Source organism: Arachis stenosperma, chromosome 9 (assembly GCF_014773155.1).
Source record: "Arachis stenosperma cultivar V10309 chromosome 9, arast.V10309.gnm1.PFL2, whole genome shotgun sequence".
Classification (NCBI taxonomy): domain Eukaryota; kingdom Viridiplantae; phylum Streptophyta; class Magnoliopsida; order Fabales; family Fabaceae; genus Arachis; species Arachis stenosperma.
This window is the reverse complement of record NC_080385.1, coordinates 159,199,695-159,481,324: the sequence shown is the minus strand read 5'-3', so window position 1 is coordinate 159,481,324 and position 281,630 is coordinate 159,199,695. Positions and strand designations below refer to the sequence as shown.

Genomic DNA, 281,630 nt, shown 5'->3' with positions numbered 1-281,630 from the left:
ATTATAAGTTGGTCAGAAAGACAGCAAATAGCTCAGAAAAACAACGAATAGAAACACACAATTTCTTTTTTCTTGAAAAAATCACACACACAAAATAGAGCAATTAGAGTAGGAAAGGGAAGATTTGAAGTGCGCACCTAATGAAATGAAACAAGTTTGGTTGCAGATCAAATGCAGAACGAAACCAGATCTTGTACTATGCAATTTTCTGGCAAAATGTAGAGAGAAGTAACCAACACAGTGCAAAGAACATTAAAAGAGAGGAACATGAGGTAAACTGTGTTGAAAACAGAAATGAATGAAAAAATATCTCAGCAGAAAAAGAAAAACTCAACTAAAAAATATACTACCTGAATTAATGCAAGCTAACAAGGCGAGAGTAGGAACGCGAGCAAAACAAGGCGAAGAGAAGAACCTAACTAACACGAAGAACCGCGAGTAGAGAGGAACATGAAGAGAGCACAACAAGGGGAATAGTGACAAAAAGACCAAATTAATTATAATTAAAATAAACAATTCATGAAGCAAGGCTTAATTTCAATTTGCTCAACAAAACAACTGAGTAAGAAATACCTAGTGATAGAAAGACCAAATTTGACACAGCTCTTTAGCATACATACAACAAAACCTAAACACAAAAAGAAAGCACTAAAAATTTACAAAACACAGCTCCTATTTAGTTTCTGGTTTTTTCTTTTTGTTTTAACCTTTAGTTTCTTTTAGTGTTTCAGAAGCTTCAAAGGCCAATAAGTATGCGAGCTTGAACTATGTTTGGTACTAATGAGCATGACAGTGATGCAACTCCTTGTTATTCCTAAAATAATGCAGAGGTTTTCTAGAATAAAAATTATATACAAAATAAAATACCTGGAAGATTACCATCTGCACTGCCTCCTTATTCCATTTTGATAATGGCTTGCTGCAACTCTACCTTCCTTTCCTAATATGCATAAAAAATAGTTAAACGATGCAGTGAAATGTCATATTTGCAGAGAAATATGGACAAGGCATGTCAATTAACCCTATCTTTTACTATTTGCCAAATAATAATGCAAATTTCTAATTACCTGTATATCATGAAATTTAGCTTCCTCAACAATGAATTTGGATGTTATTTCTGCTTCAATGTTGGTACTTTTCCTCATATTTCTTGCTTAACAACTCTGTCTGCAAAATAGTAGCAATTGATAGTTTATTCTTCCAATATCTTAAACTTAAAATTAAATCACATATTTAAAGACAAAGGGAACATTTATGAAGAGGCCTACTCCTTGTAAGTTTCCATCACTTCCAATTCTAAATCCTTGGTATTCCTGGCAGCCACAACATTGTCCCCGGCGGCCACGAACACGGCTGTGCAACTCAAAACAGAACCAGAAAGAGCGGCAGCAGCCTCCAACAACTCCGGTGAGCTTCCTCAACGACAGTGGTGGCAGGAGCTTCGGCGGTGCTAACCAAGGCTTGACGGCGGCAGGAACGGCGGCGGTCGAAGCTCAGCAGCAACAGAGACCAGGCGCGGCGGCGACTCCACACGCGACGGTGACAACGACGGCTTCACCTCCTCTGCGCGCGCTCTTTCTTCTCCGTCCATGGCTATGGTTCGCGCGCCCTTCCGTTCGCAGTTCTGTTTCCGACGCAGCTCAAGGACAATCGGCGGCGACGACCAGATCTCCAGCGACAGCAAGAGAATGCACGACGGTGCCTTCTCCTTCCCAGTCCTAGCTTGCGCTCATCACTCTCTCCCATGGCTCCCTCCGTGAACGCTCTCTCTCCACGGTTTGACAACGACGCGACGGCGGCGGTGAGGCCCAGCGCGCCGGCACGGTCTTCTTCTTTGCTCTCCTCTGCTTTCCCCAGATCTCTCTCTCTCTCCGGTGATGGTGGTGCGGCGGCAAGACGCAGCACGGTCCCTCCTCCCTTCTCCCTCGGACTCCCCCTTTCTTCTTTCTTCGTTTCTAATTGTTGGAGTTAGGGTTTCTAATTCTTAAAAACATATGCAATTTTGTTTTGAACTCTAAGGATTTGAATCAGTAAGTGTTAAGTTAAAAGAAGGAAAAAGTATTTTTTGTTAAAATATTTGGAGAAAAGGTTAAAATTTTAGAGAAAAAATTTTATTTTATTTTTGGCAACATTTATAATGAGAAGTTTATTAAAAATTTAAAAATAACACTTATAAAGTGTAATATATAAATATTGCAAATGTTGCTTATTTAATTTACAAAAGTAACACTTTTTATTTGTACTTTTAATTGATCAAAAGGAACATTTATGGTATGTTGTTAAAAAAGAGTTGTAATAGCTTTATTTTTATGTAACAAATATTGAATGTTATCTTTAATTAGTTTAGACAACACTTTTTAAGTGTTGTTTGCAATATATGTTGCAATAGCTAAGAAATGTTGTAGTGAAAGTAGCATCAATTTCTTCTATCACTTGTTTCCCTTCCAAAATAAATTTATTATAATTATATTACAATTAATATTTAATAAATAATATATAATTATATTAATTTAAAAAATATTTTTATTATAAATATATAAAATTAATATTTAATATATTATTAAATTAATTATTAATCATAAATATTTTTAATTATTTTAATTATATTAATTGATCTAATTTTAATTTTTATTCATTTGTAATCAGGTATGGATCTAAAAACAATATCATGGGGTCAATAACACATATAAGATTAAAAATGATGTAAAAAATTATATAAGATGTATTACAAAAATATATCGATAGAGAATATATTTTAAAATAAATAAATATGTGTGTATTTTTTACTAACAAAGTAGTCGATTCTTCATATCATAAAATTCATCGATAATAGAATTTGTGTCAAATTTTTCAACAATTTTTTTCAATATAATTAAAAGACAATTAGTAAGAAATTCATCTCTCATTTTATTTTTGAGTTATTTTCTACAATATTCATAGTTGAAAAAAATCTCTTAGTTGTAGCAGTTGAAACAGAGAGAATTAATAACAAATGAATAAAAAAAGACAGTCACAAGAAGAAAAAGAATTTACTTTATGAGATTTGAAAATTTTTATTTAATTAAAAAATATTAGTCATAATATCTTTTTTAAAATTTTTTAATATTGTTACTTATTTTTTAGATATTAAAAATTATTAATATTTAAATTAGACTGGAATTTTATTTATACTAGACTAAATACTAAATATTTTTTTTAAATTAAATTATACATAATAACTTATTACTATTAATGTTTTTTAAAAAAGTTGGGAGCCGAGGCCTCCACTCGCCCCCTTATGTCCGTCCCTGTTTGCAATAATTTTATTAGTAGATAATTAATACAAATAGTAATAATAATCCAGTTAATTTGATATAATAATAATAATAATAATAATAGATATGATTTATACGGTACATATATTATATTACTGTGATTTATAATATTACTGTAAAATTATATTGTATAGACAAAAGATTAATTAAAAAAATCATTTAGTAAGTTATTAAATAATATACAATAAAAATAATTAAAAATGTTATTGATCAATCTCATTACAAAAAAAATTTAATTAAATACTAAAATAATCGTCAAATATTATTTACCTTCAATTAATTAATAAATTTAATTTTAATTGATATATTTTATTTTTTACACTTTTTTTATTCATTAGTTATTATATTTTTTATATTTACAGTAAATATTAAATATAAAAAAATAAAAAATAATATTAATTGTTATTTATTTTATTTATTTAGAATCATAATTGAATTCGATATTATTATAACAAATATTTATAATTAATAGTAACATGATATTATAATTTTAAGTTGTATAATATAATAAAAAAGAACATAAATATTTGTATAGTATACAATAATAATAACCCGATTTCTATTTTTAAGTATTAAGGATTGAGAAAACAATTTTTTGTAATTTTCGTGAAAACATATAATATATTGTTGAGTTAAGAAATTAACTAATATATATGATGATGACAAACATTATATTATTGGACTAATTACTCAATTAGTTTTAATTGTTTTTGATTGAGTGTTGCAGGTCAAATATTATTGTTATAGCAGTCCAATATAAAATAAATGAAATCATGCTGGTGGGCTAATAATACAAACAAAGCCCAAAAAAAAACAAAGCCGAAGAAATCAAACAGATTGCTTAATGGATATCCGATCCAAACCCATTAGCAAGTAAATTCATCCAAGTTGCTTCTTTCATAGCAACGTTCACTTTTTCATATCTTAGTCAGAAATCACAGAAGTATGAGAGAATGCTTAGTTCCTAAGCTATTCAAAGAAGAAGAAAGAAAGAAAATGTTAGGCAAGAAATGCTGAGGTCAAATCAGTAAAATCAAACCAAATCAAGCTAATACAAAGGTTAAAGGTGACTTTATTTCTTCTACATGCATCTCATTTTCTTCTTTTCATCTTCAACTCTCTACTACTCCATTTTGGGTTACATGAGAAAGATGATGTATGTTCTTCACTGCTTTATATCTATGGTAAAAAATGTGTCTTGGGGACCAAGTAGCATTTCAATGGCTCAGATCTGGTTTATCATTAGAAGACTTTTTGTGTTTGCTGTCTTGAGGCCTTCGGTCAATAAAGGAATTCAGAACCAAAGTCCCTAATTTGAGTAAAAATAGAAGAAAATGAATGGCTGAGTTAGTGAAGCACAAAGCTCAAGAAATTAATCTAGGAAGAGTAACCCAACAATATACAAGGAGATAAAAGAAGTTTTTTTTTATCATTCAGAATAGGAAGAGATAACCAGTGTATTGAGGTTTTGTTGTGTGAAAAAACTCTCTGAAAAAATTCATCTACTTATACAGTGCTTTCTTTCAAATTAAAGAAGCATTCCGCCAAAAATAAAGAACTGAATCAGAGACATGCAAATCTGGTTTATCACATAGCAAATAGGCTGTTGAAGAGTCAATCTCCTTCATGTTTTACAGATTGTAATTTACTTTTCAATGTTTATCTTTCTATAATTTCTTGAGTGAAAAGGCATAATGAGAGATCTCAAGTAAAAGCCAATGAATGGAAAAAAGGTTGAGTGATACACTTGAGAAAAAAGTATAGAGTTATTTCAGATTTCTTTAGGTAAGTCTGTGTCTTGTATCTTGTACCTGGAGGTACCCATTTCTTAGTTGGGTGAGCACTAAGAGTGAAGAGTTAGGTATTAGCATAGCCAAAGTCAAATTAGGTTAGAACTTGAGTGTGAAAGGATTGTGTCAATCCTGTGAAATTGGTATATATAATAATATAACTATAGTAAAAATTCCACCACTGTTGTGGTGGAGACTGGATGTAGGTTGTATTGCACAAGACAACTGAACCAGGATACATGATGGTGTCAACTCTCTTCTCTACTCTATTCTATTTTCTGATATTCATGAGACAAAAATAAATTGCTTCATAAATTTTTCACTGCTGAATTCAAACAAAATCAAAATTAAAAATTTATTTTAAAAAATTATTTTAGTAACATAAAAAAAAAACATAAATTCAACCTCTTTCTTTAAACCTACTACAACCTTTATATATATTTTGAATGTGATGTATCTCAGAGTAGTATTTTCTATGTTTCAATCTGTTATCCTTTAAATTATACTCATAATTATCTCTATTTGTGTGTCATGCATTACCGGGCTTGAAGATACTGAAGACATGTATGCAAGAGTCCGACATGGTTCTCACAAGGGTTTTTTTAGATTCATGAATATAATTTCGGATCTTAAGAATTTATTATATTTGTAGTAGTTTTAATTTTTACTTTATTTGCTCTAGTTGTTGAGATATAGAAATGTTAACGTTATGTTTCTTGTTTTAGTATGTGTTTGTCTTTTAGCTGTTATCCATGTATAATTGTATTTGTATATAACTATATGCAACTTCAGGTAGGTTTGAACTCTATGAAATATTACGAGTTGTTTTTTTGTCAGTCGTTCCTTTCCAATTTTTAATCTTTTGTTTATTTATTTATTTTATCTGGCTTCACTTCTTCATAATTAAACTAATAATTTGAATATTGTAAAGCCTCACCACATAAGCATAATTATTCAAACAAGATTAATTTTTATTAAAATTATATTGATATTAACATGATTTGTATATGAATAATTTATGACAAACCTGATTTGTTAGAAAGGATGTTGTTTGAATGATCATTATTAAAATTATTATAAAAAACGTGTTTTTATATATTTTTATATTTTTAGTTTATTTATATATTTTAATTTAAATTTAATATTTCAAGACATACAAATAATCATATGAATGTTAGTATTTCATAAAATTATAACTTAAATACTCCTACTATTTACAATAAAATCTGGAGTTATATATACACATTGATGCAAATTAAATTACCCAACATAAATAAGCTTCATCCTCAACTTCTTACAAATTATACTTATAGTTTGTATTAATAATAATGCAAATCTTCCTTTTGTTTTATCCTTCTATTAAAAATTCAGTTAACTACAATTTCCAAAACAAGTCAGCCGTCAACACTACCCTTTTCAATGCAATGTAGGGTGTTTATAGTCGGGTGAAATTGGGTTTGATGTGAGACCTAAAATATATACTGAATTTATTTGTTAGATCTAAATTCAGTCCTAAACCCAATAAAATCTATACACTTTCGGGCTATAATTATATCGGATGAAAATTGGGCCGTTAACATTACCTTCTTGTAAGTTAACATGTGAAAATATCCAAATGTCTAAGACTCCAACCATTATTTGACATGATAAAATCCACTTAGAAAAATATAACAAGAACCAACTCTTCCCTAAAATTAAAGCATAATCACAATCAATACTAATATTGTCTAATAACACCAAATATTTAAATCAATACAAATAATACAATATTATGCATTAGTCTAAAGTCTTACGCATTTTAAATATAAAACATTAATTTATAGTCTTATAATGACTAATAATACAAAATATTAATGTTTACAATACTTAAATTTCACATCAAAATAGCCATCATCAATCATCTATTATTACTAATAACACAAAATATTAATTGTGTATGATGACCAGGTCACCGGATCGAGTTCGAATGGCTCGAGCTATGACCCAAACCCGACCCGATCCAAAATAATGACCGAGTTTATTTTTAAGACTCTTATCCGATCCTAAACCCAATAAAATTACGTCAAATTAGTCCCTAAAAGATTTAAGACCGGACCGAATTTTCAGGCTAAACTGGACCATAGACACCCCTAATGCAATCCAACCAGCTAACAACAGACTGGCAAGGCTGCCTATATATATAGTCATCCTTTATAACTATATCCCATGATGAAATAAGATGAATTGAAACAAAATTTTATAAATATATAATTATCTTAAACAGGATGGATTCAGAAATCTAAGAATAGAGAGGTCGAAAATTAAAATTTTGTATAATCAAATACAATGCTATATATTTAATAATAGATATAATTATAATTAATTAAAAAAATTAATAAATACTTATCAAATAAAAGAATTATCTCAATTTTTATAATTTTTTTTTATAGTTTTACATCTAATAAAATATAAAATTATATATTTTTAAATATTTTGTTAATTAATTTACTTTATTAAATATTTATGTGACAGTAAGTTATATTTTTATATTTTATATCATTAAAAAATATAACATAAAATAATATAAATTAATTGCATTAATAATTTTGTTATGTGAATTTAAAATATATTAAAATATTTTTATATAATAATAAGGATAAAAATTAATTAAAAAATAATAAAAATAAACAACTAAATAAAATTAGAAAAAAAATATTATCATAAATAATATTAAATTATTTTTATATAATTATAAATGTTAAAATTAATCTTAAAAAATATAAAAAAATTTTAAATTAAATAAAAATACAAATAATATAAATATATGTAGAAAAATTTAAGCCTTAATACATAAAGAATAGTAACTCTTTTTACTATCACTATACTATTAAATTTTACTCTATACAATATATATATTATAATAGTATATGAGCTTTTAAAATTTGTTGGGGGGCCAAGGCCACTATTTGCCCCCTTGAGTCCGTCCCTAATCTTAAATATGTTAACTATTTTTTAACTTTTTGATCGTAAATAAAAAAATATTTTCTTTTAATTGAAGAGTACCACTGTTCATACCCTGGCCCAATGTTAAGGGCCCAGGTCCAACTAAAAGGCCCAATCCAATAGATTAAGCCTTTCTAAGCGCCGACCTTCACCCAAGAAGTCGGTGTTCACTACGACTTGCTCTGAAGAAGTCGGACATGAGATTAGCTGGCAGATAAGCACTCATTCAAATGAGTAACCGCCCCTAAAATCTCTCTAACCGCTTCATAAAGCCATATCTTAACCTCCCTAAGATAATGGGACGGTTAACATCCTAAAGATACGGCACTACTCCAACGGTGGTTATTGGCTCACCACTATAAGTACACTGACACTCCTCAGGTATCTCTAAGCCCAATACTCTCTAGACCTGCTCGCACCCTTGCTAACTTAGGCATCGGAGTGTCTTTGCAGGTACCACCCCCCATTCACTTGTGAGCACAAGTCGGATGGAGTCTCCCGAGTTGCATACCCAGACGGAAACTTCTTCCTTCACACATTTGGGCTAGTCAACGCCATCCGTCCAATCCATCTCCGGTTACCCACCGTAACATTGGCGCCGTTGCCGGGGACCCGAGAGATCATCCATTGATGGCGGATAGATCCCACGAAGAAGTCCATGCGGAAACAGATTCCGAAGAAGAGAATCTGGACGCAGGTAATAACAATGCGGACTTGACCCTCCACCAAGAAATTAACGATCAGCAAAGAGAGGGCACCTCCGGGGTAAAAAACCCGAAGGCAAACCCCTCAGACGAGCGAGAATCAGAAAAAGGCGGACCATCCCACATAACTGAGCTAATGGGGTTAGTCCACAGCCGTCTGGAGCAGTTAGAACAAGAGCGGGAGAAACAAAGGGAAACAGAGAAGTACCTAAACGAGGAGATGGAACGGCGGAAAGAGTTAGAAAGGAAACTCTCAAAGCTGGAATCCTCCCTCAAGAGTCATGGTGCACGAAATTGTGATCAATACTTTTCAAAACATAAACAATCCCTAGTAATGGCTCCAAAGACTTGGTGCTCAATACCATGGCATAAACACAACTTCGCACAACTAACCAGCAAGTGCACTGGGTCGTCCAAGTAATAAACCTTACGCGAGTAAGGGTCGATCCCACGGAGATTGGTGGTATGAAGCAAGCTATGGTCATCTTGTAAATCTTAGTCAGGCAGACTCAAATGGATATGGTGATAAACGAAAATAACATAAAAGATAAAGATAGAGATACTTATGTATATCATTGGTAGGAACTTCAGATAAGCGTATGAAGATGCCTTCCCTTCCGTCTCTCTGCTTTCCTACTGTCTTCATCCAATCCTTCTTACTCCTTTCCATGGCAAGCTTATGCAAGGGTTTCACCGTTGTCAATGGCTACCTCCCATCCTCTCATTGGAAATACGTTCCTGATGCTCTGTCACAGCATAGGCTATCCATCTGTCGGTTCTCAATCAGACCGGAATAGAATCCAGTGATTCTTTTGGCGTCTGTCACTAACGCCCCGCCCTCAGGAGTTTGAAGCACGTCACAGTCATTCAATCATTGAATCCTACTCAGAATACCACAGACAAGGTTAGACCTTCCGGATTCTCTTGAATGCTGCCATCAGTTCTTGCCTATACCACGAAGACTCTGATCTCATGGAATGGCTGGCTCGTTTGTCAGGCGAGCACTCGGTTGTCAGGCGATCAACCATGCATCATGCAATCAGAAATCCAAGAGATATTCACTAAGCCTCATATGCTTGTAGAACAAGAATGGTTGTCAGTCACCTTGTTCATAGGTGAGAATGATGATGAGTGTCACGGATCATCACATTCATCAAGTTGAAGAACAAGTGATATCTTGGATAAAGAACAAGCGGAATTGAATAGAAGAACAATAGTAATTGCATTAATACTCGAGGTACAGCAGAGCTCCACACCTTAATCTATGGTGTGTAGAAACTCCACCGTTGAAAATACATAAGAACAAGGTCTAGGCATGGCCGAATGGCCAGCCTCCCAGAGGTCTAAGATAGCATAAAAACAAAGATAGCTACCCAGATTATCTTCTTTTTTAAATACAATAGTAAAAGGTCCTACTTATAGAAAACTAGTAGCCTAAGGTGTACAAAGATGAGTAAATGACATAAAAATCCACTTCCGGGCCCACTTGGTGTGTGCTTGGGCTGAGCAATGAAGCATTTTCGTGTAGAGACTTGTCTTGGAGTTAAACGCCCGCTTTTATGCCAGTTTGGGCGTTTAACTCCCAATTAGGTGCCAGTTCCGGCGTTTAACGCTGGAATTTCTGTAGGTGACTTTGAACGCCGGTTTGGGCCATCAAATCTTGGGCAAAGTATGGACTATTATATATTGCTGGAAAGCCCAGGATGTCTACTTTCCAACGCCGTTGAGAGCGCGCCAATTGGGCTTCTGTAGCTCCAGAAAATCCACTTCGAGTGCAGGGAGGTCAGAATCCAACAGCATCTGCAGTCCTTTTCAGTCTCTGAATCAGATTTTTGCTCAGGTCCCTCAATTTCAGCCAGAAAATACCTGAAATCACAGAAAAACACACAAACTCATAGTAAAGTCCAGAAAAGTGAATTTTAACTAAAAACTAATAAAAATATAATAAAAACTAAACTAAAACTACTAAAAACATACTAAAAACAATGCCAAAAAGTGTATAAATTATCCGCTCATCACAACACCAAACTTAAATTGTTGCTTGTCCCCAAGCAACTGAAAATCAAGTAAGATAAAAAGAAGAGAATATGCAATGAACTCCAAAAACATCTATGAAGATCAGTATTAATTAGATGAGTGGGGCTCTTAGCTTTTTGCCCCTGAATAGTTTTGGCATCTCACTCTATCCTTTGCAACTCAGAATGATTGGCTTCTTTAGGAACTCAGAATCCAGATAGTGTTATTGATTCTCCTAGTTAAGTATGATGATTCTTGAACACAGCTACTTATTGAGTCTTGGCCGTGGCCCAAAGCACTCTGTCTTCCAGTATTACCACTGGATACATTCATGCCACAGACACATAATTGGGTGAACCTTTTCAGATTGTGACTTAGCTTTGCTAAAGTCCCCAATTAGAGGTGTCCAGGGTTCTTAAGCACACTCTTATTTGCCTTGGATCACAACTTTATTTCTTTCTTTTTCTCTTTTTTTTTTTCGATTTTTTTTTTTGCTTTTTCTCTCTTTTTTTTTGTATTCACTGCTTTTTCTTGCTTCAAGAATCATTTTTATGATTTTTCAGATCCTCAGTAACATGTCTCCTTTTTCATCATTCTTTCAAGAGCCAACATTCATGAACCACAAATTCAAAAGACATATGCACTGTTCAAGCATACATTCAGAGAACAAAAGTGTTGCCACCACATCAAAATAATTAAACTATTATAAAATTCAGAATTCATGCAATTCTTTCCTTTTCAATTAAGCACGTTTTTATTCAAGAAAGGTGATGGATTCATAGGACATTCATAACTTTAAGGCATAGACACTAAGACACTAATGATCACAAGACACAAACATGGACAAACATAAAGCATAAAAATCGAAAAACAGAAGAATAAAGAACAAGGAGATCAAGGAACGGGTCCACCTTAGTGATGGCGGCTCTTTCTTGCTCTTGAAGATCCTATGGAGTGCTTGAGCTCCTCAATGTCTCTTCCTTGTCTTTGTTGCTCCTCCCTCATGATTCTTTGGTCTTCTCTAATTTCATGGAGGAGAATGGAGTGTTCTTGATGCTCCACCCTTAGTTGTCCCATGTTGGAACTCAATTCTCCTAGGGAGGTGTTTAATTGCTCCCAATAATTTTGTGGAGGAAAGTGCATCCCTTGAGGTATCTCAGGGATTTCTTGATGAGAGGGGTCTCTTGTGTACTCCATCTTTTTCTTGGTGATGGGCTTGTCCTCATCAATGGGGGTATCTCCTTCTATGTCAACTCCAACTGAATAACAGAGGTGACAGATGAGATGAGGAAAGGCTAACCTTGCCAAAGTGGAGGTCTTGTCCGCCACCTTGTAGAGTTCTTGGGCTATAACCTCATGAACTTCTATTTCTTCTCCAATCATGATGCTATGGATCATGATGGCCCGGTCTATGGTAACTTCGGACCGGTTGCTAGTGGGAATGATTGAGCGTTGTATGAACTCTAACCATCCTCTAGCCATGGGCTTGAGGTCATGCCTTCTCAATTGAACCGGCTTTCCTCTTGAATCTTGCTTCCATTGTGCGCCCTCTTCACATATGATTGTGAGGACTTGGTCCAACCTTTGATCAAAGTTGACCCTTCTAGTGTAAGGGTGCTCATCTCCTTGCATCATAGGCAAGTTGAACGCCACCCTCACACTCTCCGGACTAAAATCCAAGTATTTCCCCCGAACCATAGTGAGATAATTCTTTGGATTCGGGTTCACACTTTGGTCATGGTTCTTGGTGATCCATGCATTGGCATAGAACTCTTGAACCATCAAGATTCCGACTTGTTGAATGGGGTTGGTAAGTACTTCCCAACCTCTTCTTCGGATCTCATGGCGGATCTCCGGATATTCACCCTTTTTGAGTGAAAAGGGGACTTCGGGGATCACCTTCTTCAAGGCCACAACTTCATAGAAGTGGTCTTGATGCATCCTTGAGAGGAATCTATCCATCTCCCATGACTCGGAGGTGGAAGCCTTTGCCTTCCCTTTCCTCTTTCTAGAGGTTTCTCCGGCCTTGGATGCCATAAATGGTTATGGAAAAACGAAAAAGCAACGCTTTTACCACACCAAACTTAAAATGTTTGCTCGTCCTCGAGCAAAAGAAGAAAGAAGAGAGTAGATGAAGAAGAAATGAGGAAGAGGGGGAAGGTGGTGTGAAAATGAAGGGTTGAAGAAGGGTATATATAGGAGAGAGGGGGGTAATGGTTCGGCCATTATGGGTGGGTTTGGGAGGGAAAGTGGTTTGAATTTGAAGGGTGAGGTTGGTGGGGTTTTATGAAGGATAGATGTGAGTGGTGAAGAGAAAGATGGGATTTGATAGGTGAAGGGTTTTTGGGGAAGAGGTATTGAGGTGATTGGTGAATGGGAGAAGAAGAGAGAGAGTGATGGTGGGGTCCTGTGGGGTCCACAGATCCTGTGGTGTCAAGGAAAAGTCATCCCTGCACCAAATGTTGCTCAAAATCACGTTTTGAGCTATTTCTGGCGTTAAACGCCGGGCTGGTGCCCATTCCTGGCGTTTAACGCCAGGTTGTTGCCCTTTACTGGCGTTTAACGCCAGTCTGGTGTCCCTTTCTGGCGCTAAACGCCCAGAATGGTGCCAGACTGGGCGTTAAACGCCCAACAGCTAGCATTACTGGCGTTTGAACGCCAGCTTCTTCTCCTCCAGGGTGTGCTGCTTTTCTTCCTGTTTTTCATTCTGTTTTTGCTTTTTTCATTGTTTTTGTGACTTCTTATGATCATCAACCTACAAAAAACATAAAATAACAAAAGAAACTATATAAATTATAATCATTGGGTTGCCTCCCAACAAGCGCTTCTTTAATGTCATTAGCTTGACAGAGGACTCTCATGGAGCCTCAGAAATACTCAGAACCGTGTTGGAACCTCCCAACACCAAACTTAGAGTTTGAGTGTGGGGGTTCAACACCAAACTTAGAGTTTGGTTGTGGCCTCCCAACACCAAACTTAGAGTTTGACTGTGGGGGCTCTGCTTGGCTCTGTTTTGAGAGAAGATCTTCATGCTTCCTCTCCATGATGATAGAGGGATGTCCTTGGGCCTTAAACACCAAGGATTCTCCATTCACTTGAATGATCAACTCTCCTCTATCAACATCAATCACAGCCTTTGCTGTGGCTAGGAAGGGTCTGCCAAGGATGATGGATTCATCCATGCACTTCCCAGTCTCTAGGACTATGAAATCAGTAGGGATGTAATGGTCTTCAATCTTCACCAAAACATTCTCTACAAGTCCATGAGCTTGTTTTCTTGAATTGTCTGCCATCTCTAATGAGATTCTTGCAGCTTGCACCTCAAAGATCCCTAATTTCTCCATTACAGAGAGGGGCATGAGGTTTACACTTGACCCTAAGTCACACAAGGCCTTCTTGAAGGTCATGGTGCCTATGGTACAAGGTATAGAAAACTTCCCAGGATCCTGCCTCTTTTGAGGTAATTTCTGCCTAGACAAGTCATCCAGTTCTTTGATGAGCAAAGGTGGTTCATCCTCCCAAGTCTCATTTCCAAATAACTTGTCATTTAGCTTCATGATTGCTCCAAGATATTTAGCAACTTGCTCTTCAGTGACATACTCATCCTCTTCAGAGGAAGAATACTCATCAGAGCTCATGAAAGGTAGAAGTAAATCCAATGGAATCTCTATGGTCTCATTTTGAGCCTCAGATTCCCATTGTTCCTCATTGAGGAACTCAGAGGAGATTGGTACACGCCCACTGAGGTCTTCCTCAGTGGCGTCCTCCTCCTCTCTTTCCTCTCCATATTCGGCCATGTTTATGGCTTTGCACTCTCCTTTTGGATTTTCTTCTGTGTTACTTGGGAGAGTGCTAGGAGGGAGTTCAGTAACTTTCTTGCTCAGCTGACCCACTTGTCCTTCCAAATTTCTGATGGAGGACCTTGTTTCATTCATGAAACTTTGAGTGGTCTTTATTAGATCAGAGACCATTGTTGCTAAGTCAGAAGTATTCTGCTTAGAACTCTCTGTCTGTTGCTGAGAAGATGATGGAAAAGGCTTGCTATTGCTAAACCTGTTTCTTCCACCATTATTGTTATTGAAACCTTGTTGAGGTCTCTCTTGATTCTTCCATGAGAGATTTGGGTGATTTCTCCATGAAGAATTATAGGTGTTTCCATAGGGTTCTCCTAGGTAATTCACCTCTTCCATGGAAGGGTTCTCAGGATCATAAGCTTCTTCCTCAGATGAAGCCTCCTTAGTACTGCTTGGTGCATTTTGCATTCCAGACAGACTTTGAGAAATCAAATTGACTTGTTGAGTCAATATTTTATTCTGAGCCAAAATGGCGTTCAGAGTGTCAATCTCAAGAACTCCTTTCTTCTGATTAGTCCCATTATTCACAGTATTCCTTTCAGAAGTGTACATGAATTGGTTATTTGCAACCATTTCAATTAGCTCTTGAGCTTCTGCAGGCGTCTTCTTCAGATGAAGAGATCCTCCAGCAGAGCTATCCAAAGACATCTTGGATAGTTCAGAGAGACCATCATAGAAGATACCTATGATGCTCCATTCAGAAAGCATGTCTGAGGGACATTTTCTGATCAATTGTTTGTATCTTTCCCAAGCTTCATAGAGGGATTCTCCATCCTTCTGTCTGAAGGTTTGGACTTCCACTCTAAGCTTACTCCATCTTTGTGGTGGAAAGAACTTTGCCAAGAAGGCATTGACTAGCTTTTCCCAAGAGTCCAGGCTTTCTTTAGGTTGAGAGTCCAACCATATTCTAGCTCTGTCTCTTACAGCAAAAGGGAATAGCATCAGTCTGTACCTCAGGGTTAACCCCATTAGTCTTGACTGTGTCACAGATTTGCAAGAATTCAGCTAAGAACTGATGAGGATCTTCCATTGGAAGTCCATGGAACTTGCAATTCTGTTGCATTAGAGAAACTAATTGAGGCTTAAGCTCAAAGTTGTTTGCTCCAATGGCAGGGATAGAGATGCTTCTCCCATAGAAATCAGGAGTAGGTGCAGTAAAGTCACCCAGCACCTTCCTTGCATTGTTTACATTGTTGTTGTTTTCGGCTGCCATGTCTTCTTCCTCTTTGAAGAATTCGGTCAGGTCCTCTAAAGAGAGTTGTGCTTTGGCTTCTCTTAGCTTTCTCTTCAAGGTCCTTTCGGGTTCAGGGTCAGCTTCAACAAGAATGCCTTTGTCTCTGCTCCTGCTCATATGAAGGAGAAGAGAACAAGAGAAATGTGGAATCCTCTATGTCACAGTACAGAGATTCCTTGAAGTGTCAGAGGAAAAGAAAAATAGAGGAAAAAGAAGGTAGAAGAATTCGAACTTGATTAGTTAGAGTTCGAATTGTGCATTAAGAAGGAGTAGTACTCCATAGATAGAAGGATGTGAGAAGGAGGGAAGAGGATTTTCGAAAATTAAGTAAAAGATTTTGAAAGCATTTTGAAAAACACTTAATTGATTTTCGAAAACAAGAGTGAGAGAGAGATCAAGTGATTTTTGAAAAAGATTTTGAAATTAGAAATAAAAAAGATTTGATTGAAAACTATTTTGAAAAAGATGAGGTTAAAAAGATTTGATTGAAAAGTTATGGTTTTAAAAAGATGTGATTGAGAAGATATGATTTGAAAACAATTTTTAAAAGATATGATTTGAAAACAATTTGAAAAGATATGATTTTAAAAGAAATATTAATGACTTGCCTAACAAGAAAAGATATGATTCAAACATAAAACCTTTCTTAATAGAAAAGGCAAAAAATGGTCAATCAAATCATTAATTGTTGGTAAGTATCTTTGAAAAAGGAAAGAAATTGATTTTGAAAACATTTGATTGAAAAGATATGATTTGAAAAAGATTTGGTTTTGAAAAACTTTGAAAACTTGAAAAAAATTGATTTTGAAAACAAAATCTTCCTCCTAGCACCATCCTGGCGTTAAACGCCCAGAATGGTATACATTCTGGCGTTTAACGCCCAAAATGCTACCTCTTTGGGCGTTAAACGCCCAACCAGGTACCCTGGCTGGCGTTTAAACGCCAGTCTGCCTTCTTCACTGGGCATTTTTGACTGCTCAGCTTTTTCTGTGTAATTCCTCTGCAGTATGTTCTGAATCTTCAATTCTTTGTATTATTGACTTGAAAAGACACAAATTAAAAAATTTTTTTTGGATTTTTAGTAATCAAAATGCAACAAGAATCAAATAACAATGCATGCAAGACACCAAACTTAGCAGTTTGTACACTACTGACACTAACAAGATGAGAATGCATATGAGAACAACAAAATACTCAAGTCAATAGAATTCAAAGATCAAAACAAGGAGATCATCAAGAACACTTTGAAGATCAATGAAGACACATGCATAAATTCGAAAAATGCAAGAAGAACAGAAACATGCAATTGACACCAAACTTATGATGAGACTCTAGACTCAAACAAGAAATATTTTTGGATTTTATGATTTTGTAATTTTTTTTTTGTGCTTTTCGAAAATTAAGTGGAAAAAGATATCAAAATTCTTAATGAGAATTCCAGGAATCAGTGCAATGCTAGTCTAAGACTCCGGTCCAGGAATTAGACATGGCTTCACAGCCAGCCAAGCTTTCAAAGAAAGCTTCGGTCCAAAACACTAGACATGGCCAAAAGCCAGCCAAGCCTTAGCAGATCACTGCTCCAAAAGCAAGATTGATAAAAATCAACAAGCTTCTGTGATGATAAGTTGAAACCTCGGTCCAATGAGATTAGACATGGCTTCTCAGCCAGCCAGATTTCAACAAATCACCATGAAACTCTAGAATTCATCTTCAAGAATTTCGAAAAAAGATAAAATAAAATAAATACCTAATCTAAGCAACAAGATAAACCGTCAGTTGTCCATACACAAGAACAATCCCCGGCAACGGCGCCAAAAACTTGGTGCTTGTTGCCGGATCAGAAATTTGGCACTGATGTTACCGGACAAAAAGCTTGCTCAAAACTTGAACAATCCCCGGCAACGGCGCCAAAAACTTGGTGCACGAAATTGTGATCAATACTTTTCAAAACATAAACAATCCCTAGTAATGGCTCCAAAGACTTGGTGCTCAATACCATGGCATAAACACAACTTCGCACAACTAACCAGCAAGTGCACTGGGTCGTCCAAGTAATAAACCTTACGCGAGTAAGGGTCGATCCCACGGAGATTGGTGGTATGAAGCAAGCTATGGTCATCTTGTAAATCTTAGTCAGGCAGACTCAAATGGATATGGTGATAAACGAAAATAACATAAAAGATAAAGATAGAGATACTTATGTATATCATTGGTAGGAACTTCAGATAAGCGTATGAAGATGCCTTCCCTTCCGTCTCTCTGCTTTCCTACTGTCTTCATCCAATCCTTCTTACTCCTTTCCATGGCAAGCTTATGCAAGGGTTTCACCGTTGTCAATGGCTACCTCCCATCCTCTCATTGGAAATACGTTCCTGATGCTCTGTCACAGCATAGGCTATCCATCTGTCGGTTCTCAATCAGACCGGAATAGAATCCAGTGATTCTTTTGGCGTCTGTCACTAACGTCCCGCCCTCAGGAGTTTGAAGCACGTCACAGTCATTCAATCATTGAATCCTACTCAGAATACCACAGACAAGGTTAGACCTTCCGGATTCTCTTGAATGCTGCCATCAGTTCTTGCCTATACCACGAAGACTCTGATCTCATGGAATGGCTGGCTCGTTTGTCAGGCGAGCACTCGGTTGTCAGGCGATCAACCATGCATCATGCAATCAGAAATCCAAGAGATATTCACTAAGCCTCATATGCTTGTAGAACAAGAATGGTTGTCAGTCACCTTGTTCATAGGTGAGAATGATGATGAGTGTCACGGATCATCACATTCATCAAGTTGAAGAACAAGTGATATCTTGGATAAAGAACAAGCGGAATTGAATAGAAGAACAATAGTAATTGCATTAATACTCGAGGTACAGCAGAGCTCCACACCTTAATCTATGGTGTGTAGAAACTCCACCGTTGAAAATACATAAGAACAAGGTCTAGGCATGGCCGAATGGCCAGCCTCCCAGAGGTCTAAGATAGCATAAAAACAAAGATAGCTACCCAGATTATCTTCTTTTTTAAATACAATAGTAAAAGGTCCTACTTATAGAAAACTAGTAGCCTAAGGTGTACAAAGATGAGTAAATGACATAAAAATCCACTTCCGGGCCCACTTGGTGTGTGCTTGGGCTGAGCAATGAAGCATTTTCGTGTAGAGACTTGTCTTGGAGTTAAACGCCCGCTTTTATGCCAGTTTGGGCGTTTAACTCCCAATTAGGTGCCAGTTCCGGCGTTTAACACTGGAATTTCTGTAGGTGACTTTGAACGCCGGTTTGGGCCATCAAATCTTGGGCAAAGTATGGACTATTATATATTGCTGGAAAGCCCAGGATGTCTACTTTCCAACGCCGTTGAGAGCGCGCCAATTGGGCTTCTGTAGCTCCAGAAAATCCACTTCGAGTGCAGGGAGGTCAGAATCCAACAGCATCTGCAGTCCTTTTCAGTCTCTGAATCAGATTTTTGCTCAGGTCCCTCAATTTCAGCCAGAAAATACCTGAAATCACAGAAAAACACACAAACTCATAGTAAAGTCCAGAAAAGTGAATTTTAACTAAAAACTAATAAAAATATAATAAAAACTAAACTAAAACTACTAAAAACATACTAAAAACAATGCCAAAAAGTGTATAAATTATCCGCTCATCAAGTCACAACTCCCGCAACGACCAAGAAGAGTCACTCTTAGGTGAAGAAGATCCTTTTAGCGAGGACATAATGAGGGCAAAAGTTCCGAGAAACTTCAAAAGCCCTGATATGGACCTCTACGATGGAACTACGGATCCAAAGCATCACCTAAGCAATTTCAAAAGTCGGATGTACCTAGCTGATGCTTCCGACGCTACTCGATGCAAGGCTTTTCCGACCACCTTATCAAAAGCTGCGATGAAGTGGTTCGACAGCCTTCCCCCAAGATCGATCACAAGCTTTGAAGACCTCTCAAGGAAGTTTTTGATGAGGTTCTCAATTCAAAAAGACAAGGTAAAACATGCACCGAGCCTCCTGGGAGTAAAACAGGAGGTCGGGGAATCTTTACGAGCCTATATGGAAAGATTCAACAAAGCATGTTTGGAGATCCAGGACCTGCCCACAGAGGCAGTCATAATGGGGCTAGTCAATGGGCTTAGAGAAGGTCCCTTCTCAAAGTCCATATCTAAAAGACACCCCGTTTCTCTAAGTGATGTACAAGAGATGGCTGAAAAGTACATCAACATGGAGGAAAACGCAAACTGAGAGACCTGAGCGGACGACCTGGGCTCCATCCCTCAACAAAAGAGAGGGAAAGGGAAACCAAGAAAAGAGAAGAGCTCAGTCTCGAAAGGCCAAGGAAATATCACTCTTATACTCCTCTGAAAGTTTCTATAGTGGATGTATATAGAGAGATTTGCAATACTGAAAGACTGCCACCCCCTAGACCCATTAAAAATAAAAAAGGGGGAAGCCGCAGCGACTACTGCGAGTACCATAAAATATATGGTCACTCCACTAACGACTGTTACGACCTTAAGAATGTGATAGAAAAGCTGGCTAGAGAAGGTCGGCTTGATAGATATCTCATAGAGAGGTCGGACGGTCACGGAAAGAGAAAGCGAGATGATATGGACAGAAGAGACCCACCACCGCAAACCCCAGAAAGACATATCCATATGATCTCAGGGGGATTTGCGGGAGGAGGACTCACCAAATCCTCTCGCAAAAGACATCTCAAGAGAGTCTACCAGGTCGGGGAAGAGTCACCCGACCTCCCCACCATTTCATTCACAAAAGAAGATGGGCAAGGAATAATCCCTGGACACGATGACCCAGTGGTAATAACTATGATCCTAGCAAATGCCCATCTCCACAGAACCCTAGTAGACCAAGGAAGCTCGGCGGACATTCTCTTCAAGCCTGCTTTCGACAAGCTAGGGTTAGATGAGAAAGAACTAAGAGCCTACCCCGACACCCTATATGGATTAGGGGACACGCCAATAAAACCACTAGGATTTTTACCCCTTCACACTACTTTTGGAAAAGGGGAAAAATCAAAAACTCTGAGCATAGACTTCATAGTCATCGATGTGGGGTCAGCTTATAATGCTCTAATCGGCAGAGCTACCCTCAATCGACTCGGAGCAGTGGTATCTACCCCTCACCTCTGCATGAAATTCCCGACCTCAGCAGGAATAGCAACGGTAAGGGGAGATCAAAAACTAGCAAGGAAGTGCTACAACGAAAGCCTAAACCTAAGGGGAAAGGGCAAAGAAGTCAACACAATAGAACTCGGCAGTGCAAAGGCCAAAGAAGAGCTGCGACCACAACCGGGAGGAAAAACCGAGGAGATACAGGTTGGTGAAGAGGAAGGGAAAAACACTCACATAGGAGCCAACCTAGGGGAAACTTTAAAACAAGGGTTGATTAAGCTCCTAAGAGATAATTCCGATCTCTTCGCCTGGAAGGCCTCCGACATGCCTGGGATTGACCCCGAGCTCATGTCCCACAAGCTCTCGGTTTATCCAGGATCCCGACCTGTACAGCAAAGAAGACGCAAGCTCGGCCCCGAACGAGCCCTAATAGTAGAAGAGCAAGTACAGGCGCTCCTGGAAGCCGGCTTTATTAGAGAGGTCAAGTACCCAACATGGCTAGCCAATGTAGTGCTAGTCAAAAAACAAAATGGTAAATGGAGAATGTGCGTCGACTATACCGACCTAAATAAGGCATGTCCTAAGGACCCTTATCCCCTACCAAATATTGATACCCTAGTGGACTCCAGCTCGGGGTACCAATACTTATCATTCATGGACGCCTACTCGGGATATAATCAAATTCCGATGTATGGGCCCGACCAGGAAAAAACATCATTCATCACACCTCGAGCCAACTACTGCTACGTGGTCATGCCATTCGGATTAAAGAATGCAGGAGCCACATATCAAAGGTTGATGAATAAAGTGTTTTCCTCTCACCTGGGGACTTTAATGGAGGTATACGTCGACGACATGCTAGTAAAAACCAAGGAAGAAATCGACCTCTTATCCGATCTCTCACAAGTCTTCGACACCATAAGGCTGCATGGGATGAGATTAAATCCAGCAAAATGCGCCTTTGCAGTAGAGGCAGGAAAATTTCTAGGATTTATGCTAACACAAAGAGGGATTGAGGCCAATCCCGATAAATGTAGAGCCATCCTAGAAATGAAAAGCCCGACTTGTTTGAGAGAAGTCCAACAGCTCAATGGCCGACTTGCAGCCCTCTCCAGATTCTTGGCAGGATCGGCATTAAAATCCCTTCCATTATTCTCCTTATTAAGAAAGGGATGCCAATTTGAATGGACTCCGGAATGTGAGGAGGCGTTCCAGAGTTCAAAAAATTTCTAAGCCAACCTTCTATCTTAACCCGACCAGTACCAGGAAAAGACCTCGTCTTGTACTTATCCGTAGCAAATAGAGCTGTCTCGTCAGCCCTGATAAAAGAAGACGAGGTCGGACAGCACCCGGTCTATTTCATCAGTAAGGTCCTACAAGGCCCTGAACTAAGGTACCACAAACTTGAAAAGTTTGCCTACTCCTTAGTGATAGCCTCATGAAGACTACGACCTTACTTTCAAGCTCACACAATAAGAGTCCGCACAAACCAACCCATGAAGCAAATCCTCCAAAAGACGGATGTTGCAGGGAGAATGGTTCAATGGGCAATAGAGCTCTCCGAATTCAATCTAAAATATGAAACTCGGACAGCAATAAAAGCTCAATGTCTCGCCGACTTCGTAGCGGAATACGCAGGAGACCAAGAGGAAAAGCCGACTACATGGGAACTCTATGTAGACGGATCCTCCAACAAAACGGGAAGCGGCGCAGGCATAATATTGGTAGATGAAAGAGGAACCCAGATAGAGGTTTCTCTAAAATTTGAATTCCCAGCCTCAAATAATCAGGCAGAATATGAAGCCTTGATTGCTGGGCTAAAATTAGCAGAAGAAGTCGGTGCTACAAAAGTGATGATATACAGCGACTCACAGGTGGTGACCTCCCAAATAAGCGGAGAGTATCAGGCAAAGGACCCTAGTATGAAGAGGTACTTGGAAAAAACTTTGGAGCACCTTGGGCGCTTTGCAGAAACCGAGGTAAAACACATAACTCGGGATCTGAACAGCAGAGCAGATGCCCTATCCAAGTTAGCAAGCACCAAACCAGGAGGGAACAATAGAAGCCTGATCCAAGAAACCCTCCAGGAACCCTCAGTAACAAAAGATAAGCAAGAGGTACTTGAAGTAGTCGGTTTGAACCTCGGGTGGATGAACCCCTTAGTCGAATATCTGAAATTCGACATCCTCCCTAAAGAGGAAAAGGAAGCCAAAAGAATCCGAAGGGAAGCACAGCATTACACTTTGGTAAGAAATGTCCTTTACCGAAGAGGGATATCGACACCATTGTTAAAATGCGTACCGACCTCAAGAACCACTGAGGTATTGGAGGAAGTACATAGCGGGATCTGCGGAAATCATCTCGGAGCAAGGTCACTAGCCAGAAAAGTTATCCGAGCTGGATTCTACTGGCCGACCTTGCAGAAAGATGCCACAGAATTTGTGAAAAAATGTCAACCGTGTCAGATGCATGCAAATTTCCACGTGGCTCCACCAGAAGAGCTCATTAGTATCACTTCTCCATGGCCTTTTGCAAAATGGGGAATGGACTTATTAGGTCCTTTTCCCCAAGCGCCAGGACAAGTCAAATACTTGATCATGGGAATAGATTACTTCACAAAGTGGATAGAAGCAGAACCATTAGCCACCATCACCGCTCAGAGAAGTCGCAGGTTTCTCTACAAAAATATCATCACAAGATATGGGATACCTTATTCCATCACTACGGATAATGGAACCCAATTCACCGATGCTACCTTCAGAAGCTTAGTGGCCAGTATGAAAATCAAGCATCAGTTTACCTCGGTAGAACACCCACAAGCCAATGGGCAAGCCGAGGCAGCTAACAAAGTCATACTAGCAGGGCTAAAGAAGAGACTGCAAGAAGCAAAAGGGGCTTGGGCTGAAGAGCTCCCTCAAGTGCTATGGGCCTACAGGACAACACCCCAATCCGCCACGGGAGAAACACCTTTCCGACTAGTCTACGGCGTGGAAGCCATGATTCCAATAGAAATCAATGAGCAAAGCCCAAGGGTAATTCTCCATGATGAGGTCGGAAATATACAGGGACACAAAGAAGAGCTCGACTTACTCCCCGAAGTCCGAGAAGGTGCCCAGATAAGAGAAGCTGCGTTGAAACAAAGAATGACTACAAGGTACAACAAAAAAGTCATTCGAAGAACGTTTGCTTCAGATGATTTGGTCTTAATCAGAAACGACATTGGAGTCAACAAATCGGGAGAAGGAAAGCTCGCCGCAAATTGGAAGGGACCATACAAAGTCAATGAAGTCCTAGGAAAAGGTTATTATAAAGTAACCGACCTAAACGGCACTGAGCTACCAAGGTCGTGGCATGCTTGTAATATGAAAAGGTACTACAGTTAAAAGCGAACTCTACTCCCTGATGTACTCTTTTCCCAACTTCATGATTTTTTCCCAAAAAGGGTTTTTTCTGGAGAAGGGTTTTTAACGAGGCATCATAGTAGAGGCTAAGGGAAAAATAGGCTATCAAGACCCTTAGTAGCAAAAGAAGGTACCTCCCCAATTAATAAAGTTCTTTTTCATTCATAATATCTCTTATAATATCCTTCTTCATTTTTCTAAGTCCTTCTACGAAACGCACCGACTTAAGCTCGACAAAACGTGAAAATCCCATGAACCGACCTAAATGGTCGTCAGGATAAAACGACGAGGTACAAGTCGGTGTAAAGAGATTATATGAGTCGATCGTAAAAACTCGGAATCAAATCCGACTCATAAGTCGGAACGATATTTCGAACAGGAAAGCTCGGAAACACACCGATTCTTAAATCGGAGCGTAGAACCGAGTAGAAGAAAAACGCATCGCAAAAATAATCTAAGTCATAGGAACTCGCTAGAACAAAAGTTGAGTGTGAGGGATAACAAAAGAGATAGGAAAACCTAGGAAGAAGTTTAAAGGATATCCCAAAAATCCTTAAACGAAAAATTCTGAAAAACAAACAAGCCAAAAAAGAAAGGTTTTCAAGAAAAAGCCAAGGGGAATTCAGAAAAACAGAAAAGCATGCGCGCACAAGGTAACTTAAACCCTTATCCAAAAAAGGGTATTTATTTGTTAATCGAAACCCTTATTCAAAAAAGGGCACTCGCCAAAACATTTTGTTAACGGCCTTAAAAGGCCAAAAGAAATTGTTCAAACTACACAACCAAGAACGAAATAAATAAAGAGTTTAAAAATGGGGGGCCCACAGGCCGGACCCCCAAAATAGCCAAAGATCATTTTTTCACAGCAGACGAGTCATCACCACCGAAATCGGGAGGAGCACCAGAAGCATCCATGGGAGATGAAGGGATCGGAGGAACATCTGAAGAACTCGGAGCGTCTTTAGGTCGTGGAGGGGACTCAATTATCCTCTGCCCACGAGTCTTCAATTCCGACTCGGAAACAACCACGGGGGCAGGAGGATCCACGATGGCACCATCAATAACAACTTTGTCAGGATGTAAAGGAGAAAGATCCAAGTCGGGAGCAATGACCCTGACTTGCTCCAAGAAAATCCTCCAAGACTCCTCGGCGCCATCAGCAATTGAGTCCTCCAACTCATTATATGCCTTCCGAGAGTTCAACAGATCGTTCTTCACAGACACAAGGTCCTTGAATAAGCTTTGATAACTGGCCTGCGCCGTTTTCCTCAGCTCCACCTCCATGTTGTACTGGACCTGCAAAGCTTTCCCCTTCTCCCGAAAGGTATCTCTCTCCTCCCTCAACTTGGCAATTTCTTTCTTCAACTCTCCCTCATGCTCCTGATATGAGCGAAGCCTCCCCTCTAGCTCCTCGACCTTCAAGGTCGTCCCTAAAGAGCTGAGGGGAGCCTTCTCAAAGATATCCAAGAGCTTACCGCAAACCCCCGCCGCCTTAAGACTTTCCTCAACCATAGTGGTAAGATGACCCCGAACAGACATATCATCCATGCCTATACGAACATGGGGATAGATATTCTTTCGGACAAACTCAAGGGCATCTGCCCTAACCTCAGAAGCACCAGACTCTAAAGTCTTGCGCTTCTTTAGATCGGGGGAAGGTCGGACGATGGGGAGCGACTGAGAGGGAGCTGAAGAATAAATTACAATAGGCTTGGAAGAAGTCCCAGTGTTGCGAGGGGGAGGAGGAGGAGAGATAACCCTGGCACCACCAGACCGAGCGCGAGACTTAGCTTTAGCCTCCTGGACCCTCTGAAAGGATTCTTGAGCATTTGTCTTTGCCATTTCTGGAAAAAAAAAATAATAGTTAAAAAAGCAAACAAGTCGGGATGATCAGTTAATAAGTCGGAAACTTAACAGATCAGAGAAAACTACCTAGCTGTGATTGAACAAAGGTCGGAGACCCCTGGAGAAATTTTTTAGTATCCAAATATGGGGCCCTCCCCCACACTTCTCGGAGGAACCCCACGACAGCAACCTCTACCTCATCCAGGTCATCCAGACCATATTTCTCACAAGGAAAGGCCTCCAGCCAGTATAAAGGAAAGCGAGGAAAAGAATTATCATCCAGAAAAAAGGGGTGATGACCCTCTACAGCTTGTACTTTGAAAAAGAAATTTTTAAAGTCATGAAAAGATTCATCAAAAAGGGTAAAAACCCTCCGACCTTGTATGGCTCGGAAGGAAACCCATTGTTGTTTGTTATTCAGCCCACTAAAAGGCTTGGTCATATGAAAAAGATGGAAAAATATTTTCAGAGAAGTCGGGAAATCCAGAGCCTGGCTAATGAATTGATAAATTTTCAAGAAACCCCAGGAGTTGGGGTGAAGCTGGGTAGGGGCAATGGTGCGTGAAATTGTGATCACTACAACTTCACACAACTAACCAGCAAGTGCACTGGGTCGTCCAAGTAATACCTTACGTGAGTAAGGGTCGATCCCACGGAGATTGTTAGCATTGAAGCAAGCTATGGTCATCTTGTAAATCTTAGTCAGGCAAACTCAAATGTATATGATGATGAACGAAAATACCATAGAAGATAAGGATAGTGATACTTATGTATATCATTGGTGTAAGAGCTTCAGACAAGTGTATGAAGATGCCTTCCCTTCCGTCTCTCTGCTTTCCTACTGCCTTCATCCAATCCTTCTTACTCCTTTCCATGGCAAGCTCGTGTAGGGTTTCACTGTTGTCAGCAGCTACCTCCCATCCGCGCAGTGAAAGCTAATGCACGCACTCTGTCACAGTACTGCCAATCACCGGTTTGGTTCCCTCCCCTACCGGAATAGAATCACTCTTTTGCGTCTGTCACTAACGCCCAGTAGGTTACAGGTTTGAAGCACGTCACAGTCATTCAATCATTGAATCCTACTCAGAATACCACAGACAAGGTTAGACCTTCCGGATTCTCTTGAATGCTGCCATCAGTTCTTGCCTATACCACGAAGACTCTGATCTCACGGAATGGCTGGCTCGTTTGTCAGGCGAGCACTCGGTTGTCAGGCGATCAACCATGCATCGTGCAATCAGGAATCCAAGAGATATTCACTAAGCCTCAGATGCTTGTAGAACAAGAATGGTTGTCAGTCACCTTGTTCATGGGGTGAGAATGGTGATGGGCGTCAATCATCACCTTCATCATGTTGAAGAACAAGTGATATCTTGGTAAAAGAACAAGCGGAATTGAATGGAAGAACAATAGTAATTGCATTAATACTCGAGGTACAGCAGAGCTCCACACCTTAATCTATGGTGTGTAGAAACTCCACCGTTGAAAATACATAAGAACAAGGTCTAGGCATGGCCGAATGGCCAGCCTCCCAAAGAGGGTTCAATCATAAAAACATGATCAAAAGGCTCTCCTAATACAATAGTAAAGGTCCTACTTATAGAAAACTAGTACATAGATGAGTAAATGACATAAAAATCCACTTCCGGGCCCACTTGGTGTGTGCTTGGGCTGAGCAATGAAGCAATTTCGTGTAGAGACTCTCCTTGGAGTTAAACGCCAGCTTTAGTGCCAGTTTGGGCGTTTAACTCCCAATTAGGTGCCAGTTCCGGCGTTTAACGCTGGAATTTCTTGAGGTGACTTTGAACGCCGGTTTGGGCCATCAAATCTTGGGCAAAGTATGGACTATTATATATTGCTGGAAAGCCCAGGATGTCTACTTTCCAACGCCGTTGAGAGCGCGCCAATTGGGCTTTTGTAGCTCCAGAAAATCCACTTCGAGTGCAGGGAGGTCAGAATCCAACAGCATCTGCAGTCCTTTTGAGTCTCTGAATCAGATTTTTGCTCAGGTCCCTCAATTTCAGCCAGAAAATACCTGAATTCACAGAAAAACACACAAACTCATAGTAAAGTCCAAAAAAGTGAATTTTAACTAAAAACTAATAAAAATATAATAAAAACTAACTAGATCATACTAAAAATCTACTAAAAACAATGCCAAAAAGCATACAAATTATCCGCTCATCACAACACCAAACTTAAATTGTTGCTTGTCCCCAAGCAACTGAAGATCAAATAAGATAAAAAGAAGAGAATATGCAATGAACTCCAAAAACATCTATGAAGATCAGTATTAATTAGATGAGCGGGGCTTTTAGCTTTTTGCCTCTGAACAGTTTTGGCATCTCACTCTATCCTTTGCAACTCAGAATGATTGGCTTCCTTAGGAACTTAGAATCCAGATAGTGTTATTGATTCTCCTAGTTAAGTATGATGATTCTTGAACACAGCTACTTATTGAGTCTTGGCTGTGGCCCAAAGCACTCTGTCTTCCAGTATTACCACCGGATACATACATGCCACAGACACATAATTGGGTGAACCTTTTCAGATTGTGACTCAGCTTTGCTAAAGTCCCCAATTAGAGGTGTCCAGGGTTCTTAAGCACACTCTTATTTGCCTTGGATCACAACTCTTATTCTTTCTTTTTCTTTCTTCTTTTTTTTTTTTCGGTTTTTTTTTTTTTCGTTTGCTTCCTTCTTTTTTTTCTGCTTTTTCTTGCTTCAAGAATCATTTTTAATGATTTTTCAGATCTTCAGTAACATGTCTCCTTTTCATCATTCTTTCAAGAGCCAACATTCATGAACCACAAGTTCAAAAGACATATGCACTGTTCAAGCATACATTCAGAGAACAAAAGTGTTGCCACCACATCAAAATAATTAAACTATTATAAAATTCAGAATTCATGCAATTCTTTCCTTTTCAATTAAGCACGTTTTTATTAAGAGAGGTGATGGATTCATAGGACATTCATAACTTTAAGGCATAGACACAAAGACACTAATGATCACAAGACACAAACATGGATAAACATAAGGCATAAAAATCGAAAAACAGAAGAATAAAGAACAAGGAAATCAAGGAACGGGTCCACCTTAGTGATGGCGGCTCTTTCTTGCTCTTGAAGATCCTATGGAGTGCTTGAGCTCCTCAATGTCTCTTCCTTGTCTTTGTTGCTCCTCCCTCATGATTCTTTGGTCTTCTCTAATTTCATGGAGGAGAATGGAGTGTTCTTGATGCTCCACCCTTAGTTGTCCCATGTTGGAACTCAATTCTCCTAGGGAGGTGTTTAGTTGCTCCCAATAGTTTTGTGGAGGAAAGTGCATCCCTTGAGGAATCTCAGGGATCTCATGGTGAGAGGGGTCTCTTGTGTACTCCATCCTTTTCTTGGTGATGGGCTTGTCCTCATCAATGGGGGTATCTCCCTCTATGTCAACTCCAACTGAATAACAGAGGTGACAGATGAGATGAGGAAAGGCTAACCTTGCCAAGGTGGAGGTCTTGTCCGCCACCTTATAGAGTTCTTGGGCTATAACCTCATGAACCTCTATTTCTTCTCCAATCATGATGCTATGAATCATGATGGCCCGGTCTATGGTAACTTCGGACCGGTTGCTAGTGGGAATGATTGAGCGTTGTATGAACTCTAACCATCCTCTAGTCATGGGCTTGAGGTCATGCCTTCTCAATTGAACCGGCTTTCCTCTTGAATCTTGCTTCCATTGTGCGCCCTCTTCACATATGGTTGTGAGGACTTGGTCCAACCTTTGATCAAAGTTGACCCTTCTAGTGTAAGGATGCTCATCTCCTTGCATCATAGGCAAGTTGAACGCCACCCTCACACTCTCCGGACTAAAATCCAAGCAATTCCCCCGAACCATAGTGAGATAATTCTTTGGATTTGGGTTCACACTTTGGTCATGGTTCTTGGTGATCCATGCATTGGCATAGAACTCTTGAACCATCAAGATTCCGACTTGTTGAATGGGGTTGGTAAGTACTTCCCAACCTCTTCTTCGGATCTCATGGCGGATCTCCGGATATTCACCCTTTTTGAGTGAAAAGGGGACCTCGGGGATCACCTTCTTCAAGGCCACAACTTCATAGAAGTGGTCTTGATGCACCCTTGAGAGGAATCTATCCATCTCCCATGACTCGGAGGTGGAAGCTTTTGCCTTCCCTTTCCTCTTTCTAGAGGTTTCTCCGGCCTTGGATGCCATAAACGGTTATGAAAAAGCAACGCTTTTACCACACCAAACTTAGAATGTTTGCTCGTCCTCGAGCAAAAGAAGAAAGAATAGAGTAGAAGAAGAAGAAATGAGGAAGAGGGGAAGGTTTGTGTGTTCGGCCAATAAGGGAAAGAAAGGGTGTTTAGGTTGTGTGAAAATGAAGGGTTGAAGAAGGGTATATATAGGAGAGAGGGGTGTAATGGTTCGGCCATGGAGGGTGGGTTTGGGAGGGAAAGTGGTTTGAATTTGAAGGGTGAGGTTGGTGGGGTTTTATGAAGGATGGATGTGAGTGGTGAAGAGAAAGATGGGATTTGATAGGTGAAGGGTTTTTGGGGAAGAGGTATTGAGGTGATTGGTGAGTGGGGAAGAAGAGAGAGAGTGATGGTGGGTCCTGTGGGGTCCACAGATCCTGTGGTGTCAAGGAAAAGTCATCCCTGCACCAAATGTTGCTCAAAATCACGTTTTGAGCTATTTCTGGCGTTAAACGCCGGGCTGGTGCCCATTCCTGGCGTTTAACGCCAGGTGTTGCCCTTACTGGCGTTTACGCCGTCTGGTGCCCCTTTCTGGCGTTAAACGCCCAGAATGGTGCCAGACTGGGCGTTAAACGCCCAACAGCTAGCATTACTGGCGTTTGAACGCCAGCTTCTTCTCCTCCAGGGTGTGCTGTTTTTCTTCCTGTTTTCATTCTGTTTTTGCTTTTTTCATTGTTTTTGTGACTTCTTATGATCATCAACCTACAAAAAAGATAAAATAACAAAAGGAAATAGTTAGCTATAAGACATTGGGTTGCCTCCCAACAAGCGCTTCTTTAATGTCATTAGCTTGACAGAGGACTCTCATGGAGCCTCAGAAATGCTCAGAACCGTGTTGGAACCTCCCAACACCAAACTTAGAGTTTGAATGTGGGGGTTCAACACCAAACTTAGAGTTTGGTTGTGGCCTCCCAACACCAAACTTAGAGTTTGACTGTGGGGGCTCTGCTTGGCTCTGTTTTGAGAGAAGCTCTTCATGCTTCCTCTCCATGATGATAGAGGGATGTCCTTGGGCCTTAAACACCAAGGATTCTCCATTCACTTGAATGATCAACTCTCCTCTATCAACATCAATCACAGCCTTTGCTGTGGCTAGGAAGGGTCTGCCAAGGATGATGGATTCATCCATGCACTTCCCTGTCTCTAGGACTATGAAGTCAGTAGGAATGTAATGGTCTTCAATCTTCACCAAAACATTCTCTACAAGTCCATGAGCTTGTTTTCTTGAATTGTCTGCCATCTCTAATGAGATTCTTGCAGCTTGCACCTCAAGGATCCCTAATTTCTCCATTACAGAGAGGGGCATGAGGTTTACACTTGACCCTAAGTCACACAAGGCCTTCTTGAAGGTCATGGTGCCTATGGTACAAGGTATAGAAAACTTCTCAGGATCCTGCCTCTTTTGAGGCAGTTTCTGCCTAGACAAGTCATCCAGTTCTTTGGTGAGCAAGGGAGGTTCATCCTCCCAAGTCTCATTTCCAAATAACTTGTCATTTAGCTTCATGATTGCTCCAAGGTATTTAGCAACTTGCTCTTTAGTGACATACTCATCCTCTTCAGAGGAAGAATACTCATCAGAGCTCATGAATGGCAGAAGTAAGTCCAATGGAATCTCTATGGTCTCATTTTGAGCCTCAGATTCCCATTGGAACTCAGAGGAGATTGGTACACGCTCACTGAGGTCTTCCTCAGTGGCGTCCTCCTCTTCTCTTTCCTCTCCATATTCGGCCATATCTATGGCTTTGCACTCTCCTTTTGGATTTTCTTCTGTATTACTTGGGAGAGTGCTAGGAGGGAGTTCAGTGACTTTCTTGCTCAGCTGACCCACTTGTCCTTCCAAATTTCTGATGGAGGACCTTGTTTCATTCATGAAACTTTTAGTGGTCTTTATTAGATCAGAGACCATTGTTGCTAAGTCAGAAGTATTCTGCTTAGAACTCTCTGTCTGCTGCTGAGAAGATGATGGAAAAGGCTTGCTATTGCTAAGCCTGTTTCTTCCACCATTATTGTTATTGAAACCTTGTTGAGGTCTCTCTTGATTCTTCCATGAGAAATTGGGGTGATTTCTCCATGAAGAATTGTAGGTGTTTCCATAGGGTTCTCCTAGGTAATTCACCTCTTCCATGGAAGGGTTCTCAGGATCATAGGCTTCTTCCTCAGATGAAGCTTCCTTAGTACTGCTTGGTGCATTTTGCATTCCAGACAGACTTTGAGAAATCAAATTGACTTGTTGAGTCAATATCTTGTTCTGAGCCAATATGGCATTCAGAGTATCAATCTCAAGAACTCCTTTCTTCTGACTAGTCCCATTGTTCACAGGATTCCTTTCAGAAGTGTACATGAATTGGTTATTTGCAACCATTTCAATCAATTCTTGAGCTTCTGCAGGCGTCTTCTTCAGATGAAGAGATCCTCCAGCAGAGCTATCCAAAGACATCTTGGATAGTTCAGAGAGACCATCATAGAAAATACCTATGATGCTCCATTCAGAAAGCATGTCTGAAGGACATCTTCTGATTAATTGTTTGTATCTTTCCCAAGCTTCATAGAGGGATTCTCCATCCTTTTGTCTGAAGGTCTGGACTTCCACTCTAAGCTTACTCCATCTTTGTGGTGGAAAGAACTTTGCCAAGAAGGCATTGACTAGCTTTTCCCAAGAGTCCAGGCTTTCTTTAGGTTGAGAATCCAACCATATTCTAGCTCTGTCTCTTACAGCAAAAGGGAATAGCATCAGTCTGTAGACCTCAGGGTTAACCCCATTAGTCTTGACTGTGTCACAGATTTGCAAGAATTCAGCTAAGAACTGATGGGATCTTCCATTGGAAGTCCATGGAACTTGCAATTCTGTTGCATTAGAGAAACTAATTGAGGCTTAAGCTCAAAGTTGTTTGCTCCAATGGCAGGGATAGAGATGCTTCTCCCATAGAAATCAGGAGTAGGTGCAGTGAAGTCACCCAGCACCTTCCTTGCATTGTTGGCATTGTTGTTGTTTTCGGCTGCCATGGGTTCTTCTTCCTTGAAGAATTCGGTCAGGTCCTCTAAAGAGAGTTGTGCTTTGGCTTCTCTTAGCTTTCTCTTCAGGGTCCTTTCAGGTTCAGGATCAGCTTCAACAAGAATGCCTTTGTCTCTGCTCCTGCTCATATGAAAGAAGAGAAAAAGAAAATGTGGAATCCTCTATGTCACAGTATAGAGATTCCTTGAAGTGTCAGAGGAAAAGAGAAATAGAAAGAAGAAGGAGAAGAAGAATTCGAACTTTAATTAGATAAGGTTCGAATTGTGCATTTAGAAGGAGTGGTACTCCATAAATAGAAGGATGTGGGAAGGAGGGAAGAGAATTTTCGAAAATTCAATCAAAAGATTTGAAAACATTTTGAAAATTTGATTGAAAATTTTCGAAAATTCAAAGTGAAGAAGAAATCAATTGATTTTGAAAAAGATTTTGAAATTAGAAATCAAAAAGATTTGATTGAAAACTATTTTGAAAAAGATGAGGTTAAAAAGATTTGATTGAAAAGTTATGGTTTTAAAAAGATGTGATTGAGAAGATATGATTTGAAAACAATTTTAAAAGATATGATTTGAAAACAATTTGAAAAGATATGATTTGAAAATTAATGACTTGCCTAACTAGAAAAGATATGATTCAAACATAAAACCTTTCTTAATAGAAAAGGCAAAAAATGTTCAATCAAATCATTAATTGTTAGTAAGTATCTTTGAAAAAGGAAAGAAATTGATTTTGAAAACATTTGATTGAAAAGATATGATTTGAAAAGATTTGGTTTTGAAAACTTTGAAAACTTGAAAAAAATTGATTTTGAAAACAAAATCTTCCCCCTAGCACCATCCTGGCGTTAAACGCCCAGAATGGTATACATTCTGGCGTTTAACGCCCAAAATGCTACCTCTTTGGGCGTTAAACGCCCAACCAGGTACCCTGGCTGGCGTTTAAACGCCAGTCTGCCTTCTTCACTGGGCATTTTTGAATGCTCAGCTTTTTCTGTATAATTCCTCTGCAGTATGTTTTGAATCTTCAATTCTTTGTATTATTGACTTGAAAAGACACAAATTAAAAATATTTTTGGATTTTTAATAATCAAAATGCAATAGGAATCAACTAACAATGCATGCAAGACACCAAACTTAGCAGTTTGTGTGCTACTGACACTATATGAGACACATGAACACTCAAGTCAATAGAATTTAAAGATCAAAACAAAGAAGTACATGCATGGATTCGAAAAATATAACAAAAACATGCATTTGACACCAAACTTAAGATGAGACACTAGACTAAAACAAGAAATATTTTTGGTTTTTATGATTTTGTAAATTTTTTTTTTGTGTTTTTCGAAAATTGAGTGAAAACATCAAAATTCTTAATGAGAATTCCAGGAATCAGTGCAATGCTAGTCTAAGACTCCGGTCCAGGAATTAGACATGGCTTCACAGCCAGCCAAGCTTTCAAAGAAAGCTTCGGTCCAAAACACTAGACATGACCAAAGGTCAGCCAAGCCTTAGCAGATCACTGCTCCAAAAGCAAGATTGATTAAGTTCAACAAGCTCTTGTGGTGATAAGTTGAAACCTCGGTCCAATCAGATTAGACATGGCTTCTCAGCCAGCCAGATTTCAACAAATCATCATGAAACTCTAGAATTCATCTTCAAGAATTTCGAAAAAATACCTAATCTAAGCAACAAGATGAACCGTCAGTTGTTCAAACTAGAACAATCCCAGGCATTGTTACCAAAAGCTTGCTCAAAACTTGAACAATCCCCGGCAACGGCGCCAAAAACTTGGTGCGCGAAATTGTGATTACTACAACTTCACACAACTAACCAGCAAGTGCACTGGGTCGTCCAAGTAATACCTTACGTGAGTAAGGGTCGATCCCACGGAGATTGTTAGCATTGAAGCAAGCTATGGTCATCTTGTAAATCTTAGTCAGGCAAACTCAAATGTATATGATGATGAACGAAAATACCATAGAAGATAAGGATAGTGATACTTATGTATATCATTGGTGTAAGAGCTTCAGACAAGTGTATGAAGATGCCTTCCCTTCCGTCTCTCTGCTTTCCTACTGCCTTCATCCAATCCTTCTTACTCCTTTCCATGGCAAGCTCGTGTAGGGTTTCACTGTTGTCAGCAGCTACCTCCCATCCGCGCAGTGAAAGCTAATGCACACACTCTGTCACAGTACTGCCAATCACCGGTTTGGTTCCCTCCCCTACCGGAATAGAATCACTCTTTTGCGTCTGTCACTAACGCCCAGTAGGTTACAGGTTTGAAGCACGTCACAGTCATTCAATCATTGAATCCTACTCAGAATACCACAGACAAGGTTAGACCTTCCGGATTCTCTTGAATGCTGCCATCAGTTCTTGCCTATACCACGAAGACTCTGATCTCACGGAATGGCTGGCTCGTTTGTCAGGCGAGCACTCGGTTGTCAGGCGATCAACCATGCATCGTGCAATCAGGAATCCAAGAGATATTCACTAAGCCTCAGATGCTTGTAGAACAAGAATGGTTGTCAGTCACCTTGTTCATGGGGTGAGAATGGTGATGGGCGTCAATCATCACCTTCATCATGTTGAAGAACAAGTGATATCTTGGTAAAAGAACAAGCGGAATTGAATGGAAGAACAATAGTAATTGCATTAATACTCGAGGTACAGCAGAGCTCCACACCTTAATCTATGGTGTGTAGAAACTCCACCGTTGAAAATACATAAGAACAAGGTCTAGGCATGGCCGAATGGCCAGCCTCCCAAAGAGGGTTCAATCATAAAAACATGATCAAAAGGCTCTCCTAATACAATAGTAAAAGGTCCTACTTATAGAAAACTAGTACATAGATGAGTAAATGACATAAAAATCCACTTCCGGGCCCACTTGGTGTGTGCTTGGGCTGAGCAATGAAGCAATTTCGTGTAGAGACTCTCCTTGGAGTTAAACGCCAGCTTTAGTGCCAGTTTGGGCGTTTAACTCCCAATTAGGTGCCAGTTCCGGCGTTTAACGCTGGAATTTCTTGAGGTGACTTTGAACGCCGGTTTGGGCCATCAAATCTTGGGCAAAGTATGGACTATTATATATTGCTGGAAAGCCCAGGATGTCTACTTTCCAACGCCGTTGAGAGCGCGCCAATTGGGCTTCTGTAGCTCCAGAAAATCTACTTCGAGTGCAGGGAGGTCAAAATCCAACAGCATCTGCAGTCCTTTTGAGTCTCTGAATCAGATTTTTGCTCAGGTCCCTCAATTTCAGCCAGAAAATACCTGAAATCACAGAAAAACACACAAACTCATAGTAAAGTCCAGAAAAGTGAATTTTAACTAAAAACTAATAAAAATATAATAAAAACTAACTAGATCATACTAAAAATCTACTAAAAACAATGCCAAAAAGCATACAAATTATCCGCTCATCAGGCAACCCGACAATGCTGCAAAACCGACATCTCAAAAGCTGAAAAGGGCAGAAAGACGCCCAGACGGGTGATCATGCACTCATACATAAAGAAGAAATGGGGAGCCGTTTCGTTGGCTCTCCCATGACAGACTCGGTCCTCTAAACCGGGAACAAGCAACTCATATTTAGGCTCATCCTCATCCGAAGTACAGAGCCGGTGATGGGTGCGAAGGTGAGTAATAAACTCCGCATCAACCAACGGCTCCTCCCCCAGAACAGTAACGTCAACCCAATCTACGGAGGCCATTTTCTTTCTCTAAGAAAAATGAAGAAACCTACAAAGAAAAAAAAAACAAAGGTCTCTAAAAAAGGAGAAAAAAGAACCACGCGCAAGTCTACAAACCTATTTCTCTACAAAGCAAAGCCATACGAAAAGTGCAAAAAAGGAGAAAGAAACTAACCTCTTTTCGGAATGAAGGAAGAAGCAAAGGTCTCCGGAGCACAAGAACGTAGTATGAGTAAATAAGACACGTGCAAAGAAAGAAGAAGTTTGAAAGATTGCAGAAACGGAAAATGGAAAGAGAGGGAAAGTATTTATAAACATACTAAGGGGCATAAGGGTAAAAGCGGAGCAGTCATTAATGAGGTTGCACCGTTACCAAAGCCCTCAATCCATAAATGCTTTCCCAACGGACACGACGCTTGAATTGACGTAACTGTCAGAAACAAAAGGTCGCGAAAATCACGTCGGTTTCAAAACCCGTGAAAGTCGGCTAGGGACCCGAGTTAAATACTTGAACCCAAGCCTTAAAAAAGATCTTGGGCTCAAGTAGGGGCACTGTTCATACCCTGGCCCAATGTTAAGGGCCCAGGTCCAACTAAAAGGCCCAATCCAATAGATTAAGCCTTTCTAAGCGCCGACCTTCACCCAAGAAGTCGGTGTTCACTACGACTTGCTCTGAAGAAGTCGGACATGAGATTAGCTGGCAGATAAGCACTCATTCAAATGAGTAACCGCCCCTAAAATCTCTCTAACCGCTTCATAAAGCCATATCTTAACCTCCCTAAGATAATGGGACGGTTAACATCCTAAAGATACGGCACTACTCCAACGGTGGTTATTGGCTCACCACTATAAGTACACTGACACTCCTCAGGTATCTCTAAGCCCAATACTCTCTAGACCTGCTCGCACCCTTGCTAACTTAGGCATCGGAGTGTCTTTGCAGGTACCACCCCCCATTCACTTGTGAGCACAAGTCGGACGGAGTCTCCCGAGTTGCATACCCAGACGGAAACTTCTTCCTTCACACATTTGGGCTAGTCAACGCCATCCGTCCAATCCATCTCCGGTTACCCACCGTAACATTTTTTGCTTTTGCTACGAATCCTAATACAAAATTTCTTTTTTCCACATATAGATTTGGGTAAAACATATTATTAAAGTATTAGAATAAATATCAACCAATATTATATGAAATAAAAGTTCCAAAACTAAAAACTTTACATATATATCTTCCTATAAATAGAATGAATTAAATTTAAATTATATATTATAATACTAATTAATATGACTCGAATTAATAGAAAACAACATAAATCAAAATTATTTATTTTGATTTACCAAGAAATGAAATTTAAAATACAGATATATATACTAAATTGAATTAAGTAATTTGATTTATTATATATGTTATACCAATAATAAATAAAATCTAATATATATATATATATATATAATAATAATAAATTGAATTAATTAAATTTGATTTACTATTATATAATATATAGTGAATCGAATTTGATTTAATTTAGTATATATTTTTTTGTATTTTAAATTTTACTTTGTAATAAATTTTTTTAAGATAATAGATGCATTTCATTCAAATAAAAAAAAGAAATATAAATGACCAAAATTGGACAGTCACAGACAAAAGAAGGATAGCTTTCCAATTACAATTGAAACTCAAATAAGAAAGAATAAGAACTAAGCGAGAAATTAGAGTCCAGAAATTTTTCGCAAGAATTCATCAATTGAATATTTAGCTACCTTCCAAATCTCTTCTGGTGTCAATACCTTGCCTTCAAAAATCTATTTGTTGCGACTAGTCCATATGCTCTAGATCAAGCACGCTACCAAGCTTCTTCGTTTCTTTCGGTGGCTATCGCCATTTGTTCTGTCAAATATCATCTTCCACCATCTGCGAAACAGATTATTATTGTCTTCCTCTTTCAGTTTAACTGCTAGGATTTGGGCTAGGTTCCAAACCTGTCTTGAGTGAATACAGGCACTACAACAAATTCGGGCTGAGGCAACCCTTTGAAAACGTTGCCTATAATACGGAAAAGTGTTGCCTTTGATCAAAGGCAACACTTTCCAACAAAACGCAACGCTTTTTGAGGGGTTGGCTATACGGCCGTTACCTTTGGTCTAAGGCAACGCTTTTGTGTATCAAAGGGAACCCTTTTTATAGCAATATTAAAAAAACGTTGCCTTTTCTACAAAAAAAGTAACTCCACAAAAGGGTTGCCTTAGGGGACCCAAACACAACGCTTTAGATAAGACTTTATGGCAACACTTTTTACAAGTTGTATTTTCTAATACATAAAGCAACACTTGTCCAGATTTTTTTAAGTTACCTTTTCTTATACCTAAAGCAACACTTATCTAAGTTTATTTGCAGTTATCTTTTTCTAATACTTAAAGCAACACTTCATTGAGTTTTTCTTAGATTCTCTTTTTTTACATCTAAAGCAATATATTTTTTACCTTTGTTATATGTATATGACATTTGAAGAATATATAGCACACACTAACAATATTTAAATATTTAAATTCAATTTAATCAATATAGGGAGAATAAGCTAATAATATATATTGCATATATATAGAAAGATCTTCCATGTGCCAATTAACATACTTGCTAAGTTACCAAGTCAAATAAATAAACATAAGTAACAAAATACATATTTTTCCTGCTGTGCAATATTGCAAATTTGGCAATGCACCTTGCATGTGTATTTCATCACCAATAAGGCAGTAATCAACACACTTACACCCCTTGAAAAATGAACCTAATTCTAAATCTCAGCATACCAACTAATAGAAAACTATAACCGAACTACTTGCTTGAGATCCTGTGGTGCTATTCACAAAATTCTATGGTCACAAGTAGGATATCAACTTGTTTCCATTTGTTCCCCACCTTCCTCACCATTTGATTTTGTTGCTTCAGCACCATTGGCATCTTCAGGGGGTGGTGGCAATGTTCTCTTCACAATCTCAACTATTTCTGTGAGCTCTTCATCCGAAAAACGAGTATCACAACACTATGATCTATGTAACAAAAGCAAAGCACACCAAAACTCTAATTAGAACTACTCAAATAAATGCTAAACACAAGTGAAGATAGACAACAAACTCAAAAGCATATCACCGAGTTCATCGATTGTCAATGTCAAACATAAAAATGACATAACATAGCAGAATGATTCTATGGCTTAATAATTCATGCACCATTATAATTACTTTTCTCATTTCAAAACAAATGCAACCAATCAAGAATTGACATACCCCAAATTCACATTGAACAAGGAACTTAGAAGACAAGGTTTTGTCATTTATGTTATAGACTACAAGGACTCAGATATGGGTTCAAGGATGATTAATCACTTTTCCTTATGAGTTTCCAAATCATACTAAGATGAATTCAGAGCTAAGCATTTTCCATAGTATTAGAAGTTATGTAATAATGTCAAGGTATCTATTAATTCTCAGAAATATTCTATTGCTTATTTTAGTGTGTTACTGCTAACCAGTTTAGTAAAGCGAAAGACAAGGTTTAGTGGGTAAAAACTAAAAAGTTGAGAGCAAATATAACTTGAGTGACATTATTGGCAACTTACGGGAAAAATTTCGACTATGTTAGTGGGCCTGATGTTGATTATGTTGAGAATCTCAGCTTTTGCTAGATCATGGCTTTTAACACTTTCCAAGAACTCATTGATGCTCTCTCTTGTTTGATCACGAGCAGCAGTATCAAAAGTAAAAGGACTGCTTTGTAGTTGAAAAACAAGACAGAAAAAAAGAAAATCATACCATGTTTATCTAGTCTGATAGATGTTCCCCTACAAAAGCTAGAGCCTTATTGCGGTGCCTCAACCCTGCATCCAAAGTTGCCTCCAAGTCAGTAAGGCGCCACGAAACCTATATCCAAAAAAGCAAAATCTTGACCCCTAAAACATCATTGCAAGAATATGCAAAACTCAACAGTTAAAACTTAAAAAACAACATCCCACTAATAAATCTTAAACCAGATGGAATTAAATAAGGGGGTTAAAAATAAGAAAAGAGTACTAATATGTCAATAATGATAAATATGGTGCATATCTACACCCCTAAACTTCGAAATTAAACTGAGAATATGCTTGCTACAAAACATCAAGAAGAAAAATAAATAAATACCTTCTGCAATACAATCTTGAATTCGAGGAGTTCATTATATGATTGCCGAAGTTTGTCACTGTTGGAATTCATTTCAATTAGATCATATTCATGTTCAAATAAAAAATATTATTTAAAAAAAAGAAAAAATAAAGTCATTACTTCTAAAGATAGATAACATATATCTAGTTCAATAAAATTATAAACTAAAAATTACAGGAAAGCACTAAACAAATGTTAAGAGCATAAAGAACGTCAACAAATTGAAAGATAAACAAATGGATAACAACATAAAGAACGTCTTATGAGCAACAAGAACAAGATCCACAGAATTCCAATAATGTTAAGAGCAAGGATAGTTCAATATATTACGTATGCACATGAAGATGGGAATTGCGAAAGTTATTTATGTTATGAGAAGCACTAACATGGTCTTTCTTAGTTTTCAAAATACAACACTAATATAGATACACAGTAGTAACAAGTGCAGAAAATTAGCATTAGCATAATAAACAAGGCGAAGAGAAGTTCTAACATTCATTCATGGTTATGCTGAGTGAGGTTCTACCAATTGACCTTCCTTTACAACTTTGTGATGATCCAACCCAACAGAATTGAGATATAGATGTGGGAAAAGGTACCAAACTTGATCAACAGCATTCTGAAATGACACATTCATCAATTTGTTCCATTTTTAAAGAAGAAATGTTCCATCACATCTTAAATCTGAGCCAATGTTAAGCTAATATACAAAGGTATTTATGAGAATAAATAACATGAAACTTTGTAGTGCTTTTTTAAATTAAAAAATAGAAAAAATGAGGCTTAATCATCCATTTAGTATTCAAATTATAAAATGGATTTTTTAAATCCAAACAATTTAATAGTAAATAACTAACAGCAAACCTATGGCTAGTTGAAACCAATGAACATGCCAATCAATCACCATGCCATGACTAATAAACACCTCTAAAAAGTTATTTTACAATTCAAACACAGTTACACAAGTCCTATGTAAAATTTGCACATACCTCAAAAACATTAGAATACCTCAGAAGGTTTAGTACCCCATAAAAACACTCGCAGTCGAATTTAAGGCAAGCCATATACTCCAGCAGCCAGAATTCTCAAGCTACACCACATATTACATCAGCATCTCCCTACAAGACAACAATGATGATATATATGACATCAAATAGCATTCAGAAGAAAACTAAAGAAAAAACAGACACGTTGAAAATTAAAATTTTAATAGTGTCACAAACTGCTCTTTTTGTTCCTTCTTTCTCGTTCTTTTCCCTTTAACTTGAATCCTACTGAAAAGTAGTGAAAAACTTAAAATTCAACAAAATATCAATCAAGCTATTCCAAACAAATTGAAATTCCAGACTCAAGAATCATAATAGCATGCGTAATTACCTATGAACTAAGACAAATACTGATAAAAAAAATCCTAAGTTTAATCTAAATTAACCTAATTAGCAAAAATAAGTTTGAATAAATAAAATTACTAAGTAAAAATTAAAATCCAACTAAAATGTAATGAATTAAATCAGATAACAGCAAAATGGGTTTTTGCAAAAACCTAGAAATTGAAGAACAGAGTAACAAGGCAGGGGTGAGGAGGTTACACTTGAGGGGTGGTCGCCGTGTTGCCAAAGCAATAGACCAGCGGAGGGGTGGTCGCTGTGTTGCATCAAAGCTCGCCAGCGGAACAGAGGTTGCTATGGTTCTGCATGCATCTCCGGTTCGCGAAGAGGAGAATGCGAGAAAAAGAGAAGAAGAGGAAGAAGGAGAAGAGAAAGGAGAGGGGTTTCTCGCCGGAGGTGGTTGGGCACAGAACGAGGAGCGCATCGCGCCGTCGCCATGGAGAAGCCTGCGTGGAGATGAGCACCGCGCCGTCGCCGTGGAGGAGAGCACCGCGCCGTCGCCATGGAGGAATTGCTGTCGCCGTTAGCATCGTTGATTATTGGAGCTGACAATGGAGAAATGAGAGAAAGGGATCGTGCGTGAGTGTTACTAGCTCAGTGGCTTGGTTATTTAGGACTTAGGGTATTCTCTTTTCACTGATAAACAAATTTGTTTTTTTTTTAAGTTATTATTTGATAGGAAAAATAATTTGTGGGAAAATGATTAAAAGCTTTTCTCTAAAATTTTTAACTGTGAATAATTTTAGGCAACTTTTTATAAATGTTATTTGTTAAATTTTTTTGACAACCCTTATAAAATGTTGTATTTTTATTTAAAAGTGTTGTCTTAAAGTTTTTATATTGCAACATTTTGTAAACGTTGTTTTAGATATCAAAGGCAACTTTTTTTATGGGTGACCAAAAATTTTGTTATCTTTGCCTTACTCAAAAGTAACTCGTAAAAAATGTTGTCTTTGCCTATCTAAGGCAACTTTTGTTAAATGTTGCTTCGAATAAGGGTTACCTTAGAGGCAAAAATGTTGTAGTGAGGTAAGTAAACAGTAGTTAACTGTTTCTTCGTGTTGGTTACACCGTGGACATATGCTGATTATGTTTGGAATTTTTACATTTAACTTTTTTTTTAACAGGGAAGCCTCGTGCAAAGCTTTCCATAGTAAAACCTTTATCTTTATTGGGCACTTGAGATTCCAGAGTATTGACCAGATTCATTTATCTCAAAAATGTGTTGACATCATCATTTTAATTGGAACATGGGATAAATGGAATCCCACCTGGTATCCCGATTTCATAGTATAAATTCCTTTTTTCTCATTATTTCATTTGAAATAAATAATTTTGATTTACATTATTTTTTACTAATTCAAATTATATTGATTTGATTTAATATTATAATGTATAATTTAAATTTAATTAATTTAATTTATATAGATATATGTACAAAGACCGTATAGATTTTTTTGATTGTTTTCGGTATATATAATGTATAATGTATAATTCAATTTAACCAGTTCTAATATTAGAACTTTCATATATAATATTGGTTGGTTTTTTTGTTTAATGATGTGTTTTATCTATAAATTTTTTTTTTAGTTGTTTTCGGTATAAATGAAAAATTTACTCTTTTGTATTTTCAACTAAATATATTTATTTTATTTAAAATTTTAAAATTATCATAAAAGAAAAAGAAAATTAATCCTGGTTCTCATCCTTACTAACCTTCGTCTGACTATTTCTTTGAGCCTCACATAAAGAATGAAACAAACCACTTTTCATCATTCCATCTCGTCAACCAAGAAAATCTCTCATATGCATACATACGAGCCACGGATTTTTTATTTCATTATTGAAGAAGATGACGAGATTTACTTGGTTATTAGAAGCCATGGTGTTTCACAGGAATTTGAAGGCGCGTATTTTGGGAAGTGCAATACGCAAAATGCGTACTCTTCTTACAATACATAAAACACATCTTGCTTGTATGGTCGACAACACGCGTCGACTCCCTGTAGACTCACTTTTTTTTTTTTATAGGATAATGTTAGGGAGACAAAAAAAATAACTATAAAATTTGCCTTATTTAGCATTTATTAATTATTGCAACAATTAATAAATGATAAATAAGACAAGTTATGACGTATTTGGCTGATTTTCTTTAGTTATCAAACATTTTTGTTTTACATCTACCTTTAATGAGTTTAGAAAACTCTAATTTAATTTGATGATGAACAAACATTATTAAAAATAATTAATTATAAAATTATTAATTTGATCTTAATTCATACTTGCTTAATTAATAATTTTGTTGTGCAGATTTTGTGTCGGGCCGAAAAAATAGCAAGCCCAGTGGAGAAATAAAATTCAGCCTTGTGCAAAAATATATCTAAGAATATGTGGCTGAATTTTTTATTGTGATAGTTGGGTCAGATTTAATGGTGTAAGCCCAAATCAATTGTTGGTACAAGACCAAATAGGTTGGTCCAAAATTAAAAAGAAAAATGGGGCCCAACGGTTAAGCTATTCTTTTATCATCATGGTAAAATCCAAATTTTTTTATATAGCTGCATGTTTCCACGGACACCAATCTCCCACTAAGGAATGAATTTCAAATTTATTTAAATTGTATTAATTGTCTTGGAAACTTGAAAGAGAAAAAGCAAAGTGATTTGATGGCATTGATGGAAGTCTACACGTTGCCACACAAAGCATGGAGAGTTGCACCTAATTAATTTATTTTTTATAATACTTATAGTTTTGCTTTTCTTTTCTCTTTCTCTACTCTTTCTTCTCTCTCTCTCGGTCATTTCCATCAGGAAAGATGGAAGTATTAGCAAGCTACTAACAAGAAGAAGAAGGAGCTAGTATCAAGACCATCAAGTTGATGGCAAGAAAACATAAAAAAAAAAATAAAATAAAAGTATGTTGTGGCTGAGATTTTCACCAAAAATAGTAAGATTTGGTGAGGTAATCTCGAGCTCTTCATACCCAAAAAGAAAGAAGGAGATTCGGCCAGCAAGGAGAAGATTCTTGGAGGCATGGCTTGTTTCTGATTCTGCTCAACCACCACAGGAAGTAGCTAGAGTGGCGAAGTGATGGAAGAGGCAGAGATTGGAGCAGATGAAGCCATCATCATCATGAAGCATCAAGGGCCAGAAATCCATCTTGGAGAGCAAGCCAATGATGGAGCGCTCGGATTGATGAAGAGTGATGACCAAGAAAGAACTAGAGGTATTTGCATGTTGGATTTTACATGAGTTACCTCTTCTCTCTCTGTGGCCGAACCGGTTCTATTTTGAAGGAAAAGAAGTTAAGCTTGGTTTTGGTTTCAACTGTGAAGGCTTCTCCTCTCTATAAAAGGGGTGAACAGTCACGGTTTGATTCAAGGAGATAGAAGTAAGCAGTGAGAGTGCAAGGCACAGGATTCTCATAACTACCTAAGCTTACAGATTTTCTTCTCCTTCAATATATTTTGTTTAGTATTTTTCTGTTTAATTTTGTCATGTCTTGAGTCTCATAGAAAAAGGCAAACAGTGAGGTTTGTATGAAAAAGGCATAGAGCGAAAAAAGGCAGAGAGTGCAAAATTAAAAGAAAAAGCCATAGATGTCCTTAGAGTTTCTTTGTTCATCTATGTTGTGTTTCATGATTCTGTGGAAATTTCGTTGTAAGTTGGGTTAGCACTTTACAGCTTGTAATCAGGTTAATTATAGTGAAATTCCATCATAGTTGTGATGGAGACTGGATGTAGGCTGTACTGCACTTAGCAGCTGAACCAAGATATATCTGGGTGTAATTTTTTCTCTCTTCTACTCCATTTCTGTTTCTATTGCACAGGAGCTAAAACTGAAAAAATATCTCGTGCCAAGTGACGAGACAAAAATAAAAGTCTCGTGGCTAGGGATGAGACAAAAATAAAAAAGTCTCCTCAAAGACCAGCAAGTGTAATCAAGCAAAAAAGGGGCTAAGATTCAACCCCCCTTCTCTTAGTCACTGAAACCATCAATTGGTATCAGAGCCTGGTCTCAAAGAGATCAAGCTTTGCAGCTTAGAGAAAAGATCCACATGGCAGAAAGCAGTGGCTCAAATCTAGTGTCCTACAACCTTACAGAAGGACAGTCAAGCAACAGACCGCCTCTTTTCAATAGGAAAAACTATACCTATTGGAAGGAGAGAATGAAAATCTTTGTACAAGTAGTAGACTACAGACTTTGGAAGATCATCCTAGAAGGTCCCCAATTTCTAACCAACACAAGTGCTGAAGGAGTAGTCACACTTAAACCAGAAGCTAGCTGGACCGAGGAAGATAGAAAGAAGGTTGAGCTAAATGCCAAGGCTGTAAATCTACTCAATTGTGCTATCAGCTTCGGGAAATACCAACGGGTATCACGATGCACAACGGCAAAGGAAATCTGGGACAAATTGCAAATCACTCATGAAGAAACCACAATTGTAAAGAAGACTCGGATAGACATGTTAAACAGAGAGTATGAAATGTTTGCAATGAAGGAAGGAGAATCTATTGATGAACTGTTCGAACGGTTCAACACCATCACTGTTGGCTTGGATGTTATGGGAATAACACACTCTGATTCTGTACTTGTGAGAAGAGTGCTAAGATGTCTCTCTAAAGAGTGGGAAACAAAAGCTTTAATTATTTCTGAAAGCAGTAGCCTTGATTCCATGACACTTGATGATTTGAGAGGAAACCTTCTTACTTTTGAAAATACTTATTTGAAGAAAGAGTCAAAAAAGAAAGGAATTGCTTTTTCCTCTGTAACTAACCCCCTGAATGATGAATCCAGTGATAACTCCTCTGAAAATGAATTTGTGTTGTTTGCCAAAAAATTCAGGAAAGTGATGAAGTTTAAAGGCAAAGGCAGCAGCTCAAAAAAAATGAAGAAAGACCTTAGCAAAGTAATTTGTTACAACTGCAAGGAAATGGGGCACTTCAAATCTGATTGTCCCAAGTTAAAGAAGGAGGAGAAACCAAAAAGAGGAAAAAAGAAGGGACTGATGGCATCATGAGACGACTTGAAAAATGACTCAGATGATGATGAAGAATTCGAGACCAAGTCACAACCATGTTTCATGGCAGATCATATAGATCAGGTAGTCTTTCACAACCCTAACACTGAAGATCTTTATCTTATGATAGACCACCTTTCTGAAAAAATAAGATGTTTTCTACTTGATAACCAAGATCTTGAACAGCAAATTATCATTCTTAAAACTGAAAACGGTTTTCTCAAAGAAAAGCTAAGGGAGGCCGAAACTGCATGTGATTTAGTTGAAGAAAATAAGCAGTTAAAAGCCCAACTTAGAAGTTGTGAAAGTAACCATTCTGTTGTCGCATATGTTAATTGTTTTAAGGAGAATAAAAAGTTGCTGAAAAAGATTAAAAATTTTGAAAATGACTTAGCCAAGTTTACTTAAAGTTCTGAAAATTTAAATCAAATATTGCTAGTCAAAAACCACTCTTTGATAAAGCTGGTTTGGGGTTTTACAAAATTAATAAGAAACCTTCTTTTGAAAATAAAGCTTCATCTTCTAATGACACAAGGTTTCAAGATCCCACCTACTTTAACAAATCAGCAACTCCAAAGTTTTGTAGACTATGCAACTGAAATGGACACTTTCCCATTCAATGTTTTTTCGGTGAAAGAATGATTGGTGACAAAGTGTACAAAGTTGTTTTTTATTACAATGGTTTGAGACATAGGAGATGGTTTAACGTTAAAGGATCCAAGAAGATTTGGATACCTAAGGTCACTTGAGCTTGTTTTGTAGGTGTGCCTAGCATCCAAACGGAAGGAAAATATGTGGTACATGGACAGTGGATGCTCTAGGCACATGACCGGAAAGAAAACCTTCTTCATAAAGCTTGATGAATATGATGGAGGACTTGTCACTTTCGGTGATGATGGTAAAGGAAAGATAGTGACCGTTGGAAAAGTTGGTAAAAGTTTTTCATCTTGTATAAATGATGTTCTTCTTGTAAATGGTTTGAAACATAATTTACTTAGTGTAAGCCAATTGTGTGATTTAGAATTTGAAGTGATTTTTAAAAAATTTGTGTGTTTGGTTGTTTGTGAAAAAACTGGGAATATTCTTTTTGAAGCCAAAAGATGCAACAATGTGTATGGATTAACTCTTGAGGATTTGAAAGAATAAAATGTAACATGTTTTACATCTCTTGAATCTGAAAAATGGCTATGGCATAGAAAGTTGGGTCATGCTAGCATGTACCAAATTTCTAAGCTAGTAAAGAAAAATCTGGTTAGAGAAATTCCTAAAATCAAATTTGATAAAGATCTTACTTGTGAAGCTTGTCAATTAGGCAAACAAGTTAAATCCTCTTTTAAACCAAAAGATGGAATTTCAACCAAAAGGCCATTAGAGATGTTACACATTGATCTTTTTGGTCCAACAAGAACTCAAAGTCTAGGAGGTAAACACTATGGTTTGGTAGTGGTAGATGATTACTCTAGATTTGGTTGAATACTTTTTCTTGCTCATAAAAATGATGCTTTCCATGCTTTCTCAACCCTTTGCAAGAAAATTCAAAATGAAAAAGATTTAAAAGTGGCCCATTTGAGAAGTGATCACGGAAAAGAATTTGAAAATCAATACTTTGAAAAATTCTGTGATGACTTTGGAATTACTCATAATTTTTCATGCCCTAGAACACCTCAACAAAATGGGGTTGTTGAAAGAAGGAATAGAAGCCTTCAAGAAATGACAAGGGCTATGTTATGTGAGAATGAGGTTCCTAAATTTCTATCGGCTGAAGCTGTAAATACAGCATGCTATATTTTGAATAGAACAATAATTAGAAAAGGGTTGAAAAGAACTCCTTATGAACTATGGAAATGAACCCCTCCAAATCTTAAGTATTTTCATGTTTTTGGATGCAAATGTTTTGTGCTTAACAACAAAGAAAATCTTGGTAAGTTTGATCCAAAATCTTATGAAGGAATGTTTATTGGATACTCCACCACTAGCAAGGCCTATAGGATTTACCTTAAAGAACATAGAACCATAGAGGAATCCATACATGTTACTTTTTGTGATTCTAATTTAATTCCCAGCACTGTGATAGATAATGATTCAGATTGTGAAGAAGCTGGAACAAGCAAAGAGAATCCCAAGTCTGCCCAAATTGAAGAATCTTCCAGTCCAGTTTTGTCTCGTCAGATTGAAGGAGACATTTCCATTTTGTCTCCTGAGCCAGCACGAAAAACTGAAACAGTGAGACCAACAAAAACTCATCAAAGCTCAACACCACAAAGGAAGCCTAGAGAATGAAAGTCAACGAGGGGTTATCCTCATGACTTCATCATTGGTGATCCCTCCCAAGGAGTGACAACAAGATCCTCAACCAAAAGACAATCCGAACCAATCAACTTTGCACTCTTGTCACAAATGGAGCCTAACAATGTGAAACAAGCTCTTGAAGATCCATCATGGGTCAAAGCCATGCAAGAAGAGCTTACTCAATTCGACAAGAATGAGGTTTGGACACTAGTACCTCATCCGGATGGTAAGAAAGTTACGGGTACTAAGTGGGTGTTTAAAAATAAACTTGGTGAGGATGGACAAGTTGTTCGTAACAAGGCTAGACTAGTGGCCCAAGGTTACGATCAAGAAGAGGGTATAGATTTTGATGAGTCTTTTGCTCTGGTAGCTAGAATATAAGCAATTAGGTTGCTTCTAGCCTATGCTGCCCATAAGGGCTTTAAAATGTTTCAAATGGATGTTAAATGTGCTTTCCTTAATGGCTTTATTGATAGAGAAGTGTATGTGGCACAACCCCCCAGTTTTGAACATAAGGATTTTCCAAATCATGTTTTCAAACTTTCAAAGGCTCTTTATGGCTTTAGGCAAGCTCCAAGGGCTTGGTATGAAAGGCTTAGTGCCTTCTTATTGGAAAATGAATTTCAAAGGAGTACCACGGACACAACTTTATTTATTAAAGCATCTAATGATGATATACTTCTAGTTCAAGTTTATGTGGATGATATTGTGTTTGGATCGGCCAATGAATCCTTGTGTGAAGAGTTTGGAAAACTCATGACTAGCGAGTTTGAGATGAGTTTAATGGGAGAGCTAACCTTCTTTCTTGGCCTCTAAATTAAACAAACTCCTAGTGGTACCTTTATTCACCAAGGAAAGTATGCTAAAGAATTAATCAAGAAATTTGGCCTAGAAAATTCCAAACCAATGGAAACTCCAATGCATCCAAACACTAAATTTGAAAAAGATGATGATGGCAAAGATGTGGATGAAACACGGTATAGAGGAATGATTGGTTCACTAATGTATCTTACATCCTCTAGACCGGATATTGTTCAAAGTATGGGTGTATGTTCAAGGTTTCAATCTCACCCAAAGAAATTCCATCTTTCGGCCGTTAAGTGCATCATTAGATATATTAAGGGAACATGTGATTATGGCTTATGGTATCCAAAATCTGATGATTTTTGTGCAGTAGGGTTTTGTGATGCAGATTATACAGGGGATAGAGTGGATAGACGAAGTACATCCGGCATGTGTTGCTTCCTTAGAAGTTCACTCAATATGTGGTCAAGCAAAAAGCAAGCCACAATAGCTCTATCCACAGCTGAAGCCGAATATATATCCGCATCTGCATGTTGTTCACAATTAATTTGGTTAAAAACACAGTTGGAAGATTACAAATTAAAGATCGATATTATACCATTATTTTGTGATAACATGAGTTAATATGACCCAGGGGTAATCCCCGCAACGGTACAGGACTGGTACTTGTGCGATTAGGATTTAGTTAGACGTTCTTCAGCCAAAAATCTCTAAATGATAGACAACGATTCCCTAATGAGACGAACTGACCGCATTTATGAACAAAGGAATGGATTCTCCACCTATAAATATTTCAAAAAATCCTGTTTTGCACTCAAGAACCAAGCATATTGGAATTAAATATCATTTCATTAGAGAACATGTGTAAAAAGATACTATTGATATTCAATTTGTAAAATCTGAAGACCAACTTGCTGACATTTTTACAAAACTCCTATGTGAAGACAGATTCTGTTTATTAAGAAAAAGTTTGGGAATGATTGATCTTGTTTCTGTTGATAATTTGTGAAATATTGATTCTGTTCAATTTTGTCTCGTAGGAATGGACGAGATAAAAATAAAAGCATGTTGGAAGGGCTGTGATTAAGGGGGAGACAGCGCCAAAAATCAATTCTCATGGGCCCCACTAAATTTTCTTGACCCCACTCTGACCGTTATGTTAGTTCCTCATTTTTTGAAAATCAAAATCTCTTTGTTGTCTCATCAAATCTTATTGAAAGAAGCATAGTGTCAAATCAAATCTTTCCTTCAACTAATCCCTTGATTCAAGGAAACCACTTTTCAGTTTATTTCAAATAAAAGAGAAAACCCTTGGGTATTAACCGCCACTTAATGGACATTTAATTCCCTTGGTTCTCTCTCCACTCCACATTTATTGCTTATCTCTAATATCCCTCCACTCACCTCACCCTTCAGCCTTCTCTTCAACTTTCATCTCCATTCATCTTCTCCCTCACTTCCAACCAAACAGACCGAAACCATGCACACTAAGGTGATTGCTCAGAAAAGTTCAAGAAAAAGTGGGAAGAACAAAGAGCCAAGCATTGAAGTAGAAGAAGAATCATTCACTTCCACCATTCCATCACCATCACACTCACCACCAAAAAGAACCACACCCGAAAGCAGTGCTCAGAAGTCTAAAGGGTCTGTCTTGAATAACACCAAGGAGCCAGCGAACTTGGAGACATGGGATTTCAAGAAAAAAGTTCCAAAAATCACACTTTCACTATGATCTGTCTAGGTTTGACTCTTGTGCATCCTATGAATTCTACAATGAAGTTCTGGAAAAGCGCCATCTCTGCGCCACTTACCTCGTCAATCTTGACTCATTCACCAACAAAGGGATCCATATCTCTTCTCTGTTTGATAATCTTCAATGGACATCACTGCTTCACATGTGAAGGAAGTTCACATAATCCTTGATACTGCAACCATTGGGATGGCTCTAGACTACAAAAAAGGGACCAAGGGCACACATGTCCAAGAAATGGGATTTACAGATTGGGATCACTTACAAGAAAGCTTTAAATCAAACCTGCGAAAGTCTCTCTAGAATGGATGACACGAATCCAAATCTCACGAAACTCGGTCCAGATAAGACAATTCTCCTTTACAAACTCATATCTCATGTTCTCATACCACAAAGTGGTTTCACGCCACCGGATAACAGTTTCTGACTTTCTTGTTTTTTTTTTGCTCTTGTTACTTCTTCTCAAATTTCCTTTGCATATCTTATGATAAGACATATGTGGAAATCTGTAAATGATACCAAAAAGGCTAGTCTTCCATATGACATGTTTCTCACCAGCATTTTTGAGTATTTTGAAGTTGATTTAACAAATGAAGCTGTTGAGAATAAGGTTTCAGTCATTAAGGGAGGATGAGTTACAAGGAGGATGATGCTGGAAAATCTTGAGGACAAGTTGGGTGTTGCCAGTAAAGAAGGCGCTGAAGAATCTGTTTTTAATCTCTCTGATGATTAATTACTGTTTTCTTTTTTTTTTAGATTGGCATACTTAGGCTTAGGGCTGGCAATGGGTAGGGTAGGGTAGGGTTTGGACCCTACCCTAACCCTACCCGCAGGTTGAAAATTTTATTAAAACTCTACCCTACTCTACCTGCGGGTTGAGAATCTCTCAACCCTAACCCTACCCGCACCCTAAAATTCTAAACCCTACCCTACCCTACCCTACCCGCAGAAATATTAAATTTTTTAAAGTAAATATAAAATTCAATCATTTCGAATTTTATACGTATTAATAACATAAAAAATAAAAAATTAATGCTCTAAATTACTAAATTAACTAACTAGTTTAGTGGTTGTTTACTTATTATAAGTCATTACATAAGAGAAGTTGTGGGTTCAACTCTCACTTCCTTCACTATATAGAGAAATTTTATAAAATATGTGTTATATATGAGGTGCAGGTAAGGTACACCCTAAACCCGTACCCTACCCTACCCGCAGCCTACCCTACCCGAACGGGTTGGACCGGGTTGGGTACCCGCGGGTAGGGTATGAATTGCCAGTCCTACTTAGGCTCAATTTGATACTCTGTTTTGTTGGGATTGGATACTGTTAGTACTATAACCCTGTGATACTTTGTGGACACTTTTGGGTTATATTTAGCATACTCTATTTTCTATCTCAAAATCTTTTTGCAGGTGCCCCTTTGATGACAAAAGGGGGAGAAAGTGCTGAAAATTGAAACTGAAAAACAGGGGATGAAATTCTCTTTTGAGAATTCATGATCACACTTGTTAAAAAGGATACACCTAATGCTTGATAATGCATAATGCTTGATTGATTATAATTGTGATGCATTTGTCTTGATCATGTGGCTGCCTGGTTGGTTATTAATATGCATTCTTGTGATAGCTTTATCTTGATGAATAAGCTTTGGATTAGGAATATACATCTAATTCATCTTGATAAACATGCTTGCTAAAAACTTTATTTTTGGCAGTTTCTTTAAGCATTGGGTATGAAAAATAAATGTTAAAAAATTTTTGCTATGATCATGTCATGATTAAAAATATTTTCTTTCCATAAGTATGATTGCTCTGATTTGATTGGAAAATATTTTTAAACAGCAATTTATTTTCAAAAATTTTTATTGATTAAGTTTGAGTAGAAAATCAAATTATTGATAACAAATGAGTTTTGTATATCATTCAAAACTGCTCATAAATCAAGCATTCAGCGTCATGTAATGGATATGCTGAATAACATTGTTACTTTAGGCTTGATTAAAATTGTTACAGGTTAGTACTTTCCTTGATAAAAACAGCATATATTAAGGGGGAGTCATGTGACAATTAGAAAGGGGAGAAATTCAAATATTCAAAGGGAGTATTCTATACTCTAATCTTTAATTTCTTTCTATTTTAATTTTTGATAATGTCTGTCATCAAGGGGGATATTGATGAGTTTGGAAAACTCTAATTTAATTTGATGATGAACAAATATTATTAAAAATAATTAATTACAAAATTATTAATTTGATCTTAATTCATACTTACTTTATTAATAATTTTGTTGTGCAGATTTTGTGTCGGGCCGAAAAAATAGCAAGCCCAATAGAGAAATAAAATTCAGCCTTGTGCAAAAATATATATAAGAATATGTGGCTGAATTTTTTATTGTGATAGTTGGGTCAGATTTAATGGTGTAAGCCCAAATCAATTGTTGGTGCAAGACCAAATAGGTTGGTCCAAAATTAAAAAAGAAAATGGGCCCAACGTTTAAGCTATTCTTTTATCATCATGGTAAAATCTAATTTTTGTTATATAGTTGCATGTTTTCACGGACACCAATCTCCCACTAAGGAAAGAATTTTAAATTTATTTAAATTGTATTAATTGTCTTGGAAACATGAAAGAGAAAAAGCAAAGTGATTTGATGGCATTGATGGAAGTCTACACGTTGTCACACAAAACATGGAGAGTTGCACCTAATTAATTTATTTTTGATAATACTCATAGCTTTGCTTTTCTTTTTTCTTTCTCTACTCTTTCTTCTCTCTCTCTCTCGGTCATTTCCATCAGGAAACATGGAAGCATTAGCAAGCTACCAACAACAAGAAGAAGGAGCTAGTACCAAGACCATCAAATTGATGGCAAGAAAACATAAAAAAACAAAATAAAAGTATGCTGTGGCTGAGATTTTCACCAAAATAGTAAGATTTGGTGAGGTAATCTCGAGCTCTTCATACCCAAAAAGAAAGAAGGAGATTCGGCCAGCAAGGAGGAGATTCTTGGAGGCATGGCTTGTCTCTGATTCTGCTCAACCACCACAAGAAGTAGCTAGAGTGGCAAAGTGATGGAAGAGGCAGAAATTGGAGCAGATGAAGCCATCATCATCATGAAGCATCAATAGCCAGAAATCCATCTTGGAGAGCAAGCTAAGGATGGAGCGCTCTGATTGATGAAGAGTGATGATCAAGGAAGAACTAGAGGTATTTGCATGTTGGGTTTTGCATGAGTTACCTCTTATCTCTCTGTGGCCGAACCGGTTCTGTTTTGAAGGAAAAGAAGTTAAGCTTGGTTTTGGTTTCAACTGTGAACGCTTCTCCTCTCTATAAAAGGGGGTGAACAGTCACGGTTTGATTCAAGGAGTTAGAAGTAAGCAGTGAGAGTGCTACGCACAAGATTCTCATAGCTATCTAAGCTTACAGATTTTCTTCTCCTTCAATGTATTCTGTTTAGTATTTTTCTGTTTAATTTTGTCATGTCTTGAGTCTCATGGAAAAAGGCAAACAATGAGGTTTGTATGAAAAAGCCATAGAGCGGAAAAAGGCAGAGAGTGTAAAATTAAAAGAAAAAGCCATAGATGTCCTTAGAGTTCATTTGTTCATCTATGTTGTGTTTCATGATTCTGTAGGAATTCCCTTGTAAGTTGGGTTAGCACTTTACAGCTTGTAATCAGGTTGATTATAGTGAAATTCCATCATAGTTGTGATGGAGACTGGATGTAGGCTGCACTGCACTTAGCAGCTGAACCAGGATATATCTGGGTGTAATTTTCTCTCTCTTCTACTCTATTTCTATTTTTACTGCACAGGAGCTAAAATTAAAAAAATATCTCGTGCCAAGTGACGAGACAAAAATAAAAGTCTCGTGACTAGGGATGAGACAAAAATAAAAAAGTCTCCTCAAAGACCAGTAAGTGTAATCAAACAAAAAAAGGGGCTAAAATTCAACCCCCCTTCTCTTAGCCACTGGAACGATCAACCTTTAACCCCAGTTTCACACTTTCAAGTTCCCATTTCTTCTGCCATTTTTGTACTCTCCAATGATTCTATAATTCCTCCTGTACGAGACTTCAATGGTGCATTTGTCAAGCTTTTTTTTTTCTCCAAAAATAAACAAATTATTTTAATAATAGTAATGTAATTAGTAGATTAATTATATAATTTTTTTTAATATGAAGTAGAAAAAATATAATAATAATATTTATTTTATTATTTAAATTAAATAATATTTATTAGTAGTGAGAAAAAAATATATAATTAGAGTTTATACTTTTATTATATGTTTAGATGAATGATGATGATGATGATGTTAATTAGTAATTAATATTAAATATATTTTAAATTTAAATATATTTTTTAATTTAAGTTATTTTAATCTGACAATAAATATATTGTGAATTTAATTTATATTTTAAAAATTTAAATTTAAATAGATATTTAAATATATTTTAGTTTTAATTATATATTTAAATCTGAATTTAAATATATTTTGAATTTAAATATATATGTAAATTTGACGTTAAATATGTTTGAGGTACATTTATAAATTTAAATTTAAATTTAAATATATTTAAATATATATATTTATAATTTAAATTTAAAATATATTTTGAATTTAAATATATATATATATATATATAAATTTGACTTTAAATTTATTTTGGTTTTAATTTTAAATTAAATTTAAATTTAAATAAAATTTGAATTCAAAAATATATTTTGAATTTAAATTTATATCTAAATCTGATCTTAAACTGACTTTAAATATATTTTGGTTTTAATTAAATATTTAAATTTAAATATATAAATAAACTACATATTTATAATTTAAAATTAAGTATTTTTTAATTTAAATACATATTTAAATCTGACGTCAATTATATTTTGGTTTTAGGTATATATTTAAATTTAAATGTAAATATATTTAAATATATGTTTATAATTTGAATTTAGATATAAATTAAACGTTTTTTGAATTTAACTATCTAAGTTCGAATTTGATTATGTTTATAATTTAAATATATATTTAAAGCTGGAAATAATTTTAATTGTTAATTTAAATTCTTCATATATTATTGTAAAAGGAATAATAATATCACATAAATTCTCACAAACAAAATTTACACTCTTAAATATTTGAAAAAAGATTTGACCATTAAAATATATTTTTAAACTAATACCTCTTTTCATTTTTACATTCTTATGTTCTTAAAAAAATAAAATACTCTCATACTTAATCATCCTAACACGTTTCTCCTTTTATACTACTTGAATTATAATTTTTTACTCAAAAAACAATAATACGCAGCATTTTTGAATGCACAATACGCAATTTGTATCTTTACAATTTGCTGTGTATTGACAATTGTATTGTCACTTTAATATTAAATACTTTAATTTAAATAACACAGTGCGTGTTACTTTATAAATATTAAAAAAATTCGAATTCGTCCTCTACGTATTGTGTTCATGAATATTTAAAGTTAGAACCAGAATTTTGTAAAACACTTTCATTTTCAATATTAAGGTATTACATCAAATTTTTTACGATATCATAAAAAATAAATCACAAACTACTCATTTCAATATCAAGACGTTTAAAATATTTTTTAAAGGTATTTTTTAATAATTAAAATTTAATATATACAATTAATTAAATTATTTATTTTTTTATTAAAATTAAGTCAAATAAATTAATTTAACTAAATAAATAATAAATCAAATTTTAAATTTATTTAAATTAATATTATTTTTTATAAAAATAACTACAATATTCTTATTATAAAAATAACTAAAATATATTTATTATATATATTAATTTTTAAAATTCTAATTCTAATCTTTTTCTTCTTGTGATATAGTTAGGAATTAAAATTTTTAAAATTAATATATATAAATATTTTAGTTATTTTTTATAATAAAAATATTATAATTATTTTTAAAAAAAAAATAAATTTAAACTAATTTAAAATCGGTTATAATATATATAAAATTTTAATTATTAAAAATATTTAAAAAAAAAAAGACCTCGACATCTTTTCGTTAGTGTCTCCCTGTATATAAACCCTAGTTTCCCTTATCATTCACATTCACCCTCAGAATGACGACTAGTACTAGTAATTTGAGTTTGAAGCTTCTGATAGACACAAAGAATAAGAAAGTGGTGTTTGCAGAAGCCTCTAAAGATGTTGTGGACTTCCTCTTCACCTTGCTTCAGTTGCCCCTTGCTACCGTCATCAAACTTTTAACCAAGGAAGCCGCCGTTGGTTGCTTGGGAAATCTTTATTCCAGCGTTGAAAACCTCAACCATGTTTACTGGCAACCAAACCTATCTAAGGATCTTATCCTTAATCCAACCATTCTTACCTCTTCACCTGCTATCTCCGGCCTCCTCCATTCAGCTGCTATAAACCACTCCCAGTCCCAGATAACTCCAAAACTCTACACGTGCTCGTTTAGCTCGTCCCCTTTCCTTTATTGCGGTAGCAGCACTGTAACAAGTGCGTACAATTCTAGTTGTGCCACGTGCCGTGGGCGTATGACGAGGGAAGTGAATTTCACGGCCACGGCGGCATCTAATAATGACAGCAATAATAATGGGTTTGTGAAAGAAGTAATAACTTACATGATCATGGATAATCTTCTCATTCAGCCTATGTCAACCATATCAGGCATCACCATGCTTAATCAGCTCAATGTCAAGGATGTTGGTGTCTTGAAAGAAACCGTTGTTCAACTTGGCATGAAAGAGGTATCTCTCTTGCACTCATCTCATTTCAACCTATTCCAACTTTAAATTACGGAGAAGTTAATATCTGAGAATCGTTAGACGAAAATTTATTCAAATTAGTCAAATTATTTAATGACTCTCGGATATCAACTTTATGTGAAGTAGACTGCACCTGAGTTTTAATGTGTTACAGGGCTTAAAGCTACTCAAGGCATCCATAGAGTCCGAGATGGCCCTCACAACCGTTTTCTTATCTTGATGCATTTGGGATCTTAAGCATATAAATTAATATATAGTTTCCTTTGATTTTTGTTGCCTTTGCTTAAAATTGATGTTAAGACTGCGTTTCTTTGTTTTAGGATGTATGTGTTTGCCTTTTATTATTTATGCAGCTTTACGTTTAATTTGATGAAAATATAAAAGCTTAACCCATGATTTTTTTTGTCTTTTTGATCATACACACACATCTCACGCATTACGCTAGGATTTGAATTTGATGTGACTTCATTTGAGGCAAACATTTTTTTTTTCATTCACAATATTCTTCAGTTGAATAGACTAAGTATTAAGTTGAATAGACTAAGTATTAATCTGTGGAAGACTAAGTATTAATCTGTTATAAATTTAAGTTATTACATGCATAAAACAAAAAAATTATTCGCCAGACAGCTTCATCAATGAGGGTATATCTAGGAAACGCCACAATGTGAGATGCTCGGAAAGTTTGATTCCATGAAGAGAATGCTCCCATAAAAATGCTTAAAACATCTTTTGGTAAAGACGCTTACGTTTCGCATTATTATTTGAACATATTAATGAACCGATTATTTCAAATTTCTTAACAAATTAGAATCAAACCCATTTTTTTATAACAATAACAATAAACCCATTTTTTTAGAGATTTAATTGTATTTTTAAATTTTTAGGAATTTAAATGTCCACAAAATAAAAAATCAGGAATATATTTGTTTTTTTATCAAAAAGTTTTAGATATTCAGTTTAAATTATATAATTCGATCAGATTAAATCGGGTCTAATGTCTAATAATTGTATTATTATTGTTATAATAAACTGATTTTGTTCTGATTTATTAAAAAAATAAATTATTAACAATTTAATAAAAATGTCCAATAATAACATGACACATGTAAACATCTTTATTAAAGTGATCTTCTTCCGTGAATTGATCATATCCCCCAATCAAGGTCAAGTTGTTATCTTACTTTATTATATAGATGTAGGTTTCTCCCCATTGTGATGGATATAGAAAATTCATGATGAATCTCGCTCGGGACAAAGAGGAATTTAGCCAAAAACAAGTTAACAAATATTTTTAAATTATATTCTATATTAACTAATTAACATTAATCAGTGGTTATTTAAATTATTTTTAAAAGATATAAAATTAATAATTATTAATTGTCTCTTCTTATTTTAATTTATCTTTAAATATTTATTATGCACTCTAATTCCTCTTTCTAAAAAATAAAACAAAAACACCAAAATATAAGATAAAGAATTATTTAAATCGCAAGAAAATAAAACATACAAAACATAGGAAAAAGAATCATCCAAAACTAATAAAAAGAATCATTCAAATCCTAAAAAATAAAAATACAAAACATAGGAAAAAGAATCATAAAAAACTAATAAAAAAATCATCTGCAATATAAAAAAATATAAAAAACTAGTTAAAAAAACCATTCAAAAATAAATAGGAGAAGAAAAAGAAGAGCCGCAGAGTGGCCAGCGACGATATTTTGGATGACGTTGCGTGGACAATAGAGAGACTCACGATGGTGCGTTGCGACGAGTGGAGGAGATGCCATGAAGAGTCGCAAGCAGCAAGCAATAGAGAGTCAAAAGACGAAAGTGTTGAAGTAGTTGTGGTAGAATCCAGAAAAGGCAGATTCAAAGAAGAAGCAATCACTATAGAAGTAGATCAAAATTAAGAGTTTGTGGGTTTGAGGAAGGGAGTTTGGAAGGTAGAGAAGAGTAGAGATGCATGAATTTTGTGAGATGATTATGTCTTTGGATGAGACATGAAGAGTTCCATCAAAAGAGGGTACCGGGTATGGGGAGTCGCAAGGGAATTAGGATTTGTGATTTTTTATAGTGAATAGTGAGTGAAAGCAAAAATAAATTAGGTTAAGTTTTAATTAATATTATTAATTTTAATTAATGAAATTTTAAATTTAAAAAAATAATTTAAAATTAATAATTATTAATTAAATTGTTCAATTCTTAGTTAATAGAGACTTGACTCCCTATATTTTTCTATTTAGAAGACACCTATGATGAAGCTTGTCATAATAATCCATTTGGTGCCTTGCTTGTGTACCAATTGGTCGTCATAGAAAGTATTACCTACAACATATTCTTTCTTCTCGTCGCATGAGGCAAACATCTTTATCACTGTATCACATGCTTTCAAGGTTGCAAGAATCGGATCGATCAATAAATCGGTGAAATTATTGGTTTAATAGTTTATTGGTTCGATCGGAGTTTAACCGGAGTTCAACTGGTTTAATTAAATATTAAATAAAATTATTAAACTTAATAAAATTCAATAATTTATAACTTAATAAAATTTAATAAAAGTAAGCCATATAGCCACAAATTCTATTATACCACAAAGCCAGCCAGCTAGAGAAACTTGAAAGGCAAAAGCACATGAATGATGAATCAAAGAAAAATATCCCCCAACCATAAAAATTGTAAACTCTTGAACAAAACCAAATTATTTTGAAAATTAATGCAAAAAAAAAATAAAAAATAAAAAATCTGTTGCGACAGAATCTGAAAAATTTTGAATGAGCTGCATAATTTCAAATCGAAAAGCATCATATCGGCAGATCCAAATCAAACACCAAAGGCAAGAAGCAATAAGAACAAAATGGCAAAAAAATAGAAGCAAACAATGGATGAATAATGAATTACCCCTATACTCGTCACTGAAGCAAACAGAAGCAACAAAACCCTATTTCTAAACAGATTCATGAAGCAGCAAACAGAAGCAGCAAAAAGTACAAATATTCTCAAAGTCACAGAAATTTTGAGATACCATTCAGTACATTATTACAAAAATTGTCAAGCTAATAGATAACAATCTAACAACTATTGGCTATTGATTACAAACACACACAGTAACAAGAAATAACTCTATAAATAAGCACACATAAACACACAGAGAAAAGAAGGATGAGAAATTCCCCAGCTGCCTTCAACGCCCCAGCCTCAATTTGCTTGCAATGATCATCATTCAATCCCAAGTCACCAATAAACGCATCATAATAGAAAGCCAAAAACAGATTGAAGATTCATGAAGCAGCAAACAGAAACAGCAAAAACAGATTGAAGATTCATGAAGCAGCAAAAACAGAGGAACTAGGAAGCATGTTCAAATAGAACAGGCGAGCTCAGAATTCAGTAGGAACAAGGAAGCATGCTCAAAATCAAGAAGACAAGAAAATCAGTCTTACTGGCGAATGAGAGGCGGGCTCGGCGAGCTGGGCGAGGTTCGGCGACGAGGAGGCGGCCTCAACGCGGTGGTGGTCGCGGCTGCTGTGCAGTGGTTTCGGTGGCTAATGATGAGCGCTGCTGGGTGGCGACTGAGGAGCGCTCTGGAATCTGGTCTCTGGAACTTGGTGGGCGGTAGCGCTGCTGGCCTTGGTGAATGGTGGGTGAGGAAGGAAGAAAGGGGAGGCTGGGTGCTGGGAGCTTGGGTGTTGTGTTGCTGAGTGTCGAGTGATTAGTGATTAGCAGATTAGGGTTATGTTCCGCCATTTTCTTTTTTTTTTTAAATAGCCAAAACGACGTCGTTTTGCTTTTGAATTTCCAAACCATTAAACCGCCAAAAAATCGGACAGTTCTTCCGGTTCGCCGGTTAATCGCCGGTTCGATCGGTTTTTTAATCGGTTCTTTGCCATTCGGTTTTTGAGGTTATCCGGACCGGCTAGGTAATCGGTTACCGGTTTTTTCGATTGAACCGGCCAGTCCGGTCTGGTTTTTAGAACAATGCATGCTTTAGCTATATCCCATAATTTTTTTTTGGTAATAATATGGGCACAAGCCCAAAAACAAAAGACTACACAAACATAGTACGAGAGATAGAGACTCCCGTTAAGTCATCAAAAAGCAAGTTCTGAAGATCTGAAGGAGCCGCTATGAAGCACGGACACTTCGCTGAGTTATCGTGTCCGCATGTCGGACACATTTCGTACACGACACTCATTGACACGCGTGTCTGCTGTGTCCAACCGTGTCTTAATAAAAAATAAAAAATTCTTCCCCGGATACGCTTGGACACACCTAAATACCATCACATGTTCGCATGTCCAGTCTTATTCTTAACATATATTCTTAAAATAAATTTGGATATGGTATATATTATTATTTATTAAAATAAAAAATATTTTAAATACTTGATATAATTAAAATAAGACGTTAAAAATAATTAAAAATTTTAATTTATATTTTAATATCAATAAAATATCAAAATATCATTACAATTCATCTAAAAAATACTTTATATTTATATATATGCGTGTCCCCGTGTCATGTAAGATTTTAAAATTTGCGTGTCGGCGTGTCCCGTGTCGTGTCGTGTCCTGTGTCCGTGTCAGTGTCCGTGCATCATAGGAAGGAGGCAAGTCTATAAAATTGTAACCTGGTAATTGACTCTGAATACTTCTAGCTAACCAGTCTGCACATCGATTTGCCTCTCTATAAACATGTTTGAATATGATCTCCCAAGTCGCTTCATCCACTCCGCTATCTTTCGAATTATATGGCTATGGCCATGGCTGTTACTGGGGTTTCTGTTAATGTACATGATTGCATTTAGAGAATCCAACTCTACTATAACCCTTCTCATCCGTAAACTCCATGCTGTCTGTAAACCATAATGAACTCCCCATAGCTCTGCTTGGGTGGCTTGGCAATAGTCTAGGTTCGCCCTGAAGCCTCCGACCCATTCCCCCTCACTAGTTCTGATTAGCCCACCACAGCTCGCTTGCCTGCTACTTTCTCGGACTGAGCCATCAATATTAAGTTTCACCCATCCTGGGTGGGGGGAACCCACGCTATAGTTGAGATGACTGGATCTCGCTTCACTTCTACAAGTTTGCTCTTTTTGAAGGCCTCCTCTATCCTCCTTGTACTCTCCATAATAATTAAAATGCATCCGTCATTTGTAGGTCTACTGAAGGCATGTTCATGTATTTCTTTCTTTCTCCATTTCCAAAGCTACCAGCAAGTCGTCATGAAAATATCAGTCCAATTAGTCGAACTACCACGACCTATGGCATTTGTGAGATTCAAGTTTAGCCAGCTCTTAAAATTAGCCGTAAAGAAGGTAGTAAGAATACTCGGCTGTACTAACTTATTCCAAACAAGAGCCGCACACGTGCAGTTCCTCAGCACATGTAAGGTGGATTCTTCTTGATTAGGACATCTGTGACAGTCTGGAGGAGTTCCCATCAGCCTAGCTCTTCTCTTGGCCGTGAATATTCTATCATGAGCAACCTGCCATAAGAAGACTTTAGTTCTTTCTGGACCCCTCGATTTCCATATTTCCTTCCAATTCTCTGTGATTTCCCTACTTTCTCGAGTTAGGTGCTTATAAGTCGAGGCTACTGTAAATATACCATCAGCAGAGTGTTTTCAACTAAGGATATCCTCTTCATTATTTTGTTGGGGGGGAGGGATATTCTGAATATTATTTAACATTGTATCTGCTAAGTATGGTTGCATAGCTTGGAGGTTCCACTCACTAGATTCAGTTACATATGCATTGACCGCTTTGTACTCTAATTCCTCAGGGATTGGTATTGTTAGCACATCATGGAGGCTCTTTAAATCATTGTGCCAGTTGTCATGCCAAAATCGAGCACTTTTACCATCACCTAAAATCCAAGAACAACAGTCCTTCCTATTTGGCCAGAGCTTGGAGAGCTCCTTCCAAATAGGAGAGCTTTTTTGCTTGTAATCACACTTTCCCAAATTAAATTTATTGCCCTTGTTATTGCTAGTTAGGACTTGCACCCATAGAGCTTGTGGTTTTGTATAGATCCTCCATATCAACTTCAGAAGGAAAGCATTGTTCATAGCAACTAGCTTTCGGAATCTAAGACCTCCTTTTCTTTCTGAGAGGCAGAAGGTGTTCCAGCTTACATAGTGGATTTTCTTCTGATTCTGCATGCGCCCCAAATGAACTGTCTTTGCTTTTTTTCTATTAAATTACAAATCCCTATCGAGATTCTGGAGTGTTGCATTTCATAATTTGCCATAGGTGTAATAACACTCTTGGCCAGGGTAATTCTACCAGCAAGAGTTAAGCATTTAGCCTTCCAGCCTTTTAATTTGTCATTGACTCTTTGCAAGACATGCTTAAATTTATCTTTTCCTGATCTGTGATTAGATATGAGTGCACCAAGATACTTACCTAGACAAGGTTGTTCTTGGAAATGACTCATCTCCACAAACCTTCTCCTATCTTGTTGTGGAACATTCTTTGAGCAAATCAGGAAAGTTTTGGCATTTCTTATTTTAAGTCCCGAAGCTAAACAGAAGGCATTTAAGATAGAGATAGCATTATTTAATTGATCAAAATCAGCCTCCATAAAGATGAGCAAGTCATTTGCGAATAGAAGATGAGAGATTGACGGCCCAAGCCTTCCAACTCGCATTCAACATTAACCTCCACACTTTTCTCAATGAGCTGTGAAAGCTTATCCATCGCTATAACGAAGAGATACGGGGAGATCGGATCACCTTGCCTGATCCCTCTCTCAGGATTGAACTCCTTTGTCTTTCCACCGTTCTAAAGCACATTGTAGGTAACAGAAGTCACGCTCATCATAATAATACTAACCAGTTTTTCAAGGACCCCAAACTCCACCACGCAAGAATTGAGAAAAGTCCAATTAAGTCTATCATATGCCTTCTCAAAATCCACTTTAATTGCCATATAACCCTTTCACCCTTTCATCCTCCTCAGCACATGAGATAATTCTTTAGCAATCAAAATGTTATCTTGTATCTTTCACCCTTGAACAAAGCTTGACTGATGGGGAGCGATTCTATCAATTAAGGCAGGTTTAAGTTTATTCACCAAAATCTTGGACAGTCCTTTATAGCTAACATTGCATAATGCAATTGGACGAAATTGAGTGATGAATTCTGGCCTTGTAACCTTCGGAATAAGGGTGATTAAGGTTTTGTTGTGATTTTTAATATTACTTGGCTCTTCCCAGCAGCTCTTAACATGATTGATGATGCTCTTCCCTATTACATCCCAATTTTCTTTGTAGAAAATGGTTGGAAAGCCATCCAACCCGGGTGCTTTGAGGGACCCAATCCTGAAAAAAGCATCTTTAATCTCTTTCCCGGTGGGCATCACATCCATATTCCGTTTTACATCCTCTTGAATCTTTGGGTAGGATTTGGAGGATTGGAGTTGTATTGTATCCCCTTGTTCTTGGTACAAGCATGTGAAAAAATTAATGGCTAGGTTTGCCAACTCCTCTTGGTCTTCCACCCAAGTCCCTTCATTATTCCGCAGCTTAAGGATCTTGTTTTTTCTCCTACGAATAATAGTTCTTGTATGATAGTAGCGGGTGTTACGGTCTCCATCAATAATCCACTTTTCTCGGGACTTTTGCAGCCACAAAATTTTTTCTCTATCAAGGATATCTGCCAGCTCTTTATGAAGTTGAAGTTCTAACTTTTCAAGAAAAGGGTTCTTACCATTTGCCTAAGCCCTCTGTATGCCTCCAATTCGATTAATAAGTCTTCTCTTCATCCTTCCAACATGGCCAAAAACCTCCTTGTTCCACCTATAGAGATTGCTAGACAAGGCTATGAGAGCATTGTCCAGACTCTCCTCGTAGTTCCAGTTCTGTCTGATGGTTTTCTTGTACTCAGGGTGTGTAATCCACATCGCTTCATATCGGAAGGGTCTTTCATACCTACTAGCTAACTGGGGATTTAGAGTGACAAGGAGGGGATGGTAATCCGAGCGCATTCGGGTTAACACATCAACTTTTGCCTCCGCAAACTTAGTTCTCCAGTCAACATTACACAGTGCCCTATCTAACCTTTTAAAAACACGTTCCATCCCTTCCTATACAGGGCCCTTCCAAGTAAATTTGGACCCAATGTATCCCAAATCTATCAAACAGCAATCATCTATCCATTTTTTAAATTTTGCGCAAGCATGTAAGTCTGTTCGTCCCCCACCCTTCTTTTCCGAGGCACACATAATCTCATTGAAATCCCCTACAAGGAGCCAAGCTTTGGACATACCTGTTGCTATAGTTCTCAACTCTGACTATAAACTCCTTCTATTTTTTTCTTGTGGGCTCACATAGATTGCTGTTAGCATCCAACTATCGTTGTTTTCTTGAGTTACCTCCATATGTATGAATTACACACAAGATCTAACCACTTTAACAGAGATATTTGGGTCATTCCAAAGAACCCAAATTCCTCCACTGAAACCATTGGCATCATGCACATGACTAAAAGCAAACCCACTTCTATCAATAGTACGGCGCGCAGTATCTCCACTACACCTCGTTTCATGTAGAATGACCAAAACAGGTTTATGCATTCTTAGATATTCCTTAAGGGTACGAGTGAAGGACTGACTCGCTACCCCTCTACAGTTCCATGAGAAAATAATCATCAGATCAGATCTAAGGAAAAAAAAAAGATGGCCTCATTGCTCCATAGCTGCATCATCCTCCCTAGGAGGCACTTCCTCTCCTTCCTTTATCGGGCCGCTTCCTTTCCCATTCTCTAACCAGTGGTTTTGGTTCTCCTCCACCATGCCAGCTCTCACACCCTTTGCTTCGTAGAGAAGAGCAGCCTCAACCATTATCTCTGTATCAATTGTGTCCATGTCTGGTGGCTCTGGCTTAGGACTCTCATCTATTGCTTCATCAATTTGTCCTGTTTCCGGAACAAATGTCTCTTCCATTTGTGAATCTTGTGAATTGAAGGTTGGTTCTGAGTTTTGTGACTCTGGAGCATTATTGGGGCCAAGGTTTGGGTTATTATTTGCCGAATTCTTCATATATGGGACATTGGTGTGGCTGTGGAGTGTTTGGTCTATGTTTCTAGTTTGGGTCAGGATTTTTTCTTTTTGTGGGTTCTTAGTTTTGTCTGGTGGGTTGCTGGAGTTAAAACCTGGTTGGGTTGCTTGGCCTATATTGTCATTGGATTTTGGTTGGGCTGAAATGGTTATTATTGGACTTTTTTGGTTATAGGCTTTCTCATTAATTTTGGATGCTTGGTTCTCTTTCCTTTTGCTCATTGTGGGTGCTAAAGCCAGGGTGCTTGTTGTATTGTTGGGGACATTCCCTGTGCCCTCATGATTGGCTTTGGGGTCGTTATTGTTCTCATCATCGAGGACAGCAAACCTCGTACTAGCAATTGCTACATTTCCTTTCCTTATCTCTCCTCCATTCACCCCACTACTTGTACCTGTGTCTATCCCTTTTTTCGTATTTTTGCCACGCGCCCTCTTTGTACGACCATCCATGGTCCAAATGGCTCTTCTGATCCATCAATGACGTTTTTTCCCTTGTCAAGATTGGCATTTCCCATATTATCCCTTCTATTTGTGTCTCCTCCACTTCCATTAACTTGAATTTATCCTTCTCTCTGTGCCTCTTCTGTGACTTTCTGGCCACTGTTCTCCCTAATTTTTCTCCCTGGACAGTTTGCACAATCCCACAAAAGAAGCATATATTGTGTATGCCCTCATACTCCACCAAGTAGTGGACTCCATTAATAGAGTATTGGGAGATCAATGGTTGTGACAGGTCTAACTCAACGCACAGCCTCGCAAACCTTCCTCGACACTTGTCTGCTGTGTTAGTGTCTACTTTCAGTGTTCTTCCTATTACATTGCCAATCTTCTTCAACATTTCATCTTCATAATATTCGATAGCAAGTCTGGGCAACCTTATCCACGCCGTCATCGTGTCAATGGTAGCCTCTGTTGGGTTGAAGTCTGGTTTCCAAAATCTCAGAGTGAGGTAGTGGTCAAATATCTTCCATGGCCCCCCAGTGAGAGCGTAGTCAAGATCCTCTTGAGAGAAGAATTTGACGATGAAAAACTCATTCCCTATATAAATGACTTCAATACTTCCCTGTTTCTCCCACATTGCTTCAAGTCTCCTGGTAAGCACCAGTAAAGATATCCTCCTTCCTATAAGCTTAACAATGAGTGTTTTCCACCAGGACTTTTTTAAGCTCTTCATTACAGCTTCATTAACTATAAAATTAAAGATACCATTTACCTTCATTAACTCTCCTTTTCTTCTATGGCTACTGGCTTCTTGCCACCTTTTACCGCCTCACTGAAGGATCGTCTGGATGGCTACTCTTCATTAGGACAACCTTCCTTTTCTTCCACCATCCAATCTTCTTCTCTTGAAACTAGTGACATGTCTCCAGAAAAGTCAAGACCTTCTCCACTTTTCCTTATCTTCTTAGCTGAGCGTTGTTCTCTATTATGTCTCGACGATTCTGGAGATTCATGGGAACAGGAGTGTCCTCCCCTAACATAACCACCTCTCATTGGTGGCTCACAACGGTAAATGAGGAAGCTTGTGATTGGGAGTGCTAACGAGAGAAGAGAAACGGAGAGCGTTCTATTACCTAACCTTTGGTTGCAACTCACACAATTGAACTCAGCTATATCCCATAATTAGCAAAGTTGTTTTGTGTATTGGGCCAAAGTAATAAATCCAATGAATCTTACTAATGGACTAAGTTCACATAACATCCAACAAAGTAGCATTAATTCCTCATTCACTTTTTTTTCCTCCCAAATAAATTTATTATAATTATATTATAATTAGTATTTAATAAATAATAATATATAATTATATTAATTTAAAAAATATTTTTATTATAATTATATAAAATTAATATTTAATATATTATTTAATTAATTATCAATCATAAATATTTTTAATTATTTTAATTATATTAATTGATATAATTCTAATTCTCATTCATATATAATAATTTTATTAGTAGATAATTAATACATACGTTAATAGTGATCTATTTAATTTGATATCAATTAATAATAATAATAATAATAATAATAATAATAATAATAATAATATAAAAAAAGTCTATACAGTACATACATTATATTACTGTGATTCATAATATTATCATAAAATTATATTGTATGGACATAAGATTAATTAAAAATATTAATCATTTAACAAGTTATTAGGCAATATACGATAAAAATAATTAAAAAATTATTAATCAATCTCATTACAAAAAAATAAATTTTAATTAAATGTTAAAATAATTGTCAAATATTATTTACCTTTGATTAGTTAATAAATTTAATTTTAATTAACATATTTTATTTTTTACTCATATTTTTACTCATTAGTTATTGTATTTTTTGTATTTAAAGTAAATATTAAATATAAAAAAATGAAAAATAATATTAATTATTATCTTCTTTTATAATTTAAAACTATAACTAAATTTGATATAATTGTAACAAGTATCTACAATTAATAATAATATGATATATATAATTTTAGGTTGTATAATATAATAAAAAAGAATGTAAATGTTTGTATAGTATATAATAATAATAACCCGATTTCTATTTTTATGTATTAAGATTTGAAAAAATATTTTTTAATAATTTGTGTTAAAACATATAATAATATAATAGTATATATATTGTATTAATTAATGATTATTTTTTGTGAAAACATATGATAATACTATAGATATAGTGTATCAATAAAATTTCTTTACAAATATAGTTGCTTATAGTATACTATTTTATTAAAATAACATATTTTTTATATAGTATTATATATATTTATATAACTCTTCTTTTAACTTTCTTCTAAAAATATTGGTATATAATTAATGTAGATATTATATATATAATATACTGATGAGCAAGTATTTTTATTTAATTAGTCATAAAGGTTAAGAAAATATAATGACATAATTTTTATCTAATTATATAATAAGTATCTCCATTAAAAATATTGACTAATTATTATCATGTATAATTAGTGTTATATATATATATATATATATATATATATATATATATATATATATATAATAGTAAATTCTTATAATTATTTATCGTTTAAAAAATTTATAATTTAGACATAATTCTTCTTCTATTTTTTAGTTTTTCTATCTAATGACTACGTACTAGTTACGATTCTATCAATAGTGTTATTTATAGTAGATTATGTGATGAAAAAATTTGAAAAAGTTTACAAATATTAAAGGAGAGTGTTAAGTTATTTTTTAGTAGATTTAAATTATTTATTGTTTATTATGAAACTTTGTGCATTAGAATTTTTTAATAATTTATTATTCATTTTGAGTTAATTTTGATATGTCTTTACTTGTCAGTATAACAACATATAAAAATTTGTTGATGAATTTAAGTATTACCAAGTTATTTTATGGTTACACTAAATATATAGGTCTAATTTATTGAAAAAAAGTAAATTACTAAAACTAATACATAACCAAACACTCATTTACCCTCCATATCATCACAGAAAAACAGATAAAAACTGTGTTGGATCATGGCATCGTCCACATCCACAAAAGAGAGCATGAAACCTCTGGTCGACACAAAGTGCAGGTAGTGAAAAATCCATGGTGGGTTGCATTGGCAATCTCTATAAGAGCGTGGATGATCTTGGCGACACGTTCTTGCAACCAAACCTATCCAGAGATTTTTTTTTCTCCGAAGGGCAGGGTACATTTAATAAGTAGTAGCAATGGCTTTGTGAAAGAGGTTGTGACGTACATGTCAACCATTTCAAGTATCACTCTGCTTGATTAACAAGTTCAATGTGAAGGAGGTTGGTGCCTTGCAAGGTGGTGAGCTTGGAATGAACGAGGTATCTTATCTCCTTAGCTTGCAAGGTTGTATGTATTTTGAACGATGCATCCTACCCTTCTATATGATGAGATGCTGTGTTGTTACTTATTTGACTCAATACGTGTAGTCATAACTCACAACTAGTATTATTTTAATATTAAAATTTAATGAATAATTTAAGAATATAATTTATTTTTATTTTATTATTAATTATTTATATTATTCAAAAAAATTATTAATTACTTAATATTATCCTCGTTATTATTGTAGTTGGGTGGATAATAAAGTATATAATATTATAATGAAAGAGGTTTAATTATTAGAAGGACGTGAAGCAGAGTAGTAAACTACGGGAAGGACCTGAATAAAACAGAGAGAGAGGAATTTGCACTTTTACTTGGTCAATAAACAACGAAGAAATATATACAAGTTAAAAATAAATTATATTTTTTATCTTTAAAATTTAATAAAAATTTTAAAAATATTCTTAAATTTTATTTTATATTAATTTTATTTTAAAAATTTTTAATTTATATTAAATATATTTTTAATGACTAATTTTTTAAAAAATTCAACAACAATTTTATAAAAACAACTCTTAACACAAGTACATTAGACATAATTTTTATATATTATTATTAAATTGATCTTAATTTTTTAAAAATTTAGCCCATAAAAATATATTTGTAACAAAATTGAAACAAAATAAATTATTAAACAACAATTGTTAAAGATATTTTGAAGAGTTGAGATAAGTAGATAACTATTACTGGTCTTGGAAAAGTAAGTGTTGTGGACTCTCGAGGTGATGAATGGGACTTGCCATACACTAACTCTTTCCAACTTCCCTCCATCTCTATATTTATAGCCTTTCAAAAATCGTCTATTTTTACTCCATTCAGATTCAGATATATAGTAGCTGGTTACTCTGTATCTTTGAAACATGACGACCAAGACATCCCCGAATAATAGTTTGAGTATGAAGCTTCTGATAGACACAAAGTGTAAGAAAGTGCTGTTTGCAGAAGCTTCTAAAGATGTGGTGGACTTCCTCTTCACCTTGCTTCAGTTGCCACTTGCTACCGTCATCAAGCTTTTAACCAAGGAAGTTGTGGTTGGTTGCTTGGGAAATCTTTATTCCAGCGTTGAAAACCTCAACCATGTTTACTTTCAACCAAACCGATCTAAGGATCTTATCCTGAATCCGACCATTCTTGGCTCTTCACCTTCCATCTCCGGCCTCCTCCCTTCATCTGCTACAAACCACTCCAAGATAACGACAAAGCTCTACAAGTGCAATTATTGCGGCGGCGGCACGTTTGTAACAGATGTGTACAATTCTAAATGTAGCACCGGTTCTTGTAGTGGCCGTATGACGACGGAAATATACTATTTCAAGGGTGAAGCCAGGACGGTTGATACTTCTGGTCACAGTAATAACAACAACGAGAATGGGTTTGTGAAAGGAGTAATAACCTACATGATAATGGATGATCTTGTCATTGAACCCATGCCAACAATATCCAGCATCACCATGCTTAACCGCTTCAATATCAAGGATGTTGGTGTCTTGAAAGAAACCGTCGTTCAACTTGGCATTACTGAGGTATCTCAACTCTTACCGTCATCTCATTTAAACGTAACCTATTCCTACTTTGTAATATAACCTTTAATGTGTTACGTACAGGGCTTAAAGCTACTTAAGGCATCCATGGAATCCCAGATGGTTCTCACCAGCGTTTTCTTAGCTAGTTAGCCTGATGCCTCTGCCATCTTAAGCATTTAAATTAATAGATTAATATCTACTACTGAGAAATACATTTTCAAGTCTGTTTGTTTTAGTTGTTGAGAAATATTCACGTTATGTTTCTTGTTAGTTTTGCTTGAAATGTTTAAGACTCTGTTTCTTGTTTTTATATAGGCGTTTGTCTTTAGCTATTATAAATCTTTTGTTTAATTAATTATTTATTTATTATTATCTAACTTCACTTCTTCACAATTAAACTAATAAATTTGAATATTGTAAAGCCTCACGACGTAAGCATTTTGTGAAATATTAAACGAGTATGTTAATTAAATTTCAGGGTGATATTGCACGTCTAATTTTAAAATTTTAGTCTTTTACTGGTTTTAGGCTACTTGGTTGGGTACAAGTTTAGAGTTTATGCTTACGCTACGTTTATGGGGGTAACCATATAATCAGTTTTCTCTTAATATTAAAATCATGTTTATTTGTCAATGCATGATGATATTACTGTTGCTTTATTCTGAATAATCTATATTGACCGTAGAAACTCTAAATATTTAAGCATAATAATTATCGTTATAGTTAACTTGACGGCTAACAGAACGACACAAATCTAGGATTTAGATTATCATTAAATTTTAAATCATATAAATAAGTCAATTAGCATCTTTGGACGAAAATAAAGAAAAAAAAACTCATTTTAAAACAACACTTTGTCCGGATGGGAATTGGTTAAATAGACCAACATTGAGATCGTAAAGTAATTGAGTAGAAAACAATTCGTTTTATTGTATTATTGCTCGAAATACACAAGTGTATAGAAGATAAAGTGATCACATAACCTGAACACCCGAAACATATATTAAGACCAATAAAGACAAAGAAAACTTAAGCAACCTTTTGAACCCTTAATATTCCAAATTATTTAAGAAAACATTTGTCAAAACCATCTCGGACTCCATAGATTCCTTCAGTACCTTTAAGCCCTGTCAACACCACACAAAAAAAAACACAGTTCAAAGAACATATAGAGTTGAGATTATTATTTGAATAGAAACGAAGAGAATAAAATAAAACTTATATCAAGAATATTATTCGCACACTAAAATCAACCGTTAATATATATTTATATATAAATACATGCGTAGTTTAATTTATTTTCAATGTGTTTTTATATTCTTGTTCCAAATTAGCATACTTAAACATATATACCTCAGTGACGCCGAGGTGAACGTGCATTTCTTTCAAGACAGCAAGATCTTGTACATTGAAGTGGTTAAGCAGGGTGATACTGGATATAGTAGCATATATAGGGTGGTTGCATACTTGGAATTTGGAAAGGGTTACTTTTGCATCATTATTTTTCCTCTTTTGTATAACATCATTGCCGACTCACATTCAACTTACGTTACGTTGTTGAAGAAGATTGTCAAATTGCTACCACTACTGTTGTTAATTAACGGCTTAACGCTTCAAGATCATTCCGCATTCGTACTTTAGTTTATGAAAAAAATTGTTTATTGCTTATTAGTTTTTATTACTTACTAACAAGTAAAATTAATTAATAAATAAATAACAAATTATTATTACTTAAATTGATTGAAAATATCTTGATGTATGTTAATTAGATAAACCTAATAATTAAGCCAATGCATATATATATATTTTTTCCACCTCAATTTTTAAACTTATTCCTTCTTCTTGTATATTTTTATCATATATTCAACAATTTATCTAAGGTGTGTCATAAAGACACGTATTAAAATGATAAATTAATTTTTTTATAATACAAAAAATTTAAATTTTGAATATATTTATATTTTTATTTATTAAATAAAAACATTTAAAATATTTTATTAATAGTAGTGTCATTATGTACACTAAAAATACATATTACCTAAACTCTATATTCAATATTCAATAATATCTTGAATTTGTGTGCGTTAAGTTTTAGCTAGCTAACCAGCAATAATCAATTGAATGGGTCAAGGTTTTGGATTCAAGTACACAACCCTTTCAACTCTCAATGCAATTAAGATTAGCTTTCAAACTGCATATATATATATATAACCTTGGCATTACTGAGGTATCTCAACTCTTACCGTCATCTCATTTAAAGGTAACCTATTCCAACTTTGTAATATAACCTTTAATGTGTTACGTACAGGGCTTAAAGCTACTTAAGGCATCCATGGAGTCCCAGATGGTTCTCACCAGCGTTTTCTTAGCTGGTTAGCCTGATGCTTCTGTCATCTTAAGCATTTAAATTAATAGTTTAATATCTACTACTGAGAAGTACATTTTCAAGTCTGTTTGCTTTAGTTGTTGAGAAATATTGTTGTTGAGATACAGTACAAGGTTTATTTGCTTTAGTTACGTTGTTGAGAGAAATATTCACGTTATGTTTCTTGTTAATTTTTCTTAAAATGTTTAAGACTGTTTCTTGTTTTACTACGCGTTTATCTTTGAGCTATTATCTTTTGTTTATAAATTAATTAATTATTATCTGGCTTCACTTCTTCACAATTAAACTAATAAATTTGAATATTGTAAAGCCTCACCACGTAAGCATTTTGTGAAATATTAAACAAGTATATCCATTTCCTATGTTAATTAACTTTCAGGGTGATATTGCACGTCTAATTTTTAAATGAGTATATACTCAAATTAGTCCCTAAAAAATTTTAAAGTGAACATTTTAGTTCTCAACTAAAATTAATCACTTTGTTGATCCGATTTTTGGCGTAAGACAAATTGATCCTTTTTTTCTCATTTCCGTTAACCACTAACGGAAGGAGCTGATGTGTTGTGTGACTGTGATGAGTCAGCCGTAAAGTTTTGCGTGTGTTGTTCGGACGAATTGGTCCCTAGTCAGAGTAGTACAAAACGCTGCCTTTTAGAATAGGGCACGACGTCGTTTTGTGAGAGGAAGAGTATCAAAATTGAAGCATCTCTTTGCCTTCCCTCCACCAAAAGAAAGTTACTCTGAACTCCCTCTCTTCTGCTAGGTTTTACTAAGGAAGCCACCACGACGTCAACCTCTAGTCCTCTGACCACCTCCGTTGCTGTTTTCGACACTAGGGTTTGAACGGGTCAGCATTATTGTAGAAGAATTTCCCTGTGAGTGTTTCGCTCGCCACGGCCACTGGTTGAGGTTAGTATAGTGATGAGTTTATTGATTAAGTTGTTGATGGTATAGTTGATCATTGTTGACATTGTTTAACGGTGTGATCATGCAGTAGTTGTTTCTGTTAGAGTACCATTAGTTGCTGGAAATAAAAGTTGTTTTTGATTCTTTGATACTGTTTCACATGGGTTACTAATAAGTGTTGTGGTGCATACATATACGAGGTTAACATGAAAAAGACACAATATGAAGTGATGAAGACATCGTATTGATGTATTAAGCTGATTATGAAATTTATCCAAATAAGAGAAGTTAGAGTAACATTTAGTATTGATGAAATTTTATCCAAATTTTATCTGATTAAGGGTAACGTTTATTATTCTGATATTGATAGTGCTATTCCAAATTTGTAAATTACAGATGACTGAGTGGGTTACCCCTGTGTTTCAACATGGGGGGAGCTTTGTCAAAGATAACAAGGGTGAACTTCTGTATCTTAATGGCAATGCAACAAGATATCCTCCAATGGATTTGGACTTAGTGAATTACTTTGACTTGAAGAAGTTGTTTGAAGAACTCGGCTACTATGAATTCAAGAAGATGTGTTGGTATGATCCAAGAGCTCCTAGCATGGAAGCAGGCTTACACCCTATTTATGGAGATAAAGAAATTAGAGAGATGTGTGATGCAAAGAGGGAAGATAAAGAAACTGATGAGTTGTACTTGTTTTTTGACCACCCAATTATGGAAGATGTTGAATGGTCGGAAGAAGATGAGATGAATTTCAGTCAGGGAGATGATGGTAATAATAGCATGAATGAAGAACACACTGATGACGATAGAGAAGCTGAGGTCTTTTCTGATGATTCAATCTCTGATGGTGATAGCTATGATAGCTATGAAAGTGCTGAAGATGAGGCCTATAAACCCCCACCTCCAGGCTTTGAGAGTGATACCGATGATGATGAAGATGAATTGCTCATTAACTTAACCAAGGAAAAAGGTGACAAAGGATATAAGAAGGCTGCTACAAGTTCTGTCACAGCTTCAAGAATCTTCAAGTTCATGCTAACACCTGGACTAAGGCTTCCAAAATAGATTTGGGCCTACTGTGTCAACGTACTTTTATGAGTTTAATACAACTTTGTCATATTTTGTTATGTTGTTAGTACATCTTATTGAGACAACGTGGTCTGTCTATGTTTGGTTATTATGTTGATAGTGCATGGCATTGCACCTTTTTTTTTTTTGTGGAAGATCTTAGTATTCCTAGCAAAAACTTAAAGACTAGCTACCTTTTTGTGTTAAACTTTGGTTATATGGAATGCAAGTATGGTACTTGGATTTAAGTATGTCTGACTTGATTCCATTTCTAATGTAACTTTTTTTTATCCAGAAAATACTCATCATTCATTTACTCATCGTTCATTGCTTGTCCTAGCACTTACAAATTAGAGTTGCATAAACAAAAGCTAACACTGTAATTACTTGTTACACTATATAACATAAGATAAAATCTTCCTTAAACTAACTAAATCCTACCTATAAAAAGACAAACCATAAATCCTAGTATGAAAAAGAACACAGGACAGCAGCACCCGAACCATCGTCTATTCTCAACGGCATTCTTATTCTTCTTCTCAAATGCATCAAGCAATTCTTTCAGCTTTTTCACCTTCTCCGCCAGAGCATCATCATCCTCTCCACCATGACCATCACATTGAAATACCCTATCAAACCACACAAAGAAATCACAGTGGGGAATTTTCTCATCCCCATAAAAATAGAAGGGTTTATAGTACAACATCATAAGAAATCATGTTTTACATACAAAAAAAGTTTAAAATCATCAATACATTACCCTGTAAAAAGGACAGATAAAGAAAGGTCTTTTCGGATTTTTCTCCGTTCCAGACTCTACAACTATGGCATAGGCTCCACAATGACATCTTGGAGTTTCTCCTTTGGCGACTCTGAACCTACCGCCGTGGACAGAAGCACTGCTAACACTTCCGTCACCACTACCTTTAACTCGCCGTCGATATGAACTTCCACAACTATCTCCGGCAGTCATTGTTAACACTATAGCCTTTGTTAATTAGGGTTTCGGCAAGAGGAAGAAGAAGATTTTGATTTCACACGTCGTTTCATGGCTATATGTAATTTTTCATTGTCGTTTTTGTACAATCCACCCCAGGGACCACGTTGTCTGCTTTCCCACGTGTCTCTTATCATCTGTGTCACCAACTCTTTGTGACAAGTTGGATTTCGCCGTTAGACTTTAACAGACCAATTTAACGGAAGGATCAATTGGTCTGACGCCAAAAAACGTTGAGGACCAACGAAGTGATTAATTTTTGTTGAGGATTAAAATGTCCACTTTAAAATTCCTTAGGGACCAATTTGGGTAAATACTCTTTTTAAATTTTAGTTTTCTACTGGTTTTAGGCTACTTGGTTGGGTACAAGTTTAGAGTTTATGCTTACGCTACGTTTATGGGGGTAACCATATAATCAGTTTTCTCTTAATATTAAAAGGATCCAGTTAGGGAGACAATGGACTATTTGTACAATGAGTTATTGAATTACAAAATAAATATCTCTCATACTATATAAAATAACCATCCGAGTACTAGGGATAATAAATATTTTTTCAAAAACTTAAACTGATTTTAGGTTCACAGGACTTTTCGGATCTAGCAATATCACTCATCCCAAAAACTTCATAAACCTCCATTGTACACATTGTACAAATATTTTATTGCATGATGATATTACTGTTACTTTATTCTGAATAATCTATATTAAAATCATGTTTATTTTTATTAAAATTAGACTAGACAAATCAGTTTAGCAAAAAAATTTATAAAAATTAAATTTTAAACCGGTATAAATTAATATTTTTTATAAAAAATTACTACAATATTTCTATTATAAAACACAACTAAAATATCCCTATTTTATATATATATATATATATATATATATATATATTAATTTTGAAAACTTTAAATTCTAATTCTATAACGATAAAAAAAGGGCTAGAATTTAGAATTCTCAAAATTAATATATATAATAAAAGTATTTTAGTCATTTTATATAATAAGGATATTGTAGTCATCTTTTGTAAAAAATAATATTAATTTAGACGAATTCAAAATTTGATTTACTATTTTTTTGTCAAATTAATTTGTCTGACCTAATTTTAATAAAAATAACATAATTTAAGTGATTATATATGTTAAATTTTAGTTATTAAAAAATATTTTAAAAAAAAGACGTTTTCCGCGTCTTTATGGACCATCCCTTATTTTAGAAAATGGATCCTCTTCAATTTTTTTAACACTTGATAAAATATAGTGTGATCTCTCACTTTTGATTTTATAAGTGAGACTACAAATAAATAAGAGAGAGAATGATAAATGATTAGATTAAAATATAGATTTGCCTAAGCAACCAACCATGTGTTTCTTGGTTAAGAGCTTCACCACCGCACCAAGAGGCAGTTGTAGCAAGGGGAAGAGGAAGTCCACCACCGCCTTTGAGGCTTCCGCAAACAGCACTTTCTCACGCTTTGTGTCCACCAGAAGCTTCATGCTCAAACTACTACTACTCGATGCCATAAGAAAGGAAATCGCTTTGTATTTGTATATAGATTGTTTATTGATTGATTGATTTATATAGGGTGAAAAGTGGAAAAGTGGTATGTGACGTAGTCCCTTTCTATTTATACCTTGTCAAAAGCGAGTTCCACAAAAATAGGATCTATCTTCTTAGAAATTTTTTTGTACAGTTGTAAGAGATAGTTGTCCAGAATGCGTGTCCGAATCAGCGTTTGGACAACTCACATCCGACAGTTCGAGTCGGGTGGTTTGTGATTCGGATCAGTCCATGTAATATTTGGACCAGGCCGTAACACTGACAATAATGTAGTAGTAAATTAAAGTAAAAATAATTAATAAATACATGAATTATTATTACTTAAATTGGTTGAAAATATCTTGATGTTAATTAGATTAATTTTACTACGTATAGTCGTATACATTAAAATCAGTTAAATGTCAGCTATTAATATAAAATATATGTTAAAATATAAAAAATAAATTAAATTACACATGTTTTATACATAAATATATTGTTATTTAATTTTAATGTATAAATAATATTTTTATAAATAAATATGTAAATCAATAATTAAGCCAGTGCATATATGTTTTCCACTTCAATTTTTAAACTTATTCATTCTTCTTATATATTTTTATCTCCCTGTTTTTATTATTCAATAAATATCTTGAATTTGTGTGCATTAGCCGTTAAGTTTTAGCTAGCTAGTCAGCAATAATCAATTGAATGGGCCAAGGTTTTGGATTCGATCAAGTACACAACCCTTTCAACTCTCAAGCAATTAAGATTAGCTTTCAAACTGAGGATTTGAATCATTTAAATTTTGAATTTTTTTTTTAAAAATAAGGTATAATTTTTTTATTATTTATTTTATAGATAAAATAAAAAAAAACAAAAAATAATTATTTAAAAATAAAATATCACACTTTATTTTTTAAAATAAAAATTTAAATTTTAGAGAATTTAAATTCGATATTATAAATGCATATTTCCCTTCAAATGTAATAATTCTAGTGTTACTGCTACATTCCAGATAGTAGAATATTATAGCAGATAGACACTAGTACTAGTTAAATTGATCTTCTTCATTTTTTTAAATTATTTTTAAATTGATCTTTTTTATTTTTTTTAATTATTCTCAATTTTGTTAAAAATGGACGAAACATATATTTTACTAAATAATTAAAAAAAAATTGAAACGATCCCCTCTCTACAAGCTAATCATTGTATTTCTAATCTCTCTGATCATAGTGTGTGTTGAAGATTTGGAGCATATAACCAAATCATGAGGGTATATTAAAGTTTCATAACTTAAGTATGTGATTGGATTAATGTTTACAAATAGATATTGATATAAATATATTTTTACAGAATTAATTTTGATTAAAATTATATTGATATTAACATGATTTGTATATGAATAATTTCTGACAAACCTAATTTTTTAGAAAGAATATTGTTTGAATGATAATTATTAAAATGATATTTTTAGCATAAAATTGCTATAAAAAAACGTGATTTTATAAATTTTTATATATTTATTTTATTTATATATTTTAATTTAAATAATATTTCAAGACATACAAATAATCATATGAATGTTTGTATTTCATAAAATTATAACTTTACATACTCCTACTATTTACAATAAAATCTGGAGTTATATATACACATTGATGATGCAAATTACCAAACATAAATAAGCTTCAACCTCAACTTCTTACGAATTATACTTATAGTTTGTATTAATAATAATGCAAATCTTCCTTTTGTTTTATTCTTCTATTAAAAATTCAATTTCCAAAATGAGTCAGCCGTCAACACTACCTTCATTTATTTAAATTAATTTCCAATGCAATTCAACCAGCCAGCGGCAGACTAAATATATTTATTTTATTTAAAATTTAAAAATGATCATAAAAGAAAAAGAAAATTAATCTTGGTTCTCGTCTTTACCTTCATCTATCTCTTTCTTCGAGCCTCACAAAGAATGAAAGAAACCACTTTTCATCATTCCCACTAGTCAACCAAGAAAATCTCTCATATGTATATATAACCCTTGGTTTCCCTTATCATTCACATTCACATTCACCCTCAGAATGACGACTAATTCCACAACTAATAGTAGTAATTTGAGTATGAAGCTTCTGATAGACACAAAGAATAAGAAAGTGCTGTTTGCAGAAGCCTCTAAGGAAGTGGTGGACTTCCTCTTCACCTTGCTTCAGTTGCCACTTGCTACCGTCATCAAGCTTTTAACCAAGGAAGCCGTGGTTGGTTGCTTGGGAAATCTTTATTCCAGTGTTGAAAACCTCAACCATGTTTACTGGCAACCAAACCTATCTAAGGATGTTATCCTTAATCCAACCATTCTTACCTCTTCACCTGCTATCTCCGGCCTCCTCCCTTCGGCTGCTATAAACCACTCCCAGATAACTCCAAGCAGTTTCGGTTGCGGTTGCCGTAGCAGCACTGTAACAAGCGCGTACAATTCTAGTTTTTTTTGTGACTTAAAAACAAAAAACTGCTTAAGAAAGGCAGTCCCGTTGAATACTAGTCTCAGTGCGTACAATTCTAGGTGTGACTCGTGTAGTAGTGGGCGTATGACGAGGGAAGTGAATTCCACGGCCACGGCGGCATCTAATGACAGCAATAATAATGGGTTTGTGAAAGAAGTAATAACATACATGATCATGGATAATCTTCTCATTCAGCCCATGTCAACCATATCTGGCATCACCATACTTAATCAGTTCAATGTCAAGGATGTTGCTGTCTTGAAAGAAACCGTTGTTCAACTTGGCATGGAAGAGGTATCTCTCTTACACTCATCTCATTTCAACCTATTCCAACTTTAAATTATACTGCTATATATCTATTCTTTTTCTTTATGTTACAGGGCTTAAAGCTACTCAAGGCATCCATAGAGTCCGAGATGGTTCTCACAACCGTTTTCTTAGCTTGATGCATTCGGATCTTAAGCATATAAATTAATATATAGTTTCCTTTGATTTTTGTTGGCTTTGCTTAAAATTAATGTTAAGACTGCGGTTCTTTGTTTTAGGATGTATGTGTTTGTCTTTTATTATTTATGCATCTTTACGTTTAATTTCATGAATTTTGAGTGGTTGATGAGATCTTTTGTAGTTCCCCTTTATACTTTATAATCATATTTATTTTGAATAATTAGTGTATTGACCCAAAACTCTGAAAATATGAAAGCATAACCCATGATTTTTTCTTGGTCATACACGCACATACTATGCTAGCAATTACACTAGGATTTAAACTTGTTGTGGCTTCATTTGAGATAAACATCTTTATCACTACATCCCATGCCTCAGCCATATCCCATACTTAGCAAAGTTGTTTTGCGTATTGGGCCAAAGTAATAAATCCAATAAATCTTACTATTGGACTGAGTTTACATAACATCCAACAAACATCAATTTATCGACCAAAAAAAAAAAAAAAAAAACAAACATCAATTTCTGGTTCACTCTTTTTTCTTCCCAAATGAATTTATTATAATTATATTATAATTAATATTTAATAAATAATACATGATTATATTAATTTAAATTTTTTTTATTATAATTATATAAAATTAATATTTAATATATTATTAAATTAATTATTAATAGTAGATATTTTTAATCATTCTAATTATATTAATTGATATCATTCTAATTTTTATTTATATGCAATAATTTTATTAGTAAATAATTAGTGCACATATTAATAGTGATCGAATTAATTTGATATCAATTAAATAATAATAATAATAATAATAATAATAAAGGTCTATTATTAATAGTTCTTAATATTAATAACGCACATCAAGATTCTCTAATTACTAATTACAGTGCCTTGCATTATGAAGTGGTGCCACACCTTAAAGCATCAAACCTTTTACTTTTATATATTAGTTGGCAAAATTATCTATAATATAAGCATGCATTATTTGAATACACAAATTTCAATTAATTGCAATATATATATATATATATATATATATATATATATATATATATATATATATATATATATACAACCATTTTCTAATTTAAAATTTTGTGGAGCTAAAATGAGTTAAAAATTCAAAATTTAAATTAATTAAATTAAGATAATTAAAATTTTTAGAAGCTAATTTAAAATTTAAAATAAATTTTAAGAGTCATTTCGACTATTAATTCCACCAACTACATGTATATGTATATGCAATCACAATTAAAAAACAATTTAGTCACACAATTTTTTTTTTTAAAAATTTAATTTTATCTTTTTTTTTGTTCGTTTGGTCATACATGTTCACACTGTTTCAAAACCATCATTATAAGAAATTATATCAGACTTGGAAAGAAATGTATCATTAATATAATCTTACAAAAGGAAAAAAAATAAAAAAGAAAAAAAATTAGTGAATTATAGTCTTTCGATCTCACAATATATCTAAGCAGGAAAGTCTTCTAAAAAGATGCGAGTCTTTGCACCCTATAGAGTCCAAATATCTAGTTTTGTCTTATAAAATTTGTTTAACCGAAAATCTACCATTGAAGATGCATAAATTGCGTTCCAGTCAAATACATGTATAAATTTTCTAAATAACTAAAATGAAAAAAATTAAAAAGGCGACCCGACCCAACCCAAGCAATACCCGACCCGGACACGCGTCCATCAACCGATCCGGACACGCGTCCTGCACGGTTCACACGCGGTTGCAGGACAGCGTCCTTGAGGGTATGGGCCTGTCCTTACGTGGGGCCCACTACTGACATGTATATAAGGGGAAGATTGGCTCTTCCCCCAAGGTACGTCATATCCCCTCACCTCGTTATTCTGCTCGCCTGCACATTACTGACTTAAGCGTCGGAGTGTCTTTGCAGGTGGCAACCCCCATCTCCTCATGGGTGACCGGGAGTCCGGCCATAATTATATTTGTGAGGAGCTTTTCACTTTGCCCTTTGTCTTTTTTCCTTTTATTGACATTGTGTGGCGACTAACCGACCTTCTTTGTTTTCCTGCAGTGGATATGTCTGCGTCGGTGACGGGTCTTGCCGACTTGTTTCAAACCTTTCTTGCCGGTGGTGATGACGAGGAGGGTGACGAGCAGCCTGCTCCCGAGGGGCCTGATGCTCCTCCGGAGGGCCAGAATGTTCCCGAGCAGAGGGCCGCAACTGACGTGATCGGGACCTCGTCTCAGGGCGCCCCGGTTGAAGGTGGCAAGGCGGTCCCCATTTCCCCTATCCGCGAGGTGGCCGGGACTGGGGGTTCGGTGCCTAATCCGGATGATGAGGAGGAGGTGGTAGAAGTCTCCAGCTTGAAGAGAAAGAGGAAGAAGGCATCCACGGCGTCGTCTAGTCCTGAGGGTGTTCTTACCGTTATGGAAAGGAATTTCGACGCTTCAAATTTTATAGACACCCAGCTGATCCCTGGTACCGAGGAGCATTTCCATGAGTCATCCCTTGCCGGGCAGGCGAGGTGGATGTACCGCACTCTTCTGCGCGGTGCGGTCATAGCTCGGAAGGCCGAGTTCGAACTGTCCGGGATGGAGTCTCTCCGTCGGAGGTTGGATTCCGCTGGGAAGGCCAACAACGAGTTAAAAGGTGAAGTTGAGACCCTTCGGGAGCAACTGACTCAAACTTCGGAAAAATTGGATGCCGCCGAGAAGAAGGCCACCGCTGCCGAACAGAAAGCCGCTGCAGCCGAAAAGAAGGCCACAACTGCTGAGGCAAAACAAAAGGAATCGGACGCGACGGTTGCACGCTTAGTCGAGCGCGAAATGGCTTTGGAGGGACAGGTCGGCGCGGCGCAGAAACGTGTGGCCGAAGTCGAGAAGGAGAAGCAGGTCGTGGAGGCCGAATTGGCAACATGGAAAGCAAAGTACAAAGATGTCGTCAAACAGGGCAAAGGCGCGATTTTGGGCACCGAGGAAGCCCTGAAAGCTCAAATTAAAATCGTCGCCCCCGAGTTTGATACGTCGGCAATCGGTGTTTTCAAGATTATTAAGGATGGCCAAGTTATCGATGCCCCCAAGAAATGAACTCTTTATTTCACCGTTTTTTGTTTAGCCGTTTTGTTTTGGCTTGTAAACAGTTGATTTTGGCCGTTTTGGCTTATGAACAATTTAATCTTAGCCGTTTTTATTTTGGCTTGTGAACAATAGCTTTTTGGTCGCTTGCTCGTGTTGTCGCGATAAAGTTTTTCTTACTCGTCTGATTGCGTTATCGTTTCTGTTAACCGTTTTTGGTTTATAGTCGCTTATTCTGGTGGCCCGTGGCCTCTCGTGTAGTTATTCGTTATAATGGTAGTTGACGATCTCCCGGGGTGATCAGTCCCGGGTCAGGTGCCGTCGTTAGTCATGACGGGATGGTTTATCTGAAAAACGGAGATAGAATAGGGTGGAGAATTTGCACAAGTATATCTTATTCGGTATCCACATAAAGGACTCGAAAGTTACTATAAAGGACAAATTTACTACTTAGCTAGATATACTTAGCTAGATTAGCCGGCATGACGGTCGGTCTTCTAGGAGTAGAATCTTCTAAGGTTGTCCGCGTTCCATGTCCTCGGGACCTCCTTGCCATCGAGCCTTTCTAGCTTGAATGCTCCTTTTCCCATTGCTTCTTGATCCTATACGGGCCTTCCCAGTTGGCCGCTAGCTTTCCTTCTCCAGGGGTCGGCAGGCCGATATCATTTCGTCTCAGGACGAGATCGTTTGGCTCGAATTCCCTCTTGAGCACTTTGGCGTTGTAGCGTAGAGCCACTCTTTGTTTTAGCGCCGTTTCTGTCAAATGGGCCATTTCCCTGGCTTCATCTATCAGGTCCTTTTCTACGGTTTCCTCCACTCCCTTTAGGAGCAACCGCGGGCTTGGTTCCCCGATCTCCACGGGTATTACCGCGTCCACACCGTACGTCAGCCGGAAAGGAGTTTCTTTGGTAGATGACTGTTCGGTTGTCCGGTAGGACCAGAGAACCGCTGCTAGTTCATCGGCCCAAGCACCCTTTTTATTGTCCAACCTCTTTTTTAGTCCTGAAAGGATAACCTTGTTGGCGGACTCCACTTGTCCGTTCGTCCGAGGGTGCTCTACCGAAGAGAACCTTTGCCTTATACCCAGGCCATTGAGGAATTCCGTGAACTTTTTGTCAGTAAATTGCGTGCCGTTGTCCGAGATGACGACTTCCGGTATCCCGAATCGCGTTATTACCTGCCTCCACATGAACTTCCTGCAATTGGATGAGGATATGCTAGCCAGTGGTTCGGCTTCTATCCATTTGGTATAGTAATCAATTGCCACTATGAGATATTTGACCTGCCCAGGGCCGACCGGGAAGGGCCCTAAGAGGTCGACTCCCCACTGAGCGAACGGCCGGGAGGTCGTTAGCAAGCTTAACTCGGAGGCCGGTGCCTCGGCAAAGTTGGCGTTCTGCTGGCACTTTATGCACTTTTTGACAAACTCTTTGGAATCTGCCATCATCGACGGCCAGTAGTACCCAGCTCGGATTAACTTCCTTGCTAGGGCTTTGCCTCCGATGTGGTGCCCACAGCAGCCCTCATGGACTTCCTTGAGGACATAGTCCGTCTGGTCGGGGTGTAGGCACTTCAGTAGGGGTTGGCTAAGCCCTTTTCTGAACAGCTGTCCTTGGATAACGGCGTATTTTGCCGCTTCTCTTCTTAATTTTGCCGCATCCTTTTCATCACTAGGGACTTGGCCGTGTTCTAGGAAGTTGGTAATTGGGTCTAGCCACGAAGAACTTAGGGTTGTTATGGGTAGTGCAATTGCCGGTTCCCTTGTCATGCCTTGGATGAGAGACCGGTTCCCCTCCCCTGGCTTCGTGCTGGCCAATTTTGATAGGAGGTCTGCCCGTGTGTTCTTTTCTCTGGGCACATGCTGGACCGTGACTTCTTCGAACTTTTGGCTCAAGCTTTTGACCTTTTCTAAGTACTTCTGCAACAAGGGGTCCTTGGCTTGGTAGCTGCCGTTTACTTGGGAAGTGACGACTTGGGAATCGCTGCATACTTCCAGTCTTTTTGCGCCGACCTCCGCCGCTAGGGTCAAGCCCCCTATGAGGGCTTCATATTCTGCCTGGTTGTTTGAGATGGGAAATTTGAATCTAACCGATTGTTCGTATACAACCCCAATCGGGCTCTCTAGGATGATCCCGGCACCTCCGAAGGTCTAGTTGGAGGCTCCGTCCACATGGAGCTTCCATCGTGTACCCATGTCTTCGCCTGGATCTCCCGTTACTTCAACCAAGAAATCCGCCATGGCCTGCGCCTTGATGGCTTGCCGGGGCTCGTACCGTATGTCATACTGAGAGAGTTCGATGGACCAAGTCATCATTCTTCCCGCTAGGTCGGGTTTCTGGAGAACTTGCCGGATCCCTTGGTCCGTTCTGACGACGACTTGGTGACTTTGGAAGTATTGTTTTAACCTTCTTGAGGAAGTTAGGAGTGCTAAGGCTAGCTTTTCCAACTTGCTATATCTTAATTCTGCTCCTTGCAGGGCCCTGCTTATGAAGTAGACTGGCTGTTGGGCTTTCCCGTCCTCCCGTACCAGTACTGCGGCCAGGGCTTCGCTTGTTATAGCGAGGTATAGGTATAGTGGTTCCCCGTCCCTTGGCTTCCCGAGAACGGGAGGTGCCGCCAGGATTTCTTTGAAGTGTTGAAAGGCTTCTTCGCAAGCGGGTGTCCATTCAAACGCCATCCCTTTCTTCATGAGGTTAAAAAATGGCAGGGCCTTCGTCGCCGAGGCTCCGAGAAATCGGGAAAGCGAGGTCAGCCGTCCTGCCAACCTCTGGACGTCCTTGATACAACCTGGGCTCTTCATCTGGAGTATTGCCTGGCATTTTTCCGGGTTAGCCTCTACCCCTCTCTGAGTTATCATAAACCCCAGGAACTTGCCGGCTTCCATGGCGAAGGCGTACTTGAGGGGGTTCAGGCTCATACCGTGTTGACGGAGGGACGCAAATACACTTGCCAGGTCGTTTAAGAGGTCGTCGGGTCGTGTTGTTTTTGCCAGGATGTCGTCCACGTAAACTTCAACTGTTTTCCCTATGAGGTCGTGGAATATCCTGTTCATCAGCCTTTGATATGTCGCCCCCGCATTTTTCAAGCCGAATGGCATTACCTTATAGCAGAAAGTTCCTCCTGGCGTTATGAACGCCGTTTTGTCTTCGTCTGGTCGGTGCATCGGTATCTGATTGTAACCGGAGTAGGCGTCCATGAAACTCAGATACCGGTATCCCGCCGCGGCGTCGACGAGTGCATCTATGTTGGGGAGGGGGAAGCAATCTTTGGGGCATGCTTTGTTAAGGTCAGAGTAGTCCACGCACATTCTCCACCTGCCAGTGTGTTTTTTCACCAATACCACATTTGAGAGCCACGTCGAGTAGTCCACTTCCCGTATGAAGCCTGCTTCTAGGAGGCCGGCCGTTTGCTTGGCTACCTCCTCTGCCCTTTCCGCCGACATCTTTCTCCTCCGTTGAGCTACTGGGCGTGCTTCCGGCTTGACCGCTAGATGGTGTGAGATGATTTTTGGATCTATGCCCGGCATGTCGGCTGGTGTTCAGGCGAACAAGTCCCTGTTGGCCCTTATCATTTCAATCAAAGGCTCCTTTAGCTCCTGTGGTAGGTTCCTGTTGACGAATGTGAACTTTTCCCCTTCGTCACCGATTCTAATCTTCTCCAGGTCTCCTTCTGGCTCCGGCCTCGGCTTGTCCTCTATTCTGGCATCGAGGTCGGCTAGGAATACGCCGGATGTTTCCTTGGACTTCTTTCTAAGAGAAAGGCTGGCGTTGTCACAAGCGACCGCCGTCTCGAGGTCTCCTCTTATAGTCCCTATGGATCCATCATCGGTGACAAACTTCATGACTAGCAGCTTGGTGTTGATTATGGCTTCAAAATCATTGATTGTTTTTCTTCCCAAGATGATTTTGTAGGCTGTGGAGTCTCGGAGGATTACGAACTCGGCCATCGCCGACCTTCGTCCTTGCATCTGTCCCACCGAGATCGGTAGGGAAATGACTCCGTCCGGTTTGATGAAGTGGTCGCCTAACCCGATAACCCCGTGCTGGTGAGTCGTCAGGTCGGCATCCTTCAGCCCTAGTGCATCGAACACGTTGCGGAACATGATGTTTGAATCAGCTCCTGTGTCGACAAGGATCCTTTTGACGAGGCCGGTTCCTACTCTGGCCGTTATGACCATGGGGGGGTTTTCCGGGACGTCGCTAAACCATTGGTCTTCCGGGCCGAAGGAAATGGATGGAGGTTTCTTGGAGCTCTGCACCGGCGGGGATGAGATCGCCAGTACCTTGGCGTCTTTCTTATGTGCCGACCGTGATTTTGGTGCAGCGTTTTTTGCCGTTACCACGTTTATCACAGTGAGGCCATGGTCTCTGTCCTCGGGTTCTTGTCGCCGTTTGGTCGAGCGGGCTTTGCCTTCCTCGTCTTGATCGCGATAACGTCTCCTCGGCTCCCTGATGAGATGGGAGAACGCTGCTAGCTTTCCTTCCCTTATCGCTTGTTCCAGCGCATCCTTCAGGTCAAAACAGTCCTGCGTTTGATGGCCATAACCCTTGTGATAATCACAATAAAGGTTCTTACTTCCTCCCGTTCGGTCCTTAAGTGGTCGGGGCTTCGGAAGAATTCCCTTCTCTGCTATCTGCTGGTAGACCTCCACAATAGGGAGAGTGAGTGGAGTGTAGTTATTGAATTTTCCGACCCGGGGGAATGGTCGAGGTCCCCTGTTTGGCGCTTCCTCCCTAGCTTTTTCCTTCGCTCTCTCTCCGTCGACCGGTTGCCGGGCTTGGCTGTAACCGGACTGCCGCTTATTGGCAGCCACGACTCGGCTGACTTCCTCGTCGTTTATGTACTCCTTGGCCACTGTTTGGATTTCATGCATCGTCCAAACCGGTTTCGTGGTAAGGTGTTTCCGGAAGTTCTCGTTGAGGAGGCCGTTTGTTAGGCAAAGACTGGCCACCGAGTCGGTTAAGCCGTCAATTTCCAAGCATTCATCGTTGAACCGATCTAAGTACTTCCTGGTCGGTTCTCCTTGTCTCTGGGTTACCCCTAGAAGGTTGATAGGGTGTTTAGCCTTTGCGATCCGCGTTGTAAATTGGGCCAGGAATGCACGACTGATGTCTGAGAAACTGTAGATGGAACCTTGCGGGAGGCCGTTAAACCATCTGATCGCTGGGCCTACTAGGGTTACCGGGAAGGCGCGGCATCTTACCTCGTCCCCCACGCCCTCCAGATTCATCCTGGCCTCAAAGGCCGTGAGGTGTTCTAGAGGGTCTTGAGTTCCGTCGTACCTCATGTCCGTCGGTTTGTCGAAGTGTTTCGGCAACCGGACCTCGAGGATAGATCGGTGGAACGGGGTGACGCCCATTATCACGGTTTGTCGTGTTCTCTCGGATCTTCTTCCTTCCCCGTCTTCATGACCTCTTGCCGCTCGGCGGGTGGGTCTGCCGCGAGAGTAGATGATCGTGTCATTTCGTCTTCTCATTATGGGTGACTCCTCCCGCGTGCTATCTGCTTCCGTCCGGGAGGCGGATGCACGTCGCGAGCGGCTTCGGTGAGAGTCTTCCTCCTCAGGAGACGGGGTATAGCTGGGATCGGTAAACCGTCCGTCCCGTTCCTGGTCGGCCAGTTGTCGTTCTAGGTTCTGGACTCTGTGGCGTAGCTCTTGCATTATTATGGCGCTATCGCCGCCCGTTCCCCCGAAGGGTCGTGTTCTCGTGTGTTGTTGGGGGGATCTCCGCCCTCCCCTTTGCGAGGCGACGGAGGCTGCCCTTTCCGCCTCAGCCGCTCGAGCCCGGTCGCCGAGACCCAGCGCGACTTCCATTTAGGCAATCGTCCCCACAGACGGCGCCAATGTTCGGTTGTCGGGTTCCGGGCAGGTCGGGTGTGCAAGTGAAGGGGTGGATAGGTGAGGATGCCTTAGCCTTGGTCGTGCTGATTGCGGGTTTGCCGAGCTGTCGAGCACTTGTACTGATGAATGGGCGAAAGGGGGATGCCACCTGCAAAGACACTCCGACGCTTAAGTCAGTAATGTGCAGGCGAGCAGAATAACGAGGTGAGGGGATATGACGTACCTTGGGGGAAGAGCCAATCTTCCCCTTATATACATGTCAGTAGTGGGCCCCACGTAAGGACAGGCCCATACCCTCAAGGACGCTGTCCTGCAACCGCGTGTGAACCGTGCAGGACGCGTGTCCGGATCGGTTGATGGACGCGTGTCCGGGTCGGGTATTGCTTGGGTCGGGTCGACCCGTGCTGACTTTGGGCCGGACCGTAACAGAAATTATATCAGACTTGGAAAGAAATGTATCATTAATATAGTCTTACAAAAGGAAAAAAAAAATAAAAAGAAAAAAAATTAGTGAATTATAGTCTTTCGATCTCACAATATATCTAAGCAGGAAAGTTTTCTAAAAAGATGCGAGTCTTTGCACCCTATAGAGTCCAAATATCTAGTTTTGTCTTATAAAATTTGTTTAACCGAAAATCTACCATTGAAGATGCATAAATTGCGTTCCAGTCAAATACATGTATAAATTTTCTAAATAACTAAAATGAAAAAAATTAAAAAGGCGAAACCGATGCTTAGCAGAAACGAATTTGAGTAGGAAGAAACAGTAGAAAGGAAAAAATATTCTTCACTCACCAAGGGAGATGTTCTTCAATAGAAGGGTGGAACGAATCAAATTAATACTGATTTAGTAAAAAACATATCAATTTACTTTTTAATATTTACAAAAGTTATATAATCATCCATCTTAAAAAAATATTTAATTATAAAATGACCCTACTTTAGTTAAGATGTTAACTCTTATTGGGTTAAATTAACTCAAATTAAAATGTGCCACGTCATAGAGGATAATTTACATGTTGATTTTGCACACTAAGTTTGGTTCAAGATTCAAGATTATTTCTCTAAAATCTCCAAGATCAAAGTTCAACAATTGAAGGTACAACTCAAATCCATCAAGAAGAAAGGTACATCTGCTGCTGAGAACTTGAACAAAATCAGAAAGGTTGTAGATTCTTTACCTGCAATAGGTTACACTTTGTCTTTAGAAAACCACATCACTGCCATAACTGATGGACTTTCTGAAGAATATGCTATCTACATCTCTTATGTCATGACTAAATCAGACAGTATTACACTAATTGAGGCAGAAGCACTCTTGCTGGCTCATGAGGACATGTTTGAAAGATATAGAAAACCAGATTTTGGATCATGTTAAGCAAATTTCACTCAAGCTCCATCACAATTTGGTCGTGCATCATCAAGAACAAATTCTAATGGAAGAAGAGGTAGAGGGGGAAGGTTCTATAAAGTTGGAAGATTTAATAATATGGATTCAAGACCAGTTTGCCAACTCTTAGGCCATATTGCTTTTAATTGCTTTCATATATTCGATCAAAATTTCCAGCAACCTTCCACTAACATGCTTCAATCACAACACAATGGCAATTTGGCTCCCTGACACACCTAGAGCTTACCTTGCCACTCCATGATTGATTTCTGATCCAAGCAACTTCATTGCTGCCTCTGAATATAACGGGCTGAATAGATCATGCTAGGTAATGGTATAGGTACTTCTATAGCACATTCTGGTTAATCTTATTTGGTGAATCTTGATACTCAACAAAAATTTCTTCTCGATCAGCTTTTACATTCTCATGACATTGCTCAAAATTTAAAAAGTGTTCAAAAATTTTGTGCTGACAATAACTGTTTCTTTGAATTCTATGCTAACATTTGCTTTGTCAAAACCCAGGCTACCAAGGAGATTCTTCTTCAAGGAACTCCTAAGAAAGGCATATATGAGTTTAATAGAGTTGCTGTCTCAAGATTACCTAGACACAAAGATCAATTTGTTTTAAATTTCCTTCATGTACAACCTAAAGTTTTTACTGCCTCTCTTGATTCTTACACTTTATGGTACAATAGACTTGGGCATTGTGCACCCAAAATTGTTCATTCTGTATTGAAAACATATAATGTCAATTTACCATCTACTATCAATAAAAAAAGTGTTTGTGAATTCTGTTGCATGGCTAAGATGCACTATTTGCCTTGTAATCTTGATTCATTTATCTTTCATGCTCCTCTTGACATGGTGTATTCTTATTTATGGGGACCAGCCCCTATTACATCATATAATGGATTTAACTACTATGTCTCTTTTGTACATGGCTATACCCGTTATACATGCATTTATCTTTTACATTCTAAATTTCAAATCTTTAATGCCTTCTTACAGTTTAAAGCAATGATTGAAAAGCATACAGGTTTCAAGATCAAAACCTTCCAAACTGATTATGGAAGGGAGTTTCTTTCAAAGCCCTTCACCCAATATCTTATTGAGCATGAAATTACTCATAGATTTTCATGTCCATACACGCATCAACAAAACGGTCGTGTTGAAAGAAAGCATCGCCATGTTACTGAAACTGATCTTGCTATGTTAGCTAAGGCTTCTCTTCCCTTAGTTCATTGGAATGATACCTTCCTCTCAGCCACCTTCATCATTAATCGTTTGCCCTCTATTACTACTGAAAACATCTCTCTATATGAAAGACTGCATCACCACAAACCAGATTACTCCTTTCTAAAAGTATTTGGTTGTGCTTGCTACCCATGTCTCAAGCCTTATTCTCAAAACAAGTTTGATTTTAAATCAGAATTATCAGTATTTCTTGGGTATATGCATCCAATCACAAAGGCTACAAATGTCTCACTAACTCAGAAAAAATCATCATGTTAAATTTGATGAGACCAAATTCCCTTATTCCACTCTTTTTGCTAATGCTCCTCCTAACACCCCTTCCCCACAATTCCCTCACACCAATCTTACAATTCTTTTTCTCAATACTATTCTACCCTGCAATGTTAAATTACCTCAAACCCCATCAACTACACCCTCTACACAAGCCCCTACTTATCCTTTTACTCTCATCACCACTAATATATCTCCTTCAATTAATATTGAATCTGTTCTTTACCCACACACTTCACTCAAAAGACCTATTCCTCTAAACACTGTTAATACATCTCAGCCTCCTTCTACTTTACATCCGGTTAATATACCTATATCTGGTCTTGAAATTCAATTTGGCAGTGCTCCACCTACTCCTGTATGCAAACAAGAGCCAAAGTTGGCATCTCTAAACCACGTGTTCTTGCTGCCAATGCTGTACCTACCATTGATTTAACTCGGAATATCCCTAAAAATATTAACCAAGCCTTACAATCACCCCATTGGCATAGTGCTATGCAAGAAGAATTGAGAATTGTTATAACTATTGACCAGGTTTTTGCACCTGTGATCAAACACTCCACAATTAGAATTGTTATAACTATTGCTTTGAAATTTGGTTGGCAAATTCACCAATTCGACTTTAATAATGTGTTCTTGAACGGTGATCTTAATGAATTGATGTTTATGAAGCAGCTCCCAGATTTTCAATAAGGTAATAATGATTAGGTTTGCCAAATGCACAAATCCTTACATGGATTAAGACAAGCTCCACGTGCATAGTTTGATAAATTGTCCTCTACTCTAGCTACTTTTGGTTTCAAGAAAACAAGGTTAAATTATTCTTTATTTGTCAAACATAATGTTGCTGTTACTATGTATATATATTTTGGTTATGTAGATGACATTTTGATAACTGGAACTGATTCAATTGCCGTCCAGAATATTGTAACTCAATTACACCACATTTTGCACTTAAAAGACTTGGGTGAATTAAATTTTTTCTTAGGCATTGAAGCCAAGAAGATGCCTTCTGGTGCTTATCAGCTCTTTCAATCTAAATATATTAGTGACCTTCTTAAAATGGTTGGCATGATTGATTCTAAAGGAGTTCCTACTCCAATGATTACTAGTGTTAAAATATCTAAACATGGCAATGATTTGTTCGACAATCCCACCCTGTACAGTGTTAATGTTGCAAGTGTGAGACCGTATAAAATTAGTCCCACATTAAGGAAAGTAAAAAAGAATGAGGAGTTTATAAGATGAAAGATTCATTAATTTATTACTTTAAAGTTTTGAATTGAATCTAGTGTTGATATTTTATTCTAGCACTGATTTAAGCAACACATATTTTTACCAAAGCTCTTTCATTCAATTAATCCCTTTAATATATAGATGCAAGTTCAAACTTAAAGTGACTTCTAAAGTCCCATTAAATTTTTTTGGGGAGGGAATAATAGAGTTAAAGAAATAAATAGTGAAAAGGAAGTTAGCTAATAAATAAAAATTCTGTTATTGTGTTGAAAACAGAATTTATTAGAGTGAGTTAGTTCTCTCTTTTAATTAATGCAACTAAGTGTACTATGTAAAAGGTATCTGCATTGTAAAACAATGGGTTTTTCATTCATTCTCTATTCATCAATTGATAATCATTCAATAAATTCTTCATACTCATTTTATCATCGTTGTACTGTGTCTAATACTTTTGCATGCATTAGCTCAATCATATTAAGATTCTTTCATATGGTTATTGTTGTGTATTCTTTTTAAACCAAAGTATTTTTGTTAAACAGGGCTTAAGGCTACTGAAGGCCTCTCTGCAGTCAAGGATGGTGTTGACAAGCGTGTTCCTGTGGAATATGGAGACATAAAGATATATATTCATTAATGTTTCATGTTTAAGGATATGGATATGTATGTATTTATGACTATCTTTAGGTTTAACTAACATGTGCCTTTGGGATAGATAATAAAGAATTCCATTACGGAGACAATGGACTATTTGTACAATGGTTTATTGAGTTATATTCTCTAGAATAACCATCCGAGTACTAGGATAATAAACATCTTCTCAAAATATTAAACTGATTTTGGGATTCACTTAAGGATCGAACTCTTCACCTTTCGGATCTAGTGTTCTAATATCATGTCATGATACCACATATCTCTAATATTCCATAAACCTCCATTGTACACATTGTACAAGTATTCCATTGTCTCCTCATACTTTTCCAATAATAAATTTATTATTAGTAAAAAAATTTAAATATTTTTATTTAATAAATATAAAATAAATTTATTAAAACTTAAATTTTTTATATTATTAATAAAAACTTTTTTATTTTATAATTTTAATAATATAGGTATGTATTTTGAAATATGTAGAATTAAATTACACAACAATTCCTGAAGATATTTTGTAAGAGTTGAGATAAGTACTAGTGGTATTGGAAAGGTAAGTGCCTAAGTGGTGTATGTGGACTCTCGAGGCGCATGCATCAAACCCTTTCCAACTTCCCTCCATCTCTATATATATCCCTTCAACATTCAGATTTTTATCTGTCTTTGAGGCATGACGACTAAGACATCCACTAAAACTAATAATTTGAGTATGAAGCTTCTGATAGACACAAAGGCTAAGAAGGTGCTGTTTGCAGAAGCTTCTAAGGAAGTGGTGGATTTCCTCTTTACCTTGCTTCAGTTGCCACTTGCTACCGTCGTCAAGCTTTTAACCAAGGAAGATGCCGTTGGTTGCTTAGGCAATCTCTACTCTAGCGTTGAAAACCTCAACCATATTTACATGCAACCAAACCTATCTAAGGATCTTCTCCTTAATCCAACCATTCTTGGCTCTTCACCTTCCATCTCCGGCTTCCTCCCTTCAGCTTCTGGAATGATAACGCCAAAGCTGTACGGGTGCAACAATAGCAATTGCAACACTATATCAGATGTGTGTTACTCTCGTTGTCCCACTTGTACGACCTCTTATATGTCGAAGGAAATGACCACCTATTTCAAGGGTAGGGCGGCCACGGCGGCCAACAATAATGGGTTTGTGAAAGAAGTAACAACTTACATGATCATGGATGATCTTCTCATTCAACCCATGTCCGCCATATCCAGCATCAACATGCTTAATAAGCAGTTCAATGTCAAGAATGTTGGGATATTGAAAGACACTGTTGTTCAACTCGGCATCAATGAGGTATCTCTATTCTCTATCCTTTAATTAATTATCCTCATAAGTCATAATTATATACTCAAGACTTGTATGGAAGAGTCCGACATGGTTCTCACAAGGATTTTCTTAGATTCATGAATATAATTTCGGATCTTAAGTAGTTATATTTGTAGTAGTTTTAATTTCTACTTTATTAGCTTTATTTGCTGTAGTAGTTGTGAAATATTTATGTTTCTTATTAGTTTTGCTAAAAATGTTAAGACTATGTTTCTAGTTTTAGGACACTCTTGTCTTGTAGAGTTTGAAGTTTGAACTCTATGAAATATTATTTGTTGTTTTCTTTTTTTATCAGTTCATTTTCAATTTATAATTTTTTGTTTATTTATTTATTTATATTATCTGGCTTTATTTTGATTTAAGCACATACAATAAATTATCAATATTAATGAACTGAGTATGTTAATTAAATTTAAACACAAAATATTTTTTAAATTTTTTGTTTTTATTCATTTAAAATTTTTAAAATGATTCTCATTTGAAATTAGTTCTTCCCATTTTAAAAATTTTAAATAAATAAAAATAAAAAATAAAAAAAAATATATTTTATGGTTAACCTAAAGTACTTTTTATGTACTCTTATTATAATTAATTATTATTAATATTAAACTAATAAAAAATAATTTAAATAATATTATCTAGTAAATCTTAAAGGAAAAGCTACATCCAATCTTTGGAATAGTCTTTTATGTGATAACGAATAAAAAAATAAAAAATAAAAAAGTTTTATAATAATTACTCTAAAATCATTCTACTCTCCTTTCAAATACTCTATAAAGTACAGAAAAAAAACTTGAAAAATAAATACATCCTTTGTTTAAAGTACAAATTGTGCGAATGTATTAAGACTTTGTTTTGGAATAGTGTAGCGTATTGGGCTTTTGTTGCAACTTGAAATCACACGCGTGGGAGGGTTTGCCAAGAAAGCGCGAGTCAGTCAGAGCTGAGCTGAAGTGAGAGATAATCATCGGAGATGGCGTCGTCGAAGGGAGGCGGAGGCGGAGGAGGAGGGATTCCACTGGAGAGGATGAGTGTTGAGCAGCTGAGGGCGTTGAAGGAACAGGCGGATCTCGAAGTTAACCTCCTTCAGGACTCCCTCACCAACATCCGCACTGCCACCACTCGCCTCGAGATCGCTTCCTCCGCTCTCAACGACCTCTCCCTCCGCCCTCACGCCTCCAAGATGCTCGTCCCCCTCACCGCCTCCCTTTACGTTCCCGGAACCCTCGACGATTCTCAGAAAGTCCTCGTCGACGTCGGCACCGGTTACTTCATCGAGGTACGCTCCCCTCTTTCTCTTCTCTTCAGCTTCTGAGCTTTATATCAAAACCTATTAATCGAATTCTGTGTTTGTAGATTGCTTTTATGATCCGAATTGCGTCCTTCGATTTTATTCAGTAATAATCGTTGGAATTGTGTTGTTTTGGCGTCTCCTTTGAAAATTGATGTTAACCTTTTATGATAGCAATGGCACTGCTTTCAAGCCACTAGCGTATTTTGCCACTGTCGTTTGTTTTCAGAAACTCCAAAGAGATGCAGTTTATCTTGTTTGCATACATAGTGATAGAACTATGATGAGTTTTTGAGGTACAAAAAAAATTTCTAAATATTAGGTTTCATATGCAGGGGGTTATGTAATTGAGTGATGAGCTAAGTACAGTTCTTGTAGTGTTCTATCTGTAACTTTCCATATTCAACGAAACTTAAATGTTTTGCGCGTGCTAGTTTGTATTCAAGTGATATGATTCGTTGTAATACCTGCCAAAATCTACCAAGGATATTCAATAGTGACATATGGGGAAAAAAACCACAATTCTTGGATAGGTATCCATATGTGCATTTAATCATTATACAGTTACACATTTACAATAAAGTATAAGAGACAACCTTTCTGTATCCTGTTCAATATTTCCATGGTTAAGTAAGTGTTTCCTTTGCAATGTCGAAGATGATAGTGGAGTTGAAAACTTTTAAGGTGTTTGTTTTATCTGGTTTGTGCGTGTTTGTGTGTTGGATGAAATAGTTTTTTGTATTTATAGGGTCTAGCCTATTTTACTTTGTTTGATTTTCTCTTGAATTATGCTCTACATTGTTGTGTTGTACTCTTTCTTTTCAAAGAAAAAAAAATTAATTGTTTCCTTCATGCTGAAAACAGAAAACGATGGCTGAAGGAAAAGATTACTGTGAGCGCAAAATCAACCTACTGAAGTCAAACTTCGATCAACTTGTTGAGGTAAGTTTTCTGTTACACATCTTCTAAAACTTGATAGATGTGTATTTACTACTTGTTCTAAGGCAAGCTTTCCCGATTAGATGCTGATGGTAATTTCTATGGTTATTCTAAACATGATTTTTTTTAGGAGTGTGGTTTCAAGTAACATTTCTTATGAAAAAAAGGTTTAGCATCGTATGTTTTGCCTTATCCATTTATAACTGAAAAGCAGCATAATCCAAAACTGCAGGTTGCATCCAAAAAGAGAAATGTTGCAGACGAAATGGCGGTTATTTTACAGGCAAAGATGAAGCAATTAGCATCTACATCATCCTAAAGTAGTAGGTATGGACTTCAATTACTTCTTCCATGTCATTGTACCATAGCAAACCAAAATCAGTGGTTTTAGAGTCAGTGATGTTATATGTTGTTTGAACCTTTTATTAAATTACTCCTCTTTTTGTTAGATACCTCCAAAATTTATCTTGGAAAGATTGGAATTCGGAACTGTGTTTGGAAAATCAAGTCAAACGATTACTATTAGAATTTGGAATTTTGAGAGTATTGATGGATTTAGCAATGGTTTTTTATTAAGCGCTTTGGTTAGGAAATGACTCTGCTCTGTTATCAATTTATCATTCCGTCATTCTTCAGTCTTGTAGTAACATAAAATTGTGGGCAATTTACCTATTTAAAATAAATGGAGAAAAAGTTTACTCAATTACAACAATTGAGAATTAGTTACTTGCATGTCCTGATTCATTTTTATATAATCCGTGGTAACCTTCCACGTTTTACAACTAACACATAAACCGTGGTAAGCTCCAATAGTTTATGAAAGAAGCATCATAAACATAAACCGTGATAACCTTCTACAGATTATGAAGTGACCATTGGGAGGCGTAAACCGTGGTAACCTCCCACGGTTTATGAAGAGATCAGTTTGGGTATAAATAGTGATAACCTTCCACGGATTTTGAATAGCTATATATATATATATCGACCAACAGTGGTAACCTTCCATGGATTTTGAGTACCTATATATACATCGACTAAAAAGGTTAGTTATACTATCTTGGTCAATATTTTTGCATTGGATGCTCGATATGTGTCAAAGTTCTGTGCATGTTGTATATCTTCCTTAGTTATACTATCTTCACTTAAAACAATATAGAACTACATGTTTGTCGTATCTTTAGGAATATCAAATAAAAGTAAATAAGAGGATAATGTGACCAAGAAGTGATTGGTATTTGAAGAATCAGACTATTACTATCAAAAGATGGGAGCTATTAGTACGTTTATTATATTGATTTGTTTGTCTATTATTATTATTATTATTAGAGAAAATTTAAAACAAAGATGAAAAATGATAAATGTGAATTTTCAATTATGAATAAAAAATATATAAGCTCAAGTTTTATGTTTATACTATTTTTTAAAAAATTATATTTAATCATATTAATATTGTAAATATGATTAGGAGTACATGAATCTTATATTTTTAAAATTTAATGAGTGTCAGAAGTGCTTTTGTCTTTCATATGTTGCAGCCAACTAGGTTATGTATATATACGTAGATACTCAAAAATTGTGGAATTATGTATAGATATAGGTACTCAAAAACCATGGGAAGTTACACGATTTATGCCCAAACTGATCTCTTTATGATGCTTCTTTCATAAACCGTTGGAATTTACAATGGTTTTATGTTTTAGTTGTAAAACGTAAAAGGTTATTGGAAGAGAGAGTCGATGGATTGTACCCTAATACTATATACTTGACATCTAATAACATTTAAAATTTTTATCAAATTATATTAAAATATTGGTGAAATTTACCCAACCCTCCCTAGAATAATATGTAAATTATCCTTCATGGTGTGACACATTATAATTGGATGCTTATTTTTAACTTGAGTTAATTTAACTTAATAAGAGTAGATTCACATCTTTCCTCCTGAATCTCCGAGTTTCCATGGCGAAGCAGAAGCATGTGGCTCCTCCGGAAGACTCTGATCATGAAGAAGAAGAAAATTAAACCATTTTCAAAAGCTTCTAGCCAATTACTTTAATAATGGATGTGGCAGTGTGTTCATATTAGCATAAGCAGACATTTTTGCTGGCACTTAAATTTGTTCAAACATTCATAGAATTTGAAGTTGATGCTGTGTGGAGCAGAAAGAGTAGTATTTGGTTTAATCTCAATTACACTTGTTTTTTCTTATGTGAAAAATATAATTCTGAATTGAAATAGGTAGAGGTGCAGTTTTTAATATTTTATTAAATTATATATTTATTTTTTTAAATAATTTTTTAATTATAAAATGATCTAACTATAGTTAAAATAGTATCCAATTATAAAATGACACATTACAGAAGGTAATTTACATGTCATTTCAAAAAAGATATGGTAAAATTTATCTAAAATATTATATATGTATATTAATAATATTTTAATAAACATTAAATATACTCTATGTTATTAACAATTTTTATTAACATTCTTCTAAATATTTAATAATGGGCATATTTAGTATAAGTATTACAAAAAATATTCTATAACAATATTATAAAAAATATTATGATAGATTATTTATAGTAACATATAAAAAAATATTATAATAAATATTTTTTATAACACTTACAAAAATATTATTATAGATTATTTTTTATAATACTTCAAAAATATTACAATAGATATTTTATGTAACACTTAAAAAATGTTACAATAAATTTTTTTACTAACACTTCAAAAGATATTGATAGATCTTCTAAAACAATATTCTAATAAATGTTACAAAAAAAATTTATTAACAACATTAAGAAAATATTACCATTAATTTAAATCCACAAAATATTCTCCGTACAAATTAAACCAAGATATAACTTGGATAGTTTTTATATACATAAGCATATCTGACTGCAATTAAAAAACCGATTAAGCAAGGTGATACTGGATATGGTAGAAATTGGGTGAATGATCAAGTCATCCATCACCAAATAACTCACCGCTTCTTTCACAAACCCATTACGGGTTGTTCTTAGTGCTTCTAGGAGAGTGCACGGGGCAATATTCACACCTGCACGGATATCGAGAAATATCGGATTCAGCATAAGCGTAAGTCACAGAATTTATTATTTTTTATTATTAATTTATCATTAATATTTAAAAATATAATATAAAATATATTATTAAATTATCAAATTAAAAAAATTAAATTAATAATTAAATAATAATAAAAATATAATAAATTTTGATTACTGTCTAATTTTTTTATATAGAATATTAACAACGGAAATTAATTTATTATCTAAATAAAAAATATCAGTTACTAGTAAATTAATCATCATTAATAATGCTTGCACATGAAAAAAGATAAGTATGAAAAGCATCAATGTAAATTTTTATAAGATTACACTAAAAAACCAACTTAAGATATAATCAATTATAGTCAATTAATTAAAAATATGCTAATTACATACAAAGAATGAAATAACTCTCTACTATTCTTAATCCTGGTTCTCATCTTTACTAACCTTCATCTAACTTTCTTCGAGAATGAAAGAAACCACTTTTCATCATTCCACACGTCAACCAAGAAAATCCCTCTTATATATATATATAACCCTTGGTTCCCCTTATCATTCACATTCGCCCTCACAATGACGACTGATTCCAACACTAATACTAGTAATTTGAGTTTGAAGCTTCTGATAGACTCAAAGAATAAGAAAGTGCTATTTGCAGAAGCCTCTAAAGATGTGGTGGACTTCCTCTTCACCTTGCTTCAGTAGCCACTTGCTACCGTCATCAAGCTTTTAACCAAGGAAGCCGTGGTTGGTTGCTTGGGGAATCTTTATTCCAGCGTTGAAAACCTCAACCATGTTTACTGGCAACCAAACCTATCTAAGGATCTTATCCTTAATCCAACCATTCTGATCAATGCACCTGCTATCTCCGGCCTCCTCCCTTCATCAGCTGCTATAAGCCACTCCCAGATAACTCCAAAGCTCTACAGGTGCTCGAAGAGTTCCGGTTATAATTGCAGTAGCAGCACTGTAACAAGTGCGTACAATTCTAGGTGTGACTCGTGTAGTAGTGGGCGTATGACGAGGGAAGTGAATTCCACGGCCACGGCGGCATCTAATGACAGCAATAATAATGGGTTTGTGAAAGAAGTAATAACATACATGATCATGGATAATCTTCTCATTCAGCCCATGTCAACCATATCTGGCATCACCATACTTAATCAGTTCAATGTCAAGGATGTTGCTGTCTTGAAAGAAACCGTTGTTCAACTTGGCATGGAAGAGGTATCTCTCTTACACTCATCTCATTTCAACCTATTCCAACTTTAAATTATACTGCTATATATCTATTCTTTTTCTTTATGTTACAGGGCTTAAAGCTACTCAAGGCATCCATAGAGTCCCAGATGGTTCTCACAACCGTTTTCTTATCTTGATGCATTCGGATCTTAAGCATATAAATTAATATATAGTTTCCTTTGATTTTTGTTGGCTTTGCTTAAAATTAATGTTAAGACTGCGGTTCTTTGTTTTAGGATGTATGTGTTTGTCTTTTATTATTTATGCATCTTTACGTTTAATTTCATGAATTTTGAGTGGTTGATGAGATCTTTTGTAGTTCCCCTTTATACTTTATAATCATATTTATTTTGAATAATTAGTGTATTGACCCAAAACTCTGAAAATATGAAAGCATAACCCATGATTTTTTCTTGGTCATACACGCACATACTATGCTAGCAATTACACTAGGATTTAAACTTATTGTGGCTTCATTTGAGATAAACATCTTTTTTTTTTTGGTATTTAAACGGGGTTGAGATAAACATCTTTATCACTACATCCCATGCCTCAGCCATATCCCATACTTGGCAAAGTTGTTTTGCGACCAAAGTAATAAATCCAATAAATCTTACTATTGGACTGAGTTCACATAACATCCAACAAACATCAATTTCTGGTTCTCTCTTTTTTCTTCCCAAATGAATTTATTATAATTATATTATAATTAATATTTAATAAATAATATATGGTTATATTAATTTAAAAAATATTTTTATTATAATTATATAAAATTAATATTTAATATATTATTAAATTAATTATTAATCGTAAATATTTTTAATCATTTTAATTATATTAATTGATATTATTCTAATTTTTATTCATATGCAATAATTTTATTAATAAATAATTAGTGCACATATTAATAGTGATCCAATTAATTTGATATCAATTAGATAATAATAATAATAATAATAATAATAATAATAATAATAATAATAATAGAAAAGGTCTATTATTAATAGTTCTTAATATTAATAACGCACATCAAGATTCTCTAATTACGTGCCTTGCATTATGAAGTGGTGCCACACCTTAAAGCATCAAACCTTTTACTTTTATATATTAGTTGGCAAAATTATCTATAATATAAGCATGCATTATTTGAATACACAAATTTCAATTAATTGTAATATATATATATATATATATATATATATATATATATATATATATATATATATATATTGTACAGAAAGCTTCTGATATGATCTAGGAAGAGGATCGGAAACCTGCGGGTTGAACCGGATGTTTGGATTGCCCAGATGGAGAGGGGGGGAGGTACCTGCAAAGACACTCCGACGCTCAAGTCAGGATGGATCTAAGAGGTAGAAAGTGTGAGGAATGAATGAATACCTGAGGGGATTTAGGTCCTCTTATTTATAGGTGATGGTGGTTATCTTATCCTTATCTTATCTGGCTAAGATAAGAGGAGCGTTTGAATTCGAAAGTTAGTTAGGACTCTAGGGGTCGGTTCAGGGCCTTTCTAGAGAGACGAAACGGGTTGGCCCGAGAAACCGGATTTGGGCTCGGTCACGGGTCCGGGATTCGTGGGCCGGATCCGTAACAGTTGCCCCCGTAGCGGGAGAGCGAGTAAGGTCGGTTTGTCGCTAAGAGTTTGAGACGTCTCTTATTGTCTCCGGTGCTGAGTGTTCATTTGGCGACGAGGTCGGTTTCTCGATTTTGTTTGGTAAAAGATTCGTCTTGACCGTTTTTTGATTTTGACGTGACCTTTCCGTGCCTGCTGCGCCTGTTTGAGTCCTTTGAGGCGTAATTGATTAGTTTGCTTTTCCGAAGGGGGCATTTATTGTGGGGGGGATTTTCTCTCTTTTGCCCCCGTTTGTTTTTATTGAGCCCAGGGTTAGTTGTGTCTTTTTGCTCTTCTTTTTGAAACCGTTTCGCTTCGGTTTTTATTTCCCTCGTTCGTTTTTTCTTTTCAAAAGGAACTCTTCATTTTCTGAAAAAACTCCTTGGTGGTTTTTGCTTCCTGGTGCCGCTCTGCTTCTTCTTATTTTCCTGTTTTCTTTCAAGCTTCCTTTTAATTCATCAGGTTGGTATTTTTTGCTTTTTCCTTTCATACTTGTTTGTGCATGCCTGTTCTGTTTTTGCTGTGTGTTTGTTCTACCTGCTTCTTTTTCCATTTTGTTTGCTGTGTTTGGTGTCTTTGTTGAGTTTGGGGAAGGGGCTGAGCACCGCCGTTTTTTACCTTGATTGTAGTGGTGGGTCATGGTGTTTGGGTTTGGTAGTGGTGTTTAGGTTTTTATCTTTTGATACTGTGTGGAGTTGGTAGGCTGATGGTGGTGCTCCTCCCTTGTTTTAGGTATGCAGCGTCGGAGGAATGAGAGTGTGGGTGCCCCAGTAGCCCCTTCCCGGGGTGTTCCCAATCGCTATGGTTGGGTGACCAGCGATGTATGGGGTGTTCCGTCGCGGATGACGGAGGGTGATCTCCAACGGCTCCGCGATCAAGGGGCGATTTGTGGTGGTGGTGAAGAGGAGGGGCGGTACGAGCTCGTGCTCCCTGATGCCGATGAGCGCGTTTGCTATTTGAACCTCCATTCACCCACCGTGCCGGACTGGATGTGGGTTTATGAATCCATGTTTACTCGGCTTGGTGTGCGATTCCCATTCTCGTCATTTGTTCAGGGTTTACTTAGTCGGTGTTCCGTGGCGCCGTCTCAGCTTCACCCGAACAGCTGGGCAGCCGTTCGGTGTTTTGAGTTGGTGTGCCAGTATCTTGATCTTCCGGCTTCGGTTCCCGTTTTCCTTTTTCTTTTCTTGTGTACTCTTCCGACTAAGGAGGGGAAGCATAAGAAAGGATACATGTCTTTCCGTGCTCAGCCTCATCGCCGGATCTTCGGGTTGTTTGAGGATTCATTTCACGGGTTTAAATGGGAATATTTTAAGGTGCGTCCCGTTTGGGGGCACCACCCGTTTTGGCTTACCTTGGAGGGCGAGCGTCGGTTTCCGACGTATTGGAATTTTGGTGCCGGGCCGTCGGTCTTGACTAAGATCTTCTATGATGATTTGTCTCGGGAGGATAAGGATATTGCCAAAGTTTTGTGGCATTTGTTTGGCGAACGTCCGTTGAATCCTCGAGACGTTATGGGGGATCCCGAGGCCTGTCGGACGTATATTGGTGTGTTCCACCCTTTTTTTTTTTTTTGACTCTTCTCTTGGTTTTCTTTTAGTTGAGATGGCTGGCGGGCTGACTACTTTGGCGAGGTTGAAGGCAGCGTTGGTTCGGGAGGAGGGGTCGTCGTCTCCTTCTACTCCTGTTCCGACCCCGGCCGCAGATTCTCAGGCTATTCCTCAGGAGGTGGTTCCTTCGGGGGTGCCTACTGGCGTTGAAGTTCCTCCCGGGTCGCCTGAGGTCGTTGTGCTGACGGCTACCGAGGCTTCTCGGAAGAGGGGTAGGACGGAGGAGCCGGGTAGTGAGACTTTTGAGGAAGAGGGCTTGATTTCTAGTGTGATGGATCGACGTTTCGATGCTTCGGGCTTTATTGATCAGCACTTAATGCCCGGAACGGAGTCGTTTTTTGATGGCTGTGACGTCTCGTTCCAGGCTGAGTCGGTTTATCGTGCCCTTCTTCGCTCTGCCGTGGTTGTTCGGAAGGCTGAGCCCGTGATGGCCCAAGTGGGCTTGTTGGAAAAGAAGCTTCGGCAGGCCCAGGCTGATGTGACCAAGTTAACGGAGGAGCTTGAGGCTGCCAATACCGCAAAGGAGAAAGCGGTGAAGTCTTCAGAGGATGCCGGGGAGGAAATTCTCCGACTTGCCGGTATTGAGACTTCGCTTCTTTCTCAATTGGCGGAGGAGCGAAAGCGTGCCTCAGATGCGAGTTCTCAAGCTGCCGTGCTTCTCGCTGAGTCGGAAACTCTGAAGGCTGAGGTCGAAGCTCTGAAGAAGGAGAAGTCGGCTCTGTTGGCTGATGCTCGTGATGCCGTCGCTGCTACTGAGGAGACGATGAAGGCGCAGGTTCTGGTGTTGGCCCCTGGTGTGGATGTGTCCGTGATGGGAGCGTTTAAGGCCGTCCGTGATGGTCGGATTGTTGATATTGAGTAGTTTTTCTGTAACTTAGTTCTAAACTTTTGTTTGAATTTGCTAGTGGCTCAAGGGCCGCGACTTTGTTTTGAATGGTATTTTTCGGCCGTTTTTGGGTCTTTTGTATGATCCGTTTGTGGCGTTTATTCGGCCGTTCGGGCCTTTTGTATTCGAGCGTTTTGTTTTATTGTAACCGTTCGTTTGGTCGGTTTTTTGGATATCCGTGTGTTCGGCCTGGGGGGTGATCAGTCCTCCAGTGATGGCCGTGTCTTCGTTCCGTGTTTGAGAAACGGTAATGACTTGTAATGGAGATGGAGTGGAAATAACTTGTAAAAAATTTTATGTGAATAGTTGGGCCTCGTTAAAACCCTTCGTGAGGGAAAGAGTACCCGAGTTTCCAAAAGACAAAATTAGACAAAATAAAAGGAAAATAAGGGGTAATAAAAGAAAGATAAAGGGTGATTTAAGTGTAGTATCTTCGTAAGTTGGCTGCGTTCCAAGTTCTTGGTATTTCGCTGCCGTCTAGTCGTTCGAGTTTATATGCTCCTTTTCCAATTACGGCCTTGATTCTGTATGGTCCTTCCCAGTTGGGGGCGAGCTTTCCTTCTCCTGGGGTCGGGGGACCGATATCGTTTCATCGTAGGACGAGGTCGTTGTCCGCAAATTCTCGTCGGATAACGCCGTGATTGTACCTTAGGCTGATTCTTTGTTTGAGTGCTAATTCTTTGACGTGAGCTATGCTCCTTTCTTCGTCCACGAGGTCTCGTTCTGCTTCTTCGTCGTTACCTCCCACGGTTTTTCTGGGGCTGGAGTCCCCGATTTCCACTGGGATGACTGCTTCTACGCCGTATGTTAATCGGAAGGGCGTTTCTCCCGTGCTCGTTTGGAGTGTTGTTCGGTACGACCATAGGACTGATCCCAACTCATCTGCCCATAGTCCCTTGGCTTCGTCGAGTCGCTTCTTGAGTCCTTTAACGATTATTTTGTTGGCGGATTCCACCTGTCCGTTTGTTTGGGGATGTTCTACCGAGCTGAAGCGATGGGATATGTGCAGTCCTTCTAGGAGTTCTCTGAATTTTTTGTCGGTGAACTGGGTTCCGTTGTCTGAGATGATGACTTCGGGGATTCCGAATCGGGTGATGATCTGTCGCCAGACGAATTTTCGACATTGGGTTGCTGTTATGGAGGCCAGGGGCTCGGCTTCAATCCATTTGGTGTAGTAGTCTATGGCGACGATGAGATATCTGAGTTGGCCGGGTGCCGTGGGGAAGGGCCCGACGAGGTCGATTCCCCAACTGCCGAATGGCCGTTCTGCCGATATAATGCTGAGTTGGTGTGGGGCAGCTTGGTGGATATTGGCATGCCTTTGGCATTTGTCGCAGCTCTTTGTTAATTGTATGGAATCTCGAATGATCGTGGGCCAAAAGTAGCCGGCCCTGATGATTTTTTGAGCTAGCGTTTTTCCTCCGATATGGTGACCGCAGCAGCCTTCGTGGATCTCGCGGAGTATGTACTCCGTGTTCCCGGTTTCGACACATTTAAGTAGTGGCTGCGAGAATCCGCGTTTGTATAATTGTCCTGCTATGATGGTGTAGTTGGCGGCTTCTCTTTTTATTCGCCTCTCCTCTTTTGGGTCTGGTGGTAGGGTTCCGTTGAGGAGGTATTGTAAGATAGGGTATGTCCAAGATTCCCGGTTTGAGGATGTTAGATGTGCGTTGATTATTGTCGAAACGGAAGGCGACTTAACGACCTCCTGGATTAATGATCTGTTGCCGTGTCCCGACTTCGTACTGGCTAGCTTGGAGAGCAGGTCCGCTCTGGCGTTTCGCTCTCTGGGGACGTGTTGTATGGTGACGTTTTCGAATTCTCCTTTTAATTCACTTACTTTATTGAGATATTGTTGGAGTAGGGGGTCCCGGGTTTGGTAGCTTCCGTTTATTTGGGAGCATACTACCTGGGAATCGGTGTTTACTTCAAGTACCTTTGCGTCGACTTCCCGGGCTAGGGTTAAGCCTGCTAAGAGGGCCTCGTATTCTGCTTGGTTGTTCGATACTGGAAAGTCGTATCGTATTGATTGTTCAATTATGATCCCGTTTTGATTTTCGAGTATAATTCCGGCGCCTCCGTGAGTGGAGTTTGATGAGCCGTCGACGTGCAGTTTCCACGGTTCGGGTGTGAGTTTAATCGGGGTCATCTCAGCGATGAAGTCGGCCAAGGCCTGCGCTTTGATGGCGTTTCGGGGTTCGAACCTGATCTGGAATTGGGATAATTCGATGGACCACGCTAGCATTCTTCCTGCTAGGTCGGGTTTTTGTAATACCTGTTTGACTGCTTGGTCGGTTCGGACTGTTATGGGATGGGCTTGGAAGTATTGTCGTAACCGTCGGGATGCCGAGAGGAGTGCGAAAGCTAGCTTTTCTAAGCGTGAATAGCGGGCTTCTGTGTCCTGTAGGACTTTGCTTATGAAGTATATGGGTTTTTGTTCTTTTTTCTCGTTTTCCCGGACGAGTGCTGCTGCGATTGCTTCTTCTGTTATGGAGAGGTATAGGTATAGTGTTTCCCTTGTTTGGGGTTTTGCGAGGATTGGAGGTTCCGCCAGAACCCTTTTGAAGTGTTGGAAAGCTTCTTCGCATTCTATCTCCCATTTGAAGGGGGTTCCTTTCTTCATAAGTTTGAAAAAAGGGATTGCCTTTTGGGCCGATGCTCCGAGGAACCGGGACAGCGCGGTTAGTCGGCCGGTGAGTTTTTGGATTTCTTTGAGGTTTTTGGGACTTGTCATCTCAAGGACGGCACGGCATTTTTCTAGATTTGCCTCAACTCCGCGTTGCGTGATCATGAAGCCGAGGAATTTTCCTGCTTCCATTCCGAAGGCACATTTTGTTGGGTTGAGTCGCATTTGGTGTTTTCGCAGGGTGTTCATTATTTCCTTGAGGTCGTCGGTTAGTTGCTCACCGGATTCCGTCTTGGCGAGCATATCATCAATTTAGACCTCTATTTTGTTTCCGGATAGGTTGCGAAATATCTTGTTAACAAGTCGCTGGTAGGTGGCTCTGGCGTTTTTTAAGCCGAAGGGCATTACTCTATAGCAGTAGGTTCCGTTCGGGGTGATGAATGCTGTTTTTTCTTCGTCTGGTCGGTGCATCGGGATCTGGTTGTAGCCGGAATATGCGTCCATGAAGCTGAGGTATCGGTGGCCGGATGCCGCGTCCACTAGCCCGTCGATGTTTGGTAGGGGGAAGGCGTCCTTTGGGCATACTTTGTTGAGATCCGTGTAGTCGACGCACATTCGCCATTTCCCGTTAGATTTTCTTACTAGTACGACGTTAGCCAGCCAGGTCGTATAAGGGAGTTCTCGGATGAAGTTGGCTTCGAGTAGGGCTTTCACCTGTTTTTGGACCTCGGCGGCTCGGTCTGGTGACATTTTCCGTCTTCTTTGTGCCACTGGTTTTGCTAGGGGGTCTACTGCCAGATGGTGAGACATAAGGTCGGGGCTTATTCCCGGCATATCGGCTGGTGTGAATGCGAACAGGTCTCTGTTTTGCTTTAAAAGTTGGGAGAGTTCTTCTTTGAGGTCGTATGGGAGGTTTCTGTTGATGAAGGTGTATTCTTCTTTGGTTGGCCCTATCTGTAGTTTTTCCATGTCTCCTTCTGGTTCCGGTCTAGGTTGGTCGTCTAGTCGTGCGTCTAGGTCGGCGAGGAATATTCCGGCGGCGTCCCGAGATTTTTTCCTTAGGGCTAAGCTGATGTTGTCGCATTCGGCTGCGACTTTCCGGTCTCCGTGAATGGTTCCGATGGTGCCGTCCTCGGCCCTGAACTTCATGAGGAGGTATTTGGTGAAGATGACTGCAGAGAAGTCGTTGATCGTTTTTCTCCCGAGGATGACGTTGTAGGCTGTGGAGTCTTTCAGGACTACAAATTCGGATAAGATTGTCTTTCTCTGATTGCTTGTTCCTATGGTGATGGGAAGGGTAACCGAGCCGTCTGGTTTGAGGAAGTTGTCTCCGAGGCCCGTGACGCCGTGGCGGTGCGTTTGGAGGTTGTCGTTGCGGAGCCCGAGTTTGTCGAAAGCTCCCCGGAAGAGGATGTTAGAGTCGGCGCCAGTGTCCACCAGTATTCTTCTTACTAGCCCTGTTCCGATTCGGGCTGATATGACGAAGGGGGCGTCTTCGGCCGAGGTGCCGTGTTGGCAGTCTTCCGGCAAAAAGGTTATCGTGCTGTCGGCTATGGCGACTGGGTCGTGGTGCCTGACGGCCATTATTTTGAGGTCTTTTTTCATTGTTAGCTTTGATTTATTCGATACGTCCTTGCCCGTGATGACGTTCACTATGATGGTCGGATCCTCCTCAGGGTTTTCCCTGGGGGGCGGCTTTTGTGTTCTCGGGTTGCGTCCTTCTCTTTCTGGTGACTTGTCTCTGTCGGCGCGCCTTGGTTCTCTGATGAATTTGACGAACTCTGGGAGTTTGCCATCTCGTATGGCCTGCTCGAGAGCGTCCTTAAGGTCGAAACAATCTTGTGTTTTGTGGCCGTATCCTTGGTGGTAATCGCAGTAGAGGGCTTTGTTTCCTCCTGTCCTTTCTTTGAGTGGTCGGGCTTTGGGGATGACACCTCGGTCTGCTATTTGGTGGTATATCTCAGTAATTGGTGCTATTAGGGGGGTGTAATTGGAGAATTTTCCGACTCTTGGTGGTCGGTGAGTCGGTTTAACGTGGTCTCGTTGGTTCTCTCTGGGTGGTGGGTTATGACGGGGAGTCGGGTTTCCGTGTTGGGTCGTGACGTGCTGCCGTTTGTTGGCAGCGACGACCTGGCTGACTTCCTCGTCGTTGATGTAATCTTTGGCGACGTTCTGGATTTCGTGCATGGTCCATACTGGTTTAGTGGTGAGATGTTTGCGGAAGTCTTCATTCATGAGCCCGTTAGTTAGGCAGAGGCTGGCAACGGAGTCCGTGAGGCCGTCGACCGTCAGGCATTCGTCGTTAAAGCGGTCGAGGTATTTTCTTGTGGATTCTTCTTGCTTCTGTGTGACCCCTAACAAGCTGATGGGGTGTTTGGCTTTGGTGATTCGGGTTGTGAACTGTGCCATGAATTTTCTTGTGATGTCGTGGAAGCTGGTTATGGATCCGTTCGGGAGAGCGTTGAACCATTTGATCGCTGGTCCGGCAAGGGTTACTGGGAAGGCTCTGCATCGGACCGCGTCGGATGCTCCTTCCAAGTTCATTCTGGCCTCAAAAGCCGTTAGGTGCTCTTGAGGGTCTTTAGTTCCGTCGTACTTCATGTCAGTGGGTTTGTCGAAGCCTCTGGGGAGTTTTGCTCTTAAGATTCTCTCTGTGAAGGGCGTGGCTCCCATTATGATGTGGTCGTTTCTTGTGCGTTTGGTGTGTCGTTGTCTCGGGTCCTCGTCCGAATCGTGCTGACGGTTCAAATCGTGGGATGCGCTGCGGTGGTGTTTTTTGCTGTGTCGCCGTTCTGGCGACCTCTCGTGTCGGTGGTTGCGCGAGGTGCTACGATCGTTTCTTCTATCATGTTGCCGGGTTGGCGACCTTCCGCGGTAGGATCGTGGCCTAGACGTCGCCTGGCTTCCGTGTTCGTTGGCGTATTTTCCTTTGTCGGTCAGTTTACCTTCAAGTTCCTAGACTCGGAGGCAGAGATCCTGAATGATCTGTGTCGCTTTGTCCCTTGCTTTCTCAGGGTGTTGTGGATCTGCGATTATGTGCTCGTTTGTGCGGTGGATGGTGCTGGCCATCCGGGCTTGGTTCATGACCTCCTGTTGCTCTGGGGTTGGATGACGTGGTCTGGAGTTGTCTTGGCTTGATGGATTTTCGTCCAAGATACCCTCCATCTGTTTCGGCTATCGCAGGTCCCCACAGACGGCGCCAATGTACAGAAAGCTTCTGATATGATCTAGGAAGAGGATCGGGAACCTGCGGGTTGAACCGGATGTTTGGATTGCCCAGATGGAGAGGGGGGGAGGTACCTGCAAAGACACTCCGACGCTCAAGTCAGGATGGATCTAAGAGGTAGAAAGTGTGAGGAATGAATGAATACCTGAGGGGACTTAGGTCCTCTTATTTATAGGTGATGATGGTTATCTTATCCTTATCTTATCTGGCTAAGATAAGAGGAGCGTTTGAATTCGAAAGTTAGTTAGGACTCTAGGGGCCGGTTCAGGGCCTTTCTAGAAAGACGAAACGGGTTGGCCCGAGAAACCGGGTTTGGGCTCGGTCACGGGTCCGGGATTCGTGGGCCGGATCTGTAACATATATATATATATATATATATATATATATATATATATATATATATTAACAACCATTTTCTAATTTAACATTTTGTGGAGCTAAAATGAGTTAAAAATTCAAAATTTAAATTAATTAAATTAAGATAATTAAAATTTTTAAAAGCTAATTTAAATTTTAAAATAAATTTTAAGAGTCACTTCGAATATTAATTCCACCAACTACATGTATATGTATATGCAATCACAGTTAAAAAACAATTTAGTCACACAAAAAAAATTTAAAAAAATTCAATTTTATCTTTTTTTTGTTCGTTTGGTCATGCATGTTCACACTGTTCCAAAACCACCATAATAAGAAATTATATCAGACTTGGAAAGAAATGTATCATTAATATAGTCTTACAAAAGGAAAAAAATAAAGAGAAAAGAAAAAGCAACTAGTGAATTATAATCTTTTGATCTCATAATATAACTAAGCAAGAAAGTATTCTAAAAAGATGCCAGTTTTTACACCTTATAGAGCCCAAATATCTAGTTCTGTCCTATAAAATTTGTTTAACCGAAAATCTATCATTGAAGATGCATAAATTGCGTCCCACTCAAATACATGTATAAATTTTTTAAAATAACTAAAATGAAAAAAATTAAAAAGGCGAAACTAATGCTTAGCAGGAACGAATTTGAGTAGAAAGAAACAGTAGAAAGAAAAAAATGTTCTTCACTCATCCATCTTAAAAAAATATTTAATTATAAAATGACCCTACTTTAATTAAGATGTTAACTCTTATTGGGTTAAATTAACTCAAATTAAAATTAAACATCCAATTAAAATGTGCCACGTCATAAAGGGTAATTTACATATTGATTTATAGGGGATTGGGTAGAACTCACCTAATAACCTTATGCTAGATTGTAGTTTTGCACACTAAGTTTGGTTCAAGATTCAAGATTATTTCTCTAAAATCTCCAAGATCAAAGTTCAATAATTGAAGGCACAACTCAAATCCATCAAGAAGAAAGGTACATCTGCTGCTGAGTACTTGAACAAAATCAGAAAGGTTGTAGATTCTTTAGCTGCAATAGGTTACACTTTGTCTTTAGAAAACCACATCACTGCCATAACTGATGGACTTTCTGAAGAATATGCTATCTACATCTCTTCTGTCATGACCAAATCAGACACTATTACACTAATTGAGGCAGAAAAACTCTTGCTGGCTCATGAGGACATGTTTGAAAGATTTAGAAACCAGATTTTGGATCGTGTCAAGCAAATTCACTCAAGCTCCATCACAATTTGGTCGTGCATCATCAAGAACAAATTCTAATGGAAAAGAGGTAGAGGGGGAAGGTTCTATAGAGGTGGAAGATTTAATAATATGAATTCAAGACCAGTTTGCCAACTCTGTGGAAGGACAGGCCATATTGTTTTTAATTGCTTTCATATATTCGATCAAAATTTCCAGCAACCTTCCACTAACATGCTTCAATCACAACACAATGGCAATTTGGCTCCCTGACACACCTAGAGCTTACCTTGCCACTCCATGATTGATTTCTGATCCAAGCAACTTCATTGCTGCCTCTGAATATAACGGGCTGAATAGATCATGCTAGGTAATGGTATAGGTACTTCTATAGCACATTTTTGTTAATCTTATTTGGTGAATCTTGATACTCAACAAAAATTTCTTCTTCATCAGCTTTTACATTCTCATGACATTGCTCAAAATTTAATAAGTTTTCAAAACTTTTGTGCTGACAATAACTGTTTCTTTGAATTCTATGCTAACATTTGCTTTGTCAAAATCCAGGCTACCAAGGAGATTCTTCTTCAAGGAACTCCTAAGAAAGGCATATATGAGTTTAATAGAGTTGCTGTCTCAAGATTACCTAGACACAAAGATCAATTTGTTTTAAATTTCCTTCATGTACAACCTAAAGTTTTTATTGCCTCTTTTGATTCTTACACTTTATGGCACAATAGGCTTGGGCATTGTGCACTCAAAATTGTTCATTCTGTATTGAAAACATATAATGTCAATTTAGCATCTACTATCAATAAAAAAAGTGTTTGTGAATTCTGTTGCATGGCTAAGATGCACTATTTGCCTTTTAATCTTGATTCATTTAACTTTCATGCTCCTCTTGACATGGTGTATTCTGATTTATGGGGACCAGCCCCTATTACATCATATAATGGATTTAACTACTATGTCTCTTTTGTACATGGCTATACCCGTTATACAGGCATTTATCTTTTACACTCTAAATTTCAAACCTTTAGTGCCTTCTTACAGTTTAAAGCAATGATTGAAAAGCATACAGGTTTCAAGATCAAAACCTTCCAAACTGATCATGGAAGGGAGTTTCTTTCAAAGCCCTTCACCCAATATCTTATTGAGCATGAAATTACTCATAGATTTTCATGTCCATACACGCATCAACAAAATGCTCGTGTTGAAAGGAAGCATCGCCATGTTACTGAAACTGGTCTTGCTATGTTAGCTAAGGCTTCTCTTCCCTTACTTAATTGGAATGATGCCTTCCTTTCAGCCACCTTCATCATTAATCGTTTGCCCTCTATTACTACTGAAAACATCTCTCCATATGAAAGACTGTATCACCACAAACCAGATTACTCCTTTCTAAGAGTATTTGGTTGTGCTTGCTACCCATGTCTCAAGCCTTATTCTCAAAACAAGTTTGATTTTAAATCAGAATTATCAGTATTTCTTGGGTATATGCATCCAATCACAAAGGCTACAAATGTCTCACTAAATCAGAAAAAATCATCATTACTCGTCATGTTAAATTTGATGAGACCAAATTCCCTTATTCCACTCTTTTTGCTAATGCTCCTCCTAACACCCCTTTCCCACAATTCCCTCACACCAATCTTACATTTTCTTTTCTCAATACTACTCTACCCTGCAATGTTAAATTACCTCAAACCCCATCAACTACACCCTCTACACAAGCCTCTACTTATCCTTCTATTCCCATCACCACTAATATATCTCCTTCAATTAATATTGAATCTGTTCTTTACACACACACTTCACTCAAAAGTCCTATTCCTCTAAACACTGTTAATACATCTCAGCCTCCTTCTACTTCGCATCCGGTTAATATACCTATCTCTGGTCTTGAAATTCAATTTGACATTGCTCCACCCACTCCTGTATGCAATCAAGAGCCAAAGCTAGCAAATCACGTTTTCTTGCTGCCAATGCTGTACCTACCATTGATTTAACTCAAAATATTCCTACAAATATTAACCAAGACTTACAATCACCCCATTGGCATAGTGTTATGCAAGAAGAGTTGAGAATTGTTATAACTATTGACCAGGTTTTTGCACCTGTGATCAAACCCTCCACAATTAGAATTGTTTTAACTATTGCTTTGAAATTTGATTGGTAAATTCGCCAATTCGACTTTAATAATGCGTTCTTGAATAGTGATCTTAATGAATTGATGTTTATGAAGCAGCTCCCAGATTTTCAATAAGGTAATAATGATTAGATTTTCTTAAAATGGTTGGCATGAACGATTCTAAAAGAGTCTCTACTCCAATGATTACCAGTGTTAAACTATCTAAACATAGGAATGATTTCTTCGACAATCGCACCCTATATAGATCTATAGCTGGTTCCTCCAATATGTCACTTTAACTCGCCCAGAGATTTTATTTTCTATTAATAAATTAAAGTATGCCAATATATGCAACAGCCTCTAACATCTCATTGAAAATGTGTTAAAGGAATATTGAGGTACTTGACTGGCACAATGGATCAGGGACTGATATTTCATTCTAGCACTGGTTTATTGAATGGGCATAAAGGCTTGGTTGAGGTGGATTCCCAACTAATAATATGAATTCAAAATCTGCTACAGGAGTTACATGTTCAATTGCCATCACTTCCAACTCTATATTGTGATAATATGAGTGCTGTTTTATTAGCAGCCAATCCAATTCTTCACAGCAGGACAAAAACACTTTGAGCTGAATGCCTGAATCTGCATTTCGTTCGAGAAAGAATAAATCAAAGACTTTTAAATGTTGTTCATATTGGTTCAGTTGATAAAATAGCAGATATTTTTACCAAAGCTCTTTCCATTAATCTCTTTAATAGATGCAAGTTCAAACTTAAAGTGACTTCTAAAGTCCTATTAAGTTTGTGGGGAATATTAGAGTCAAAGAAATAAATAGTGAAAAGGAAGTTAGCTAATAAATAAAAATTTTGTTATTGTTATTCTGTTGAAAACAAAATTTGTTAGAATAGGTTAATTCTCTCTTTTAATTAATGCAATTAAGTGTATTATATAAAAGGTATCTACATTGTAAAGTCATGAAATTCTCATTCATTCTTTATTCATCAATTAATAATCATTCAATAAATTTTTCATATCCATTTTATCATCGTTGTACTGGGTCTAATGTTTTTACATTAGCTCAATCATATCGTTATTGTTGTTTATTCTTTTTAGAGTACCTAGGGAGGCAATGATCTAAATACTATATCATAAAGCTACTCATACCAAAAGCTTAACCTGATAAAAAAATGTAATACTAATGGTTATATCTCTAATATTTTTTAAATGTTTATTGTACACATTGTAAAAAATTTTCATTAACTTTTTCTTCTTTTTAAACCAAAGTATTTTTGTTAAACAGGGCTTAAGGCTATTGAAGGCCTCTCTGCAGTCAAGGATGGCGTTGACAAGCATGTTCCTCTAGAATATATAGATATATATTAGAAAATGAATACTCTCAATTTTTTTTTAATAATAGAAGGAATAAAATGTGATCTCCTACTATTAATTTTATAAGTGTGATAAAAAATAAATATAAAAAAATAATAAAAAATTAAAGATTACACTTTACACTCTAAAATTTTTTTAACAATAGAGAAAAATCATTCCCATAATATATAATAATTTCATCTACAAACCTCACAATTTCTAATCACTATTTTGTGCGTGAATGAATGTTTCAAGGATATGGATATATATGTAAGTATTTATGTTTAGGTTTAGTTAATATGTATTTTTAAGACAGGTAATAAATTTATTATTAATAAAAAATTTTAAATATTTTTATTTAATAAATATAAAATAAATTTATTAAAAATTTAAATTTTTTATTTTTTTTAATAATATTAAGGATACATGAACTCTTTATATTTTCTTAATACATGTATGTATTTTGAAATATGTAGAATTAAATTACACAACAATTATGTTGAAGATATTTTGTAAGAGTTGAGATAAGTATTAGTGGTATTGGAAAGGTAAGTGGTGTATGTGGACTCTCGAGGCGCATGCATGCATGCATCAAACCCTTTCCAACTTCCCTCCATCTCTATATATATCCCTTCAACATTCAGATTTTTATCTGTCTTTGAGGCATGACGACTAAGACATCCACTAAAACTAATAATTTGAGTATGAAGCTTCTGATAGACACAAAGGCTAAGAAGGTGCTGTTTGCAGAAGCTTCTAAGGAAGTGGTGGATTTCCTCTTTACCTTGCTTCAGTTGCCACTTGCTACCGTCGTCAAGCTTTTAACCAAGGAAGATGCCGTTGGTTGCTTAGGCAATCTCTACTCTAGCGTTGAAAACCTCAACCATATTTACATGCAACCAAACCTATCTAAGGATCTTCTCCTAAGTCCAACCATTCTTGGCTCTTCACCTTCCATCTCCGGCCTCCTCCCTTCAGCTTCTGGAATGATAACGCCAAAGCTGTACGGGTGCACCAATAGCAATTGCAACACTATATCAGATGTGTGTTACTCTCGTTGTCCCACTTGTACGACCTATTATATGTCGAAGGAAATGACCACCTATTTCAAGGGTAGGGCGGCCACGGCGGCCAGTCAGAGTAATAACAACAATAATGGGTTTGTGAAAGAAGTAACAACTTACATGATCATGGATGATCTTCTCATTCAACCCATGTCCGCCATATCCAGCATCAACATGCTTAATAAGCAGTTCAACGTCAAGAATGTTGGGATATTGAAAGACACTGTTGTTCAACTCGGCATCAATGAGGTATCTCTATTCTATTGCCTTTAATTAATAATACTCATAAGTCATAATTATCTGTATTTGTCTATTACAGGGCTTAAAGATACTCAAGACATGTATGGAAGAGTCCGGCATGGTTCTCACAAGGGTTTTCTTAGATTCATGAATATAATTTTGGATCTTAAGCATTTATATTTGTAGTAGCTTTAATTTCTACTTTACTAGCGTTATTTGTTTTAGTTGTGAAATATTTATGTTTCTTGTTAGTTTTGCTTAAAATGTTAAGACTATGTTTTTAGTTTTAGGATGCCATTGTCTTTTAGAGTTTGAAGTCTATGAAATATTATTGGTTTGTTTCTAATTTTTTTTCTCAGTTCCTTTTCAATTTATAATTTTTTGTTTATTTATTTATTTATATTATATGGCTTCATTTTGATTTAAGCACATACAATGAACGAGTATGTTAATTAAATTTAAGCACAAAATATTTTTTTAGTTTTTTGTTTTTATTTATTAAAAATTTTTAAAATGATTCACATTTAAAATCGGTTCTTTTTATTTTAAAATTTTTAAATGAAAAAAAATCAAAAATTAAAAAAAATTATAGTTAATCTGAAGTACTTTTTATGTACTCTTATTATAATTAATTACATTAATATTAAATTAATAAAAAAATAATCTAGATAATAGTATCTAATAAGCCTTAGAAAAAAAAAGTCACGTCCAATCTTTTAGATAGTTTATGTGATAACGAATAAAAAACAAAAAATAACAAGAGAATTTTAAGATAGTTATTCTAAAATCATTCTACTCTCATTTTGAATATTCTATAAAGTACAAAAAAAACTTTGAAAAATGAGTACATCTTTTACTTGACCGGATTTTCATCTACAATAATTTCATGCAGAAAAGATTTATGGCCAATTTTACCATAATCTTCATCAGCCCATGATTTATCCCACCAATTTTTTTAGATCCAATAATGTTCCACTCTTTATGAAAGATTTGTCTTCCACTTCTAACTATTAGTACAAAATGACCTCTCTCAAATTCTATTTAAATTTTTTTTTAATTTTTTGTGTCATAATAAATTTCACCCTACAAAAATACAAAACATAGATAATATGATAAAATATTTTTTTATATTAAAAATATTTAAGTACTCTAAAGTTAAAATATTCATACCATTTGTAAATTCTCAAATGACAGGTTATTCTTTTAACTTTATTTTCAGGTCGAATTGTTTTAAAATTATACTTACCCTCAGCAAAAGAAATTTAATTATTCTCGTGAATAAAATCCTCTTAATTAACAGCTATCATAAGACATTTACAACAGAAAGTATGGATATATAATTAATAGTTACTTAATAATTTTTCATTAATAGAATAATTAAGTTAAATTTATTAAATATCATTAGAAAATTAATGTATAAATTTTAAAATTTAAAATCCAAAAAATCTTTTTAAATACAATAAATTGATACCTGTCTATTAAAATTATGTGCTTGTCTGCTTCTAATAAAGAGATGATTTTTTTCTCCGTTATTTTGAATCTAAGTGAAGACTTTTTGCATGGATTCTCCGTATCCAAGTGAAGTTCTTATAAAGCGAGAAGATTATCAATTATCTAGATTATTTTTTTATTAGTTTAATATTAATAGTAATTAATTATAATAGGAGTACATAAGGAGTACGTAAAGTTAATCATAAAATATGTTTTTAGTTTTTTGTTTTTTATTTATTTAAAATTTTTTAAATAAAAAAATCAACTTAAAAAAATAGTTCTTCTCATTTTAAAAATTTTAAATAAATAAAATAGAAAATTAAAAAAATATTTTTTGTGATTAATCTTAAATACTCTTATTATAATTAATTATCATTAATATTAAATTAATAAAAAAATAATCTAAATAACATTCTCTAACAAGTCTTGAAAGAAAAGGCACATCCAATTTTTCGATAGTTTTTGATGTGATCCAACAAAATCCTATATTCAAAAATCAAATATTATTCCATATGCATGCATAACATATTTATATCTAAATGCTTGATATTATATTTTATAATATTCTTTGAATAATAAATTAACTAACAACTAATGTATTAATTAAGCAAGTTAGTCAACATTATAAACTTAGTTAGTTTTATTCTAATTAGCTCAATTGAATTTTAATCACTATAAACTAATTAACCACTATAATAGAAATCTAATTTTTGTCTTTTTTTCTTTTAATTTCTCTAATTTTTGTTTTTTTTCTTTTCTTCTAATTTCTCTCTTTTATTATGAGATTGTTAATTCATAATAAAACATATAACTTTTAGTGTTAAGAGTACTAACATTAAATAATTAGTTAATGAAATTGTTCATACTCGACCCAACATTACGATCCAAGTTTAAATAAGTCAAAAAAGTCCAGTCCAATCCAAAGATTGGCCTTTTCCACCCACCCGACCTCGTCTAAAGAGGTCGGGCTCGACACAGACTCCTTCTGGAAGAGGTTGGGCTCGATATAGGCTGGCCTTTAAAATCTCTCAGCCCACTTCTAAAAGTAATATCCCAACCACCCTAAGATAAAAGTACGGTTATTCACCTTCAAGAGTGGAATTACTCCAACGATAGTTATTAAATCACCATTATAAATATACTGACACCCTTCAAATATCTCTAAGTTTAATCTACTTATCTCTTGACTTAAGGGAGTGTCTTTACAAGTACCACTCCATTCTTTCATATCCACAAATTCGGACGGTGGTTCCTAGACGTGAACCAAATCGAAAAACCACCTTTTAGCAATACTTGGACCAATCCTTCAAATCCAATCTTAACTAATTTTTGTTAGTCTCTTTTTGGTAGTCATGTATGACTATATATATAGTCTAATGTATTAATGCACTCATATATTCTTTTACAATCTCTGGATGATTCAAAGATGTGATTTCAACATTTAGTTTACTATTTTGTCAATTATTTAAATACTACAGATGCATTTTTATTAAACTCACATTTAAGAAACTGAAAATTTTTAATTATAAAACTAAAATTAGTTAAAGTACTATAAGACCTAGAAAACTTGTTAGTTAATTAAATTGGGTCGAATGGATTATTAATGGGTGTAACCAATATTAATATACCAAGACATTAGGTGTCCGCATTTTTTTTTAAAGTTAATAATAATAAATTATTAAGTATTATTTAATTTTTTTTAAAATTTATTTAGTATTTAGTCTAATATAAATAAAAGTAAAGTCTAACTTAAATATTAATTATTTTTAATATTTAAAAAAATAATAATATTAAAAATTTTTGAAAAAGATACTATTATTAATATTTTGTAGTTAAATAAAAAATTTTAAATACTATAAAATGAATTCTTTTTCTTCTTGTGAGAGTCATTTTTGATTTATTTGATATTAATTTTCTTTATTTCAACTGCTATAATTGAAAAATTTTGTTCAGCTATGAATATTGTGAAAAATAACTCAGAAACAAAATAAAACATCAATTTCTTGCTAATTATCTTTTGATTATACTGAAAAAAAATTCCTAAAAATTTGACACAAATTCTATTATCGATAAATTTTATAATATAAAGAATCGACCACATTGTTAGTAAAAAATACACATATTTTTTATACTTTAAAATATATTATCTAATGGTATATTTTTATAATATATCTTACATTATATAATTTTTTGTAAAATTTTTTAATATTATATATTATTGATCCTCCTATAATAATATTTCTAAATCCGTTCTTGTAAAGACAGATGACAAACTGGCCATAACCAAAACTATCATGAAAATTCCGTTGACTTTCTTTTCTCCTCCTCCTTCTCTTTCTCTATCCTTTCACAGGTTATTGGATGAAGATGAAGCTTCTCTTTCTCTATCCTTTCACAGGTTATTGGATGAAGATGAAGAGTCGATGGATTGTACTCTACTACTATATATTTAACTTTTAATAACATTTAAAAATTGTTATCAAATCATATTAAAATATTATATATGTATATTAATAATATTTTAATAAATATTAAATATATTCTATATTATTAAAAAATTTTACTAACATTCTTCTAAATATTTAATAATATTTATAAAAATATTATAAAAAATATTCTATAATAATATTATAAAAAATATTACACTAGATCATTCATGGTAACATTTAGAAAAATATTACCACAAATTATTTTTATAACACTTCAAAAATATTACAATAAATATTTTATATAATACTTAAAAAATGTTATAATAAATCTTTCTACTAACACTTCAAAAGATATTACAATAGATCTTCTAAAACAATATTCTAATAAATATTACAAAAAAATTTTGTTAACAACATTAAAAAAATATTACCATTAATTTAAATTTACAGAATATTCTACGCCCATGCTCAAATTAAACCAAGATATAACTTGGATAATTTTATATACAAGCATATCTTACTGCAATTAAAAAACCGATTAAACAGGATCACAAGAGACGATTTATTCAAGCATTGAATACTATATCTTTTAGATGCCAGGATATACAAAAAACAAGAAACAACTACTTAAATAACTTAAGATGACTACTCCAATGAAGATTTAATGATTGTCATCATGTGAAGATATATCATTTTAACCATTAGATGATAGATTGTGAGGTTTGATTTTATTTAAAATAAAAGTGTTACCTTTATTTAAAGTGTTGCAAAATAAATAAGTTATACTTTTTAAATAAGGATCATCATGAGAAGATGTTTTTGGTATTTTCATGGGAGTAGTTGCCATAACTTAATACTCAAATGGGAGGTTAAGATTCGACAATGGATGCATAATTGCATACTAGGCGAAGGCGAATTGTGCAAATCAAGTTAATCCAGAACCAGGCATTCTTCTCTGCATATAATAAGATGCAGAACCAGACAACGCCATTTGGTCCCCACGATCGATGCATTTACTCTTCAAGCTTCTTAATCTCAAGAATAATTCACAAGATTCGAACTCCACAACGTTCAATACGCCAAATCTTTAACACCTAACTCTGTTCTCATAAGCAGTCAACAACAAATTTTAACGGGGAAATGCACAAAATCAGAATAGTGCATACAAAAATCAATAAAACTCAATGTCCAAAGTGCTTAAATTATAAGATTAGTAACTGCAGTTGGAGAAGAACAACAGAAGTCGTTAAAATTAAATCAGAAACTAAAGCCTATATTATATACATGTTTGAAGGCCTAAATAACTACTATATGTTCAAAAGGAAGAGAAAAGGACTTCAAGATATAAAGGCGCGCGCCCACACACATGCAAAAGACAACCATAAAGTACAAGACAAAAATTGAAAGCATAACTAACCCTGTGAAATAAAGGCGAAAAAACTCTACAATAGTTCCATCAACCAAAATAGCAAAGACAAAAAGAGAAGCTGGTTTCACACAGCTTACCAAACTTTATAGAAAACAACTAAAAGGCTTCACATTAAAGATAAAAGACCAGGATGAACTGCAACATGTCCACTCACACACCAACCCATTATAAAACCTTAAACACCGAGCAAAATTGGCAAACACCCCAAACACCCCACAATGTTCCTTATTTATTCAAAGATGACTAGATTTTATTTGTCACAATAATATACTAATATAGTGTGAAATAACATAGAGTATAGCCAATAAAAATGGCTTTGAAGTATTTGAGCTTACCACATAAGAGGTCATATCCAACTTTACATCATGGGCCATGCTCTCAGCAGCAGCAAGTCTAGCATTCAGTGCAAATATAAACATGAAGAATATGTATGTTATCTATATATAGCTCAACTAGTTTTTTGAGACGATATATATGACATCTAGCTAGCATCGCCACGGTACACATATATATATAAACTCATCTTCCATTCTTTTCATATACCTGCCACTTTTCATATATATATATATATATATTAACTAGGTTTCAGCCATCAACAATTATTATTTATACTTATCTGGTATATGTTGCGAACATGACACAAATTGGCTTACATAATTTCCCCATCTTGATGCCAGCAAATTACAGATAGAGCCTATATAGGATCGGATTACCTGCTTATCAAATAAATGAATATAATATAGAATATACTATGGGAAGAAAATGGTAATTAAGTTAATTTTACTATATAAGCTAAGCAAGTATTAATGTAGCTTCTCATTTTCTGGAAGTCAAACGTTAATCAATTAAGGTTAGCATATGAATATGTAATGACGAGTAGAGTAGGACAAGACGAATATAGCCCATGGTGGGCTTTGGCAATTGATTTATTAACGACCAGAATGATATAGTTATTTTCCATGTTAGCGGGGAGTGAAGGGCATAAGGATAATTTCACAAAGTTGGAAAGAAACGAGGCTATAAAGGGTGGTGGCGAGGTGCTGTTAGCGAACAGAAAACAAAGTAAGAGACAGAAGCGAGGCAAGGAGAAGAAAGCACACATATATATCTAGATTATAGGTAGCTAGCAGGTATGGGTTTAGAAGGGAGTGATACGTCGTCGTTTATGAGGGATTTTCTCGATAAGTGAGGCAGTGGTAACTTGAAAGGAGATGTGTTGAAACTTGAAAGTAGTTCCATTTCAGAGGCGTGATTTGGTAAGGTTTGTATCTGATGTTTATTTTTCTTCTTTTAAAAAATTATATTTTCTAACATTTATTTTACAAATTTTGTTAAAAGTATAAGTTTATTAGTATTAGTATAACTAACATTTCAAAAAGTGTTAGATAAAAAGTGTTAATAAATGTCCACACTCTAGTAGTGCTCCTTCTTTACTTTACTGATTCTATTTTTGCTACTGTTACATTGAGGATATTATCCTCTGATACTGTTTTATACTCGCTGCTATTACTTCCTGAATTAAGATTCATATTTCACCCTTCCAACGGGTAAGTTAGATTAAATTGTGTGCCCCAAGAGCCCAATACTCACTCACATGCACACATCTAAACCCTAAAATACACTAATTAAACGTAGCCTCCTTTTGTTATTTTGAAATGCAGAATAACAAGAACCACCTCAAAAGTCAAAATCTAATACAAACCACAAGGATGAGACATTTGAAATAATTACGTTTATAATTTTTCATTTGTCAACATTCTTATAAACAAGAACATCAAATAACACTAGAAGAAGATATCTTAAGGAGACAAGAAATGAACTTATGAACCTCACAGGAAGCTACAGTGAAATCTAAGCATAATAGGTAAAGCAAAAAAGCAATAACTTTCATGGTTAAAAAAGGACAAAAGGTGATATGAGTAATATAATTATGCAAGTGACTTAACAACCGTATAAATAGTTATTCGGAATCACAATCAAAATATAAAAACCTTGTTATTAAGCAATAATGCAATGACATAGAAAACCTCATTTTCATATTATCAAAATACAGAATCTGCAAATAGGTGTCACGGCTCATATATATATATATATATATATATATATATATATATATATAACATAAAATTGGTAATTATCTTGCAACAACAATTAGAAGGAAAAATAACAAAGGATTAGACATAAAAACTAAAGATTGAAGGGTTGTGTGTATATCTAGCTGACCCAAAATAAACAGAACATCAGAAGAGGAGCACAACAAATACAAATCGGGATAATTAAATTAAATTAAACTAAAGGAGATGCTTGTTACCTCGACATTCTTTATTACAATTCAAATAAGTGGCATAAGAACATCAGAAGTTGGGAACAAATGACAAGTGCTTAAATTCAATACGGACAAAAAGAATATGAAATATTTGAAATCATTACATCTCTAATTTGTCATTTGTCAACAATCATAGATTATCAAGGAACATCAACTAAAAATTAATTTATAAATCTTAATGGCATACAAACTAAACACGTTCTGTCGATAGATGTGAACATTCACCAATATATGGATGATAGATAGAGAATTAGTCAATGTCTACTTTAGGCAGAATATTTAAAAGGCAAAACCATTAGGCACAAATTCAGATCCAAAGGTGATTGGGATTATGTGCTATCTCTCACTAGTTTAATCTAACTAGTCTAAACAAACAAAACCATAACAAAAAATCTCATGTAATATTTATACCTGACAAACTCACAAATGCCTCTCACAAGACATAACCTGCAAACCTTTCATTATCTTTTTCCATACCCTAGCACGGAAGGTTCCAATTGTATTGCCAGAGATCGCCTCAAAAGTAATGTAGAACATTACACCAGCAACACCTTGAGAATTTGCTTTCTTAAGCTCATAAAATTCAAATTTTGTTTTCTGCATAAGAGTGCAAACATCCACATGCATAATATAATTAGAAGAATATTTAAACACACAATATCACCATACATAGATTAAACTTAGAATCAAAACCATTATAGAAGCAATTTACGTTGTTCTCATTGTAGACTTCCAAAGCTTGCTTGGAAAAACCTATCAAGAGACGGCATCTTGGTTCGGTCAACTTATATGGCTTAATTGAACCAGGTAGCCTGCCTTCAAACTTCTCAACATCGAATCCCTATAAAGCAAAAATTCAAACCCTAACTATCAAGATCATTATATCACAGAACACGAGAACAAAAGGGGAAAATAGTTAAATCACTAAATGTCTTGTGAGAGATCAGAGGCGTACGTCGCTTTCAATAACCTGCCTCCGATGTTCAAGAATTTCTTCATCAGTCATGAAGCGTCTAGGCTCAACCAGTACATATTCATCGATATCAGTATCATCTTTTGTCTCTTCCACCATTTCTTCTTCTTTGTCAGAGACAGCCATATCCTCAACAACTTTCTCTTCTTCTTCTTCTTCTTCTTTGGAGGAGGTACTGCCTCTCATACAAGGCCGTTTGGCGTGCTGCTCCATAGTCTCTTGTTTCTCTTTCTCTAATTACACGATACGATCATCCAAATCCAACTGATTTCCCTTTTCTACTCATACATTTTCCAATCGCAATAATAAGAATATATACTCACCAAAAAATAAATAAATAAATTCAGAATATATGTATACAGATAACGGAACAAAAATAACAACAATCACGGTGATGATTAAATACAAGTTATTTTATAATTTTTTTTTTGTCGTTTTGGAGTTGGAGTGAAGGGCCAGGTAAACAACAATGTTTGTTTGGATTGTGTTTGTCAAACTAAGAATTTGAATAAAAGTAATTTTATAGAATTAATTTAAAAGTAACTTTATAGAATTGATTTTGGGTAAAAATAAGTTTGTGTTAATATGATCTATGTTTGATAATTTTATATTAAAATTAATTTTGATAAAATAAATATTGTTTGAATAATATTAGTTAAAATTACTTTTAGATAGATAATTATTAAAAAAGACATTACATTAAATTATAATGTTATTTTTTTATATATGTTTAATTTTTTTATATTTTTTTATATGTTTTTATATAGTATATTTTTAATATTCTTAGTACTCTTGTTTAGTATGCTATAATTTTTTTACTATTATTGTTATTTATGGTTAATTTTTTTGTTTAATTTATTTTACTTAATAGGATCAATAAACTATATTATAAAAAGATAATAATAAATATAATGTATAAAAATTACCATTATAAAAATATATACTGTTAAATAAAAAATTAATAAAAATATAAATAATAAATAATAGAAAAAAAGAGCTCATATAAAGGGAAATAATAAAAATTTTATAAATAATATAATAATATGTATAAAGAATAAGGTTGGTAAAAAAAATAAAGGTTAAATGTCGATGCCTAAAAGTCAGTTAGTGCAAAACTATAAATTGTTGCTTATTGTAAGCGTGGTTTTGTGACCAAAATCACTTCTGCTTTTATGCTTTTATAGAGAGAAAAATTAGCCAAACAAAAAATTAAAGCTTTTGAGAAGTTGTAAGTATTTTTCCTCTCTCAACGTAGTTGCTAAATACACCCCTAATTAAGTTACTTTAAAAAAATAGATTAAACAATAAATGATTATATTAAAAGTAACTTATAAATAAGTTATTTTTTGTTCGAATTTTTAGTTCTAAAAGCACTTATTTTATAAAAATGTGATAAAAATTAGTAGCATTATGAGAGAAGTCATTTTTTTAACTTCTTTATAAACTCCTAAATAGTTTATTAGAAAGTATTTTACTATTTTAAGCATTTTTACTATTATTTTCGACCTTCACATTGCTGTTATAATTTTTTTTTTATCTTGCGGATGTTCGAATTGCTGTCTTGGAGTTAATGTGAAGGTATTTTAAGCGTTCTCACTACTATTTTCTGCCTCTTTTGTTCTAGATTAAAGAAGTCAGAAATGGTAGTAAGATGTTTGAAATGTCTTTAATCTAGTCTATTTACACACAATGAAAACATGTATTTCATAAAAACAAAAAATATTTATTTTAATTATTGATTTCTTGTTAAAAATACATATTTTTTAATAAAAAAATATGTCTAATCAATCATATAATTTTTTTATTATAACATACTTATATATTACAAAATTTACTAATATTAAATTATTATAAAAAATTATATAATTAAAACTAAAATCTTAAATTTTTTTATGAAATCACTTGTATTTAAACGATATATGAAAAAAATAGAATTGAAATTAGTATATTCAAGATATTGAAAATTTTAAATTTAAAAAAAAAAATTGGTGTAGGGACAAGTTTGGTGCACATTTAATTTCAAAGATTAAAAGTAGTCACTTAATGTAAAGTAAGGTACTTATTTGGTGTATCTACAATGATGACATAATAGACAACACGTAGACGAATACTGTTGCGACACGTGACACAACCATCCATATCAGCATGCCACACGTCACTAGTCACCACATCATCATACCATTACACGTGGTCAAATCATGGAGTGACACGTGTCACTAACAGCGCACGTTATCAAATAATGTCATCACGTCATTAATAAAAAATAGGTCAAAAATTAACATAGTGCACTTTTATTAATTTTAAAGACATAATTAGTACAATTAAAATTTTAGAAACGATTTTAGTGCATAACACCAATCTCAGATATATTTTGAAATTTAACTCAAGAAAAGCATAAGATTTAGCAAATATGAAGACGAAGGAGGAATCGAAATCTTCTCTTTATATATAATAAAAGGAGAATAGTGGATGGTTTTTTACATGACAAGTGTTATAGCTATATGTTTGGCGGATAATTCTACTATGGTGAAAGAATATTAAGGTTCTTAAATATAGTAATTATTTTAAATATTTTAATTTTTTAAATTTCACTAAATAAATATAGTAATTATTTTAAAAAAATTATATTAAAATATTAATATTTAACAAGAGATTTCAAAAATTAATTTTTTAATTATTGAGTTTTACTATATAAATTAAACAAGAATAAAAATTATAATTTTAAAAAATTTAAAAGATTTAAATTTTAAAATAACTACTATATTATTTAGTGAGATCTAAAATATTAAATTTTTAAATATATAATCAATAATAATTTGATAAACTCATTTGAATAAAAAAGTTCCCTATAAAAAATTACAATTTAAAAATATAAATAACAAAATAATTTTATAATAATTAAATTATTTTTATTATTTTATGTAAAGAGAATTTTATTTACTAAAGTCTAAAAAATAATATTAAAATTAGTACTATAAAAAATATTTTAAATTTATTATTATGAAAAAAATTATATAAGAAATAATTTGATTAATTTTTAAAATCTTAGAGATAAAAATGACTTACGTATGAACTTTTATGATTATAAATAATTTTTTTACATGTCAAGTGACACATGACGTACTAGGTATCACTGACATGATATATCAACCAATCATCTTGTGTGACACGTGATATTAATCTACCACGTCATCATCTAACTAACAGAATGACCAATTTGACTTACGTTTTATTTTTTAAGAACTAATATGATTAAAAAAATTATTAGAGAACTAATTTAAAGAATGAATGATCTTTTAAAAACAAATTTAACTATTAATCCAATAAATCTCTATCTCTATCATATTTAATTCCCAGTTTTTTCATTTTTTTGACAAATCCAATTACAAATTAAAATTACATTAGATAAGTGAATTATAATTAAAATATCCCCTTTCATATATTAGTGACACACATCTTTATAATTTAAATAGTACTTTTCATATAATAATGACACATCATTTATTTTAAACACTTGTAATATATATATATACTCTTACACTATTTTTTATTCTTATTTATCCTATTTATATTTAAAATCAATTTTATTCTTATAATTAGACCCAAATTAAACCAAGTATATTCATTGGATTTTTATATTAAAAATTATAAAATGTTATTTAACTTTATTTTAAACGACTAAAATTTAACAATACTTGATTATGTTAGACATTATAATCTTAATTTAATTATTTTTATTTTTTAGTGTCTTTTTGTATGTGTCTATTTTAATTTGATTTATGAAAATGCTAAAATTTTAATTTTATTACAAAAATAACAAAATATTTTTTAAATATTAAAATAAAAAAATTAAATTATCCAATTCAATAATGATATTTCTATATACCTATTTATATATATATTTTTATTAATTATTAAAATTATCCAATTATATTTATACAACTTAAACTTTTAGAGGAAATTATTAATGATACATTATTGGTAACTTACTTTTTTTTAATGGTTATATGCTAGTCAGAATTTAATAAAATTACTAACCTACTAGACTTTTCCATAATAATAATACAAATCTTCTTTTTGTTTTATTCTTCTATTTTTGCATTAAAAAGCTTACGTAAAACATTCAATTAGTAGCTAGTTTTTATACCCCAATTTTCAAAACGAGTCAGTCATTACACTAATATTTGGAAATAATCCTCTCAATTATTAAAAAAATTGAAAAGGTAAAATGTGATTTCTAATTTTTTTTTTATTTTAGATTAAATTGTGTGTGCCCCAAGAGCCCAATACTCACTCACATGCACACATCTAAACCCTAAAATACACTAATTAATCGTAGCCTCCTTTTGTTATTTTGAAATGCAGAATAACAAGAACCACCTCAAAAGTCAAAATCTAATACAAACCACAAGGATGAGACATTTGAAATAATTACGTTTATAATTTTTCATTTGTCAACAGTTATAAACAAGAACATCAAATAACACTAGAAGAAGATATCTTAAGGAGACAAGAAATGAGCTTATGAACCTCACAGGAAGCTACAATAAAATCTAAGCATAATGGGTAAAGCAAAAAAGCAATAACTTTCATGGTTAAAAAAGGACAAAAGGTGATGTGAGTGATATAATTATGCAAATGACTTAACAACGGTATAAATAGTTATTCGGAATCACAATCAAAATATAAAAACCTTGTTATTAAGCAATAATGCAATGACATAGAAAACCTCATTTTCATATTATCAAAATACAGAATCTGCAGAATCTGCTTGTTACCTCGACATTCTTTATTACAATTCAAATAAGTGCCATAAGAACATCAGAAGTTGGGAACAAATGACAAATGCTTAAATTCAATACGGAAAACAAGAATATGAAATATTTGAATTCATTACATCTCTAAATTGTCATTGGTCAATAATCATAGATTATCAAGGAACATCAACTAAAAATTAATTTATAAATCTTAATGGCATACAAACTAAACACGTTCTGTCAATAGATGTGAACATTCACCAATATATGAATGATAGATAGAGAATTAATCAATGTCAACTTTGGGCAGAATATTTAAAAGGCAAAACCATTAGGCACAAATTAAGATCCAAAGGTGATTGGGATTATGTGCTATATCTCACTAGTTTAATCTAACTAGTCTAAACAAACAAAACCATAACAAAAAAAAGCTCATGTAATATTTATACTTGACAAACTCACAAATGCCTCTCACAGGACATAACCTGCGAACCTTGGTTCATTATCTTTTTCCATACCCTAGCACGGAAGGTTCCAATTATATCGCCAGATATCGCCTCAAAAGTAATGTAGAACATTACACCAGCAACACCTTGAGAATTTGCTTTCTTAAGCTCATAAAATTCAAAACTTGTTTTCTGCATAAGAGTGCAAACATCCACATGCATAATATAATTAGAATATTTAAACACACAATATCACCATACATAGATTAAACTTAGAATCAAAACCATTATAGAAGCAATTTACATTGTTCTCATTGTAGACTTCCAAAGCTTGCTTGGAAAATTCTATCAAGGGAGGGCATCTTGGTTCGGTCAACTTATATGGCTTAATTGAACCAGGTAGCCGGCCTTCAAACTTCTCAACATCGAATCCCTGTAAAGCAAAAAATTCAAACCCTAACTAACAAGATCATTATATCACAGAACACGAGAACAAAAGGGGAAAATAGTTAAATCAGTAAATGTATTGTGAGAGATCAGAGGCGTACGTCGCTTTCAATAACCTGCCTCCGATGTTCAAGAATTTCTTCATCAGTCATGAAGCGTCTAGGCTCAACCAGTACATATTCATCGGGATCAGTATCATCTTTTGTCTCTTCCTCCATTTCTTCTTTTTTGTCAGAGGCAGCCGTATCCTCAACAACTTTCTCTTCTTCTTCTTCTTCTTTGGAGGAGGTACTGCCTCTCATACAAGGCCGTTTGGCGTGCTGCTCCATAGTCTCATGTTTCTCTTTCTCTAAGTACACGATACGATCATCCAAATCCATCTGATTTCCCTTTTCTACTCATACATTTTCCAATCGCAATAATCAGATATATACTCACCAAAAAACAAAAATAAATAAAAAAAATCAGAATATATATATGCAGATAACAGAACAAAAATAACAGCAATCACAGTATGAATAGCAGAAGATTTTGCGAATGTGGAGACGAAGGAGGAATCGAAATCTTCTCTCTCTCTCTCTCTTTAAAAGATTTAAATTTTAAAATAACAACTATATTATATAGTAAATATTAAATTTTAATATAAAAAAATTCATTTATGGAATTATTTGTTAAAATTTTAATATTTTAATATATTTTTTTAAAAGATTAAAATATTAAAATTCAATAAGTGATCTCAAAAATTATTTTTTTAATTATTGAGTTCTACTATATAAATTAAATAATAATAAAATTTATAATTTTAAAAAAGGATAAAAAACATAAATAAGTCAAGGGAGCAAAAAAATAACCTAAATCAGCCCAATTAAAAATTGCTTCACGAATCAGCCAAAGCACATTACTATGTAATTCGAACTAATTTGGTTCGAACTACGTTAACATATAAATCGAACCAACTTGGTTCGAACTACAAATAGCATAATTCGAACTAGCTTGGTTCGAATTACACACGTGAACCACTCTCCAAGTAGTTCGAACCGACTTGGTTCGAATTACTCTCAAATTGCATCAAATAGTAATTCGAACCAGGTTGGTTCGAATTACTCACAATTCGTTCCAAATACTAATTTCTGTTACTAGCATAGTTTCTGCGTCATGTCTTAATTTAACTCGTAGAGTTTGTTATTCCGGTGTGCATTCAATATACATTTCGTTTAAAACTCCAGAAACAAAACATATTCATCAATTATGATCCCATTCACAGTACATCGCACTATCATTAACAAATTTTATCACTTACCAACTACAAGTAAGAAAACTGATAATACTGGAATCTAAACGCGAAATTGAAATAACAAAAGTACCAAAGCTAGCAATACACCTAATCATGTCCCCGTGTGTGCTCTGCTCATCGGAGTTGTAGGCAACTCCGACGTGTGTGACCGGGCTGCCGACAAAGTCCACATCTCTTTGGCCGGTTCGGGTCTGCCTTGTCCATATTGGTCCGTATCCGAGTGGACCTCGGATGACCCTCTCTCGCACGCCTCTTATTCGGGTTTGGGATGACAGTCGGCCCGTCATATGGTGGCCAGAAATCCTCCGGAATGGGAGGTGTGAAACCCATCCGATACACACTGAAGACCGAACTAAGACGATACACCTGGTGGACGTAAGGCTCCCATGTAAGCCGTGAGTAGGCACAGCATGCCAGTGCGTGGAGACACGGGAAATGAAGTGCCTGGAAGTATCTGCAGTCACATGTCTGAGATGCAAGCAAAACTCTATAGCTACCCAGTGAGAAAGAACCAGTAGGAATTGTCTCTGCGACGGTGAACTCGGAGTTATCCCTGTCATACAAAGTCACCGTGAAGCACCTAGCCGTCTTCAAGTTGGCCTCTATACACTTCACCAAGTGCTGACTAAATTGTTGTCCGGTTCCCTGCTGCGCCTCAGCCTCTTTCCCTTTGCGAACAAATAATTCGGCCAACCTTTCGTATGTTGCCTTCACTAGCGAGTACATAGGAAGGTTTCTGACACCCTTGAAGATTGAGTTCACACACTCAGAGATATTCGTCGTCATGTGTCCAAATATACGCCTCTCATCACAATGTTGTGTCCACAATGAATACTCAATCTGGTTCCCCCAGTCACACATCGCTGGGTCTTCAGACCTCAGAATATCAAACCAGTAATGGAACTCGACCTCAGTTTTAGCGTACGCCGCATTCACAAGTAGCCTCCTTGCGTCTTTGCCCTTGAAGGTTAGGGCGAAATTTGCCACTACATGTCGAATGCAAAATGCCCGATATGCAGACGGAGGTAACCATCCTCCATCAGGAGCCTCAAGCGCGGCCTTGATGCCGTTATGCCTGTCCGATATAACCAGCAGACCCGGCTACGATGTCACATGCTCACGCAGGTGGGAGAGAAAGAAGGCCCACGACTCAGCATTCTCACCCTCGACTAATGCGAATGCCACAGGGAGTATGTTGGAGTTCCCGTCCTGTGCAATCGCGACAAGCAACGTCCCCCCATACTTGCCATAGAGATAGGTGTCGTCAATACTAACTAGGGGCTTGCAATGACGAAATGCCTCGATACATGGTGGAAACGTCCAGAATAGTCTATGAAAATAAGCTTGAGACTCGTCCATCTGTGCACCGATACGAACATGACTCGTCTTAAGGACTGCAACAGTACCAGGCATCGTCAACTGGACTCCTAACACCCACCTTGGGAGCTCGTTTTACGACTCATCCCAGTCACCATAGATGAGGGCAACAGCCTTCTGCTTGGCCAACCAGACCCTCCTATACGTCGACCTAAACCCAAAGTATGCGGCGGTGGCATTTAGGAGCACCTTGATGCTGATGGATACATCAGCCCTAACCATTGGCATAATGAATGCCGATATCACATGGTAATCCAAACTCCTGTGGTCACTGGAGATGGAGGTGGCGAGACACGTATGGGTCCGTTGTAGCGTTTGACTTCCCAAAGGTCCTTGCGCTGTCGGAGACTCAAGCGAATCAACCATGTGCACCCATTCCCGAACTCAGAACACTTGCCCACATACCGGCGATAGTCAGACTCCACGACCTTGTACTGTACCCATCGACGGATGCTGTAAGTCTTCACACTTAACAAGGCCTCATCTTTATCCTGAAATTGCTGACCAACCTGAAACTCTGTCAGACCTGCAGACCCTTCACCATCTCTAGCGCCAAATCCAGCCGGCTGCCCAGGAACCCCCTCTTGCCTCATGGCGTCTAAGTCCAAAGAGGAAAAATGTGGAGGGTACTGCTGTGTGCCAGAGCTAGAACCACTGCCCGCCCCAGCAGGCTCACTTGCTCCGACATCATCGCTACTGTCATCAGCAATCATATCCGGCTCGACATCATCGTCCTCTGGATCATCCAAAAATCCATCTCCAATCCCAGCCGGTGCAGCACACTGTAAAGAGGTTTGCGGAAATTTTCCTGTTCCGACCTCGTCGCTTACACTGCCGTTGAGATCAACAACGAACGAAGGGGAGGCAACAGGTTGGACGAGTGGCTCGTACACAGGGACGGAGGAAGAAGCAACGGCAGGTCTGGAGCTAGAACCGGCTACCATGGCTAAAGTGGTGGTATTTCGGTTCGAACCCCCGAACTGGATACCACGTCAACCAACTTTGCCAACAGTTCTGGTGTCCTCACCTCTGGAAACTGCCAGCGACAATGAAACATGACCTGCAAGTCCTCATCACTCCCGATCGTGAAACAATCATACTTAACGGTTTCCTGGAGCACCGTGATTGGAATGCGATAGAAAAACTTCTTAACCCGTTTCACACTTTCGAGACCAAGTTTCAACAGTACAGAGCTAACAAGGTCCTCATACCTAGTCGTAGGCCTGACGATCATATACAAAGGATCCTTATCAGTGAACTTCACACCGGAACGAGTTTTCCTCTTAATGGATCCTCTGTGGTGAACCAACACTACGAAACTTTTCTCACTAGCCATCTTACCCCTCTAATGAGAGCAACTCACGTTCACACCATATATATACAGGTCTGGTCCTAACTAATTCGAACCAGCCTGGTTCGAATTAGTTATTAGTAATTCGAACCTACTTAGTTCGAATTACTTTGGTTAGCTTCCACCTATATAATTCGAACTCATCTAGTTCGAATTATGTATGTTTTAAGTTCGAACTAACCTGATTTGAATTAGTGTGAATGTTGCCAAGTAATTCGAGCTGATTCGGTTCGAATTATATACAAATGCAATTCGAACTAAGCTGGTTCGAATTGTATAGAGATGTGATTTGGTTGATTGATGAAGCAATTTTCAACTTGGCGGATTCACGTAATTTCTGGCTACTCTTGGCTTATATATGTTTTTTGCCCTTTAAAAAATTTAAAAGATTTAAATTTTAAAATGACTACTATATTATTTAGTGAGATCCAAAATATTAAATTTTTAAATATATAATCAATAATAATTTAAAACTTATTTAAATAAAAAAATTATACTATAAAAAAATTACAATTTAAAAATATAAAATTTTAAAATATAAATAATAAAATAACTTTATAATAATTTAATTATTTTTATTATGTTATGTAAAGAGAATTTTATTTATTCAGATCTAAAAAATAATGTTAAAATTACTTTCAGGAACTATTTTGATTATAAATAACTTTTTATATGTCAAGTGACACATGATACCTAGCACGTCAACCAATCATCTTGTGACATGTAACATTAACCTACCACATCATTATCTAACTAACGAAATGACTAATTTGATTTACATTTTATCTTTTAAGAACTAATACGACTAAAGAATTATTTGAGAACTAATTTAAATAATAAATGACCTTTTAAAAACGAATTTGATTATTAACCCGAGATTTATTTGTGTGAAGGGTGGCATGATCATTTTGGCAGTCAAAGAAGTAAAATATGGGCACTCACGTAAAGATTAAAAATATTTTTTTTAAGATATTTTTTAATAATTAAAATGTAACACATATAATTGATAAATTATATTATTTTTATTAAAATTAGACCAGACAAATTAGTTTAGGCTACGACAACAGAAAAATTATATATATATATATATTTATTTATTTATTTATTTATTTATTGAAAACTCTAAATCCTAACTCTATGACCACAGAAAAAAAATTACTAAAATTTAAGATTTTCAAAATTAATATATATAATAGGAGTATTGGAGTTATTTTCTATAAAAAATAATATTAATTTAGACCAGTTTAAGATTTGATTCACCAATTTTTCGATTAAATTAATTTATCTGGCCTAATTTTGATAAAAAAAAATAACATAATTTAATCGATTATATATATTGAATTTTAGTTATTAAAAAACATTTTCTTAAAAAAAATATTTTAAGCATCTTTATTTGAGTGACTCCCAAAATATAGTTGTATCACATGTACAAATGAGTATAAAACTATACTCTAATTTTAAATTAATTTAACATTAAATGAGCCCTAAAATTAGGAAAAAAATTGCATAAAATTCATATAAATTTCTAATATAACTTCATATGTTATATGTTTACTTTTTAATTTTTATAAGTACACATCATCTTTAAAATTTTTTACCTTAATTGCTTTAAAAAATACTTTTATTTTTTTAAAAATCTGCAGTTACAAACACATGATTTTTTATATTTATTAAATACAAAATAAAAAACTATATTTTAAAAAAATACAAACACCTTTTAAAAAAATTTTACCAAACCAAGCCTACAGCTTTACATACAAACTTTTGTGTATTAAAACCATCAAATAATTTTTATTTGTATGGATCATTGAGTCTCAACAATTCTTATCTTTCTTAAAAAAATCTGATTATGGTCTAATATTTTTTCAATAATTCAATAAAAAAATATGAGTCTGAAATTAATTACATAGGTATTTTAGTCATTTTAAAACTTAAAAATTATAATTTCTAATATAACTAAATAGCCATTATCATAAAAAGGTATTTTAGTCTCTTAAAATTAATTATAAAAAATTATTTTAGTATTTTAAAGGTTAAGTATAAGAATATTTTAATATTATATTAATTTTTTTATTTTAATATAATCAAATAATTTTAATTAATCTTGTAAAAAACTAGTATTTTTCATGCTAATGATTAAAAAGGTATTTTAGTACTCTAAATATGAATTACAAGATTTTTTTATTTTTAAATCATATTCAAAATTTTAATTTTAACACAATCAAATAATATGAATTAGTCATATGATGGTTTTTTTTTTTTTGTATAAATTAACTTTCTAAGACTATTTTGTATTCTTGAACATTAATTATAAGGGTATTTTAGTCTTTTTATAAATTAATACTAAAAGTTTGTTTTTGTTTGAATTTTAAAGAGAAAATATGCCATTTAAAATAAACTAAAAATATATTTTAGTCTTATTGAAATTAAATTCGAATTTTTAGTCTTATAACCATATAAATAATTCTATAATTATATGTCAGTTTTTTTAAAATTAAACTTAAAATATTGTTTTGTTGTTTTAAAAATTAATTATAAAGATATTTTAGTTGTTCCAAAATTTTGAATTTGCAATTTCTAATACAATTAACTAACCTTTATTTTAAATAGGTATTTTAGTGGTTTTAAGATTAATGCTAAAAAATTATTTTGGTATTTTAAAAATTAACTATAGGGTGCTTTAATCTTTTAATATTGAATTAAAATTCATAATTACTAATAAATCAACTAATATTAGTTATTCCTATAAATATATTATAATAAATTTTTTTTAAATTATTACATAAAAGATATTTTGGTATTTTTAAGTTTAGTGTTAAAAAAATATTTTAATTTTTTAAATAACTCTCGAGTTTTTTTATTTTTAAAATAAAAATTAAATTTTAATTTGTAATACCATAAAACAATTATAAAAATAAGAGGGAATCAACTCCTTTGTAATTAGTCCACTTTTTTAAGTTAAAGTTTCTAAATTTATAACTTGTTGTACACTTTCGAATGAAAATCACTAAATTGACGCAGTGGAAGACGCTATGGTAAGATAGAACACACAGCAGTAGATAAGGTGGGAGACACGATAACAGAAAAAAGAATAAATACAATGATAAAATTGTAAAAAGAAATGCTACGAATATAGAGAACGACGCGATGAGAGTGATGGACTATGAGAAGCTACAATGGGGTGAAATAAGAGAGTGGCAAGAGGATAGCTGCAGAAAGATTGAATGGAGTATGGACAATTATAAGAATCTATGAATTAAAGAATGGTTATGCAAATGAGGATTACAAATTTTGGTATATAAATATATATAACTATTTTGTCGAATTTTAGCAAATCGATGGTAGTTCGATATCTAATGGTCTGGGAACGAAACCTACTGCTCTTTGTAGATACTAATTTTCTAAATATGCATCAAAGTGTCTTCGATGGAATTGAGAATAAAAATAAATTAAAAATTTATAAGTCAAGGAAAGAAATAAAAATGAAAAGTTTTCGAAAAGAAGATACGCTGAAAACGGAAAAGTTTGTGTTGAAATTGAAAGAAAGCAGTAAAATGCCTTCGATTGAATCAAAGGACTTTGACATGAAAATCTAAAATGCAAGAATGTAAATTGGACAACGAAGATAAAGAATACTTGGAAGATAAATTTACTTGAAGAAATAAAGTTTATAGAAAGATAAATTGAAAGAATGAAAAGATGGAAGGAACCCTACAGAAAATTTACTCGATCGCAAACTCAGGAATTCCCTAGGATGTGAGTGTGCTTGAGTGTTTTTCTGAGTTAAAGTTCCAACCACTATTCACTAAAACTTCCTAGTATTTATAATCTACTTTTGGTAACTGATAATTAATTACAATTAATTACAAAATTACAACTTTGGATACATTTTTCTTGGTAAACGTTCCCCATGATTTCCTCGCGTGATAAAAGCCTCTAACTTCTCCACTACCATAATTACTCGAACTACTTATTCGAATAACTTATTTCAATTATCTGACTCGAGTACCTTGTTCGATTTGACTTGCTTGATTTATCAAAAGGCCTTAAAATTGAATCTGTGTCGAAAACATCCGTCTAATGTTTACATGTGTGTCTTTTGGAAAACTGCTTATGTCTCCGACCGCATTACCACTTCGAATCATTTACCTTCATCAAAAATACTTTTTCGATCAACAATAACATGTGAAATGATTAAAAAATATATATAAAAAATAAATTATTAAATATAATTAAATAAATTTATGAATTTCGAATATTAGCAAAAACAGACAGGAATTCATTGCTGTAAAATTCTTGCGTCTTAGAGAATTTTGCCATCCTTAAACAAGAAGCTTTCGTTGAGCGAGAATCTTCTCCCAAAAAATTTTAAAATTTTAAATTTATCCTTTAAATATCTTTTTTGCCCACATTCTGTTTGTTTCTCAATTCAATTCTCAATAGTGATGTCCGCATATCGGATTGGATCGGATATGGCCAAAAATTCGATTCGATCCGCATAATTTCCATCGGATCGGATTGGATATAATATCCGCACTTTTTCTGATCCGCAAATATGCGGATCGGATCGGATCGAATATCAGATATATCCGCATAATTAAATATTTTCTTTTTAATCATATTTCAACGTAAAAAAATTCAATAAAAATATTTCTTTCATACTTTTAAACTTATTTATTCCTAAAATATTTTTAATCAAACTCTTTTTAAATAATAAAAATAAAATAATACAATATATGAATAATTATTACTAACTAAAACATACAAACAAGTAAATATAATAACAAACATATATATATATATATATATTTTAATTATTATTGTGCGAATTCGCGGATTGGATACGCAGATATTGAGCAAATATTCGCGATCCGATTAGCAAAGGATGCGGATCGGATCCTATTCGATCCGATCAATTTGCGGATCGGATCATATCCACAATTTTTGAATCAGATGCGAATATTTACTACGAATTTGCGGATATGATCTAATTCATGAACACCCTTAATTCTCAGCTCATAGGTCACAACTAAGAATCGGTCCTTTTTATTCACACTCGCTTGCGATATTTCAACACTAGTTTATGCATACGTTCTAATCAGTTAAAGGAATTTTACATGTGCATTATATTATTAGTTTTATATAAAGACATTTTAATTACAAACATAAATAAGCTTCAACCTCATTTTTTAATAAATTATACTTATAACTTGTATTAATAATAAATTTTAATTTTTATACACTGATAATATAAAATATTTTACACAGTTATATAATTATATCTATTATTTTAGATGATTATTTATGCGATTAAAATAAAAAATAATTAATTTTCCAAAGTGATGATATATAATTAAATACAATGCACATTTAAAATTATTGTATACTGATTGAATGTGTATCAAAATTAAATTCTTAATAATAATACAAATATTCCTTTTGTTTTATTCTTCTATTTTTGCATCTAAAAAGCTTTAGTAAAAATTCAATTAGTAGCTAGTTTTTATACTCGAATTTCAAAAAAAAAAATACTAGTTGTCTTTTAACTTTTAGTCTTAAGTCAATCTTTTTAAAAATTTATTATTATTTAATTAATTTAAATATTCATTTTTATATATTAGTTGTTAAAAAAATCTGAAGAGTTATTTGTTTTTTATTTTCTCTCTCCTCTAAAGACTGAATAAAGGACGAAAAAATACAGAGAGACAATGAGAATTCTAAACAATGTGAATAATGAATATGCCAGATGTTTAATTTAATATGCATGCAGATGATTATGTTAATTATTCTTAATTAGATGGTTATTCCTTTTGATTCGATTTACTCATGTACAGTTAATAATGGTTAGATATTCAATTTATTAGGTGTGCGGATGGTTATTCTAATCTTAATGTTTATGAGGTAAGTTGGGGTAGAACATTTTTTATTTTATTGGGTCAATTTTAGAGTCTATTGTTCACATTATTTACAAAAGTCATTATCTACCTAACAAAATCGATAAAGAGCAATATTTAAAAGATGAGAAAGTCTAGAACGCCATCACTTTTATTAAAATCTGACCAGCACTTAGGGTCCATTTGGGAAGCTTTAAAAGTAATTTTTTGAACTTTTGATTTATGAAAAATATTAGTATTAATGTCTGATGTAATTTTCAAAACTAAATTACAGCTTTCTAAGAAGTTATTTAGGAAAGTTAAAAAAATGACTTCTCTTATAATACTACTATTTTTTATTAAATTTCTATAAAATAAGTACTTTTAGTCTTTTAAAGCTAAAAATATAAATATAAAATAATTTATTTATAAGCTACTTCTAATATAGCCATTTATTGTTTAAGTTATTTTGTCAAAAAGAGTTTAATTAAGTTGTTTATCCAAAGTGAATCTTAACCAACAAAAGAAAAGTAAGTAATTCTACTTCATTAAATATAATCTTATACCATTAAAAATACTATTAATAATGAGCAATGCTAAGGAACCAAAAGGATATTAGCCAAAAACCAGCCAAAATACTTTTGGTGAATCCAAAATTTCTACGAGTTAATATATATGGATGTTTCTTCTGTTAAGTATCAGAATGTTTCTTTTTCATACTAAATGGATGTTCTTTTATATATTTTTCGAATTTTTTTGTATTGCAAACGTGAATGTGTCTATTTCTTTAAAAATTTCATATTTTTTTTAAATTTTATAGATAGTTAATTATTTTTGCTAAAATATAACTAGATATTTCTTTTGTTAAGTATTAGGATGTTTTTTTTCATATTAAATGAATGTTTTGTTTTTATATTTTTTGATAAAACCGTCATCGAGTATTGCTTCCACGGCCTACCAAGGGGTCAAATCGTCAACGCTCGAATCGTTGTGTTGTGTATGGAGATTCCGGTATTTTGGTTGGGATCGGTTCTGCCTTGTGCGGTAATTGAGTTAAATTGGCCGGTCATAGAGAGGCGGGGGAAGATGTTGCAATTTTGGAAGACTACGGCGGCGTTACCGAAAATAAAATCAACGGTGCCATAAATGTGGCAGTCGCTGTAGAATTGACGCATGGATTAGGTGTAGAGTGTGTTTTGGTAGCCCTGGAAGCTGTATATGTAGAAGGTTGATAAGCCGGCTCTGCTTTTAAGGGAAACTGCTTGGTGCTTGCTTGGTCCTGCTGTGTTTCGGAATGTTATGTTCACTGTTACAAAATAGAAGCAGAAGCGATCGGAGGAGTGGGTCGCGGTGGGGAGGTGGAGATGACTTGACGGTGAGAGAGATGTCTGTATGTGTGATTGTTAGAGGTGGATAGATTAATGTGAGAGAGAAGAGGAATGTTTTTATATGTTTCAATTAGGTTTAGTTAATTAATTTTAAATTTTTTAAATAAAATTAAAATATTTAAAATTAATTATTAATATAATTTAATGTGGTTTTGTTTAGTTTTTAATTGATAACCTTTTTGTTTCAAATACTTTTTTATTAATAATTAATTAATGATTACAAATTACAAAAACTGCTTACTCAAATTGCACTACTTCCAAAACGAGTTAGCCGTCACACTAAGCCTTTCCCATGCAACTTCCCTGTAAGTATCCAACCAGCCAGCGGCAGACTCGCAGTTTTGCCTATATATATATAGATAATAGATTTGCTTGGTTGTTTTTGGGGTTCAATTTTATGGATATGGATGGTTTGGGTGTGCTATTTCCTGATGTGGAGTTATGGCGTACAAGACAAAAATGTGGGACAGATTTTTCCGAGTTAAGGGTAGAACAATTCGGACCATGCAAGTTCTTTGAAAATGAAATTTTGCTTCACAAATCACATGGTCTGATTTGCAACTGATGGAATTTGAAATTTAAAATACCAAACTCAGACCCTCCATTTTATTTGTTCTGACTAAATTTGTTGAGCAAAACGCAACTCAGTCTCTTACACTCATCTCATTTCAACCTATTCCAACTTTAAATTATACTGCTATATATCTATTCTTTTTCTTTATGTTACAGGGCATAAAGCTACTGAAGGCATCCATAGAGTCCCAGATGGTTCTCACAACCGTTTTCTTAGCTTGATGCATTTCGGATCTTAAGCATTTAAATTATATTTTGTTTCCTTTGATTTTTGTTGGCTTTGCTTAAAATTAATGTTAAGACTGCGTTTCTTTGTTTTAGGATGTATGTGTTTGTCTTTTATTATTTATACATCTTTACGTTTAATTTGATGAATTTTGAGTGGTTGATGAGATCTTTTGTAGTTCCCCTGCAGATCTAAGTTCTAGTTTTTCTGATCCTACGACGAGGTGAAGCACCTCTTCTCGTCATACGCGAGTCCAACACTTCTTTTCCTTCCATATTCAAATTAAAAAGCGTGTTTTCGGTATAAATGAAAAAATTTACTGATTTCAATTAAATATATTTATTTTTAAAAATTATCATAAAAGAAAAAGAAAATTAATCCTGATTCTCATCTTTATTAACCTTCAACTAACTCTTTCTTCGAGCCACACAAAGAAACCAATTTTCATCATTCCACTCGTCAACCAAGAAAATCTCTCTTATATATACAGCCCTTGGTTTCCCTTATCATTCACATTCACCCTCAGAATGACGACTAATTCCACAACTAATAGTAGTAATTTGAGTTTGAAGCTTCTGATAGACTCAAAGAATAAGAAAGTGGTGTTTGCAGAAGCCTCTAAAGATGTGGTGGACTTCCTCTTCACCTTGCTTCAGTTGCCACTTGCTACCGTCATCAAGCTTTTAACAAAGGAAGCCGTTGTTGGTTGCTTGGGGAATCTTTATTCGAGCGTTGAAAACCTCAACCATGTTTACTGGCAACCAAACCTATCTAAGGATGTTATCCTTAATCCAACCATTCTTACCTCTTCACCTGCTATCTCCGGCCTCCTCCCTTCAGCTGCTATAAACCACTCCCAGATAATTCCAAAGCTCTACAGGTGCTCGTCCCCTTTCACTTATTGCAGTAGCAGCACTGTAACAGATGTGTACAATTCTAAATGTGCCGCGTGTAATAGAGGTATGACGAGGGAAGTGAATTCCACGGCCACGGCCACGGCGGCACCTAATAACAGCAATAATGGGTTTGTGAAAGAAGTAATAACTTACATGATCATGGATAATCTTCTCATTCAGCCCATGTCAACCATATCAGGCAATTAGGCATCACCATGCTTAACCAGTTCAATGTCAAGGATGTTGGTGTCTTGAAAGAAACCGTTGTTCAACTTGGCATGAAAGAGGTATCTCTCTTACACTATTCATCTCATTTTAACCTGTTCAAACTTTCTAATATAACCTTTAATGTGTTACAGGGCTTAAAGCTACTCAAGGCATCCATAGAGTCCGAGATGGTTCTCACAACCGTTTTCTTAGCTTAATGCATTTCGGATCTTAAGCATTTAAATTAACATATAGTTTAATATCTAGTATGAGATCGATATCACTATGTTTTATCTCCTTTGATTTTTGTTGGCTTTGCTTAAAATTAATACTAAGACTGCGTTTCTTTGTTTTAGGATGTGTTTGTCTCATTATTTATGCAGCTTTTACGTTTGATGAATTTTGATTTTTGAGTGCTTGTTGGTGAGATCTTTTGTAGTTTCCCTTGATGCTTTATAATCATATTTATTTTACGTGATTTATTTTGAATAACTACTGTATTGACCCCAAAACTCTCAATTATGAAAGCATAAGCCATGATTTTTTTTTTTGGTCAGTCATAAGCCATGATTGGTACAAGATTTTGGTGACACATCTTTGGGCTTGTTATGTTTTCTTCGGGCCTTTTCAGTGATACCATTAAAGGGCTGATGTTTTTTAAAGAAGGGGAAAAACCTGACCTGATGGCCGTTTCAATAAAAAAGAGCCCTGATGATTGTTTTGACTTTTGAGATGCATTACTATAGTCTATAGTGAGATATTTTTTTGTTTTTATTATTTATTCCCTTACAACACGGATCACAAAAATTGACCCTGGATTTCAAAGAATATAATCAAGTAACCTCAATCTTAAAACGTCAAATTTACTCGGCGAACGTTTCATTTAAGTACTATACATGGATAATAAGATAGCATCAGATTTTATGCTTATATACTTTTCCAACTTTGTACACGTTAGATTCGTTAAATGGACCGCGAATTCTAGCCTATACCATTATGCAATGAATTATTTGGTGTTAAAAGAAACAAATGAGCATATTAAATGTACCAACAAAGGTCTTGTCACATGAAATTTCCTCTTCGTTAGATATATAAAAATAAACGACCCGCACGAGACTAAGATCCTAACTTCATTAAAACCATAGAATTGGAAAATAAAATAATAAAACTCCAAAAATAGGTCAGAGATCACATGAAAAAGGAAAGAAGGAACAGAGGAAATTCACTGGCACAAAAAAAAGAAAAAAAAAAGGCGCTCTAATTTTATTTCCCACCAAATGATGCCCCCCCACTCTCCTCAGTCCTCACTACTCACTACTCACTCCTCACTACCCACAATGACAAAAGCGCTCTCCATTTTTTAAAGCTCCGCCTTTTCCCTTTTTCCGAAAAAACCATAGCACGCCAGCATTTCACACGTGTCACTCCAACGTCTCCAAGGAGGGGCTTCAACGTAATTCCGCTTCACATCATCCAGCTGTTCACGCATTTACCAACACCATCATTGCCCCTAATTTTACCAAAAAGCCCCTAGGGTCCAATTTCCAGCTCTGCAACTGCATGCATGCCATCACAATTTCACAGCACACACTCACTGTATCCTCCTCCTAATTCCGTGATTCAAGTATTCAATTCAATCTCAAACAAATTGAAAAGGAAATCAAACGGAAAAAGATTTCGACGCCGGAGAAAATAAAATAATAGAGGTTTAACCGCCGGCGATGGAAACCAAAACGGAGGAAAATGAAGGAAGGCTTTTAGTGCTTAACAAGATGTTTTAAGTTTTAACTTTTCCGTAAGCCTTTGTTGACCGAGTCAAACAGCTCGCCGTCACCTTAAAGGAACAACACAACTACCGGTGCGGCGTTTAATTACGACGTCGTTTTCTCAAATAGCTCAAGTGTTGTTGAATTTCGCCTTGTGAATTACGGTGGATCTGTCACTCGTTTCAATTCTGAGTAGGGATCGGAGGGCGTGATGGTATCGAGAGGGCTGTTCGGTTGGTCCCCGCCGCACATACAGCCTCTCACTCCGGTGTCTGAGGTTTCGGAGCCGCCGGAGTCGCCGTCTCCGTATATTGATCCCGGTGCCGAGACTTCGGCGTCGCAGCAGGTTGAGGTGGAGGAGGAGATCGAGGAGCCGGAGGAGGTTGAGCCGCCGCCAGCTGCCGTTCCTTTCTCCCGCCTCTTCGCCTGCGCCGATCGTTTTGACTGGTTCCTTATGATCCTCGGCTCCCTCGCCGCCGCAGCTCACGGTACCGCTCTCGTCGTTTACTTGCATTTCTTTGCCAAAATCATCCATGTTCGTCAGCAAGATGACCAGTTTCACAGGTTCAAGGAGGTTCGGTTTCGTTCTCTTCTTAGCTCTTACCCTAGATTTTGTTGTGCGTAACGTGTCTGGATTTTCATTTCTGGTAATTTGATTTTGCTTTAGTTGTGAAATGCATTTGCTGCTTGTGATGTTATGATGAGGTAATTGAGCAATGAATTTCTTTTTTTATGAATACCGAATTGATTACACTCATTTGAACACTTCTTCCTGTAAGGGATTTGCTGGTGCTTGAAATTGTTCTCTCTTACTTATATAAGTCAATATGCATTTAATTTTTGTTCATTTAGCCTTAGTTTTCCGATATTAGAAAGGGATATTAGGTTCAATTCACCAGCTAATTGTGTGTCGTCGATGATAATTACAGTTACAGGGATAGGAATTTGGCCGTTTTAAAGTAAATTCAAATAAGGAATAATTAGGGCTTTGAGGAGATGGAATTATGAAGCCGTCTGCCAATGAAAATAAATCGTGGGTAGAGTTGAAAAGTTAAGAAAGCTGAACAACTGATTTTTATCACACAAATACACTATTTCGAAATTGGAAGAGAGCAAATTGCTGCCTTTATTCATAGATCTTTTTCTTTTGGGTGCTAAAGTGCTAGGAGTCTAGGGCACAATTAATTCATGTAGCTATTCCTCCATGTGGGAAAAATGCTTGTTTGTCCTGAATCACAACTCCGTCAATACAAATACTTTGAACTCAACTGTAGTGAGCAGTTACAATTAGCGAGAAGGAGAAAAAAGTCACAAAACTAGACATGGTTGACCAACAATTACTAATAGGCAATGTTTCTAAATCTGATTTTGCCAGAGAACCTATGAGTATGAATGTTTTATTGTTTGACTGGTTTATTTAGTCTGTCAAACCAGTTTACATCATAGCTACACATTTAATTTTGCTGCCTCTCTTGTTGTTTCTTCTGCAGCTGGCTTTAACCATTGTTTATATTGCTGGGGGAGTTTTTGCTGCTGGCTGGATTGGTACATTAATCACAAGCAATTTATCTTATTTAATATTGTGTTTATGTATCTTGCAATGCTAACTTTTCTTTATTTATCATAGAGGTTTCATGTTGGATTTTGACCGGAGAACGGCAGACTGCTGTTATCAGGTCAAAATATGTTCAAGTATTGCTTAATCAAGATATGAGCTTTTTTGATACTTATGGGAATAATGGAGATATCGTGAGTCAAGTATTGAGTGATGTGCTGCTCATTCAGTCTGCACTTAGTGAAAAGGTATGTTAGGTTCTTGTATTTTGCATAAACTTTATTCATTTGTAAATTTGAAATTCTTTGCAGATGAGACCTCCAGACTCGTCTCATACAGTATGTCTATTGACTTTTAAGTTTTAATAATACAGGTTGGGAATTATATTCATAACATGGCTACATTCTTCAGTGGTCTTGTTATTGGTTTTATCAATTGTTGGCAGATTGCATTGATAACATTAGCTACAGGTCCATTTATCGTTGCGGCAGGAGGAATATCAAATATATTCCTTCATAGGCTTGCTGAGAATATCCAGGATGCATATGCTGAAGCAGCCAGCATTGCTGAACAGGTTATTTATTGACCAAGTCTTGATTCATTTCTAAATCTAATTATATTCTTGATTTATACATGCAATTGAAAGGTAGATTTTCATTTTGCTATATATAGAAGGAAAGGAGGAAGGTTTCAAATCTGTCTGAAAATCTTCCATACAGTTTTTGTTATAGTATTGTATTGTAAGCACTAAGCACAGTATTTTTGTGGGTGATGTTTATGTGCGCCACTTATTTCTATGCCATTGATTCTGAATATTTATAATATTGTGATGCAGGCAATTTCGTATATAAGGACCTTGTATGCATTTACAAATGAAACTCTGGCTAAATATTCATATGCAACATCACTGCAAGCTACTCTTAGATATGGTATATTAATCAGTCTTGTTCAAGGGCTTGGTCTTGGATTTACATATGGGCTTGCAATATGTTCTTGTGCATTACAACTCTGGGTTGGAAGGTTCTTGGTTGTGCACAGAAAAGCTCATGGTGGTGAAATTATAACAGCTTTGTTTGCTGTGATTCTAAGTGGCTTGTGAGTTTCATTTGCAACTTGTGTATTTTTCCCTATTTGTTTTACATTTTTTAACACAATTTTTGTTACTTTATTTAAGGGGATTGAATCAAGCGGCAACGAATTTCTACTCATTTGATCAAGGGCGAATAGCTGCTTATAGATTGTTTGAGATGATAAGCCGGTCATCCTCATCTTTTAATCATGATGGCAGTGCCCCTGCTTCAGTGCAAGGGAATATAGAGTTCCGCAATGTTTATTTCAGTTATCTTTCTCGTCCTGAAATCCCTATCTTGAGTGGGTTTTATCTCACTGTTCCTGCTAAGAAAGCTGTGGCACTTGTTGGCAGAAATGGCTCTGGCAAAAGTAGTATTATTCCACTCATGGAGCGATTCTATGATCCTACATTAGGTAATTGTTTTCCAATTCTCAAGTGCATGCATGCCCTGTTATTCATAGGACTCATGAGTCATTTCAGACCAAAATCTATTTTTTCTATCTGTGGTTTAGGAGAAGTTCTTTTAGATGGTGAAAACATCAAGAATTTGAAACTGGAATGGCTTAGAAGCCAAATTGGACTGGTCACCCAGGAACCTGCATTGCTCAGTTTGAGTATAAGAGACAACATTGCTTATGGGAGGGATGCAACCATGGATCAAATTGTAGAGGCTGCTAAAATAGCTCATGCACATGCGTTTATCAGCTCGTTAGATAAAGGTTATGACACTCAGGTAAAGCCTGATTACACTATCATATGGAGCCTGTAGCTCTTCTTTTGGTTTGTATTTGGATTTCTACTAGCAATCCAATTTCACTAAGAAAACTGAGGCTTCTATCTTTTAGGTTGGGAGGGCTGGTATAGCTTTGACAGAAGAGCAGAAAATAAAACTATCTGTTGCAAGAGCTGTGCTTTTGAATCCATCGATTCTTCTGCTTGATGAGGTTACTGGTGGACTTGATTTTGAGGCTGAGAGGTCTGTTCAGGAGGCCCTTGATCTACTTATGTTGGGACGCTCAACAATAATAATTGCTCGAAGGCTTAGTCTCATACGTAATGCTGATTATATAGCTGTTATGGAGGAAGGTCAACTTGTTGAAATGGGTACTCATGATGAGTTATTAAGCCGGGATGGCTTATATGCAGAGCTTCTTCGCTGTGAAGAGGCCACAAAACTTCCCAAAAGGTGTAATACTGAATCTAGCCATACTTACTTCCTTTTCAATATAGTGTTGTTTGCATATCTGGAGGATATAACATGGTTCTTTCATAAAAGGAGCTCAGTTCTGTTAAGAAAATGTTTACCTTAACAATAAATGAATCATCTTTACCCCATCGCCTATCACAATTAAATAGCCCCGAACAGCAGTATTTAACATATAGTATGTTTATTATTTGCAAGGTTTCTTTACTTGTAACATCACATGTTCTTTTGCCTATTGTCCAGGATGCCTATTCGGAACTACAAGGATGCTGGAGTTTTCCAAATTGAGAAAGATTCTTCAGAAAGTTTGAGAGAACCATCATCCCCCAAAATGAATAAATCACCCTCTCTTCAAAGAATTGCTGGAGTATTTCGGCCTTCGGATGGCTTCTTTAACTCACAAGATTCACCAAAAGCACGGAGCCCACCACCTGAGATGATGCTAGAAAATGGTGCAGATAAGGAGCCATCGATAAAAAGGCAGGACAGTTTTGAAATGAGACTGCCAGAGCTGCCCAAGATTGATGTCCAGTCTGTGAATCGACAAGCATCAAATGGTTCCGACCCGGAATCCCCTATTTCACCTCTATTAACGTCTGATCCTAAAAATGAACGCTCTCATTCCCAGACTTTTAGTAGGCCAGAGAGTCATTCTGATGATATGTCAGTGAAAATGGATCTAACAAAGGATGCACGACATCGGGGGCAACCCTCACTTTGGAGGCTCGCTGAGCTTAGTTTGGCTGAGTGGCTTTATGCTGTGTTAGGAAGCACGGGTGCTGCTATCTTTGGTTCTTTCAACCCACTTCTTGCTTATGTTATTGGCATGGTGGTGACGGCTTACTATAGAATTGATGAGGCAAATCACTTGCAGGGGGAAGTAAACAAGTGGTGCTTGGTCATTGCTTGCATGGGCGTCGTGACAGTTATTGCCAACTTTTTGCAGCATTTCTACTTTGGCATTATGGGGGAGAAAATGACAGAAAGAGTCAGGAGAATGATGTTTTCGGGTGAGTACATCCTTCTGCTTTAAATTTTTCCCTTTAGTGTGTTTTGGATCCCTGAGCTTGTGCTTAACTTGTTTCTAAAACATGGCAGCCATGCTACGCAATGAAACTGGATGGTTCGATGAAGAGGAAAACAGTGCTGACAATTTATCCATGCGCTTGGCGAATGATGCTACATTTGTTCGAGCAGCTTTTAGCAATCGACTTTCAATATTCGTACAGGACAGTGCTGCAGTTATTGTTGCTTTTCTCATTGGTGTTTTGCTCCAATGGCGATTAGCACTTGTGGCTTTAGCAACACTTCCAGTTCTTTGTATCTCTGCATTTGCACAGGTTTGCCTCTGCATTTCTGGTTTTCTAGTGTTATATTTTCTGGTGGTTGGGGTGAGTTTTTATTTCTTTTCCACATGTACATTGTTTTTGGAAGAATTTCTCCATATAAATCAATAGTTTTATTTCATTTATTCACCTTTTTAGCATCAAGTATGTCATGATCTAATGATGTTTGACCTCTTTTCTGGGGTTCTGTTGTAATTTTCAGTAATTATTGTTTATTTCAATCTACATTTAATTTCATTTATTAATTATTATACTGATGGATCTAATCTTGCTAAGTATCTAAATGATTTAACATCCTAATTGTATGTTGCAGAAACTGTGGCTTGCTGGCTTTTCAAGAGGTATACAGGAAATGCACAGAAAGGCTTCTTTGGTTCTTGAAGATGCTGTTAGAAATATTTACACAGTTGTTGCATTTTGTGCTGGTAACAAGGTTATGGAGCTCTACAGGCTGCAGTTAAATAAGATATTTATGAAGAGCTTTCTTCATGGAGTGGCCATCGGTTTTGGATTTGGTTTTTCGCAGTTTCTACTCTTCGCTTGCAATGCCCTTCTACTTTGGTACACAGCAACATGTATAAATAATGGATATGTGCATCCACCTACTGCACTCAAGGTGTACATGGTTTTCTCGTTTGCTACATTTGCACTTGTGGAGCCTTTTGGCTTGGCTCCTTACATACTTAAACGACGCAAATCTCTCATATCGGTGTTTGAAATTATAGACCGTGTACCTAACATTGATCCTGATGATAGCTCTGCAGTGAAGCCTCCCAATGTATATGGAAGCATTGAATTGAAAAATGTTGATTTCTGTTACCCTTCTCGGCCAGAAGTGTTGGTCTTGAGCAATTTCAGTTTGAAAGTCAATGGGGGACAAACAATTGCTGTTGTGGGAGTTTCTGGGTCTGGAAAGAGCACTATAATATCTTTGATAGAAAGATTTTATGATCCAGTTGCTGGGCAAATTTTTCTAGACGGGAGGGATTTAAAGCTATATAATTTAAGATGGTTGAGGAGCCACCTTGGTCTGGTTCAGCAGGAACCTATTATTTTCTCAACCACTGTAAGGGAAAACATCCTATATGCCAGGCACAATGCCAGTGAAGCTGAGGTGAAAGAGGCCGCAAGAATAGCAAATGCTCATCATTTCATTAGCAGTTTGCCTCATGGTTACGACACACATGTTGGGATGAGAGGTGTTGACTTAACTCCAGGACAGAAACAGAGAATTGCAATTGCTCGGGTAATTTTGAAAAATGCACCTATCTTATTGTTGGATGAAGCCAGTTCATCTATTGAATCTGAATCAAGCCGAGTGGTGCAAGAGGCTCTGGACACACTAGTCATGGGGAACAAGACCACTATTTTAATAGCGCACAGGGCTGCAATGATGAGACACGTAGATAACATTGTAGTCCTTAATGGAGGAAGGATAGTGGAGTCGGGAAGCCACGATTCACTGGTTGCAAAGAATGGCCTGTATGTCCGATTGATGCAACCTCATTTTGGCAAGGCATTGCGTCAGCATCGGCTCATTTAGAATCAGAGTGTATGATGCAAGTAATTGCAGCTAAGGTTGATTGGTGAGTTTTATTTCACATTATGCTTGACAACGACTGGTGAATACTCCACCTCTTGAAATTTTTCAAGAATGTCAGGTGGAGGTTTGCATGTGGCAAGAACGGGAACAATGAAGCTTAAATTAGAACTAGGCACTGATAGTCATAGAAAGGAGGAAACTGTAGCAGGAATAGATGTGTAGAATTTGAAAATAGGAGTTCGGTTGGTACGAGGTTTCTGAGCTGTATGCATATTCTTTTGGAGGCAAGCTGTTTGGACTGGCAGTGTTGTCTCCATTGGTATATTGATTTGTTTCTTAAAAAGAGGAGAGTGGTGGAATCAACGCTGATTCTTCTTAGTTGGGGATCTATAGCGTGGATAGATGATAAACTTATTCATTAATCATTACTGTATTCTTTTTCTTGTTTGTGAAAATTATATAGAAAATTCAGTCCATGAGTTGTAACCTCTGTACATATATAGTGAGAGTTTAGAAAAGCTTTCTCTTTTGCTGGTTTACTTAATCGAGGCCCCTTAAATTTTACCGCTTCCGTAATGAATGCAAATACTCCACATGGAATCTTCATCATTTTCAGTTTTTAAGATTATTTTTCAATTTGGCTGAGAGTAATATTCATAAAGACATGGGAGCTTTAAGAAACATTTTTATGATCTACTTTGTACATTTTGTAAATAGACATTTAAGCTATTTAAAGAGAAGTAACACGTATGTTTAAGACACATTTGTAAATTGTAAATTCTCGAGAGATCAAAAGAGTTTATATACACATGTAACATATGAATGAGATGAGAAGAAAATTTTGATATAAACTTGATCTGTAGAAAAATTAGAAGAGGTGGCGAATTGTGCAATGACATTTCAGATGTCAAGAAGACGAAAGGAGTCCGCCACCACTTTGAGCTGATCTCGATATCTTTTCCATCGCCTCTCATTGGCTCCCACAATTAACGTGTAGTACCTTCCTGCAGAAATCAATGCACCTTATTAGTTAGCAACATGATTGATTGAGTCTATTGTTGCTTTTATGGAACACTGAGATTTTGCTTGTATGGCAGGTTAATTACCGTTTCCTATAGCAATTGTTGCAAATGAGGCACTTGAGTAATTTGGAGAAGTAAGCACATATTCAAATGAATAGTAATGTTTTCCATCCACCGTTTTCTGCCATTCAGAACTCAAATTATCTTTAATTTCATCATGATCATATATTTAGTTCATTCAGATTAGAGATAAAAATCAGTGAAAGAAAACCTCCTGCATGTCATATATTGTTGGTCTTTGATTTGGTGCTGCATATCTATGTTTGACCAAAAATGATACGACCTGCTTAAATGTACAAATTATTTTTTGAGTATCAAAATAAAAATAGAGTCTATAAAGATTTGTAGACAACAATATGCAGCAACATCACCTCTTCCAATGGACCCATATCTCTTATATCTTTCTTCTCAGTTGGTATGAACCTCACCCTCACATTTTGCAACTGTAGATATCTGTCTTTGAATGCAGAATCATGAGCCCTGAAGTCAAATTCCTACAGATTAAAGGACAATCATTTATTCATTCACTCTTTGAAAAATGAAAACATTATCTATATATCTGTTCCTATTGGATTGGATTATCATGCAAACTTACCTTCCAATCTGAAGGATATACGTAAGAATACCCATCTATATAGTCCACAAAAGCACGATATTTGTCTGGCACTACTTCTGCACAAGGACAAGAATGTAATTTCAAATCTTTGACTATGCCTCAAGAATATATGCCTATGGTGCATGAATGAGGGTACCTTCAGCAAGGAGCAATTTTGATGGTTGTAAATTTGCTACCAATGCTCCAAGACCTAACAGTAACGGTCTTCTTTTCTGAATAGGCTGTTTCTTACTTTCTACAGTGGAGGTTGTTGTGTCCATTGCACTGCTGGAAGGTGTAGTTGCTGCATTTCGAGGGAGATCATTTGACTGAAAACAAATTCAGAATTAAAGACATGATGAGTTGTGGTAATGAAGAAGATGGACTCTGAATGTAATGAAAAAAACAGACCTTGTGGGACAAAAAGGGAGAAACCAAGGGAGAAACCAAGGTGAAAGAGCAGGAGGAGACTGCCATTTTTTTTTTCTTTTTCTTTGTTTGGTTTAATGGTTTAGAGGCTTCAGTACTGAGATAACGGACACTGCGTTGTGATTAGCTGCTTGTGGCTCATTCTATCTCATTCTCATATCACAATGAAACATGCTTTTTTGTTTATCTTTTTCTTCTACATGTACTGTGTATTTATTTTGTTAAATGTTTATAAAAATGTTGCCTTATGTTTTCATGCTGATTTTATTGGGACAACTCTTTCTAAAGTAATTTGATTAATTTCTTTATAATGTTTTTTTGTTTTAGACGTTTGCCTTATTGTTTATCAAAAAAATAAATGTGATTAATTAACATAGTAAATGCTTATATTATAATAAAAAATGCTAAACATCCTTTAAATTCAGCCTTTAATCAGTCTTTATCATTATTTAATTAATTTAAATATCCGTATTAGTTGTTCAAAAAATTAAAAAAGTTATTTACCTTTTATTTTTTCTCTCTTTTAAAAGTTGAATAAAAAATAACATTTAAAGAATATTTAGTTGTACTGTTATAATAAATGAAATTCTATCTTTGTCAAAAAATAAATAAATAAATACTTATATTATAATTAAAAAATTTTAAGTTTAAATTTTTAAAATTGAAAAAAGAATTATAAATATAATAAAAAATATTATAAAAATAAAAATTTGTGCAACAAAGTTCTCCCTATTCTCCTTTAGATAATTTTCATTTTTTTGGGTTTTTTCGTCATAATTACAAAAAAAATGTTCACTTCCAAGCTAATGTAGTGACTGGAGTCGTAGGGAGCCCATCCTGTTTTTGGGCTAATCAATGTTTTCTGACAAAACAAGTGAGCCCATTGTTAGAGGTTCTTCTGGGCCCAGGCCAGTTGGTCTTAATTACGTTGCACAGTGACACCACCCCAAAAAACATTGAGACTTGTCGCAAAAGAAAATTAAAAGAAAAATGAAGTTAAGTGCACGGAATTAACTTTTTATGACCATATCCATATCTTTTAATTGACTCTATTTTATAACTGATAGATTTAGTTAGAGTGAAGTCGTCCTTACCTATCACCTATGTAACTTAAATTGGAAACCCTAAATTAATAAAATTTCCACGGGATTCATATTGCGACTGAATTTAATCCATTGATTGAGTGAGGGGAACAACAAATGGACCGAAGGCTTAATTATACAGCTATACTATATATTATATGATAATGATTTAGATGCATATATGAAATCTGAGCCACAAATGTGGCAAAACTATGGCCAAATGCATGCATGAACATCACACTCTTACCGGGAAACATTAGGACCGTTTCCTTAGCCGTTAATTTTGTTATTTACTGAGATCTCATACACACTTTATGCTCACTCTTACCCAAAACTAATAACTAAAATTCAAGATAAAACAGAAACAATTATAAGAAGTGAACAAGTTTGTGTCTCTATTATTGCTTTGGTGATAGTAATCAACAATGGCAGTGTATAGAATTGCAATTGGATCACCAAGGGAGGCTAGCAGTCCAGCCGCCATTAGAGCAGCATTTGCTGAGTTCTTTTCAATGCTCATTTTTGTTTTTGCTGGCCAAGGCTCTGGCATGGCTTATGGTGAGCACTCTATTTTTCAGAATTTAATATGTAATAATAAAATATTCGAAAATGTTTGATAACAAAAAAAATCAGACAAAAACAGTCATAACTTGTCTTATTTAGCATTCATTAATTATTGCGACAATTAATGAATACTAAATAAAGCAAGTTCTGGCTGTTTTTTTTGTCTCCCTAGCATTACCCTAAAATATTATTATTGTGTGTGACAGGCAAGCTTACAATGGGTGGACCCGCAACACCTTCAGGTCTCATAATTGCGTCACTATCCCATGCATTTGCGCTAATGGTGGCGGTTTCTGTTGGTGCAAACATTTCAGGTGGCCATGTCAACCCTGCTGTCACATTCGGTGCCTTCGTTGGAGGAAACATAACCTTCTTGAGAAGCATTCTTTATTGGGTTGCACAGTTGCTTGGTTCTGTTGTTGCTTGCATTCTTCTCAATTTTGCCACCGGTGGCATGGTAAACGTTGCTTCCATTCATCACCTTTAAATATTAGGCCCACAATTCACGTAAAAATATTTTTATGTAAAGATAATAATTGATCTTTAAAAAACACGTATCTAACAATATAATAAAATTAAGTTGGGTTGGTTTAGTGATCAGTTTACTAGTTCGCTTAAATAAATGTGGAGTTCGAATATCTCATTGTATATGCAACAACTTATTTATCAGTAACAAATATTTATATAGAGTTTTAATCCATAATATATTAGTCATTAACTTACTGGACTAAGAGATATCGTAAGATACCAAATCTAACCATATAATACAATCTATATTTTAAAACCATGGATTAATTAAGCACTAATTAATATCATAATTTTGTTTATATGGTGCAGGAAATATCAGCTTTCTCTCTATCTGATGGGGTGTCAGTGTGGAATGCATTAATCTTTGAGATAGTGATGACTTTTGGATTGGTATATACAGTTTATGCAACGGCAGTGGATCCAAAGAAGGGTAATGTGGGAATTATAGCCCCAGTAGCAATTGGGCTGATTGTGGGTGCAAACATCTTGGTTGGTGGTGTGTTTGATGGTGCATCAATGAACCCAGCAGTGTCATTTGGGCCAGCTTTCGTTAGCTGGACATGGACCAACCATTGGGTCTATTGGGCCGGCCCATTCATTGGTTCAGCAACTGCTGCCATTCTCTATGATAATATATTCATTGGTGATGATGGTCATCAACCCCTTTCTAATAGTGACTTCTAAACTTTTATTTCATGAATTTAATATAGTGCTCTCTATTCTGGAACAGTTAATAAATTGAATGAAGGTCACAGGATCTTTTTTTTTTTTTTTGGTAGGAATCAAGATTTTATAGATATGATATAGGAGATGTCTAGAATCTATTGTAACTATTTTTCTTGTTGAATGAATGAATGTGTCCTTTTTTCTATATTTTTTTTCTCCTGGTATTATTCATTCTGGTGATGTTAGTAATAAAGTCTTCTATTACCATGTGGCAAGAAGAAAAAAGCTAGTATCATGTAACAGATATTAAAAATGTATGATTAGCATATATTTAATGGTTTTCAATCTGAATCAAACAATGAATAATGATAGGTTATATGACTCAACTGTCAAAAAAACATGTGGTGGCCATGTGCCTACATGCATGCACAGTGGCATGAGGCTAATAGGTAAAAGATCTACCTATGTTGTATGCTATAATGAAGAGGGAAAAATCAAAATAGTGAAAAGATGAAGATTTATTTTCATAAATAATTGAAAATTTATCTAGAAAAATGTATTACTTTATTTTTATTAATTTTTTAAAATAAAATTTTATACTACTCTTCCTTCTCTTTACTCAAACACTTCTTTATCATAGAATTATTCAAGATGTATTTGGTTTGTATTTTATTTTCATTTTTCAGTATTTTATATTTTAAATTTTATGTGAAAATATAATAAATTAAGAAAATATATATTCTATTTAACCTTTTATTTTTATATTTTTCTTCATAAAATTCTAAAACTAAAAGAACTAAAAATAAAAATGCCAACCAAATTCACTCTTTTTTTTTTTTTAATGACTTGATGATAATTCAACTCAGGGGCTAGTAGAGAGCATATTAATAGTTTAGCACTAAAGTCTAAAAGAGAACAAAAAAGAGAAAAATCACTTGGAAGATATTGTCCAAATCACAGCTGGCAATTAATGCCACATGCTTCACTTGGAAGGAAGATATTGTCCAAATCACGTTTACAATTTACCAAAATTTATTGGTTGAGAAATTTTACTGATTTAAGTGATTTATTTGGTTAATGTTATTTGATTTGCATATACTACAAGCTAAGCACACAAGAATTCAACTATTAAACCAAAAATATGAATGTTCAGTAAAGTCCACAGGAGTTCAGTTGATGTGTCTATATATTTGATACATTTAGAGTAGTCACGGATTCAAAACATTTTATTAATTGGACAAAATATGTATAATATAATAATAATCTTATAATTATATTTTATTATTATAAAATATAATTAATCTTTTAACTATTTAACTAATAAATTAAAACACTTAATAGTAATTTAAATAATAATATATAACTTAAAATTTTATTTTTTTAAATTTGATATTTTAAAACATTGAATAATTCTTTTATTATTAATATAATTAAATATTTCATTTTTTATATATATTACTAAATAATCATTTAAAAATTCATATCTTATAAAAGTATGAAATTGACTCTTTATAATATTTATAATTAATTTTTTTAATTAATGTCGTTATTAATAAAAAAATTAAAAATAACTTTTAAAAGAAGAAACATCAATAGATATCCGTATATTTGGATGTTACTTTTTATTTTAACTGTTCTTTGTTATTAGTTAATATTACTATATTTTAAAATTTAAATTACTAATGAATTTTATTATTCAATAATATTTAATCATGTAATAAAAAAAATATACAATAATATAATTATAAAATAAAATATAAAATAATTGAATGAATTAAAAATATAAAAAAATAAAAATAAAAATAAAAATAAAAATAAATCTTTAATTGAATAAAAAAAATTAAAGAATGAAATTAAAGAGTCTTGGTAAAAGACAAAAAAAAACAACAAAAAAATAAAAAATTATGCTTTTAATACTTAAATTTAAATTACTAACTTAATTTTTAATTATTTTATTATCATTATTTAATTATTTTTATAATCAATATGATGTTATTATAAAATAGTAAAATCTTTTTTATATACATTATGTAAATAGAGATAGATTAAAAAAAATTATAGTGGGGATAAATTATTTATTAAATGAAAACAAATAAATTTTTATCGTATATACTATATATAATTCTATAAAATTTTAATAGGACACTTGTTCTTATACTCTCTAAAATAGATCCGTTCCTGATTAAGAATATTATGTATTTTTGTATTTAGTATATTTTAGATTAAAAAATAAAAAAAATGTGTCAAGATAATGTCGGGATATGGGGAAGCCAAAATTCAGCTTTATTTTTAAAATAAAAATAAATTAATTAAAATAAGAGTATTTAGAATTTTAGATAAAGTTTCAAACATTTTATTGGCATGAGTGACTTCTAGAAATAATAGAGGATAAATATTAAAAACTATATATATAATTAATAATTTTCATTTTATATATGTTTGAGCTATTAGTCAAATTCAATTTTTATAAATTGGAAGGTGTGACTCAATTCGACTTGGCTTATTTTTAACCACCAAATGTGTCATCATTTGATTAAATTAAAGTCGTATTGATTCATCAACACGTACGTTTTCAAAGGCATTGATAATACATTAATAAATTGGAAAACAATCTCAGGACAACCTACGTCAAAGAGCAAGAGTTTCAAAACCTTCTTGGGTCATACAATAGAAAAATAAAATACACTTAATCTCACTTTCAACTTTCAGGTGTCTTGGATTGGCAAACTTATTAATTGGAAAAAGACGGGGTGTTATATACTTATACCCCTTAATTATGGAACCTAAGTTTTTAAAAGGATAGAGTACTTGGATTTTAAAGTATAGGTCAATTTTTTTTATTTTTAATTTTGTATAATAAAATTATCTCTAAAATTTATTTTAATTTTAAAATGATTCTTTTTATTAAAAATTTAATTTTTATTATTAAATTGTCCTTAACTAACAAAATTTATATAAAAAAAAAAAGAAAGAAAGTGGATTAAAAGGGGAAGGGGCCGGGGCGGGAGGGAGGAAGGAAGGAGGGAGGAGAAAAGAGAAGGGAAGGTGGAGAGAAGAAAATCATGCGAGGGGGGAAGGGAGGCCGTTGTCGTCGTATTGGACTCGTCGCCGCCGTCGAATCGCATCGTCGTTGCCATTGTGAGCTGTTCCGTCATCGCTAGATCCGCGTACTGTCGCTGACCGCGAAGAGAGAGAGAAAGAGAGAAATGCGCGAGCTAAAGGTAGAGGAGGAGTGTTGCAGTCATCGCGCCAGCTACCATTGTTGCCGTCTGTTGAATCTCAATACTGTCGCCGAAACTCCTCCGCTGCTTCGCATCCTCGTCGCTGCTCCTCTTCTTTGCTAGCTCGCCGCTGCTCCTCGCATGTCGTCGTTGCTCCTTGTCGCTCGCCGTTACTCCTCGTCATTGGGTTCCAATTCTGTTTCAAATTAAGTTAATTATTCTATTTCTGTTTGATTATTCTGCTCCTGTTCCAATTCTAATTTTGTTAATCACATTGTTGTTGTCGACTCTGATTCCATCCTGGGTGTTGATTCCATTATTTTTCTGTTTCTGTTTTGCTTCTGATTCTATTCCATTCTTTTGCTTCTCTATTTTGATTTTTTATATCTTTTAGTTAAAATTTTGTTGCTGTCGTTGAAATTATGTTGTTGTTGTGTTCTTCTACTTCTCTATTTTAATTTTTTGATATCTATTAGTTGAAATTATGTTGTTGTTGTTGAAATTGTAGTTGATATTCTATTGAAATTCTAGTTGAAGAGGAAGAAAAAGAAGAAGAGATATTGTTGTGATTGAGATGAAGAACTAGATATTGGGTATTGTTATGATGAAGAAGAAGAATCGAGTATTTTGGTGAAGAAGGAAAAGAGTATTTTGGTGCGAATGACGATTTTAAAATTAAGTTAAACTTTAGGGACGATTTTGTATGAAAAAAAAAGGTTGAGAACGAAAAAAAAAAAATCGACCTATACCTTAAGAACTAAAATCATACTTAATTTTTTTAAAATAATCTAAAAATATATATTGAATTTAGCTATTATGTGTCCCTCCATGATAAGATTATTATTAATAAATATTTTAAAATATTTTTAATAAAATATTGATAATTTAAATTTTAAAAATTTTTAATAAATTTAATTTTAATTTACTAATAATATAAATATTTTATACAATCGTTTAATTACATTTATTTTTTTATAATTATTTATGCAATCAATTTAAAATATAATTATTTTTATATAACCAACGTTATATAATTAAATATATGTATAAAATTATTTTAAAATTATATTTTTAATATATATATATTTTTTAATTTATAATATTAACATATGTCTTTAAATTAAGTTATTTAATCTCATATATATTAATCCATCCAAGAAATATAAACCTACAAAACCGATGCCAGAGTAAATTTTATAATTTTTTTTAGATTTAATTATTTTGTTGGTATTTATAGTTTTGCGAAATTTTTAATTAGGTTCTTATACTTTTTTTTCCTTTTAATTGGGTTCTTACACTATTTTTTTTTTCAATTAAGTTCCTTTTAATAGTAATTGGCTTAATTATATAGAGACCCAACTAAAAAAAAAATGATACAGGGACTCAAATAAAAAGAAAAAAAAGTATAGGCACTCAATTACAAAAAAATTAGTGCAAAGATCCAATTAAAAAAAAATATAGAGACCTAATTAAAAATTTCGCGAAACTATAAAAATTATTAGAATAATTAAACCTTTCTTTTATATATCGTGTATCAAGTACGGTTTTTAGTTCTTACACGTTGAAAGAAAAAGCTGAAAGCTCCATAAAATAGAGTCTTGATATATATATTCAAACAATTTTACATCTAAATTCATCTAAATAATTTAGTTTACTCTACAAGACTTCGTTTACTTCTTCTTTCACCTCTTCCTTCTACTGCTTCTTCTTCTTCTCATTTTTCTTTTTCTTCATCTTTTTTTCAATATCGTCATCGTCACCATTACCATACCACCACATTCATCTTCTCCTCCTCCTATTTTTTTTATTATTTGAATTTCTTTGATCTCCTCCTTCTTTTTCCATCATCATTATCGTCATCTCCAACAACATCAACATTTTGCTAATATTTTTATTGATTCTAATTCTCTGTGGTAATTGAATGAACTGAAAATATTATCAAAATGAAATCATTATATAATACCAAATGGTTCATTATATAAATTCGAATTCAGAAATACATGCGTCTCGAATGAACCGAAAATTAGCTCAAAACGAAACCATTATATAAATTCGAATTCGATGATAACGATAATGACAACGACGATATCTATTAGAAGAAAACAATGACGATAATGATGATGATGGAGGAGAATGATGAAAATAAAGGAGGAGACGAAATTCCAATAGGAGGACGAGGAAGAGGAAGAGGTGTTGTTGGTGACGACGATAACGAAATTGAAAAATAATAAAAAAAGAGAAGAAATTTAAAAAATAATAAAAAAAAAGAGGAGAAGAAGAAGAAAACTAGCATCCATAGTGAAGAAAAAGAAGAAGAAGAAGCGTGAATTTGAAATAATAAGAAGAAGCAGTGCATGGGGAGGAGAAAATAGAAAAAAAATGCTTAACTCAAATCACTTAAATAAATTTGGATATAAAATTACTTGGACGTGGATGAAATATATATATATATATATATATATATAAAATAAGTTCTCATACCTATTAAGAAAAAAAAATATTAGTTATACATTAAAATCAACCATTAAAGTTAGTTATTATATATTTCAATATAATTATTGTATAGTTTAACTTATATTTAATATATATTTTATATTTTAATAAATATTTAATATTAGTAATTAATTTTAATATATATATATATATATATATATATATATATATAGGCATCTAGCATAATTAATAAAAAAAGTAGGTTGTCATAAAAAAATTACGCCTACATTAATTAATATTAAGAGCTTCCCCTTCACGGAATGAATGGTGAGTACAAATTAATTAGGGCGGCTCCGCCCGTATTAATTCACCGGAATAATGGGTGTCATTGGATTGACAAACGAAATTAATCCAAGACTTAGGATGGAGTTGGCTTGTGAGCTACTTAGAGCAATTCATTAACAATTCCATAAATTGGGTGAGCATATGAATCGAGTTGATCTTAACTCAAGTTTATATATTAAAGAACCATGTTAACTATATATCAAATTTAGTAATTATTGATATAAAATATATATTAAAAATATATATTTATATATATAAATATATAATGTTTAATTTTAATAACTAATTTTAATGTACAAATAATATTTTTATATATATTAAGTAAATTGATTTTGATTACGAATATACTCAATTTGTTAATTTATGAGTTTATTCGATTATAGTTATATATTATTTAGTATAAATAGTAATGTATATTTATTTTTTTATTTTTTTATGTACTTACATTTTATTATATATATGAAGATAAAATATTTTTTATTTAATTTATATCTAAATCATAATTATTTTATCTATTTTATTATAGATTAAATAATTGATAGGTAAAAATAAGACGAATTTAATTAGATTGATTGTTTATGATAAAAAAGGTACTATATATATATATATATATATATATATATATATATATATATATATATATATATTAGCTCGTGACTTTAATAATTAGACTCGGACACTCGGTTATTAATGAGTCCGGCCATAAGTCGAACTCAATTTTTAGTTTTTACAAACCGAACTTATACTTGAATTCGGCTCAACTCAATCCAAGACCAAATGTGCCATTATTTGATTAAATTAAAATCGTATTGCTTCATGAACACGTTTTCGAAGGCAGTGACAATATAATGAATATATTAATTAATTGGAAACACACAATCTTAGCTCTTAACATACATCAAAGAGCAAGAGTTTTAAAACCTTCTTCGGTCGCACAAGAGAAAAATAAAATACACTTAATCTCACTTTCAAGTGACTTGGATTGTTAATTGGAAAAACAGGGGCTATTATCCCTAGTTATGGAACCCAGGCTATTAAAAGAATATAGAAATAGATGTTAATCCATCCAAGAAATATAAACATAAAAAAAAAACAAATGGCGGAATAACAAGTATTATTTTCAAAGTCTCAAACATCAAGCATCAAACATCAAGTTGAAGTAACTCGATGTAGAAAATGTTGAAAAGTTGATATTTGAAACAAGATAATTCAGCCTCATTAAATTATTAAATATTATATTGAATTTAGAAATAAGTTGAAAAGGCATACATAGACTTGGTCCCAAAAGTTGAATTCAACAAAATCCAATACCAACAGATATTTAAAAACTAGTAGCTAGGCATAGCCGAATAACCGGTTCATTATTAATATTCACAAAAGAGTTTGTTGTGATCTTAAATCAATAGATTCCATGATTCCATCCATGGAAGTTACTACTACTACTAGTATAGAGGGTATGTTCAGCACTTTGCCAGATGAAATTCTAGGCAGCATAGTTTCATTTCTGCCAAAAGAATCTGCACTTGAAACCAGTCTCATTTCCAAAAGATGGAGACAACTCTGGAACCAAGTTCTTCTTGCACATGGATCCTTACATGATATTACTGCCGTCCTTGCCAAATTCCTGGCCAATTTTGAGGAGCATGATCCATTGAAGCATCCAAGGAAGCTGCACTTTCGCTATGTTCATCATCAAGAACAAGAAGAAGATAGTGTTATGTTGGCAACTATTGCAACTAACAGTAAACTCCTTCTTGATTTCTCTGTTTTTGAAGATATTAATCACAAAGAACTCGAAGCGCGCTACGATCTTCAGCTTATAATGCCACAAAAACATGTTCCATCATCACCATCATCATCCACTTTCTTGGTGAAAACACTTCATTTGAAATCAGTGAGGGATTTGACAAGTGTGGTAGTTTCTTCTATTGTTTCGAATTTGGAGCACCTTGAGAACTTGGTAATCAGTGAGTGCAGTGGATTGAAGTCTCTGTTGATTGAGTCTGAATCCAAGCTTCACAAGTTGAGCATCTTAGATTGCCTGCACCTCAAGTATCTCCATCTAAGAACTTCTAAGCTTAAATCTTTCAGATACCGCGGTCTTCTTCCTCGGATTTGGCCAGAATCACACTTCAACTTGACTCATGCCAAGCTTGATTTCAGGCTAGGTCCAATTAGCAGTGACTTCAGGTCAGAAGATTTTGATGAATCGCTATTAACCATAAAGAATTCCGAAGTTCTTACTCTATGTCAATGGACTTTTGAGGTATGTTCTTAACTTCTTATCACATCTTATGCATTTAATTTTTGTTTGAACAGTGCTTATTATTACATCAAATAAATAGTTGCATCTATTATATAGAATCAGGCATATATGGTTCTTGAAAGGTTTTCAAATTTTTGAGGATCTTATATTATAAAATCATTTCCAAGAATGTAAAAGCGTTCTTCTAACCACACGTAAGGCTATGTTAATCAAATAAAACCAACAACTCAATGTCCAAGATGGTTTTGTTGTAGGCACTGATATGGCCATCAATTTCTCCTTCAAGTTGTAACTTCATATTCTACAAATTAAAAGAGTTGTGTTGGATTGGAAGTCATAAGGATGAAAACAGCATCAATGCCTTAGTCTCTTTCTTGAAATTATGCCCTGCCTTGGAGCAACTTTCTTTTAAGGTAGGTTAATTAATTGACTAATTAATGAATCATTTCTTAATATTGCCTTTATTTTTTTTGGTAGTATCTCTCATAACTGTTTTGAATACAGATTGATCCTAAGAGCTATTCATATTGGGGTTCAAGAACAAAGTTCTCATGCTTTAAGCAAGCAACTAAGTACAAGGAACTGCAACATCTAAAGCTGATAAGGTTAATGGGATTTACAAATAGAGTGGAGGAAATATCAGTAGCAAAAACATTAGTTGGACTAGTAGCCATGAGTGGAAAGGTTCCAAAGATAGAAGCATCAGATGGGACTCACATAGAGTAAGGAGAATATAGACAAGTAAATTTTCTTAGCTTGAGATGGTCCATGGTTTTTGTAAAATTGAATTGAATACATGTGATAAGGCTGCAGTTTTGAGCCGTACAATTAAACAGCTTGTAGGTGGCACCACCATATTCCTGGACATCATATTTTTCCTGAAAGGAAGTTAATGCTTGGGACAACAATGCTTTTCACTCATTGAATTGTCTGTTCCAATGTTTCGTTTCTCCTATTGCCATTCACTATATTTGTAGTGATGTGATAACATGCATAGCTGTTCTTTTGAACAAAGCCAAATTACTTTTTGTAAAACTGACTTCCTGATCTTATATGTCTACCACTGGCTAAAAAAAAACAGTAATAAACAGGTAAATTCTTAAAAAATGATGTGACGAAAATAAGTAATTGTCTGAAGAAATTTATTTATTTTTTTGGTGTACTCTGAAGAATTTTTTTTGTCGGTCAACTCATGAAGAAATTTATTTGATCTATGATAAAATGGGATAGAGAGTTGAAGGGCTGAGCCCAAGACCAAAAAGAAAAGTCTAGACAAAAATATTGACCAGTACTAGATTACTTTTTACACGCAATGGATAATTGGATATGTGCCTTTGCGTAAAATTAATAAATTATGTCACCAAAAAAAATTAATAAATTATAAATCTAAAATAAAAAAATGATATACACTCCATCAATGATCTAATAATCTGGTTGACAAGACCAATAAATAAACAAGTAAAGGACAACTACCAGTTTCAACTTCCACGGGGATCCTGAACTACCTACTAGTGAATCTCATAATAAGGTAGCTGAGATACCAAATCCCATATCTGAGAATATATAAAATTAAAATTTCATAAGGTTTCCAACATTTCCATGCTTTTCTTTTTTTGGACGGAACATTTCCATAGGGTTACATGATGTGCTCTTTATCATATTGGGTGTCTCTTTTTTGCTTAATTTTCCAACGGCTCAAAGAAAATATCTCCTCGTCCTTAGCAATTTTTGTTTTACAAATAAAGCCCAAACAAATAAGAAAAAACATGAAGCCCAAAATTATACGGCGTCGTTTGGGTCAAATTAAACATCGTCTTCCTCAAAACAAGGGAGAAAACCTGGAAAGAGAAGAGAAGAAACCCTTTGTTTCGCGGCGTGGGCGTTGCAAAGGTTGAAGCTTTTCATCTGAGAGAAGATAAGAGAAGAGAAGAGAAGAGAAGATGGTTCTATCGAACAAGAAGCTGAAGCAGAAGCTTAGAGCTGCATTGGCCAAACAGCAAAGCAACTCTGATGTAGTTGGTGTTGATGCCCCTTCTTCTTCTTCTCCTTCTTCTCATTCTCTCAAAACTCTTCTTGACTCTTCTGCCCACAAGCCCGTATTATCCAAGAGAGAGAAACGCCGAAAGCTTCGATCTTTGGAACACCCTCCAGCTGAGGCTTCTCCACAAGCTGCCCATGAAGTTGAAGGAAGTAACAAGGAAAATGGCTCAGAGGGTTTGGGCAGTAAGAAGAAGAATAAGAAGAGGAAGGTAAAGGAGGATGCTGATGTTGCAACTGAAGCTCCCAATGATGCTGAGAAATCGACGAACAAGAAGGAGAAGAAGAAGAAGAAGAAGAAGCAGCAGAAGAAGAAAAAGAAGACCAAAACGGTGGAGCAAAACAATTCCAATCATGAAGGGGAAGTGCCACAAGCTACAGTGTTGAATGAGAGTAGTAATAATACTAATGCTAATAGCAGGTAATATAGCTTTTAACACTTTTATTGTAGAAGGCTAGTTGATAACAATGCAAATGGTTGGATTTGTTTTCAGTAATATTGTTGTAGGAGTGTGATTATGTGCTGAAACAATTTTTGGCTTATTTATTTATTTATTTTTGACTCTTTATCTGTTGGGTGATATTTTCAGTCAAGATGGTTGTGATGATCCTACAAAGGTTTATGTGGGAGGAATTCCCTATTACTCAACCGAGGATGATATTCGAAGTTATTTTGAGAGTTGTGGCACCATAACTGAAGTTGATTGCATGTGTTTTCCTGAGAGTGGCAAGTTTAGAGGGATTGCCATTATTAGTTTTAAGGTCAGTACTAATCACTTAAGCACTCTCCATTTCATTGTGTTTCAAGTTTAATCAAGGATTTTTATTTGAGCTTCCTTGTATAGTAAGGTTAATTGCAACGGCACTTTACTGATTTTAAGAAGCCTATGGCATCCATTTTATCAGAAAGCTAAAGTAGGAGTGCATATTAGTTCTCATTCAATCTGTAGATTTGTCATTTAAAAGTTTATAATCACTTAACTAACAAACAATTTCAAGAGTTGATCATAAGTTGCTATGATTTCTATGCTGTTATTCTTGCAGACAGAAGCAGCAGCAAAACGTGCATTGGCTCTTGATGGAGCTGACATGTTAGTAACTGCCAGTTTTTCTCTTCTAGAAGGATGATTTTACCACTCTTCCCTTCTTATGTAATGCTCATAAGACTTTTCTTGTATAACAGGGGAGGACTCTTTCTTAAAATCCAGCCATACAAAGCAACTCGAATCAATAAAGTATCAGATTTTGCTCCAAAGATCATGGAAGGATACAATAGAATATATGTTGGGAATTTGTCATGGGATATAACCGAGGAAGAACTCAGAAAATTCTTCTCGAATTGCAACATAGCTTCGCTGCGATTTGGTATGGACAAGGATACTGGAGAATTTCGAGGGTATGCGCATGTGGATTTCAGTGATAGTCAGTCACTAAAAACAGCTCTTACAATGGACCAAAAGCTTTTGTCCGGGAGACCTGTCAGGATAAGTTGCGCAGTTCCTTTGAAGAAGAAACCAACAACGCATACAACCGCTGCGACTACAACTACAATTACAAGTAATGGGGCTGATGGCGAGAAATCAACTTCCACTGTTTCCGCTGTAAGTGGCAAGATCAAGAGGAGGACGTGCTATGAGTGTGGCGAAAAAGGACATCTTTCATCAGACTGCCCAAAGAAACAAACTATGGATCCAGCTTCAACATGAAGGATGCTGTAAACCCCACATGTAGTTCTTCTTTACTTGTTTCTTCTAGTGAACAGTTTGGTTGCTTTTGTTGTTCTTTATAATTTTTTTATTTTTAATCTAAAAGAAATATAGGGCAGCTCTATAATTAAACAAGTTAGCAGTTTCCTCTGTTGGGCATCAATTTTTTCCCTCTAAAATGAGAAAGCTCTTTGTCTTTCATATGAACAGCCAAAAGAATGTGAAAAATAGCCAAGAAGTTCCGAAATCATTAGTGAAGAATGTCCTTTGATGTGGTAGCAGATAGTAGCAGACTAGTAATAATAGTGGTATGTGATTTTCTTAAGAATCAGGCATTTATGTAAGTCTTTGTTTTTGTTATACCTTGACTTGGTGGTATTCGGTAACAAGTCATGAGTAATTTCTTAACTTAAAAAGAAAATCCTCACAATAACAGTAATAGCAACTGCTGGGATGCCAAAGCCTCATCACAGATTTACAGTATCTTCGTTTCATGGTTGTGCCTTGGACCCAAATCCCAATACTGTTCTTTTTATGGATTCCTCCTTATACCATTTTTTTTCCCTTCCCGTCATGATTGGATAGCAAGAAGATAGACGAAGCTTAATTATTATATCAATGTACAATTTCCTGATATTATATGTTGGTATTACCTTTCATGATGCTTTTCTAAAGTGCTTGTGTTTGTAAGCTTATTAAAGCAAAATTTGATATCAGTTATCACCCTTCAATGTTTCTACTTTCTTTCTTAAATTAGACACTGCCATTTTCTTTACTTTTGATTGGTTCATGAAATAGGAACAATAAATTTTCTCTACCATCATTACGGTAGCAGATTACTGATGTCTTAACAAATCTCTGATAACGACAAATGCTTCAATAAGAGAGCTTGGTACTAAATTCCTTAAGCTACATGCTTCGCTTTTATATTTCTCCACAATAATAACAAAGTAAAAACGGTTAAATAATTTTTTAACTAAATTATAATTCAATAATTTTTAATTATTAATTTCACATAAAAATAATTATATATGAATTTTTACTTAATAATAATACTTCAATGAATTTTTTGTTTACCAACAAACTATAATTTAAATGAGATAATCTTTTTATACTCACCTAAAAGTTGCAAAATCATTTTTTGCTTTATCTATATGCCCCGTTGAAGAATACTAGATAGGGCATGCCATGAGTGTGAGGAAAAACACCGTAGCTTCAAGTACAAGTTAAATTTTGGTTTGGTAAAATGTTTATTTTTTAGAAATAAGTTTATAAAAATTAACTTTTAAAATACAGCTTTCTAAAAATTATTATATATATATATATTTGATAAATTAAATTAAAACTAATTTTTAATAAACTTAAACAATAATAATTATATTTGATAAAATAATTTTTAAAATTTAAAAATATTATAATAGACATAATTATAAAAGTTAAATTTAAAAATTAATTAATATATAAGGTTATATTAGACTTTTTAATTTTGAGTAACACATTTTTTAAAAGTTGCAAACACCAACAGTCTTTTTAATTTACCAAACACAAAATAAAAAACTTAAAAGCACATTTTCAAAAAAATTTACCAAACCAAGTTTATCTCTTTCATAAGATTTACACTAGTTAACATATCCACACAAATTTTTGTATATATATATATATATATAAAAAGTTGGTGTATATAACATTTTTATCTTTATTTTTTGTCCTTTTTTTTCCTTCTAATACTTTCTTCTTGGAGGTACAAGAATTCTTTGATGTTATCTATGAAAACAAATAGGAAGAAACCAAATGTAGAAGAAATCACGGTTGATGTAGTCAAGTAGTAGTTGTTGGGAGGGATTTGTTGAGGAATGTCAAAGAACAGCCACCCTGTCTTCAAGCAAGAATACTAAAAAGTAATCATAGAGATACACACACACAATTTTAGTTTTCCTTAACTTTGTGATTAATCATTATCATCTAATACTCTGAGTCTTGTGATATGTATTTTGTTATCTCAATAAAGAGTAAACATATAAGGTAGGTATGTTGGTCAATAGTGAGTACTAGTTTCCGCAGAATATGGTAATTGATTGGTTCCCTCCCTGATTGCAATTGTGAAGGTTTCACGGGAATAATTTTGACTTTCTATGAGCAACCTAAAGAGAATTTTGTCCTCACTTTCACTTTGGTCGTCCGTGACCTAAGATTGGGACTCAGAGGGATATTTGCTATGTTTGTTACTTAGTATCAAGGCATAATATATATATACATAATGCAGGAATTTGCTTATAAATCAATAATAATAGTATAATACATTACCCTGTGCTTGCTTTCTGATGCTAGAAAGAATGGAAATGGTGGTTGAAGGCGAAGCAGGGATGAGAGCCGCAGTAGTAGTATACTATCTCTCCCGAAATGGCCAGCTGGAGCATCCACATCTCATGGAGGTTCCATTCTCTTCTTCTACACTCTTGTCTCTCAAAGGTACTAACTAACAACAAATTAAACAAAATCATTTAGCTAACGATGATAAATTAAAACGCATGCATTTCATAATTATTAGTTGTGACGTGATCATCAGATGTGCTAAACAGATTGACTTATCTTCGTGGAGAAGGAATGCGCAACATGTATTCTTGGTCCTCAAAAAGGTACTATTTAATTTCTTCCTAGAAAGCTACCAAAATTGCATCCAAAGTAACTGTAGTTAACATGTGCAGGAGTTACAGAAACGGATTTGTGTGGCAAGATTTGACAGAGAACGATTTCATTTACCCGACTAACGGTCACGATGAGTATGTTCTCAAAGGAACGCTACTCATTCAACCTTCTCACACTCTCACCTCCTTTGACGACACGTTAAGCTCCGATGCCGATCATGCAGACTCGTCGTCTTCATCCACCACCGCCGTCAAGGTTTACACGGCAAACGCATGCACCAATGCTGCTAACGCTTCCACTCAGACCGACAACAAGAACCAACTTGATACGGTGAGTGATAATAATGACGGAATTTCAATTTCAACTTCTTGTTCTGGATCTGGATCTGGTGATATAAGAAACCAGAAGATGGAGATTGATCGGCCTAGTGGGAGGATCAAGGCTTCTGCTTCTGCACTTGTCATGCATTTCATCAGGTGTCGATCTTCTTCAATGGATTATGCCAATTAAGGCCCAAATCACAGACCTTCTCAAGGCCCAACTCATACTCTTATGTTAAGCCCAATTACGAATGTAACGTAACCGTCTGTGATGTGATGCCCTCTAAAGTGTGTTTATTCAATTATTACATCACCAAAGCCAAAACCTTATATTATACAACGCCACCTTCACATTCACGAATCATTCAATCTCAACCTCTTATTCTGCTTCTATTCTATTCGTAGCTTTACTATAACTACTAAAAATCGATCATTTTATATTAGGAGAACTTATCTTGATAGAGTCTAGAAAAGAAACTAAAATTCAATACTTGGCTATAAAAATAATTTTATATTATTAGTCAATTACACATATAAATTTGTAGTGTAACACACAGAAAACAAAGTTTCTCCTTTGGGAGTAGACTTTCCTTTTTGAAAAAAAAAAAAAAAAGAAAGAATAAACAAAGTGGTTCAAATAAGATTAATCATTTAATTGTAAGACCAGAAAAGAGGAAATGCTGAATTGTTCTTGTCCCTAAACCATAATGTGGAGTGGTTTGACTTACCTTCCACGTTTTTATTTTTATTTTTATTTTTATTGAGCACTAAATAATAACACCCTATTTTTTCTTGATTATGAATTTATGATTCCCTTCTTCACCACCATTACATTATTATTATTCCGCGTCGCTCACGTATTATTTTCATTCTTTCTTTTCACCCTCTGCATAGCTTCATTCATCAGATAATTTTTTTTTCCCTTCTTGATCAATGACCTCTTCTTCTCCTTGACTTGTCTTTTCTCAGTAACACCCGTTTGATTCTCTTCTCCTTTCTTTCCATTATTGTTGTTGGGTTGTTACTGTTGGAACTGCTTTGTGTTTTGAATAATGGGTTCCATAAGAGGAATCAAGAAGAGGAAGAAGGCTGACAACAACAACAACGATGCCCCATTCCACTCCCAACTTCAACGCCCCTCCGATTGGTGGCACCTCTTCTCCCGCAGAATTTCAGGTCCCTATCTATCTCTTCTTCCTCTTTTTCAACCACCAATCTTCTTTAATTCTCTTAAACTACTCTCTCATTATTATTCTATACTATCACGCTAATTTTAGCTTTACTTTACTTATTCATATCGTATCCTAAACATGTTACTACTATTACTATTGCCGATAAAATGTAACCTTAAATTGTATTGTTCTTCAATAACTAAATATACAAGCTCCTATTTTTTTATGTTACCACTTCCAATATTTCAGATTCTGTTTCTCCGAAATTTGAACTACATTGGTGGGATCCCAGTTGCCATCAGCATTATTGTTCTTCTTCTCCTTAGTTGTTATAAATAATTTGCAGTTATTTGCCATGTTCGCAGTGATTTTGCTAGGTGTCTCTTTTCTCCAATTATGCATACAATACAGGTTATGGGATTTCAAAGTTATACTTAAATTTAACAGCTTTTGACCAGAGTCATACATTCTAGATACTAGCTACTTACTTAAACTACTAGCTTATTTAATTAATTATAGAAGATAATTTAAAAAAAAAAGTATATAGGTTATAGAGAAGCTGCTTGGTTGGATATGAAAATATGCTTTTCATATCCTAAACCCCTTGGAGAAAATCAAAATCCTTCTACCTATAAGGGATAAATGGGAATGTAGAATGATGTCATTATGATTAAAATGTACTATTACTAATTTAAAAAAAAAAAAAAAAAACTTCTGAATATGGTTAACAGCACAAGATGTTTTGGAAGAAGAGTTAAATCTTAAATGCAAAGGGATGAACCCTTTTTCAGGTTATCACCTTCATTCACTACTATCCTTATCCTCTTAACCAAAATTCTGTCACAGAAAACTGAGGAGCTATTAATTGCTTGCACATATACTCTGATATTTATGTTTTCAACCCTGACTCACTTATTATCTTTTAGAGAAACTGATGTTAACCGTCTGTTTATAAAGAACATGAAAATTTGCTTCAATTTGGTTATCCTTGTGTTTATATATAGTAAAATCAAATCTGCTAGTGCTTCTTCTGGCTTGTGGACTATCTCTTGCTTGTGTTGAAAAGCTGCTGCACAGTGCTAAACTTTCTTAGTCATTTAATGTAATATTATTTTAGTTGCGAAAACTGAATGTTATGCTTATGCTTCAACCTTTCTAATTTTAGGACCTTTATCACAATTTAAGGATTTAGACAAATTTGAATCTGTTTTCAAGATCTCAAGAAAGACATTCAATTATATATGTTCTCTTGTGGAAGAAGATATGCTGGCTAGATCATCAAATTGCACTGATTTAAACGGCATACATTTGTCTTTGAATGACCAAGTAGCCATTGCTCTTAGGAGGCTTAGTTCTGGTGAGTCATTGCAAGCCGTTGGCGACTCGTTTGGGCTGAACCAGTCAACTGTTTCCCAGGTAACTTGGCGGTTTGTGGAAGCAATGGAAGAGAGAGGGCTACACCATCTTAGTTGGCCGTCAACTGAAGTCGAAATGGAAGAGATAAAGGCTCGATTTGAGAGCATACGAGGCCTTTCCAATTGTTGCGGCGCAGTTGACACCACACACATACTGATGACTTTGCCTGCCACAGATTCTGTGACCAATGTGTGGGTTGATCATGAGAAGAACTGTAGCATGATCTTGCAAGCCATTGTGGATCCGAATTTGAGATTTCGTGACATAGTTACCGGTTGGCCTGGTAGTCTGAGTGATGATCACATGCTTCGAAGCTCTGCTTTCTTCAAAATTGCTGAAGAAGGAAAGAGGTTGAATGGAAAAAAGAAAATGCTCGAAGGAACAATGCTAAGGGAATACATAATTGGAGATACAGGATTTCCCCTTTTGCCATGGCTTCTTACACCTTACAAAGGCAAAGGCCTGTCGGATGTTCAGGTCGAGTTTAACAGACGGGTCGTCGCAACTCAAATGATAGCGAAAAGGGCATTGGCTAGGCTGAAGGAGATGTGGAAGATAATCCAAGGTGTGATGTGGAAGCCTGATAAGCACAAGTTACCAAGGATTATTCTTGTTTGCTGCATATTGCATAACATTGTTATTGATATGGAAGATGAAGTACTGCATGGCATGCCATTGTGCCATCAGCATGATTCCGGATATAAAGACCAAATTTGTGAATCTGCCGACAATTCTGCAGCTTCAAAAATCAGAGACAAGTTTTCTTCCTACTTATCAAGAAAAATGCCAGATTGAAAACATCATTTTTCCTGTGGTTGTTACAAATTACAATATATACTTATAGCTATATAAAACACCCTTTTACTCTCCCCTTCATGTTGGTTCACAATAAACTTTGACACCAACAAATTTTAGTTGCCTCAATTGTGAGTAGAAGAACGTAAATTCTGGTTTTAGTTGCTTGCTAGTGAATTATGTCTTAGCGTATTCTATTTTCTTACTTTTTTTTCTTTTCATTATTTCTCATATGGTACAATGTTATCTATATTTAGTATATTTTAGGGTAATAGAAAGGTTATGCAATTATTGGAGAGAGGAAATTTAGTGTATTTTTCGCTGTGCTTAATTTTTAGTGAGGAAAAAAAAATATTTATATATGATGATAGGTTGAGAAGATTTAACGATCACATTATTGTACCTATTTTATATTGAATTTTACATTTTGAAAATAATTAAATATTTACTTCTCCCACTATTGTAGTTAACCAGTCATTGCACTTGAGTGCTTCATAAATGAAAAACCAATTTAAAATACTTATTCACGTGAAATTATATAGAATAAAAAAAGTTGTCAATGAAGAGTTCATATTGTTTGTTCTGATATCAATCAGACTCCACAATTTAAAACTAATACTTTAAAAGTTTAAACTTCATTTAAAAAAGGACAGAATTTAAAATATGAAAAAAAAACATGTGGATATATTGCTAGAATAATAAAATTTTTTAATTGAATTATATGTTATTTTATATATGATTTTATTGTCACAATAATTGGAAAACATTTCATGCTTTAATTTATGTGATATTACATAATATGATTATGTACTTGTTTTGATGTTATTAAGTTGATAGAAAAAAAAATGTAATGTGTTTGAAAATTTTTTAGTAGTAAAATAAAAATATTAAAAAAATAAAAAATATTTTTTAAATTAATTATAATTTACATTTTAAAAAAATCCTTAAAAAATATTTTACATAATAAATAAATAAATAATATTTTTATATTATTTTACTCAAATATAATTGATAAATAAAAAAATTTTTTTACATAAAATATTAAAATATAAATTTACTTTTATTTTTTTAAACTTTATTTAAAAAATTACTTAACAAAAGATACTTTTTTTTAATTTGTCCAAACAAATCCGAAAAGAATAGCCGGATTGGCTGGGGTAATTGGATTGATGAGGTAGGAAGCAAGGCCCAATTATCTGATGGGCCGAGTCCAACAAGAATAGTTTCAGCCATTCTGTGGAATTGCCGATGCCAATTCCCAATTGTGCAGAAGGCTAGAGTTAGGGTTATTGAAGTTGAAAGAGATGGAGCTGAGAAATGTGGTGAAGGATAAGAAATTCTGGTTGGCGTCGTTGATAATAGTGTGGGCAGCTGGGCTCCAGGGACACATGATGTGGCTGCAGCGCCAAGAATCCTTCAAACACAAGTTCGGCGACCTCAACTCTCAAGACCATTCCGATCCACCAACCTCATAACTCCATTACTCCGTTCGTCTTTCTCTCTCTCTCTCTCTCTCTCTCTCTCTCTATATCATAAATCTTAGCTTTTTCTGTTTCTCTGTTTATTACACAACGTAATAGTGTATTGTTTCGCCATATTCTAGTGTGTTCATAATTAATTAAGCTAAGCATGAGTAGAATCCCAAATTACTTGGCTCTGCTGTTTTTACACATTACACAACTTGAATAGCCCCAATTTCATTGCCTGCAAAGGTTTAATTTGTACAATCCAACGCCATCTAACATTATACTATTTAATATAACAATAATAATAATAATAAGGATCCGTTAGGAGACAATGAACTATTTGTACAATGTGTATAATGGACTATTGAGTTATAAAATGAACATCTCTCATACTATCTAGAATAACCATCAGACTACTAGGAATAATAAATATCTTTTCAAAAACTTAAACTAATTTTGGAGTTCACCAAGGTTCAAATTCTTAATCTTTCGGATCTAGCGCTTTAATACAATATCATGATACCACTCATCCCAAACGTTTTAGCTGATGGAAAAAGGTACTAATGATTATATCTCTAATATTCCATAAACCTCCGTTGTACACATTATACAAATATTTCATTGGCTCCTCGTACTTTCTCTAATAATAATAATAATAATATATAGTATGTTACCTGTTGATTAATAAATTGGATTTCATCTGCTCTGTGCATTCTAAAATTATATGTATTCAAAGATGTATGAAATTTGAGATTTCGGAGTGCTATATCTGTCAATATCATTCTAAACGTTTTTTTTTTAAGTTAATGAGAAATGATATTAAATTATTTTTCAATGCACTATAAAAGAACCATTCTTTTTTTATCAATAAGTTTTATTACTAAAAATAAAAAAATAATTACATAAAAGTAGGATATATAGCATTGTTCTAAATTATTAGACGTTCTTTCTATTTCTACATAGTAGCAAAGCAAAAAGAATATGGTATGATACTATGATTAGCTTTTTTGTTTTTAGTATAGTATCTTACAAAATTAGATAGGAATAGCATAGATTGAATAGTAGTACTAGGAAATAAAGCCTAAATAAATAGCATTCTTTGTTTCCGAAAGTTGAGCCGAGTTTTGTATCGGTGGTAGGTGAAGTGGTACACTAACTGTCACTGTCCCAAGTCAGCAAGACCGTAAATTGGTAGCCGATCGGTTCCAAGTTTCACCATCAACTGCCTTTTTTGTTATACGCCATAATATAATCTCTAAATATTGTGCGCATCAAGAAAAAATGGTAAGGTGCCAACGAGCTATAATGGCAAACTGTTAATGAGTTATAGTTTAAATGATATAAATTTTTCATACTTATTTAAAAATTATGGCTTCGAGTCTTTTTATCTTTAGTAAAAAAAAAATGGTAAGCTAATTCCTTTCTTTAGAAGAAAAAAAAAGAATGAAATGCACGTGAAAGCAATTCGAACTACTACACGATAAAAAAAATGATTATTCGAATAATACGAATTTATATAATTATCTTTAATATTTTAAGTGTTATTATAGATATTTTAATAATCTCATATTATATATTTATATTAAGACTTATTTTATTTTAGTAATTCCGGCCCGTTGACATCCCCTTTTTAATTTCATTTCCGCATAATACACCTTATTAATTTGAATGCAAAACAACCTTTTCTTTCTGGTCGTGAATCAACCTTCAATATAGGAAGCGTTGATTTGTAGTATAGACTACTTGGTTTCTGTTCTATTTTCCCTCCTTTTTTAAAAAGTTTATTTGTTTACGCCTTCTAGAATGTGGATAAGCCTCAACTAGCTATATAGTTAAGCGTAGAAGCATCGTTTCGTTATCGTTATGCATATATAAAATAAAAAATTATAAGTCGCAGTTTCTTTCATTCACAAAGCTGGTCATATTCAATTTGGAGAGATGCTCATACAAAATACCCCAAATCACAAAATCAGAGTGGTTTTTGTGTATGAAACATGATTTGGAAGTCAACTCCATCGTGTTTAAGTTTTGACCCACAACAAAAGCACAAGAAATAGCTTCTTAATTAGACCAACAACGCCCATACTAAAAATCTAGCCTCCCCTCTTACGCACAAGCTCGTATGCTATTTCTAGACTCGTTTTAGCCTAACATAATTTTCATTGTCGTGCACGTAAAATATAACACCCTATCATCAATGTCTATATATTCACATGGTTTTTAGCTAGTAATTTGTTCTTCTTTGCCAACTCGCTGTATGATCCATGTCACCGTGTGCAAGATGACCAACACTTCTAGAAATAATCCTTAACAAAACCCTAGAATTTACACTTTTGAAAATTAATATTAAATTTGTGTCTTTCACTAAACTTTAAAAATACTGTTAGGCCTCTTTTGGTCCGTTTAGAAAGTTTCAAAAGTAACTTCTTTTTTTAGCTTTTGACTTATAAAAAATATTAGTATTAATGTCTGGTGCAATTTTCAAAATTAAATTGCAGTTTTTTTTAGCTTTTGACTCATGAAAAAAATGACTTCTTTCGTAATACTACTACTTTTTATCACATTTCTATAAAATAAGCACTTTAAAACTAAAAAATCAAATATAAAATAATTTATTTATAAGCTATTTTTAATATAGCCATTTATTGTTTAAACTATTTTTTCAAAAGAAACTTAATTAAGTTATATATTTACCCAAATTGACCCTTAGCCAATGGGTCTTATGAATTGTCATTATTTTAGTACTACTGTTTTTAAGACGAATTCTTAATCTCTTCGATGTCCAAAACCGACATGATATAATTCTTCTAGTATTTAGATCTTTTAACGGATAAAATTACCATTTTGCTCTTTGTTTTTAAAATGACGAAACCTATCATTACTACATCAAGATGATATCAATGAACTGAAAAATGTGAAAATCGATTTTTTTTTTTTGAAATTCTAGATAACAGGGCGACAATAAAAGTCGCCTTTGAATATGTACATGTAGCATTTACTATTCATTTTGCTCATTCAATGTCTCTAATGTGACTTGCTCAGCAAAGAGAAAGAAATTGCTGCTAATGACAAGCTGTATATAAAATCATAGTGAAAGATCAGATTGTGATAATGACTATGATGAAGTCAAACCAAAATGTATTCTATGGATGTTGCATTGTTGGATATATTATCAACCAAGAAATATCTTATCGGATAATTAATGATAATCACATAAAAATATTCTCTTAATTCAGAACTAAAAGACATGAAATTGATCAATATAATTGTCATTTAATTACTTTTTGGTTTGTGTAACTTAAGTGTCAATATTCCGTGCATTCCCATCCAAGAAAATAATTGAAGACCCGTCAGTTTCGTTCTCCTGTAATTAAAAATAAAAATGCACTCACAAATAATCTTCTAGATGCATGATATATCTAATATATTCTAATCTAGTTAGTGTGAATAATTGGTATAACTTGCTCCCCACTCCCAGTATTATAATCCTTTGAAAATAATTAAAATTTAAATTCCACTTTGTTTTACATAATTATAAAACTTTTTTTAAAATTTGATATTTTCTTTTAACCAGCCCAACTTTTGTTGTCACTATATCAGATGGTAGAGATAATACCAACCCTCAAGTTCTTCATCAAACAATGACTAAAAGAAGAAGAACTCATCTTCCTTAAATAATCGTTTGTCTGTAATTTAGTAGGATGGGAACAAAGATTGGGTTAAAAAATATTAAAATTTAAGAGAATTTTGTCCATTTCAAATATAAAAAAATATAAAATTAAAATTATTATAATTATTTCTTAAAGGGTTATTGGTAACCTTTGTTTAGAGAGGGTTACCCACTCTAATAGTAATATCAAAATTTGCCTTTTATTTAGTATTTATTAATTATTATAACAATTAATAAAGACTAAATAAAATAATTTTAACTATTTTTTACTAATTTATTTTTATTATTAAACATTCCTGAAAAAATTAATGGAATTGAGAAACCGAAACATAATTGAACTCCATTATTTGACTGTTTCATTTTAACTAATTAGTTTTAGTGCTTAATTAAATCTACCATAACTACCACATCAACTTTATTAGCTCTAGCTACCTACCATATATATGCACACAATCCATAATTAATTAATTAAATAAATTAAATTCCTCAAGAAACCTTGAAATTAAATATGAACACGAACGAAACAATTGAATTAGAACGAAATAACTTCTAGATGGCTACTACTATGCTAAGATAAGTTTTAAAGGGTTTATTTTTGTTACGTTGGAGCCAACTGCACGGAATTCCCTTCTAGACCGTGTGACTATAATAAAACCAATCCAACATATTGTTATTTTATTTATTTTTATATATAAGGAAAAATCAAAATGTGTGATTATCAAACAAAGATGTGTCCCTCTTAATTGACAGAATCACTAAGTTAATGCAAGTCAATTGACTGTAGCTATTAGCTGATTACATTGAAAATGAGGTCCATATACCATATAACAAAATGAGTATACTACTGCTGTTTAGTGTGAAAAATAACGTATCCACCATGAGAATCTAAAAAAAAAAACAAACCTTTTACAGTTAATGTCAGTTATTTTTTAATTATTTTTGTTATAAAATATTTTTAAATTCTAAATTTTAAAAAATAAAAATTAACAAATAATTTTATGATAAAAAATTAATTAATATTAACTAATTAAAAATAATTTCTATATTTAGACAATAAGAAAATTGAAAATACAAGCCGCAATAATGTATAGTTGGACATTAAAGAAAATTAGATAAGTGGCAGATTACACGAAAGAGTTTTCATATATACCATCGTATCAATAATTATCCATGAATAATGTTACATGTATATCAAAATCAACTACTAAAGTCAGTCGTCAATATAAAATATATGTTAAAATATAAATATATATTAAAAATAAATTAAACTACACATGTATTTTTATATAAATACATTAGTAACTAATTTTAGTATACAAAAAACATTTTTTATTATCCATAGTTAAAAGTAACATGCATAAGCGACATATATTTTATACTAATTTGCAATGTGGAAGCATTCCTGCCTATTAGTTATCTTGTAGTTAGCATCGATGCTGCTAATTAATCAAATCATCTTAGCCAGACAGTAGTATTAAATAAACGAACAAGATGTGCAGAATTTTCTTTTATATGAAGAACAAGATGAATTAGCATCGGTATATAAATCCAATAGAACGAACAATAATAATAATAGAAAAAAAAGTGATTAATTTACAAATAGAATAAAGTAAGAAAGAAATGGAAGCAAGCTAAGAAGATAGAGTATCGATGGAGGGGAGGAGCTAGCAGCTATATATGGCTTTTTCTGGTATACATACATACACTAATTAAGTTAATAAATAAATTAAAATAAGTATCTCCAAAAAGCTAATAACTAAGCTTGATGTATGTGTAGCAGAAGTAGTTACAAACAATGGACCAAGTTAGGAGGATGAGTAGTTATTGTTGGTTGTCCAATCTTCAAGAATGCCAAATCATTCTCAAAGGGAGTCAAGTTCAGATCCACAAACATAACTTCTCTCTTTCTTTTATTATTGCTAGTCACGTCTGAAGAAGGTGGCGGCGGTGGTGGTGGCGGTGCTGTTCTGTGACGCCTCATGTGGCCACCCAAAGCTTGGCCAATGGCGAACTCCAAGCCGCAAACGGAGCACTCGTGAGTCTTAGGCTTTGCCGGAGAGCCATGGCTATCATCACTGCTGCTGTCTTCTCCGTTCATGAGCCTCGGCTTCTTGTGGCTTGCACGGTGGCCTCCTAGTGCCTGAAACGACGAGAATTGCCTGTTACATGTCTTGCACTCGAATACACGGTTGTTGCTGGTGGTGGTGGTGGTGGTTCTCTCAAGTCCTGCACCAGCAGAAAGCAGCATGAGATAGTTGGCCATGGCTATGCTTTCAGGCTCTCTTTCTCTCTTGATGGTCCACGTCATCATGGGGTTTAGTTTGTTTCAAGTTTGAAATGATAAAAAAGAAGAAGTGAGGGTTTAGGGTTGGTTGGGTGGGTGGGTTTGATTTATAAACGCGGGGGGAGAGAGATTGATTAAGATAGTTTGCAGTTTGACTTTTCTGAGAATGTGTTTGAGTTTGTGAGTGTGACGTAAGCATATACGAGTGGTGCTCCAATTGGGTTGATGTAAGGCCTTTCTACATTTACTTTGACTACTACTGTCACACCAACATACATACATACACACTATATGGAGGGGTCATTATGCTATTCAAGGCTGCCATTCTCTAATTCTTAAGAGAGCACAGGGAGAAAACGAATTTAGTGTATAATAGATATAAAATCGAAATTATAATCAATTAATAATTGATTTAATTAATTTTTAATCATTTTAAATTTTAAAATTTAAAATATAAGGATTTGGTTACGAAAAAATTACATATTTTTTTTATATGTAAAGAACGTGCTGCAGTTTCTTTTTTTTTACAGCCTCTTACATCGCAAAGATTATCATTGTCCGCCGCGCAAAACGCAATCCGATACTGTCCAGCTGTCCGAGAACGTCTAACGAAGACACTCTTTTGCGCACGTTGCGTCTGTCGCGCAGCCTAAGACCATCATGGCCGCCGCCACCTTTAACGACGTTGCGACGTAGATCCTCCTGGCCCTCGCTGTAGCACTCGCCGAAAAGGCCAACGGCAGCAGCAGCCACAAGGGCCCTCTAATGTCCGTGCTAGGTTCTCCTCTCCGACTTGGTGTTCGTCATCTTCATGATGACGGTTATCCGACCGGCAATGAAGATTCGTGACGGACCTGATCGGGATGCAATTGATCTTCGACGCATTCGTGTTCGGAATGATGATTTCCAAGGGAAGGGATTTCGCGGAGAGTCTGATAGAGATGATCGAGGATTTTGTGTCTGGATTGTTGCTGTCGCTGTACTTTGCTTCGAGTGGGTTGAAATTGACGAATTTAGATGCTAGATGTTCAATTTACTAGGTATGTAGATGGTTATTTTGTTTGATTCAGTTTAAATATATACAATTAACAAATGTTAGATAATCATTTCACTAGGTAATCAAATGATTATTTTAATAATTATGTGGATGCTTGTTTGATGGCTGGTGAGAGAGCTTTCTAACGCCGAAGAGGTGGGATGATTGATGAGAATGGGATAGCAGACGGTTGGGGAGGGAGGGAAAGGGTATTTGGGTAAATTCTATTGATAAATTAGGGTTGAGATTGTTAATTTTTTGAAATAATTGTTTGAATTTTTTTATTGGGCTAAATTTAAAACTCATTGTACATATTATCAAGATTATTTGTTGTTTCCGTAACAGAATTTTTTTTAAAAATACAAGATCAGTTACAATTTATTATTTATATATATTTCTTAATTTATTTCTAAAAAATATTTTTTATTTTAATGCATATTTTATATAATAACTCCGCCTATATTACATTTGCGGTACATAGCCGGTCCCAAACCCGGATAAAGGAGGAAGATTGTGTTAGGTCTTCGACAACCAACATAAAAATATAGTCGAACCCCCATGACATGAATTAAAGACATTATTGCGCTAAAGTTAAGTCGTTGTCCGGAATCAACGTGCTGTATGGCTCGAGTACAGTGTTAAATGAGCAAGAGCCGCTGCATCGATGCCCAGATGTAATGATAAATGAGCAAGGGTTCTCGCATTTTCGTGAACGGACGAGGGTAAATAAGCTAGTTCACAAAGTAAAAGGTAAAGGTCGGAGCGACATAAGGTTGAGATTTGGGACATGGAACATAGGCAGTCTAACAGAAAAATCTATGGAGGTGGTGGACACCATGACAAGGAGGAAGATTAGTATTATGTGCCTATAAGAAACAAAATGGATTGGTGCGAAGGCTAGGGAGTTGAATATTTTTTGTTTCAAACTTTGGTATACAGAAAAGGTGAAGAATAGGAATGGGGTTGGAATAATTGTGGATAAGCAGTGGAAGAAGGACGTAGTGGATATCAAGAGAGTGAAAGATCGGATCATCTCTATCAAACTTGTGGTGGAGGGAGGTGCTTTCCATGTGATTAGCGCCTATGCACCGCAAGTGGGTTCGGACGAACAATACAAGATAAGGTTTTGGGATGATCTACAGAGTTTGGTTCAAGACATACCTTAGGGAGATAAGATTTTCTTAGGAGGAGATTTAAATGGCCATGTTAGGAGAGAAGTGACTGGATATGAGAGTATTCACGGAGGCCATGGTTTCGGGGTGATCAATGCCGAAAGTAAAATTATTTTGGACTTTTCCTCAAATTTTGATCTTCTCATCGCAAATACATGTTTTAAAAAGAGAGACGAACATCTTATAAACTATAATTGTGGCATGACAAGCTCTCAAATTGACTTCTTCTTATTGAGGAGAGTCAACCAAAAATTTTGCATTAATTGTAAAATTATCGCGGGAGAGAGTTTGACAACACAACATAGGGTGCTCGTCATGAATTTTCGCGTTGAACAAAAGTTGAAGAAAAGACATCATACGAAGAACCCAAGGACGAGGTGGCGGCGGATGAAAGGTGAGGAACAAAGAAGTTTCCTAAGACGGGTAGGAAAAGAGGCAAAGTGGGATGGGAATGGAAGCGCGGAAGAGATATGGAGGAAGATGGCAAAAGTTATTAGAAGAACAGCAAAAGAAAGCTTTGGTGAATCTAAAGGAATAGGACCAAAAGACAAGGAGTCCTGGTGGTGGAATGCGAGTGTACAAGATAAGATAAAGATAAAAAGGGAGTGCTTTAAAGAGTGGTCTTTATGCCGCAACGCAGATAACTGGGAAAAATATAAGGCAGCTAATAAAGAGACAAAAGTGACTGTAAGTGAAGCAATAACAAGAGCATATGAGGCTCTCTACCAGTCTTTGGGCACGAAAGAAGGAGAAAAGGTATATATATAATTACAAAGAGGCGTGAAAGAAGAACGAGAGATTTGGATTAGGTTAAGTGCATAAAGGATAAGGATGGAGAGGTGTTGGCTCAAGAGGAGAAGATTAATGAAAGGTGGAAAAGCTACTTCTACGAGTTATTTAATGAAGGACAGAAGACTCTTCCGAGCCTTGGTCGGTTATGCACAAGGGAAGAAGATCAAAACTTTGACTACTATTGAAGGATTTGAAACTTCGAGGTAAAAGAGGCTCTAAAACATATGAAAAATGGCAGGGCGGTAGGACCTGATAATATCCCGATTGTGGTTTGGAAGTGTCTTAGAGAAAAAGGCATCAACTAATTAACCAAGTTTTTTAATGAGATTTTAAGGTCAAAGGAGATGCTTGATGAGTGAAGAAAGAGCACCTTGGTACCTATTTACAAGAATAAGGGGAATATACAAATTTGCGAAAACTATAGAGAGATCAAGTTATACCATGTAGTCATGGGAAAGGGTGATAGAACGGAGATTGAGAAAAGAGACGCAAGTAACAGAGAACCAATTTGAATTTATGCCAGGCAGATCTACCACTAAAGCGATATACCTATTAAGAATGATTATGGAGAGGTATCGTAGTAATAAAAAGGATATACATATGGTGTTTATTGATTTGGAAAAAGCGTATGATAGAGTACCAATGGAGGTCTTATAGAAGGTTTTAGAAAAAATGAGAGTAAGGATCGCATATATTCGTGCAATTAAAGACATGTATGATGGGCCACAACTAGTGTGAAGACTCAAGGTGGTGTGATAGAGGAATTTTTCATTAGTATATGATTACATAAGGGATCATCCTTAAGTCCATACCTTTTCACATTAGTCTTGGAAGTACTCACAGAGTACATCTAAGAGCCTATGCCATGGTGCATGCTTTTTGTCAATGATATCGTTCTTATGGGAGAGTCAAGGGAAGACCTAAATAAGAAGTTAAAGTTATGGAGAGAAGCTCTAGAAGTGTATGATCTGCGCATAAGCCGTAGTAAGACAAAATATATGGAATGTAAGTTCAGTCTGAGAAGGGAAAACCCTAATATATATGTGAAAATTGGAGAAAACATCATACGAAAAAGTTAAAAATTTTAAGTATCTTGAGTGCATCATGCAAGATAATGGAGAGATTAAACATGATGTAAATCATAGGATCCGAGCAGGTTAGTCAAAATAGCGGAGTACCTCTGGTTTTATATGCGACAAAAAAGTGTCTTTAAAACTTAAAGGTAAATTCTATTGCACCGTTATAAGACCGGCTATGCTTTATGGTACGGAGTGTTGGACGGCTAAAGGGGAGCACGAACATAAGTTGAGTGTGACAGAGATGAAGATGTTGAAATGGATGAGTGGTCATACGCGATTGGATAAAATAATGAACGAAGATATAAGGGAGAGAGTTGGAGTAGCACCCATTGTGGAAAAGATGGTTGAATTGCGTCTCAGGTGGTTTGGACATGTGAGAAGAAGACCGATAGAACATCCAGTCAGGAGGGTGAATGTTGAGATAGAAGATGGACAAGGAGCGAAAGGCAGAGGAAGATCTAAAAAGACCATCTATGAGGTGGTCAAACGAGATTTACATGTAAATGGTCTCTTTGTAGACATGATACATGACAGAGCACAATAACATTGTTTGATTCATGTAGCCAACCCCACTTAGTGGGATAAGGCTTTGTTGTTGTATATTTTATATAAAAAAATAATTTAATAATCCATATTTTATGTAATAGATTAGCTTAATAAAAAAAGTGAATAGTTAAAAGTTTTTTTTGGTTAAAATTTTATTTTGATAAATAAAATTATATTCAATTTACTCTTATATTCATTTATTCCTTCGTATTTTTAAATATATTAAGAAAATATTTAATTTGACTATTAAATTTACAGATAAATTTTAGTTTAATTTTTAAAATTTTAATTAATTTTATTTTTAATTTTTGTAAATTCAAAAATTAAATTGAGTATTAACTACGTATTAATTTTTTTTATAAATCTAAAAAGCGGAAGTCACATTTTAAACCGAAAACAAAATATTGACTATGCCTTCTAGATGGGGGTGCCCCCGGCCTGTATCTAACTATCTATGCATGTGTTGAGTTGGTTATTACTTGGAAAATTAATCTCCTTCTAGACTTTCTATATATAATGACCAACCGATAGGCTAAAGAATTATTTATTTTTGTGCGTGTATCCCCATCAGTAATTCGGTATTTAGCATTGACAAAATAGTACCAGTCTAATTAATACTATATGTAACTTGTGAGTCACACTAGGATATCTTCTAGATCAGGTACATATTAAGTGACATAATCTTTATTAAATAAGAGGATTACTGGTTATTGGATTGGGTGAATGCATTGAATAGGACGGCCAATAGGTAGTGACACGTAAACTAGGACAAGTCAGAGATACAACCTCCATTATCTTTTTGGTCAAACTCTATCTGACACAAGTACTTAGTTTATAAAAGTTTATTGAATCAGTTATTTGGATGTTCACGATTTAACCGTTTTTAGAATAAAGTACTCATTTAATTTTTAATATTTAAATTAAATTATATTATTATTTTTAATGTTTAAAATATTTTAATTTCATGCTAAATATTTTATTTTATTAAAATTAATTTTTTGCAAAAAAAAAAATTATTATTATTTTTTTCTTTTTTTTTTCATTTTTAAATAACTAAATAATTATTGTGACTACTATAATTCTAATTTGTATTGTTATTTAAAAGAAAATTATAATTAAAAAAGAATATTTTTTGAAAAAATCTTAATTTTATTATAAAAATAAAATAAAATAAAATAAAATATTTAAAATAAAAATAATATTTTAAAAATTAGAGACGAAATTAGAATTTAATTCAAATGTTAAAGAAATTCAATATATTTTAGTAGATTTAATGCGTTTTTTTCCCTGACGTGGAACTTAAATGCTAATTATAATCATGTTTACAAGATGCGAAAAGAAAGATCATAATCATTCGTATAAGCAAGCTACATAATAGGGTAGTTAGAATTAGGGAGTGGTATTGGCATGTCCATATACCAATCTACTAATAAAAGGTTGGAACTATATATGGCTAGTTCTAATTATTAATGTGATCTTGATTTGCGCATACATAACTTAAATTATCCACTACAAATTAAATACTGAACAAACCTAACCTATCATTTTTGACATTTGTATACGGAAAAAGGTAATATTGTAATATTTGTACAGATATTATGGAATTATTATTAATAAAACTATTATTGTAACCAAGAGATAACGTACAACAACAATAGGAAACCGCATTGGAGGTGAAAACTGAAGCGCATGCATGTGAAAGCTTGGGTGTTAGGTTTTATAAGAATAAAATAAGAAAATATATAAGAATGTGGAACAAAGCAATTAAAATATATATAATCCAACCACTTTAATTTATATAATAGAATAGAGGCATAGAAGTTATATGCATCATCATCAATGTAAAGACGTAGAAGTATATTTGCTTTATAAATCAATAAGATTGATGTCCATATATAATAATGAAGCCTGACTTAATCAGACATTATTATAGGTACAGGTATGTATATGTTAATAGTTACAATAATCATTTCTAAAAAATATCATATAATAAAAATAAATAAAATACTTGTTGTTCTACCAAGTCCGAATTATAGTCCACTTGTAATATATGCAATATATTGTTTATTGGAGTAATTTTGAAGGTGGGAAATGGGGAAATAAAAAGGAGAAATTAATATTTAGAATTAGAGTTTAATTTTGATGTATTAATAATATAAAATAATATTTATACAATTATTTAATTATATTCGTTCTATTAGATAATTATTTATGCAGTAAATATAAAATGTAGTTATTTTTTTAGACATATCGTTACCATTAATGTTATTATTCATGCGGCTAATATAAACTGTAGTTGTTTATTTAATTATATTCGTTCTATTAGATATATTCGTTTGTAGTATCAAAATTATAATTTTAAAACTAAAATCAGATTTTTTTTAATGTCAAATGCGGATCTTTATGAATAGGATTGTAAGTGAGTTAAACCAACTCATGAGCTAATTTGGGCTTGACTCGTTAATAGTTTAATAAGCTGAATTCGTGAGCTGGTGAATCGAGTTTGAACTTAAAATTAAATTCATAAATTAAATGAATCGAGCAGCTCATTAGTTCGTGAGTTGGCTTGATTATATATATATGTAGGATATGAATACAAAATTTATAATTAATATATAGTCAATATATAAAAATTGATTTTTCAAACATTTTTTAATATATAAATTATAATTTATTGATATATAATTATAGATTATGTTCTGTTATTTGAACCCGCTTGTAAGCTTTTAATAAGCCGGGTTCGAGTTTAAAAAATAAGTTCAATTGTTAAAAATTAAGCTGTCAATCAATCTCAATTTCTGTGAAACAAACTTAAGTTTGGTCTAACTCAACACACTCCTAACCCTATTTGTGAATATTTATGAATATGATATTTTTCTTTTGGTCTTGGAATATGGTTTTATTTTTCTGGTATTTGTTGTTCTTTTGTTTTTTGGGTCTTGGTTGTTCTTGTTTCTTTCGCATAATGATAACTGCTGAACCAAATTAGGCCCAAAAACAGAGAACAACTAATTAAAATGAGTTCTCAGTAGCCCTTCACTAGTTATGCCACACAGGCCCAGGTTCGGTGCACGTCACAGTGTTGTTCTTTTTAATCAACTATATTTACCATATAAATAATATATGAAATGATCTTATTAATATCTGTTCTAAAATATATTCTATTAAAATGATTCAAAATATTTTTTATATTTTTAATACTTTAAAAATGAATGTTATAGTGTCTAAAAAATAGTGTTTATTTGTCAAAAAACATTAAAAATTAATATTTAATTTAAAAAATATAAAAATAAATAATTTAAAAAAAATTAAAACTTACTAAAAAAAATAAGTTAGCTAAATCTTAAATAAACCTTTCCTTTAATCCACGTGTACGAACACTATGAGACGGTACAGAAGAGGAGATTGTGGACTCCCACAGTGTATACTAGTCGTTTAGCTTACTTTGAAGCCTAGTACTCTCTCCCACTTCAGCTTGTTCCCTCTCACTTCTCTGCGATCGTTTTCTCATTCTTTCTCCGCCCGCCGCCAGATTTCTGCGCCGATCATTCCGGAGATTTCATCATCCTTGTAGTTCCGCCAACCACTGAATTGCGGTCTATCTCTATTTTAAATTTTTAATCGGTTATTAGCTCAATTGCTCTTACTATTATATTTTAGGTTTATTTTGTTTTTTTTTTGTGTTTTTTTTTCCCCTGCAGATTAGTTTGATAAAGTTAGAACCTTGAATTTAAGGTGTGGTGGACGAATGTATATAGTGGAATTGAGAGTCTTTCGGTAGAAGAGAAAGTTTGCATTACTGAGAGAGTGAGAACTGGGAAGGTCTCCTCTGAATAGTTGCTGTGGTGAATCATTTGAGTCATTTGAAACATTTGCCAGAGAAAAAAATGGTACTTTCCAAACTATGATATACGGATACCGTTTGCATGCAAATGCCAACTCTCAATCTTAATTTCTTAGCGTTTAATTATTTAATATTATGTTTTAATGCTCATATTATATGATGTTTGCTTGAAAATCGTATATGATATTACGCAGATTAAGTGTTCCTTCGTTGTGCTCACAAGTCACCATGCTATCAATATGACAAATTAAAATGACCAGTTTATGGTATTATGCTGTACATTCAAAAAATAAATGCTGCTGCTACAGCATAGATATGATGATTCTGTGCCTCGATTGGTTTTATTTCCAGTTTCTTTAAACATGAGGCATCTTAGGGTTTTAATTTGGGAAATTTATGTTGAAGATATACAAAAGTCGGTACTCTTACAAATCAAATGTGGGTTGAATCTTGTTAGAGGGGAACAAAAAGGTATTCTAGTATCAAACTTTTATGGTGGCTGCCTGGCTGGTGAGAATTATGTAACTGTCCTTTTGTATATGTTATGTTCAATATGCAGTTTGTAATCTATAGTGGTGGTTGATGAGAAAATATGTAGTGTAATAAACTTTTGTGGACAATGGTAAAACATATTATTCAAACTTTGTGGATGGGATAGTATAAGTTGTTACTAGAAACTTCATTGAAAACTTTGGTTTAAGGGTATTTACTTTGCCTGTCATATACATTGGAGTTTGTTTCGCTGTTTATCATTATTCTATACTGCATTTTTTGCCTATAAAGATAAACATTTTTAGCTTTTTTTGTTATTTGCAATCTTTTCAGCATAAAAACTTCTGGACGGCACAGGATACTGGCTGCTTAACTGAAGAAAATATGGGATATGAGAATGTTTCTAGAACTGAACAAAAGCGTGGTCATCAGTGGTTTATGGATTCAGGTGAACTGCAAGTATTCAGCAACATTAAGAGGCAGGCAGTTGAATCTGTTAATGGGAACCCAATTTCAGGAGTTTCTCATGTAAATATTTCTCCATGGGACATCAATTCAGGATTTCATTCAGTTACAGGACAATTTTCTGACCGTCTCTTTGGATCTGAGCTACGAGCTCTCAATATGATTGATAAGAACATGACATCAATTAGAAGTGGTAACTTGAACACAGGAAGCAAGGATTTTGAGAATCAATATGGTAATAATCCATCAGTGGGTTTATCAATATCCCATAACATTGAGGACCCTTCACCATGTCTCAGTTTCGGTGGAATCAGAAAAGTCAAAGTTAATCAAGTAAGAGATTCTGACAGTTGTATGCCTTCATCCATGGGGAACTCCTATGGCAATGCTGATAATTGTTTAATGTCAATAGGTTCTGGGTATAGCAAGGATGATGGAAACATATCATTGGGCCCAACCTTTAACAATATAAATGATAATTCCATCTCTATGCAGACCTCAATAAGTAAGACCAATGGCAATCTTGTTCCAATGGATCATGCCTTCAGTAAGGGGGATGGTAGTTTTATGTTGATGGGGCACAATTATTGCAAAGGGGATGAAAATATTTTATCAATGAATCAGCCCTTTGACAGGGGAGATGGAAATTTCATATCAATGGGCCAAACATATGATAAGGAAGACAGCAATGTGATATCTCTGGCTACCTCTTATAACAAGGGGCATGAGAACTTTATGTCAATGGGTCCAACCTACAGTAAATCTGGAGAAAATTTCATAAATATTGGCGCTTCATATGACAAGGGCACTGATCATATAATGTTGATAGGTACAACATATGATAAGGTAGATTCAAATATTGCATCGACAGTTCGTTCACATGAGCAAGGCGACTCCAACTCCTTACCAGTGACCCAAAACCATAGTAAGGGTGAGGCAAATACGATATCTTTTGGAAGTGTTCATGAGAGCTGTGAACGAAATCTTAACGGAGGGATCATTAGTGGTTATGATCTGTTGATGGGCAACCAGACTTCAGCTCATGATTTGGATGGGCAGAAGACTGTGACTGAGTCAAACTCTGAACTACCTACAGATAGCAATCCAAAATCCAATCCTAGTACTGATTCTACACCTAAGAATAAAGATCCAAAGACAACCAAGAAGGCTTCTGCTAACAACTTCCCTTCAAATGTTAAAAGTTTGTTATCAACTGGTATTTTTGATGGTGTTCCTGTGAAATATGTTTCCTGGTCAAGAGAGGTAAACTAATTACTAGTATATTGCTTTCTTCTCAGGGGTGTCATTGTTCTTTTATAATGAATAATTTCTTTCAGTGTATTTGGTATTTTTCTTGGTAGAGAACTCTCAGAGGAATCATAAAGGGAACTGGATATCTGTGTTCATGTGATGACTGCAAACAGTCCAAGGTTAGCACTGCAAATTGTTGTTTCTTTGGTATTTTATGATTCTCAAGGTTGTGCTCATACATTAAATTCTGTAATGAAGGCTCTTAATGCATATGAATTCGAGCGTCATGCTGGTGCCAAGACCAAACACCCTAACAATCACATATATTTTGACAATGGAAAAACTATCTATGCTGTTGTTCAAGAGCTGAAAAACTCTCCTCAGGAGATGCTTTTTGATGCAATTCAAAGTGCATCTGGCTCTACCATCAACCAGAAGAACTTCCGCATTTGGAAAGGTAATGGTAGTTTAGTTGCATCATTGTGGTTAACAACTGAAAATATATGGTGTAACCATATTAATTTGCATGCTTGAACATTCCCCTTTATCAGCATCATATCAAGCTGCAACTCGGGAGCTTCAGCGGATCTATGGAAAGGACGAAGTGATTGTACCATCTTGAGCTCATATTTTTTTTCTTGGATTTTCAGAATGATGATAGATATGTGATATGTGCATAGTGCATAGCAGCTCAATGACATAGCAGCTCAATTTTTTTTCTTTGGAAATGATTTTTATATATATGGTGATTTTGTCATTCCCTCGCAATTTGCAGATATCTTGTCACATTTCAGGGAACAAACTATTTTAATATATGAGGAGCTCTTAGTTTCGTAGGTCAATATTCCGGTTTAGCTCAATTTTGCTGAATGCTGATGCCAGACCATCATTCAACGTCATTTTTAGTTTTAAGAAAATTGTCTTTATTGCAGATTTGTTGTGTTCTATTGTTATGATTTTTTTATAAAAAAAAAAAATTTAGTCAGGTATTGTAATGCAAACTTAAATTCTGTAATCAAAATAATACTAGACCAATAATCAATGCTATAGCATAGCTTATATCAAGCATTTTCCTTTCCCTCTCGTTTTTTGGTGGTAAAAGTTCCATTCAGTGAGAAAGTTACTGTTCATAGACCGAACACTTAAACTTGTGTCTCTGATTAGTTATAAGTCTATCATGAATCAATACTCATCATTGGAGTCAATTTTAACATCCTTTCTGATTATCTTCTTTGACATCCTACCGAAGACCCAAGAAACTTTAGAAATAATACAAACTTGAGGGATCACCTATATAACACCCCACAATTATGGAAGAGGCACTTGGGAATTTAAATAAAATAAAATATAAAACACTGGAAGTCATCAATTATTAACTCGCCATGAATTTCAGCTCACCAGGCATTTCGTCAGAGGCGTAAAGGGTGAAAAGTTTGTATAAGAATCATTATGTGAAGTACCCTTCAATTATTGCTCCATCCATATGGAGGTAAAATCAAGTGCATCATCACTCTTGAATTCATCTATGTATGTATATATGTACGTATAAATATCTGCAAAGCCTCAGTAAGGGTAGTTGATTGGTTCTGGCTGAATAGCTTTCTGAACAAGTTCAGCTTGCTCCTTAAGGTGAACACTCAGAAAACCAGTGGCTACAGCTGCAGACGGAGCACGACCGACATAATTGATGTCTTCATAGCCTCCTCTGCCAAGAGCCTTCAACGACGTTATAAGCCGCGGTAGAACATAAGTGTATGCCCCCATGTTCATTGGCTCTTCTTGACACCAAACAATTTCCGCATCTACCATAACACAACACACAAATGAGTGAAATAGTCAGTAGATTCAATCATTTGGCTTTGAATTGAACCACTGGTTGTTGCATTCAGGAAGGAAGTAGATTTATTACTACTATCACTGGAAAATACTTACTTGGATATCGCTTGAGCTCTCGTTGGACGAGGTCATAAGGGAAAGGACATAGCTGCTCAACCCTACAGATTGCAACATCTTTTGCATCTTGCTTTCGTCGTTGTTCGTCGAGTTCATAATAAACCTGCAAGGGATACCAGATATTGGCAGTTATGATTAGAATATAACTATTTATGCGTCTCTTTCTATTAGCTTTAAGTTTTTGGAAAAATTAATTTCTTGACAGATAGTATCAGAACTTCTATGATCGAAAGGTCTAAAATTTAATACTCATTAACTTTCAAAAGAAAAAATTTCAACATAAGACAATAAGATGAGAAAAAAGCCTATGCAAAATTCACAAAATCCAAAGAGAGACTAAGACGTGTTATGAAAAACATATTAATGGATGCCATAGCATATTATAAATAACATACCTTTCCAGAGCAGAGTACCAGACGCCTGATACCCTCCTCAAGATCAGAGTGGTTATTTTGATCTTTGATGAGGCGCTTAAATCTGGTACCCTGTTTGTCGAAACCCGGGTGTCCTTGGACATCATCAAACTCAGATAAATGTGATCTACAATCCTTATGCCGAAGCAGGTTCTTAGGGGACATTACAATTAGAGGTTTACGGAATTCTCTATGTATCTGAAAAAGGGAAGGGTGGAGAAATTAATCAACATAAACTTTTAAGCAGAATGAGCTAAAACATTATGCCAATACCGACCTGCCGCCTTAGAACATGGAAGAAATTTGCAGGAGTTGTAACATTTACAACCTGCCAATTACACTCCTGAATTTGTTTCCTAAGAGTTGGCTCCATTACAGGAATCACATAAGGATTATCATCAGCCATCTGCAAGAAAATTAGAGAACATGCTAATTTAAATACTACCAAGAATAAAACATTGAAAGGTGAACTCAATATTAAGAGCAGCGAAAGAAATCATGACATAGATTCATAACAGATTACCTGAAGATAACGTTCCAATCTTCCACTTGAATGCTCAGGTCCCTGGCCATCATAACCATGCGGAAGTAACACTACCAGTCCGGTCTGCCTGAGCCACTTAGACTCACCAGAACTCAAGAAATTGTCAAATATCACTTGAGCACCATTAGCAAAATCACCAAATTGAGCCTCCCAGATCACCAACGAATTCGGATTCTCCATTGAGTAACCCAATTCAAATCCAAGAACACCAAACTCAGAAAGTGAGCTGCATATTCCATTAAAAAGATTTCTTAGATGAAGACATTCAACATCAAAAATTAAAATGCAAAAGATGCCCGGAAAGAAGATTACCTGTTGCTAACAGTAAACATTTCTTCATTTTGGTTACTTATGACATGGTCTAGGGGGCAGTATTGCTCCCCAGTTGCCTGATCATGAACTACAGCATGGCGGTGACTAAATGTTCCTCTTTCAACATCCTGACCACTTAGCCGAACATGGTTACCTTCGACTAACAATGTAGCGAAAGCGAGTGCCTCGGCAAAGCCCCAGTCAATATCTTCTCCTGATTCGATCATTTTCGCACGCTGTTCATAAATTCTCTTTACTGCTTTATGAGGAGTGAAATTTTCAGGTAAGATTGTTATTGCTTTCCCAACATTTTTTAAAATCTCCGGTTTCACTCTGCACAGGATAGATCATATTTCAGCAGTGTTTTAGAAACAATAGAAAATATTCCAAAGGAACTATAACTTATCATACCCAGTGTTCCGAATACGCGAAAGCTGTTCAGGTGACTTGAAACCGGACCAATATGCAGAAAGCCAGTCCCTTCTTTTTGGAACATAATCTTTGCTAGCCAAGAATTCTTCATTTAGAATTGACATGACCTTCTTGTGTATCTTATCAATGTCCTGCTGTGTCACCTCCCCTGATTCCAAAAGTTTCTTCTGATAAATCTCTAGAGCTGATGGATGGTTTCGAATCACCTAGGTATATAGCTCATGCAATTAAAAATCTAATTGACTCATGCATATAAAAGGACTAGAATAATTAACAAGAGGGCTAACCTTATACATTTCAGGCTGTGTAAAAGATGGTTCATCAATTTCATTGTGACCAAATCGACGGTAGCAGACCAAGTCAACAACCACATCTGAATGGAAAGTCTGGCGCCACTCGGCTGCAAGTTCACAGGCATGAACAACTGCTTCCACATCATCACCATTCACATGAAAGATGGGAGCATTTAAGGCCTTAGCAACATCAGTGCTATATTGAGAAGACCTTCCAGCCTTTGGATCAGTTGTAAATGCAACTTGATTATTTAACACAATGTGAATAGTCCCACCAGTAGTGTAATTCGGTAGTGCACTAAGGTGAAGGGTTTCATAGACCACACCTTGTCCAGCAAAACTACCATCTCCATGGATCAACACACCCATATTCTTCTTCCTGTCCACATCATTCGAGAAATACTGCTTTGCTCGAGTTTTCCCAACCACAACTGGATTGACAGCTTCCAAGTGACTAGGATTCGCCAACAGAGACAAATGTAACCTTCTTCCACTCCGAGTTGGGCGATCATACGATGTTCCCAAGTGATATTTAACATCACCAGTTCCTGTGTATAGCCCAACTTCATCCTGAGGTTGGCCACCACTAAATTCGCAAAAGATCTGGCGAAGTGGCTTCCGGACCACATTGCCTAAAACATTAAGTCTTCCCCTATGTGCCATTCCCATGACAATGCTCTCAACCCCAAGATCAGCTGCTCTATCAAACATTTCTTTCATGCCAGGAATAAGTGTCTCTCCTCCTTCAAGCCCAAATCTCTTTGCTGATTTCCACTTTGTTGCCAAGAAATTCTCAAAAAGAGTACTCCAGGAAAGCCTATCAATGATAACCTCGCGACGCTCCCGATCATACTGGGTAGGTGTGGGAGTTTCAATCTTGTCTCTAAGCCAATTACACTTGTCCCGGTCCGGTATATGCATGTACTCATACCCAATGCTTCCGCAGTAAGCTTGCTCAAGCCGTGTCAAAATGGATCTAAGGGTCTGCACTGGCCTATTCTCGGACAAAAATCCAGACATCCTCCAAACCCCCAAGAAGAATTCTCTGTCAAGATCAGCCTCAGTGAACCCATAAAAGGCAGGGTCTAATTCATCAGGGATTTTTCGTTCTTCCAAACCCAAAGGATCTAACTTTGCTTTCATGTGGCCATTAACCTGATATCCTCTCACCAATAACAGCAATTTCATACTCTCCTGGATTGTTTGGCCCGAAATCCCTGGTGCTGTGGAAGCTTGACCAACAAAGTTCCTAAAGAAATTGTCCCAAGATTCGTCCACACTGTTAGGATCAGCTTCCCAAGCTCTTTGAAGCTCCTCAAGATACACACTGCTTGTTCCATCTAAGAAGTTGTCAGTCAACTTGGAAAGGGGAACAGCACGCGGCACAGGCGCTGATTCTGCTTTGGATTTGAAAGTTGTGGTGTGGAAGTTTCTAGAAGCTGGTGGAATTGGAACTGCCGTAGTCCTTGCTACATGATAATACGATCTACCCCTATAGATATTTCTTCTAACTGCATGCTTAGCAATGCTGGAAGCAGCTCTAAACCATGCCATGCTTTCTCACAATCAAGAATATCAACAATTTCTCAATACCATCAGTGTTCCCTAATTCCTATCAATGATGGAGCCAACGAACGAAGAATTTATGTAAGTTCACATGTTTCTAGTAATTTAGATTTTGTAACAGATATATAAATTACTCAATGCTGCTTCACCCAAAAAATTAAAAAAGAACAAGAAATGGTAAGAGGATAACCTGAAAATGATAGAGAAGAGTGCAGGAACTTTGATTCGCAGTGAAGAAGAAGATAATGAATGTAATGGCAGTGAATGAAAGATGCTACTTTAATGCAGAACCATACAGAGTACGTCTCCTTCCAGAATGTGTTTGCTCTTTAATTTGCCCATGCCAACAATACCAGACATCTTTCTTACTTTTTTTTTTTCTGTTTTTTTTTGTGGGTCCCAAATTCACAATACACAAAAGACAAGTCTACTCTCTAGAACTCCCTTTGGAAATGATAGACTCGTCGAGAAAGTTCTCATCCTTATTATTATTATTATTATTTTATTATTATTATTATTATTTATTAAAATAAAGTGATAATTAGAACTTTAAATATTTCGATTTAAGATTAATTAGTCAGTAAAAGAATACTAATTAAATTCTTTACGATAAAAAAAATGGCTATATATATTCTTAATTCTTCCGTCAATAAATAGTACCAAACCAAATTACTCATATATTTCATTATTTACATTTATATATTTCCATATTTGCATTTATATAGTATATGTTTCCTTACCGACGACATATAACCAATATAGTATTGAACAATAAAACATTCATTATTAATTTTCGTATAACTATAACATTTATCAACTTAGAAATCTACACCAAATTGTCATTTTACTTATTATTATCATTATTATTATTATTATTATTATTATTATTCAATATAGACTTTGTTTTGTTCGCGCGAGAATTTGAATTAAGTGCGGAGACTAAAAAATTGATTTTAAAAATCTAACTACTATCCATTGTTATGTTATCCTATAACCAGTTATTTATTTACAAGACTTTCATCATTTAATTAGCGCATTTTATTTTTGTCAACTCCCTTCAATGAGTTTTGGTTTACAGTACAGTTTTCAACCTTTAAAAACCCGGTCTTTCATTAGTTTGGCAAGAAACGATCATAACTAACAACATACTACAGAAATTAAATATTTTAACTATATTGTAGGGCTTTACCCGTGAGGGAGCCCTTCCAGAAATTCTCAAAGGCCTGGGCCAAACCCAGGCCTAAGAGGGGGTTTGGAAATAGTTTTCAACCAGCAATAGACGCGCTTCGGTTAGAACCTCACTAGCTGCGTCATTGCCCCACGCGCAAAGATGCTTAGCTACTTCTCAGAGTCTTACTTTTATAGGAAGCTGAACCAACTCCTCTTATTGGTTTCACCCGATGTGGGACTCTGCAGCTTAACAATACAGAGAAAGAATAACAAGTGCTACTAGCCTACTACGAGCATAAGAGATATAGCGATTGATATCCATGTGGCTTTTAACCACGGATATCCAATTATCCATAATGGTTTCTATAACCCCAGTTCTATGGAAGGCATAGCTCATCTCTGATAACTAACTCAGCAAGCGTATAACATCTTTGTTCAGAGTATTGAAGCCAATTTTTTAAAATTAAAATAACAAAGGACGATGAACCACACAAGTCATAGTACTCCTTTTAAAATTACAGGATTCATGATAACCAGAGTTGCTTCAAGTGTATGGTGATGGTTTTTAAACATTTAAAAGATACTACCAGATAAATATTCTTTTTCATGTGTCTACCCAAAAGTTTTAGGGCTAGTAGATTTTAGTAATTTTGGCCCGCAATTAGCTAGCACAAATATCAAATTATCTTTAACAAATAAATTTTATTAATTTATGTGTACAAACTCTGATAAATATAGGTATAAATTATGTTAATTTATGTATACAAATTTTGATAAATAAAAATATAAACTATGTTTTATGTGTACAAATTCCTGAAAATATGACTACAAAATATTAGGGTAAAAAACCATATTAAGCCAAATGAGTCAAAAAATAACGTAAATACGCCAAAGCAAAAATCGTTTCAGCAATAAGCCAGAAGCTATTTTTATATAATTCGAACCAGCTTGGTTCGAACTCCATTTCTACATAATTCGAACCAGCTTGGTTCGAATTATATACAAACACATACACACATAATTCGAACCAGCTTGGTTCGAATTACACATAATTCGAACCAGCTTGGTTCGAATTACACACAAACACACGCACACACTAATTCGAACCAGCTTGGTTCGAATTACACACAGTAATTCATGGTATAATTCGAATTATGCTGTTAAAAAATTAATAATTTATTAAAAAAATTTATTAAAAAATTTATTAAAAAAATTAATAATTAAAAAATTAAAAAATATATATTTTTATTTCATACGTTAAAAAAAAGTTAACAAAATATTTAATTACGAGACTTCTTTAAAATATTAATGAGCTATCAATTTGAATTCCATACAATACTTTTCTGTCCATTTTTAATAGTTCATGAATATTTTTTAATAAATTTTTTTAAATTATACTACAAAAAATATTTTATCCTATGCAAAACAATTTTAAAAAAATGGCTTAAAAATGTTATGAGTACTATGAAAATTTGTAATGTTATAATAACTTAGGTAAATACATGCATGTACTCAAATTTTAAATAAAATACTCTACATAGTCAATAATAATTTAAAAATGAAATAAAATATTTTATTCTATACAAAATAATTAAAAAATATATTTTATTCTATACAAAATAATTTTAAAAAATGGCTTAAAAGATGTTATGAGTACTATAAAAGTTTGTAATATTCTAGTGATTTAGGTAAATACATGATAAAAATATTTTTTCTTTAATTTCTAAATTATTAGTGACTATGTGGAGTATTTCTTTAATGTCCTAAGTCATTAGGACATTACAAATTTTTATATTACTTCTAACATCCTTTAAGCCATTTTTTAAATTATTTTGCATAGAATAAAATATTTTTTTGTGGTATAATTTAAATAAATTTATTAAAAAATATTCATGAACTATCAAGAATGGGCAGAAGAGTATTGTATAGAATTCGAATTGCTCACCATATAATTTGAATCAGAGTAATTCGAACTTCCCTATGCGTAATTCGAATCATGTAATATCTCACCATATAATTTAAATAATTTTATTAAAAAATTATCATGAATATTTTTTAATAAATTTATTTAAATTATACCACAAAAAATATTTTATTCTATGCAAAATAATTTAAAAAATGGCTTAAAGGATGTTAGAAGTAATATAAAAATTTGTAATGTCCTAATGACTTAGGACATTAAAGAAATACTCCACATAGTCACTAATAATTTAGAAATTAAAGAAAAAATATTTTTATCATGTATTTACCTAAATCACTAGAATATTACAAACTTTTATAGTACTCATAACATCTTTTAAGCCATTTTTTAAAATTATTTTGTATAGAATAAAATATATTTTTTAATTATTTTGTATAGAATAAAATATTTTATTTCATTTTTAAATTATTATTGACTATGTAGAGTATTTTATTTAAAATTTGAGTACATGCATGTATTTACCTAAGTTATTATAACATTACAAATTTTCATAGTACTCATAACATTTTTAAGCCATTTTTTTAAAATTGTTTTGCATAGGATAAAATATTTTTTGTAGTATAATTTAAAAAAATTTATTAAAAAATATTCATGAACTATTAAAAATGGACAGAAAAGTATTGTATGGAATTCAAATTGATAGCTCATTAATATTTTAAAGAAGTCTCGTAATTAAATATTTTGTTAACTTTTTTTTAACGTATGAAATAAAAATATATATTTTTTAATTTTTTAATTATTAATTTTTTTAATAAATTTTTTAATAAATTTTTTTAATAAATTATTAATTTTTTAACAGCATAATTCGAATTATACCATGAATTACTGTGTGTAATTCGAACCAAGCTGGTTCGAATTAGTGTGTGCGTGTGTTTGTGTGTAATTCGAACCAAGCTGGTTCGAATTATGTGTGTGTATGTGTTTGTATATAATTCGAACCAAGCTGGTTCGAATTATGTAGAAATGGAGTTCGAACCAAGCTGGTTCGAATTATATAAAAATAGCTTCTGGCTTATTGCTGAAACGATTTTTGCTTTGGCGTATTTACGTTATTTTTTGACTCATTTGGCTTAATATGGTTTTTTACCCAAAATATTACTAGTCCAAAATAATAATATTTGGTGACTGTGTAGCATTACCGTGCTTCTAATGTATTATTAAATACTTGAAAAAATTCGACAGAGACTTTATACTGATGGCCTATTTGTTGACCTCATATAGCCATGGCCACATCTCAAGTTTGATTCCCAGCTTGATAGAACTTGTATTGTGTGTGTGAGTGTGGTGTGCATGAGTAGGTAACACCTAGGATTAGGGCTGTCCAATTCATTGACAAAAAAAAAATCTTGTAAAAACTCCATATGATCGTAACTAGTTTTTCATTTCTTTAAAACTCACCATATACCGACTCGTGTAAACTAAAGATTCATGGGAGCATCGTATTCGTTAGAAGGTGATGGCAAGACTTCAAAATAACCGAAGCAAGATACGGGGGCAAGGAATGCATACCAAAAGAAATTAACAAAAAGAGAACGAGCAGATGAAGAGAGTGGAAAAGAAAGAAATAGTAAACAAAAATTGTCAAAGAAAACGCTCAAAAGTTTATGGGTAAGTGGCAGTATCATTCCCAATCACTTAACATACGATATAATTTTAATTTTAATTTACTTTAAGAAATTCAGTTGCCAGTTCCAGCGTATAAGCCATTGTGATTGAATGAAGTGATCAAGTGAAACGACTGCAACGCTATGAGCCTATGATGCAGAATAATTGGTTAACTTTTAAGCACAACATTGGCGGTGAGGAAGCAAAGAAAGGATTCCGTTTGTTTCCATTTAAGAACATTCCTTGCTATACTTACGATTGTCTACATTCCTAAGCAAACCAAACCAACAAAATTAGAGCACTTGGAGTGATATACTTTGAAAGTGTTAAAGAGAGTATTTCTGATAATCTATCCGAAGCAAATTAACTAGTCACAACAAATTCCACCAACTAAATTTGTAAAAAAAAAAAAGGAAAAAGAAATTTAAAACACTAACTTTAGAACATGACATTTGCAGTTGGGAAATACAGGGGACAAATACACGCTCCCACTTATAATGTCATCAATATAACTTTAGCACCTCATTAGTGAAACTATAGAGCCTTCACCCTCTTGCTGCAGTGAAGATGCTGGTTCTTCTCATGAACCACAGCAAGCTGACTTTGCTGCAGGTTGACTACCACCAGCGCCGGCATCTGGTTGGTTAATCTTGATAGTCTGCGGCTGCACCATCAGAGAAGAGATATTACATTATTCAGGGAAACAATAACAAAGAAAAAAGAAATAACATTCAGGACCGCAAAGAAAAATATCTACAAAATACCTCCGTTTTAGAATCTGTGTCTGCAAGCCTTTGCTTGATGTCTCTTGCTATTGAAAAGAAAACCTCCTCTACATTCATGTTTGTCTTTGCACTCTGCATGTGTTATCCAATGTAAATATCATGAAATCGCATATGCTTTCGACAAAATGTGATTGTGAAGTATGTTGCTACTCACAGTTTCAAAGAACTTGATACCATACTCATCAGCAAGAGCTTGTCCTCTGGCAGTAGGCACAGCCTACAGGAGAAAAAGGAACACCTTTAGCTTTCATCAATGGAGAAGAATAATAACATAAAGACAGATTAAGAAGACGGAGATCTATCAATATCAAATTAGCAGACAACTTTGGCTTGTATAGGTAGTCAATTGAGCAACAGCTGCTTGGTCGGTTACTTTTAAAATACAGTCAACCATGGTGTAAGATGTAAATTGTAAACAGGAAAACAACCCCAGATGTACATACCCTCTTACTTTCATCCATATCAGCCTTGTTTCCCACGAGTATCTTGTTTACATTGTCAGAAGCATGTTGTTCAATATTGCGAATCCAATTCCTAATATCTGAATAGAAGGAAACTAGCTACATTAAAAATTGAAAGCTGGGCAGAGTAGGCAAAGGAAGTTCAACCATAAAAGACATGAGAAATTAATTAGAGGAAGAGTCCTGGGGGAAAAAAGAAAAAAGAAAAGAAGATAAATCATTTTAATGGGTCAGTTAAAGAAATGAACAATATTGAAATGTTAGTGCAAAAAAATACATCAAAATATCACAGGAATGCAATTGATTGAAATATCTATAAACTTTCAAGAAGACCAAGGACAGTAGCGTACTATTAAAAGATGCCTCATCGGTAACATCATAAACCAGCAAGATACCCATGGCTCCACGGTAATAAGCTGCAACAAAGTGTGGCATTGTAAGTTGAAAATATATATAAAGTTTTCTTTGGTCAAAGAAATGGAGTATAGAATAAACATATAGAGAATTGTAACCTTCTATAAATACTAAATAGGCAGATGCTTACTCTTCTTTTTCCTTTTTCTTTTTCTTTTTTTAAATTAAGTAGCAAGGAAGAATGATTCAAGTCACTATTTCTTCAAAAATTGTAACTTATAAGTAAAGAAATTATTTTCTATAAAAACTTTCACAAGTTAAAACTTAAGATAATGTACTGATCATGCTTCAATATTTAATTTCCTTCAAATATACACTTTCAATTAATCATAACAACCACACTATTTTCATCTTCGACTAACTTCCACAGGAATGCATGTCAACATACAAGATAAACCCATAAATTATCCCTTTCCTAGTATATGAAGAAGAAACAAAGTACACAGTTAACAAATACCTGTGGTAATAGTTCGAAATCGCTCCTGACCAGCAGTATCCCATATTTGTAACTTAATGCGTTTGCCGTCCAGTTCAATGGTCCTTATCTTAAAATCAATGCTGTCATATAGATTATTATAGTAAGTCCTTTTTTCCCCATCAACAGAAAAATACACATATGCTTGTGTTCAATTGTTTACATTAACAGAGATTAAACATACAGGCAACCCAGTACAACAACAATGAGTAAGTTATACAATAAAAATACCAAATGAGCTTTAGACATCAAGCACTTCAGAAGCTTATTGGACGAGAACCAGAAAATTTATTCCAGGTAGCCATATACTCAGTAGACAATATAATTACAAGGTAATAGTTGCTGAAACATTTTAGATATAAAGGTGTGCAGAGACTAACCCAATAGTGGTGATAAAACTTGTTGTGAAAGAACCATCAGAAAATCGCAAAAGCAGACAACTTTTCCCCACACCTGAAATAGCTTTCAGTCAGTTAAAAAACAAAAAGACTACGACCAAAGAAAGCCAAACTAACATAAACACTAGAGGACAAGACTCTGATATTTAGCAATTATACAATCCCCTTAGACCTTAAGAATTAACACACTTATCCCAGTCAAACCAAGGTTACTTAATAACCTGCTGAAGAAAATTTCTGAAAAAACCCCTAAAAACTCAAGTGTACGGTCTCCCTTACCCTAGAAGATTAAGCATTTCATGAGATTAATTGAACTCAAAAGGTTGAAAGTTGACCAACTACCGTTTTAATGTCCGATTCTAAATAATCAAAAGTTAATAAACGTAAGTAAAACAAAAGAGCAGCATAAGAGTGAAGATCTGGAAAATAAGAGCAAGGTATTTTAGTTTCCATGATAGTGGAAACAAGGGATGGAGAAAAAAAGAAGAGATTTTGAGGGTTGAAAAGGAGGGAATGGGATAAGCAAAAACGAACCGCTGTCGCCAATAAGAAGGAGCTTGATTAGGTAATCGTAATCTGCACGAGCCCTAGCTGGTGGTGCCGCCATCGATGCTTACCACTAAACTTTGAAGGCAGAAAGTGAGAGAAGGGTTATGGTATATCCGAGAGAGAGAGGGAGAGAGAGATCGGATGGGAAGAGAGGGAAGAGGTGGCGTCGGAAATGGTTAGAAGAGAATCGGCGGTGACATGGGAAGAGATCGGAGAGGAAACCACCGATTCAAACGGGTCTTCGTTTTCTCTCTCTCTTCTCTTTCTCTCTCTTCTTTGATGTTTCTTTCTCTCTCTATCTCTCTCTCTCTCTCGGAGTCTATGATTATTGATTAGCGTTATGCTAGGAGAGTGGGCAATAACAGTTTCCGTTTCGTACTCCTTCCCACACTGGATTCTGCCCCCCTCACTCTCCCACTCGTGTTTCTTCTTCACATCATCAATTTAAAAAAAAAAATTTTGGTGACCATTTTTTTAAGAATTTTATTTTGATGTATCTAAATGTAAAATTATTTTATATGTACATTTAATTATATAATGTTATATTTATAAAAATAATATCTTTTATATTAAATGTGAAAATGATCATCTAAAAAACAGTTATAATTATGCGATTATATAAAATATTTTATATTATTAATATATCAAAATAAAATTTTTTAGGTTAACAAACAATACAAACTTTTCACATAATTGTTTTAGTCAAAATATAAATATATATTATATAAATAATTAAATTAAAATATTTTTTATATGAATAATAATTTTTTAAGGTAAATATCAAATCAGTACCTGAAAGATTATAACGATGACAAAATAGTACCTAACTTTTGTTATTAAAAAAATAATCCCTAAATAATTTTAAAATTTGAGAAGTGTGTCTCCGAGTTTGCCGGAACAAATCTCCGACAAACACAATGCTGACATGGCCACCGTGTATTTGGTAATTTGGCAAAGCACCCCAAACCCTAATCCCTCCTCCCTACCGAACGCACACTCCTCCTTCCTCTTCCTTCCCATCGCAACCCCCTTTCCCTCCCTCTACTCAACGGACACTCCCCCTTTCCTCTCTTTCCCCAAAGCACTCCCCCCTCTCCCTCCCCGCTTGCCATCGCTGCTAACACAGAACGTAAAATGCTGAAGATGCAGACTCGTCAACGCCGTTAAGTTCAGCAATTTCGAGAACAATGTATTTTCGTAGATATAACTTCTAGGGCAAACGGAGAGCTTCAAAGACGTCAAGGTCTTGAACGAAAAATCACCTGAAGAATGTGAACAATATCACATTTCATCGAGATACCTAAGTTGCGAACCTTATGCAAGATCGCATAATTGCAATTCTTTTAAGGACGTGAGGTTCGATGTAACAATGGCGCTCAAAATCGAGGTTGAGGACGGCGGAGGAGGTGTCGCGGCGGGTGAGAAGGGTGGAGATAGATTTCGTGAAGATTTTGAAGGTCCAAAAGTGGGAAGAGTGAAGAGTGAGAGTTGGGAGAAGTTTCTAGAGATTCCTCCAGCGGCGCGAGAGGACGCAGGTTTGTACCGCGTGTTTGGCGTTCACGAATGAGAGCACATGGAGGAGGACGCAATTGGGTAAGTCGCTGAGTCTGTCTTTGGGATTGTATTTCAGTGTACCTTGGTCTTTTGCTGTTGGACGAAAATGGCATATTGTATCCTGAAGAAGACATTAGTGTTGGTTTCATAGGTGGAAGGAGATCGGAGACGGAGGTGGGGGATTGTTATACCGCTATGGCTGGCTATTGTTATTACAGCAAATCACCAATAAAACAAGAACTGGAGCAACAAATCGGTAGAGAGAAGGGAGAACCGTTCTCGGCGTGTGAGAGATTAAGGGGAGAACCGTTCGGGAGGAAGAGGAGGGGAGTGCGTTAGAGAAGGAAGGGTGGGGACTGCATTGGGGAGGGAAGGGTTATGGTTGGAGGGGGTTTGCCAGGTCACCAAACTACGGTGGCCACGTTAGTATTGTGCTTGTCGGAGATGTGATCCGGCGAGCTCAGGGGTACGCTTGTCAATTTTTAAAATATTTTAAAAATTATTTTGTTAATAACAAAAGTCAAGTACTATTTTATTAGTGTCAGAATCTTTTAGATGCCGATTTAGTATTTACCTCTAACATTTTTTAGCCAACAAGACAATAAAAAGAGAACAAAAATATAAAAAAAAAAAGAAAAAATAATATATTTTTTAATAATTTTCATATTTTCTTTTCAACTAATTCCTACTCATTTCTTTTAACTTTTAGATTTTTTTTATACTTGAAAGTTACTTGAATTTTATTAAAATACTCTATTAACGGAAAATTTAAATAAGAATAGAGTAAATAACTATTGAAGATTTAGATGCTCATAAAATTATCTATAGAAAATCTTAAACTAATTTTATATTCATAAAAAATAATTTTTTTTAAATAAAAATATTCAATCGTTAAATTTTGGTTGATTCTATAAAAAATATTAAATTCTAAAATTATTCTTCTATCATCGTCTTCAATTTATTTTTTTTAATAACATTAACAAAAACACAAAATTTATCTCTAACCTCACACTCATCAATAGAAAACTATTCTTGTTCTCTTCTTTTTCACTTCATCATTACTCTAATACAAATAACACCACAAATCTAAAAATCAATCAATACTGTCAAATTTGACGATTCAAATTATTTAAAAAACAAAAAAAATACCAAAGTTACATATATATTCATACATTTTAAAACACAAAATAAATCCTAGCACAGCAATACATAATTCAATAACTAAATCACTAATGAGAAAAATGAAAACTCTAAGCCTTGATACTTAAGTTTTGTCAGTGAGTTGAACAACCAGTCGTCCAACGGGAAGATAAGATTCGTAGATATATGAATAGTTGATGCACTCGTTGCACATATATCGAGACAGAACGCAGTCGTCAATAGAAAATTCTGCAATGACAATGCCGATGTAGTAATCGACTTTGAAAATCTTCTTCTAGTGAGAAGAGAGTTTGGGGTTGGCCTTGTTGACGCATGTCAAAACGACGTGCGTTTTGGATTGGAAGCCAATTGCGGCAGAATTCTGCTTTACTGTCTTCATTGTGTATTCAACCTGAAAGAGCCTCTCAACGCACGGACTCCCCGTCGTAATGTTGGTGTCGTATTGATTTCTAAACATTGTCGTTTAGAGGTTTGGGCATTAGTTAGATTTTAATAGGTTGAAGATGATGATAGAAGGATAATTTTAGAATCTAATTACTTTTTTTTATAGAATCAACAAAAATTTAACAATTAAGTATTTTTGTCTAAAGAACTCATCATTTATAGATATAAGATTAGCTTAAATTTTTTATAATTAGTTTTGTCAGACGTTTAAATTTTGATGGTCAAAACTCAAAAATAATGATTTACTCATTTAAATAATATACATGACATCTTAAAATTAATTTTTCTTAATTTTATATATATATATATATATAAAAGTTGATTGATTAATTTAATTGTTTGTTTAAATAAGTGTAAAAAATTTAAATTTTATTTAATACGTACAATAATTTATTATTAACCATAAATTTTTAAATAAAATTTCAATTTATAACAAATTAATCTTTAATGCGTTACAAATGCGAGATATGATATCATCTTTCAACTTAGTTCTCATTTAGCACCCGATCAAATACAATTTCATTTCAAATGAACTCCATGTAATTACCTGATAACATTATATACAAGGACTATAGAACAAAATAATATATATATATATATATATATATATTAATAAAATATTTCATATTTAATATGTATAAACAATATTATTTTATTCAAAATAAATCAATTTGAGAGATGCTTTAGTCACGCAGATGAGTATTTTTGGGTTAAAATTTAAACAAAAAAATGCCACTCTATTATTAACTATTTAAATGTAATGTTTATAAGAGTTAATAGTTAAAATCGCTTCCGAAAGATATTTTAATTTCTATTTTTATCTCCGAAAAATAAAATTAATCAAATTCATTTTCAAAAAATAATCAATTTAGTCATGTTAGTCCTTCCATCATCTTTTGTGTTGTGACAAAAATTCATCCATTCCATAATTCAACTAATGTATCACGTCTTCGTCTTCAGCAGATAGAGCTGGCATTCTAATCAGAACCACGGAATTTATGAATTCTATTTTGGGCGACGGCTAGGCAATAGCGGCGTTGAAAGCGTAGGCAGTGACACGAGCGGCAACATGAACAACTTGCGAACATAGAATCTGCTATGGAGGTGAGGTTTGATTCTTTTGGATTTGGGATTAAGGTCTATAGATTTAGGGACTGGTTTGAAGTGATGTAATAAATTTATCTTATCAGTAACAAGTAGGTATATTAAACGAGTGCAACGTTGGCAGTTAATAAGTCATGTCAGCGAGCGTTAGCCACCTTAGCACAGGAGATGACGGAAGAACTAGTGCGACTAGGTTGGTTATCTTTCGGAAACGAATTTGATTAATTTTATTTTTGGGGGACGAAAATAAAGATCGAGGTCTTTCGGAACTATTTTCACTATTAACTCATGTTTATAAATTACTCTAGCAAATCTCTTTTAACCATTTTTTTTAATCTTTTTTCCCAAAATTAAAATTATTTACTAGTTTAGGTATAACGCGGTGGTTGGGCTAACATGCAATCCGTTAAGATACCTTATTTTATCACACTCGCCTGATCACTTTGAAGAAGAAAGAAATTAAAATGTAGCATCCAAAGCCAACAAAAACCAACCTCTCAACATGGAATAAGTAACATGTACATGCCAACCTCCTGAATAATTTATAGAACCCTAGTACAAATTACAAAAGACATATACCTGATATTGTCATAAACAAAAGCCCAACAACCACACTCCCAACTTCCAATTCTTTACAGATAGTCACATTAATTGATCAGACACACAACTTGTACCAAAATGAAAACAACTCATCATGCATGTCAAGTGTCAACCCCCCAAGTTGTAGTCTCCTCCTTGCTGATATAAATTATACATTCCACCTACTTCCATTTTTCCATCTAGATAATCTCCCCCTGCAAAAATAAAATTAATAAATATAGTTGGACTTAGCTGAATTGCTATAATAGAATGATATATTAAAGACAGGATCATCTATAATACTTTGATGGTTTGGGGGGTGGAATTTGGTTTGATTAGAGTTTAGGATTAGGATTGAAATAGGTAATTGAGAATAAATTTGGAAAAAAAATTTAACTAATAGTTGATGGTAAAAAAAATAACTAACTATAAAAATAGAAATAAAACATATTTCAAATATTAGAGAAAAAACCGAATCAAATTAAACTTATTTTATTGTAGTATAGATGTGCTTTTCTAAATATCCAATGAGTTTCAAAGAATGTGAAGCCACGTACTTGAGTTTGATAGAACATCATCAAAAACGGGCATACGACTAAAATTCCTTAAGGGTCTTAGAGTGCCATCTGATGTGAAAATGGGATCTGATTTGTTGTTCTTGTTTGGATGTTGATTATTTAAATACTGCAACTCAGGGTTTTGAAAGCACAACTTTTCTGACCGATTAGCAGCAGAAGCATTGGTCATCATGATGGTACTATGTTGTTGTTGTTGGGAACCAATTAACTCCTCTGGCCTTGTCTTCTTATCCTTAGAATCAACCTCAGCATCTACTTCTGATTCAATAGTAGTATGTGGCACATTATTTTGAAGCTTCCTCTTTGATCTTGCACGCCTGTTTTGGAACCAATTGTATACATTTGTTTCAGAAATCTGGCCATGGTGGCTAAGTTCAGCAGTGATCTCTTTAATCTTCTCCTTGCTTGGAGTTCCATTCCCTTGATCAAATATACGCTCAAGAATTTGAAGCTGCAATGGTGTTGGTGTCCACCTTTGCCTAGACGTTATTTTCTGCCCTGCTGATGTCATCAATGAATCGCAGTATATATTTCCCACCCGAACTCCTAATCAAGAAAATTAAACCACAATCACTTTCTTATATTAACAAACAAATAAAAAATTAATCCTCTGCACAAACATCTCAGTGAACGCATGATTCAGAGAAAGATCACACTTAAAGAGTATAATGTGCACACTCTAAATAATTATATGTCAGTTTTCACCGTATTAACAAATTCAATACAATAAATAAAGGAAAAGTATAAGTAAACAATGAAAATATTAAACAATATAAACAATAGATATATCGGATGTTCATTTTATTAGTGTACGGATGGTTATTTTAATATTAAAATTTAGAGGGTTAATTTAGAGGCGTGGTGTGTTTTAAACTTTTAATTTAATTGGTGGTTGTTCATATTGTTCAACAAAATCATTGTCTCCCTAGCATTCCCCATAAATATATTAATCAACATAGAATAAAAAAAGAGGAGTACTAGGAGGCAGCAACTTTATTAAATTCTGGCCAGCATATAACCAGTAAAGGAAAGTAAGTCATTGGATGAAATCTCACACCATTAAAATCATCATTGATGACTATTTGATGGCTATAAATCAGAAAAATTACTGTCTCTAGACTTTTTCTAAAAGATATTAAAGAGTCATTATAATTTATTAGTTTTTGCTATCATTTAATTATTAACTCAATTTTTTTAATTTAATTCTTTTAGTTTCATAATCTAACCACATATTTTATTTCATATTTTAAATATCAATAATTAATTGATGGTCAAAAATAATAAATTCTGATAATTTTTTACCAATTCTGGTAAATTTCATATCATAGAAAATCAATAATAGAAGGAAACTTGTGCTTGGGTAATGATTATTATTGGTTAATGATTATTATTTTGTTAAAGCTCGCATTGGCTTTCGTGTAAATAGACAAAGACCAAATTGGTGAATGGAGAGGGATCAGATTGGTGTTCACTAAAGAGAGAAAATTGGATGATAAACCTAAAAAATAGACTTTGGGTGAAGAAATTATCATCGATTAAATTTGCAGCTGCAATAATCAAACAATTTTCAAGCTTGTTAAAGAGTTCATTGCTGAAGATTGAAACTGAAAATTGAAGCTGGTTTATGTTTGTGCATAATCTATCACAAAAGTAAGATGATTGATGAGAGAATTAAGAAATAAAAATATGAAACCTGCAAGATCGTGGTGAGTGGAGAGTGTTCTATGCATCTCAACGAGCTGGTCACAGAGAGTGGCATAAACCGCAATCTGCTTCCTCAGAGTCTCTAACTGTTCATCAGTCATAACCTTCACAAACACCATATTGTTGTTAGTACGATCTGCCTTCTCATTATTCTGTAACTGCTTCTGCCATTCTATCATCTTCACCACCATCCAGAGAGAGAAAAGGTTCGTCAGAAAAAAGTGTGAGTGTCACCAAAAACCAACAAAAAAGTACGAGAAAGAAAGAAAGAAAGAGACAAAAGGCGCAAACATGAAACGTTTACAAACACGATCCTCTATTCCTTTTTACGCTGTGCGGCATGTGACTCACTTGGATCATCTCATTCAAAATATTCAAAAAATGAAATGGACACCCATGTGATGTGCCCAAAATTCTTCTTCTAGTGCAATCATTTTCTGTTTATGCCGTAACCGCCTCAAATTCATAATTTTATGTCATTACTCATTAGGTTCAACTTGAAGGTATATAAGCCAAGAGTTTTGTACAAGTGTTATGTACATATATAACATATACTTATTATTATTAGAATATATTTAGGATATTATATATTAGTACAGTGTTTAAGTATAATTTTTTATTGATTTTATGTTTATTTAATTTTATTATTATGATTAAATTATATTATTGATCTATAAATAGACATTTTTTCAGAACGAATCTAAAAATTTTAATATACGGACCAAATTATATACAAATTTTTTAATTATATTTTTTTGTGTTGTTTTTTTATTACATGAGATGTAACTACTGAATTATTCTTTTTTAAGGTTTTATCAATATATATAGAAAAATATATAATTTTTTCAATAATTTTATTTTTGACATAAAAATTATATAAAAAACATAACAATATTAATAATACTCTATAAAATTACAAGATACTAGTAATTTTATCATATGTTTAGTTAAGAAGTTCTTACATCTCTTTTTAATTAAAATTAGTTTTTTTAAAAGTTTAAAAAACTCAAAAATAAATTATAAATTATTAATTATTTCAAAGGTAGTACTCTTATAAAATACAAGATATAACTCTCAAAATAAAGCTATAGTCAAAATAAATTATCATTAAAAAGTAAAGTAAAAGTTTTATAAGTTTAGAAGAAAAATTAATATTTTTCATAAGAAAACAATATCTAAAGTAAATAATATATTATTAAAACATAACAATGTAAGTTGTTATTTCTATAGAAATAAGTATATAAAAATTATTTAAAAATATAAAAACTTGAGTATATAATATTGAATTGATTAAGTAAATGTATTGGTAAAGAAAATAAGTAAAACTTAAACTCATCATATTATAACAAACAATTACATATAAAGTCATTAAATATTTTTATTATATCAAACACATATCTCATATGTATAGTTTTTCAAAATTTTGGAGGACAAGGCTATTGCTTGTCTTCTTAATCTCATCTTGCATTTCTCTTTGAACAATATATAACAACAACATTTGATATTTATTTTTAAATTATTACCATAAATTCAAATAAATATATGTCTTTTAGTTAACATTTAACTAATTTGTCTTTTTTTCACTTTTTCTTAAGAAAAACTGTATCTGAAATTTTTTTTTAATAGAAAAAGTTAGTTTCTTAAAATAAGTGAATACTTATGTATAAATTTAGTGCATATATTTCTTTTTTCATGGGTCATGTTGTGATCAATTTAGTGCATATATATTTGTTAAAATGAATTCTTATTATTAATTTATAAACTATATTTTTGGGTATTTTGTCGCCTGTTAACAGAAGTTTAAGATGAAAAGATGGCCCTTTTTTTTTTGAGAGAGAGAGAGAGAGAGAGAGAAAAAGAAGGTTGTTCTCAATCTTGTTTTTAAAGGCATGTCTTGTGTGCCCAAAATATATAAAATGGCATGTCTCTACTAAAATTGGACACTTACAATTATAAATGGTACTAGAAACAAAACAATTCCCTTGAACATAAGAAAGTGCATGAGTAGAAAATTGGCAAGCAAGGAAGCAAACCTTTGTTTAGCTACTTTCGGGTGGTCTGTAAACCCGATATAATAAGTCACTACACAATACATTATTATAGGTGAAAAATGTATACAAATATATTTCGAAACAAAAAGGGGATAAAATATACCGTTTAAACTATGAAAGTATGAAGAAAAGAAAATTAGTCATAGGAGAGTTGATCACGGCGTAAAATCCGGGCACGTCAACCTGCTTAAATAATAGTAATTAGGAGGTCTGTATCTATAATAATTTGGGTTATAATAGTAAAAATAAAAAACCTAACATCAAATGGGTCCATAGCTCAGTGGTAGAGCATTTGACTGCAGATCAAGAGGTCACCGGTTCGAACCCGGTTGGGCCCTTTTAGAATAATTTTTTATTAAGTTTATATCATAGTTCATAGTTCATACACATCTATATTGCAAAATACCTTGAAATGTGAAAGAATGAAACTAGTACCTAGAGAAGAAAAGATAGACTGAAGTTGACAATATCACATACCATCAAAGAAATAGAGTTATCATCGCACACAAATAGAGTTAATGGTCAAATACTCTCTTAGTTCCTTTAACATTTTGATAAAAATTTAGAGAACTACCATTTTTAAAAAACAAGTTTGACTATTAACCCCCACACAAATTCCCTATTTTGTGTATGGACTACGGAGGCATAAACATTGAAGCAAAATTTCTGCTCCTCAACATGAATCATATCATAAATTCATAATTAAATATATTTCGTTTTAAGTTAGTCTCTGCATTGATAATGAATTTTCAACATAATTTGCATTGCATTGCTCTTAGGTGGGTGGAAGCCTGGAAGGGACACAAAGATGAAACAAGCTACTCGTTAATGGTTCGTATAGTCGACCTCTACTTAGGCATAATAAGTCATGGCGTTGGCATAGATGCCTAAATAGAAAAATCAAATCTTAGAATTTAGAAATTCATATTCTGAATGCTAACATCACAAAAACTGTATGAAGATACATCCAACATAAGATACTATCTTATGTAACTTTGCTACCCTCACTCGAAGGATATAAAAACTTTAAGTCGCCAGGAGAATGCCTCCGAATCGTGCATATGGCTCCGAACTTTTCGACTGTATTGCTCCAAAGTATGTGCCTGCTCATTTATGATATCATTAGACATTGTTTCTTCAGCTAATCTAACAGCTGCCATTTGAGAAAGTTGAAACTTCTCCGCCACATGTTGTAGCTTCCTAGCTGTTTTGCCCTCACCCAACATCATAAGGGAAACCAACAAAGATTTCAGCTCGCGTCTGGCTTCCGGTGTCAAGGACATGCCTTTAAGATGCTCCACCAAGGCCATCTCCTCATCAGGACTGCAATAGTGAGTAAACCAACGTTAGCATTCACGTGTTTCAGTACTAATAAAAACAACAATTGTGCATGAGGAGAAGTTGCTGGGTCGGGGTTCACAGAAATTTATCATGTCCAAATACCTCCCAGGACGGATTTTCCCTCTTTTCTTCTGACGTCTGCTGTTTCTTGCCTTGCTAGTTGCAGTTGAGCTAAGGGAAGCAGCAGAACTTCTCTGGGTCCTGTTGATGAAAAGAGAAAAATAAATGATAGCGAACAATATCACTAAAGTGAAATTATTTCGGGGTGTATTATAAATCAGCATGATACATCTTGCAGATATAATCAGATAATATAGTATCAATGCATACCCTGTGGTGTATGCACTCATTCCACTCAAATTACTGCTAGTTTCTGAAGCAGCATCATCATCAATATCACTCGCTGCACGTTCCTCTGACTGGAGCTTTGCCGCCAGAAGTAATCTTCTCTGTCGAACAGCCAAGTAACGGGCCAAGTATTTCCCTGCTTTCTCTATGCCTTCTTCATATTCCCCAATAAGTGTGCTTGCACATTCCGCAGATGCATTGTTCACTGCTTTAATTAAGTCATCTCTTCTATGCATAAAAGCAACCCTCAGTGCCTCCTCCCACTCCCTTGCAGAAATCAGCAAATTCACCCCATTGCTAATATCTCCACAGTACTCCAGGGCAATTTTGGCAGCTTCCCCAGGTTTACCAAGGGCTTGAAGTTCTTCACAAAGCTCACTAGCAAGATGCAGGACCTCATCTTTTCCAAGATTAAGGAACCCAGCAATTGTAAGCACCCCACTCCAGTTATTAATAGCACGATAAGACTTCAGAGCCTTATCCAGGCAAGAACATGACAAATAAATTGTTGCAGCATCTTCAAAGCACTTTTCGTCACTAAGATAATCTCCCCATGCCTCAAGCAAGGGCATCTTCTTTGCAGGGTCAGTAAAAAGTTTAAGAGACAATGGAAAAAGTTGAGGGTTTTTCTTCACAAGTGCCATACAATCATCATAATAAGAATCTCCAGCGGATGCAAGATGTCTGAGAGCCTTTTCAAACCTTTTCAGCCTCAGGTCAATATTATATTGCATTAACAGAGTAGGCATACGCTGCAATTCTTGTAAGAAAGGCAAAAATTCTTTAGGATCTTTCTGAGCATTCAATGCCACAATTGCTGCAAGATTTAAATCATACAGACCCAATGCAGATTCATAGACAGCATCTGGATCAGCCAACCACAGAAGATGCTTCAATGCTTCTTCAGCAGAAGGGTAAGACATTCTCCTCTGGTCATCAGCATGAGACAATTCCATTTCACGGATAACTTTTATTCTCTTAAGAGCATCTTCAAGTAACGGAGGATCACTCCGGGCTAGAGTGGTCAAAATGCAAAGCTCCCTACTTGGACTTTCTGTTAAGTTATCCTCAAGTGCTTTCCTTACAGCCATCAGAACAGAAGAAATCTTGTCACCAGCGATATCTCCAACTAGCATAACATTAGCAATCTCTGGACAGGGGACTGAAATATGATTTTTGTAGAGTTTCTCTATAATATTTTCATTCTTTATGGAACAAACAAACTCGGTTATGTAACCCAGATTGTTAACCTGTCTAACAAATTCAGAGGCCAATAGTGAAAATGCCTGCCAACCACAGTAATCTACAATAACATTGAAATCTATTCTATGTCGCCTAACCATAAATAATGCATCTTTAAAGCGCTTTTGAACTAAGGCATTAATGATAGAGGCCAAAACCAATTTTCTAGGGTACGTGCACTCTAGGTTTCCCCGAGTAGTTTGCAGTATAATGGCAGCTTCATCCCCATGTAGGACTCCAACAATTTTAGCACCTCTCTCCCATATATTTATGTAGTTTTCACTTTCTTGTCTTCTCCTGCTGTTGATGTGAACAAAGTTCGCATACTTTGTATCTAACTCACCATTAAATATATCAGAAATGTCAACAATAAAAAGCAAATCTTGTTTAGTTGCAAGAACTAAATGTGTGGTAACTAGATCATCCAAATTTGAGTAAAATGAGAAACTGCTACAGTTGCTACAGATTATCCCGCCATTTGCTTGCAGTCTGCCAATCTCATCCATCCCAAAAAGCACGGCTTTTGATTGCCCACCACTGTCAACTAGCACTACACTCATCCATGGGCAAGCCGATGAAAAATCTTGATATTCTTGCTCAGGATATCCTTTATTAAAGCCAATTTTTGAGACATACTCTCTGATCTTTCCACCAGAAAACTGCATATATGCAGAACATTTACCAGCAGGATTTGGAGCAATGCTGATCACTTGATCTTCAAGGGAACTTTGCTTTGAGATTCTTGCATGCCAGCCTGAGCATGTCAATAATCCCGGAACATGATCCTCAGAACACTCTAGTTCCATTTCCTGCAAATAGAAGCCTCGGACACTTCCCTCACTCAATGAGGTTTGAGATAAGTCATTACTGTAACAGAAACCATAATGAGAAACAGCTAGTAGTGTACGTGAATCCAGCCACACAAGATGTAAATTGGATCCAAAAACTACTTCGGCATGAGAAGCTTCAACATTGAATTCTTTCCCCTCCAGTTCTTCCCAGGTTTCAATTGATGGAAGCTCAACAATACATAAGCAACCATCTGAAAGAAATGCAGCTAACTGGTTCTTGGAGTTTTTGCAATATAAAGCCATACCCCGGACATGAGAAGAAAATTTCAGGCTAAATAAATACATAGGAGGTGGCATTAAGGATAAGGAAAGGGGGGTTACATGAATGTTAGAGCCATCAACAACTAGTGCAATAGAATTCTCTGTAACAGCTGTGACCCAGACAAAGTTGTAAACTGTGACCTGAGCACCACGTGTCCAACAAATTAACTGCAATGGCTTTGCTGGATCCCAGATGAAACTCACTTCATCTTGCTTCAGGTATCTAACTTCATGCTTCAGGTACCAGTGGTTATTACTAAAATACCATACTTTTATAGCATCATAATTTTCACATTCAACAACACCCGCAAGAAGATCAGAGCTGCAATTCCACTTCAGAGCTTTTATGTTTGCGTTAACTCCCTCATTGATGCTAAATTTGCTTCTTTCTAATCCATTTCTCTCAAAGAAAACAATTGAGGGACATTTATTTTCATCTTTTCTATCATAAACTGCAGCAATTTTAGCGCCACTGGGCATCCACTCCAAAACGGTCCCAGCAAAAGGTTTTGCCTCAGAGGAAGCAAGCAAAGCCCCAGAATCTCGTTCCCAAACCTTAAGCTTCTTAAGCAATGGATCAGAACTTAGCACATCACACATCGTAGCGAAGTATTTTCCATCTCCTCGCCAAGAGATAGGATGCTGTTCAAACAGATTCGACAGAAACTTTTCTTCACCTGAAAAACAGCAAGTTTGGTCACTATTTTGAAACGTCTCTGCATAAAAATAGAACACTTATCACCAGTTATGTTAAAGAACAAGTAGTGGCATAATCCTTCACCTCAAATCCGCTTATTTTCAGGATCTCCCTAAAAACCATCTAAGAAAATGGGTTAATACTTAGTATCTGCTAGCAATATAAATAGCACTATACAGAACCATTATCGCACAAAATGATAATATACATATGTTTCTTCTTTAAATAAAACAAGAACACTATCTTTTGTGGGCATGAAAAACAGAGAGAAGGGTGCTTAGTCCTTACTTACGTCAATGGCTTCAGGAAGATCATCACCAAGCGGGGTTTCATACAACAAATCCCAATCACAAGTCATCACCAAAATCTGCCCAAAACCAGTGAGTATAGCAATGAGTTCCCCATCAGGACTTGGCGAAATGCACCTGACACCACCCTCCACGTTCCCAACAACTTCAATCGCATTATCTTCGACGCTGTAGAGAATCAAAAGGCCATTTGCAGTTCCCAGAATAAGCGCTTCTTTCTCCATAAGATAATCAAATGAAGTAACCGAATCATCAGGTTCCAGGTCAACAGTGCCAACACCATCCGCAGGTAAAGAACTCTTGCTCCAAGTTCCTTTTTCCTGCAAAAAAAAAGTTGCAAAATGAATAAATCAGATCACGATGGAAACTGTAAATTACGGATGCTTTTGGATGGAACGTGAATGGATGATATTGAGAAGATGAATTAGGGAACTGACATGGAAGCAGGAGAGGTGAGAGGTGTAGATGATGTTGTGGGAAGAGAAGAAGAAGAGGCGGTTGCGCTCGATGTCGAAGGCGGAGAAGCGCAGGGTTTCATCGGCGTCGGAGTTTAGTTGGAGATGGAGAGGAACCTCTAAGTAGAGCTTGAGGTTCTTCATGTTTTTCAGAAAGAGTGGCGGCTCCTCCGGGGAAGTGTAGGCGGAGAGTGGCGGAGGCGGAGGCGGAGGCGGAGGCAGTAGGGTTTAAGCACTTAGGACTTAAGATGAGCGCGTGCCTTACAAGATCCAGTGCTCTGCTTAGCTTATTTTGCAATTTATTCGAATTTAATTTTGAATTAAATCTACGTTGGTTCTTTTAAATGTTTACGATATTGGTATTGATATTAATATTAATATTATTTATTTTTTAATCATTTTAAAGCAATAAATAATTAAATAAATAAGTAAATTTATATTTTTATTTATCCGTTTAGGAGTCCTAAGGTAAGAAGTGAGAAAGCATGGCAGCTAGAATGAACACCCTCTCCCTTCTGAACCCTTCTCACGTCTCTCTGCGCCCCAGAGATTCTCGATTCTCTCCCAGGCCCCTCAGATTCTACTCTTCTCCGAACCCTAACCGCAGAGCTTTGTTCTGCACATGCTCCACCACAAATGGCGAATCCTTTGTCCTCACAACCCCTCTCTACTACGTCAATGCCCCTCCCCATATGGGCAGCGCCTACACCACCATCGCCGCCGATGCCATTGCTCGCTTTCAGGTCCAACTCCCTTTCTGCTCCATTTCACTCTAAAATTTGGGAATTGAAATTACCTGCTTTGAAGTGATTATTAAGTGTTAAGTGTCTGTGACTTCATCATTTGACAGCGGCTATTGGGAAAGAAAGTTATATTCATTACTGGCACCGATGAACATGGAGAGAAAATTGCAGCTGCTGCAATGGCCCAGGGTTCCATCCCACTTGATCACTGCAATCTCATCTCACAAGCTTACAAGACACTGTGGAAAGATGTAACTTACTCCTTAATATTTGCTGGAATATCTACGCTTTATTTTGCTTTAATCGTTGAACATTCAGATTGGTGCTTCCTATTTTTGTTGATATTCTTTTGTTATTCCTTTTGATTGCAGTTAGATATTTCCTACGACAAATTCATTAGAACAACTGATAGTAAGCATGAAGCAATTGTGAAGGAATTTTATTCAAGAGTGCTCGCCAAAGGTGACATTTATCAAGCGGATTACGAGGGACTTTATTGTGTGAACTGTGAGGAATACAAGGTGATAGTTTGGTCTTTGTATGGGCTCTTTGTTTTGAAGGGTCTGGTGACTTTATGTACAAGCAGTCTTGAAGAGTGTCTTGCTATTTGATGCAGGATGAGAAGGAATTGCTTGAGAATAATTGCTGTCCTGTTCACCTAAAGCCATGTGATTCTAGGAAAGAGGAAAACTATTTCTTTGCACTTTCAAAATACCAGAAGTCATTAGAGGAAGCTTTGAATAAAAACCCGAATTTTGTGCAACCTTCTTTCCGTTTAAACGAGGTAAGGCAATGAAGAATCCTTTTTGTCTTTGTAACTATATATTAGTTGCCTTTGTCAATTGCACTTTTAGTCTACTGCGTGTCATGTTTGTATAAAATTTTATCTTCAGAGCTCATTTAGCTGCATTCAGTGCCAGTACTTTCAGAGTAGATTTAGAAATGGAACTTATATAGTTTCTGGGATTGGCATAGATACAGGTGAACAATCCCAATGTACCTAAGCCATTTTACGTTTCTTAAGCCTTGGTTGGTGCTTGAGTTAATGATGAGGCCTGTCCGATAATGCTCCAAGATAGCAAGAAACCTAAAGCCAAAAGAAGCATCCTATTATAGTTACATTTGATAAATTTTTATAACAATCTTCAATACTCAGCCAACCAGACATGACTTTATATTATATCTTATATGTTTATAAGGTTGTGTGACTAAAGACAATAGAGTTTTTCTACTGCCACTTCAGTAATTTTGTGGTCACAAATCTGAATTTGACTTCATTTTGTTAGAAGTCAAACTAAAGCTTGAATTTGAGTTTCATTTTTTAAGTCAAATATAAATTGCAAGGTGTTAGACTCTGATTGGTTTTAGTACTTGCACTTCTACTAACTCCCTCATTCGAGCCCAAGCATATTAGAAATTATAGCTGTTTAAACTACAAACTATAGGTAATAATGGGTATCTAATGAACTGATTGTCTCTTTAGGTATAGCTTTAAATGGAGTTTCTTGAATATTATCTTCTTTAAAAACTAATTTCTTTCTTATACATCAAGGTTCAAAGCTGGGTTAAAGGTGGCCTTAGGGACTTCTCTATTTCACGAGCATCAGTTGATTGGGGAATCCCTATTCCCAATGACAGAAGTCAAACTATATATGTATGGTTTGATGCTTTACTTGGGTAAGACCCCCTCCCCCAAAATTTATTGCTGAATTCATAAAAAATGTTTAACAATAATTCAGAGTGCTACTATATCACTTATAATATTTATTTGATTGAATATTTAAATTGCAACCTGCCTTACTAAATTTCTCCTACGTACTTTTTATTTTCTATTGGTATTTGCAGCTATATATCAGCGCTATCTGATGAGCAGGAGCAGCCTGATCTACTAAATGCTGTTTCTTCAGGTTGGCCAGCTGCATTGCACTTGATTGGTAAGGTATGCCCCCTATTTTATTTTCCTTCATTTCGTTTAATATTCTACTACATATAATTTCTCCTACGTACTTGTAAAGGTCAAATGATCCCACAATTTATTTGTAGTTTTCCTTTTTGCTGGTGATTTTTTATCTAACATTTTTTTATTTTTTATTTTTTTTTAATATCTGTAGGATATTCTACGCTTCCATGCTGTTTACTGGCCAGCTATGCTGATGTCTGCTGGACTAAGTCTTCCTAAAATGGTTTTTGGGCATGGATTCTTGACAAAGGTAATATCGTTGAACATGCTTACTATTTCTTATGTTTCTTCTTGAAGTAATTGTTATAGCAAGTATAACTTCCTTGTATTCCATTACCTTCTTCCCAAGAGATGATAGTTGTAATAGCTGAGAAAAGTCAAGTATTATTAATAATGATAGTAGTAGTAATAATAGTAATAAAATTTAAGGTGCTTTGCTTCTCTCTGAGGCACCTCTTGAAAACAACCCATGGCTATTGAAAAAGGTCAACAACATCAACAATGATCGTAGTTATTATTATCACTATTATTTGACTTGGGATAGTTTGATTGAATCAATTGTTTAACAAAATATGGGTTACTAAAAGCTTAGAGACCAAAGTTTTATGAATCTGGTTCTTATATTAAATTTTATTTCATGCAGCAATGCTTTTTATTTTGAAAATGTTAGGATGGCATGAAGATGGGAAAGTCACTAGGGAATACTCTTGAACCAAATGAATTAGTTCATAGATTTGGGACAGATGCAGTTAGATACTTCTTCCTCAGAGAGGTGGAATTCGGCAGTGATGGAGACTATTCAGAGGAACGCTTCATCAATATTGTGAATGCACATCTTGCCAACACAATCGGTATTTTTAGCTTTGCTTTCTTTGCTTGTAACATTCAGTCACTTCTATTTATTTTTTAAATTTTTATTTAAGACTTCAATGCCAAGTCTGGTATGCATTTCCTTCATTATTTTTGCAGGAAATCTTCTTAATCGTACACTGGGACTTCTAAAAAAGAACTGCCAATCAACTCTGGTGGTTGATTCTACTACTGCGGCGGAAGGAAATGAATTCAAAGACAACGTAGAGAAGCTGGTAAATTCTTAGGAACTCTAGGCTTTTCATTACTTCTGTATTGAATTTAAAGTGAGCCATTTTTCAGCAGTTAGAGATTATGCCAATTTTTCACCAGTTAGAGATTATGCCAATTTTTCACCATTGTTCATGAGTTCGGGGAGTTTCCTCTGAGGCAAAGGTTTACCGATGTTTACATTTGTAGGTTGATAAAGCTCGTATGCACTATGAGAATCTTTCCCTGTCATCAGCTTGTGAAGCTGTTCTTGAGATTGGTAATGTTGGTAATTTCTATATGGATGAGCGAGCACCATGGTCTCTGTTTAAGCAAGGTGGGACTGCTTCTGAAGCAGCTGCGAAGGTAATTTACTACAACCATTTGTTGATGTATTTATGTACTGTTGTAAAATTCCATTTGCTCGCATTGAACTTTGTTTTCCATCTTAACGAAGTATAATAAGCTTAACCAATTCATTTTTTTTTCCTGATGATGTTGGTGCAGGATCTTGTAATTATATTGGAGACGGCGAGAATTATTGCAATTGCATTACTTCCTGTTACACCGAGCTTGAGTTGGAGAATATACGAACAGCTTGGCTATTCCCGGGACCAATTCGATGCAGCAACTTGGGTTTCTTTCTTCTTTCACACAGATGCTTCTACTACCCATCATCAGCACTTGATGGTTTCTGTTGGCTAACTTTAATTTCTATTTTTTGTTGTATTATAGGGAGACACAAAGTGGGGCGGGCTTAAAGGTGGGCAAGTCATGGCTCAACCAAAACCAGTCTTTGCAAGGATTGAAAACCAAACTGAAGCTGTGGACAAAGGTGTTGCAGTTGGAAAGACAATGAAAAGTAAAGGCAAGAAGATGAAACAAGCCCAGCAAGTCGCCGGGGCTTAGATATCACAACTTGGTTGCATTTCCCTCTCTCTCTCTAATTTTGAGCCTCTTGTAAAAACTAATTTTTTGCTAATATATGTATTCAAATATTTGGACACATGCGTATGCAAAAACAGCATAAGTTTCTAATGTATATGTATGTATATAAATTTTGAATGGTAATTTTTTGGGTTCCTTACGCCAACAATAAATTTTAGTGCTTTAATTTCTCGTTGTGCCTCACCCCTCTGCGCTAATTTCTTTGCACGCAAGCAGAGTGGTCAGTAATGGATTTTTTTTAACTGCGTAAAAGTTTGTTTAAAATTAACTTCAATGGAAATTTCAAACACAGAACACATTGTTAGAGCTTTTTTTTTTTGTGTATCCTCCACTTATACTGTGCAAATAAAACCACATAAGTTGCAGCCAGTGGCGAGGCTTTGTACCGATGGCCAGCTGGGTGTGATAGAACCTGAATTGTGTGTGTGAGTGTGGTGTGTGTTAGTGGGTAATGCCCTGAATTGTGTGTGAGCTGGGTGTGATAGAACCTGAATTGTGTGTGTGAGTGTAGTGTGTGTTAGTGGGTAATGCTTAGAATTAGGAGTTGTCTAATTTATCCACACAAAAAAAGTTGCAGCCAAAAACTTTTCATCTCTCCAAAATTAAAAGAAGCAAAAATGTATGCAACAAATGTCTATTTCTCTGCTAAGACCTAAGATAACAAAAATAATAGGAAAAATTGGACCCAGTACGGATCTCTAAATTTTGATTCATAATTGACGTTAGTTTCTAGATTTATTTTTGTTAATGACAATTTGAGTTAGAATGTTAAGTTGTTACAGTATACAAATGAGAATGACGTCGATTCGTATGTAATTTAACTTCTTATAAATGTTATACGATGTCTTTTTCTTTTCTTTTTTCTAATTTGCAAAGCTACAAAACCATGTCATTTCCATACGTACATCGTGACAACATAACGTATTAACTCACTTGGTTATTGATAAAGATGAACGGACTGAGGGAGTCACAAATTCAAATTTGGAAATCTGTATTGGATCAATTAAAATTTTAGGAATCAATAAGGCATCATAGAAATTTTAGTAGTTATTTTGAGTTTTTTTTTTTGTTTACCCAAACGGTATCCCCCAACCCGACAAGTTAATGACTAATCCGTCGCGGATCTAAACTCCATTTAAGGGTCTGCCATTGGCCAATGGGTTACTGTATGCACAAGGTGGGGTTCGAACTCCCGACACTTGCTTAAGCGGACGAGTAAGCTGACCACTCGACCAACCCAAGTTGGTTGTTATTTTGAGTATTTATTCGGAAAATTCCGACGCCCTATGGTTTTTTTTTTTTGGTTTTGTGTCGGAGCTAAACTGCCCAAAAAGAAGAGACTAAGTACAAACTAAACGGGGTATAGAGACCCCTTGTTCATCATCAGCTAAAAGACTAATCACTTCTCTAGGAAGTGTGTCCCAAAAGTAAAGGCCTAACTATAAATCTAAACTTTTACGAATAACGTAATCAGCACATCTATTGCCTTCTCTATAAATATTTACAAAACAAATTTTTCAATTCTTTTGTCTCTAAATATTGATGTTTCTAATCAGAGCATTTGGGTGTCTGTTGAGGACGCCCTATGGTTTTTAACGTGATGAATAATATAGCACGTGTTCGTTCATGTGCAGGTAGGAAGGCCCAGTCCCACTTGAATTTTAGTGTTAGGCCCACAAGCCCCAACCACAAATCTTGAACCACCAAGCGATTCCACCCCCCACTTCACTCCTTCCGTCGGAGAAAACTGACAAGCAAATCAGGTTCCATCTCTCTCTAGTCTCTCGCGATCATAGGTTTTTTTTTGTTTTTTTCTTTTCAATATTTATACACTTATAGACGTTGTTATTCATTTTCTTTGATCTTCGCCAATGTACATGTACCGTGCTTCAATTTCCGGTTAGATATTTTTTGTTTGTTTTTTCATCTTTGCAATAATCGAAATCCAAATTATGCGATGATCTCTTCTTCTCGCTTTTACTTCTTAGTTAGATCTATAGATCTACGTCAAATCCTGAAGTCAAAATGTTTGTTCCCTTGGAACCTCCTTCAAGCTATTTGCATTCGAGTAGTTCTCGTATAACGATCGCATAGCGGAGTGGATATCGCGTTAGACTCCGGATCTAAAGGTCGTGGGTTCGAATCCCACTGCGATCGCATTTCCTTTTTGCGTTCTTCCTCTCTGTCAGTGTAGTTTTGTTTCCTGCATGCAATGCATTCCTGAAGTGTTTGGAACTCCATCTTGTGTGTTTTTTGTGTGTGCTTCACTTAATAAGATGAATATTATGATGCGTTTGAATGATTCCTCAGATTGTGTTATCAGTAAAAGTGAAATAAAATTCAAATGGTAGTTTTTGTTCCTTTAGGATTTTAAAATCTTCTTTTACATATTCAATCCTTCAGTGGAATTGAGAGTCACAGGAATTACTTTATAGAGGGGGGAGCAGGATAAATTATTAGTAACTAAAGATATGAGGGTGGGATGCTCTTTTCTGTCCACTGTCTCTGCCTGTGTTTTGCTGGTGTTGTCTCTATGTATTTCCCCCATAGTTTCTTGCTTTTGTATTCATGGATTGACCAGTGATTATTCTAAGTTGAGAATCCACAACATTATGCCGCAAATGCAGGACATGAGTCTGTGACTAAGTTAAAACAAGGTTTTTGGAGTGAGGACATAGAAATGCTGAGGAATTTTTGGTGATACGGATGTTGCAATGCAAAACCTCTCTAGGCAATAATCTGGTGCAGGGACAGTGGATTCCACTGCTATAGCAGTTGCCCATACCGTCCCATTTTGACAGATGAGGTTCAAGGAAATGCAGGAAGAGCCCAAGGATTATGGCTTAGATTTTTCTAGCGTTGGAAGCTGAGTAGAGAATCATCGCTGAAATGGTGGTCTAGAGATTAAAGCTTGAATGGTTGAAGAGTACAGTACACAATCCTAAATGTTGTTCTGTCTTGATAATCCATGCTTTAATGAAATCATAGAAATCCTTGATCACCTTTCTTATTGCTTCTCCAAAGCTATGGTCAGGCTGGTGGTTATATCCCTTTGTAGTGGATAGATTCTCCCAATTAGGGCTCTTCATCTTTTGTGTATACCTCGGAACATGTCTGATTTGCGAGACTCCAATAGATGGCAATCCGCCATATAATTTGCAGTGATGTTAGATTCAAACTAAGTTGTCCATCTTCTAATCTGAATTATACTGTTTTAATAGGAATCTTGCCATATTTTTTATATCTTGGCATTGAATTATACTGTTTTAATAGGAATCTTGCCATATTTTATACTTTAATTTTAACTTTTGTATTAGCTTTGGTAAACATATAGGAGTCAATTCTTTAAATTACTCTAATAATTTACTTATCAGTTTTGGGTAGTTTTTCCGATCCCACCAATATGGACATGGTAGAAGAAAAGGTAAAAAGCCGGTAGAATTTGAGCGGCTTGTGATTATGCGAGCGATCTGTTTCCATTAGCAGCATCATATACTAGCACCAAATTAGTGAGTAGGAGAATGTGATGCAATCCAATCAATAATGCCTCTTTCTCTCTTTTTGTTATTCTCTCTCTCTCTCTCTCTCTCTCTCTCTCTCTCTCTCCTGGTGATGTCTCTTCCTCTTGCTACTGTACAATGTGTTGCCAGTGAATAGTGACTGAGATACGATATGTCTCCAAGCTTCAACCATTTTTCTTTTTTAATAATAGGGGATAAGAAGTGACGGGAGAATTTGGAACCTTTCTTTGTCGAGGCGTATTTGCCCTTGAGTTTAAGTCTTTTCCTACCATTTGTTCGCTCTAGTCCAAAATCTATTCGGCTGTTCATAATTTCTACACGGCAGGGAGAAAGGACGGCTAGAGCCATCGATAAATTGATCTATTCTAGATAGTTCGCGAAAATAGTTCCTATTATACAAACAACATCAAAACGAAAAATTTTTACAACAAATTTATTCTTCAATAGTTTGATATAAACACTAGAGAGTATGATACATTTCTGGTATATAAAATTCTAATTCGGACATATATGGCGATACATGGTACTTGCTAGTTGTGTTTATTTATAAGTCTTATGAATTTTTAAAAGTAGAAAGGCCAATAAAACATTGGAAGTGAATGTGAGGTGTACGGATTAACAATAGAAAGTGGATGAAATGGCGTGCCAGATTGGCAGAAGGAGCACTTCTTTATCAGAAAAGCAATTACATATTGAAGAATATTTTACTACTTAACACTAATAAAAATTAAAAAATGAATTTATAGTTGGGAAATCGATAGACTTAAATTCGAATGTAAGGGAACGCAGAGCATGAGATGGCTCAAATTTCAAGATCACACTTGAACCCTGTCAGTCCATATCCACAGTAGCGTGTTTGGCCTACAGTGAAAAAAAAGAGGAAGAAGCTCCTTCCTCAGACTCAGACCAGACAAGACCAAACCTGACCCCACCCAAATATTCCCTTCCTCTTTTTCTCTAACCGGTAACCCCCTTCACTGCACGCGGCATGGCATGGCATAGGACAACTCACAGGTGAAAACGCGAACCGTTGATTATGAAACAGACGACTCGGAAGCCCGATAGCAGAGAAGTGAACCCTAAGAACACAAACGCACCGTAGCCCAACGCGATCGCGATGTCCGATTGCACGCAGAACGAATTGCTGGCCGTACACGCGTCCCCCGCATCCCTCAGTGTCCTAACCGTCGACGTGCCCGCTGCGCTCGCCGACAATAGCAGGTACGCGAACACCTGCACCAGCACCACACAGCATCACTCTCACCCTCACCCTTACCCTTACACACAGTAGTGAGAGAAAGAGAAAGAAAATCGAAATTCGTAACTGACCTGGTCATGGCCGAAGTCGAACCAGACCTGAAGCACCTCGGGGAAGAGCGTGGCGCCTCTTGAGATCTCCCACACCGACGCGCCCAATTCGAACAGTGAGTAAACCGCCACTATCGCATTTGCAGCTAGAACGAATCTGAAAAATAAATCCATGACGCCAATTTACCATTTTTTTTCTTAATTTGCCTGTTTTGAGTTGACTTAGCTCGAAAGAAGGAGGGAAAAAGGAGGTAGTATTAACCTGAAGGTGTCATAGTGGTACCACTTAGGAGATGCGGCGTCGTGAGTGTTGGTGAGCATGAAGACGGAGGAGGCGAGGGAGAAGGAGAAGGAGACGAGGCGGAAGAGGAGGATGAGGGAGTTGAAACGACGCAGTTTGTGCTCCGCCACCGTGGAGTGGAACCGCGGTGGATGATGATGCTCCTGCGGTGAGCGGTTACCGTTGCGGAGCTGCTGAGGAGAGCGCATGTCCGTTGCCGTTGAAACTAACGCTGTCGTAATCTTCCTGAGGAGGAGGAGGAGGTGAAATCATGTGGAATAACAGTATTCTTTTTTCTCTTTCCTTTTTTGCTTATTCTGGTGAAAAGGATTTTAATTTTAGGGGGAAGGAGTCACAATCACGGGAGAGAACAAGAGTTCCATGACTAGCCACAGAATAAAGAAGAAGGAGGCTAAAAAGCAGAGTGGAGAGAGAGGGTTTAAAATTTGATTATTGGTGAGAGAGAGGATTGAGAAACTGCATGGTATGTGTTTGACAAAAGTCGTTCGAAGCAGAACGCGTGCAGGCAGAGGCAGTTGTGGTCGCTAGTCGCTACTCATCTCTTCTCTCCTTCTTTTCACATTTTCTTTTTCCTCTCTTTTCCTAATCTCCGTTGGTTACATTTTCATGCTTAGTTCAACCTTTTCGGGGCGCACACTTCTAATCTTGGGAAATTGCTCATCTTGATACTTTGAGGTTTTACACTGCTCTTTAACAGTTTAGGTAAAAAAAAAATTTACCAAACAGTTTATCAAACGTGTTTCTATCAAAATAAAAAAAAAACTTTATTTTGTTTTCTAATAGTAATCTTAATATAGATATTTGTAGAATATATATTAGTTAAACTCTTATTTAATTAAGTATATTTAATTAGGACTAAGGAGTTATAACTCAAATGACATAGTTTTTTTATATTTATTCAAGAAGTTGGGTTCGAGTCTTCTTATTTTTTGTTAAAAAAAAGAGTACATTCAATTAGGAAACTATACATATAAAACTAACAGCAAGTATTAATGTATTATGGTAATTTTTTAATAGTTATTATGAAAACATGAACCATCTAACTTTTTACTTATCTAAAGTTGTATAACCCAAATTGAGAAATCTCGTAACTCATAAGCACTACCAGTTGGCATTCTTATCCCTTTGGTAATCATTCATGATTGTGTCTACCCTTTGGAAGTAACTAATAACTAATATCAATAATAAATAACTCAACACGTGATAGTGTAGGAATATGGGTGGGTTCTTCCTCAAATAATTGGACAAAAGCATTGCTGTCAATATCATTTTTCTCTATGCTTTCACACTAAGCCTTTGCGATAAACTGATTTTGAGTTTTCTTCTATCATTGAAGAGAAGACAGGATGTCCTACTTCTTATATATTTTTACAATTTTATAATTCTTTATATCGTTGATTATGTTGACCTCGTGTGTTCACTTTGACACTAACATCCCTTTCTACATGAACAAAACAAACTGCTTTGACTTTTGTTAGCATGTCAACATGGGCAATAGAATACATGCATTTTTGTATTTTGCATTCAAAGGTTCCTTTCATATTTTAGGATTTGGACCTCTTTTGTTGTCTAAGAACTTTTACTACTACTAGACAGTTTTGCAGTACCACACAATATACAATTAAATAATTATATTAGGGATTTACAACATTTGTTCACTTGAGACTTCTCAGGTCTCACATAGCAACTAACTTTCCTTCTAAACTCGGCCCTCTCTCTACTCTTTATGCAGATAACAAAATGAAAAGATTAAACGTGATAATCAAACTAACTATAAATGGGTATGCGTTGCTTTTGATATAATAACATATATAAGCCTATCCACTAAATTCAAAGGATGAAAACTCTCTTAACGTGAGCATCTCTGTAAAGTGTGTGTATTACTATACACACTCTTTTAAATTATTTATTTATAATTATAAAGTACTTTTAGAGAAGGAATATATTCTTGCATTCTCACAATAGAAATGCATGTTTCTGAAGAGATTCATCCAGATTGAGGATAGATATTGAAAATGCGCAAGTATCTACTAACTAGCTAGTCTCTCAGAAACCGTATGGATTTGGGTCAATGAATCAACATTATGGGCTGAAAATTTCTCAAGGCCTCAGGAGAATGGACCAAAACTTGAAGCATAGTTGGGCTTTCCATGGATCCATTACCATCAAGCAATGAGGGTCTGCTTGCCCGTTCCGACAACTGCGCACTTGTTGTGCATACAACACGTGTCCCCTGACACCACCACCCCCTCCGAATAATTTATGCAGGATTAGTTATTGTTTAGTAATGGTAATCCCCACATTACGGAAGGGATAAAGAGGATACTATATGATATTTCTCCAATTAATGCCCCATTACCACGGTTCCTATAAAGCCACTCTCATTTTGGTCGGCAAATAATCTTATTTTTATTCAGGGATAAAGGAAAGTCATAATTCATTTTCTTTATTATCTTTTTAATTTTTAAATTAATAAAATTGTAAATATATTATTTTTAAAATATCAAAAACTAAAAAGTTACAGTTATTATTTAAAAATTTAAAAAAGATTTAAAATAAAAAATTTTTTGGAACTAATAATTTTTAACAATTTTGATCAATATATAACTAGTACAAATACTAAATTATATTTAACAAATAAATTTTGTTAATTTATATCTATAAATTTTAATAAATACAGATATAAATTATATTGACGTGTGTAAATTTTAATAAATATAAGTATAAAGTATATATATTTTATATATAAATTTTTATAAATATAACTAGGAACTATTATGGATCAAATGTTAACTTAAAATGATAATATATATTCGATATGTAGTATTGGTAATTTGGTATATCACATATCCATTTTCTTTAACTTTTCTTCAAATTTTTATTATTACACGCCGCTGCAATTCGTGAAAGATTTTCTTTCAATGACGTTAGTCAAATGGTGATGTATGTGGTAAAATGTGTTGATGTGAATCACAAATTGGTAAAAGACTAAAAGTACAATCTGATAACATCTGAACATCATTGTTTCAATGAGTTAATATCCAAAATCGTCCCTGAAAGATACCCCGATCTCCATTTTGGTCCTCGAAAGATAAAGTTAATCGAAATCGTCCCCAAAAATACACGACTTGGTCACGTTAGTCCTTCCGTCAGTTTGTTGATGACGTGTCAGTTAAGTGCCACGTGGCATATGATGACGTGGTGGGTTAATGCCACGTGTCACGACACGATTGGTTGACGTGTCACTGCGTGTCAGATCAGTGACACGTGGCATGCCACGTGTCACTTGACATGTAAAAAAGTTATTTATAATCAAAATAGTCCTTGAAAGTTTAGACGTAAGTCATTTTCATCCCTAAAATTTTAAAAATTAATCAAATTAGTCTTTATATAATTTTTTTTATTTTTTTGATAATATTAAATTTGAAATATTTTTTGATACTACTAATTTTAATAGAAATGTAATTGACAAATAAAAAATTAGTAATTATATATTTTATTCTTAAAAATTTTTTCAATAAAATTATCTCTCTCCTTTAATTCTTCTCAAAATCTCTCTTATTCTTTTCTATTCTAAAACCTTTTTCTTACATTATTATATTTTGTTGGAATATATATATATATATATATATATACTTAAAATTGAAATGTATGTATTTGTTAACCTAAACAAAGTTATATGCTCAAAATCAAAATTTATGTATGTTAACCTAAACAAAGTTATATATATATTCCAGCAAAATATAATAATGTAAGAAAAAGGTTTTAGAATAGAAAAGAATAAGAGAGATTTTAAGAAGAATTAAAGGAGGGAGATAATTTTATTGAAAAATTTGTTAAGAATAAAATATATAATTACTAATTTTTTGTTTGTCAATTACATTTCTATTAAAATTAGTAGTATCAAAAAATATTTCAAATTTAATATTATCAAAAAAATAAAAAAATTATATAAGGACTAATTTGATTAATTTTTAAAACTTTAGGGATGAAAATGACTTACGTCTAAACTTTCAAGGACTATTTTGATTATAAATAACTTTTTTACATGTCAAGTGACACGTGGCACGCCACGTGTCATTGATCTGACACGCAGTGACACGTCAACCAATCATGTCGTGACACGTGGCATTAACCCACCACGTCATCATATGCTACGTGGCACTTAACTGACACGTCATCAACAAACTGACGGAAGGACTAACGTGACCAAGTCGTGTATCTTTCGGGGACGATTTCGATTAACTTTATCTTTCGAGGACCAAAATGGAGATCGGGGTATCTTTCAGGGACGATTTTGGATATTAACTCTTGTTTCAATAGTCAAAATATCTTTAATAGAGTATTTTTTTAGAGTATTACTTTTAATATTTTTAAGAAATAAATTAATTTAAAATTAAAATTAATTTATACAATAAAATTAATAAAATTTTGTTATTTATATAATTATGTTAATAAAATAATTTAAAATAATATAAAATTTTAATTAATTTAATATTAAACATTAAAAAACAAATTTTAGTTTTAATTTTAAATTATTATTTTTAATATATAATTTTATAAATATTTTTATAAGGCACAAAATAAAATAAAATTAAAGCTACATTAGAGAAAAACGACTAAATGCTGAAAAGAGAATTAGAAAAAATAATGATACCTTCTATTCATTTATAACACAAATATAAATTTTCTTTTTCTTTATTATTGATTCTTCCTGAATTGAAGGAAAATTTTAAATGACCTTGCTCCTAATCCCTTCTTTTTTTTTATTATGAAGTCAAAATATAAAATATGCAACATAAAAATAGTCGCCCAAAAAATATCAACATAAAAGTCAACACTGCTACGCATATTAGTGCTTTCAATTAAGTTAAAACTATCCAATATACAAAACGATCATCATAGACTTATGGTGGCCAGTGGTTAAATAATATACAAATTAAATTATATATAGAATAGGCTTCAAAGCAACTTATGCTTGCTTATTAATTAAGGGTATGCCATTTAAAATTTAAAAACCTGAATAAACGAAGAGAATGTGGGATAGGCGCCGGCCTTTGCAACTCATATATCTGAAAAGATTATATATGCAATCATTTAATACAAAGTTTTAGGATACAATATTTTAATATATTTATTTTAGATTTATTAAAATTAAAAGTTCAAAATTTTTGTTAATATTAATTTTAATCTGCGTTTTAAAAGCACTTGCTACATTTTTAATAAAATAATCAACAGAAATCATATTATAAAATTTAGTATAAAAAATACTATTTGTATACTAAAATCAGCTACTAATGTATTTGTGTATAAATATATATATATAATTTAATTTATTTTTAATATTTATATTTTAACATATATTTTACACTGGCTGGCTGACTTTAATGATTAATTTTAATGTACATATAATATTATTTATTCAGTATATGCAGCTGACCAAATATAATAAATTAATAAATCACGGCAGCCTCCAACAGAAAGTCAGAACCAATTACAAATGATAATTACTCTTATAAATCACGAAATAGAATCTAGGAAATGTGAATTATTTTATTCATGTGGCCGGTGTTCCTGGTCAATAATGAACATGCCTATATATACACAGAAGCCAGCTAGCTTTAGCAACTCCAACATTATACAACAAATTAAAATTGAGTTAGTTTTTTTGTGATCTAATTAAGATGAATTGTCTTCTAGTTTGTCAGTCTCGATTGTGGATAGTTACCATTTTGTTGTACACATGCATTTTGATCCCATTGATGCAACTCAAGAAGGCATTGTTTGGTTGTTATATGGCTTTTTTCTCTTGTGACACCATCAAAGGCATGTCCAAGGAGATTCAATTTCCGGAAATTCCTTCTCTGCCTGTGGCCAGGTTCCAGGATTTGCAGTGTCTAAGAGAAGATGATGATGAGACTTGCTCCATTTGCTTGGTTGAGTTTGAAGATGAAGATGCTGTGAGCAAGCTCAAAAGGTGTAACCACATATTCCATTTTAGTTGCATTCAACAATGGATAGAGCGAAATCAATTCTCATGCCCACTTTGTAGGTCCTTTTTATTTTCTCATAATCTTCATACCAAGGAATTCAATGAATACTAGATCTTATTACTTTTCTAATTTGTAACTTAGTTTATGTTAGTGGATCGGAAACCAGTTTATAGCTAGCTAGTTTCAACATACATCATCTTTTAGATGATCATAGTCATATATACATAGCAATTTAATTTGAGGTTGGTTTAATTTTGTTTGACAGTAGTAGTTTTGGAATGTATCTTTACAAAAAATAATATGAAGAACAATATTTTGTAGAGATTGATGAGTTTCATCAAATTGTTGATGTCAACATATGATTGAATTAACAATAATAATTCACATGGGTTGACATACATTATTGTAGTGTCTGTCTTTTTCTAAAAAAGACTTGGTTTATTTAGTTTTTTCCTAAATAATTTAGTTTTAACTATATTACTTGTAAAAAAAAATATTAAAATAGTTATTCGTATAAAAATATATTGAAATACTCAGTATATATTATGAGCTTTCACAATAAGACTTTTGGTATTAGAGTGGCATTCTAATGCTCAAATAAAAAATTTAAAGAAGTCAAAGATTTAAAGAAGTTATGGAGCTGTTTGACTAGATCTCAAATTTTAGAGAATTTTTTAGAGACTAAAAATAATATGATAGTTGTTTATTTTGTCAAATAAATTGGATAACCTTCAATATTAAATCTTAGGTGTTTGAAGTTAGTGAGGCAATTATCATAATATGGATCAATCATTTCAGTTTAAACCTGATTTTTATTTGTGGGTTGAGTCCAAACAAAATCTATAACAAAATTAAATTAAATAACACATGTATTTATATATAAATAAATATTAATTAAATATTAATTAATTTGTTATGTAAATATAAAATTTTTTATTTAATTTTTAATAAAATTTTAAAATAAAAATTTCGATCTTCATAACCCAATATTTATCAAATAAAATATTAGATTATTAATTCTGAAGAACTAACTTTAGAATAGAACATGTTATACTTAATTACAATCTATAATATAATTTTTTTTATAACTTTATATATTTTTAATTAATAAATTTACTTAAGTTATTTTTTTTTTAGTTTTTATAAGAATTTTTGTCTTGAATTTTTTTTCTTAGTTTTGGTATTGTAAAATTTATAGAAACAAATAAAAGGAGTATTTTATGGAAGTAAAAAAAAATATTTAACTCTAGAAGATGTAATCAAGTCAATTATATAGAGATAGAATAAAAAATAATTACAATAATAATAATTATTTCAAAAATATAAATCACAAGAATAAATAGAAATATTAGATAATCAAATTTTTTAATTAGGTCAAAATTATATACGGCGTTTATATTCTTATTTTTCTTTTTCTTTTTCCTCCTTCTCCTATTTCTCCTCTTCCTCATCGTCATTCTCATCATTATCATCATCTTGTCATGGCCCGAATTAAGCTATGACTGGCGTTCAAGAGACAAGTCACTCAGCAAGCTAAATGACCAAGTTTTCAGAAAAGCAGACAGAATCTTTTCTATTCATAGGACCTTACCAACATAAATATTATTTTTCTGTATCAACAATAAACATCCATTTTCAAAGACAACAACAACATATTCCAATCATATTCACAACCAAACATGTCAAAATATGCATCATATATTAAGTTGATAACTAAAGTATATAGTTAAATCTATAAGTCTTACATAACCAAATCATAGTTACTATCTAAACAGTTCGAGATTCAAAATAACATAATTCACACGAGGATCCTGCCTGTGACATATGGAGCATTGACATAATCTAGGTTTTGAGTAAAAGTTTCATTACATAATTACTTAGCCCTTGAAAAAAAGAAGGACATACCGAAATGACTAAGATCTATTGAGGGACTCGTGGAATAGAACCTGAAATGACTCTTGTATCTAAAAAATATGGGAATATAATAGGGTGAGTTTAGCAACTCAATGAGTAAACATTATATCTATAACTCACACGAGACAATGCAAGTTTTACCATGAAAATTATATTTCTTTTCAAAGATGAGGAATTCATATTAATTAATTATGCAAATAAGTAGATAAATAATTAAGCGAAATGAATTGAAATTGGAGTTTTCATTCCAGAAGTCAATCAAATCGAATATTACACACTTAGAGCGACTCCACCTCTAAGGGTAGTCCTTTCCTTTAGTGTACCCGTACGGTATAACAGATCCAATGCGTGGCCTACACGTTAGGCTAGCAATACCTCTACTAGCTAAGGTCTGAGTCAGATGCATCTAGGTTAACGTCATAACCACCGTTAACTACGATTTTCTAGTCAGTCTCCCAAACCAATCTAAACCAAATCAGTTATAAAAATCTCTAATGCTTATAATATATTACTAAATTCCATAGTAAATCAAATATATATAAGAATGCATACTAAAATTTAATTAAAATTCAATAGAGTCAAATAAAAAAGTATGTATGTTTTACAAAATATATAAATAGCGTCTCGTGTGTATTTTTATAAAATTATAAGTTTCACAAATTAATATTTATTTCAAAAATTTAAAAATAAGAATAATCAAATATTTTCAAAATTCCAAAATAATGATTCACTTTAAATATTTATAATAATACACTTAAAAACAATTCCAAAAAACTGGAAGCAACTCTGAGTACGTCAACGAGCTATCAAATGATGTTCAATAACTCTACAACTCTAACAATATAACAATAATAATATTTGTGAACTACTAATATTGTCAATTAATATAATCTTATTAACTTTGACAAAAGCCCCAAATTTTTTAACATAATAACCCTAATTTCGGATTTTACTATATCCACAAGTATAAGAATGATAAAAATTAGAAATATAGTTAATTATTGAGTCAAAGAATTACCTTAAAAGTCTCAATAATAACTAGAACTCAAAAGTTAAATACTTTTCTTACTAATTAAATTGAAACTCCATGATTTAGGATTGTGATAAATGAAATTTGAATGAATAAAATAGAATAGAGAAGGAGAATGAAGTAAAATAAAAGAAGTGGATTTAATTAATAATAGCGTATAATTTCAAGAAGAAGAGACGAGAAGATGGAAAGGATGAAGAGAAAAAAGAAAAGAGGAAGAGAGAAGAAATGAAATTGTGAAGACAGTAAGGATTTTCAGAGAAAGAAATAATAACTGGAGTTGGGGAGGGGTGAGTCACGTAAATCACTAAGTCCTTTTTTTTTATTTCTCTTTTCATTTATAACACATCTCTTCTTCCTTATTTTTTCTTTTCACTATCCTTTTCCTTTCTTATTTAATTTTTTCTCTTTCATCTTTTTTTCATTTTTTCCTTCATTATCATTATCTTCATCTTCTTCTTCTTAATTAGTTAAATATCACACAATTAATTTAATGATAATAAGAATGACACATATTTTCATATTAATGACACAAAAAATTTATTGAAAATAACACTGAAAAAATTTTTTTGAACATAGGTAGCTCAACACAGTAAAGTGGAGTATAAAGAACACAGGCTAAGAAAAAAACATAAATATAAATGAAAGTTGTAATCCGTTGTCATCTCCGACATTGCCATCAACAACCAAACGGATCAACTCCACACCATTCCTTGTAACTCAAGAAGGACAGAACCTTCACTCCTTCAACACTTGTCTCTACCCTCTGAAAAATTCTGCTATTCCGCTCCAACCAGATGTTCCAAATAACCGCACAGAAGCCTATGAGCCATTTTCTTTGCTCAGACTTTTTACCTGCTACTCCAGTCCAACTCTCAAAGAACTCATTGACTGTTTCCGGAATGGCCCAAGCTTTATCAGTAAACGTCAACCATGCACACCACACCTGCCACGTGAACTCATAAGCAAAAAATAAATGATGCAAATTCTATGTCTTTTTTACACAATACACAGATATTGTCATGATGATTAATAATGCCAAGTCTACTCAACCTCTCCTTCGTGTTTACCTTGCCTACTAGCACAAACCAAGTAAAAAGTTCAACTCTTGGAGGAACCAAGCCTCTCTAAATGGAGCTTGTGAAGTTGTAGCTCATAATATCGGCTGAGAGAGTCTCTTTTTGTAGCACCTGCACAAAAGAATTAGTAGAAAAAACTCAATTTTTATCAAATTTTCATACAACTGAATCCTCTATATTAACTGATAACCTTACAACCCGTAACCGATCGTGAAGTTGATTGAGCAACTCTAGCTCCCATTGGAAGAGTTATTTCCTCCATTGGAAGTCCCAAACCCACTCTAGCCCATCCCAAAACCCACAGTCCCCTATTACGGATCCTTAATGATTTGAAACACAGAAGAGTCTCAGAAAATAATATTTCAAAGAGTCATCTTGTAACCAAACATCCTCCCAAAATCGGATGTTTCTGCCATTTTCCACCTCCATGGACAGACCCCTGATCATCATATCTCGAACCTGTTGCTCCTTAATATTAAACTGGCAAATATCTTTCCATGGCCCCCCTCTAGATGGCAACGGTTGGTTTGACAACATTACTGTTGGGTCCAACTGATTACAAGAGCAAACAACCTTCTTCCAAAGCAGGTAGTCCTCCTTAGAAAAGCACTACCACCACTTGAACAGAAGCGACACATTCCTAATTAGAGCATCTCTCACCCCCAATCCACCTAACTTTTTCGGAGCTTGAACTATCTCCCATTTCACCGGTGATATCCCGTCATTCCCATCTTCTTTACTCCACAAGAACCTTCTTTGAAGTCCAATGATCTTCTCTGCAACCCCCTTTGGCATCTTATACAAGCTTAAGTAGTAAACCGGCAGGCTATTGAGAACAGATTTTATGAGGACCAACTTACCCGCTTTGTTGAGCGATCTCGCTTTCCATAAGCTCAGCTTGTCTTCCACCTTGTCTATGATTGGTTTTCAGGTCTTCACCAATCGAGGATTAGCACCAAGAGAAATTTCTAAGTGCCTGACAGGTAAAGCCGCTTCGGCACATCCCAACAGACCACACATATTCATCACCCATTCCTTCTCACAATTGACTGAAATTAGGCTCGACTTTTCAAAGTTGATACTCAGGCCAGACATTAACTCAAAATAGCGCAGGAGCCTCTTGTTATTCAGTAACGTCTCTGTTTCCTGTGGACAAAATAATATGGTGTCGTCTGCAAATTGGAGATGCGATAATTCTATATTGTCCCTTCCCACCAGCAGTGGAGAAATTCTGCCATTTCTAACTGCCTCCCCCACCATCCTATGCAGAACGTCAACAACAAGAACAAACAGGAAAGGAGAGAGGGGATCGCCTTGTTTGAGGCCCCTCTCCATCTTGAACGGCTTGGTTGGTGACCCATTGATCAACACTGACATAGATACTGTAGTCACACATTCCTTCACCCAGGTCCTCCATCTAAGACGGATGCCCATCTTCTGTAGCACTATATCCACAAAGCTCCATCTCACTCTGTCATAGGCTTTCTGAAAGTCCAATTTAACAATTGCCGCTTCCTTCTTTCGCAGCTTGAGCCAGTGGACCGTCTCACAAGCAATGAGTGCACCATCATGTATTTTGCGACCCTTTACAAAAGCAGACTGAGTCTCCCCACTAGATGTGGCATCACTGATCGCATTCTTCTTACCAGCAGTTTGGATATCACCTTATATAAGCAGCCAACCATACTAATCGGTCTTAAGTCTTTGATTTTCTTGGCCCCCACAAATTTTGGAGCTAGCGCCACCCAAGTAACATTTGCATCCGCTGGTAGCTTTGCATTCTGGAAAAAGCCCAACACAGCTGCAGTAAACTCCTGACCAATCTCATCCTAGCATTTTTTAGTAAAGTTCATATTATAGCCATCACTACCTGGAGCTTTACTGGACTCACAATCCCACACTGCCTCTCGTACTTCCTCTGTCAATGGCATTTCCTCTAGCACTGCTGCCTCTTCTTCAGTAATCTGCTTGACCAGCCCATCACGGATCCCAATCAAAGGGGCATGCTCCTGCCTATACAGTTCATTATAAAATCCCATAATCGCAGTCTTTATTCTAGCCTGATTCCGTACCAATCTTCCATCCAACACCAGAGAATCGATTCTATTGTTCCTCCTTCTTGCCGATGCTAGATTATAGAAGTACCTAGTGTTCTTATCCATATCTCTAGCATGCTGGGATCGGGACATCTGCTTCCAATGCATCTCTTTTCTGACATACCACTTCGCACAGCAAGTTACCAGAGCCTTACGTCTAGCCTCCATTGTTCCGTCATAACTACCAGCACTAACCTTATCATCAATCTTCTTAATCTCTTCTTCAAACTTCTTTATCTTGTTGTCCATGTCCCCAAAATTATCCCTATGCCATCTCCTGAGCAGTACTGTCAACGCCTTCAACTTGTTTGTAAACATGTCACCTTCCAATTTCCTCCACTCATCCTTTACCAATTTTAGAAATCCTTCATGTGTAAACCAGGAGTCCAAACTACAAAAAGGTCTTGGACTCGCACAGATTCTAGAATCTTCTAAAATCAATGGGCAATGATCTGATAGGCCTCGCGGTCCTCCTTTCAAACGAGTATCTGAAAACTCCTTAAGCCACTTCAAACTGACCAGAATCCTATCAATGCGGCTACACGAACTACCTCGAAACCATGTGAACTTCCGGTCGGTTAACGGTAAATCGACTAGCTGTAAATCTTGTACCCATTTCTTAAAATCCTCCGTAGATGCCGGTAGGCTAGTAGCGCCTTTCCTTTCTTCCAAATGTAGTATTTCGTTAAAGTCTTCCATGATGCAAAACAGAACCTGACATAGACCCACCATGTAGCTTAACTCCTCCCACATGACCAGTTTCTCACTCCGAACATGTGCACCATACACCAAGCAGAAAGCACATTTGAAATTATTTTTTGTCAGAAAATCTTCAACGCACAGCCAGCCATCCCTTTTATAGCAGTTCAATCTTTGAAATAAAAAGTTATCCCAAATTAACAATAAACCACCCGATGCACCGACAGATTCCACAAAATCCCAATCAACTATATCACAACCCCATAAGTGTGCTACATCAAACCTAGACACAACCTCCCTCTTGGTTTCAGTCAAACCTAGCATATTCAATCTATATTTTTTCTTCAACCTTATAAATGACACACTAAAATTTTAAAGAATCGCATATTCAAAATCTTAACTTACTCAACCAACAAAATACACTCAAATATATTTTGAAACAAAAAATATAATAATTTGTTACAAGTGACAAAGAATGGTTAGACATCTTATACACGAGTTCAATATCACTCAATCAATTCAATGATAAAAAAAATTAGTTAAAAAATTGTGTCAATATTAAAAAATTTAATGTCAAAATAAAAAAATTTTATGTGTCATAATTAAAATTTTTATGTGCTATTTTTATAATAAATTTTACACAATTCAAAACTATTTTTTCTCTTTTTTTCATCGTTTTCTTTTTCTTCGTGTTTTACATTCTCATGATTTTTCTTGTTTCATCCTCCTAACAAAAATATGTGTCACGATTAAGAAATTTCAGTTCTATTTTTAATAAAATATGCACAATTTAAAACACCCCTTCCTCCTCCTATTATTCCTTTCTTCATCACCATTACATTATCATCATCATCGTCATCATATTTCACATTCTCATAAATTTTCATATTTCATTCTCTTAACAAAAATCTGTGCTACGATTAAGAAATTTCAATGTCAAAATTTAAAAATATATTGTATCACAGTTAAAAATTTTTTATATTATTTTTTAAAATAAGTTTTACATAATTTAAAATTCTCCAACATTCTCTCTTCTTCTTATTTTTACTTACTCATAATTTTTTTCTTTCATATTTTTAATAAGAATACAAACAAAAAAAAAAAGAAAAAAATGAAGTCAGGAAGAAGAAGAGGATGAGAAGAAAAAAACTACAGTAATAAAAGAACAACAATAAAAAAAATGTGAAGAAAAAAATGTATGATTCATGCATATATTATGCGAGTTAGTATTATTGAATTTGGACTAACTTAATTAACAAAAATATTTAGATGTATAGTAAAATTCAAGAATAAAATGCATAAAAATATTATTTTCTTCTTCATTTAATAAAGTTTGGAGTGAAAAGAAAAAATTAAAAAAATATTAAGAGAAAATGAAAAATGATGTATGTAGTACATTAGAAGTGTTCATCTTTATTTTCTAAAAATATTTTTCATTTTTTATTTTTATTTTTTTAACCATATTGTTAATAGGACATTTGTTATTTTTTATACAAATTTAATAAATAAAAATAATTTTAATAGCTAATATTTCTAATTAAAATATATCTATTTATTTGCTTTTATAATAAATAATAATAATAATAAAAATATATGGTGAATTAAGATGATAACTATATTATATTCTAATAGAAAAAATTGAATTTGTATATTATAAATATTTTTTTTATAAATATACATAATAAAAATTTTAAAAAATAAAATTAACGTCTATTTATATAAAAATATTCATGATATCTAATTAGTTAAATAATGTACGTATTCAACTATTAATTTTTTATGTTAAAATAATAATTTTTTATATTTTTATATAAATACATGTAAAAGGAAACACTGGAACAGGATTATGAGGAAGTCTACAGCGTTAATATTTTTATTAAAATCACTCCAGTATTTAATTAATAAAAAAATAAATAATATTATATTATTTAATAAAATTTTATACCATAAAAAATATTAATAATAATTAATTAATAATTACATATTATAAAACTTGCTGTCCCTGTCACCCGAATTATTATTGGAACTAGAAGCGATTATCGACTCGAGAAATTTGATTCAAAAATTAAGTGAGAAAGAAGAAAGAAGCGGAAAAGATAAAAGTTTACCCAGTGATCAAGCAACAACACAAACAACCCATTTGGCGCGGATTGCATCGCCCTCCGAACATGGAATCGGAACCCGAAACCGACGTTGAATCGGAGACTGAGCATTTCAACGGAATTTCAAACAAAAGAATGTCACCGTGGGAGTCCTTCCTCCGAAACCAACAAGATTCCATCAGATCGCTCTTCAACCGCCGCAACCGCCCCTCCTCCGCCCTTCCTCCTTCTCCACAAAACAACTTATCCTTCAAACCCATCCCTCAGCTCTCTCCTCTCGCCAACTCTGTCGTCGCTCGCTCTTCTCAGTTCTCCTCTCTTCTCTTCTCTTCTTCCATTCATTCCAATTCATCAAAAACCGTCTAATCTAATTGATTTCATTCTCTTTCTCAGGATCCTTGGAGTTTCGACTCACGAACTACAACACGCCTTCGATTCGGAGCTTCCGTTGAGCGTCAAGGAGCTTCTAACTTACGCTAGGAACCTTCTGGAGTTCTGCTCCTTCAAGGCTCTTCACAAATTCACCGCCACTCCCAATTACCTAAACGACAAGCACTTCCGTCGTTTGACCTATGACATGATGCTCGCCTGGGAATCCCCCAGCGTCGAGAGCGACGACAATGTCTCTCTCTGTTCTCATAATACATAGTTCAAATTGTTAACAAAGTGTGTGATGTGATGAATGATGATGTGATCAAAATTGCAGGAAACTCCTAAATGCAGAAGATACGAGGCTAATGGTGATGAAGATGAAGGTTCCTTCTTCTATTCCAGTTCCACTAACATGGCACTTCAGGTTCTTTCTACTTTCTGTTTTCTAATGAATAATGAACGATGCGGCATTGCGATTTGTTTGATTGTTTAGTTCGTTGGAGTTAGGTTGATGATGAAAAAACGGTTGGTCTGGAAGCTTTCTCCAGGATAGCCCCTGCTTGTGTTACTGTTGCTGATATAATAACCGTCCACAATCTCTTTAGCGCGCTCACTGTTTCTTCCGAGAATCGCCTCCACTTTCTTGTTTATGACAAATACCTAAGATTCCTTGATAAGTATGGCTATTGTTTTGCTTCCATCAACTTCAGTTTCTGTTGGATGACCTTTCAGTGATCTGCATTGTTTGTTTGTTCTTAACAATGCGGTGCATGCAGAGTTCTGAAGAATTCTAAAAATGCGCTGGCTGCTTGTTCTGGGAATCTTCAGCTTGCCGAAGAAGAGATTGTCCTCGATGTTGATGGAACAATACCAACTCAACCTGTTCTTCAACATATTGGAATGTCTGCATGGCCGGGTGAGTCATTCTATCAGGCATTCATATAGTCTAGTTGCCCCTGTTGATTATAGGGTCTCATTCGATCTTGGACACCGAGTGACTGAGATACTTCTAGGATGATAGAGCCATAGAGGGTTCCTATAGTTTGCATTGATAGTATCTAGCTCTTTTTTGTTATCTTCAGGATTGATGGAGCCACAAAAATTATTCATTCTGCTAAGTGAATCCTTATTCTTAGAATTCTTTTCTTTTTCTTCTTATTTTTTGTGGCCCTAAATAGTCTTTTAGAATTAAGGTGGATGAATCCAGCAAGTTGGAGTAATTGTGGAATGAAGTAAGCTATTGCTGATCATGCAGTTTTAGCCATTTCTTTATGCATTATGTATGAACAATGCGTTGAATAACGGACTTAGGAACCCCAAATTTCTTACCTTCATAGGGCGGTTGACCCTGACCAATTATGCTCTATACTTTGAGCCACTTGGAGTTGGTTTGTATGAGAAAGCTATTCGATATGATCTCGGCACAGACATGAAGCAAGTCATAAAGCCTGACTTGACTGGACCCCTTGGTGCTCGCCTTTTTGATAAAGCCGTGATGTATAAATCAACTTCTGTGTAAGTTGTAACAAATACTTTATGAGACTGGTCTATATATTTCACTCGCTTTCCAATTCAAATTTTATGGTTTTTCAAAATGTATTGACAGAGCAGAGCCTGTTTATTTTGAATTCCCTGAATTTAAAGCAAACTTCCGTCGTGACTATTGGTTGGACATTAGCCTGGAGGTTCTCCGTTCTCACCAGTTTATCAGAAAATACTACCTTAAAGAGGCACAGAAATCAGAAGTACTTGCCAGGGCTATGCTGGGTGTTTTCCGGTATCGTGCAGTTAAAGAGGCTTTCAAGTTTTTCTCATCTAACTATAAAACCTTGCTTACTTTTAGCCTGGCTGAAACTCTTCCACGGGGAGATATGATCTTGGAAACCCTGACAAATAGCTTGACATATCTAACTGCTGTTTCCATTAAACGTGATATTCCTGGGACTTTAGATACAAAAAGACAACCGGTTTTATCTCCACCGTCAGTTGTGGCACTTTCCTCTCATGGATTTAAATCAAAATGTGTGGCTAATGTTTATGAAGAAACAATTGCTGTTGGTGATATCCGTGTTGGTGAGATAAGTCCCTTGGAAGTGGCAGTGAAACAGTCCCTTAATGACACTGGAAAAGTTGCAGCTGCACAGGCAACTGTGGACCAAGTGAAGGTTGAAGGCATTGATACAAATGCTGCAGTAATGAAGGTTCATTATGACTTTTGTCCCATTATCATTTTGTTTGCTTTTTTTTTTTAAGAAAACTTAAATCACAACTCACCTTCTCCGTGGAAATCATGGTAACTCAATTTACTGCTTCTGCATTAATGAATAGCTTAGTCTTATTGGTGGTTCAAATGAGCTGAAAATGTGATACCTCATGCTCTCGCTAGAAAATAATTTATTAAAATCTTACAAACACTTCAACTTACATGTGCTGAAAATAATTAGAACTGTAAATGCTTCCTAAGCACCATAAAAATACTAATTTGCTGGATTCTAGTTGAATGCAAAATAAGTAAAATATATTTTTTTTTGCTTTTGGTGATATCATTTGTTCTCCTCGGTACATCTAAGCTCAATATAAATAATTTGCTTCATACTGAAATTGTATTTCAATTTTCAACTCAAAAGATATGCTCAATGGGTTAGGCTATCTATAAGCCCAGAATATATGCTCATTAGAAGATTTCCTCAAGCAGATAAGGAAATTATAGATGGAGCCTATGGTTTTTGCTGTATGATATGGTATGGATGATTTGTTTATCTCCTTGTAGGAACTACTATTCCCATTGATAGAACTTGCTATCCGACTATGGCATTTGACCTTGTGGAAAGACTTTTGCAAATCAACATTGTTTTTGATTCTCTCCTGCTATGTAATTATAAGGTAATATTTCGACTGTAATATTTGGCATATTATTATGTGACCATGTTAAAGCAGGTTACTCTATGCATAAATTGTTTCAATTTTGTTTTCCTTAGAGTTGAAAATTATTAAACCTTCATTCATGGTCCTTAACTTCGTCTCGTCAATCTCATATATATAACCATTGGTCTGAATCCTTAATCTATCGAGTTAGGCCCAAGAATGGGGTATCGTTAGTTTCTTATTGTTTTCCCCTTGGACTTATGGACAGGACTCAACTTCATTACTAATCGGTGTATAAATTTAATCTGTACTGGATATTGAGATTTAGCTGCAAAGTAACTAAAATCACATAGCAAAAGATACTCAAAAATTGATTGCCAACCGGATCTGACAGTGATCGCTGTTTAATAATTGAAATTCTTGTGTTGAAGATTGGATGATAAACAAGTTTGTTAACATTGATGTACAGGGGATGGATTCAATATTTAGTGCCATCCATTTTCATGTTCACTGCAATTGTCATGCTCTGGCATAGGCATTTTAGAAAGGGACGACCATTAGAAGCATTCATAATAACTGCGCCACCAAATAAAAATGCAGTAGAACAACTGCTGACATTACAAGAGGCCATTACGCAATTTGAATCACTTATTCAAGCTGGAAATATTGTTCTCCTGAAAATGAGAGCGCTTCTACTTGCTCTATTACCACCAGTGGGTATCCTAGTTGTTGTCTATTTCATTGTAAGCTGTATGATGGTTAAACAAATTGATTCATAAGGAACTTTATTTTCCTCCTGCAGGCTACAGAGAAGGTTGCAATGTTCATGGTTTTCATAGCTGCCGTGTTTGCTTTTGTTCCTCCAAAATACATATTTTTGGTGGTGTTCGTTGAGGGTTACACAAGGGCGATGCCATGGAGGAGGGAAAGTAGTGCCAGATGGATAAGGCGCCTTAAAGAATGGTGGGTCAGAATACCAGCTGCACCTGTCCAGCTCATTAAGCCTGAAGAAAGCAAGAAAAGAAGATGATGTTGCGTTTACTTGCATTGTACTTCAATCATATGGCTTGATACCAGCATAGGTTGACACTATTCCATGGGTAATCATCAATCATTAACCCAATATTAAATTTTTGTCTATCTCATAAGCGCGAAATCATTTTTGTTTTTGGCAGCTAAGTTGTATATTCTCTTACCTCATTCGTGCTTTCCCCTTGTACTAAACCCCAGTTCATTTGGAAGTTTTGTATGGCATAATGTGCTTTCACTTCAACATACCAATTTTGAATATCATAGCTGTTGCTCTGGTTAGGTTTTGAAAGCTCATTATCATACATATCAGACATGTTACAAAATTATCTCCGGAAAACACTGACAGGATTGTATACAGGATTCAGAGAAAAGCTTATTATTTTCTGGATCCGTATGTGCCTTCACTAGCGTTTCAAACTTAGAAAATCTTCTTGTTGATTTAACGCGTGCTTAGTAGGATATAGCATGTATTTCTTTTATGTAAATCACTTGCACCAATATACCCACAAAAGTCAGGGATGGTTTCATTAAATATTTTCTTAAGAACAAAAAATCTGAAAAACTTGCCGGTTTCTATCTATTTTGCACCAATTTGATGAGAAACAAGACCAAATGAAAACCGATAAAGTTTCATATTTAACAAAAAAAAAAAAAAAGATCTTCTAAAGTGACAATATTAGTAAAGTGGTAAAGTGATGTTTTCATCACCTTTAAATTTGTAACATACATTTATTATTTATGAACCCCACTATTTTAATTCAATTGTAATTAATAGTGTATTTTTTTCTCTAAAATGACAATACAACTTTAGAAGAGCCAGATCCACAAAAAAAAGTGTTTGATGGCAACATTCTGTAGCACGAACCCAATGCTTTTTTTTGTTGGCAACATTCTGTAGCACGAACCCAATGCTTTCAAGATTTTACCTATCAGAGGGACATAGGAATAGGGCCATAGGGGACTAGGGGTGTTGGGGTGAAACACTAATTCGAAAAAAATCCAATTGGGAGCATTTTTACTCTTTAGAGGTGGGTTAACGTTAAGTACCCTTTGACCAAAAAAAAAACGTTAAGTACCCTCAGCCTTTACATATTTTATCAATTTTACAAAAAATAATTAAAGAAAAGTTTATTATTTACAGTTAAAATATGCTGTAACTCCTTTTGTCTTGCAAAGGCTTCTGAACTCCTGTATGTTGTGAAAATGCTTGAAGATCCAATTTGCACAAACTCTGAACTAATCTACAGTATTCGATGGTAAATGCAGGAGGTAACGATGACATATAATGGTGTGATACACCTTATTATCAATTATACATTTTCTGGCCAGAACTCCCTGAAGAAAGCACGCTCAAATTCCTTCTCTTGCATCTTCTTCTCAAACTCCTCCATCTTTCTAATCCGTTTAGAAAGTGCTTTGGTTTTCTTCTTAGTTTCCTAAAAGCAATTGAAGTCGATGAAAATCAGGAAATCATGTCATGTACAATATCAAAGAACCAGCAGATAATGTAGAAAATAAAGACAGCAAGCTGTCTCGATGTCAAAATAGCAGCAAATCATATCAAAAGGGATGTATGACTCAATATCTTCAACCAGACAGCTCGGCCAACTAATGGTGACCATTGCACAATTATGCTAAACTACCAGAATATATTGCCAAGCCAAAGTCCTTCTCCCAAGTAAGTTGCCAAGCTATAACTTTTAACATAGTCTAAATCAAATATAACATAGAACGGTAGATAATCTTAGATGACAAAATTTAGAAAAGAAAAAAAATAGAACATACCTGCTTATTATTTTCCCTAGAACCATCATCAGTATGAACAGGTTTGACAGCCTTTTTCTTCGCTTTATCTGCTCCCAAACCTCGCTTATTATTCTTCACATATGTTTCTACAGGCTCTAATCTACCCTGTTTGGACAATAAACTTATTTATTATATTTTCTGCAAGCGAATTGAAAATACCTTACACAAACTTACTATCAAAGTTTCAAAATAGACTACAATTGCTGAGAAAATGGAAGCATTGCAAGAGTAGACTTGCAACCACTGTTGGAATTGGGGTGACAAACAAACATAACCTCATAAACTCATTAGTGATGTATAGGCATTCCACCATTTATTATGCTTCTAATATAGTGTGCAACACAGATAGGCTTCACAATTTATAATCTCAACATGCAAAGTGATGTGAAAGAAAAAAAAAAGAAAAAGGACAGTCCTGCAGTCCATCTACGTCTTAATATTTAGAAAAACCAAACCAAATTCAACTCATTTTCCCCCAAAAGTATACAAATTTTCCAACGGAATTATCAAGAAAATAGTTTGACGTGAATTCACAGTGTAACATAACTTTTCAAAATTATATCAGTGTTATGATCGCTGATTCCATCTTCAGAGAGTAAGAAGATAAAAAAAGGGAAAAGGAAATACCTGCTCAGAGACCCCAAGACCGGTGCCTTCTTTCCAACCATGCTTCTTCAATAGCTGCCAAAATAAGAAAAAAGATACCCTACGCATGTTACATTACAAGAACCAAAACAGAAGGAAAAACTGAAAAAACGTCATCATCACTGTAAACGGTGAAAGAAGTGAAAGAAACAAAGTACCTGAAATCCTATATTGGAAGAGTTGATTGCTGTTGAAGAACTAGTTGAACCCAACGTATCTTCCATGGCTTTATAATATACCCCCTTATTCTGCTATACACACAAGTAACCATCATCAATACACTGCAGCAACATAATATAATCAAACAATTCCAAATCTATTTAATTACTTGAAAAATTCAGCATTTAGATTCCTAAAACCCTTTGCCTGCTCTGTTACAAACCCTAGAAAGATTAAGAAAAGTGCACCCTGAGATTAAACCCCTAATAATCCACACAAAAAAGAAAGAAAACAAGCGTTTGAAACCATCGGTACCTGCCTCAATCCCTTAACCGATAGAGTCAGATTTCAGGACGGAAAAAACTGCCGCCTCCGTCGTCGTCGTGGTCGTCGTCGGTCTTCTCCCTCTCAATCTCCCTCTTCCTCTCTTAAATTTTGTTTAGATTTAGGCTTGTTTGGATGAGTCTGTTAAGAAATAATTTTTTTTTTAGTTATCTTTTTATAAAAAATCTTATAAAAAAATAAAAATAATTTTATATTTAAATATTTTATATAAATTTTTTTGTTTATTAATTATATTTAAATATAATAATTTTTTTATTATTTTTAGTTTTATTATTAAAAATTTATCAAATTAAAAAAATTATTAAAAACTTTTTTTTATTAAAATAATATCATTTTAACAAATATTTTTTTTTGACATTAACAAACACTTAATATGTATGTTTCTACTAAAAAGACGCTGAACGGGCGGGTAGGCCCATAATACAACAAGAATTTGGGCTGAATCCAACAAGCCCAACCGCAAGGGCAAAATAAGCTGATGTCGTTTAGCTTCCAAGGTTCGAGCCTTCAACTCATCGCGAGCGTTTCTTCGTCGTCGAAAGCTGAAGCAGCTGATTTTAGTTGGTAAGTGGTAACAGAATTTCTCATTCACACTCTCTTTGTGTTTGACAAAATGCTTCAGTGAGGAAACTACACTCTTTCTTAGTTTAAGAAGATGATAATTTACTAAGACACTTTCAATTCACCTTCCTTATCCATAATCGATTCCAACTCTCAACAGCTTCGGGTTCCGTTATTATTACTCTCTTCTTTCTTTTAACTGTATTATATTCTGATATCAGAGTCTTTCTCTTTGAAATATTTTGTACGAAGAAATGGCACTACCAAATTCGATGACCATGCCCTTGTCATCGTTCGTATCACCTACTTTTGTAAAAAAGAGGAACTTGATCATTCCCAAGCAGAAACAGTTAAAGCTCGGAAAGAAGTTTTTGAATGTGAGCTTTTTCTCAAAACTCTTGAGGCTTTCTTTCATGATGCGTATATGTATATATATGAAGTTTATCTTAGCAAAATATTCTGATTGTTATAGTCTGAAAGAGTTCAATAAAGTTTTGTTTGTTTCTTTTGGTCTATTTCCTTGAAGCAGGTTGGTGATTCTAAAGTGATAAGAGTACCAACAAGAGTTCAAGCTCTCAAGTCTGATGATGCTGATTGGAAGAGACGGCGTGAAGCTTCTAGTGACTCTGATGATGAAGAGGACACACCTCCTTCATTTGATCAAAATGACCCTTATAGTATGAGCCTTGAAGAGAGACTAGAATGGAGGAGGAAAATTAGAGAAGTAATGGATAGAAAGCCGGAAGTTCAAGAGGAGTTAGACCCTGAAGAGAAGAAGAGAAAATTCGAAAAGCTTTTGAATGATTACCAGCTTGTTGTGGAAGAGGAGGATCCTGACTGGCCTGAAGATGCAGATGGGCGGGGATTCAACTTAGGGCAGTTTTTCGACAAGATTACCATTAAGAATACCAAAAAGGCCAATGATGATGACGATGACGACGATGACAAGGAAGAAATAGAATGGCGAGATGATAATTACATTCGACCTATTAAAGACATAAAGACTGCAGAATGGGAGGAGACTGTATTCAAAGACATAAGTCCGTTGATTATTCTTGTACACAATCGATATAGAAGGTTTGATTTATATCTTAAAAATTCAGTTGGATGTAATGCAAAATTATTTTGTATATAGTTTGCCATTAATCAGAGCACTCTGCTGTTTGTTCAGTGTAATTAGCAACCTAGATGGAGTGCAATTTGATAGTTCACTTTGACACTTTCTTCTCCTTACAATAAGAATTCCTCTACTAGAATCTAGATTGAGTTTCCCTGTAAATCACTATGTGTGCATTCATGTGAATATGAGGATGCTTATTGTCTTGGGTTTTTATCTTGCATGTGTAATAAACCTTAGAATATGCAAAAGTACTTTCGGTCTACTAGATGTAATATGCAATAAAATTACGTCAACTGATCATTCTTACTACTAATAACATTTTTATTTTATTGTTAGGCCGAAAGAGAATGAAAAAATTCGAAATGAACTGGAGAAGGCTGTGCATATCATATGGAACTGCAGATTACCATCCCCAAGAGTAAGTAGAGTCATAACATTGATTGACTTTGATTCCTGTTACTCCATTTGAATTCTTATTTTTCATTTTTCGGATCTCAAATCTTATCTCATTTCATGTGAAGTGTATTGCACTTGATGCTGTTGTCGAGACTGAACTAGTTGATGCACTTCAAGTGTCAGTCTTCCCAGAAATTATCTTTACCAAAGCAGGGAAGATCCTATACCGTGAAAAAGGTATTTGACTGTCTATTTTATTTTAGCATTTAAAAGATGGAGAAATGTCCTTTTTCATATCTTGTTAGTTTTGCTTTGGACTAAGCTTAACTTCAATTTGGTGGTCTGTCAGCACTTCGAAATGCAGATGAGTTGTCAAAAATCATGGCATTCTTTTACTATGGCGCAGCTAAACCTCCATGCCTGAATAGCATATCAGATTCTCAAGAAGATATTCCTTCTGTTAGCATTGATAATCCGGTATCCTGAAAGATTAAAGGACAAAGTTGTTAGAGTCAAATGCTACAATGTCTTCCTTTAAAAATGTCTTTGCCATTCAACCTTCGGTAAAATATGTTAAGTGAATGTGTAGCCCCCTCTGATAACATATAATCTGATAGAATAACGTACATCATGGGCAACAAAATTCCTCGGGTGGACTGCTCGATGCATTCTGGTCGAAAAGTAGCCGCAACAGGGAATGAGCAGGACTTAGCTGTGACTTGTGGCAAAAGAAAAGTTGAAGTTTGAGTATGATTTTTAGTGACCTGACTGATGAGTTTGCTAATGGAAGCAAAAGCAATGTTGTATACATTTAGCACAGCTTTTTCCGAAAGAAAAAATGTTAGTTATAATTGTTTTTCCACAAATTCATGTGGTTGTAAGAAAATTCCGTTTCATTATGGTTTGTGTAAATTTTTAGTTGGTTTGCATGTATCTATTCTTTGTGGCAGAGGAGTATCCCTGTCTTAACTTATTTACTGTAGTAACTAGTTGTCGCCTCCCCTCATAAGCGCAATACCGTCTTACCTCTGCATTCATCTTGATTAAAAGAAAAAGCTTTGCTCTCATATGATTTTTGAACTTCTCATTGCCTCTAATCGTTTCTATCTGTTCTATTTAATGCAAAAATATAACCTATACAGAACATTTCGCTCTTAATGACTTGATATAGAGTCTTTGTATTGATATCTTTGAGCGTGAGACAAGTATAATTGTGAAAATAGATGATGACATCAAAATAAAATTATACATTTATAGAAATATTAGTAGAGTAAGATTGAAGCAATATTAATGATAGCTAGATCAATGACACCAAAGTCGTCAGAAGATAATGTATTTTCCCCTAATTTTATAATTATTATATTGTTAAGAATAGCATGAAAAATAGATAATAATGATTAGAAAAATCAAACCTGAAATAAGAAATAGGAAAAAAATAGAATGCTCGTTACCATAATATTATAACACGAGACATTTACGTGTTCGTTTATACTATTCCTAAAATTTTGACAGAAAAAATTGTCAAAAAAACCTAATTATATGTCATTATTGTTGTTATAAAAGAAAGATACAGATTGGTGTGTGCTTTCCTGTCGTGATCGTTTCTTTAGTTGTTTTCTTCTAATCTTCTTGACCGTGTCCTCTGACATTTTTTGTTGCAACAACTGATTGTTTTTGTTCCCTCGTTACATGCAGATTCTGCTCTAGTTTATTCGATCTTCACGGTACTATTTCATTGAGGTACACCATTTTGTCTGAGATCTAATTCAATTTATTTAGTTGATTGCTCATTTATGTTTTTCCATTTTTTTGTAGTTCTTTTCAGATACGGTTATGTCGTTGGGAATTGAAATCTCTCTTTAAGTTGAAATGTATATTTGTGTTTATGCCTTGTAAAAAAGAGACATGCATGGCAAATTAGAATAAAGAAACAAGGACAAATTTGAATAACAAGCATATATATGTCTCAGGATAAAGCATAAAAATTTGTTGTCCTATCATTTTGTTCAAGTATGTTAAAATGGGAATGTCTCAAATTAGTTCAGGCTCTTCCTCAGTTGTATGTCTATATGAACATTTTGCTTCTTTCTTCTGGCTATTATATTCTTGTATGTAAATTTTTTCTTTGCAACTATAAACAATGTGAATTACTAGCCATTATTATGCCCTGCAATTCAATGAAATAAAAAACACAAAAAGTACTTGAAAATACACCAAAAATTTCTAAAATATCTATGCGGTGTGCTAGTTTTTTTATTGTATTTTTTGGTTAATAATAAAGTTATCATTGTTGTTATTATTTGCAATGTTTCTAATTTGAAAAAGTTAAAATTTGAACAGATTTTTCGAGTTATTCAGAAAAGACAATTCATTTTACGAAATTCTAATCCCAAAATCATAGCCAAGTTTATTCTTAATATGCAAAACTTAGCTCAACGTCGTAACGTGGGTATCAAAATCCTCACTACATTACCTTCGAATGAGGCATTCTTAAGTTCTCCTTCAACCCCATCACCAATCAATATCTCCATCAACACAGATGATGGCACCAACAAGAGTTGGATTGCAATTCAAAAGGAACCCAATGTCATCGATCATCACCAGAATGACACAGTGAAATCTAACAGTTCTCAACTATCAATAGAAAACGAAGCGGTTAATAATACAGCCACGTCCATGAAGCGAAGTAATAGCAGTAAAAAGGAAAAGAAAGTGTTCCCTCCTCCTATACCATCTCTAGCACGGACACAGAACCTGGCTTCGCACATGCCATGGGTATTGAGAAGGTACTACACAAGCGAAGGAAGGTTGATTCTCAAAGAGGAAAAGGTGAGGCATCATGAGTACTTTCGAGTACATAGGGCCAATGGTAGACTCACCTTGAAGCTTGTTCACCTTGACAACATCAACAACAAAGATTATCAAGAGATCACTGAAGGAGGCTCTCATAATAATCATACTGCATTTGCTCCTAACAAATTTGCAGCTGAAGATAAGGGTAATGAAGAATTACTACATGGCCAAAATAATGAAAATGGTGTTGTAGGATGTGGCAGCAATAATGGTAGACTAAAGTGCATGAGCTTCAATTGTTTGACATCATCACCATCTCCTCGAAGCCGGTGTACTTTCGAAATGAAGATGCACCCGGCAATTAGAACGGTTCATGGTTGATTACCTTCTTGTTAACCTATTCAACGTTGTTTCGTTATGCCTATGTATTTTTTGTTTTTTCTTAAGTTTTTTTTAAGTTGGAAAGGATGCAATTTAACAATATTTGCACCAATTTTTGGACATCTAAATATTACATTTTTATTAAAAAGAAATTGTGTGTAAAGCATATTTATGTTGTTTTTCATTCCAACATTCCTATTATCGTCATATTATCGACCACTATAAAAAAAATTGGTAACTATATAGTTTTTTTTATATTTACATTATTATCAAGAATGGTGAGTTTAAAAAACGACGTAATTCTGAGCGTCATTCTAATTATTATCGTAGTTTTTAGAAAACTACCGCAATTTTCTTAGTTAAAATGATAATTTTTTATAAGTTAAAATGACGGTTTTAACTGTCATTATATCCAAAATAAAATGGCATTTTTTATCAATAAAAATAATGTTTAAAATTACTATTTTTATCAAGTTAAAACAACTATCTTGTATTATTTAAAATGATATTTATAAATTATTATTTTTATCTAATTAAAATAACATTTTTTAATTAGTTAAAATGGTATTTGAAAATATCATTTTTATCAAATTAAAAAGATATTTTGTTTTATTTAAAAACAACGGTTTATCGTTTAAAACCATCATTTTTATCAAATTTAAATAATATTTTAATTACTTAAAATAAATGTTATAAACCGTTATTTTTATCAAGTAAAAAATGACATTTTTTATTATTAAAAAAATAATTTTAATCGTTATTTTTATCGTGTTAAATAAATAATTTTTTGATTAAAATTTTACGTTAACAAAAAATCAACACCTCTAAATAAAATATTATATAACACAAAAACAAAAGATTCACATAATATATGGCTGAACCAACCAATGCCCAACTTGTGGCAATGGCAAGTAAACAAGGAATCACGTTGACCATCGACTTTTGTCGAGTTAATCGGTTTAGGTACGTTTTGAAAGAAGAGATGTAAATAGAGATATTGTGTTTAAAAATATTGAATTAATATATTTTAGGAAGTGCTAGGTAAATAATGACCATTTTAAATAATATGAACAACCATTAATCAAATAAAAGTACATTATACCCTAATTTAATACTATTAATTAAATTTAAGATTAATTTATTCTTTTAATTCTATTAATTTATATTATTTATATATTATTTAAAAATATTATTAATTATTTATATTTTTTATATTTTTTATTATTATATTTTTCATTTCAAATTTTTTAAATAAAAAAAATAAAATAATTTATTCTCATTTATCACCAACTAAAATATAAAAATATAAAATTTTGTGTCTGTCTTTTATCTTATCATATCTCCCCACTTTACATTAGTCACAAAATTAACTTTATTTTATAGGACCTTGCCAATTGCCATGGCTACTATTCTTCTACATTATCGGTGCTTGGCTCATTGTTCAATGCAGCCACCGTTCCGCTGTCCGTAACATTAACATAAAGGCCCTGATCAATCGACGTTACCAATAGTGTGCTTGGTTTAGAGATCTGCATCACCATTAACAGAGAAAACAACAATTTTAACCAGTAGAAATGCTGGTGTGTTGCTCCAAAGGGAATATAATTAACCTTTTCTTTTTTCTCTTATTTTCCAACCATAACTAACTGATGTACATGACATCTATGTAATATGAGAACGAGTATGACGTTTTTGTATTAAAAATATAACAGTACAAGAGGATGAATAACCTATTAATTTGTATGATTAAATACATTATATTATCTTTACCTTCTTCTGCACATGTATATATTCGCTAGAATGTAGCACATCAAGGAATTCATACCCCACCTTTAAGAGAGTATTATGTAATTTGAGGATAAGTATCAATTTGATATCTTTATTTATAGTAAAAAAATTATAAATTTAAGAATTAAAACTCACAAAAATAACTCTATAAATAACAGGCAAATTTTTAAAGTATGCACGTAGAATAGTTGAAACTATTTAGATTAAAGTGAAACAACCTTTTTTTTCTTAACAGATTTTATTAAGGGATGAATCTAAAAAGTTTAATATGAAGGGGTCAAATTTTAGATAAAATTTTTTATTCCACAAAAATAATTAACATATAGTTATTAGAATTAGTTTTTCAAAAAATTATCAATATATATATAATTATAAATTTTTTCACAATTTTATTTTTAATATGATAGTTACATAAAAAAATATAACAATATCAATAGTACATTATAAAATTATAAAGTACCAATAATTTATAGCGTGTTTAGTTAAAAATAATCACATATTTTATTAATTAAAATTAATTTTTTTAAAAAATTTTAAAAATTTGAAAATAAAAGATAAATTATTAATTATTTGAAAAACACAATACTTTTATAGAATATAAGATATAAGATATTTTTATAAAAGTTTTTCTTTCAATAACATAAATTTAGAAGAAAAATAAGTATTTTTTATAAGAAAAGAATATCTAAAGTACATAATATGATTATCAAAATATAATTACATAAGTTATTATTAATTAATATAATAATATAAATTTTAAATATGTTAATATAAAATGAACAAATGATTTTTTTTAAATAAATATAGAGATTATTATATAAAAACTAATTTGAAAATTACAAAGACTTGAGGGTATGATATTAAATTAGTTAAGTGAAAAATATTAATAAATTAAACAATTAAGATAAATCTATCACATAATAAAAAATAATACATATAAAAATATTAAATTATATAATATTTTTTATTTTTTAAATACATATCTCATATATAAATATAGTTTCTCAAAATTTTAGGGGCCGAGGCCATTACTTGCCCCCCTCTAGGTTTGTCGGTTTTGCCTTTAACGATATGGATGATAGCCGAAAATTCCCACACGCACTCGTCAAAACGCGTCATGTTAAGGAGAGGTATCCACACTCTTATAAGACATGATTCGTTCCCCTCCCCAACTGATGTGGGACCTTACAATCCACCCCCTAGAGGAGCCCAGCGTCTTTGCTGACACATCGATCCGAGCTCCAACTCTAATACCATCTGTAACAGCTTAGATCACCCGCTAGCACAATATTATCCGTTTTGAAATAACCTAAAAAAGCACCTCCAGAAGCTCCACTTCCATGCTTGGAAAAAAAAAAAGAAGAGAAAAAGGTGTAGGAATAAGAATTTTGCAGTCAAATCTCCCTTTGTAATCAAATGAGACAAACAAGAATTTGCAACCAAAGCTTTCCTTTAATTTTAGTGTTGGATATACATAATCAAATAAAGAGGAGGCTTCCAAGAAGAAAATGCCTAGAGGGTGGAGGAATAGAAAAATTCCTACCGAAGACTTCTTATCACGGAAGAAAGTGGTGCTATTTTACCATCTATTGTTGCCATATACAATGAACAAAATTATTTCTTTTGAGTATATTGAGCTAATACATAAAGACACAGGGAGGAGATTCACAGTGAAAAGAGAGGAGTTGAAGCATTATGATCAACTCCCATCTTAACAAAAAATAACCGTCAATTTAGATATTTACATTTCATTGGATACTTGATCTAATTTTATATTAATTCTGCCACACTAAATTTAGTGTTCTCACACCAACTTAAATGTTGCCGCACTTCACCCATATAAGATTCACCTCCATGTAAACACATTAACAACTTATTTATTTTACATTGTTTTCTTTTTCATTTCCTTTTAGATTAATTTCATTTGTTTCGTTTAAATAAGTCTCTGCTATTTGATTACTTTCACTTGATAATTCTGATTATTACTATTTTTATCATTTTTTTTTTGTTATTTAAAGACAAACAACTATCTTAAGTTTGGTGCTAATAGAATATGCTCTACATAGTTTTAGAGAGGATGAAGACAACAATAATAATTAAAGTGGTTTCGTTTCCTTTAAACTCCCAACTTTCAATTCTTTCATGTGTTATCTGTTCTACCTTTTCTATTTTCATGTTTTTTTACATCATGTCTTGTTTGCTGAATTTATTATTAGTAAAAAAATTTTAAGCACTCTAATCACATGAAAAAAGAATTACTTAGATAAGAGAAGTTGAATTTGATAATAAAAATTCTCTAATAATAAGTAATGGTGCATTAAAAATGATGATCACAAATTGAGTTAAAAGGCTTAATGATATTGTATAAAAAAAGAAAGGATGATGCCTTATGACCATGCATTCATTCATCATCTTAGGAAAAAAACAAAATATAAATGGGAAATGCAGACCTGCAGCACGCATCTTCACCAATGGTTTTCTCGAATATTTTCAATAAAAGAAACTAAAGGATAAATTATTTATAATTTGGTGCATGGCCTACCGGCAAGTTCATGATTAATTCATAATCCTTAGCAGGGAACTTAGCAATGGTGATAAACCTGAGACCATTTATTTATTTATTTATTTATATGCTTTGCTTCCATTCCACCCTATCCTTCTCTCCTCGCGAGCCAGAATCTTATTTATAATAAAATATAATATAACATAAAAAAATAAAGAAAAAAAGTTAGTGGTAGATCCAATCATCCAAGTATTAAAAAATAGCGAGAAATGGTTGTTGAAAATCTGCTGCGTTTAGGCATTGCTCGCTTTCTGTGCATCCCGCTCTCTGTAACCGTCGTCCTCTCCTCCTCTCTTCCCTTTCAGACGCCTCTTACTTCCTCCGCGGCGGCGTCACTCTCTCACCACCACCACCAGCGCCGTCGACTCTCTTCCGGTTACTCCATGAACTCTCAGCAGCTGTCGCAGTCTCAGTCTCCGCCTCCTCCGGTGGCCAAGAAGGTGGAGCACAAGATGGAGATGTTCGGCGACGTCAGGATCGACAACTACTACTGGCTCCGCGACGATTCCCGCACCAATCCCGAAGTGCTCTCATACCTCAAAGAAGAGAATGGATACACCGATTCCATCATGTCCGGTGCGAATTCACACTTTCTTATCCTCTTTATTTGGCTTCTACTTCATTGTGACGAAATTTGTTTCTCTTTCTTAAAGAAACGCAGTTCGCTGCATAGTTACACTTCACTATAACGATAAAAAGATTGGCGCGATTTTTGCTGTAATTTTGGTTACTTCATTGCACGAGCTACTCTATTTGATAGCAGCATGCGTTTTTTTTTTGTGATTGTTATTAATTTTAAATTTAAACTCGACGATTAAAATGGAGTTTCATTTCCCCTTAACTTGGATGATAATGGTGGGTAATAGCTTTATTTGTTTATTAACTATAGCTGTATTTCACGATTTTTAGGGTGTGGGTCTTAGGCCACAAAGACTTAGACAAACAGACTCAAATTTTCAGTTCAGAACAATTATCAAGTATGACATGTGATGTACAACGCAAGTTCCAACCCTGTAGTTCTGTATCAATTACTAGCAATGTAGTTGGGTTGAAATTTGTAGCAGTTAAGTACACATTTTCCAAAATTGTAGCATCATCTGTGCATTTGTATGTAGCGTCCAGTCAAGAGGAGGCAGCGAAGCTAGTTTCACTGCGTTAGGTAGTCCTCTGTCCACTTCTTATTCAATATAAGGAAACATATCATCGTTAAGCATAGCAGCGAGACGGGGTCAAGTCACTATGACTGCAAGGGTGCAGACTTGGGAATCCTGTTGCTATGTCTATGTCACTAGGTGCATGCAAGAAGACACCTTTGAGGGAAATTTCTTAACAATTACCTGAGAAAACTGTACACATTTTTCATCGTCTAGGAACCAAGAAACTCGAAGAACAGCTTTTTGCTGAGATAAGAGGGAGGATTAAGGAGGATGATGTCTCTGCACCAATACGCAAAGGACCTTACTACTATTACGAAAAAACTTTGGAAGGGAAGGAGTATGTTCAACATTGTAGGCGCCTTATACCTGAAAACCAAAAGGTGCCATCAGTGTATGATACCATGCCCACTGGACCTGAAGCTCCTCAGGAGCATGTTATTTTGGATGAGAACATCAAGGCACAACAACACGGTTACTACAGTATTGGTGCTTTTAAGGTTAGATCATATATTATTATGGCATTTTTATTGCTTATTTCTGTCTGTTTCATTACTTCTGAACTCTCTTGCTTTTTTGTGTCAAAACTTTATTTCTTTTTCAGGTTAGCCCAAATAGCAAGTTGGTAGCGTATGCTGAAGACACCAAAGGAAACGAAATATATACTGTCTACGTCATTGATGCTGAGACACAAGCTCCTATTGGAGAGCCTCTTGTTGGTCTAACACCATACGTTCAATGGGCTGGTGATAATGCTCTGGTTTACATCACGATGGATGAGATTCTCAGACCTGATAAGGTGAGGCGATATGTTATTCCACTTACCAGATGTCTATAAGTTTTGGGCTATTGATTGTTTGGCACATGGTACATTGTATTTGCTTGTGATTCTAATGTCTTAGTGATGCAGGCATGGCTTCATGTGTTGGGGGAAGATCAATCAAAGGATACTTGTCTTTATGTAGAAAAGGATGATATGTTTTCACTTGACCTTTATGCTTCTGAAAGCAAGAAATACTTGTTTGTTGCATCGGAAAGCAAAAACACAAGATTCAATTTTTATCTGGATGTTTCCAAACCTGAAGAGGGTCTTAAAGTTCTCACACCACGTGTTGATGGTATTGACACAACTGTCAGCCATCGTGGTGATCATTTCTTTATTAAAAGGAGAAGTGGTCAATTTTTCAATTCTGAGGTGGTAGCTTGTCCTGTTGATAACACCTCCTCAACTACGGTTCTTCTTCCCCACAGGGAAAGGTAACACTTTTTCTGCATCATCTTAAATTGTGTCTTTCCCTTTCACCAAAACTTATGATGAATTTCTTTAGTGTAAAAATTCAGGAGATACAACTGTTTAGTGATAATCTTGTTTCATATGAGAGAGAAGATGGTCTACCAAAAATAATAGTTTATCGCCTTCCACCTACTGGTGAACCACTAACAAGCCTTCAAGATGGTCAAGCAGTTAGCTTTGTTGATCCAGTATACTCTGTGGAATCTTCATATTCAGAGTTCTCATCAAGTATCTTGCGGTTTTCATATAGCTCCTTGAAGACTCCTAAGTCCGTATATGATTATGACATGAAAGCAGGCATTTCAGTTTTAAAGAAGATTGACCCCGTAAGTTATCATGTACTCAGCCTGTATGATTTTGCAATTGCGTTATGTCTCTGACTTCAGTCTTAAGGCATCATCTGTTACAGAAACGAAATACTTCATGTCTTGATTGCTGAAGTGCTTCTTTTTGGTATCTTGTAAAAAGATTTGGCATTTTGCTATGTTCTGCATGACCCATGCATCTATCCTATTTTTTTGGTTTAAAACTTTGGTTTTGTTCTTTTGACTAGCATCCATAATTCCATCAGTGATTCTTTGAGTGCCTTGTAAGATCCTCTAGCTGCTGAAAGCATCATAGAGAATGGTAAAGTTTGAATTTCTGAATGAACTTTGAATTGTGAAGAACAGAACGGAACTCTCTGACATAGCTGCACTGAGGGATGACTTCCCAGTAATTTTAGAGGGTTTGATGTAGTATTTACTCTTATGAGTTATGAGAGTGTGAACTAGTTCCAAGTTCCAACTTCAGAAATAGAGTGGATTATATGGTAAATGAATGTGATATACACTAGGTATAATTAACATGCATTAAAACCCTGTTCAAAATCGAAAGGTATCAGGTACTGATGAGATTAGTTAAGGTAATATTATAATTCTCATATTATAAAGGTAAACCATGCTTTCTTTATTTCTTATGCATTGCTTATTTATTCTTTGTGCCTGCATTGATTTCCTCCCATTATTTATTCGTTGTTTATTTATTTTACTCAGGTTTTGGGTAGGTTTGATTCTACCCATTATGTCACTGAAAGAAGGTGGGCACCTGCTTCAGATGGAACTTTGATTCCCATATCAATTGTTTATCGAAAAGACCTTGTGAAACTTGATGGATCTGATCCATTACTACTTTATGGTTATGGCTCTTATGAGGTAAAAGAAGAATAGAACGTGCCACTTTATTGCATATAACAATGTCAATTTTGAATTCTATGTCTTGATGTTATATTGCCTAATGCATTAAAAGCACTACTGTTTGTGTGCTTTCTTCGAAGCAGATGATGTAAGACGGTCTGATAAAGACTCAAGATAAATAGAAAACAAAAATGATATATTGAAATTGAATGCGAAAGGAACCACTCTACTTTGATCCAATTTCTGATGGAACAAGAGAGACTCACTCAACTTCACTTATTTACACCATGGTTTTATCACAAAACCAAAGTGTATTTTCACTCCTCTCATTTTTGTCTGACGCCTATAGTAGTTTAGGAGACATTTATACACCTCATATTAGGTTAAAGGTAAAAAATCCTAAACCCACTAACATAAAGTCCTATCTATTAACTAGATAAATAAAATAAAAAAGCATGAAATTAAACTGAACATTCTAACACTTAAAAATATAAACTAATAACTACAAAATAATACTTCCAATCTTCATGTCACGAAGATCTGAAGCACATATCATAGTCTATGGTGGGGTTACTACGTGAAACCTAAATATGTTCTTTTGATGTTCACTTTGATATGTTGCGAGATTGGGAAGTTCATTGACTGTTTTACACTTTTACTTTTTATTCGTTCATGTAAAGAGGATCTCTTATCTTCCTATTTTTGTGTAATTTCTAATTATTCTTTTATCAAGGGGGAAAAAAATTGTTAGTTGATCTGTTCCTTTGGTTACAAATGTTACAGTTTTGGCCGTTTGGAGTCTAAGTTACATAATATGAATATGGTTTTCAAGCATTCCATTTTTCTAATTCTATTTATTCTCTCTCTCATCGTTAACAGTATTGTTTGGATCCCAGCTTCAGTTCTTCAAGGCTTTCTTTGTTAGATCGGGGATTTATATATGTTATAGCTCATATACGTGGAGGTGGAGAAATGGGGAGGCCGTGGTATGAGAATGGGAAATTTCTGAAGAAAAAGAACACTTTCACTGATTTTATTGCTTGTGCTGAATATTTGATTGAGAACAAATTCTGTTCTAAGGAAAGACTGTGCATTGAGGGAAGAAGTGCTGGGGGTTTGCTAATTGGTGCAGTTCTTAATATGAGACCAGATTTATTCAAGGCAGCTGTTGCTGGAGTACCTTTTGTGGATGTTTTGACAACTATGCTTGATCCAACTATTCCCCTCACCACTTCAGAATGGGAGGTAATTTTCTCTCTTGTATTTTCCTGCCATTCCATGTCAGCATTTGGAAATGATTGAATACAGGTCTGTTTGGTTCTAAAGCTTGTTCTTCCCACTTTTAATATCCCAATAATATTTTGTATTTAAAACTCCTGTTTCAATCATCTTGTGTGCCCTTTAGTTTGCGTGTGTGTTAGCCTCTTTTAAATGCTTATTAAGCATAGGTTTAGTAGCAGAAAAACGGAGTGGCAAGGGATGGGACAGGCAACTCGGATGTAAAAGATCTTCATTTTGTTTGTCTCAGAAATAGTGTTCCGAATATGACTTATGCATAACCTTGATAATGTCCCGTATTATATTATTTTTCTGGGTCCTTAAAAACTGCTTAAACATATTTCTCATAAAAGATCTCACTTAATATATGAAGCTTATTTAGTTGTTATATTGGGATCTCAAATTAATATTAATGAGAGATATCATATAACCCCCACTCCATCATTGTATTAAGACATTATTAATTATATGGGTCTTTACTTTGTAAGTGCTATCCAAATTCTTGATTTTCATTATTTAAGCATGTCCACGCAATATCTTTTCTGCTGAAAGTATATTACCAGAATATCGTATGATATAATTTACTCTCTTGTTTCTCATTTTGCTAAAGCTGATCATTCTGTTATGTTTTACTGCAGGAATGGGGTGACCCTAGGAAGGAAGAATTTTACTTCTACATGAAGTCATATTCCCCCGTGGATGATGTGAGAACCTTATGGCTGTGTTAGACTCAGATCGACAGTAGCCTTCATTAGCTATCAATATTTTATTTTTTTATCCTTCTTGAAGAGACTTCTAGAAATTATTTATAATTCTTTGTTCATGATTTTCATCCTACCCATTTTACGCAGGTGAAGGCACAGAATTATCCACACATTCTTGTCACTGCTGGATTAAATGGTAAGCATATCCAATTCTTGAAAGGGATCTGTTCATGTTCGTATATGTAAAGCTAAATAATTCTTGTGGGTTTGCTATTGCTTATGATTTGGCTGGAAAAACTATACTCTGCTGTTCCATGTGACTTTATTTTGTGCTTGTACATGCTGTAGACCCACGGGTTATGTATTCTGAACCTTCGAAGTTTGTGGCAAAGATGAGGGATATGAAGACTGATGATAACATATTGCTTTTTAAATGCGAACTTGGTGCTGGCCATTTTTCAAAGTCGGGGAGGTAAGCTCTAACCTTACTGCTGTTTTTTAGTTTTTTTATTTATTTTTTCCACTTATTTTGTTTTACATTTATTTATTCTTTGTGGTTTGGGATTTTATTTGATTTAGCTTCAATGCCCGCATTGTTCTGGTTGTAGTTTGGGAAGCTGGGATTTAGTTTAGTAAAATTATTACAAGAAGCCGGGATTTATTCCCTCACCAAATTCTTGTCTAGGAGTGTAAATATATAAAGATTCTATTTTGATTTATGCTTTTCATGTGTGTGTGATGTAGATTTGAGAAGCTCCAAGAAGATGCCTTCACTTATATCTTCATCCTGAAGGCTCTAAATATGACGAACGAGCTCAAGTTTTGAAATCCACGAGGCATGGATGCGGTTAAAGAGAAGGAGCAAAATACTTCCTTTCTAGGCTTCATAAATAACATGTCAGACATTTGGGTCCCGTGTTAGGCATTTGCATTGCCGACAACTATTGGATTTTCATTGATAAATGATAAAATCCCAAATAATATTGTTTTCAACCGACTCATGAAGTGTTGTATCGTCGTAATTCTGTCAGTTATCTCTCTTCTCTGGATCGGAACCATGCATGACAACAACGCAGTAACCACTAACTAGATATAATAGGGTTTTGAACCCTAGAAAATATTATTTTATTCTGGTTTTGTTTCTGGGTTCAGAATACCAAAAATTATGTGAAGTTAGTGGAAAGGATCATAAGGATCATTAAGAGGAGATAAAAAAAGGAGGGGGGGGGGGAGGGGGAGGGGGAGAATGGGTCGAAAATTTCCACCAAGTAACCAGTAGTTGAAAGTTAATATATAGCCATGTTCACATGTTTGTTAAAAAAAAAAAAAAAGTGAAGAAAACGACACGAGAAAAGAACTAAAATAAATTTGTTAGCTATATGTTAAAAAAAATATTAACCCCCTAATCTAATCTTCCCCTTTTACAAAATAAATACTAATAGAAACAGAAATTTTCAATAATTCAGATGAGATTTATCCGAAACCTGTAGAGTAAACAACTAAACATCCTCCCAGGACCCTTTGGGCGTTTGTAACCATATTTAACATAAACAGGTTATGCTGCTCAATTTTCCCTCATAATCTAAACTCAACCTTTTTTTGTGCTGCTGAAAGAAATCACAAAAATGCGGACCAAAATTTAACAGGACCATTGTCATCGGTAAGCACAAAACGGTAGTGCAAAAATGTATAAAAATGACAATAACTCCAAGACAAAATAATGTGCTTGTAAGCCATCATACACTTTATCCTTCATTGTCCAAAATTCCAGCCATGGGCACCTCAATCTTAATCTGGTCATCATCATCTCCATCACTCATTGCCGTGCCCTTCTTGAAATAATCAACTTTGAAGTCATAATCATCATCCATGGCATCAGAGGTGCCTTTGTTAGCCTTTTTCCTCCTCTTCTTCTCTGCTCTCTGAAGTTTTGTATTAAGTATGCCCTCTGCTCCATATAATTTCTCATTCTGTCTATCAGCAGCAGATTTTCCCTTGTTCTTGTTACCATCTTCTTGACATTCCATTGTTTCATCAACATCATTCCCAGCAGGGTTTTCAGGTTCCTGCTCAACTTGATTTGACGGTTCAGGTGCCATATCATCCTAATATGCATAAATGTGAAGGATAACTAAGTGATTTGATCAATCATATTGAAAAAAAAATATCTTAACCATAAAACCAAGAGGAATGTAAACCATCGAGCTCCCTTCAAAAGCATCATGAAGTAACCATTTTCAATTACTTTACCATTTTGAAAATAGTAAAAGCAAGATTGGAAGAATAGTCTTATCCTTCTTGTGTAAATGAATTGAAAATAATGGAGCAGATTGATTGGGAAACAAATTCTGAAAGTGACATACCTCCGGCGTACTCTCATTGAATTTAAGAGGTCCACTTGAAGGAACTTCTACAGGATTGAAGTCATCAGCAGATTTAAGGCTTCCAATGAATGAAGTTTCACTCCTGTAGACTTCATCAATATTAAACTCTTTCGCAAACTCGGAAACTATTGTGGCTTCTGAAACTTCTCCTTCGTCCCTAACCGGGGGCATGGTATAGTATGGAATTTTCCCTGAAAAATACAAGTAGATATTTCTGATAATTTGGTTTATACTTTATACCAGTTGTTTCCAAATGTTTAAGTTCATTATGACGCATATTTTCATTATCCTTTGTTCGGCGCATCTGGTGTGCGTGTGGAAGCACCATATATGCATACCTTCATTCCAGTCTCGGAGAATGATTCTGGCAGCAGCTTCAACATCTGCTACTCCACCCTTCTTAAGCTTGCCCCTAACTGCAGCAACCTTCTGTAAGAAATCATCTACAGAATCAAAGCTTGGAATCTTGTAAAGAGTTACCATCAGTCTGGCGGGACAGCGATTGAGAATTTCCTTCACTGTAAAAAGAGAACTCTGAATTAGTATCCCTGCTTGAAATTTGGAAGGTAACCTGGGCACACAACCTGAAGGATGTTGATGAATGATAACAGAAATTTTATCATACTTATATGTTATCTTTTTAGTACAAAGCACCTATTTTCAGTTCTGAAAATAGTGTATTGCTTTTCCATGTGACAATCCATGGAGCACTTGAAAAATTTCACGGTTATGCCTTTCCAACGTCAATGTTGGGATTTTCTTTGATTGGGTCTGAGTCTATAAAACAGATTATTTGATGAAACTATGCCAGAGAGATTAAAGTAAAAGATAAATTTAAAAAGAAAAAAAAAACAGTATTCTGAACCTTTTAGTACCAACATAGGTTCAAGAACAGAAATAGGTTCACTAAGACAAGTCTTAATACACACCAAGCATCCTCTCAACTTTGGCTCAAGCACACCAAATTCGTCAGGTCTAACTAATAGTATCGGTAGCAGATGTTTATAACTCTTATGCCTCTATCAATCAATTGAGCAAACTGGGGAAATCTTGAAAAAAGGAAAAAGCTGTTTGCATACCTGGGCTAATTGGATCATCTAACTTCTCAATTCTCTTGCAATTCCGTAGAGCTACAGAAGCATCATTTTCTAGTGATTTAAGCATGACAACACCAGGACAGTCCAGCAACTTAATGTTTTTGTCCAATTGAACCTCTTGCATCGATCTTGTTAATCCAGGAGTAGCACCAACATTAACAACATGAGCTCTCTTCAAGCTATTAATAAGACTACTCTTGCCAACATTAGGCAGCCCAATTACACCCACTGTAATAGTCTTCTTGATCTGCCAAGGCAAAGAAGCAACAAATAAATAAGTACTATAAGTAAAGCAAACAATAAAACTGACTCAGAAAGTTACAAAAACTATTTAAACCTACCACAAGTTTAAAAAATTAGCAGGTAAAACACCATATACTATAGGGAGGGAAGAGGGGGCACAGGCATAAGCTATATGAAAACAGACACAAGTTATAGAACCTCATGACTTCTTGTGTAATTCTTCAAGACTTTGATGAGTGTATCAGCTCCAAGACAATCACTTGTTTGCAAAATATTACTTGGTTTTGCTGCCTTTGATGACTTCCACCCTAATTTTGATCTCTGCTGTTGGGTGCTGCACTTGAAGGCCACAGTAGGCAGTTCTTCTCGAAGGTACTTAAGCCATTTCTCAACTGCTTCTCGGGGAACAAGATCTGAGATAATACGGTGGTGGACAAATGGTTAAACCACACAAAACACCACAAATTAGCAAAGAAGCATCAGTATAACTGTTGATGGTTGGGTCCTGCTTTAAGTACAGATTCCAGTCCTTTACCATCAAGCCTATTGGGATTGTTTCATTTGTCAACATTTCCTAATATGAGAAGAGGAAGGTGGGAAGAAGAAAATTACCAATTTTATTCAATAGTAACACTAGGCGCTTATCCGGGCCAGCACTCATCACCATCTTTTCCATATTAGTGCAGCGAGTACCTAAAGGATCCCGGGCATCAAGGACTTCTAAAATAACATCAGAAGCTTCAACAACTTTTACCAACTCCTTGTAGAAGGGTTTATCTGCGTTATCTGTGTATGTACAGGATTATGGGCATGCCAGAATAATGAAATTTAATAAAGCAGTTAAAGACAGGAAACGAGCAAATATTAGGCTATAATACCAAATTGTTGAGCAAAGTGAAATACCTCGGTTCTTCCCAGATGCGGTACCCGTTGCCTGAGCTTGCCCTTCTGTTTCAGTCATTTGAGACACGCCATCATCTTCTAGTAAACCCAACTTCCTCTTTCGAGCCTGAACAATTGTTAACCATAGTAAGAAAGGATTATAACAAGTTCATAGCAAAACATCATGAATAGTCCAAATTTAAGACCAATTTAAAAACTTTGGACAAAACACATCAGTTTTCAACTATTCGTATAAACCAATGTTCAAGTTAAAGAAAAAAACTTGTGCCTATGTCAAACATTTGTACCAACACCATTGATAAGAGTTCACCATTGAGAATATACATAAAGCTTGTAAACCGTGTTATCATTCGCAATGTTCATCTTGAGTAATATCTAGAAGAATTTCGACTTCACAACTTCAATTGTACCCAAAAAAATGACAAATTTAATAAATTAAGAAAAAAAAAGCAGAAAATTCATGAGGATGAGACAATCAATCGAAAGAGGGAAAATTGGGCGATACCCTCTCCTTGCGTTCAGCTTTCTTTTGCTCCAATTCTTCAATGGCACGAGCTCTTCGGGCTTCAAGGGCCTTAAGCTCTTGCTCCTTGAAAGGCCAATCATTGGGAATCCCAGGATCCTTCTCAACCTTCTTCTTGTTGTTCAAGCCAAGCTTTTTAGCTTCCTTTGCCTTCTTCTTGTGGTGCTCCTTCACCTTCCTTATGATCTTGTACTTCTTCTTCAAAGGGACCCTCTTGCTCTTGCTCTCTGCCACAACAAAAAAGCCATAAACTAAAAAGAAGAGAAACAAAAATGGAAGATTCAGAATCGATATAGAAGCACGAAAATCATACTCTTGCTCTTCTTCACCATTGCGTTGTTGTGTTGTGTGTTGTGTGTGTGGCCGCTTTCTGAAACTGAGAAGCAACGGAATAAAAGGGTTTATCGAGTGATGAAGGTTGGGTTTTATTCTTCTCAAAAACACAATCTCGCACTTACGTAAATTAGGGTTGTGGTGTTTTTCAAATTGAGCAAAATTTGATTTTTAATTTACTTTTAAAGCTTCTTGCCTTTTTGGTTATTTAAAAAATAAAACAAAAAAATGTTACTTGATATAAAATCAACAATTTTAATAATGAAAGGGTGTTTTTTTATAATTACACTTGTTAAAATATATCAAAATTTGATTAATAAAGTCTTTTGATAATATATTTAATATTTAATTATTTCTATTATATTTTTTATTTTTATGAGATTTATTTGTGTTTGCATGTTTAAAAAATGTTTTCTTAACTATATAAATTATCAAACATCGTTTTAATAATTTATTCAACTTTAATATATAGAGACACAATTTCAAGGTTTCCATGAAGAGAGGTGAAATTCAACTCAAGCACCCAACAAAATTTAGTATGCTAAAGTTTTTATTTTTAAAAAATATAATATTTATGTCTAATAAATCAAACTAAAAATAACTTTTAATAAACACAAGTAACAGCAATTATATTTGGTAAAATATTTTTTAATATTAAAAAATATTATAAAAGACATAAATTTAAACGTTAAATTTAAAAATTAGTTAATATACGAGGTTATATTAGACTTTTAAATTTTAAAAAATTCTACCTTAGTTACTTTTAAAAGTACTTCGATCTTTTAAAAACTACAAATACAAACACATGGTCTTTTTATTTACCATATACAAAACGATGAGCTTGTCTTTTTTATTTACCAAATACAAAATGAGGAGTTTATATTTTTAAAAAGCACAAGCAAATCAAGTCTTACACTAAGAAAAAAACATTTAGAGAAAAGACAAATAAATCTTTTAGAAAAAAAATAAGGCCTTAAAAAGTTAAAATATTAAATTTCTAAATGTTTAAAAATTTTAATGTTAAACATAATTTATTTTTCTATTAGAAACTTGTAAATTAACCATTACAACTTTTTAAAAGATTTTTTTTTTGTTTCTCATGGTATCTCTTAAACCGATAAGTCAAAGACTAATCCGTCGTGGTACTGAGCTTCATTTAAGGGTTTGTCGCTGGCCAATGGGTTGCTGCATGCACAAGGCGGGATTTAAACCCCGTCACTTATTTAAGCGGACTAGTAAGTTAACCACTAGACCAACCCAACTTGGTTATGTCCTTTGATATTTTTTTTGGCAAATTTTATCAAGGGCTTTTTTTTTTGGTAATCAAGACCTCCTAATTTATTATCCATGAGCCCACTCCAAGATATAACTTTTGTACAGCTCAACCAAACTAACCCAAGTCCTTGGCCCTTTGTCCAAAAAGAAAACTAACCCAAGTTCCCAACCAAAAGAGAGAACGTTATAGGTTCAAGTCCAAAAAAAAAGAGAGAACATTATAGGTTGAAAAGATGAAGCGTGTTCATTGGGAGGGTTAATGGATCGAATGGGTGCTTGTGTTTTCTTTTCTTTTCTTTTCTTTGTCGATTCTAATGGATACTTGTATTTGATTTCGGGTGTATGTGGGGTTTTTATGGGCATGGGCCTATCTGTGTAATGGATAATGACCAAAAAATGGTTTTGGTCTACAACACCCTCAGGAGGCCAAAAACTGGTCCACTATAACATTGCCTAAGTTGCACAACAAAAATAAAAGCTATTCTTTACCATATCATAGTATCGCTCATAAACCTCTATTGTACACATTGTACAA

At 34.6% G+C, this 281,630-nt stretch overlaps 34 protein-coding genes and 4 non-coding genes across 54 annotated transcripts; 21 read left to right on the top strand and 17 right to left on the bottom strand.

The window, feature by feature from the left end:
• Positions 1-15,362: 15,362 nt before the first annotated feature.
• LOC130952585 (small nucleolar RNA R71) lies at positions 15,363-15,470 on the top strand. Its single transcript, XR_009074765.1, has one exon. It is a non-coding gene; the product is annotated as a small nucleolar RNA R71 (small nucleolar RNA).
• Positions 15,471-58,784: 43,314 nt separating this feature from the next.
• Positions 58,785-59,673, top strand: LOC130950313 (uncharacterized). Its single transcript, XM_057878821.1, has 2 exons — positions 58,785-59,435; positions 59,608-59,673. The coding sequence occupies exons 1-2, from the start codon at positions 58,785-58,787 to the stop codon at positions 59,671-59,673; spliced, it is 717 nt and encodes a 238-aa protein (XP_057734804.1).
• A 7,497-nt stretch (positions 59,674-67,170) lies between these two features.
• Positions 67,171-67,533, bottom strand: LOC130950312 (uncharacterized). Its single transcript, XM_057878820.1, has one exon. The coding sequence runs from the start codon at positions 67,531-67,533 to the stop codon at positions 67,171-67,173; it is 363 nt and encodes a 120-aa protein (XP_057734803.1).
• Positions 67,534-69,120: 1,587 nt separating this feature from the next.
• LOC130950311 (uncharacterized) lies at positions 69,121-70,005 on the bottom strand. The gene is made up of 3 exons (XM_057878819.1): positions 69,825-70,005; positions 69,273-69,699; positions 69,121-69,133 (listed from the first exon to the last, which is right to left on the bottom strand). The coding sequence occupies exons 1-3, from the start codon at positions 70,003-70,005 to the stop codon at positions 69,121-69,123; spliced, it is 621 nt and encodes a 206-aa protein (XP_057734802.1).
• Positions 70,006-82,926: 12,921 nt separating this feature from the next.
• On the top strand, positions 82,927-83,792 carry LOC130950310 (uncharacterized). Its single transcript, XM_057878818.1, has 2 exons — positions 82,927-83,640; positions 83,727-83,792. The coding sequence occupies exons 1-2, from the start codon at positions 82,927-82,929 to the stop codon at positions 83,790-83,792; spliced, it is 780 nt and encodes a 259-aa protein (XP_057734801.1).
• A 3,631-nt stretch (positions 83,793-87,423) lies between these two features.
• On the bottom strand, positions 87,424-90,300 carry LOC130950309 (uncharacterized). Its single transcript, XM_057878817.1, has 3 exons — positions 90,199-90,300; positions 88,141-88,914; positions 87,424-88,035 (listed from the first exon to the last, which is right to left on the bottom strand). Exons 1-3 carry the CDS (start codon positions 90,298-90,300, stop codon positions 87,424-87,426), a joined length of 1,488 nt encoding a protein of 495 aa, XP_057734800.1.
• Positions 90,301-98,171: 7,871 nt separating this feature from the next.
• On the top strand, positions 98,172-98,828 carry LOC130950308 (uncharacterized). Its single transcript, XM_057878816.1, has one exon. It carries the CDS (start codon positions 98,172-98,174, stop codon positions 98,826-98,828), a length of 657 nt encoding a protein of 218 aa, XP_057734799.1.
• An 868-nt stretch (positions 98,829-99,696) lies between these two features.
• LOC130947946 (prefoldin subunit 5-like) lies at positions 99,697-103,280 on the top strand. 4 transcript variants are annotated; one of them, XM_057876659.1, is made up of 4 exons: positions 99,697-100,116; positions 100,993-101,070; positions 101,300-101,394; positions 102,988-103,280. In XM_057876659.1, the coding sequence occupies exons 1-3, from the start codon at positions 99,811-99,813 to the stop codon at positions 101,384-101,386; spliced, it is 471 nt and encodes a 156-aa protein (XP_057732642.1). In that variant the 5' UTR covers positions 99,697-99,810; the 3' UTR covers positions 101,387-101,394; positions 102,988-103,280. The 4 variants fall into 4 exon arrangements, with proteins under 4 accessions (XP_057732642.1, XP_057732640.1, XP_057732639.1 ...); XM_057876657.1 differs by having other exon boundaries at positions 103,039-103,278; XM_057876656.1 differs by having other exon boundaries at positions 102,993-103,277.
• Positions 103,281-110,101: 6,821 nt separating this feature from the next.
• Positions 110,102-112,441, bottom strand: LOC130950306 (uncharacterized). Its single transcript, XM_057878815.1, has one exon. It carries the CDS (start codon positions 112,439-112,441, stop codon positions 110,102-110,104), a length of 2,340 nt encoding a protein of 779 aa, XP_057734798.1.
• A 9-nt stretch (positions 112,442-112,450) lies between these two features.
• LOC130950305 (uncharacterized) lies at positions 112,451-114,811 on the bottom strand. Its single transcript, XM_057878814.1, has one exon. It carries the CDS (start codon positions 114,809-114,811, stop codon positions 112,451-112,453), a length of 2,361 nt encoding a protein of 786 aa, XP_057734797.1.
• Positions 114,812-121,116: 6,305 nt separating this feature from the next.
• LOC130950304 (uncharacterized) lies at positions 121,117-121,906 on the top strand. Its single transcript, XM_057878813.1, has 2 exons — positions 121,117-121,764; positions 121,835-121,906. The coding sequence occupies exons 1-2, from the start codon at positions 121,117-121,119 to the stop codon at positions 121,904-121,906; spliced, it is 720 nt and encodes a 239-aa protein (XP_057734796.1).
• Positions 121,907-126,110: 4,204 nt separating this feature from the next.
• Positions 126,111-130,759, bottom strand: LOC130948144 (UPF0725 protein At1g23960-like). Of its 5 annotated transcripts, none has more exons than XR_009072945.1 (5): positions 130,386-130,759; positions 130,143-130,271; positions 129,842-130,027; positions 127,440-127,817; positions 126,111-126,775 (listed from the first exon to the last, which is right to left on the bottom strand). XR_009072945.1 is itself a non-coding variant. In XM_057876863.1 (3 exons), exons 1-3 carry the CDS (start codon positions 130,614-130,616, stop codon positions 129,851-129,853), a joined length of 537 nt encoding a protein of 178 aa, XP_057732846.1. In that variant the 5' UTR covers positions 130,617-130,759; the 3' UTR covers positions 126,111-129,850. The 5 variants fall into 5 exon arrangements, 1 of the variants encoding a protein (XP_057732846.1); XR_009072946.1 differs by having other exon boundaries at positions 126,111-127,497; positions 127,758-127,817; XR_009072947.1 differs by having other exon boundaries at positions 127,440-127,497.
• Positions 130,760-137,461: 6,702 nt separating this feature from the next.
• Positions 137,462-138,760, bottom strand: LOC130950303 (uncharacterized). The gene is made up of 2 exons (XM_057878812.1): positions 138,495-138,760; positions 137,462-138,422 (listed from the first exon to the last, which is right to left on the bottom strand). The coding sequence occupies exons 1-2, from the start codon at positions 138,758-138,760 to the stop codon at positions 137,462-137,464; spliced, it is 1,227 nt and encodes a 408-aa protein (XP_057734795.1).
• A 9,902-nt stretch (positions 138,761-148,662) lies between these two features.
• On the top strand, positions 148,663-149,456 carry LOC130950302 (uncharacterized). The gene is made up of 3 exons (XM_057878811.1): positions 148,663-149,095; positions 149,212-149,318; positions 149,391-149,456. Exons 1-3 carry the CDS (start codon positions 148,663-148,665, stop codon positions 149,454-149,456), a joined length of 606 nt encoding a protein of 201 aa, XP_057734794.1.
• Positions 149,457-150,671: 1,215 nt separating this feature from the next.
• LOC130948179 (ABC transporter B family member 20) lies at positions 150,672-158,268 on the top strand. The gene is made up of 11 exons (XM_057876896.1): positions 150,672-151,578; positions 152,495-152,549; positions 152,632-152,807; positions 152,933-153,133; positions 153,395-153,654; positions 153,734-154,044; positions 154,144-154,364; positions 154,477-154,817; positions 155,079-155,845; positions 155,934-156,175; positions 156,495-158,268. Exons 1-11 carry the CDS (start codon positions 151,216-151,218, stop codon positions 157,722-157,724), a joined length of 4,167 nt encoding a protein of 1,388 aa, XP_057732879.1. The 5' UTR covers positions 150,672-151,215; the 3' UTR covers positions 157,725-158,268.
• Positions 158,269-158,396: 128 nt separating this feature from the next.
• Positions 158,397-160,051, bottom strand: LOC130951398 (photosynthetic NDH subunit of lumenal location 1, chloroplastic). Its single transcript, XM_057880048.1, has 7 exons — positions 159,813-160,051; positions 159,559-159,730; positions 159,402-159,478; positions 159,178-159,300; positions 159,018-159,089; positions 158,831-158,927; positions 158,397-158,728 (listed from the first exon to the last, which is right to left on the bottom strand). The coding sequence occupies exons 1-7, from the start codon at positions 159,876-159,878 to the stop codon at positions 158,625-158,627; spliced, it is 711 nt and encodes a 236-aa protein (XP_057736031.1). The 5' UTR covers positions 159,879-160,051; the 3' UTR covers positions 158,397-158,624.
• Positions 160,052-161,337: 1,286 nt separating this feature from the next.
• Positions 161,338-162,688, top strand: LOC130951422 (aquaporin TIP1-3-like). Its single transcript, XM_057880069.1, has 3 exons — positions 161,338-161,470; positions 161,683-161,933; positions 162,314-162,688. The coding sequence occupies exons 1-3, from the start codon at positions 161,338-161,340 to the stop codon at positions 162,686-162,688; spliced, it is 759 nt and encodes a 252-aa protein (XP_057736052.1).
• A 7,296-nt stretch (positions 162,689-169,984) lies between these two features.
• LOC130948680 (F-box protein At2g39490) lies at positions 169,985-171,856 on the top strand. Its single transcript, XM_057877521.1, has 3 exons — positions 169,985-170,935; positions 171,190-171,348; positions 171,440-171,856. The coding sequence occupies exons 1-3, from the start codon at positions 170,081-170,083 to the stop codon at positions 171,659-171,661; spliced, it is 1,236 nt and encodes a 411-aa protein (XP_057733504.1). The 5' UTR covers positions 169,985-170,080; the 3' UTR covers positions 171,662-171,856.
• Positions 171,857-172,771: 915 nt separating this feature from the next.
• On the top strand, positions 172,772-175,297 carry LOC130948679 (phragmoplastin interacting protein 1). Its single transcript, XM_057877520.1, has 4 exons — positions 172,772-173,393; positions 173,563-173,734; positions 174,017-174,063; positions 174,156-175,297. The coding sequence occupies exons 1-4, from the start codon at positions 172,876-172,878 to the stop codon at positions 174,676-174,678; spliced, it is 1,260 nt and encodes a 419-aa protein (XP_057733503.1). The 5' UTR covers positions 172,772-172,875; the 3' UTR covers positions 174,679-175,297.
• A 1,685-nt stretch (positions 175,298-176,982) lies between these two features.
• On the top strand, positions 176,983-178,001 carry LOC130951690 (protein SOSEKI 4-like). Its single transcript, XM_057880396.1, has 3 exons — positions 176,983-177,147; positions 177,245-177,314; positions 177,384-178,001. The coding sequence occupies exons 1-3, from the start codon at positions 177,000-177,002 to the stop codon at positions 177,832-177,834; spliced, it is 669 nt and encodes a 222-aa protein (XP_057736379.1). The 5' UTR covers positions 176,983-176,999; the 3' UTR covers positions 177,835-178,001.
• Positions 178,002-178,504: 503 nt separating this feature from the next.
• Positions 178,505-181,385, top strand: LOC130948198 (protein ALP1-like). The gene is made up of 2 exons (XM_057876911.1): positions 178,505-178,820; positions 179,982-181,385. Exons 1-2 carry the CDS (start codon positions 178,697-178,699, stop codon positions 181,025-181,027), a joined length of 1,170 nt encoding a protein of 389 aa, XP_057732894.1. The 5' UTR covers positions 178,505-178,696; the 3' UTR covers positions 181,028-181,385.
• Positions 181,386-182,288: 903 nt separating this feature from the next.
• On the top strand, positions 182,289-183,160 carry LOC130951613 (uncharacterized). The gene has a single exon (XM_057880310.1). It carries the CDS (start codon positions 182,332-182,334, stop codon positions 182,500-182,502), a length of 171 nt encoding a protein of 56 aa, XP_057736293.1. The 5' UTR covers positions 182,289-182,331; the 3' UTR covers positions 182,503-183,160.
• A 4,544-nt stretch (positions 183,161-187,704) lies between these two features.
• Positions 187,705-188,539, bottom strand: LOC130950787 (zinc finger protein ZAT11-like). Its single transcript, XM_057879376.1, has one exon. The coding sequence runs from the start codon at positions 188,472-188,474 to the stop codon at positions 187,950-187,952; it is 525 nt and encodes a 174-aa protein (XP_057735359.1). The 5' UTR covers positions 188,475-188,539; the 3' UTR covers positions 187,705-187,949.
• A 7,994-nt stretch (positions 188,540-196,533) lies between these two features.
• On the top strand, positions 196,534-200,189 carry LOC130948836 (uncharacterized). 2 transcript variants are annotated; one of them, XM_057877711.1, is made up of 6 exons: positions 196,534-196,668; positions 196,774-196,962; positions 197,742-199,136; positions 199,235-199,303; positions 199,383-199,581; positions 199,676-200,189. In XM_057877711.1, exons 2-6 carry the CDS (start codon positions 196,960-196,962, stop codon positions 199,744-199,746), a joined length of 1,737 nt encoding a protein of 578 aa, XP_057733694.1. In that variant the 5' UTR covers positions 196,534-196,668; positions 196,774-196,959; the 3' UTR covers positions 199,747-200,189. The 2 variants fall into 2 exon arrangements, 1 of the variants encoding a protein (XP_057733694.1); XR_009073281.1 differs by lacking the exon at positions 199,676-200,189 and having other exon boundaries at positions 199,211-199,303; positions 199,383-199,491.
• Positions 200,190-200,241: 52 nt separating this feature from the next.
• LOC130948835 (uncharacterized) lies at positions 200,242-204,969 on the bottom strand. 2 transcript variants are annotated; one of them, XM_057877709.1, is made up of 9 exons: positions 204,828-204,969; positions 203,066-204,683; positions 202,758-202,984; positions 202,347-202,679; positions 202,014-202,260; positions 201,768-201,896; positions 201,473-201,688; positions 201,057-201,180; positions 200,242-200,926 (listed from the first exon to the last, which is right to left on the bottom strand). In XM_057877709.1, exons 2-9 carry the CDS (start codon positions 204,623-204,625, stop codon positions 200,688-200,690), a joined length of 3,075 nt encoding a protein of 1,024 aa, XP_057733692.1. In that variant the 5' UTR covers positions 204,626-204,683; positions 204,828-204,969; the 3' UTR covers positions 200,242-200,687. The 2 variants fall into 2 exon arrangements, with proteins under 2 accessions (XP_057733692.1, XP_057733693.1); XM_057877710.1 differs by lacking the exon at positions 204,828-204,969 and having other exon boundaries at positions 203,066-204,774.
• An 849-nt stretch (positions 204,970-205,818) lies between these two features.
• On the bottom strand, positions 205,819-205,969 carry LOC130952548 (U4 spliceosomal RNA). Its single transcript, XR_009074728.1, has one exon. It is a non-coding gene; the product is annotated as a U4 spliceosomal RNA (small nuclear RNA).
• Positions 205,970-209,686: 3,717 nt separating this feature from the next.
• LOC130948845 (ras-related protein RABE1a-like) lies at positions 209,687-212,809 on the bottom strand. The gene is made up of 8 exons (XM_057877720.1): positions 212,461-212,809; positions 211,909-211,981; positions 211,511-211,611; positions 210,990-211,055; positions 210,622-210,719; positions 210,333-210,395; positions 210,158-210,250; positions 209,687-210,057 (listed from the first exon to the last, which is right to left on the bottom strand). Exons 1-8 carry the CDS (start codon positions 212,531-212,533, stop codon positions 209,974-209,976), a joined length of 651 nt encoding a protein of 216 aa, XP_057733703.1. The 5' UTR covers positions 212,534-212,809; the 3' UTR covers positions 209,687-209,973.
• A 4,381-nt stretch (positions 212,810-217,190) lies between these two features.
• On the bottom strand, positions 217,191-220,053 carry LOC130950917 (WUSCHEL-related homeobox 13-like). 2 transcript variants are annotated; one of them, XM_057879519.1, is made up of 4 exons: positions 219,891-220,053; positions 219,589-219,778; positions 217,875-218,441; positions 217,191-217,532 (listed from the first exon to the last, which is right to left on the bottom strand). In XM_057879519.1, the coding sequence occupies exons 2-4, from the start codon at positions 219,776-219,778 to the stop codon at positions 217,447-217,449; spliced, it is 843 nt and encodes a 280-aa protein (XP_057735502.1). In that variant the 5' UTR covers positions 219,891-220,053; the 3' UTR covers positions 217,191-217,446. The 2 variants fall into 2 exon arrangements, with proteins under 2 accessions (XP_057735502.1, XP_057735501.1); XM_057879518.1 differs by having other exon boundaries at positions 219,878-220,032.
• Positions 220,054-221,916: 1,863 nt separating this feature from the next.
• TRNAC-GCA (transfer RNA cysteine (anticodon GCA)) lies at positions 221,917-221,988 on the top strand. The gene has a single exon. It is a non-coding gene; the product is annotated as a tRNA-Cys (tRNA).
• A 383-nt stretch (positions 221,989-222,371) lies between these two features.
• LOC130950612 (elongator complex protein 1) lies at positions 222,372-227,443 on the bottom strand. 2 transcript variants are annotated; one of them, XM_057879165.1, is made up of 5 exons: positions 227,136-227,443; positions 226,679-227,018; positions 223,322-226,370; positions 223,094-223,192; positions 222,372-222,973 (listed from the first exon to the last, which is right to left on the bottom strand). In XM_057879165.1, the coding sequence occupies exons 1-5, from the start codon at positions 227,295-227,297 to the stop codon at positions 222,655-222,657; spliced, it is 3,969 nt and encodes a 1,322-aa protein (XP_057735148.1). In that variant the 5' UTR covers positions 227,298-227,443; the 3' UTR covers positions 222,372-222,654. The 2 variants fall into 2 exon arrangements, with proteins under 2 accessions (XP_057735148.1, XP_057735149.1); XM_057879166.1 differs by lacking the exon at positions 227,136-227,443 and having other exon boundaries at positions 226,683-226,761.
• A 176-nt stretch (positions 227,444-227,619) lies between these two features.
• On the top strand, positions 227,620-231,975 carry LOC130950950 (methionine--tRNA ligase, chloroplastic/mitochondrial). The gene is made up of 12 exons (XM_057879558.1): positions 227,620-227,896; positions 228,004-228,147; positions 228,268-228,417; positions 228,513-228,680; positions 229,449-229,573; positions 229,742-229,835; positions 230,008-230,106; positions 230,527-230,707; positions 230,826-230,941; positions 231,126-231,281; positions 231,423-231,551; positions 231,651-231,975. Exons 1-12 carry the CDS (start codon positions 227,639-227,641, stop codon positions 231,822-231,824), a joined length of 1,794 nt encoding a protein of 597 aa, XP_057735541.1. The 5' UTR covers positions 227,620-227,638; the 3' UTR covers positions 231,825-231,975.
• A 1,972-nt stretch (positions 231,976-233,947) lies between these two features.
• Positions 233,948-234,020, top strand: TRNAR-CCG (transfer RNA arginine (anticodon CCG)). Its single transcript has one exon. It is a non-coding gene; the product is annotated as a tRNA-Arg (tRNA).
• A 1,837-nt stretch (positions 234,021-235,857) lies between these two features.
• Positions 235,858-237,652, bottom strand: LOC130951756 (CASP-like protein 4C1). The gene is made up of 3 exons (XM_057880475.1): positions 236,955-237,652; positions 236,714-236,849; positions 235,858-236,617 (listed from the first exon to the last, which is right to left on the bottom strand). The coding sequence occupies exons 1-3, from the start codon at positions 237,179-237,181 to the stop codon at positions 236,393-236,395; spliced, it is 588 nt and encodes a 195-aa protein (XP_057736458.1). The 5' UTR covers positions 237,182-237,652; the 3' UTR covers positions 235,858-236,392.
• A 14,235-nt stretch (positions 237,653-251,887) lies between these two features.
• LOC130951043 (uncharacterized) lies at positions 251,888-256,440 on the top strand. Of its 2 annotated transcripts, XM_057879658.1 has the most exons (10): positions 251,888-252,214; positions 252,300-252,528; positions 252,613-252,702; positions 252,786-252,955; positions 253,055-253,194; positions 253,616-253,793; positions 253,885-254,479; positions 255,049-255,161; positions 255,613-255,856; positions 255,946-256,440. In XM_057879658.1, exons 1-10 carry the CDS (start codon positions 251,973-251,975, stop codon positions 256,171-256,173), a joined length of 2,229 nt encoding a protein of 742 aa, XP_057735641.1. In that variant the 5' UTR covers positions 251,888-251,972; the 3' UTR covers positions 256,174-256,440. The 2 variants fall into 2 exon arrangements, with proteins under 2 accessions (XP_057735641.1, XP_057735642.1); XM_057879659.1 differs by lacking the exon at positions 255,613-255,856.
• Positions 256,441-257,003: 563 nt separating this feature from the next.
• On the bottom strand, positions 257,004-259,246 carry LOC130950999 (uncharacterized). 4 transcript variants are annotated; one of them, XM_057879606.1, is made up of 5 exons: positions 259,105-259,245; positions 258,785-258,877; positions 258,609-258,662; positions 257,961-258,086; positions 257,004-257,611 (listed from the first exon to the last, which is right to left on the bottom strand). In XM_057879606.1, the coding sequence occupies exons 2-5, from the start codon at positions 258,848-258,850 to the stop codon at positions 257,486-257,488; spliced, it is 372 nt and encodes a 123-aa protein (XP_057735589.1). In that variant the 5' UTR covers positions 258,851-258,877; positions 259,105-259,245; the 3' UTR covers positions 257,004-257,485. The 4 variants fall into 4 exon arrangements, with proteins under 4 accessions (XP_057735589.1, XP_057735587.1, XP_057735588.1 ...); XM_057879604.1 differs by having other exon boundaries at positions 257,005-257,611; positions 258,785-258,874; positions 259,101-259,246; XM_057879605.1 differs by having other exon boundaries at positions 257,005-257,611; positions 258,785-258,874; positions 259,105-259,246.
• A 393-nt stretch (positions 259,247-259,639) lies between these two features.
• On the top strand, positions 259,640-262,274 carry LOC130950931 (thioredoxin-like fold domain-containing protein MRL7L, chloroplastic). Its single transcript, XM_057879533.1, has 6 exons — positions 259,640-259,694; positions 259,944-260,068; positions 260,221-260,768; positions 261,148-261,229; positions 261,333-261,444; positions 261,557-262,274. The coding sequence occupies exons 2-6, from the start codon at positions 259,946-259,948 to the stop codon at positions 261,691-261,693; spliced, it is 1,002 nt and encodes a 333-aa protein (XP_057735516.1). The 5' UTR covers positions 259,640-259,694; positions 259,944-259,945; the 3' UTR covers positions 261,694-262,274.
• A 6,468-nt stretch (positions 262,275-268,742) lies between these two features.
• Positions 268,743-275,342, top strand: LOC130948853 (uncharacterized). Of its 2 annotated transcripts, XM_057877728.1 has the most exons (12): positions 268,743-268,760; positions 269,038-269,308; positions 270,103-270,386; positions 270,491-270,685; positions 270,797-271,143; positions 271,215-271,506; positions 272,215-272,373; positions 273,235-273,600; positions 274,272-274,337; positions 274,485-274,533; positions 274,686-274,809; positions 275,082-275,342. In XM_057877728.1, the coding sequence occupies exons 1-12, from the start codon at positions 268,758-268,760 to the stop codon at positions 275,161-275,163; spliced, it is 2,238 nt and encodes a 745-aa protein (XP_057733711.1). In that variant the 5' UTR covers positions 268,743-268,757; the 3' UTR covers positions 275,164-275,342. The 2 variants fall into 2 exon arrangements, with proteins under 2 accessions (XP_057733711.1, XP_057733710.1); XM_057877727.1 differs by lacking the exon at positions 268,743-268,760 and having other exon boundaries at positions 268,849-269,308.
• A 609-nt stretch (positions 275,343-275,951) lies between these two features.
• LOC130951077 (guanine nucleotide-binding protein-like NSN1) lies at positions 275,952-279,961 on the bottom strand. The gene is made up of 9 exons (XM_057879688.1): positions 279,801-279,961; positions 279,470-279,714; positions 278,965-279,070; positions 278,674-278,847; positions 278,260-278,474; positions 277,801-278,065; positions 277,060-277,239; positions 276,701-276,912; positions 275,952-276,442 (listed from the first exon to the last, which is right to left on the bottom strand). The coding sequence occupies exons 1-9, from the start codon at positions 279,817-279,819 to the stop codon at positions 276,083-276,085; spliced, it is 1,776 nt and encodes a 591-aa protein (XP_057735671.1). The 5' UTR covers positions 279,820-279,961; the 3' UTR covers positions 275,952-276,082.
• Positions 279,962-281,630: the final 1,669 nt, after the last annotated feature.

Excerpts from the sequence above, each read along its gene's own strand:
- LOC130950303 (XM_057878812.1), bottom strand. The coding sequence starts at position 138,760 with ATGCCTGGTACTGTTGCAGTCCTTAAGACGAGTCATGTTCGTATCGGT. Across the intron at positions 138,423-138,494 it reads GAGGGTGAGAATGCTGAGTC|GCATAACGGCATCAAGGCCG; the intron begins GTGGGCCTTCTT and ends TATATCGGACAG.
- LOC130950917 (XM_057879518.1), bottom strand. Across the intron at positions 218,442-219,588 it reads CACTCACCACGATCTTGCAG|GAGTTCGGGTGGGAAATATA; the intron begins GTTTCATATTTT and ends TTTCTTGATTAG. Across the intron at positions 217,533-217,874 it reads TGATGTTCTATCAAACTCAA|GGGGAGATTATCTAGATGGA; the intron begins GTACGTGGCTTC and ends TTATTTTTGCAG.
- LOC130950309 (XM_057878817.1), bottom strand. The coding sequence starts at position 90,300 with ATGTCGGCGGAAAGGGCAGAGGAGGTAGCCAAGCAAACGGCCGGCCTC. Across the intron at positions 88,915-90,198 it reads CGACGTGGCTCTCAAATGTG|GCAGAATATGAAGCCCTCAT; the intron begins GTATTGGTGAAA and ends TCAAACAACCAG. Across the intron at positions 88,036-88,140 it reads TCCCGGTCGGCCCTGGGCAG|GTAATAACGCGATTCGGGAT; the intron begins GTCAAATATCTC and ends ATGTGGAGGCAG.
- LOC130950310 (XM_057878818.1), top strand. The coding sequence starts at position 82,927 with ATGACGACTAATTCCACAACTAATAGTAGTAATTTGAGTATGAAGCTT. Across the intron at positions 83,641-83,726 it reads TTCAACTTGGCATGGAAGAG|GGCTTAAAGCTACTCAAGGC; the intron begins GTATCTCTCTTA and ends TTTATGTTACAG.
- LOC130950313 (XM_057878821.1), top strand. The coding sequence starts at position 58,785 with ATGACGACTAGTACTAGTAATTTGAGTTTGAAGCTTCTGATAGACACA. Across the intron at positions 59,436-59,607 it reads TTCAACTTGGCATGAAAGAG|GGCTTAAAGCTACTCAAGGC; the intron begins GTATCTCTCTTG and ends AATGTGTTACAG.
- LOC130948144 (XM_057876863.1), bottom strand. The coding sequence starts at position 130,616 with ATGGAGCAGCACGCCAAACGGCCTTGTATGAGAGGCAGTACCTCCTCC. Across the intron at positions 130,272-130,385 it reads GGCAGGTTATTGAAAGCGAC|GGATTCGATGTTGAGAAGTT; the intron begins GTACGCCTCTGA and ends TTTGCTTTATAG. Across the intron at positions 130,028-130,142 it reads AAGTCTACAATGAGAACAAC|AAAACAAAATTTGAATTTTA; the intron begins GTAAATTGCTTC and ends ACTCTTATGCAG.
- LOC130950306 (XM_057878815.1), bottom strand. The coding sequence starts at position 112,441 with ATGCTCGCCAAGACGGAATCCGGTGAGCAACTAACCGACGACCTCAAG.
- LOC130950305 (XM_057878814.1), bottom strand. The coding sequence starts at position 114,811 with ATGGGAGCCACGCCCTTCACAGAGAGAATCTTAAGAGCAAAACTCCCC.
- LOC130950304 (XM_057878813.1), top strand. The coding sequence starts at position 121,117 with ATGACGACTAAGACATCCACTAAAACTAATAATTTGAGTATGAAGCTT. Across the intron at positions 121,765-121,834 it reads TTCAACTCGGCATCAATGAG|GGCTTAAAGATACTCAAGAC; the intron begins GTATCTCTATTC and ends TGTCTATTACAG.
- LOC130950931 (XM_057879533.1), top strand. The coding sequence starts at position 259,946 with ATGGCACTACCAAATTCGATGACCATGCCCTTGTCATCGTTCGTATCA. Across the intron at positions 260,069-260,220 it reads TCGGAAAGAAGTTTTTGAAT|GTTGGTGATTCTAAAGTGAT; the intron begins GTGAGCTTTTTC and ends TCCTTGAAGCAG. Across the intron at positions 261,445-261,556 it reads GATCCTATACCGTGAAAAAG|CACTTCGAAATGCAGATGAG; the intron begins GTATTTGACTGT and ends GTGGTCTGTCAG.
- LOC130950950 (XM_057879558.1), top strand. The coding sequence starts at position 227,639 with ATGGCAGCTAGAATGAACACCCTCTCCCTTCTGAACCCTTCTCACGTC. Across the intron at positions 228,681-229,448 it reads CTTCTTTCCGTTTAAACGAG|GTTCAAAGCTGGGTTAAAGG; the intron begins GTAAGGCAATGA and ends TTATACATCAAG. Across the intron at positions 230,708-230,825 it reads ACATCTTGCCAACACAATCG|GAAATCTTCTTAATCGTACA; the intron begins GTATTTTTAGCT and ends TTATTTTTGCAG.
- LOC130950311 (XM_057878819.1), bottom strand. The coding sequence starts at position 70,005 with ATGAGAGGTGGTTATGTTAGGGGAGGACACTCCTGTTCCCATGAATCT. Across the intron at positions 69,700-69,824 it reads GATGGTGGAAGAAAAGGAAG|TTAATGAAGCTGTAATGAAG; the intron begins GTTGTCCTAATG and ends TTAATTTTATAG.
- LOC130948845 (XM_057877720.1), bottom strand. The coding sequence starts at position 212,533 with ATGGCGGCACCACCAGCTAGGGCTCGTGCAGATTACGATTACCTAATC. Across the intron at positions 210,720-210,989 it reads CGATGAGGCATCTTTTAATA|ATATTAGGAATTGGATTCGC; the intron begins GTACGCTACTGT and ends CCTTCTATTCAG. Across the intron at positions 210,396-210,621 it reads ATATGGATGAAAGTAAGAGG|GCTGTGCCTACTGCCAGAGG; the intron begins GTATGTACATCT and ends TTTCTCCTGTAG.
- LOC130948680 (XM_057877521.1), top strand. The coding sequence starts at position 170,081 with ATGATTCCATCCATGGAAGTTACTACTACTACTAGTATAGAGGGTATG. Across the intron at positions 170,936-171,189 it reads TATGTCAATGGACTTTTGAG|GCACTGATATGGCCATCAAT; the intron begins GTATGTTCTTAA and ends GTTTTGTTGTAG. Across the intron at positions 171,349-171,439 it reads TGGAGCAACTTTCTTTTAAG|ATTGATCCTAAGAGCTATTC; the intron begins GTAGGTTAATTA and ends TTTTGAATACAG.
- LOC130950302 (XM_057878811.1), top strand. The coding sequence starts at position 148,663 with ATGACGACTAATTCCACAACTAATAGTAGTAATTTGAGTTTGAAGCTT. Across the intron at positions 149,096-149,211 it reads ATGTGCCGCGTGTAATAGAG|CCCATGTCAACCATATCAGG; the intron begins GTATGACGAGGG and ends CTTCTCATTCAG. Across the intron at positions 149,319-149,390 it reads TTCAACTTGGCATGAAAGAG|GGCTTAAAGCTACTCAAGGC; the intron begins GTATCTCTCTTA and ends AATGTGTTACAG.
- LOC130951613 (XM_057880310.1), top strand. The coding sequence starts at position 182,332 with ATGGAGCTGAGAAATGTGGTGAAGGATAAGAAATTCTGGTTGGCGTCG.
- LOC130951690 (XM_057880396.1), top strand. The coding sequence starts at position 177,000 with ATGCTAGAAAGAATGGAAATGGTGGTTGAAGGCGAAGCAGGGATGAGA. Across the intron at positions 177,148-177,244 it reads TACACTCTTGTCTCTCAAAG|ATGTGCTAAACAGATTGACT; the intron begins GTACTAACTAAC and ends CGTGATCATCAG. Across the intron at positions 177,315-177,383 it reads TATTCTTGGTCCTCAAAAAG|GAGTTACAGAAACGGATTTG; the intron begins GTACTATTTAAT and ends TAACATGTGCAG.
- LOC130950612 (XM_057879165.1), bottom strand. The coding sequence starts at position 227,297 with ATGAAGAACCTCAAGCTCTACTTAGAGGTTCCTCTCCATCTCCAACTA. Across the intron at positions 226,371-226,678 it reads TCCTGAAGCCATTGACGTAA|GTGAAGAAAAGTTTCTGTCG; the intron begins GTAAGGACTAAG and ends GCTGTTTTTCAG. Across the intron at positions 222,974-223,093 it reads GGGAAAATCCGTCCTGGGAG|TCCTGATGAGGAGATGGCCT; the intron begins GTATTTGGACAT and ends TCACTATTGCAG.
- LOC130948853 (XM_057877727.1), top strand. The coding sequence starts at position 268,942 with ATGGTTGTTGAAAATCTGCTGCGTTTAGGCATTGCTCGCTTTCTGTGC. Across the intron at positions 270,686-270,796 it reads AGATTCTCAGACCTGATAAG|GCATGGCTTCATGTGTTGGG; the intron begins GTGAGGCGATAT and ends TTAGTGATGCAG. Across the intron at positions 271,144-271,214 it reads CTTCTTCCCCACAGGGAAAG|TGTAAAAATTCAGGAGATAC; the intron begins GTAACACTTTTT and ends GAATTTCTTTAG.
- LOC130948198 (XM_057876911.1), top strand. The coding sequence starts at position 178,697 with ATGGGTTCCATAAGAGGAATCAAGAAGAGGAAGAAGGCTGACAACAAC. Across the intron at positions 178,821-179,981 it reads CTTCTCCCGCAGAATTTCAG|GACCTTTATCACAATTTAAG; the intron begins GTCCCTATCTAT and ends TTCTAATTTTAG.
- LOC130950999 (XM_057879604.1), bottom strand. The coding sequence starts at position 258,850 with ATGGAAGATACGTTGGGTTCAACTAGTTCTTCAACAGCAATCAACTCT. Across the intron at positions 258,663-258,784 it reads CTTCCAATATAGGATTTCAG|CTATTGAAGAAGCATGGTTG; the intron begins GTACTTTGTTTC and ends TTATTTTGGCAG. Across the intron at positions 258,087-258,608 it reads GTCTTGGGGTCTCTGAGCAG|GGTAGATTAGAGCCTGTAGA; the intron begins GTATTTCCTTTT and ends TTGTCCAAACAG.
- LOC130948179 (XM_057876896.1), top strand. The coding sequence starts at position 151,216 with ATGGTATCGAGAGGGCTGTTCGGTTGGTCCCCGCCGCACATACAGCCT. Across the intron at positions 154,365-154,476 it reads ATAAAGGTTATGACACTCAG|GTTGGGAGGGCTGGTATAGC; the intron begins GTAAAGCCTGAT and ends TCTATCTTTTAG. Across the intron at positions 154,818-155,078 it reads GCCACAAAACTTCCCAAAAG|GATGCCTATTCGGAACTACA; the intron begins GTGTAATACTGA and ends CCTATTGTCCAG.
- LOC130951398 (XM_057880048.1), bottom strand. The coding sequence starts at position 159,878 with ATGGCAGTCTCCTCCTGCTCTTTCACCTTGGTTTCTCCCTTGGTTTCT. Across the intron at positions 159,731-159,812 it reads CTCCCTTTTTGTCCCACAAG|TCAAATGATCTCCCTCGAAA; the intron begins GTCTGTTTTTTT and ends ATTTGTTTTCAG. Across the intron at positions 158,928-159,017 it reads CAATATATGACATGCAGGAG|AAAACGGTGGATGGAAAACA; the intron begins GTTTTCTTTCAC and ends TCTGAATGGCAG.
- LOC130951043 (XM_057879658.1), top strand. The coding sequence starts at position 251,973 with ATGGAATCGGAACCCGAAACCGACGTTGAATCGGAGACTGAGCATTTC. Across the intron at positions 252,215-252,299 it reads GTCGTCGCTCGCTCTTCTCA|GATCCTTGGAGTTTCGACTC; the intron begins GTTCTCCTCTCT and ends TCTCTTTCTCAG. Across the intron at positions 255,162-255,612 it reads TCCTGCTATGTAATTATAAG|GGGATGGATTCAATATTTAG; the intron begins GTAATATTTCGA and ends ATTGATGTACAG.
- LOC130947946 (XM_057876659.1), top strand. The coding sequence starts at position 99,811 with ATGGCGTCGTCGAAGGGAGGCGGAGGCGGAGGAGGAGGGATTCCACTG. Across the intron at positions 100,117-100,992 it reads GCACCGGTTACTTCATCGAG|AAAACGATGGCTGAAGGAAA; the intron begins GTACGCTCCCCT and ends TGCTGAAAACAG. Across the intron at positions 101,071-101,299 it reads ACTTCGATCAACTTGTTGAG|GTTGCATCCAAAAAGAGAAA; the intron begins GTAAGTTTTCTG and ends CCAAAACTGCAG.
- LOC130948835 (XM_057877709.1), bottom strand. The coding sequence starts at position 204,625 with ATGGCATGGTTTAGAGCTGCTTCCAGCATTGCTAAGCATGCAGTTAGA. Across the intron at positions 202,985-203,065 it reads CACAGCCTGAAATGTATAAG|GTGATTCGAAACCATCCATC; the intron begins GTTAGCCCTCTT and ends CTATATACCTAG. Across the intron at positions 201,689-201,767 it reads TCCATGTTCTAAGGCGGCAG|ATACATAGAGAATTCCGTAA; the intron begins GTCGGTATTGGC and ends TCCCTTTTTCAG.
- LOC130951756 (XM_057880475.1), bottom strand. The coding sequence starts at position 237,181 with ATGCGCTCTCCTCAGCAGCTCCGCAACGGTAACCGCTCACCGCAGGAG. Across the intron at positions 236,850-236,954 it reads TACCACTATGACACCTTCAG|ATTCGTTCTAGCTGCAAATG; the intron begins GTTAATACTACC and ends TTTATTTTTCAG. Across the intron at positions 236,618-236,713 it reads TCGACTTCGGCCATGACCAG|GTGTTCGCGTACCTGCTATT; the intron begins GTCAGTTACGAA and ends GTGCTGGTGCAG.
- LOC130948836 (XM_057877711.1), top strand. Across the intron at positions 199,304-199,382 it reads ATGACTGCAAACAGTCCAAG|GCTCTTAATGCATATGAATT; the intron begins GTTAGCACTGCA and ends TCTGTAATGAAG. Across the intron at positions 199,582-199,675 it reads GAACTTCCGCATTTGGAAAG|CATCATATCAAGCTGCAACT; the intron begins GTAATGGTAGTT and ends CCCCTTTATCAG.
- LOC130951077 (XM_057879688.1), bottom strand. Across the intron at positions 278,848-278,964 it reads CGCATCTGGGAAGAACCGAG|ATAACGCAGATAAACCCTTC; the intron begins GTATTTCACTTT and ends GTACATACACAG. Across the intron at positions 276,913-277,059 it reads TCTCCGAGACTGGAATGAAG|GGAAAATTCCATACTATACC; the intron begins GTATGCATATAT and ends TGTATTTTTCAG.
- LOC130950787 (XM_057879376.1), bottom strand. The coding sequence starts at position 188,474 with ATGATGACGTGGACCATCAAGAGAGAAAGAGAGCCTGAAAGCATAGCC.
- LOC130950308 (XM_057878816.1), top strand. The coding sequence starts at position 98,172 with ATGACGACTAAGACATCCACTAAAACTAATAATTTGAGTATGAAGCTT.
- LOC130951422 (XM_057880069.1), top strand. The coding sequence starts at position 161,338 with ATGGCAGTGTATAGAATTGCAATTGGATCACCAAGGGAGGCTAGCAGT. Across the intron at positions 161,471-161,682 it reads AGGCTCTGGCATGGCTTATG|GCAAGCTTACAATGGGTGGA; the intron begins GTGAGCACTCTA and ends TGTGTGTGACAG. Across the intron at positions 161,934-162,313 it reads ATTTTGCCACCGGTGGCATG|GAAATATCAGCTTTCTCTCT; the intron begins GTAAACGTTGCT and ends TATATGGTGCAG.
- LOC130948679 (XM_057877520.1), top strand. The coding sequence starts at position 172,876 with ATGGTTCTATCGAACAAGAAGCTGAAGCAGAAGCTTAGAGCTGCATTG. Across the intron at positions 173,394-173,562 it reads AATACTAATGCTAATAGCAG|TCAAGATGGTTGTGATGATC; the intron begins GTAATATAGCTT and ends TGATATTTTCAG. Across the intron at positions 173,735-174,016 it reads TTGCCATTATTAGTTTTAAG|ACAGAAGCAGCAGCAAAACG; the intron begins GTCAGTACTAAT and ends TTATTCTTGCAG.
- LOC130950312 (XM_057878820.1), bottom strand. The coding sequence starts at position 67,533 with ATGGAACGTGTTTTTAAAAGGTTAGATAGGGCACTGTGTAATGTTGAC.